General features: G+C 29.9%; 9 protein-coding genes and 1 long non-coding RNA gene across 13 annotated transcripts; 4 read left to right on the forward strand and 6 right to left on the reverse strand.

Annotated features, from left to right (window-relative positions):
* Positions 1-22878: 22878 nt before the first annotated feature.
* Positions 22879-23910, forward strand: LOC129987650 (uncharacterized). Its single transcript, XM_056095608.1, has one exon. It carries the CDS (start codon positions 22879-22881, stop codon positions 23908-23910), a length of 1032 nt encoding a protein of 343 aa, XP_055951583.1.
* A 23993-nt stretch (positions 23911-47903) lies between these two features.
* Positions 47904-52180, reverse strand: LOC129987915 (uncharacterized). The gene is made up of 4 exons (XR_008785614.1): positions 52146-52180; positions 50285-50312; positions 50163-50188; positions 47904-48009 (listed from the first exon to the last, which is right to left on the reverse strand). It is a non-coding gene; the product is annotated as an uncharacterized LOC129987915 (long non-coding RNA).
* A 29861-nt stretch (positions 52181-82041) lies between these two features.
* On the forward strand, positions 82042-87708 carry LOC129989500 (oocyte zinc finger protein XlCOF6.1-like). Its single transcript, XM_056098068.1, has 2 exons — positions 82042-82144; positions 83929-87708. The coding sequence occupies exon 2, from the start codon at positions 84097-84099 to the stop codon at positions 85114-85116; it is 1020 nt and encodes a 339-aa protein (XP_055954043.1). The 5' UTR covers positions 82042-82144; positions 83929-84096; the 3' UTR covers positions 85117-87708.
* A 13437-nt stretch (positions 87709-101145) lies between these two features.
* Positions 101146-103668, reverse strand: LOC129987411 (uncharacterized). Its single transcript, XM_056095385.1, has 3 exons — positions 102830-103668; positions 102518-102715; positions 101146-102368 (listed from the first exon to the last, which is right to left on the reverse strand). Exons 1-3 carry the CDS (start codon positions 103376-103378, stop codon positions 101553-101555), a joined length of 1563 nt encoding a protein of 520 aa, XP_055951360.1. The 5' UTR covers positions 103379-103668; the 3' UTR covers positions 101146-101552.
* A 940-nt stretch (positions 103669-104608) lies between these two features.
* Positions 104609-124684, forward strand: LOC129988241 (gastrula zinc finger protein XlCGF57.1-like). Of its 4 annotated transcripts, none has more exons than XM_056096418.1 (3): positions 104609-104919; positions 106125-106237; positions 122161-124684. In XM_056096418.1, the coding sequence occupies exon 3, from the start codon at positions 122323-122325 to the stop codon at positions 124135-124137; it is 1815 nt and encodes a 604-aa protein (XP_055952393.1). In that variant the 5' UTR covers positions 104609-104919; positions 106125-106237; positions 122161-122322; the 3' UTR covers positions 124138-124684. The 4 variants fall into 4 exon arrangements, with proteins under 4 accessions (XP_055952393.1, XP_055952391.1, XP_055952392.1 ...); XM_056096416.1 differs by having other exon boundaries at positions 104609-104901; XM_056096417.1 differs by having other exon boundaries at positions 104609-104852.
* A 35627-nt stretch (positions 124685-160311) lies between these two features.
* On the reverse strand, positions 160312-167327 carry LOC129988541 (gastrula zinc finger protein XlCGF8.2DB-like). The gene is made up of 2 exons (XM_056096790.1): positions 167245-167327; positions 160312-161607 (listed from the first exon to the last, which is right to left on the reverse strand). Exon 2 carries the CDS (start codon positions 161447-161449, stop codon positions 160487-160489), a length of 963 nt encoding a protein of 320 aa, XP_055952765.1. The 5' UTR covers positions 161450-161607; positions 167245-167327; the 3' UTR covers positions 160312-160486.
* A 7392-nt stretch (positions 167328-174719) lies between these two features.
* Positions 174720-178205, reverse strand: LOC129988783 (oocyte zinc finger protein XlCOF6.1-like). The gene is made up of 2 exons (XM_056097052.1): positions 178002-178205; positions 174720-176207 (listed from the first exon to the last, which is right to left on the reverse strand). The coding sequence occupies exon 2, from the start codon at positions 176053-176055 to the stop codon at positions 175024-175026; it is 1032 nt and encodes a 343-aa protein (XP_055953027.1). The 5' UTR covers positions 176056-176207; positions 178002-178205; the 3' UTR covers positions 174720-175023.
* A 5247-nt stretch (positions 178206-183452) lies between these two features.
* Positions 183453-193271, forward strand: LOC129988845 (gastrula zinc finger protein XlCGF17.1-like). The gene is made up of 2 exons (XM_056097121.1): positions 183453-183707; positions 192044-193271. Exon 2 carries the CDS (start codon positions 192214-192216, stop codon positions 193264-193266), a length of 1053 nt encoding a protein of 350 aa, XP_055953096.1. The 5' UTR covers positions 183453-183707; positions 192044-192213; the 3' UTR covers positions 193267-193271.
* A 12054-nt stretch (positions 193272-205325) lies between these two features.
* On the reverse strand, positions 205326-212285 carry LOC129988022 (zinc finger protein 271-like). The gene is made up of 2 exons (XM_056096098.1): positions 212009-212285; positions 205326-206724 (listed from the first exon to the last, which is right to left on the reverse strand). The coding sequence occupies exon 2, from the start codon at positions 206497-206499 to the stop codon at positions 205477-205479; it is 1023 nt and encodes a 340-aa protein (XP_055952073.1). The 5' UTR covers positions 206500-206724; positions 212009-212285; the 3' UTR covers positions 205326-205476.
* Positions 212286-224810: 12525 nt separating this feature from the next.
* On the reverse strand, positions 224811-241181 carry LOC129988018 (uncharacterized). Its single transcript, XM_056096095.1, has 5 exons — positions 241026-241181; positions 239340-239555; positions 238045-238141; positions 229214-230551; positions 224811-225411 (listed from the first exon to the last, which is right to left on the reverse strand). Exons 2-5 carry the CDS (start codon positions 239400-239402, stop codon positions 225248-225250), a joined length of 1662 nt encoding a protein of 553 aa, XP_055952070.1. The 5' UTR covers positions 239403-239555; positions 241026-241181; the 3' UTR covers positions 224811-225247.
* Positions 241182-243793: the final 2612 nt, after the last annotated feature.

Below are 243793 nucleotides of genomic sequence, written 5' to 3' on the forward strand. Positions count from 1 at the left end.
AAGATTTCATTGAAAAAATAATTCCATAAGAATTATAAATAGAAAAAAAAAAGAAGCCAAAATCATTATAAAATGATAGTCTAAACACGGAAGAATAAAATATTTTTGAAAAACTCTTTTTAGTTCTTTAAAAATTTGAAGTATAAAAACTAGCAATTTTTTTTCTCCCTTAATAAAAATAAATTTGGTGACAGTAGTCCAACAAATAAAAATTTTCAAATGGATACGAAACATTAAAAAAAGCGAATTAAAATTCTAATTCATAAATACTCAAAAACTGCCGCAAACACATCTTTATTATTACTATAGACTAAAGATTGCAATACCGGACCAAAATTTCAATACCGGTATTCGGTATTTTTTAAATCTTAATACCGGGATACCGGTTTTAATACCGGTATTAGAAATTTTAGAAAAAGAAAGAAAACATAGGCGTTTCTTTTTTTTATTTGCCAGTTTTGTTAGAGAGTATAAATATCACAAAAAATGATCTGTAATAAATTATAACAGTATATAATCACAAAAAAGTAAAGAAACATCTTATTTATTTAAATCACAAAAAAAGTGTAAATATCACTATTCAGTCTGTGGTACTATTACAAATTTTTGAAATGTGATCTAAAAAAACAATGCATCAATTGTACTGTCATTAAGCCTGAAAAGTAATTTTGTGTAAAAATGACCAACTGTCGAAAACGCTCTTTCGGCATCTACGCTAGTTGGCGATACTGTTAGCAATGCGCGATATACTTTTTCCAAGTATTTACCTGTAAATCCCTCATCTTCAAATAAATCGATTTCTCGTCGGATGGTTTTGGATATAGCTGATTTCTGTATTTATGAGTTTCATATAACTGTTCCAAAAGGTTAGTCAAGGGGACTTACTCCTGCCCCGTTGGTGAGAGATAGGGAGTTTCGCCTCTAAAAGTTTTCATTACTTCAGGATTGTTGTGGAGAACTGGGCGTTAACGAATATGTTAATTTAAAAATCATATTAAAGTTACTTGCATGTGCTGTAGGATTGCAATATCTGACCAAAAGTTCAATACCGGTATTCGGTATTTTTTAGATCTTAATACCGGTAATAGAAATTTTAGAAAAAGAAAGAAAACACAGGTATTTCTTTGTTTTATTTGCCAGTTTTGTTAGAGAGTGTAAATATCACAAAATATAATTTGTAACTTATAAATTATAGCAATATATAAAGAATCACAAAAAAGTAAAGGAACATCTTATTTATTTAAATTACAAAAAAGGTGTAAATATTACTATTCAGTCTGTGGTACTATTACAAATTTTTGAAATGTGATCTTAAAAAACATAATGCATCAATTGTATTGTCATTAAGCCTGGAACGTAATTTTGTGCAAAAATTACCAGCAGTCGAAAATGCTCTTTCGGCATCTACGCTAGTTGATGGTACTGTTAGCAATGCGCGATATATTTTTTCCAAGTATTTACCTCTAAATCCCTCATTTTCAAATAAAAAGATTTCTCGTTGGATATAATTGATTTCTGTATTGTATTTTGGTTTGTTGAATTTTTTTTATTTATCGCTAATTCTAATTTGTGTTCAAGAGACAATTCCTTTTCACTATCGACATTAGTGTCATCATAATCTTCGATAACTGTACCAAATTCTTCTGAATGTGGATAGGTTTGTGGGTAAAAAAATTTTTAAGAAAATTTACTATAAACTTGATCAGATTTGAATTGATTAGTCTCTTTTCTTCTTTTTCATTTTCAAAATTATTATAATTATGTAAATATCATAAGACATTTTCTATTTCGGTATGCCTTTCTTCTGTGCGATTTTTCAATGTAATATATAATTCTTCAGATACTGATGTGTGCTGTTCTTTCAGTGACTGTAACATGAAATTTATTGTTGCATTAGCTGTTAATAAATTAGAATCTCTCCGACATAATGTCTTAATAGTCAGTTTTATTGGAAGTAGAGCTGATATAGTTCTGGATATTAAGTCGAATTCACTATCTGAAAAATTAATTTACAGGTTTAAGTCGATTATTGCTTTTTGGATTGGATTTCTCAGTTTCAAAAATCGTTCCATCATTAGGAGTAAACTGTTCCAACGTGTTTTAGAATCTAATATTAACATATATTCTGTTTTATTTTCAGTTAGTATATATTTTAGTAATATATCCTTTTTATAGGGGAACGTTTAAATATTTTAATAATTTTTAGAACTTTATAAATTATAGGAAACAATTCTTGATAGGTTAATATTTCACTCTTATTAGCAATATCTTCTTCAACAATTACACTGTCATTATCTTCATTGTCAATATCACTCTTACTATTACTCTCTTCAAAGTTGGAATCCGAAGTTTCTATATCGACAATATTTGGATTCTTCTGTTCTTTATATTTTTGGTATAATACATCTATTACTCCTAATTGAATTCAATGTGCATAGCACAACTGCTGATTTGCACCAATCAACTTTCCAACTTTTTTCATAATTATTGCTCCATCATTCGTTATAGATACAATATTTTCTTTCAGGGATAATCCATGTTTCGCTAATTTAGATTTAAGCAATTAATTAAGCCATTAATTAGCTAATTAATTTCGCCCGTTAGGGAGACATAAAAACAAAAACGTATACTATATTGCTATGTTCGCGATACCTGAACATATAATGGAGACAATTTTAAAAATTTCTAGTAAATACCGAAAAACCGGGATTTAAACTAGTGAATACCGGTATTACAAAATTGTACAAATGGCTCAAAATACCGGTATTCGGTATCCCGGTATTGCAATCCCTACTATAGACAGATTCTTCAGCCTTAAATGTGCAAATGAGAAAAATCATTTCATATAAATAACCTACATTTGCCAGATTAAAATCATCATACAATTAAATTTTTTCTTTTATTGTTAGCATTTCGTAAATATATTGAAATAAATTTCAGGGAAATAGTTTTCAAACTTTTTCACCCAAAAAACAAAAAACTTTAATGTCCAATGACGAATTATCCTTGTGTTCATGAATTACGGAATAACAACATTTTGCAAACAAATAAAAAGCAGAAATTTCATGTTAATAAAAAAAAAAAAAATTAGTTTGCGAAAATTCTATATAATGCTAAAAAAAAAAAAAAAAAAAAAAAAAACAACTGTTGTAATATAAAGAAACAACAAAATCAAAAAGTAAATACACATTATACAAAAGTAAATACAATTTATAGTCTTTTATAGAGAAAAACAAAATGACCATAAGAATTGAGGAGAGGACACAGGCTTGGGGGTGGGGTGAGTGAACTAAAAATAATGAACTGTGCCGACCATAAATACTTAGAAGTAAAATAAATTCAATTAATTGAACAATAAAACGAAAAAATTTATATAAAAAGTGCATAAAATATTAAAAATATTGCAACATTCTTAAATAAAAAAAAATATTATCCAAAAAATGATTAAATTTGATATTGAAAATGATGAAATTCGCGAAAGTGCATGATGTCTGGAATTTTATTAGTTTCCCATATGAGATATCAGTAAGAAAATAAATTAAATACAAAACAGGAAAAAAATTCCTGTTCCAAAGAAACAAGATTTTAAATATTATCTTAACGAAAATATAATAAAATTCCAAATTAAAGAGAGATTAAGAAACAAAGGGGGAAATAATAATAATAATAAAAAAACACAGTAACAAAGAAAGTAAAACAGTGAATTAATTATTCTTGAAAACTCAACAATCTCAATGGCCAGTAGGATTTAAGATCAACATCATAAGTTATAAGCATAAATTTTATGAATCCCATCTTCCACTAACTCATTTGTGTGAAAATAAAAATGGAGACAATCCTAAAGTCATATAACACTTTATCTGTAGTAAAACCATTTTCAAATATATGTAGATATTTCTTCTTTTAACAATAGATTTCAATAAAATTTTAAAAGTACATATATATTAAGACCTTCAGGTTAAATACTTATTAAGTGGGAGGGGGGGGGGATGTAAACACCAGAATTCCTTAACAAAAAAGTTTTTAAATTTAAGATAACAGCAAAATTATGCAATATTTAAGTACTAAAATTTTATAGATAGATTATATTTAAATTCAGATTGAAGTGGAAATGATTAAAGTTTCATATAATCAAATACAAGGTAAGAAAAATAAACTTTACATTTTAAAAACATCCATTTATTATTTTTTTATATGATAACATTAAAGACAATCTTCATCAAAACCTTATGAACTTATTTCAAGGTCAACAAATTTATAACACTCATTTAAACTGTAATTCCAGTTTGTTTGATTTCTAATAGTAAAGGTAAGACAATAATTTCCACATATGATTTGTCTCAAAATCCATTTATTAATTTATATTTCAAAAATCCTAGCCATTTACACACAAACTGAATTCTCTGCATACAAATACTCATACATAAAATATAAATTCAACCTCTGCATGTTTTCTTATATGATTTTTTTAAATGAGAAAAACAGAAAAATCTCTTGTCACTTTGCTTTAATACACTTGCAACATTTTATAATTTGAAGGAAAATGACTTTTGAGAAAAGGAGCAATATTTATCATTGCTGACATTATTTTATAGCAACATATTTTAACAAATGGCATTCTTTATTTACATAATATTTGTTGACTTATTTCATTAAATCAAAACAATTGCTAAATCACATATGTCATTTGTGCCTGGTGTTATAATACTCATATACAAGTGGGCAAGCCTGAGCAATATTTTCATAAGAAGGTTTAATTCCCTTTATTGTATCACTTCAAATACACAAATGCAGTGGAATATTCGTGCACACAGATAAAGAATAAAATATTAAGAATTTAGTTTGGATCAAACTGAGAAGTTGATTAAAAAAAAAAAAAACACTTTAAGCAATTATAATGAATACTCTGTTTCTCCAAAAATATGAGCTTATCTTGTATTAAGATTTCTTCTAAAAGATACAATAAAGCTTATTTCTAACCTTAAACACATTTTTTTGGCAGATCTTACATTTATTCATATGTAAAAAAAATCATATTTCCTATCATTAATGTAACTCACTGTAGAGGCCAATGGTGGTTCTTAACATGCTAAAGAAAAATTAGAACTTGTGGTGTAACTAAAAAATTATGTATACAGTGTTAACTATGAAAGGTTACTAATTGAACTATGAGAAAGGGCATAGAGTAGCCTCACTACCAATGGTGAAGCATCAATTTCGGTCTTCAAATTTTACTTCTGGAAGGCCACGATCTGCAAAGTTATATAAAAGGTGTAACCCTAGAATGAGAGCATAGCCAACCTGGCATGTTGGTAGCAAAGTACATAACAGCCATCTATCCAATTTTAAGATGGGTTGAATTTTTCTATCATATTGCGCTTTGGATGAAAAGGAGATTTGAATAGCTTGAATATGAGCTCTTTCAATAACTTAATACTCTGTTCTTCAATCAATAAACCATTTACAGCATACAACTTTCAGTTCAGAAATGAATAGTTTTGGTCCTGATCCACTCAACATTTCCCCGATTCACCTGTTGATTAAGGTTAATGTCATTAACTGACCATTCGAAGATCCGCCTCTATCTTTTAGCAGAATGGTAAAAGATTCTTATCCCTAGGTTTTCTACAAATCATCTCCAATTCTCAAAGGAACAAACCTTTATTATTGCATAATCTTAATTGAAGATCAAAATATTATTGCCCTTAAATTCAGTGAATGCTAAAGGTTCTAATTAATCATAGGCATGTCTGCTGTTTATCTAATGGACACACACATTACATTTGCTCTTTGATAGGTCTTTTTGAAGTAACCATGAATCTCATAATGCTGACGACTTTAAATATCACTTATTTTGTGAACTGTGCTTGTATTGCGAATATCTTGAAAAATCATGCTAGAACTTGTATTTTTTATTAGGCACTATTTTCATGATATTTTGAACAAAACTAAAAGTTCTTAAAAAGCTTTTGCTATCAAAAATACATTAATTGTATTAATAAAGTTATTAACAATATAAATCTATTCAGATAGATACTCAAGCTTACTGCTATAATAACATTTTGTATCTGGTCAAAATATGTATAGCTTCTTCTAATGAACCTAAAATATATCACACTAACTAAAAAAAATAATCGATTTTATTTGCCTGTGCAAATCAACATTACAATCCTTCTAATAAGATGAAATTTCTAATAAACTTAGTCTGACATGAATATCATACCAATAATACTTCTCTACTAGCATGCAAAAGACAATGGCGTTTGAGATTACATCTTATAGAAAATGCCTTGCCACATATGTCACAAGCAAAAGGTTTTTCCTTTGTATGAGTGCGAAGATGTTCATTTAAATAGCGTTCCTGTGAAAATACTTTACTGCAAACAACACAAGAATAAGGTTTTTCCTTCATATGAATGACAGCATCACTCTCATAAGATAATTTTGTATTGAATATATTACAAGAATAAGGTTTTTCATTTGTATGAGTACGTAAATGAACATTTAAATAGCTTTTTGTACTGAACGCTTTACAGCACATATCACAAGAAAAAAGTTTTTCATTTGTATGAGTACGTAAATGTGCTTTTAAATAGCTTTTTGTTTTGAATGCTTTACAGCACATATCACAAGAATAAGGTTTTTCATTTGAATGAATTTTATAATGTTCATTTAAATTACGCTGCCGATAAAATTTTTTATGGCATACATCACAAGAATACGGCTTTTCATTTGTATGAATATAATAATGCTGTTTTAAAGTACTGTACTGATAAGTCTTTTTACCGCATATCGGACAAGAAAAAGCCTTTTCATCTATATGAATACGAGAATGATTATTCAAATAATCTTTCTGAGAAAACGTTTTATTGCACACAAGACAAATATAAGATTTTTTTTGTGTGTGAATTCGACAATGTTTAGTTAAATAACATTTTCTAGAAAATGCTTTGCCACATGTATCACAAACGAACGGTTTTTCATCTATTTGAGTGTCATTTTCGACACTTATAATAGTGCTTAAAGTTTTAATTTGTTGATCATTTGACAACTGTGTTTCTTTTGCTTTCATAGATGTCTCCATTTTTAAAAATTTATTTTATTTTCCCTCTTGAGAAAAGATTTGAAATCACATCAGAGATAATTTTCTATCACATTCCCTTTTCCTTTGTTTATATTGTGCATATTTTCCAGCTTTCCTCCGAATAAAATATTTAGTTTTTAATTAACATCTGGTGATCCTCGGAAGCCATCTGGAAAAGAAAACGAATTTCAGTAAAATTCAGCATCTCTATATATTTTATTTTCTTTTATTACTCATCAGATTTAAATGTGCAACTCATCATATCTCTTTATATGAATTTCAAAATAAATTTTATCACAACGGGTTTGTATTTGCCGAATAATGCTTTTCTACTATTGTTGCTGTAATTTAAATAGTTATGGCTAATTTTGGATTTAAATTTAGGTACAAGTCATTGTGTCAGATTGAATTTGGGGCAAGTAACATACATTTATGTCATCATACACATAAAATTAAATCTTTCATAGCATGAATCATGTTATATATTATAATCAATTTCAGCAAAATTTTTTCATTTAATTACCAAAAAAACTAGGTTTGCAAATGTACTGACCGTGTATCCATAAATTAGGCAATTACAAAATTTTGTGAAAATAAATAAATTGCAATAGTTTTATATTAAAAAGCGAGTAGATATAAAATTCAAATAAGGTTAAAGGAGGGGAAGGGGGAAGCGAGAGATATACTGTGGAAAATAAAAAAAATCTTGGAATATACAAGAAATACAAAAAGAAAACATAGTAATTTATAGTTTTTCGAGGGATAAGCAAAATTATAAGAATATCAAATATGACAAAGGCCTAGTACAAAAGAAGGGAAGGGGGGTTTGGTTATATTAACGTCCCGTTTGTAGCAACACTAGGCTATTTTGGGACAGAACTCGTAATTTTGAACCGCGGTCAGATGACGAGGACGACACCTGAGCTGGCACCCCCCTCTCCACACCAGCGGGAGGACATTTGGTCATGACGGATTTAACATGCAACAAACCCCCTTACACGACGGTTCTTCGGTGGAATCGGGTCACGAACCTGGAACCCTCCGGTTCCGAAGCCAAGACCTTACCACCAGGACACCGCAGCCCCTGAAGAGGAGGGGGGAGAAGTGAACATTATAAAATAATAAATGGTATCAAACATAAACAAGAGCAACCCTAATATAATCACTTAGTACCTTTCCTCACCAGGAGTATATATATCCTCCCTTTATAGAATAATTAATTTATCAAATATAAATATCAGAAATAAAATAAATATGATTAATTCAATAATCAATTGTATTTTTCATATATAAAGCCGTTATATGTAACCATTTATATATAAAGTGTTTCAGATATTAGAAACATTACACAACTGTGATAGATGAGAATTATCTATCTAAAGAATGATAAATTAAGAGTCCAAAAACATTGAAATCTGCAAAATTGAGTGAGTCTTGGGATCTTAGTAGATTTTCCTATAAAATATTAGTAAGAATAAATAATGCAATACAAAGCAGAAGAAAATTACTTTACTTATAGAAATAAGATCATATATATCCATTAATAGTTATCTAATATTGAAAATACAATAAAATCCAATACAAATTGAAGAGAGAGATAATAACAAATTGAAGAGAGAGATAATAACAACAAATTGAAGAGAGAGATAATAACAACAAATTGAAGAGAGAGATAATAACAACAAAACAAAGTAAAACACTAATAAGCTAATCTAAAAAATACAGAAATCCATCAAACTCAATTTTAATGTCATTTAAGACCAAATTATAAGTGCTAAGCACACGTTTTATAGATCACATCTTCCATTCACCCATTTGTGAGAAAATGAGGGGGAGGGGGGCCCTACAGCTAAAATAATAATAATAAAAAACACGGAAATTTCAGATTAAATTATAATAAATGTATAACGTAAAAAAATTCAGAATCAACACTATGACTACAGTGAAACCATTTCCAAATACAAATAAATTCTCCTTAAATTAACAATAGTTTTTTGTAAAATTTCAAAACTATCAGATTAAGTAACAGTGAGATTCGGAAAAAAATATAGCTCATATATATAAAATCGATGCCAAAGTTAAATTTTCATCAATAAAGTTCATCGAAAAAAATGTAAATAAATAAATTTCTTAAAAGGAACATTTTTAAACTGAGAAGCAGCAAAATTATACATTATTCAGAGTGAAGTGGAAATGACTTAAAATTTCATATCAGGTAAAAAATGTAATCAAATACAAGTTAAGAAAAATAAACATTCCTTTTTATTTAAGTCCTTAATTTTACATGGTACAAATTAAAAACCAGGCAGTCTTCCACAAAATTTTGTGAATTTATTTAAAAGTCAATAGATAATATGATTACGATTTATAACTAACTTATTTAAATCAACTTTGTTAACTTTTCTTTTAGTAAGAATAAAATGCTATTTTCCTCATATGATTTGTCTTAAAATTTGTTTACTCATCTATACTTCTCAAAATCATAGCTATTTACAATAAGAAGTTTTTGGTATACAAATGTTTGCAAAGAAAACATAAAGCCTATTTTGTATATTCTCTACTATTTTCTTTTTCTTTTCTTTAAGACATAAACAGAGAAATCTCTGTCATGGCTTGAGACAAAAGCAACATTTTACAATTTACAAGATTTATCAATGTCCATTCACTACAAATGCTAATGCAGGCACTAAACAAGAGAAATCTCCACTACAAATGACATTATCTTACAGCATCAAATTTCAACATTCTTTATTAACAATAGCCAGGGCATGTAGTGAGAAAAAGATGCAAAAGTTAAGCATCTTTAAGGAATTTTTAAGCACATTAATGAGAAAAATTAAACACATTCGCATAGCTGTGAATACATAAACTTATGTAATTACTAAGCATATGATTTTTTTTCTTCCTGTTTTATGATAAATTGGTTTTTATAGAAAAATATTTATTTAAATCGTTATAACTTATTTTTTTTTAAAATTTTTAATCTGACAAGAAACATCTTTTTAAATTTTAACTGAAATATTATAATCAGAATAGTTCAAAAAATGATTATAATATTGTTTAGAGGTTGAATCGAGCCTCATCATTTATTTATATTGGCCACATTACATTTAAGTAATAATTCATACTGAAAATATGAATCAATATATGTTACAAAATAGGAGAAAAATTGGTAAACTGACATAAATTGGAAGAAAAAAAATGAGTAAAAAAATTATTTGCACAAGATATTAGGAAAGGGGATTTCTATCATCCCCTAAAACAAACATCAATGTTAACTGCACAAAACAACTATAATCAATCATTTAATAAATAAGTTAATTTATCAATAGATTTTTATCACTACAATTTTAAGTACAAAATTTAAGATATATATAACTTTTACACCTTAATAATTTTTGTGTCCTTATAGATACAATTAAAAAAAAATTACACATAAAAAGTAACTGCCTACATTTTTTTTTCAATTTTAAAATCCATAACTCAAATTTTAAAATTAAAATAATAAAAATTTGACAGCATTGTCTGGTATTGATCATTTTACTTAACAGAACCAACACAAAGTTTTTATTTTGTCTTTATTTTTTATCAAAACTAGAATATATAAATATTTATGAGAATAGAAATAATAAGTATAAAAATCAAAGCAGTTTGAGAAGCACTATTATTACAGCTGATTTTAATTTTACAGCTTTTATAAATTTCTCATTATTAATTTCAGATTCTATCTTTCGTAAAAGTTTGTTTCTGTTAAGTGTTGTTGAATGTTGTTACATTTTCTAAAGAAGAATAAAAATAATAATAATAAAAAAAAAAACCTTTATTTCATTGGTTTTTTTATTACAGGTCTTTAATTTCACTTTCCATGCCAGAAATTTAAATGCCTAAGAATTTTTTTTTTCTTTTATTCCGAAAGGAAAAGATATAGTAGAACACATGTTATTCATAGAAAGTAAAATAAAAATATTTCAAGCCAAATTTTGTAAATAAAAAATGCAGGTGTATTTATAAAAAATGTTGCATGTTTGAATTTATTTTAAGTGGAGCTGTTAAAATAAATATATTTCTTTTTTGCAAATCCACAGTTTTTAAGCAAAACGGCTTTTAGATTATGCTTACTTTACTAAAATAAATACGAAGTAACAAATGGCGACAAAAGTCACGGTTGGGTTTCGAGATGTACTCAAGCCCTTGAAGGATTGTGGTCAGTACAAATCACTTTAATCTTATTTTTATATTACAATGCTAATAGTGTAAAAGACTTTCAAAAGATTTCATGATTCCAAGATTCAAAATGCAGGAAATATATTATTTTGATTTTCATTATAATAAAATAATCACTGCTGTAAATAGTGTTCAAAACTAATTAAAAAATTAAAGTATTTATTGCTTTTAAATTTTAATTATCAGGCATAACAGAATTTTTAAAAAATAAAAACTAACATTTAGCAATATTGGTTCAATAAATGATAATTTTTAAAGGAGTGATTAATGGTTACATTAAAAAAGTACACTTTGAAAAAAATCACTATTATTGAAAATTTAGGGCTTCCAATTCAAATTTCTTCACACTGGACTTTATGCAATCGGCTAACATAATTACATATGGCAATAAATATCAATTCAATATCTTATAGTAAAATCTCTTTCATAGGTCATTCCAAAACAGCATATTAACAAGAAATATATTAGAATGTGTAATGTACTGAAGAGGCACCATGTTAATGAGAATAAAAGCAGCTAAATATCATATGTATCTTCCATTAGTGTCTTTAAAACATTTTCTCCCACATGTATCCATTTCTTCTGCGTACCAAATGCATCTTTCTCATTTTTCATTGATTGGAGCCAATCTGCATATTCTTTAAAAATCCATAAAGGATTAAACAAAAGGTTTACAGGCATTAAAATAAAGTCTTTCGAATCTAGAACCCGAAAAATAACCCTAAGTTTGTGCGCCTCTTAAGTTGCAACAAGCTTGCATATTTCGTCCATATTTCACCTCGTTAAAATAATCAGTTCAACATATCTACCCACTGTTGGTACTTACTAGGGTTTATACAAACTCGACTTTTTGAAAAACCAATTTTCAAATTTAATATTTCCAGAAAACTGGTTTTAGCCGGTTTTCGAATTTTTGTAAAAAAAAAAAAAAAAAAAACACAGAATAGAGAAAAATATTTAATTTAATTTATATAAAATAACAAAAAATAAAATCAATACCAAAGTCAAAATATTAAAAAAATTAAGGATGAGACATACATATTACTTATGCAAGATAACGAAAATTGAAACAAAAATTTCATATAATATTTATATTATTTTTACTAATTTTAATTTCTTCTAAGAAAATAAGATTTTAAAAAACATAAAATATCCATTGAACGGTGGGTAAATCTTGTTCTTATTTTGGACACAATATTACCTGAAATTGAAAATACTTATTCACTAGCTACTGAACTTGGCTTTATAGTTTTCATAGCATCAAATAATAAATCTTTTGTTCTTTTATTCGTTGCCTCAAATAATGAAAATTTAGCTTTCAGTGTCTTTGGATGTGTAAATTTTTCTTCAGGGTCTTCAAGAAACTTATGAATTTATTTTTACATGGCTTCTTTTAAAAAAGAATTACTCTGATGAATAGTTTATTCGATTTGCTCTTCATCAAAATCACTTTCCACATAAGAATTTGGAAATATACTAGACAATATCTTTCCAGTAACTTAATAATTTCGGTTTTTGAAGCTAAAGAAAGTACACTAGATTTCTGCACTGAACTAGAAATGTTTTGTGGATTTTGCAAATGCAGCAAAAGAGCTGCTAATTCTACTTGTCTTCTTTCTTGAATTCGTTTTTCTAAAACATATAATAATTTCAAACTTATTTCAGTGATTAAATTTTTTTTAGTTCATAGAAATTCAAATATATCTTTATTACTTAATAAATTGGCATCTCCTTGCCCTAAGCATTCAGCTGCTAGACAAATCGGTCCCAGCCAATAAATTTTTTTAAATTTTATTTTTGAAGAAAAAGAAGAACATTCAGGCGTTCCGGAAAACCGATTTTCTTAATTTAAAAACCGGTTTTCAAATATGACGAAGTTACTTTTAGAAACCATCAAACACTAGTACCTACTGCTGAAGAAAGAGAGAGTGGGAAAAAAAGTTCAGTAAGCATTATCTAACATATGCTGAAAATCCTGGATCCCTCCTCCGAATTCTTCCGACAGCCTTCTTTCTTGATAATCCCGTAAACAAAGATGCTTTTATGCTTTCCCTTTATTTTATTTAATGTCTGTAGAAACAAACAAAACAAAACAAAAAAAAAATCTTTGCACTTCACCAAAAAATTAAACACTTTTAAGGACTTTTTTTTCTTTCCAACATTAAGCACTTTTAAGGTGCTTAAAAATAGTTTATAAATTTAAGCACTTTTCATGACACTAAGCACTCTGTAAAAAGCTTCTAATTTGTGATAATTGCCTGCAAAATTATATTTTAAAACTTCAATGGCAGTAGTACAGAATCATGGAAACTGCCAAAAAAATTAGCAAGATAAATACAAATTTCATTTGTAGAGGAGGAAAAAAAAAAGAACTTATAAATTGGAAGCAGATACTAAGTAAAAATATTAAGAACAATTTTTCAATTTATATAGCTTTAAAGTTCAACATATTTTGCAGTTTGATGCAAACACATCACATACCTTTAATATCTTTCATTGAGCATAATAATCATTCCAACTTTTTTCTTTACCCTGCAGCAGCTTTAGTTATAAAGTAAAAATATATAAATAAAAATTATATTTTTCCAGCATTTTAAATATAAAGGGGGATTTCAGAAATTTTTTAATTTTAATTATATTTTGGGTTTTTTTTCCTTGTCGTTTTGACTTCACAAAAAATAAATGAAAAAATATATACAATTTTACTTAATTTATCCATAATTTTTTTCTTTGTATTGAAAATAATCAGTATTTATTCATATAAAAAAATTAATATCACATTTTGTATATATATTTAAACTTACATGAAAAATAATTTTTTAGACATGGTAACGTAAATGGGAGTAATTCAATGATATAATTGGATATTAAATAGTTATAAATGTTTTTATATAAAACCAATATGAACAGTGATTGAAAAAGTATGATCAATTTATAGATTAGTTATCATATTGAATTTAATAGCAATAATTGAATGATCCTGTACAATATTTGCCATATATAAATTTTTTTTTAAATAAGAGACTGGAAAAGAAGAAAAGAAAAGGATTTTTAAGCAAATTACAGAAGTGAACACATTTGTCTATAAAGGACCTTGTTTATGTGACTTTATTATTTATATTTTGTTTTTATTTAATTATTTTATTTGTATTTTTTATTCTTTGTATATTTATTCATACAGTAAAGATTAATGCTGAACATAGATGGCGTAGTATGCACTAACCCATATGTATGTTTGGAATGTAGGGGAGGCGCACTTAAGTTTTTTGGTACACACTTCTCCCTGAGAGTTGGTGTGAAACTGGTGCAAGCAGGCGCCACTCGCTCTTTTGTTAGTGGCAAAAAGAAGTATTCGTTCGCTCTTTGTTAGCGGCATTTTCTACTTTAATTGTATATAGTATTATGCGTGATCATCGTCCATGTGTGTTGTTATATGTGTGTATGTGCAAAAATAAATAAGAAAAATACAAGAAAGCATCTTTCCTTGGCTTAAATACACAACCCAGCTACAGACCTTCTATGGTTTTCAGAATGTTTGGAATTTTTGTGACCAATAATTCTGCATGTTGTACATTGTGCCAATTTATTATTTCTCTCTCTTATTAATCATATAGAACAAAACAATTGCAGATAATAGTCCCTTTCTTTAAAAAAAAACATAAAAATGTAAAGAAGCAACATTAATTAAAAAAAGTGGTTTGATTATAAAAAAAAATTGAAAATTTGAGATTAAATATTAAATATGCAATTAAAAGGTCTTTTTGAAAGAAAAATAATTAATATCAAAAACAAATCAAGAAATTAAGCCAAATAATTAACACGTAATGGTCTCATAATAAATTTTTTTTTTATCATGCATAATCTGACAAAAATCTGACTTTAATCTATTAAAGAAGATTCATCTAAAATGTTCAATTTGAATATGGCATTTTAATTATACTAAAAAAATTTTATGAGCTTGAAAATAATTATTATTAATAATAAAATTTTCCAATAAGTAATACTTGTACTTGTGTATTAACCGCATGGCAAACAAAGTCAGCAGACTAACATGACATCTTTGGTGACAAATCACTGATTGCAGTAAGCATCGCATGCAATTAATGTGCAATGTCATTGTAAGAATATATCAACTATATCTAATTATATTATTCTGAGACTATTGATATTAAATTTATAAGCAGTTTTAAAAATTTTGTTCAGAGAAAAAAAGTACAATGCATACAGGAATTTGGAATCATATATGAGTGAATGCAAGTGTGGTTGACTTATGATAGTGATCATATGAGATTTGATATGAATTCTGCATCTATTCAAAATTATGTAGTTTCATTTATGCTTTAATTTCAATGAGATTACATGAGGAGTGCTTCATTCACCTAGAAATTCCTCTATTTTAGTAAAATAAGCAAAAAAACCCCTCCTTTATACAGTATCATATTAAAGGAATGTATACGTGATTCAACTCTTTACATAAATATGCTTTAAAATGCAATACTTACAAAATACATTTGGTCTTTATTAAGATTTTTTTTTTTTTTTAACTCTTACATTCTTTAGATATGAGAAATGTGTCTAAAATTGTGGTGAATGATAAATGAATAATAGTACTGTATTAAATAGTTGGTATAAAATACTACAAAAAAAGTAATAAAATAATTTCAGAATACAACCAATGAAGGAACCAATTGTATCAACCAAATTTGTTCCTCCAACAATATAGTTCAAGCCATAATAATGATTTTTTTTAATGTAGTGCTTGACACCACTAGTATAGTTAGCAAAATTACATTTACTGGCAATGAAAAACCACCAAGCTTTTCTTTACAAGTTGTTACTTATTGTAAGCTGAATATTGACATAAACCAGCATACTAGCTTGTTATCTTCCATCTTTTGGAGAGGCCATTACTTGAAAGTAATTATCTTAGTCTTAATAAGGATATAATCTATGCATAACAAAGCAAGAAGAAAAAAAATTATTGGAACTTACATGCTACTTCTATGGTTCTTACTTAGGTTTAGAAACTAATGATATAAAATGCAAAATTGTTTGTCAGGATGTAATTGATTATGAAAACAATGATATTAAGAAATTTTTTTAAATTAATTCCAGTTTCCCACACATTTAATTTTATTCTTTATTTTAAAACCTATGTATAAACTTATAAGTACTTAATTCAATACCTATTAATTTGTAATTAGTATAACAATCAGTGACGAATCTGAATTTTAATAACACAATAATTACAGTTACTTTAATTCTCTTATTTCTCATTATTTAACCATTGACTTTTTTTTTTTGCTTGATGGCTATAATATGAACAATAATAACAAAAATAAATATATCTTTGTTTGTTTGTTTTTTTAAGATAAAGACTTGTGGGGTAAAAAACAAACTAGAATGCAATCTGTGAGATCACTGAGCCTCTTATGAGACATAAAATAACAGCACCAAAAATAATTAATAAACTTGCCTAATGGAGGGTTAAGTAATTATCTGTCAAGCTTTGTTAGTACATTTAAGAGATATAAAAACCCCCCAATGACTAAGTTTAAAATTATTGCCCAGAAGTCATCGAATTATTTTGATGCGATTTCTTTCCAATTTTTATAGCAATCTTACAGGCCTTTTTTTTCCCCCTTGTTATCCAAATGGTAGATTTTTGTCATATTTTTGGACGTTTGGCACGATTTTGTTACGTTGGCGAGAAATCGGACCTCAGACTTAGCAAAATATCTTACAGACTTTTCATGATGTTCATCTGCCGATGTACAACTACTGTTGTTAAACTCTTACTTTGTTACGATTTATACATTAGAATCAGGACGATAAATTCAATGCGATGAAACAAAATATTCGACTATCCCAAGCAAATCGGATACTCGAAAGAAACTAAGACTAAATAAAGAAAAGAATACAAAAATATTTACCTGTTTTTTGCTGATTACTGCTAATACGGAACTAAATATCATAATTATGTTTATTTTCAGATAATTTTTAATGTCTCAATTTGAATCGATGTTTGGTCGCTAACAGTTTGCTTACTACGCAGCGTGCACATGAGGCCAACTATTGTGCTCAACGGAAGATGGCGCTTCACTCTAGAACATCATGTGACCCCAATGGGACAATGGCAAATTGTTGCCATTGTCCATTGCCATTGGTGGGTTCAGACGAGGCTTATTATTGCGCGCAATAGAAGGTCACGCCTACTTCAGGAAAATCACGTGACTGCAACGGGACAATGGCAAATGGTTGTCCCGTCGGGACAACTATTAAGGTGGGTTCAGACGAGGCTTATTATTGCGCGCAATAGAAGGTCACGCCTACTTCAGGAAAATCACGTGACTGCAACGGGACAATGGCAAATGGTTGTCCCGCCGGGACAACTATTAGCCATTGTCCCATCAACGTTGTCTCAACTGTTCACACGGGGACAATAGAGGGACAACAGTAGAGAGACAACGTTTGCGCGCAATAAAAAGCCTCGTGTGAACCCACCTTTAGCCATTGTCCCATCAACGTTGTCTTAACTGTTCACACGGGGACAATAGAGGGACAACAGTAGAGAGACAACGTTTGCGCGCAATAAAAAGCCTCGTGTGAACCCACCTTTATAGGGACAACCACAGAGAAAGATAATTCTCTGTGGGGACAACTATTTGCTATTGTCCCATTGCAGTCACGTGATGTTTGAAGTGTTTCGGTAATTATTTAAGTAAGTAATTACTTAATAATTAATCAGAAGGTAAACACCATAAGGCCATATTCACCCAAATTGGTTGCTAAACAACGGATTGTTCAATTAATGATCAAAGAAAGATCATCAACCAACGGGCATTGGTATGCAATGCACAAAAGTTAATTTTACGATCAAGCCTGCAGGTGGCGCTGATATAGCCAGCTTTTCATGCTGTTTCGTCCCGGAAGTGGATCTTCATTGGTCCAAATATGTCACATGATTATCACTTGAAAGATGACGCCTTAAATTGTTATTGTTATTATACGTTTGATTGCTGGAATTTATTTATGTTAAAAAGAAGTTTCGAGACCTAACTCGTAAATTCTTTCCCTTAATTTCTCGAAACTCCAAAATGAGCAGGGACAACAAAATACTTATTTACACTGCCTATCTGCGTCCAGTTTTAACTTACGCATGTCCGGTTTGGGGGTACGCTGCTAAATCTAATCTAAGAATAATTGAAATTCAACAAAACAATCTTATTAGAATATTTTGTAACTGCCATTGGTATATGCCAAACACCAACATGTATAAAGCACTTGATTACCCACCACTTAAAAAAATTATTAAAAAACTTGCTGAAAAATTCTTCAAAAATATAGACAATCGTGATAACAAAGCAGTTCTAGATATTCCTAAATATATTCCTAATTTTCGTATTAAAAGACCTCGTAATATTTTGATTTAGCCCTCCCCAATCTTTTGTTTTTCCATTTTATCTACATCTCATTTTAACTTAACTTTATTTTTCATATCCTTATTAAATTGCTCGGCAGCGTTTTCCCAACCCATGTTGCACTTCTTATCACATCCTGACAGTCATTAGAAACCTTGCTTCGTCAAGCACCTCACACCTCATCTCCTGCTTGTACTTTGTAACCCAGTTCATCGGACTTTTTTGCGAAGATGATTACGTCAACAACTGAAAGCCAGGTCTTTTAAAAGTTTATCATCTACCGGAGATTAAGCCCCAACCCTAGGGACTAGGCGCTCCGTCAAACATATCATTAACGTTTGCTTGCTGGGATGATATCCTTTGTAGCTAAAAATCCCTAAATCCCCCCCCCCATTCAAACAAACAAAAAAATACGCTCGCTAATTTTTTTCATTCAAAGATTCTATTTACAAGAAATCTAATTTCTATAAATAGATAATAAATATTCTATGTACAATGAATTAATTTCACTAATGTCTAGTGACAATCCCATTGAAATGATATCAACTCGTCTTTTCTTGGGATTGTTTGGTGGTTTGCATGAACGTCTATGCCTATGACTTGGTTGGGTGGTTTGGATTTTTTTGGCGCAAGGGTCAATCTCGGCCAAACTGCCCATACGTGCGACTTGACTCCCTTGGAAGGTATTTGTTTTGGATTGATTTGAATAAAAATGCTCTCCATTATAAATAAGCAATGAATTATGATAAATAAAACTAAACAGAAAATGAGATATATTTTGATTGCTAGAAACATTTCTATAATTATCAAGAAAATAAATTTCTTCAATCTTTAGTTGTTGTTGTTGTTGTATGGTTTATTGGCGCAAGAGCCATTTTTGGCTATACTGCGCCAAGCTTACGGTAAAATCAAAACAGACATTTAAACCAAAACGATTTTAAAAGTTAGTGTAAGTAATTAAAACTCCATAAAAATGTCGATACAAATATTATAAAACTATTTTAACGAAAGACAATGATTAATGTAAATTCAAAATAATCATGCAATGAAGACTTATTTTACAAAAAATGAAAACCAGACGAAAAAGGTGTTAAATACAGTTGATGAAGCGTATAGCTCTTAAAAATTTAAAAACATTTGGATGGTATTTCTCACCTACCAGGTCTTGCAAGTTAAGAGAAGACGAGTTGAAAAAATTATGACGATGAGCATTAAAATCGGGACATTCAATTAAAATATGTTTAACACTAAAAGCAATATGACAAGTGGGGCAAATTGGCACCCTTTCACCCAAGATGAGATGACGATGAGTAAAGCGGGTGTGTCCTATACGGAGGCGAGTCAATTTCACATCAACCTCTCGTATAGGGTGAACAGGCCATAAACCAACTGTAGGCTTGACGGAATGAAGCTTATTCTCGGTCTTCAAATCCCATGTTAATTGCCATGTTGAATAAATATGTTTAATGAAAAATCTTTTAATGTCGCAATATGGAAGTTTATGGGACAAAAAAGAGTCTGCAAATTTTGCCGTTGAATCAGCTTCTTCATTCCCAGAAATGCCTACGTGACTCGGGATCCAACTAAAAAGGATATGAAAACCTTCATTTTAAAGGAGACGCCAAGTAAACAGGATTCTAATCGCAATTGGATGCATCCGATTGCTGTAGTGCGAAAGTGTCTCTAATGCACTCATACTATCGGTGTAAATAATAAAGTTACGTTCAGAGAAAGGCGGAATTTTCTGAAGGGCACAGAAAATTGCCATCAACTCAGCAGTGAATACTGAACAGCAATTATGTAAACGATAGCTCAGTGTATCAGACAGAAGAATTATGAAACAACCGACATGTCCATCTGATTTTGAGCCATCCGTAAAAATTGGTACAAAAGAAGAATATTGATAGCGATGATGCAAAAACAGATGTTTAAATATAGCTGGATCATTTGAAGATTTATCAAAGCCTGTAAAGGGATTCATGTAAGAAAATTTTGGGATATCCCAGGGGGGAAAACACAATAAATCTACAGTCTTAATGATAACATTTGAAAGGCCTGAGTCGTGCAAAAGTACTTTCATTCTCTCACTAAATGGAAGAATGTGAGAGGAACGAGCATTATATAGTCTGCGAAGATTAAGTGGTAACTTTATATTAGAGATGGGATGATTAGGAAAAGATTTTGCGCGGAAATAATAACAGGCAGACAATTTTTTGCGTCTTAAGTCAAGAGGTAGCTGGTTGCAAATAGAGTAGAGGCTGTCTACGGGAGAGGTACGAAACGCTCCAGAACAAATCCTTAAGGCAGAATGGTGAATGGTATCCAATCGTCGCAGGAAAGAAGCACGAGCGGAACCATACACTATGCACCGATAATCCATGCGAGAGAGGATGACTGCTTCGTAAATATGGAGCAGAGATGTCCAATCTGCACCCCAAGATGTTTTAGAAAGTACCTTTAAAATGTTTAGTGCTGCCTCACATTTCTTCCGCAAGTTTAAAATATGAGGAAGAAAGGGAGTAAATTTATTACTCCCAGAAATCGTACCTCATCTACAACAGCGATAGGCGCATTTCGTATTTTAATGACAGGATCTAGATGGATATTTCGTTTCCGGCAGAAATGAACGCATCGGCTCTTCTCTGAAGAGATAGTATGCCCGTTATTATCGCACCAAACTACTACTTTGTTAACGGCATTTTGCAACTGTCGCTCTATTAAATTCATATTGCTGCCCTGGCATGAAATCTGCAGATCATCAACATAAAGTGATGCCTGAATAGATGAAGGTAAAACAGATAAAACTTGACTAATGTGAATAATAAAAAGTGTAACACTGAGGACACTTCCTTGTGGAACTCCCTCAGCTTGAATAAAAGAATCAGAATAAAAGTTGCCTACACGAACTCTAAAAGTCCGATATGATAAAAAATTCTGTAAAAAGATGGGCAAGTTTCTTCTAAAACCAAATTTAAAAAGTGTAGAAAGTACTCCATAGCGCCATGTGCGGTCATACGCCTTCTCAATGTCAAAAAATATGGAGACAAGGTGGTTCCTTCTAACAAATGTGTTGCGAATTTCGGTTTCCAGTAATACGAGGTTATCATAAGTAGATCTACCGCTTCGGAAATCACTCTGCAACGGGGGAATACATCCCTGTTTCTCCAATTCGTAAATAAGACGTGCAGAGGCAATTCGTCAAAGCAATTGGTCGGTAGTTCAGAGGGTTAGAGGCGTCCTTGCCAGGTTTTAATATTGGGATCACAATAGCTTCTCGCCATTGTGAAGGGTACTTCTGTTCAATCCATATTCTGTTAAATAATAATAACAGATTCGAAAGGGAAGTTGCGTTCAAATGGTGGAGCATATTATACGTCATCCCATATGGTCCAGCCCCTCAGGGGCTCACCTACTTTAGGTGAGTACGGGTGTCCCAATCCCGAGGTACCCAGGGATCTTTACTCCCTTTATGATTTACTCTCTACTACGCCTTCTGCTGTCTCCTTTTTTTCTTTCCCTCGAGGGTAGGCGAGGGAGCTCTCCATGAGAAGCTGTCGCCGCTCTGTTTGCTTCTTGCTTCTCATGGACAGAAAATACCCCCACGTGTTTGCCATGCGTGGCGACCCATTAGACGTGCGATGCACTGTGGTCCCCGGTGTATCAATCGGCCGGTAGCTAGCAACCTCAGTTACTAGTCTGCTAAGGATCAAGCGAAGGGGTTACTCCTTGGGCTTGGCGTTAAGGGTGGTCACTGTCCCCGGGGGTAACTCCGAGCGTATAGGTTCCGGCTAGCACCAAGGTAAGCGCCGAGGGTGGGAATGGCCAGAGCCGGTGGCTGCCTTCCCTTGTTGGGCTCCGTGGTGGGCGGTGCCGTCGGACCCGAATCTTTTCTAATATCGTATGGGCTCCTCCAAACGTGGTCCCTTCAGTGGGCGTAAAGTTTATAAATCTTTAACTAATTTTGAACATTTTGACAAATTTTTCGTAATTAAACGAAAATCGGAAAAACAAGATACGTTTAACTCCGTTTCACCTTTTTTAGTTCAGAAAGCCGTCTCTGCTACCGTCGGTGAGGTAGAGTCTATTAAAAAAATGCGTTCTGGTGACTTATTAGTTGAAGTAAATTCTAAAAAACAATCACAGCAAATCATGAAACTGAAAGCTCTAGCTTCTATACCCATTTCTGTTAATCCGCACACATCCTTAAACTTCTCCAAAGGTGTAATAACTTGCGGAGAATTATTTAATGTCTCTCTGGAAGAAATTACTTCAGAATTGAAACCTCAAGGAGTGACTCATGTTCGCCAGATTGCCATTCGGCGGGATGGTCAACTCCTTCCATCAAAGCATTATGTGCTCACCTTCCATAGCCCCAAGCTACCTGAATTTATATATGCCGGTTATATTAAGTTACCTGTGCGTCATTATATACCAAATCCATTGAGGTGTTTCCAATGCCAGCGCTTTGGCCACTCGAAGATTAATTACCGCGTGACACTCACTTGTGCCCGCTGTGCTGATAAAGGGCATGATAGCCAGCAGTGTTCCGCAACAGAAAAGTGCGTAAACTGTGGTGGCGATCATCCCTCTTATTCTCGAAATTGCTCCCGCTGGAAACTGGAAAAAGAAGTCACTATTATCAAAATAAAAGAAAACATAACATACCCAGAAGCTAGACGTAGAGTTCAAATGCAGACACCTACGCCAGGCATTAGCTATGCCTCCGTTGTTCAAAAACCATTTTGTACAAATTGTTCCTGTGAAAACTGCATAAAGCAAACTCCAAAACCAAAACTTCCTGTAAAAACATCAGAATCTGATTCTGATAATTCAGTTCAAAGTATTTCAGAATCTCCTAAACCGGATCTATCGGCATCTAAAAAAACTCGAAAGAAAAAACCTCAGTCCTCACTGACATTGAAACTTGCTAAACGTGGCATGTCACATAAAGATCTTTCTGTCAAGTTACAAAAATCTACTTCTCGGAATTCCGTCGCTTTGGGATTAGCAAGAGATGGTGTAGCCCATAAGGATTTAACGTCTATCTTTGGAGGCACACCAACTATTCCTGATTTTAAGCTCCATCCGTCTGAGGATGAAGATGCACTTTCTATGAGTTGCGAAGATCAGGCAACTCCTACAGCTGCTCACTCACACTCACCATCTAAATCTTTCTCTTAATGGGTACCTTCGTTTCTTGGAATTGTCGCGACATTCGTTCCAAACTTCATGACATGAAATCAATTATAAACAAATTTCATCCTATCTGTTTCGGTGTTCAAGAAACCTTCTTGACACCTAACATTCCACTAAAATTACGCGGATATAACTGTGTTCGGAAGGATGCAGGCACTGGATCTCATGCTTCTGGAGGTGTCTGTATTTTCACATCAAACCTTTATCCAAGCACACTTCTCAATTTACATACCACTCTTCAGGCTGTGGCTGTACAGGTCCATATACGATCTTTCGTCACAGTCTGCTGTATTTATCTTCCGCCTCACGGTATCATCCGTCAGCAAGACCTGGACAATTTAGTAGACCAACTTCCGTCACCCTTCATTTTATTTGGCGACTTCAATGGACATAGTATTTTGTGGGGCTCGGATAGTACAAACTCTCGTGGGCAACAGATTGAACAGTTTATTGCTAATAACTGTCTCTGTCTGCTCAATAATGACGAGAAAACGTACTTGCATACGCCCACACGTAGCTTCCACTGTCTTGACCTAGCCATATGTACTCCTGAACTGCTACCGTTGATGAATTTGAGAATTGAAGATGATCTGCACAATAGCGATCACTTTCCCCTAATAATCTCCCACGCTGATGGTCGAGGTGCGACTCTTTGTCCTCCGCGTTTTCTGTTCCAGCGGGCAGATTGGACTACATTCTCACAACTAGCAGTTATCAATGAGGCTATGGTCAGTGATGCAGATATTTCAAAATCAGTTCAAAATGTCATTGATACAATAATGAACGCCGCGAACACCACCATTCCAAAAACATCCCCACGTGTAAGAAAATTCCGTAGGCCGTGGTGGAATGAAGCTTGTCGCGACAGTCATAAGAACCAAAAGAAACTCTGGAATCTGTTTAGAAGGTACCCTACGACTGAGAATTTGATCGCTTTTAAAAGAGCCAAAGCGCTAGCTCACCGCATTCGGCGTCGTAGTAAGAGAGAATCGTGGATTAAATTTGTTTCATCCATCACATCCTCTACTTCGAGTAAACTTTTATGGAAAAAGGTTAAGGCTGCTAATGGGATCTATAATGAAACTTCTATTCCTGTTATAAAAACCGGTAATATGATGTATTCAAGCCCATTAGACGTTGTTAACATTCTCGGCCAAGCGTTTGCACAAGTTTCCGCAACGGATTCTTACAGCCCTGAATTTCTGGCAATTAAGAATCGCACGGAACGGTTGCCTTTGCGCTTCAATGCCCGAAGTATATAATTGTGACTTCAGGATGATTGAATTGGAAATGGCCTTGTCTCAAGTCCATGATACCAGTCCCGGGCCAGATGGGATCACATATAATATGCTCCGCCATTTGAATGCAACTTCCCTTTCGAATCTGTTATTACTATTTAACAGAATATGGATTGAACAGAAGTACCCTTCACAATGGCGCGAAGCTATTGTGATCCCAATATTAAAACCTGGCAAGGAAGCCTCAATTCCTCTGAACTACAGACCGATTGCTCTTACAAATTGCCTCTGTAAGACCTTCGAGCGCATGGTTAATGCTCGTCTAATTTTCGAACTAGAGAAACAGGGATGCCTCTCCCCGTTGCAGAGTGGTTTCCGTAGAGGTCTGTCTACCTTTGACAACCTCGTATTACTGGAAACCCAAATACGCAATGCCTTTGTGAGGAGGAACCACCTAGTTTCCATATTTTTCGACATTGAGAAGGCATACGACCGTACATGGCGCGACGGCATACTTTCAACACTTTTTAATCTAGGTTTTAGGGGTAACTTACCCATATTTTTACAAAACTTTTTATCAAGACGTACTTTTCGTGTTCGAATTGGCAACTTTTACTCTAATCATTTTATTCAAGCTGAGGGAGTTCCGCAAGGAAGTGTCCTCAGCGTTACACTTTTTATAGTTCATCTGAGCCAAATTTTGAATCATTTGCCTTCATCTGTCAATGGAACCCTTTATGTTGACGATCTGCAGATCTCGTTCCAGGGTAGTGATATGAATGTAGTAGAGCAATTAATGCAAAATGCTGTAGACAAATTGGTGGCTTGGTGCAATAGCAATGGACACAATATTTCGCCAGAGAAGAGTCGCTGTGTGCATTTCTGTCGGAAAAGAAACATTCACCAGGATCCTAACATTCAAATACAAAGTATTCTAATTCCTGTTGTGAATGAAATACGTTTTCTGGGCGTGATTTTCGATCGGAAACTCACTTTCCTTCCGCACATCTTATATCTACGGAAGAAGTGTGAGAAATCATTGAATATTTTAAAAGTGCTTGCCAGAACATCTTGGGGTGCCGATCGAACCTCCCTTCTTCGTATTTATCAGACAATAATTCTCTCTCGAATCGATTATGGTGTCATGGTATATGGCTCCGCCCGCGCAACTGTTCTGCGGCGACTGGATACCGTCCATCACTCCGCTTTGCGCATTTGCTCTGGGGCGTTCCGTACTTCCCCAATAGAAAGCCTCTACGTTATTTGCCATCAGCTACCACTTTGTTTAAGACGTAAGAAATTGTCCGCTACGTATTATTTCAGAACACAATCCCTTCTAAAGCACCCATTAAGAGAAATATCGCTAGGAGTTGGCCTTCGCCGCCTTTATAATGCCCGTCCTTTTCATATTCTACCATTTTGTGAGAGAACCAAAATACTCTTGCGTGACTCGGGTCTTGACACAGTTCATGTTAAAGCTGTTGACTCATTTAGTTTCCCACCCTGGGATATTCCTCAATTTACCTATTTGAATCCTTTCAGAGAATTTGATAAATCTTCAACCTCTCATATTGTTTTCCAACAGTTTTTTCTACTACATCGTTATCGGTATTCATCTTTTGCGCCAATTTTCACGGATGGCTCGAAATCAGTAGGTCATGTTGGTTGCGGCATAATTCTTCCTTCTGATAAACTGAGCCACCGTCTACACAATTGTTGCTCCATTATTACTGCTGAGTTGGTGGCTATTTTCTTTGCCCTTCAGAAAATTTCAACCTCCACTCAGCGTAAATTTGCCATCTATACCGATAGCATGAGTGCTTTAGAGACCCTTTCACACTACCACAATCGGATGCATCCGATTGCTATTAGAATTTTATTCACTTTACGTCTTTTACAAAATGAAGGCCTCCAGTTTATTTTTTGTTGGGTTCCGAGTCACGTAGGCATTCATGGAAATGAAAAAGCAGATTCAGCTGCAAAATCTGCAACATCATTTTTGAGCTTTGGACTTCCCTTTCATGATATCAAAACGTCCATCTCTTGTCACATTTTTTCGGACTGGCAAAAGTCATGGGATCTGCAGATCCAAAATAAGTTACATTCTGTGAAAACTGACATTATTTTGTGGCCTGTACATCCTATACGCGAGATGGATGTTAAATTGACACGTCTCCGTATAGGACACACTCGTTTCACCCACAGACATTTAATATTTAGCAAAAATGCGCCTACATGCAACAGATGCAGAGTAAATTTTACTATTCATCATATTCTAATTGACTGTCCTGTTTTCAGTTGTTATCGTGTTCGTTTTTTTACCCCGTCTTCCTTGACTTTACAAGACTTGGTGGGTGAAATACACCACCCAAATATTTTTAAATTCTTAAGAGCGATTGATCTCTATACTTGTATTTAGCATTTTCTTTTTTCCTATTTCGTATTTAAACATTTGGTTTTCACTTTGCATTAGTTTTTTAAATTTGGAGGAATCATAAATTGTTCGTCAAAACTATCTTTTATTTTCAAATTATAGAATTTTATTATCATATTTTAGGCTATTTTCTCTTCATATGTGAACTTCATAAAAAAAAAATAAATGTGCTTGTATACCTATTCTAATGTTACCACATGATTGGCGCAGTATAGCCAAGTGTGGCTCTTGCGCCAATAAAACATACAAAACCAAAACCAAAACCAAACCAACCCTCACTCTTCCTTAAATTACTCGAAAGGCGTCATAACATGTGGAGAGCTGTACAATGTTTCTCTTGAAGAAATATCTAAAGGATTGGATTGGATTTGTGGGTTTTAATGGCGCAAGAGCCAATTCTGACCATACTGCACCAAACGTATGGTTAAAATATATATAAAAAATTATGCGTGTAAAATTAAATAATTGTCAAAATGCACTATGATTAAAATGTCGGCATGGGGTTTTTAAAGGAGAACAAGATGTTTAAATTACATGATGATAAAATATTAAATAAAATGGTACACACCAATAGCTTTTAAAAATTTTAAAAAGTTTCGATGGGGGTGTTCCCCCACCAGAATTTGCATTTCTATCGATGAGCTGTTAAAAAATTGTTTCCGATGACATCTAAAATTGGGACACTCGATTAAAACATGAACAATAGTTAAATTTACATGACAATTTGGACAAGTAGGAGCTCTTTCGCCGAATAAAAGGTGTCGATGAGTTAAACGGGTATGGCCCATGCGGAGTATAGTTAATTTAACATCGTACTCATGCACTGGATGGCAAGGCCAGGGTGAAATTGTGGGTTTTATTGAATGAAGTTTATTTCTAACATGGTGATTCCATGACTCCTGCCACAGCATATATAAACGACGCACCAAAGAATTTTTTACATCATTGCTTGGTATATCTCGTTTCAATAGTAAAGATGCTCTCTTTGCTGCATTATCTGCCATCTCGTTTCCACCAATTCCTACAGGACTCGGAACCCAACAAAACAATATCTCGTAGTCTCTGTTTTTTAGAGTCCTTAACTCAAGCCCCTCAGGGGCTCACCTACTATAGGTGAGTACGGGTGTCCCAATCCCGAGGTACTCAGGGATCTATACTCCCTTTAGGTTTACTTTCCTCTGCGCCTTCTGCTGTCACCTTTGTTTTTTCTTTCCCTCGACGGCAAGCGAGGGAGCTCTCCATGAGAAGCTGTTGCCGCTCTGTTTGCTTCTTGCTTCTCATGGACAGCCAAAAACCCCACGTGTTTGCCGTGCGTGGCGACCCATTAGACGGGTGGTACATTTCGGTCCCCGGTGTATCAATCGGCTGGTATCCCAGCCATTTGGCTGGTCTGCTCAAGGGGATCAAGCGAAGGGGTCATCTTCTGGGGCTCTGCGTTAAGGGTGGTAGACGTTCCTGGAAGTGGCTCTTAGCGTATAGGTCCTAGCTAGCACCAAGGTAAGTGCCGAGGCTGGTAAGATCTAGAGCCGGTGGCTGCCTTCCCTTGTTGGGCTCCGTGGTGGGCGGTGCCGTTGGGACCCGAATTTCTTTCCCTTTTATATGGGTCCTTCTAACTGCACCATAGTCACTGCTGATACAAAATTTTTCATCATGTCAACAACAGATACGTTTCATGAAATCTCACCTTTTATAGTTCACAAGCTCATTTTATCTCATATTGGTTGGTTGGTTGGTTGAGTTGCGTTTTATGGCGCAAGAGCCATATTTGACTAAACTGCGCGAAACGCTAGATATGTACATTCTTCATATTTTGTGATAATAACCAGTTCAGTAAAAGGAAATTTTAAAGTTTAAAGAAAAGAATTTAAATGAAATTATAAATATTTACATCTCTAAGGAACTTAAAAAGGTTTGGATGAGGATTTTCTCCAATCAGTTGGCTTAAGGTAACGTTATTTGTTCCAAATCGGTTGAGTCTATATGTATTAAAATTTTGACACTCTATTAAAATATGCCGCACTGAAAGAATGCATTGACAATGAGAGCAAATAGGTGCAGGCTCCGAACAAAGCAAGTGCTTGTGCGTAATTTTTATATGACCGATTCTAAGGCGAGTCAATATTACATCTTGTTTCCTGCTTAAATTAGATGTGTTAATGCGACCGATAAAAGGCCAAAACGCGTGTAATTTATTTGTGAGCTGCTCGTCCCAATTTCTTTGCCATTTTTTATTGATCAAATTCCTAACAGCTTGTAAAGAATCTTTCAGTGGGACAAAGTTTTCCACCGTGAGCGTAGCCGTTTTAGATGCCTGATCAGCTACCTCATTACCTACAATACCCACATGGCCAGGAATCCAACAAAAAGCAATATACAGACCTTTATTGGTTAAATATTTGTACATTTCTGCACATTTAAGAACCAGAGGATGACTAAGAGGATTGACATTCTTCAGAGCATCGATTGCACTTTTTGAATCTGTATATAAAATAAATTTCCCTCCGAAATAATTCAGTTTAAGTAAAGCTAAATATATACCATATATCTCTGAAAATAAATACTGAGCAAAACTGGTGTAATCTTTCCGATATAGTAACATCTCCTATCACAACTGCTGCTCCAACAGGATCTTCATTTTTAGAGCCATCATTAAACACAGGCTCATAGTTTGAAAAGCGATCTCTGTGATCGTAAAATAAATTTTTGTACATGATTTCAGGTGTTGTTGATTTCGGCAAGTGTTCAAACTCGTTAATAAAATTTATATTTAATTCCTCCCAAGGTGGAAGTTCATCATTTTTCTCCAAGATTGGAAAATCGGTAACGTTAAAATTCCTCAAAGTGTCCCCAACTCTGAAGCCGAATGAAGGAATGAACGAACGCTTTAGCGCAAATAATGACCCATATATAGGATTAAGGACTTTATAATGCATCGGGTGAGATGAATCGCTTTTAATTTTAAAAAAAGCATTGAGAGTAAGCCTCTCCCGTCTCAACTCTAATGAAGGTTCATTGCTCATTACATAAATACTTTGAATCGGGGATGTTCTAAATGCTCCCAGACACAGCCGGAGGCCCTGATGATGTATAGTATCAAGAGCGTTCAGGGTAGATTTTGCAGCCGAGCCATAAATAACGCATCCATAATCGAGTTTTGAACGTATAAGAGCTTTATAAACTCTCATCATAGCAGTGCTTTCGGCTCCATATGATGTTCCCGAAAGTATTTTGATAAGATTTAGAGATTGAATGCCCTTTCTTTTTAAGTAATTTATATGAGATTTGAAAGTCAGCTTAGAGTCAAGTATCAGTCCTAAATATTTTGCTTCCTTTACGATAGGAATTGTGCAATCATTCAGTAAAATTCTTGGATCCAAATGGAGTCCACGTCTTCTGCAAAAATGTACGCCATTTGTCTTTTGAGTTGAAATCTGGAATCCATTTTCTCTGCTCCATTGACTGATATTATTCACCGCCTCTTGCAATTTCTTTTCAATATAGACCATATCTGTGCCGGAGCAGTGAATTGCAAGATCATCTACAAAAAGAGAGCCTTTCACACACGTTGGAAATTGCTTCATGACTCCATTTATTTTAACAATGAATAGGATAACACTAAGAACGCTACCCTGAGGAACACCCTCCTCTTGATAAAAGTTGCGAGATAAAATATTTCCTATTCGGACTTGAAACGTTCTTGTCTTTAAAAAGTTTTTAATAAAAATTGGGAGATTGCCTCTAAAATCAATTTCATAGAGGTCTTTTAAAATTCCGTATCGCCATGTTTTATCATATGCCTTCTCCATGTCAAACAGAATTGAAACAAGGTGTTTTTTACTAACGAAGGCCTCTCGTATAGAAGTTTCTAGTTGTAAAATACTATCCACTGTTCCTCTACCGACTCGGAAACCAGATTGAAAAGGCGACAAACATTTCTTTTTTTCCAGAACATGTATAAGTCTAGAATTTACCATCCTTTCCAATACCTTGCAGAGACAGCTAGTGAGAGCTATAGGTCGATAACTGCTAGGAGTTTTAGCGTCTTTCCCAGGTTTTAAAACAGGGATTACCATGGCTCTTCTCCAAGAATTGGGGAACTTATGTTCTTTCCATATTCTATTAAATAAAATTAAAAGGTTATGCATGGACGTCTCAGTTAGATGAGTGAGCATGAGGAGATTGATCTTATCAGGACCAGCGGAAGTAGCATGCGATCTCAAAGCGCGTTTGAGTTCATTAAGATAAAAATCAGAATTATATTCTTCGTCTGTAACGGTATTAAAATTTATACCTTGTCTCTCTTCATTTGTCTTGAATAAAATAAAATCTGGCGAATATGAATTCGCACTAGAAACAGCAGCAAAGGGTTCTCCTAATGTGTTCGCAATCTCTTTAATATCTGTTACGACTTGTCCATTGTAATTCAAAAAGGATACTACTGGGCTATCATATCTACCAGATAGTTTTCTTATCTTGTCCCACAGCGTTTTTGATGATATTTGATTATTTATGGAGTTAATGAAATTTTGCCAAGATTTCCTTTTACTTACGCGTTTGACTCTTCTAAAATTTGCACCAGCCAATTTAAAAGCAATTAGGTTAGATGTGGTCGGATAGCGTCGAAAGTTTCCCCAAGCTTTCTTTAGTTCTTTCATAGTAATTCGGCATTCTTCATTCCACCAGGGTTTCCATATTTTTGGTGTTTTCCCTGATGTTTTAGGAATAGTTATATCTGCTGCTTGAATAATTAAATTTGTAACTTTGTCGACTGCGTCTTCTATGCTATAGTCTTGTACCATTTCCAATGTTATTGTAGCAAGTTGTGAAAATAGTGTCCAGTTTGCTTTCTGAAATATGAATTTCTTCGGTCTTTCAGGATACCTAATGTCATCATCTATGTAATTTAATATGATCGGGAAATGATCACTGTTATACAGGTCGTCTTCTGTATTGAAATTCCATTTAATGACTAAAGAAGGGGAGCAAAGAGCTAAATCAAGTGTGTGGAACGTCCGAGTTGGTTGATGAAAATATGTTTGGTTATTATTATTTAATAAACAGATACATTTTTCATCAATTAGAGTTTCTATTTGTTTCCCTCTTATATTAATATCTGGACTGCCCCATATTTGTTATGGCCGTTGAGATCCCCAAGAAGAAAGAACGGTTCAGGTAATTGATCTATTAATTCATCTAATTCCTGTTGAGTGCAAATATAATTAGGTGGGAGGTAAATAAAACAAACAGTAACAAGGACATCAATCTGCAGCTGAATTGCCAATGCTTGTATCTCGCCATTTAATGGTATCTGTATAAAGGGAAAATCTTTTGAGATTAGAATTGCTACACCAGCTGAAGCTCTTGCGCCTTGAGTGTAATCTTTCCTTATTATGTTGTAATATTTAATTTTAATAACATCGTCAGGAGAAAGACAAGTTTCCTGTAATCCGAGGCAAATGGGTGGTATTTATTTAAAAGCGATTTAATATCATCAAAGTGGGACTTTAAACCACGGCAATTCCACGAAATAAGTTTAAGTGCCATAAAAGCTTATTTTTTCTTTGATGTATTTAAAGTCTCTTCGACCCCGTCAGTGAACATCACGTCATCATCAGATGGGTGAATTTTAAAATCATCAGTATCGTCATCTTCGTCAATTCTTGTTTGTTTTAAAAAATCTTGTTTAGTAAGTGTACGTTTTTTAATGGAATCTCTTATTTTTCCGTCCAAGTTATTTTTCATTGTCTGTATTCGAGACTTCCTCATAGCTTTTGTTTCTTTGAAAAGTTTTAACGCTCTTTTGGGTGTTTCTACTTTTTTATTGTTGTTTGTAGGTATACGAGATGTGTTGTTAAGAGTAATGTTACCACTGTTTAATTGAATAGTGGGTGGGATTTTTAAGGCATTGTCATTTAGATTTCCTAAGTTAGTTTCCTTTTGGTTTTTTTTTGGTCATTTATTTTAGATATATTTGGAGGTCCAGTTTTGTTTTGTATTATTTCTTTTCCAGGATCATTGGATCTATTGTGATTAGCTGAATATTGTCTAGATGAAGGCATTGGGTTATTATCAAATGACATTTCTGTTTGTGGTGCTGTTTTATTTGAACAATACGGGCAGGTTTTGGCCGCAGAAGAATATGACACTCCAATAGTCGGTGTCCTGGAAATTACAATTTTTCGTGCTTCGGCGAAAGAAATATTTTTATTGACTTTTATTGTTTGAATTTCCTTTTCTTCGATCCATCTAGGGCATTTCCGAGTATAAGATGGATTGTCACCTTTGCAATTTATACATTTCGGGATAGAGGAGCAGGATTTACTGTTGTGCCCAATTTCCGAGCAACGGCCACACGTTTCTTTGCCGCGGCAGGCTGCCATAGAATGCCCGAATCTTTGGCACTTAAAGCATCTTAATGGATTGGGTATATATTTCTTAACGGGGCAGCTTATGTAGGCTATACGAACAGATTTTGGAGGTGTAGGGATATTGAAAGTCAGTATTAGATGTTTAGTTGGAATTATCTGGTTATCACGTTTAATAGATATTCTCTTTACTGATGTTGCGTTTTGATCCTGCAAGCATTCAAGAATTTCTTCTTCAGAGTCTGATTGAAATTCTGATTCGGATATTACACCTCGAGAATTATTTAAAGATTTATGAGGAGTGACAGTGATTGCATGTTCTCCGATCGATTTCAATGATTTTAATAATTGTGTTTGTTCCAAGGATTTAAGTTCAATTAGGATGTCACCAATTTTTGTTTTTTTAATAGATTCAACTTCACCAATCATTCCCAAAATGGACTTATGGATCAAAATAGGAGAAACAGTTTTAAGATTACCTTCAATTTTTTTAATAACGAAAAATTTATCAAAATGCAAATGGTGCTCCAAAGGAGTGTTTGACGGACGCATGTCTCCGCCAGGACCGAAGTTTTGGGAACCCATAATTTTTATGCGATGTTCATTCCAGTACGCCCCCACCCACCATGGAGCCCAATAAAGGAAGGCAGTTGCCGGCTCTGGGCTTCTCCAGCCTCGGTACTTACCTTAGGGGTGGTACCGGAATATAGATCTACAAAGACTGCAGACCTAACCCTAGAGCAGTACTTCCTTGTTCCCATAGAAATATACCACCAGCCGATTGACAAGAGCGGGCTCACTCCTGCCGCCCGACTTACGGAGCAGCATGGGCCAAAGAGAACGCAAAGGGACCCCAGGATCCCACTTTGCCCCTAACGGGTCGCCATGCACGGCCAACACATGGGTTTAATGTAAAACTCAAATATCAAACAAAATCCAACATAAATAGAAATGAAATATCAATTCAAATGATACAAAAATGGAAATTAGAAAAATAAAAATAAGAGAAGGATCGCTAGGGTAACCCGGGGGCGCGACACCCGTATTTACCAAAGACGGTAAACCCCCTGATAAAAGGAAAGATCCCTGGGTACCTCGGGCTTGGGACACCCGTACTCACCTAAAGAAGGTGAGCCCCTGAGGGGTATCTCATATTGGAGAAGTAAAAAATGTAAAAAAACTGAAATCTGGGGATTTACTCATCGAAGTATCTAATCCTACCCAAGCAGCAACTCTAAGCAAATTAACAGCATTAGGAAATATTAAAGTCAACGTTTCTGTACATAGGAATCTGAACTTTTCACGCGGAGTAATATCCGAACGCGGTCTCAAAAAACATACAGAATCTGAACTTGTAAATGAATTGTCTGATCAAAAAGTTTGTGGAGCTCGTCGTATTCACATCAAACGTGATGGTAAATTAATCCCTACACAACATGTCGTTCTAACTTTTTCCACCACAGAATTACCAAAGTCAATAAAGGCGGGTTATTTAAGATGCCCTATCAAACCCTATATTCCTAATCCAGTCAGATGCTTTAAGTGTCAAAGATTCGGACACTCGCAACAAGCTTGCAGAGGTACAAAAATATGTGCCAAATGCTCCGTTCCTGGACACGATTCTTCAGAATGTATCTCGGAGGAAATTAAATGTAGGAATTGTGAAGGTGCTCACCCAGCCTTTTCAAGATCTTGTCCTAAATGGGCCTTGGAAAAAGAAATTCTGACCCTTAAAATGAAGAGAAATATTTCGTTTGCAGAAGCCAGAAAAATAATTACCGAACGTACTCCCAAACCAGGAATTACATATCCATCAGTTATTAAACAATGTACACATTGCGGACATATTCCAAACCCAAATAATACAGAAACAGGAATTTCATCCCATTCAAATGCATCGAGGACACCTGTACCGTCTAACTCATCACAATCCATAAAAGCGCAACCTATCCCAATGAAAATTCCTTCCGATGCTTCTCTTTTAAAACATGCGTCATCCTCCCCAACACAAAAACAAGTAAATAAAGCAAAAAACAACAAAAAACCTGACCGAGTAAAGGAAACTAAAGCAACTAAAAAGGCTCGTCTTGCCGCTTTAAAAAAAGATAAACTTTTACAAAATCAACCAAAAATTAAAGATGATTTCTTGAAAAAAATGGGAAAAACAGAAGACGCAAAAAATGCTGATTCAATTATCAACATACATCCATCAAATGACGACATTCTGTCCTCAGCTAGTGTATCTGCGCATACTACCGTCGCGCCGTCTGTATGGAAAACGAGTTTTTGTGTAAACAGTTCAGTGGAGTGCGAGCAGCCGGGAAGAGATGTGTGTAACATCGGCTCTCGTCAAACTATTGAGTGTGAATTAAAAGTGAATTACAGTCCGCTAAATGAGTATTTATTTATTGAGTTAGTTGTGAGTTCTTTTCATGAGCTACGACGACATGTGGTCCGCTCGTACGGAGTGAAACAGTTTCGTTTCTGGAGTTACTGAGATATCTTGTGGATAAAAATTCTTCATATGAGGTAGGATTGTTTTGCTTTCCTTATTGACTGTGCCTTATTTCAAAATGTTTAAGAGTTGTAGAAAGGCTGATTTAAGGCTTATTGCCAAAGAACTTGGTTTGAACATAAGTGATGAAATGACAGTTTTAGAACTAATCGATATGATTAAAAAAAGTGACAAATTTAAAACTGAACCTGAAACTGTAAGTGACCTTGCAAATTTAATTGTTGAGGAACGCAAGGCAGAAGATGAAAAAGAATTAGCAGTTGAGAAATTAAAATTAGAAAGAGCAAAAACTGAGCTTGAAATAGCGCGAATTCGTGTCGAGGCAAAAGAAAATAATGCAGAATCATTTGAGCCTAATGATTCCTTAGACTCATTAGTAAAGAGTATTAGAACTCTAACAATTAAAGTACCAAGCAAATCTGAAAATTGGGGTTTCTTTTTTTCATCTTTAGAGCGAGCATTTATGATAAAAAGTGTACCAGAGAAGTATAAATCTGAAATTCTTCTTAACCTGCTAGGTGAAAGATCGTCTAATATAATCACATACATAGATGATGACGATCTAAATAAATATGAGAAAATTAAAGAAATTGTGCTGAGAGAGTTTCAGCCTACAGCTCAGTCCTGTCTAGAGAACTTCAGAATGTCTACGCGACAGTTAAATGAGACCTATGTTCAGTTCGCTTCCCGTTTAACCACAAGCTGGGAATATTACTTAAAATTAAGGAATGTGTCAGATTACAGAACATTAAATCAGCTTATAATTTCTGATAAACTTTTCCAAACTTTGGATAGAGAAACCTCTTCACATATAAGTATAAAACAAGCAGATACCTGGTTTGATCCAATTACATTGGGAAAGGAAATTGATTTATATTTGTCATCTCGTGGAAAATCCCTATCAAAGAGTGTTCCTCATAATAAAAATTATAATGTGAAAAATGTATCAAAGACCTTTTTATCCGATGTAAAAAGTTCAAAATGTATTCTGTGTAATGATTCTCATCCTCTTTATATGTGCTTTAATTATAAAAAATTACCTGTTGATGAGAAAGTACAATTTGTAAAAGATAATGATTTGTGCTTTAATTGCCTTGGCAAACATAAAGTGAATAATTGCAAATCAAAGTATTCTTGTGCTAAATGCAATAAAAGGCATCATATTAGTTTACATTTCACCCGAGATCAGAATTCTTTTGGGCAATTAAAAGAAAAAGATGGAACCTTTTCTTCGAGTACGGTATCAAATAGAAAGCAAAGTGAAAATAGAAACCTGTCAACCACCCCTCTCTCCCCATTAGCTTCTACATTCCTACCGGCAGAGAGCAATGAACCTATCGGGGGTTGTGACACGGGGGTCAACGTTTTTTCAGCTACGAGTAGTTGTGTCTCGACTAAAAAGAAAACAGTTCTCCTGAGTACAGCGATTGGTTATTTATGTGATTCCTATGGAAATGAATGTGAAGTACGGATTTTAATGGATTCTGGCTCAATGTCTCACTTTATTAGCAAAGAATGTGCAAATCGACTTCAATTGAGAAGAAATAAAATAAATATTGTGGTGTCTGGGTTAAATGACTCAGCGATTTCCGTTCGATCTCAAGTATCCGCTACTTTGTGTAACAAGGCCCGAACCTTTGAGACTGAATTAAATTTATTAGTTGTTCCAAGAATTACGGATCTTACTCCATCAAAACGAGTTGATGAATGCGTAGGAGAGTTAGATAATATTAATTTAGCTGATGAGCATTTTTATATTCCACAAAGAGTTGATTTATTGGTTGGAGCGGAAGCCATTTTTGAGCTGTTGAAACCAGGGCAAATATGTCCACCAAATTCCAATCTTATCTTACAAAACTCTGTTTTTGGTTATCTAGTGAGTGGGAGTATTTCTAACACAGAAGAAAATAAAATACATTGCGGGTTAGTCAAAGAAAGTATTGATTTAGAAAAGACTTTAAGAAGTTTTTGGGAAATTGAAAATGTTGAAACGGAATTAATTGAGAGTAAAGAAAAAATAATTTGTGAAGAACATTTCAAAAATAACTTTTCGAGAAATTCGGAAGGACAATATATTGTAAAAATGCCCTTAAAGGAAGATCCTAAGTGTTTAGGAAAATCTAAAGAGTTTGCGCTGAAAAAATTAAACTTGTTGTGGCAACGTCTAATTAAGGATCCAAATTATTTGTCCCTATACAGAGATTTTTTACATGAATATTTAGAGTTAGGGCATATGTCAGAAATTCAGGATGAAGAGGAAGAAGCAACTTATTTTATTCCTCATTTAGGAGTTTATCGACCTGATAGGCAGTCAACAATGCTCAGAGTTGTTTTTAATGCAAGTTATCCAACTTCAAATGGAAATTCCCTAAATTCCTTACAATATAACGGAGGAATAGTGCAAAGTGATTTATTTTCCATCATGGTTAGGTTTCGTAAATATGTCTATGCCTTCACAGCGGACATAAAGAAAATGTACCGAATGATCTGGATTCACCCAAGTCAGAGAAAGTTGCAGCGCATTCTATGGAAAGAAAATGAGAAGGAACCAGTCAAAACTTACGAACTAAATACTGTGACGTATGGAACGGTGAGTACACCATTTTTAGCAACTCGTACGTTAAAACAAATAGCGATTGAAGAGGGAGAAAATTATCCTCTAGCTGCATCCGTCATTGAAGATGACTTTTATATGGATGACGTGTTAACCGGTTCTGATAATTTAGTTACCGCCAAAGAACTTCAAAGGCAGTTAATTGATATCTTGGCAAATTCTGGCATGCAACTGCACAAATGGCATAGTAATTGTGAAGACTTAGTATCAAGTAGTGAAGAAACCTATAATTTTACACATTTCGAGGAAACACAAGTTTTAGGAGTTTCTTGGAATACCAAAAAGGACAGCCTTTACTTTAAAGTCGATTTCAAGCCGCCTCAAGGGAAAGACTGTCGAGTCACAAAACGCTGCGTTTTATCCACTATAGCAAGACTATTCGATCCTCTTGGATTACTAGGACCTGTAGTGACGAAGGCAAAAATATTTTTACAGCAATTATGGTCTTCAAAGCTGGATTGGCATGAGGTACTACCTGAGAAACAAACTAAAGAGTGGTCAAATTTCGTCGAATCATTACAAAGTGTTAGTAGCATGAAATTTGAAAGATGTATACTTACTGAGGGAGCTGAAGTGATAGAAATCCATGGGTTCGCTGACGCATCGGAAGCCGCTTATGGTGCAGTTATCTACTGTAAGTGTATTAAAGATGGTCACGCATCAATTAGATTGATTGCCAGTAAATCGAGAGTGTCTCCGTTAAAAAGAGTTACCATCCCAAGATTGGAACTTTGCGCTTCAGTGCTTCTAGCCAAGTTAGTGAAAAAGGTGATACATGCTCTCAAATTACCAATATCCCGCACCTATCTATGGAGTGACAGCATGATTGTTCTTTCATGGATTTGCAAAGAACCCTTTCTTCTTAAGACCTTTGTTGCCAATCGGGTAACCCAAATTCAAGACCTCACTTACATTGAAGATTGGAGATATGTCCCTTCTAATGAGAATCCTGCTGACCTCATCTCCAGAGGACTCGATCCTGATAAACTTCATCATTGCAAACTGTGGTTTAAAGGACCATCATTTTTGCGTAGCAGTGAATACCCAAATAGAGACATCTTAACCAGAGTTATTACAGATGACTTTTCTAAAGAGTTTAAACCATCTAGTGACTCTAATTGTTTTATAAGTGATAACAATAATTTTCTTCATAATGTTCTAAAAAAGTAATAGTTATAGTAAACTTATTCGTATTGTGAGTTATGTTCATAGGTTCATCAAAAATTGTAGAAGGAAAGATGACAGATCAAGAGGTTATTTATCCCCTGAGGAGCTCAGACAAGCCGAACTTTCATTGGTAAGTTTAGCTCAACAAAGTGAGTTTGCCAAAGAGATGAAAGATTTAAGATGTTCAGGTGAAGTCTCAAGGCAAAGTCAGGTAAAAAATTTACATCCCTTTATTGATAAGGCAGGTATTTTAAGAGTTGGTGGACGATTGTCCAACAGTAATTTGAGTTTTGATAAAAAGTTTCCGATATTGTTACCAGGTAATCATCGGTTAACGAGATTAATAATTACTAGTTATCACATTAAACATTTGCATATAGGACCACAAACATTATTGTTTACTATAAGGCAAAGATTTTGGCCGATTAATGGCAGAGCAGAGTGTAGAAAGATAGTCCACGAATGTGTAACTTGTTTTAAAGCTAAACCAGTAACGTGTGACCAACTAATGGGTGACCTACCTAAAGAGCGTGTGAGTCAAAATTTTCCATTTGTGATTTCAGGAGTTGACTTTTGTGGGCCATTCACAATTAAGTATAAGCACCAGCGTAAAGGCACATATCAAAAAATTTACGTGGCGATATTTGTGTGCTTCGTCACAAAAGCTGTGCATTTAGAGCCTGTAACAGAGTTAAGTTCTCAAGCATTTATAGCTACCCTTAAAAGGTTTTTTTCGCGTAGAGGGAAATGCAGTATTTTATACTCGGATAACGGGACAAACTTTAAAGGGAGTAATACTGAGTTACAACGATTGTTTAAAATGGTCAACAATCCTGATGAGAGTTTAAGCGGTTACATGAGTAATGAAAATGTAAAATGAAAATTTTTGCCTCCTAGAGCCCCTAACTTTGGAGGACTTTGGGAAGCTGGGGTGAGATCCTTCAAGTTTCATCTGAAAAGAGTAGTGGGTGGTCAGAAATTAACTTATGAGAGCTTTTTAACAGTAGTTAATCAAATTGAATCTATTTTGAATTCTCGACCACTTACTCCTTTATCTTCGGATGTCGATGATTTGAGCGCTCTCACACCAGGCCATTTCCTGATCGGAAGACCGTTTACAGCAATTGTAGAGCCAAATTTGATAAATACATTAGAAAATAGACTGGGTTTATGGCAAAAAACCACAAAGTTTGTGCAACTAATATGGAAAAAATGGCATAATGACTATCTTACAACCTTGCATCAAAGATCAAAATGGTACTTTGATAAACAAAATTTAAAGGTAGGCGACATGGTTGTAATAAAAGAAGATAACATGGCTGTGTGCAATTGGGTAATAGGTAGAACTGTGGCGGTCTTTCCGGGAAAGGATGGCAAGATTCGTGTTGCTAATATTAAAACAAATAAAGGAGTTTTCAAACGTCCAATTTCCAAACTTTGTATATTTCCTATTGAATCTTAAATATTATTTACTCGTAATCTAGTGCATATATTATATTTTATTTGGTTCTTATCAAATTTTGTGTGTCATTTTAGATTATTCTGTTATATTATTCATTATATCATGTCATGTGAGAAACTTATTGCATTTATTATTGTGAATTTATATATGTTGATTTGAGAAAGAGTACAATTTTGTTGAATGTTAAAACATTGCAACGCCCGGCGGTATGTATCTGCGCATACTACCGTCGTGCCGTCTGTATGGAAAACGAGTTTTTGTGTAAACAGTTCAGTGGAGTGCGAGCAGCCGGAAAGAGATGTGTGTAACATCGGCTCTCGTCAAACTATTGAGTGTGAATTAAAAGTGAATTACAGTCCGCTAAATCAATAAAGAGTATTTATTTATTGAGTTAGTTGTGAGTTCTTTTCATGAGCTACGACGACAGCTAGTGAAACTGATACTTCATTACGGTCTCCTTAAAAACTCATTTGCTTTGTGTTTTAATTTTTTTGCATGGCCAATATTGTCTCTTGGAACTGCCGAGGAATTAAAAATAAGATTTCAGACCTTAAGGACATCATCAATGTACACCAACCTTCCATTATTGCTCTCCAGGAAACCTATTTAAAGCCTAACAACACAATTCCAATAAAGCATTATGAACTCGTACAAAAAATGGTACAGGCGATAGAGCTTCGGGTGGGGTAGCTTTGCTGATCTCGAGCTCTTTTCCTTCATCTCCACTAGCATTAAATACCCCTTTGCAGGCAATAGCAGTTCAAATCCATGCCCATTCCTTATTTACAGTATGCAGTTTATATCTTCCACCAAATACTCCTGTTGAACAAAATAAGCTGAATAATCTTATTTCCCAGCTACCGGAACCATTCATCATCCTTGGTGATATGAATGGACACAGCCAACTTTGGGGTAATACTGATGCAAACACAAGGGGCAAACAAATTGAAAAATTATTAGATGATTACAGTCTTTGTCTGCTTAATAATGACGAACATACTTATTTTCACGAGCCAACTAGAACTTTTCACTCTGTAGACCTTGCAATATGTTCTCCAACCCTTCTGCCTCATCTTACACTCCATGTTGCCAATAACCTTCACAATAGCGATCATTTTCCTTTAATTATTTCTGATAACAGACAAACACCTTTAACTCATCGCACACTGAAATATAACTTTAAAGCAGCGAATTGGGTAGAATTTCAGTTAAGGGCAAATATAACTAAAGAAATGATCACTAACAATAGTATAGATGCTGCTATCAAAAATGTCACTGAAGTGATAATTGCTGCAGCCGATAATTCAATTCCTAAAAGCTCCAATAATTTTAAAAGACAAAGGAAGGTATGGTGGAATGAGGATTGCCGCGAGGCATACAAGAGGCAAAGAAAGGCCTGGAGTCGATTCCGAAGAAACCCAACCACGGCGAACTTAATTAGTTACAAGCAAGCAAAGGCCAACTCGAGAAGAATACAACGACGAAGTAAACGGGAGTCATGGGAAAGATACATTAGCAGTATTAATTCCAACATATCTAGCAAAAAACTTTGGGAGAGAGTAAAGAAAACCTGCGGCATATACAAATCTAACAATATAAGAATTCTCTATACTAATGGAATCTCTGTTTCATCTCTAAAAGACGTTGCTAATTGCATTGCTTCAGAATTAGCTAAAACATCAAATAGTAATAATTATTCAACTGCGTTTGTTCGCCATAAATTTACAGCTGAAAAGCAAATAATTAATTTTCATTCTTCTCCATTTGCTCCTTACAATACAGATTTCACTTTTCCTGAATTAAAAAGATGTCTCTCTGAAATTCGTAAATCATCTCCAGGTCCCGACAATATCAGTTACCCTATGATACAACATCTGTCTAATATATCTTTACGCAATCTACTATTTCTCTATAACAGAATTTGGCATGAGCAATCTTTCCCATCATCCTGGCAAGAGGCTATTATAATACCTATTCTTAAACCTAGAAAAGAGCCATCAAACCCATGCAACTACCGTCCAATTGCCCTTACTAACTGTCTATGTAAGGTCCTCGAGAAGATGGTCAACAAGCGTTTAATTTTTTACTTGGAAACTAATAAATGTCTTAGTCCCTTCCAAAGCGGGTTTAGAGAGGGACGTTCAACAATCGATAACTTGCTCGCCTTGGAAACAGAAATTCGAAATTCGTTTGTTCGCAGACAGCATACCGTAGCTATTTTTTTTTGACATAGAGAAAGCTTACGATCGTGCTTGGAAATATGGTATTCTTCGCGATCTCTATAATTGCAACCTTCGTGGTAATCTACCCATATTCATTCAGAATTTTTTAAAACTCCGAAAATTTAGAGTAAGAATTGGAGACCAACTGTCAGACTATTTTATTCAAGAACAAGGCGTGCCTCAGGGTAGCGTACTTAGTGTAACGCTTTTTGCTTTAAAGATCAATGACATTTTAAAACAACTTCCACTCTGTGTCAAAGGTTTCCTTTACGTTGATGATCTTTACATATCTTGTTCAGGGGATGATATTGCGTTCATGGAACGACAACTTCAACTGGCCGTAAATAAAATCCAACAATGGTCTACTCTTAATGGATTCTCTTTCTCCTCAACGAAAACAAAATGTGTACACTTTTGTCGTAAACGTCGCCTGCATCCAGATCCTGAGATCATACTTGACGGTCAACCCATCAATGTGGTCAATGAAATGAAATTTTTAGGACTAATTTTTGACAAAAAACTCACTTTCGGCCCACATGTTTTATATTTACGAAAGAAACTCGAAAAGGCTTTAAACATCTTAAAAGTTCTTTCAAATATATCTTGGGGAGCTTCCAGAACATCCTTGCTTCGAGTGTACAGAGCAGCTGTGCTCTCCAGGATGGATTACGGATGTGTAATATACGGTTCTGCAAGACAGAGTGTGTTAAAAAAATTAGACCCTATTCATAACTCAGCTCTCAGACTTTGCAGTGGCGCCTTTCGTACTTCTCCTGTCGAAAGCCTATATGTCGAATGTTGTGAGCCCTCTCTCGATCAGAGACGAAAAATGCTAACTCTCCATTACTATTTTAAACTTTTATCCCTTCCATCACATCCTTTTTTTAATTACAAGCAAAATCAATTCATACTTCGCTTACAAAATGCCAGACCATCCGTTATTCCTTCATTCTTTAACAGAGCAACAAACATTCTAAACAGTTTAAACATAGACAATATCCACGTTGTATCAAACGTAAAATATTACCTCACTCCGTGGAAATCACATGGACTAAAATACTTGAATCCATTTACAACTTTTGATAAAACTAATACGGCCCCTGAGACTTACCTCCAACTTTTTGCTCATCATCGTGAATCATATAAAAATTTCATTCCAATATTTACAGACGGTTCGAAAAGTTCTTCATGTACTTCATTTGCTTGGTTTGGTTTGGTTTTATGGCGCAAAGGCCATTTTTGGCCATGCTGCGCCAAACACAAGATTTATTCCAACATTTATTTTATTATAAAAAAAAATGCACAAAAACGATGTCAAAATTTAAAACTTAGATTTGCTTTTCGATTCCAATATCTTGCAAGAATAAAAAAATATTTTGGTTGGGTTTCTCACCCAACAAGTCATTTAAAGTTACATTGTTGCTACCAAAATGGATTCGTCTAAATTGGTTAAAACTGGGACATTCCACAAGTATATGCTTTATGGATAAAGAGCAATGACAATCTGAACATGTAGGTTGGGGTTCTGAGTTGAGTAAATATTCGTGAGTCAATCTGGTGTGTCCAGTTCTGAGTCGATTTAACATAACGGATTTTTTCCGGTTTAAGTTATAATATTTAAAGGACTTTACCGAAGAATGAATTTCAAACTTATTACGAGTTTGTTCATTCCATACACTCTGCCATTTTTTTTCTAATACATTTTTTACCGTTTGAAGAGCATCACTTAGAGGAACAAAATTTTCGCACATCAATCCTGGAGTTTTTGCCGCTTTATCAGCCCTCTCATTACCCACAATTCCTGAATGTCCAGGAATCCAACAAAATAAAATATCTATTCCTTTTCCTATTAAAAAACAGTAAAATTCTACGCATTTGACAACTAAGGGATGGCTTGACGGCGAAATATTCCTTAGTGCCTCAATGACGCTTTTTGAGTCTGTGTATAAAATAATTTTCTTATAGTTACTATCTGGTAATTTCGTTAAGGCCAGATATATTGCATATATTTCAGATGTAAAAACGGAACAAAACTCATGCAACCTCTCAGAAATTATCTTATTTCTGTTAACAACCGCTGCTCCCACTAATTTACCAGCTTTTGATCCGTCAGTAAAAACAGGTTCATAGCTAGAATACTGTTGTCGGTGGTCATAAAACATATACCGATACACTAGGTTTAGAGTTGTCGCTTTCTGCCATTTTTCGAAGTCATCTATACATTTTAAATTAGTATTTTTCCATGGAGGGAATTCGTCGGTTTTATTAAGAACTGGAAAATCATCAATATTTAAATCTCTAAGAATCTCTCTATCCCTGGGTACCTCGGGATTGGGACACCCGTACTCACCTATAGTAGGTGAGCCCCTGAGGGGGATGAGGATAAGGAGAAATTAATGTACAATGGATTTCAGTCTAAATCTGCAGGATTCTATATTCGAGGGAAGCAAGGAAACATGGCAGCGGAGGAAGTCAATGAGCAGTATTTTTTTTTTTTTTTTTTTTTTTGGCAGCAGGCTCCTTTCCATCCAAATAGTGAAATGGTAGAAAAACATTTCGTCTATCAGTGAATACTTTTTCCCGTCTGTTGATGTTGGCACTACCGGAATTCTTTTCTGCGGCAGCAAGATAAACACAGCATCTTGGATTCGATGAGGATAAGGAGAAATTGATGTACAATGGATTTCAGTCTAAATCTGCAGGATTCTATATTCGAGGGAAGCAAGGAAACATGGCAGCGGAGGAAGTCAATGAGCAGTATTTTTTTTTTGGCAGCAGGCTCCTTTCCATCCAAATAGTGAAATGGTAGAAAAACATTTCGTCTATCAGTGAACACTTTTTCCCGTCTGTTGATGTTGGCACTACCGGAATTCTTTTCTGCGGCAGCAAGATAAACACAGCATCATGGATTCGATGAGGATAAGGAGAAATGGATGTACAATGGATTTCAGTCTAAATCTGCAGGATTCTATATTCGAGGGAAGCAAGGAAATATGGCAGCGGAGGAAGTCAATGAGCAGTATTTTTTTTTTTTTTTTTTTTTTGGCAGCAGGCTCGTTTTCACCCAAATAGTGAGATGGTAGAAAAACATTTCGGCTATAAGTGAACACTTTTTCCCGTCTGTTGATGTTGGCACTACCGGAATTCTTTTCTTCGGCAGCAAGATAAACACAGCATCTTGGCATTCAAAGAGGACAAGGAGAAATTGATAAACACTTTATTTCAGTCTAATTCTGCAGGATTCTATATTCGAGGGAAGCAAGGAAACATGGCAGCGGAGGAAGTCAATGAGCAGTATTTTTTTTTTTTTTTTTTGGCAGCAGGCTCTTTTTCATCCAAGGAGTCAAATGGTAGAAAAACATTTCGCCTATCAGTGAACACTTTTATTCCGTCTGTTGATGTTGGCAGTACCGGAATTCTCAAAAACATTGTTTCTTATTCGCAATCCAATACTTATTGCAAAATTATAACTACTTTTGTATGTGGAATGTTGCTAAATTTAAGTTAAAACCACAGATATGTAAAGAGGTAGTATAGAGGTTCTAAAAAGGTCCTTTATTTATTGGATGATTCATTCCGAAGAAAGGATTTGGCGTTTTGGGTTATTATAGTATATGAACCTGTCTAACGTTATTAATCTTTTCCGCACTCAGAAAAGTAATTTTATGAATTATTTAGTTAATGCATGTACTTATTACTCAAAAAACAATTGTTTTAAGCTGAGTTTCTCAGAATAATTAATATACTTCTTTTTACCTGTTTTCATTTTAAATAATTAAAATTTAAAATAAAAATAAATAAAAATGTCAAAATGATGCACCGATTTGAATGGTAACTGAAAGAAGACATCCGAGTGCAGAGGATTAATAAAGCTTTTTTTATTATTATTTCGCAAGATCATATGCAAGAAATACACTTACAGCCCTTTCGGCTTCGAGCAGACTTTCCAATTCAACCAACTGCCGGTGCAACTCTGTGCGATCGTTTGCTGCTTCCCTCAGGGCCAGTCGTGCTGCCTCGAGTTCCCGCTTATTTTTTTCGTTCTCTTCCCGCAGCTTTAGAAATACCTGAAAAGAAAAATTTTTTTTTTAGAGACCGTTAAAAAATATTTTACACATACAAAGTGAAGTAATTGTACATATTCTCTTGTCATTCCCGTTTTGCTTTACTTTTGTCGTATTCCAATCCTCAAGTATCGTAACTACGTGCCATTATAAAGAATACAAGGAATAAAGCGTTTTATAAAAAGTATTCTTAACTCATGAAAGGTGTCAAAACATGCACTGAAGGGTAATTGTCAAAACGTTAACATAGGTATGTATTATATTTAAGAAAACGATTCAAAAGCAGCATTATCGCCTTACAATAATTCAAAAAATTCTGTAATACAGAAAATTTCTTCAAACAACAACGTTAAATTATTTCAACACTCTTCTGGAAACTTGCAGTGCCTATCCTTGTATAAAGCGACATGAAGATTATTTAACGGACACGAGCTCTGAACTACGGAAAGTTATCTTTATCCAAAAGTGTATCTCTGATTCCCGCTGTTGGGAATTTTAATTTTTTTGAAATCTTCAAACGTAGCTAATCAAAAAGCCACAATTAAAGGTTTATTGATTATGATAGTGTAATTCAAATTACCAAGGAAAAAAGAATAAGTTCGAGGAAATAGAGCATAAATAGAATAACCAACTACGATATACAAGCCGTATTGATAAAAAAAATTAAAATGCAAAATTAAATTCGAATATACATAATTGTTTTAGGGAATGCGAGAGCTTGAAATTTTTTTCTCCTTGAAGTAAAATTGAGTTCAAAAAGTTAAAGTTCGCAGATAATATGTCATCACACAATAGAACTTTTGAACTATCATTCTTTCTTATAGTAAACTAGCTGGCATCCGACGCGCTGCTGCCGTTGAAGAAATAATTTTGGAAATATCATTTGAAATTTGAAATAGCCGTCTTGTTAATTAAGAATGATAAAAAGGTGATATTTTCTAATCGGCAAGGAATACATTCATTGAAATTAAATTATATAATGGAGATGCACATATAATTTACTTTATTATTCAAGTGCTTTAGGGTAGACAATATTTTTTTATTCTTCCGTCTTCAGCAAAAACAAATAAATTTCTTGGCTATCCGATTCGAAAGCATTTATCACAAACTGACCATGTGAAAAACATGGATGTCTAGGCTCAGTCCGCACACTCGAAGCGATTGATCTTGCACCTTGTTAATGGTCATGGAGAATGCAAGTCGAATAGGGAACTGCAGTTGTTTGAAACCGAAAGGCACATCGGTGGGAATAATGGGAATGCGTGGAATAAGCACATATTCTCCTTTCGACTTTCTGTAAAGAATAGTTGCCTGATGACATTCAGCATCAGTTGCTTTACAGCGAGTCTTCCATTACACATTCGGGATGGAATGATGTTCCGAAAGAGAATAATTGGCACATCGACATGGAGTGACAATTTGTGCGATGGAACACCAGGAAGATCCAACGAATTTAAAAACTATTGGCGCCGGTAAATCTACTAAGAGACGAATGTTTTGAAGGCACATTTTTTGACAACGCAATTAACACAATATACGCTTGTATAACCAAAATATTGTCTGACGATTTATTGAATAAATAGAAAAATTACTGTCTGCATTGGAAAATTTCCATTATATGTAACTTATTCAGCATTGATAATTTTATTTTCAGCACATAAAATACGAACAAACAAATTTTCATTTTTATTTATTAGATTTGTGAATTCTTTTAAAATTGTAATGCTTGGTATTCTTTCAGAATTGTAATGAAAGAAACTTTTTTTTGTATACTTCGTCATTCGTTTAATAGTCGTTCAGAATTCTCAAGATTAAAGTTGTAAAAAGTAATTAAAATGTTGATATAGTTGAAAAGAATTTTTTCCGGAATTAAGATGATGCAAAATTTTTTGTACTTAAATATTTTCGGAAGTTACTGCTAAGAATGTTAAATTTTTTATTAAATTGTTAATTAAAATTTCGAACCTCAGGTTGGTTTCTCTAAAACTTTCTCGGCCACTATAATTAAGCTGTTAGTCTCAGAGAACGACTTGCATGGCATTTGAGAACAATAGTTACGAAATACTAACCACTAGATAGAATTTAGCATTTCTATAGAAAGCTATAGAAAGAATACTGTAACTCTCGTATTAAAGAGGGAGAAAAAAAATACGTACTGCAGCTGGGATAGGAGGTGGGCCTGCTGCAAATAAAAAAAGCAATAAGATAAAGAATAACAAAATTTTGAAATTAGTTTTAAATACATAAAATGCATATAAATGTATTCTTGGATACATACCCTCCTCTTCGGCTCCTGATCTTGCGCCCTGTATTAAAAAAATCATTATAGATCATATTAAAAATCATAAACGTAGTTATCTAAATGCAAAAACAATTGGCTGAAATAGATATTACTTTTTCTCACTGGTTTCAAATGATAATTACTTCGCCCGCATTCATTAATTAACAGTAAAGAGTGGTTATTCGTACCCAAATCCTGATACATTACAAAGAAACAGCTTTATTTACAAAGATCCATCCGTTTCTGCAGAATCTCATTCGAGATAAACGCGAGTTATTTGAATCTATAAACTTGGATAGTGGCACTTGATTAGTGTATTTAATAGGTTAACTGACTTTTTTTTAAAAAAATCCGTGTTTGGATAAATTTGTATCCACAAGCACATGTACATGGCTAAAACGTCTAAATAGGAGCATGTGGTTAAGATTCACGATGACAATTTCTTACAAATTACGAATGCATTTTTTAAATAGCATTAAATTGCGCTTGAATGCACCTTAAAGTAAGGATGTTCGTTGTTTCGAATCCTACAGATTCTTATACCATGTGGTTCGTCTCATTAATGGCCTTAATTAACGCAGTAAGCAAGGGTGCATGCGTTTGGGTATGTTTAGGTTTTTCGGCACAAGGTCCAATTTAGGACAAGCTGCGCCATTCACAAGGATTTTCAAACAGTTCCATTGCAAGGGTGCATGGGAATCCCCGTTAGCAGTTCTGCTTAAGTCCAAATGCTTGAATATCTGCTTTGGTTTAATAGCGCCAAAGCAACATTTGGCCATGCTCCTCCAAAGGCCTGTCTTAAGAAGCAAAGTAAATTCTTGGAGGAAGCGCACATTTTAACTTTCATATTTCATTTCAATAACATTATGAGTAATCCGCTTATAAGTCTTTGAAGGAGCTCGTGCTCACAGCTGTTATATTCACGATTTTACACAATTAAACGGTGGTATAATTTTGGGCGGAAGTATTAAGGCAAGATCAATATAATAAAATTATATATCATACAAACTTTAATAAATGCACAATAAGAAAAAAAAGAAACTTTCAAAAAAGAAAAATCCAATAAAATTATATATCATACAAACTTTAATAAATGCACAATAAGAAAAAAAAGAAACTTTCAAAAAAGAAAAATCCAATAACGCTTTGCTGAGTCTGTTTATCGCAAACAATTATTTATCTCCTACATCAGCACATTCTAAGGATTTTAAAATCTATTCGACCTTAGTTTGGGTCGGGAAAACTTTAAAATCACGGGTTTAAAAGTTTGTCTCAAAATCCTTCAATGATACAATTTTGCTTAATCGATTTCTCATTAAGTTTTTCAACTTTTGTCAAATGTATAGAATCAGGTTGATCACTTCCTCACTAAGTACATCTGAAAAGGCACAACTTCTGCGAAATCAAGAACTTAAAAATGCTTCGATTTGATCTGTATTTTCATTAGGTAAAGTCATGATGAACATTGAACACAAATTTTGTCAAATTAATTGGAACAAACTGCATTTTGAAAGCGGTTATAAAAGGGAAAAAGGGTTGAATAAATCTGCATGCAAACCGAATTCTTAATAAAATTTTAAATGACATAATGAATAGCAAATTTAAATTCTAAAACCACTTTAGACTTATAAGAATATTTTATGGAGCAAATATTTGTTTTCATAAATCAATATTAATAGTCATTAAGAACTGCATTAAAAAGTTAAATTTATATACAATGATTTATTTTGTGCATTCAAGGTAATATTGAAAAGTTTTGGATTAATATTTATAGCTTTAGTTAGCTTAATGGAAGAAATTCATCTTTGCACTTGCAAACAAGCGATGGAAACAAAGAATGAAAAATAATTTAGCTCACCTTTGACTGGGGCGTATCCCCTTCCTTGGCTTTCTGAAATGCAAAATAAAATTATCCTTTCTTTAATAATAAGAGAGAATCTCAAAATTTCATTTTCATTCAATAATAGAAACCAAGTCATCAAAATATTTTCAAGCAAATATCAAGACGAAACACAAGCATATTTTTATATTATAAGTTAACTATTTACTAAATTCATAAGTTCTGAATTCAGAATTGTTATTACAAAATAATTCACTTTTATAAGTTATTATTCCTTAAATATCCCACACACGAATCAAACATTTAAGGATTTCTCAAACTTAAATTGAAATAATTCTAGAAGGCTATAATTTAATACAAAGACTGCACATAAACCACATATAAATAATCTTTAAATTCGTAAAAGAAGCACCAGGAATGCACTTTCTCAAAACGAACGTCGTCATAATTAGGTAATAAAACATGAAAAAAAATGGAGTCCAATTTCCACACGAATCTCTTAAAACAATTGTAATCATCGATAAGTCATCGCCTTCTCTTAAATTTTTTAGAATCAGTATTTTAAACATAATTTAAGTGAAATGTTAACATGAATATTTAATCATTTCAGAAAATCTGATCATCCAGAATGCCATTTTCAATTTAAAAATATATTTTATAGCCTTTTCCTGACATTTTAAGGACTTGAGTATCAACTCAGAAAATTTCGTTGCATAGTTTTAATCTAGAGCATCTCAAATATTTACATTCAATACACAATTAAAATAATTATCGAAGTCAAAAAAACCATTCTCTAAGCCTCAAAAACGATTTTTTTTTAAGTTTACGACTCCTAAAATTTTACCCATGGCCTCATACATCGCATCACCTACAATCCCGAAAGAAATTTTAAAACAATATTTCTTTGTGGGAAAGCTTTAATAGAGTCTTGCCAACACAACCATTGAATCGATTTCGCCTTTTTAATTCCTGTAAGATGCAACTAAAATTTGATCGTCAAGCCTAAATACTAGAAATATTGAATGCGAAAAGTTGGTTATCAAAAGCCGCTAGCTACATTTTCAATAATAGTCACTTTATTCAATATAAATCGCATTCAAAATACATTAAACATGTCATTTTTTTACTGAATCCATCTTGCAGCTGTTAAATTCAAGATTAAGATCACAGTCCTTTTATCATGCCCATGGGCATCAAATTATGGTTCCTGAAACTTATAAGCTGAAACCTTTTAAGATATTCTACAATTCCATACAATTGTACATAATACAAGAGCCCTTTAAGTATTAAATGGGTTCCTAATTGAAGCATTACGACAGAATTCTTGAAAAGAATGAGTTTATGTAATTAGTTAATAAAAACCCAAAGCGATTCAGGTGTCAGAACATTTATTTACGATCTCTAAGGACAGAAAGCACGGACAAATGCAACAAAATAGTTCGTAAATAATAAAGACACTTTATTTCAAACCTTCAGTTGAAGGAATTACAAATAATATTTCAGCCTTTTCAATTCGAATACTTCCTCTTAAACACGAAGGGCGTTTCATTGCGCATTCATCAATATATATCATTTTTATTTTTTATTTTTGATAGTTAAATATACATTTTCTAGAGTTGTAAAAATAAATCAATGAAACTATTTATGAAGTTACATTTATTTTTGTATGCTTACTTCTCGGGGCATCACAAGAAGCCCTTGAATTCAAAATTTCGTGCATTTAAATACTTTTTGGTAATAATACGTTAGTAGGAAATTCAAAGAACAGATTCATAAAAAGCATTTAAAAATATTAATAAAAAGTAATTGCGCTAAGTAATTAAAAAAAATTTGTTTTAAAAAACGGAATATCTAATGCAGCACAATTAAAAATTTTGAATTTTCACAAAGAATTGAAATTTTGATGCCACACAATATACAGAACATAAATGCAACAATTTTGCAATAAAATTTCAAAGTAAGCAATAACATAGATAAGACATAACGTAAGATTTTTTTTAAGGAGAAACATTCGATTTTTGACTAAATGCATTGCATCATCTACGATTAAACTAAAAGAACTTAAAATATTGTTCACTCCCTCTATCATTGAAATGCACAAGGTACGGACGCATTTAGAAAAGAAAGATTTCCTTTTTACCATTTTTAGTTTTGATTTCAAAGTACATGTTATCAATTCGAATCATTGCCAGTAATTTAAATTTAATTAAATTTTCAATTTATTCTAGTAAGTTGGGAAAAAACTACCGATGAATTCAAACTAAATGCGTTCAAATTACACTTCACCGTATTTTTAAATGTCTGATTTAGTTTTCGAATAACATCTGTTTCAGCTAGGAATGACTCGAATCGAAATTCGCCAGGCCAGCGATTCTCAACCTGTGGGGCGCACCCCCCTAGGGGGGGCGCGAGATATCCAAAAGAAAATATTTTTAAAAGATGATTAACTGACTGAAAGGAAAGCACACATACACTTAGAAAACAAAATACATTTCGACTAAACTTACTTAAAAAAAACATACTAAATTAAAAACTAATTTAATAATTATTAATCACTTCCTTGGGGCTATCTTGCAGAGCAAAGTTTTTCGAAGGAAGGTTTAATATTAGAAATAGCTACTCTCAGTTCTGTTTTATATTTTGTCTTCAAAGGAGCCTCAGCAGAAAATCCAGTTTCACAAAGGTAGGATGTTGAATGGCAATAGAATGTGAAATGCCGTTGTTTTTAGTGCAGAAAAATCATCCTTACTCCTGCCCAAAATTCAAATAGTGATTTATTACTAAATTGTCTTCTAGTTTCGCCACTTGTCGTGAAGTCTATGAATTTTTCTTCCTCATCAATTGAGAGTCCTTCGGGAGTGTTATGAAATGAATTCCTAACCCACTCGTAACTTGCTATCAGTTTATCGTCAGCATGAAAATATTTTTTAAAATTCTTTGCCAGCATGGCTAAATGATTTCCAATGGTTATAAAAACAACTTTTACATGCTCTTCTTTAGCTTGTAAGTTTCAGTACAATCATCCACATTTGCAAACATTGTTAGGTTTTTTGCTTTAAATTTCTGCTCCACAATCCCAATTTTCTAGAAAAAACATTAACTTTATCATTCGTATCCAACATATGTGTATTTGCACCTTGGAGTTGATGATTTAAGTTATTTAATTTCTCGAATATGTCGACCAGCACCTCAATTTCATCACAAATAAACCATCGCGAAAATTCTCGGCCTCCGGTGTATTTTCTTCTTCTAGGAAAATGGCCATTTCTTCTCTTAATTCATAAACACGTTGCAAAAATTTCCCACATGATGACCATCTTGCCTCGCAATAAAATAATAACGCTGCATGTATTGAACCCATGTTTTTACGAAGTGCGGAAAAGATTCTCGATTTCTGGGGTATCATTTTTATATAATTTACTACGGTTACAACCGTAGTTAACACAATATTCAAACCAGGACTCATTTCTTTCGAAGCCAAAGCTTCTCTGTGGATCATGCAATATGTGCACAGAGGTGATTTTTGTTTTACAAGTGCTTGTATACCTTGGAATCTTCCGGACATTGAACGAGTACCACCGTTGCGTATTTCGAAGCAATTTTTCCCATTCTATGTTTGTCTCGTTCATAAAATCATTTAAAATAGCAAATAATGCGAGCGCTGTTGTTTTGAGTTCTATTGGTTTGCAGAAAAGTAGTCCTACTACTGACATTATCACAAATTCGAACATTGGCAATTAAATGAGCATCTTTATTACTATCTGTTGCTTCGTCAAGCTGTATTGAAAACAATTTGTCACACAACTTCGAGAAAAGCTTACACTGTACATCTTCAGCTATATCGGTAATTCGATGAGCAACGGTATCGTTTGAAAGAGGTAGGGACTGCAATTGTTTTTAAAAATTGTCTCCAAACATAATTTCTACAATCTCAATTGCTGCTGGTAAAATAAGCTCTACACCAATGGTGTGAGGTTTTTACATTTGGCTATTTTATATGAACTTTGCAAGATGCAATTAAAGCTTTTTTATTCACCGACAAAGTTTCTTTAAAAAATGATTTTTGCTTTTTATATGATTTTAATTTTAATTCGAAGAATTCTGAGTTTCTTGACGTACTCAAATAATTTAAAAACAGAATCCAAAATACTCAATTTACATTTTTGTTGTATACATTTTATTGTAATCGGGGGGTGCGATGAAAATTATGATTGAAAACTGGGCCGCGAATACTGAAAGGTTGAAAAACGCTGCGCCAGGCGATTGAGCACCGAATCAATAAAATTTCCCTCGATTCTTCATTTCCGAGTGAGTGCGTCGCACTGTTCCAATGCACAATTGCATATGTTGGACAGTGGTGCGAAATCGGCTTAACGAAGATAACGTTGTATTTAAGACCCATGATTTTCCCTAAAGTCTTTTTATTGACTGTGTTAGATCCTGCCAATGGTTATTTAGCCAGGTGTCGCCAAGAAGCTATCTTACTTGCTCCATGTGTCCATGAGCGATATATCCTGCCATTAATAAACTGAATCGCAGCTGTAAATCTTAAGTTAGGGAAACTGTTGCGTTCATCGCGTCGCCCGCACATTACTGCTATTCTCTCCTTACAGCAAACACAAGAAAACTCACGTATTGAATTGAGGAATTCGAGATTTATGACGAAAATATGTGGCCATCGATATGTAAACACATACGATAGATACACAAGAGCCAATGATTATGTGGAATTTATTGCCAAGCACAAAAGGAAACTAAATGGTTTACTGAATAAATGTTCAGTTCGTATACTAAGAAAGGGTTGTTGTCTGAGGAGACTTATTCCCGCTGGAAAAGAGCTGTGAATATTCCACTTAATATTTAAGGAGCACTAAATACAAAATCACTTAATTTATCAGGGGTTCAGACAAACAAAATCTCGGAAATTATACAAGACATACATTGTGCAGATTTCTCTTTTAATAAGGAAAATGAGAGTTTTAAAAGTGGCGCATATTTATTTTAAACACGTTAAAAATTTTCCTAATCATAATTTTTCTTTTTCGAATATAATTATGCGTATGTCAAATCTTACATGCACATTCATAACATTTGTCAATTTATTCATGGGATTTTAGAAGAATATTCTCAAATAAGAAATCGACAATGAAAATCGATTCAACTGCAACACTTTTGCCTATAAATTAAATTAATTTTAGTATTCTGTACCGATTACATCAAACATTTGAATTATGAAATCCTGAATGGTGCTTGAAAGAATATTAAACCTTCCCTTGTGTAGAAATCGTTAAAGTTTCATTAGAGATGGAATATAACGATTATCAATTCTTTTCTAGAAAAGATACCAAAGGGACTCAATCAAATTTGATGAATAGGGACGATCGAAAGCTGTTTAACGGCATATTTTTTTTTAAGTGGGGCTTTACAGGTTATGAAATGGAATTTTCTTTCCGGAAAAGAACATCTCCAAAGGAAAAAGTTTTTACCATAAGACGCGGCTAATAGCGAGTATGCGGATAAAAGGATTGCACGGTTATTTTCCAAGTTTCTATCATTGATGAGTAGAGTCCAATAAACGGTCAGTCTTTATGACTTTGCTTCCAGATTTGACATTTATCTATAATTTAGATGTTAAAATCTGTACCAAATTTTATTCATCTAGGTTTCTTCATTTTGTAATTATCGAATGAACTTAGTTTGGGCAGCCAGGCCAAAACCAAGCTTCGAACATTTACATTGTAAGCTCTATATAGCCTTCTGCCTTTAGATTTTCTCGCATTATTGAGTTGACTTATACTTTAATATCCAGACTTCCTTTGAATAGATTTCGTTCAAAATAGAGTAGGTTTCACCAAATCTTAATAACAGGTAGTTGATGGAAGACATTTGTGTATACTATAATTAAAAATACTTTTATAATTTATAATAATGTAATTATTAACATGTCATGGCAATAAATGCAAAAACCTTTTATACATATTGCAGTTATTAATAGACTTTTCAATTTTATCTACAAATTGTACTTGCAAAGCGAATTTTGAAAAAAAAAATAAAAATGGATTTTCACTAGAATAGAGCCGCGCACTTCGAAGAACTTCGACTGAGAACAGTTGAAGATACTTTACGAGCAAATCCAAGACTAAAGGATACTTTTATCGTGTCTTATCCATTCTTTTACATTTTCTTATACATACAATTTCAGTTCGAAGGCGATTCCTCTACTTGTTGATTATACATAATATGTGGTAAACATTTTTAAAAGTGTAGCTTCTTTTTAAAGAGAGATATGTACTCTTGTTTAGATGATTATTTATGGACACAAGGCACATCCTAGAAATTTGGAAACCAAAACGGTGTACTTACCTTCTCCGAAAGCATCTTTTCGTATTGCTGCGCCCTTGACTTGACGCTGGAAGGTTGTGGGCCGGTATTCTCCTCCTCTTCACGACTCCTCTTTCTGGAGGGTCCTAAAAGAATTAAAGGATTATTGTATAAAAAATTAAACATGCCAGGATAATAATATTAAATAGTTCGCATAAGACAGAAGCACGATAATCAATTTTAATATTAAAAAAATTCTTACTCTTACATTATTTAATTTAGTGTTTATTTTGTTAATTTTAACACTTACCAAAAATTACCCCTTTTAATGTATTAGAATATTTATTATAAAAAGATAGAAAAAACATTCAGTACATTTAATTTTTTTTTCTTACACAGTACGCATCCCTATTCGTTGGGAATCTACACGATTCTAAGTGCAGAGGATTGTACTGATGTTAAAGTATGAAGAAATTTATGCGCATTTCTTTACATCGGTTTATATGAATTGCATTTTTTTCTTCGTTGCACCACACTTTTTAATTTTATAATTTTGGACTATTTTTACAGAGTTTTGATATTAATAATAATCGTGGACGATTGATAAGAATCCAGTATGAATGCAGCAAGTGATCGAGACTGAGTTGAGACCTTTGTTTGGAGAAGTATACAGAGAGTTGACCTCGCAAGTTACAAAAATGGCCGATGATCAGGTTTATATCAGAGCTAACTAGGGATTGCAATACCGGTATTTTGAGCTATTTGTACAATTTTGTAATACCGGTATTCACAAGTTTAAATACCGGTTTTTCGGTATTTACTAGACATTTTTAAAATTGTCTCCCCTATATGTTCAGGTATCGTGAACATAGCAATATAGTATACGTTTTTGTTTTTATGTCTTCCTAACGGGCGAAATTAATTATCTAATTAATGGCTTAATTACTCAAATCTAAATTAGCGAAACATGGATTATCCCTGAAAGAAAATATTGTATCTATAACGAATTATGGAGCAATAATTATGAAAAAAGTTGGAAAGTTGATTGGTGCAAATCAGCAGTTGTGCTATGCACATGGAATTCAATTAGGAGTAATAGATGTATTATACCAAAAATATAAAGAACAGAAGAATCCAAATACTGTGGATATAGAAACTTCGGATTCCAACTATATTACATTGAAAAATCGCACAGAAGAAAGGCATACCGAAATAGAAAATGTCTTATGGTATTTACATAATTCTAATGATTTTAAAAATGAAAATGAAAAGAAAAGAAAATAACCAATTCAAATCTGATTAAGTTAGAGTCAAGTTTCTAAAAAAAATTTTCCCACAAACCTATCCACATTCAGATTTCGGTTCAATTATCGAAGATTATGATGTCACTACTGTTGATAGAGAAAAGGAATTGTCTCTTGAACAAAAATTAGAATAAGCAATAAATAAAAAAATTTCAACGAACCAAAATACAATACAGAAATCAGCTATATCCAAAACCATCCGATGAGAAATCGATTTATTTGAAGACGAGGGATTTAGAGGTAAATACTTGGAAAAAGTATATCGCGCATTGCTAACAGTACCACCCACTAGCGTAGATGCCGAAAGAGCGTTTTCGACAGCTGGTCATTTTTACACAAAATTACTTTTCAGGATTAATGACAGTACAATTAATGCATTACGTTTTTTTAGATCACATTTCAAAAATTGGTAATAGTACCACAAACTGAATAGTGATATTTACACTTTTTTTGTGATTTAAATAAATAAGATGTTTCTTTACTTTTTTGTGATTATATACTGTTATAATTTATAAGTTACAAATTATTTTTTGTGATATTTACACTCTCTAACAAAACTGGCAAATAAAAAAAAGAAACATCTGTGTTTTCTTTCTTTTTCCAAAATTTCTAATACCGGTATTAAAACCGGTATACCGGTATTAAGATTTAAAAAATACCGAATACCGGTATTGAAATTTTGGTCCGGTATTGCAATCCCTAGAGCTGACAGAGTTCTTGAAATTTTTCCTACTCATAGCACGTGCGTTGAATTCAAAGCAACTTATTTTAAAGTAAAACCGAGCTTGGAAAGAATGAAGAGTGAATTGTCCAACATCGGCGAAGTGTAAGATTTAACATTCATCGGCGGATTTGATTTCAGGTTGTATCGAGATTCCAAACTGAGCACTTCCGATTCAGGGTTTTATCACATTCTAAAATTAAACCTTATGAACCTCATAAACCTATAATGAGTCTGATTCGCGTATCAAATGACTGAATTTTTAATGTTAAATTTACAATTAGGTGAAAGTCATTTTAAACGCAAAAATCGCTTAAAAAGCACTTGCTTATCGCGAATAATCTTTGTATTAGTATAGAAATTATATTAGGATGCATAATTTAATTAGGAAGTTAAGTAAATTCGTTAAATGTCTTTTCATAAAATATAGCCAACCAAGAAAGTTGAGCATTCAAACCACCTCACATAAAAGATTTACCAATTGTTAAGAATATTAACAAGAGAATACAACCGCTCGTTCGAAGCACAGAAACACTAAAAATACCTAGATTCCTTTATCTGTACATTTTTAAAATTTTATTCATTATGGCATAACATTCACAAAAATATTTTCGGAAAAAGCTTGCGTATAACCGCAGCAATTTATTCAGTTTACTGTTATGAACCGTACTTAAAATTATCCGCAGGTATTTATATTAATAGAAGAATTCAATTTGTTATATAACTTATAAATCTGTAATTTCTTGCATTATATTTTAATTCCGAGCAAGTACTTATATATATAAGCACTCATTTTGTATAATATTCGCAATCTTTATTTCATCCTACGACTTCATTGATTGTAAATGACAAAAGGGCCAATTGGTAATCGCTTGAAAATAAGGTATATATCAGTTTTTACAATATTTTCAACTCCATTCAATAGCCAATCATGAAGCCAATAAAAAATTCCAAAGGAAATGAAAAAAAAATAGTGGGACATCAGATCAGAATCCATTATTTCGGTAATAAAATTCTGATTTCTAATTTAAAAATTAAATTTAATTGAAGAAACAATTGTACAGAAAGGAATTTGAAATCTCTGAAAATTTAAAATTTTGGATTCTGAGACTGTTTTAAAATAGTGAAATAAATTTGAAATAATTTTTTTCGAAATGACAGCAAAAAATCGGCAACATTTCAGTTAGCTTTTAATTGAATATAATTAACTTCTGTTGTTTGAGAAATGGGTGGTGGCTTTTCTTGTCCTAAATAATAGGTTTACAAGGCTTGGTAGATATCAGACCATTCATACACATACAGATAGAAACAATGACTTTACATTACGGCAATCAAAAATTCATTTTTAATTTTAAAGTAACCGGGAAGGGTTAGCATAATTGCTGATAAAATGGAGGAAAAACAATTTTTAAACTGCCGATCATTTTTTTAATTAAAATATTGATATATCCTTTCTTAGAGAACACTTTCTACCCAAGAAATAATTAAATTTCAAATATACTAACTGTAAATTCAGTATTTTGTATGATTTTAACTATGCATATCGCATCGCTTAATGGACAGATAGTGCATGAGCATTATGAACATTATGTTGAAATGGATTAGCTGTTCATACGGAAGTATAAGAATTTTCTGTTCTTCATACAAGATGCATTTTTTTTGTTAGAGCTTCGACTTCATTATGCATCCTATTTGAAGGATACGAGAGGGTCTCGGCTTCCAAATCCTGAAATCCGAGGATGAAACAGAATGTCTAGAAAGAATGCATTCCGACCCGTTCACTTAATGAATATCATTGACGAACTTGCCAGCAAGATCATGCTTTTAATTTGTTTTCTCGTTAATTTTTTTAATTATACATTTTCTGTTTTGGGGAAGGTGAAATAAGTATATGCAAGATGCTAAGTCTGAAATATACACTTTGGAGAACTGAAAATGACATGCAGGATACGCATAAAATCGCACTTAAACAATGCGGATGCATGAATATTTCGAAGAGAATTACTTGAAAATCTAGAATGATACATCTTGAAAAAACTAAACTAAAGTGAATAGAAAAGGAACTTATCTGCTCCTTCAGAATTTGGGCTCTGCCTCTTACTCATCTGAAAAGGGAAATAAACAAAATTTGTCATGACATATCTGCATTCACTTTAGAGAATTTCGTTAAATCTGTTTTCATAGATTAATAAATTTAACATTTTATATACTACTTAATAAATACGATTTAAATTTGTTATATTCTACATTCTATTCTTGAGATCTGGCGTGGAAGCAAAAGTTCATCTACAGACGATTAATAAATAATTAAACTTCTAAAATATTAAAATATTGCATTATCATCGAAAACATACACTTCCAAATACAATCTTTTTTGCATAAGATACACTCACGGCCTAGCAGTCTAACTGCTCAAAGTAAATTTTTAATAAAAATTGTCTAATTTTTATTAATTACACAGAAATTAATAATGAACTACACACCATTTCTTGCATTGCCTCGGCACTACGTTCCCTACCAACAGCATATGGGCCCAAACGAGGTTCAAATTCTACTCGTATTTAAAGGCAAAATTCTATAAAGTTAGAATGCCTGAATTTTACAATCCTGATCAGCCAAGTTTTAAAACGCACGCGAAAATCGACACAAGATGTTTCTCAGCAAGAAAAATTGTTTTCAAAATAAAAAATGAGTCTTCTGTCAGTTTCACAATTACCGATATACACGTTGAATCAATTTTGAAATGAATCACTGTCGACAAAGTATCCAAACTAGATAAATTTTTACTTTATTTCGCCTATCATAATATTTGAACTCGGCTCTTGCTATAGCACAAAGGAAAGAATGGCAAATCTATTTTTAATTTCCATTTTTATAAAGAAATAAATAAAATTTATTTTTTAAGTAATATTAATGATTTACACTTCACAGATTCATTTTACATTCAGGCAATTAAATTAAAAATTGCTTTTTTAGTATATTTTTTTCCAATCCTTTTAACAATCACTCACGCTACATGATTGCATGAACAGTATTAACCGTTTTGCTCGTATGCCATACGTGCATCGATTCATCGAATTTTGATAGGTGTAAGCAAACACTTTTCATAACGATTATAACTCAATGTTAAAATTACTTCGAATATATAGATAAGTCAAGTATTCAATGGATTTCCATTTGAATCAAAATAAGAAAACATTCACAAAATAGAAGGAGACTTCTTATTAGATAGTAAAGAAAATAAAACAGCTAGGTGGTTAAATTTTCCTATATGTGAATTTATAAGCTGAAATCCGATCATTCATTGGCGAAGAATATCAGAAATATTCTATTTTAAGGATTCAGTGCTTTGCGGTTACTTAAGCCAATCCGCTGATATACGTTCCCAAAACAAAATGAGTCACATGGTTAAATACTACAGTTGAAGGAGGGGGGGGGGGTGTAAAATTATCCCATCACACCCATTTTACAGCAGATATCCCTGTTGTCTAACCTTGAGAATAAAGATCATTCATCAAGGAATCTCAAATCTTAGGTGATCCGAAAATCGGGAATATACGAAATATATCATTTATATGGTTAATCAAGACTGGTTTTTCCCCCATGAAAAGCAAAATAATGCTTTACAACTTAATTCTTTCACAACTCATTTCAAATCGTCTATTTTGTAAATAACTACATACAAAATTTGATGTTACTTGCATGAATTCGATTTAACCAGAGCTTTGGGACTGTATGAGAAACATTTCCTACTTTGCAGGAATCGTGATATGTTCGACCTCGGTAAACACCAAAGTAGAATCATTTTTATGCAAGTGAAATCATTTTGCATCATTCTACACTTAAATCCTCTTCAGTAGGAAAAATTTGTAAACAAGCAATGCAAAACTCTTATTTTGTCAACTTTGCAAAGCAAATTACAGTATAATCATCTTCAATTATAATTTACAGATCACCTTTTTTTCTTCAGATTCATTGGTTCAACTTGAAAGATCTATAATTTGTTAAAACTTTCTTGCAGTGCAATTTTTAACTCTACAAAATTTTAATCGTAATCGAAAGCCAGAGAAACAGAAGTTGAAACTTCACTAAATCGAGTGTTTTATACATTCTAAAAACATTAACCCCTTCACTTACAGCTACGGGCATGGCCCGTAGTACAATGATCAGGCTGGGAATACAAATAAATGTTATTAGCTTATATTTTAGAGATTGATACTAATTCTTTTGAATATCTACTACAATTATTACATTAGATTATAATTACCTATCAAATATCTCACAAAATTAAACCAGTTGCGTCTTATACGTAATATTTATACGTAGTCTTATACTTAGTATAAAATATCACTCCCGAACGAACAAAAAATCTGCTCACATCTGTTCCTAGACGATTAAAGACAGTGATAAAATTTAAAGGACTGCAGATAAAATACTCATATTAAAGCTTTCATTCTTAGTCGATATCAATGTTCTGTTTACTGAATGAATACCGCATAAAATTTGATGCTTTTCCGTTTTAGTTCAATTATTTCTTTTTGTAATTTGATTTTTCGTTGTTGCATCCTTCATGAATAAGTTAATTGTATATATCTACTTATATTATAAAGTCACTTGTATATTTCAAATAAAACTCGATATCCATCACGGAATCATACTTTATCGATTATATTTTACTATATCGATCATACTTTAGATCAGATCACATAAGAATTTTTATCTGAGAAGTTGTTTGCTTGAGTTATAGCATTCACATTTCGCAGACAGACGGTCAGCATGACGAAGAATTTAGTTCTAAACATCTAAAATTTTGGAGATCAAATACATAGTAACACCAATTCAGCCATTTAACAATTTTGTGGATTTGCATGCAAAAAGATGAATAAACAAGCTACCAGTGGAAGGAATTCGCTTAAAATTTGAAACAATTATGGATGAAAAACCACATTTTTATAGCGTTTTTGAATTCACAGTCAGCTTTATTAACCATGTTTTAAACGACATTTCGAAATTTCCAAATCGAATTTTTGACAAATGTTTTTTTTTCGAAATTTTCTAACGAAGGAACGTTTTATAAGAAATTTGGATTGTCAAAACAAAAACGTTCCTACAAATCAAATCTCTGTATATTTACTAAAGTTTTTCGAATAATAAATTACATATACTTATTGCAATAATAAAGTGATTGATTTCCTCCACTTTAAGGAATATAAATCAAAAGAATTTCCCCCTCTTTGCTGCAATAGAAAAGTTCAGAACATCAGAAGTCATTGACCAAGAAATAATTTTTTGAAATACATTTTGAAGCATTTATTTACTACTTTCAGATTTTTACTTCACGAATTTCTTTCCTAACAAAGTGAAATTTTTATTGGAATTTAGATCAGATTTCTCGTTGAATATTGCATCAAAATGAAAAAAAAAAAATCAGAATACTGCCAGAAAAGGCCATTTATAATAAACAATAACAAACAGTAACTAAAATTTTAACACAACAACAAAACATTAACACATTTTTTTTTCAAAAATATATCTAAAATTTTAAAAATAAAATCATTAGATATTCAAAAAATTAAATTTTTAAGTCGGATGTATCTTCTCGGAAACCATACAAGACTGTGCATCCTTTTGACGTTTTATTGTTTGTTTTTTAAATTTTGAATGTCAAAAAATACCTACAAAATGGTTAGAAGACGTAGTTCAAAATTTAGAGGAAGTCAACTTCAAACAATTACATATACTTACTTTTCGAAGCAATAAATAAGCCTTTGCATTACATGAATAATTATAAATTTTCTGAATACAAAATGCTTTCCGAAATGCGAAGGATTAAGAATAAATAACTAATATTAAAGATTGATTTAAAAAGAAAATTAATAATTGATTGTCTACACATATTGAGATTCATATATAAAGGAATTTTTACCAAAGACATGCACATTCGATAAATAGTTCTCTACAATATTCCTTTGCATATTTCACTTATAAAAGAATAGAAAGATATTTCCTTTAAAATGCTATTTAATATCATTTACATATTATAAAGAAAGAACCGAAACTAGCGGAAGTGTCACCTTAAAACTTTCTCGCGTGCTCTATACTAAAGCTGGATTTGTATTTTAGATGCATTTTTTCCCAGACGATATAAACCAAGATTTGACGCATAACTACGATCGAATCACAAAATCGCATATCAAATCTAATGCATTTAACATTAGAAATCCTGGAACAGATAAAATTTGGGTTAATCTGCGTAAGTTCTAACGTTAAGTTACATTTATGAGTCTGAGCAGATACTGTTGGTATTGGATATTTTGAGACGTATCCATAACGTCTGTATGTATTCTGAAAGCCATACAATATTTTAAAAGATCTTAAGATTAATGATAGTATACATTCTTATGTAGGGGATGTATTTGGTTTAGTGCACAAAATCTATTCGTTGGTTATGCTGCATTTGGAATTTTTAATTAAATGCCTTAATTCTGTATAGAATAAAATTAAATCTTTACGAGCTAAATCACTGGAAGAGTGAATATTTTTTTCAAAATTAATCTAGAATGGCGGAGAAAATATCAAGAGTGTATAAAATATGTTCTATTATAAATTTTGCTTTCCATTAAATATATAATGCCAGTGAAATATGCAACGTTCGAGATATGTTCTACGAATACGAGAAACATCGTTTTGTTCCAAGAAAAGTGCATTCTAAATTGCATTTCAAATACATTATTAAATAAGGACAAATTCATTGCGTTAAAAGAAAAAAAAATGTCAAAATACACTTACATTAAAATGAAAATGTATAAGATTTTCAAACTATTAATGGGATCGAGAAATGATGAACAAAATAAGTGAATTAAATACTATTAATCAATAAATATGATCAATTAGCAAAATTAGCAAAATAAACTAAATTAATAACTTTTAAATTAAATTTGGCAACTGGCCGCTAATAAATATTAAACAATTTGAACAATGTATTAATAATAAATATCAATTCAAATTTTAAATCGCAATAGATAGATAGCCCTAACTAGTCACAAATAAATTCGCAAGTAGCTAGAATAGAACGAAACAGTCTTAGCAAAGAGTTTAAATACTTCGGATTTGGTTGATGCCAAACGATAATCTACAAACTATAAAATTCTTAAGAAATTCACCAGACATTTAATTTTTTTATAAAAACAGACTCTATAATATAATAAACATATGCATAAAAATACTTCTGAATGTTTTATAATATCACATTATTGAAAAAAAAAGGGGGAAAATTTTCTCAAAATATTTCAGCATTACTAGTAGGACCCGAAGCAAAGTTGTCATGCATATTCAAATCCCAAATGCTCCAACAAAAGACTTTAGGATAAGATTAATTTATTATTCTCGATAGAAAAAGGAAACTGGGTGAATTCTTTAACATTTCTTTGGAATTTTATTCATCTTTGCGTTAATTTCTATTAACAAATAATTGTTTAAAATTAGGAAGTGCTGCCTTAGTATGATCATTCTTTGTACAAATCTTAAATGGTAATCCTTTGGAGCTCATTGGATTATAGCAAAGAACGTATTTAATCAAAAACTGATTTCAATTCGGACAAAAGGTAATCGAAAACTGGCTTCAAATCTTAATAGTTCGCTGTCGGTCATTTGTGCTGTTTGACTTCTTTTCTTTTGGGAATTGCGGCGGAGTTGAGGAAAAGAAAATTGCGAGATGAGTTTCTTTCATAAAGAGGCTTTAAAACTTACGTCAAACAGATTGATGCCGAGACTACTTCTTAAAGCAGAAAAATGATTGAAGGCCGCCGGGTTTCATTTCTATCTAAACGACTAATGTGAAACCCGAGATTTAAATAATATTAGACTGCTTCATTTTGAAGATATTTATTGCTGAAGCGATCCCAAATATTTTGGTGATGAATAAAATAATAAATTACGTTAGTTTTTCCAAAACCTAATACCTTTTGGGTGTTCGTTTTCACGTCCGTCCCGTTTGACGTACGTTTCTGTAAAACTTGTGGAATTACTTAATTTATTTAGCACCTTTTTTACCGTAATTATGTCGAATAGTGCTGGTTATTAGACAACAAAGAGGTGATTTCCCACAAAAATAAACTCCAGTGTTTTTTCCCCTTTATGTTTCCAAATAATTTTATTTTATTATTATTATTTTACGAGAGTGTACAGAGCTTCATCCACGTCTCGATTTAATGGAAAGAGCACCACGTGCAGATTTTAAATTTTCGATCATCTTCTAAATCCTTTTCAATAAAGAATTTTATTTTACAAATTTCCTATTTAAAAAAAAACCTACGTTCCTCAATCTCAGTAGCCTTTTTACCTTCTCGCATTAGAAGTCTAGAGGAAGTATTGCGATCGTCAAAACATTCGAATTTGGGATTCTATTGAATCTCCACGTTAGACATTCCTGAGTTTTGGGAACAGAGTTTAGGAAAATGCCTGTGCGTGACAAAGATAACTCGAAAAGCGTTATGAGCTAGACCGATGAAACTTGGTACATGGTGTTTATAGATTTCCATCAAATTAAGAATAAAATATATTCAGAGAAAGTCTATCTGTCCGACAGTTTCATCTACAAAACTAAGAAAGCTAAATGTATAAAATACGGCACATAAATTTAACATCTGTACTGTAGATACCTAACAAAGTTGAACATCTGTCGGTCTCTATTTCCAGAAGTATGCAAACGCGATAACTCATAAATGTAATGGCTTAAATATTTCAAATCAGGTGCGCAATTTTGTGGCTGCAATTGTAGTTCTGCGTCAGATTTTAGTTTCAATCGGCCGGACAGACACAAATTCAATTTATGAAAGTGTAGAACATTTTGAAGAGGAAACTCCTGCTGCTTTTCCTTCATTGAATAAGTATTTTGGATATGAAAAACATCCTTTTTAATAAACTTTCTGAGCACAAACAGACTCGGGAAATCTTGCTTTAGGAATAACATTGAGGCTTTATTTTAGTTTCGCTCTTCAATTTGTACGGGAGTAAATGAAGAAAAGTAGATATGACTTTATTCGCGTGTTGCAGATGTGTCGGTTTCTTTGATAAAGCAATGGAAGAGTGCATGAGTTCCAAATCCTTGATCGTCTGCTCAAAAGCGAATCTTTTTTTTTTATTCTTCATTTCAATTTTAAAAAAACCCTGAGGTTCTTTAAGAGATGAAGATTGCCACAAACTCTCAGGAGTGTGATTTCTGACCTTTGTCTCCGGCATTTTACCTTTTTTTTCCTTCTTGAGCTTAAAATATCTATCACTGTCACATTTCACTGCCCCGACGCGTATGAAGAAAAACTAATTCGTTTATGTATGTATCCCTCAGAAGCCAATCAGCTAAGCTCCCAGGTGTTCAAAGAATTTCGTTTTGATAATTTATGATTACAGATATCAGTAATATTTCTCAATATTATATTGCACATTGTAATAAGTCTTAAAATAATGTGGGTGCTTTATTTAAGAATAAAACTACTAAACTACCTTCTGCCAAGGCAATATAAAAAGATTTTAATGTTTGTAAGCATTGAAAAATGCTCCCCTTTTTTTTCCTTTCTTTTTTTTTTTATTCGGAATGATATTTTACACAGAGATTTTAAAACTCCAAAACTCGATGATATCTTCAAAGAACTTTCAAGAAAAAATTTTAATCGACTCAAAACTCATGAAAATCTTAAAATCAAGGAAAAAAATTAACTATGCCCACTGCAATGGAAAATAACATCTTTCCTTACTCTACTACTAAATGGACTTTGCATCTTTAACCTCCATAGAGTCTTCTCAAATTTAAATTGCATTTAAAGAACTGCTTCAATTTTCACCTCAAGCGCTTTTAAGCAATCATTTTTCTACTCCACTGACTTACCAATAGTACATTACTCATGCTTTTGCCTCTGCTACTAACTACCTCAAACTGAGTAGAAGTGCTTAGGCACTAAGGCTCTTCGCACATTTAATTCCAGAAATATGCTTGAAATGGGGGACATCAAGTAAAAATATTCAGTATCTCGGTTTTATATATGAATAATACCGGAAAGAACAAATGAGAAAAAGGGGATCTTTGGAGACTTTCTGAATTTTAATCCAAGCATTTTGTTATAGATTCCGTTAGGGTTTGAAAGCCTATTTAGAATTATAAACCAAACAGCATTTAATATTTTTTCAATTATTTAAAAAAAAGCTAAATTTTGAGATGTTCAAAATAAAAATTGGAGTTCTACATTCCTTGAAAATTCTGATCATAACCAATCATTAGTTGAATACAAAGATTATAAGAAAAATGTAACTTTAGAACTTCCAATGAACTTTCTTTTAGAATAAAAGATATAACGTCTTCATTTAACGAATCAACGTGATATAATAAGCTTTCACATACATTTAATGAATGACATTGGGTGCATCTTGTAATATAACGTGTGTTTGCTATGGCCTTTCTGTATCTACATTTCTAACTTACCTTGCATAAAATAATTTGATTGACACAGTTGAAGCTCATTCAAAAATTTAGAAAGCTCTGACTTACTTTTATCACTTAATAATCTTTTTAAATAAATTAACTTAAATTATCTTATTTATGATCTTTTCTCTAAAATGTATGATAAATTGTAATTATTGCACTGCAGAATATATTTTATTAGTTTTATATCTTGTCAAAGCCAGCATACTTCATATAAAAATGTTTTTAAATAAATTGGTTTAAACTGTCTTAATCGTGACTATTTCTTTAAAGATTTATGAGAGAAGTTATATCATGACAATTATGCAAATATGATTTATCGAAGTTACGTAAATATCTCACTACAGAATATCCTTTGATTTTGAGTTTTTCTTCTTCTGAAAACTTACATGTCTCATAAAAAATGCTTTTAAATAAAATTGTTAAATTATCTTATGTATGCTCATTTTTTTTTCAAAAAATATGGAGAAATAATATATATTAATTCTCCAGAATATTCTTAAATTAGAGTCTTATAGCTACTTTCATATGATGCATTTTATAGATATTTCGTAATATAATTGCTACAATAAAATTTTTAAAATCTGATTTGAATTTTAAGAAATACTATAAAGATAAAAATGCTTTATATTCAATTGAACGAATATTTTATGACAGCCAAACGATGTGCTGACTATAGAGAAACCATGAAACTGCATCTCTTTCACCTGTTGAGTTTGAAAGACTTCTTCGGATGATTCATTCCAGCTTTCTGGAGGCTTTGTGCTTTAGAAGATGTTGAGTATACCCAAGTCTCCAGTATCTTAAAATATCATAATCACCTTCTTCAAACCATACTTCGTCATTTGTCTTTTTCGCAATTCTTTTAAAAAGCGATATTCATGCAGTGCAGTTAAGCTATTGCTGCCGTTTTGATAAAACAGTTTTTACCAGTAAAGCTCGATGGTTCTTCTGTAAGAGCATTATTAACAATGACAAAGGCTTCCAGAATGATTTTTTGGGTTCTGACTATAAATCTCTTTACAGGTTTGACTAACTTGCATAAGGAATTTTTTTAATGCTATCTGGGGGGGGGGGTCAAAATTTAAACTTTTTCTTTATTGTAGAAATTATTTCCACATGATCCATATAACATATATACTAAGTTTCATTACAATCCGATTGGCAGAACAGGTTCTAGAGAAGTCTGAATAGGGTCACATTAAATATAACCTGTATTACTTGAAAATATTACAATCCCTCCCCCTACTATTCTTAAATAATTGCAGCCAATTTGGGATTCTGAAATATTTCGTTATCAATTGACGATCATTTCAATTAAATGAACTATTTGACAAAAAATTGTTTAAAAGGTAAAGGATTGTTTTAACGTCTTTATAAACTGAATTTTAAATTTTTAAAACAAATGCAACAATAAAGGGAAAAAACATTTTTATACACTTTTTTATTAATTCTATTATTCATATTAATATCTTTGTTTCGCAAAAGTTTTTTTAAAAATCTTTTTATTTACATTTAATTTTTTTATTACATTCAAATTAAACCTTTTTTGTCAGTACGCTTATATTCGTTTTAAGAGAGATACCTACAAAATATATCTGCAACATTTCAAATATGTGATGTTAGAAATTATATGATATGTCTCTATCTTTTTAGGTAAAAAGAAAGAAAAATTCTAATAATAAATTTATTTTGTATAATAAATAACCGGAACTCTGTGTAAGAAATAGATTGGTTGTTATCTCTTAAAAGTTAATATTATTTTGTACTGCTAATTCTAACGATAAAATTTTTGATGAAAAATATCCCATGAGCTGTGCGAGTTCTGCTTTTTTTTTCAGTAAATGTATTGGTTTTGTAGCTTCATACTATGAAACCGGCAATAAAACCGAATGAAAGTTTTTATTTAGCTATGTATGGATTCCTTGTCACTTTATATTGCTTGTAAAATAAAGTTGTGTACCTTTCTTTGATTTCATAATGTATAAGCATTAATAGATGGTTACAGAGATATTATTCATTGGTGGAAGAAAGTTGGAGAAAAAAATAGAAAAATCATAGTATAATCATATATTTATCTTTCTCTCAAAAAATAATCTGTAATAATAATATTTTGTTAAAATAATAAATTATCTGGTTTATTTTATTCCTTTCATTTCAATAATGGTTATAGTTTTTAATTTTAGTGTTTTGAACTTAATGGTAGTCTAAGCCCAAGCGAAATTTAAACAAAACTTATAAAACCTTTGTATGCTTAAAATCAAACTTTATCTTCGATATTTTCACATAATACGACTGTATCGTGTTGTGCCAAGTAATAACCAATTGTAACGTAATTTTAAAGACACTTTGAAAGTGTTATATGAATAAAAATATTACTAATAATTTTTGCTAAAATGCTGAAATATTTAAAACTTATTTATAATATGATGACCTCATATTAGGCAGTTTTCTATCGAAAATGCGAGATATCTATATATCTTCCAATATATTCATGGAATATTAATCAAAATTTTTAGATAGCTTATTTTTTTATGAATTTATTTATCACATTAATATTCTTATGCAGGCAATCACTTGTAAAATTTCTAGACATAACATCTTTCAGTTGACGTTATTTCCTATGAAATTATATTTTTAGTTTCCACAAAAGATGAAGACGACAGATAATAAGGAGTTCGGGTTTTTTTCCCTCTTTTCCCGCTACTGTACTTTATTTATTCATTAATCATTATTTAGTTTTTAACTCGACACCTCTCTACGCATCATGTCGAATATAAAATTAATGTGACGACCTAAAAAGAAACCTTTGTAGGACTTCTAAACGATAACTCAAATGTTGTTTTTGTTGAATAAAAAACTGGTGCAACAACACTTAATTCATATTAATAGTAGCAGCATAGAACACTACAAATATTGACAAAAAAATCATGAAATGAGATAACTGAACATAACGTAGATTAGCAGTACTGTAGAATCCTTTTCTAATTCTATAAGTTTGAGACTGGACAACTGTTGGATTATAGAGAGAGTCGGACTATATAGAATCACGTAAACAACGCTAAATTATACAATGAAAGATTTTTTTGCATGTGTTAAACCTAACTCTGTTAATGTAAAAAAATATTAAATTGTTGATTAGAAGCTTATTAAACAGACAAATCATGTACTGAAGGCAGTTTCAAATTGTAGCTGCAGAGAATTACTCACCATCAAATAGCACGCTCCAAAAGTTGAGTCCTGCTGGGGAATTGCCGGAGTAAAGGGAAACTTATGTATTTCTCTTTATTAAAAAATTGTGAATCTTGTGGTGCTAATGTAATAAAGTAATTATTTTTTATTGTTGCATTGCTATAAGGAGATAATAATAATTTATTATTTTGGTAAATAAATCTAATTTTTAGATCAAGGATAATTTTTTAAAATTTTGGTAAATTGTGGTAGTGACATTTTTTATTATGGTAAATTATTATGCTTTAGTAATCTTTTAATTAAAAAACATTCATTTTATGATTAAAAAAACTGCTGATTTGACAAAATTAATTTTTATGCACTTTTTTTTGGAAAAGTCTGCTTTAATTAGATTTTTCCCTTTATTTTATATTTAAAATAAAAGCCATCGAAAGATGCCAGTATTCTTTACTCAGAACTTCTCTGCTTTGGGAATATTTCTGAAGTCACGTGTTCAATTTAAATAGCAAAAAATATCGTTTTGCTCATGTATGTCACAATGAATGCACATCTGGATATTCTCCTCCCATTACTCTTGAGTGAGAATCACTCGCACCTCTTATGGTTCTATAGAAGGTTTCTCCACCTTGAAGAAAATTCTTCAGGAACAGGTGGTAATTTTTCAATTCTATGAAATCACACCAATTTTACATCTGCATTGAGGATATATCTATCCATTCTTTCTATGAAATTATCAGGAACCAAGCAGGTAATTTCTTTATTTACAAGGTTACAAATCTCGTACCAAGGCTGATAAAAATGTAAATACTCCAACAAATGTGAAAGAGGTTGGCATGGAAATAAAAAGAAATAACCAAATTAACTTATATTAATTTTAAAAGTAGTAAAAAGAGAAGGGATTTGGAGATATGGCGATTAGACGTGGAGACAACTTGTTGACATGGAGCGATCGAAGTAACGGATAATCAAATAGTTACTGACCAACTTCCCGTTCTCCCGCCTTTCTGATGAATGATTTTCCTTCGGGGAGCGAATACCCAATCTGATCCCGTGGCCTGATGGTGAAGGTAATCTTACACTGAATTTCTTACAATGTAATTTATATTGGCCCGCCGATCACAGTGGTGACCAGCAGTGGTAGTCAATGTGTTAAAGTGAGCATAGTGGTGACTAACATTCTCCTGTCAAAGCAAGGTATCTGTGACTGAAAAGGACAGTGACTTCCAACCCACCATCTGTACCTGCGATGTTTGGTTTTCCTACTAAGAATTTCCTAGCATTCGTCTTCTCGCCTGAAGAACCTTATGCCATGGTTAAACTGATTAATGCTTATCTCTCTGCTACCATGCCTCGGATCTTTGATATACTTCAGACCTTTGATGGCATCTGAGAGTCTACGATAGTGAACAATATCGATCTGAAATACATATATTATTTTATTAATTATATAGTGTGTGCGGAATAAGCTACGTTATCACTGATTAAAAATTTAGAATTTAAAGGTGAAGAGAAGAAAAGCATGTTCATGAAAAGGAAAAATCAAACAAAAAAGTGGTAAAGGCAAACAAGCAGTAATATATGCATATTTATACATACATATATACAAAAATATATATGTATGTATAAAAGCATACAAACAAAATTACAAGGACAAGAATGTAAGTAGTGGTTCATGTCATCACTGGATTGGATTGTCGGTTTTAAAGGCACAAGAGCCAGAAAAGCTATGCTGTCCAAATAGATTTTTAATAAGCAGACAGTGATTAAAAAATTCAAAGAGTTTTCAATAAAACAAAAGGTGCTTAAAAGCCAAAATTAAAACTGTAAAAAAAATACAATGATGGGTTAGACAATAAATACGATATAGTTTTAGATAAGACGATGAATACTAAATGCTTTTAAAAACTTAAAAATGTTTTTGTGTGGAATTTTTCCAAACAGCGTTCGGGATCCAGGATAGGACAGGGATAAGGAGTTAAAAAACTGTAAACGATGAAGCTTAAAATCGGGACATTCAATAAAAATATGATGAATCGTTAAAATCACCTGACATTTTGAGCAAAAAGGAGTTCGATTGCCGAATAAAAGATATTTGCGGGTAAAGCGAGTATAACCAATGCGGAGTAGAGTCAATTTGACATCGAGTTCACGCATTGAATGACAAGGCCAGAATGCAATTGCGGGTTTTATTATTGTTGCTAGTCTGATGATCCCATGTCTCCTGCCACTGCGTGTGCAAATACAGTACACTCCCGATTATCCGCGGAATTGGGTGGCGCGGCCGCCGCGGATAACAAAAATCGCGGATAATCCGAAAAAAGCTAAAAACGGGTATAGCAAAAGAGAAAACAGTCATTCCAACTTTGAAAAATCGTTTTATGTACATTAAAACATAAAATAAATAACAGGAAATGTTTAACTAATGCTTAATATTTTAGTATATCACTCAAAACTAACCTAAAATGCATTTTGTTAATGAAAATAGAAAAGTGCTTTGTACTTCGAGAGGCGTCAAGGACACACAGAAAAATTAATACATATGTAATATTTTAATACTATAATGTATTATGTAATTACAAAAGCATAACTGTAAAACTACACCTTTTTGAAGAAATCAGTCATTTGTGTTTGCTTCTTGCTTTGGAAGCATTTTCTCTTTGCTTGGAAGCAAAAACAAACACTCAGTGCGGCAGGCGCGGATAATCCACTCCGCGGATAATCGGGAGTCTACTGTAATGTGCAAATGAATTTTTTCCATCGCAGTATGCTGTTCCTCTTTTCAAATGCAAAAACGTTGTTTTTGCAGCGCTGTCCGCCAGCTCATTTCCTATGACTCCATCATGTCTTCACTCATATTTTCACCACATCGTCCACTCTAAAGTTGAAACAATGTAGATATTTGGGGCAAAGATTCTGATTTGTAACTGCTTGAGTAGTGAAAATACGATAAATATCTTGCCTATCACTCTGCAGATGGGAGTTTCATACCATGTCCTATCTTCTGGGAGAATCGGCAAATAATGAAACTTTTGCTCCACCCGATCTTCAATTTTAAATTGGAACTTTCTGTTTATATATATTTCTTATAGTGCGATGAAGAAAATTTTAAAACTTATTTCTTTTGTAATTGTAGCTGCTTCATATTGTAAAATTTTATTTCGATTTAAGAGCAGCTGCTGTGAGTGTTAACTGCCAATTTTTACCTATTGAGATGATTAAATATCCATATCATAAATCTAATATCGCTATAAAGGTGTATCACAAATAAATGTGAAGTATGAAATAAATATGACGAGTTAGGATTTTGCATACTGAGATACCTAGATTCCCAAATATAATTTTTTTATAGAAATGCTACAAAGTTGTATTGTGTATGTAGCTAGTGTTGACATTAAGTAAATGAATTGCGTACAATTGTGGAGTCAATCTTTGTAATGTGCTAATTTAAAATAAATAAATATTATATAAATAATTCGTTAGAAAATGAAAGCTGCCTTCAGGTTCAGTAACAATCTTAAATGTATATTATATTATTACAATAGAAACAGTAACTGGAACATTAATCAAATAATGTATATAATATATATATTTCAAATTCTCACCAAACTAAGCCACTTTGTTGAAAAATGTCAAACTAAAAGTATTTAAGCTCCAAATTCTTTATCACACTCTCTTTCTCTTGCATTATGCTTTCCTATTTGGTATGGTCACGCTCTTAAAGTTTCACAAAGAAATTTTAATAATAGTCAAGAACTGAACTATTTCGTTAAATTAAGAAGAAACATTTAATGGATTCAATGCCTGTTTCATCAAAGAATGTTTTACGCATAAACACACACACACAAATACTCACACTCACACACACACACACACACAACCAGAAATATTTATATAAAATATATAAAATAATATTTGAATGCTTCATCGATTTTAATATTGCACTTTTATTTATGCAATTTAATAGCTTTTCATGGATCAATATGCAAGAAATTCATATTAATATTATATAAAGTTCGATTTATACTAAAACAATTTGTGAAAAATATTTTATTATGATTACATTCTCCTAATAATTTAAAATAGCAAGTTTTTGCAACAATTGAATTTATTCTTAATTAAGTGCTCACCACTTTTTATAAACATTCCACTCATCAAAAGTCTCATCGTTTGAAAATCTAAATAATCCTTAGCTTTTTACTTTCCTATTATTGCTTCGTATAAGCTTCTACTTCTAATAAGAAATAGTGATTTTTTTAAAGAAAATTCAGTGCCTTAGTTTTAATATATACAATTTATTTTTCAATAATGTATAAATTTGACAACTGGGTGCATCTTAATATGCTAAATAAATAGAATATTTTAATATGCTAATAATAAATAAATATTTATGGTAAAAATTATTTCATTTATGCAGTGATTTCCAAACTACAGGTGAATGATGAAAATATTAACTTGATTGAAATATTTCGCTTTCAGAAATGCCTTTTGCCACTGAATTATATAATTTAAAATGAAAGGGATCGAAAAATTATTATTCTTGTTTTCATATGTACATCTCAAAGCGATACGATATAAATTGCTATTGTTAAAATGACAAAGTGTTTTATTTGCTTTCAATTTTAATTTTTCTGCTAACTGTTATACAGAATAATCTTTACTAATTTATATATCTGAAGAAACTCAAAATAGTATTTTACTTCAACGAAAATGTATGAATCCTTAATATGTGTTGTTTCCTAATTTTATAAGATCAAAATTTTAAATCATTACAAAACATATACACCAAATATATTTAAAATTGTAGCACAAAGAAAGCAGAATGAAAAATTGGAATGATATAATACAATTAAAAATTAAGAATCTTTTATTAAAAGAGAACATTTTATTGTGTTTTATAACAAAAATGAATAAAATGTATATAATAAAATGTAGTTTGCATAATCTTATGGATCAACAAATTGTCTTATATTGTATTTTCTTCTGATTTGTTCTCATAGTAGGCAGAAGTTGTCCTCAATTATTCCGAATACATTTCCGTTCAATCCGAAATAAAATGCAGAACTTTTCTAAGGAAAGTCTGAAAGATAAAAATTCGGCTTATTCATAAACATATAATATGATGTAAGTATTGCCACTGCATAATTCAAATATCTCAAAAACCACCTAAATAGACAAAAAAAAATTTGAATTAAACAATTAATTTGGAAATTCGGTAACAATGAATGAATGAAGCAGAAGCAAAATAAAATATTAGTAAGCGATTTCAAAATTCAAAAATAAATAAATAATAATAATGAAGGGAAAAATTTTCTTGTGATTAAATTTATAAAACATTCCATTAGTTTTCAATCAGTCTTAACACATTTTGAATCTTTATGCAAACGCAAAACTATTTTATAGGTTGCAAATGATTAATATGGAGTTAGAAGATAAGGCATTTTATCACCTGAAAAAAATCGTAGTAAAAATATAAAAATTACAACTATTTCAAAAAAAAAAAAAACTTTTTAAAACATACTGGAGTTGTACGACATATTTTATATATTACCAAAATATTATTATCTACCTAAAACAGATTGTAAGAGTTTTCAATTGTGAAAGATTTAGAATTCTTTTCTCTAATAATATCAAGCTGTTAACAGATTAAAGCACTTTTAAAACTTACCAAATAGCTAACATTTATTTAAAAAATCATATTTTTACTAGGATAATACATCATGATTATTAAAACTTCACAGGTGATGTTAATATATTTAACAAATCATATCATTATGAATTTTATAGTAACAGTTTTCATGATTAGCAACCTGATAAAGTAAATAAATATTTTAATTAGTAGAAAATATTTTGAAGCATTCTTAACGAAATATAAATTTTTTTGACTGAAAAATATCCAAGATGTCAAAGGAGCTATTATAGAACAAGTAATATCCAAATTATATGTTGAGCATGGAAGGATCAGTCAAATCTGAATACTGACTAGCTGATGAAATCTTTCTGATCTAGGAAAATGCAAGTGATTCCATAATTATGATTAAAATCCTGAAATGAAATGATCAATTTGTTCTACGTCAAGTACTCCTTGTTCAAATAATTAATATTGATCCTGGAAATAGTTTTAAGCATTTGAATGTGCAGCTTCTAAGCAATGATTTTCAAAATTAAAAGAACGCATTTTTCAAAATTCCATTTTAGTGGCCGTATTTAATTATTCCTACGCTCCCTATGCAACACTGAATCATCTGATAAATGTCACGCTCTGAGAATTTCATGAAGAATGAGAGTGTTTGACTTTGATATAAGGATCATTAATCCTAAATAATAATATTCCTCAGAGTTTTATTTCACTGCCCATTCAGCAATATTCAAGGAGTTTTACGTCAAATGAAACTTCTCTACTTATGGAAATCTTTAAGGTTTCTTGATAAAAAAAAACTGAAAACTTCAAAACGCAAGAATGTTTTAATTCATTCTTTTTGTGGTCCTAGAGTATGTTTTGGTCTTTTTATTGAAACATCAGCTTAATCAGCATTCTTCACGATGTATTTTTAAAAATTACAAAAATCATTTTGCAGGTTTGATCAGAAGAAGTTTTTAAAAATAATTTTTTTTGCAGAATATGAGTTTATATTTGATTCACTATTGCTAGTTTGACACAATTTTTTTCCAAAAAAAAAAAAAAATAGTTAAACTTACTTTTAAGTTTGTTTATTTTGCTAACCAGAAAATTTGCTTTTTTCCGTGGATGACAACTCCTCTGATTTCATTATAAAGAGCAGAATATGCGACAACATTTATGTATTATGCGTAATCTACTTTTAGGATTTTCTGACAAATACTGCAAAGACTTTCATGTAGATATCTAAAACGAATTATTATAATGAGTGAATAGCGATCAAATTAGATGGAAAACAAGTGTTCGAAATCTCGATATTCAGAATTATAAATAAAATAATGTGATTCTTAAATATGGAATGTAAAATTTAAAAGAAACCTGTGGAGTAGAATTTTTGTTGACAAAATATATAAAGACAAAACCATTCATTGTTAAATATTTGTCATTTGAATATCAATTATTCTTGAAATTTAACAGTTACAATATAACCTTGAATATCCTGATATCTGAATGTTAGTAAATTGTTGTCTTTGCTCCCTGGATAACAATCAAAAATTGAGTTCTGTTTTAAATTTTTATTTCAATCAAACAATATTTCAGAAAGAGTGTCTAAGTTTGTATTGGAGCCGATTTTCAGCTTATAAATTTTCGTTAAATTAGTTTATTTTTAATATCTCAAAAATGTATTAAGAGAAATTCTGTCTGTTCATCTGGTGCGGAACGTTGGAAAGAGAAGACCATGCCAGTTCATGTATCATTCTCGTCATCCGACTGTGATTCGAAACCTATCTTAAAATGACTTTAGTGTTGCTTTAAAACAGGATGTTAATATAACTGAACAAAAAGAAAACTCTTTATAAGAAAAGATTTTACTGAATTTGCTAAACGTGGTTTACAGGCTTCTGAATAAGTGTTTTTCTTGAGTGCCACTCATTTTTTCCCTCAAACACTAGACCTTAGTATTTTTTTTTCCCTTTATATTTTCTTTTTTAATCGATATTCCCAATGGGCAATCATATTGTATCGTTTTGTGTAATTCTAATTTTTTGCTTATTTTCAGTGTCAGCTATTTTTTGAGTTAATGTTCCATACCAAAAAACGGCATGTTAACATTGTATAATATTTCATAATCGGGTAATTTTCTTATTTTGAGGTGTTTATTGACTTAACCACTTGGTATTTCCGAGCGATATAGATACGATTCCACATGCCTCTGCTTATGTAACGATGCGAATCAGAATCCACTCAGTGAATTTTTATTATGCGTTACATACAGATCCGTTCACATAAGGAGCTGCCCTCTGACTAACATCATCAGGCTCTTAAATGGTATAAACAAACAGGAGGTCTGGCACTACTGACCGGTGTATGGCCTTTGAATCACATCAGGTAAAACAAAATGATTGAAATATACTGAGTAGTTACAATATCATTTATTTCTGAGGCTTTACTGTAAATTTCTAGTACCCAGTACTGTTACATTTACACATTTTATCTGCAACGAGTTTTTAACATCTTCATTATTTATATGTTTCTGGTATTTCATATAGTCCTTTAGCATTTAATAAGAAAACAATGTAAAAATTAATTTTTTTTTACAATTTATGCCATGAAGCAAGCATTCAATCTTCAAAGCACACTAGATAGTCTAGCATTGAAGCCAATAAATTTTGTGTTTGAATCCTTCAACAGTACTAAGCATAACATACTGAGAGCTATCTTTACTTGTATGCTTCATGTGAATTTGAATATATATTTATTCTTAAAAGTGTATGTAAATTTTCAGAAAATCACTCCTTTAATAATTTTTTATGTTTTTATTACTTTTCAAAGTTTTAAAGAGCTAAAATCATATTTTTTTAGAAAAAAAAAGAAGAAGAAAAGATTTATTGTGGTTATTTTAATTATGTGGAGCATTTGTGTAACCAGCAATCAGTCAGCGACTGAGATAAAGAAAACTTCACTGAGCCTCATTGCTTTCATTTCCTTAAAGAGTTTCCATAAGAACTTTTAAAGAGAGCTTTAAAAGTTCCTATGAATAAACAATATGAACTTTATTCAGCATTTCTGCAAAGAAATCTTTAGTATTATTTAGTCTTATTAAATTAAATATTGTTTTCTATTCTTATTTTAATGATTTATTAATTATACTTTTCATTTTTATTTATGCTTTAAAATTATTTAATTTAAAAAAATGTTTATTTCTCGTTATTTTATATTTATAGAAAGAATTTTTTTTTTAATAAATGTCTGTAATTACACAATCTAAACACATTATCATATGTACTTCACTTTTTTAACTCCTCATTTCTTTTAAAGTGTGTCATTTTTATTTTATGCCTTTGTTTTGATTTCCTTCCCACCCTATAAAAGTTAAAATGGTATAATATATTTAGGAAATATGTGAAAATTCTGTTCTACTGTTTTTATCTATCAATTGTAACAGAATTGCTGTTTCTTTTATTATAATTATTGCCAATAATGTGATTGACTATTATGTAAATTATTTAAATAAACATTTGTTTAATAAATTCCTTTCTCCTGAATATTGGAAAAAGGGTCATCTTCAGCAATCAGAAATATTCTAATTATATATTTTGCCAATGCCCATTGTCTAAGATGTTATTTCATTGTTTTTCAAAACATTTGAGTTTTTAGTTATTTTATTTTATATTAATATAAGGAATTGAACAACACAAAAATGGAAAATTAATGGTATAAAAATTATGTTAATTATGACAGTTCACCATTTTAGAAAACAGTTGTTAAATACTAATGATAACTCCTCAATGTAAAGTTTCTTGCAGAGATTTTTTATTCAAAACTACATCTGTTTAAAATCCTTATAAAAATGTTATTTTGCTCCATTAAATAATAAAAATAATTTTTTTCATTGTTTAATTAAGTAAGTGTTTCTAAAGAACTTTTTTATAATTAAGTTATTTAGGAAATTTCATAAAATATAAATATCATATTTCAGAAAAAATGAAGTTTATGTGTGGGGGGGCGGGGGAAATCCCCATATTATAATAAGTAATGCTTATATAGCTGTATCTCTGTGAAAATTGCTTTTTTCTCCCTTTAGACATTATTAATTATAATTCTAATTACATATATTAATATAAAGTATATAGAGATAAAAGGTGATACTAAAAGAGAATTTTCTTTTCCAGATAATTTTAATGATGACCTGATTTAACTGAAAGAAACAAATTTTGGATTTGAAATCAAGATGGACAAAGTAAAAATTTTCACTAATGAAAGACCTTCTTTTAAGGAACTGTCTTTTTTATAATACTGCAAGATAATTCTAGAAAAAATTTCTGTTTATATCATGCAAAATGCAGGTTTCTCTCAATGAGAAAGAGATGCATTTGATGAGTGATCCGTATGTAAAAGAATCTGATGAACAAAATCAACCAATTTGTGCTGATGAAAAACCATCTACATGTCATGTCTGTTGTCAGACATTTTCTGAGAAAAGTGATTTAATGATGCATATTCTTACTCATTCAAATGAAAAATCTGATTTGTCTCAAGCATGCCATGAAGAACTTTCTCAAAACCAGGTATTAAATCTTCAATATCCCAATGAAACTGATGAAAAAAGTTTTGTTTGTAATATTTGTGGAAAGGCATTTTCCTTAAAATCTGTTTTTAACAGACATTGTCTTATTCATACAAATGATAGACCTTTTGTTTGTGAAAAATGTGGTAAAACATTCAAACATAAAGGTGTTTTAAGCAGACATTATCTGACTCATTCAAATGAAAAACCTTTTGTTTGTGAAATATGTGGCAAGGCATTTCATATGAAATGGCTTTTACAGAACCATGGTCTTGTTCATAAAAATGATAAATCTTTTGTTTGTGACATATGTGGCAAAGCATTTGCTCGAGAAGGTTATTTAGATGCTCATCATCGAGCGAATCACACAAATGAAAGAAATTTTGCTTGTGATATATGTGGCAAGACATTTTTTCATAAAACAGTTTTAAAAAGACATTATCATACTCACTCAAATGAAAAACCTTTTGTTTGTGATATGTGTGGTATGGCATTTTCTTTTAAAACAGCTTTACACACACACTATCGAACTCATACTAAAGAAAAACCTTTTGGTTGTGATATATGTGGTAAAGCCTTCCCTCGGAAGCATAATTTAAATGAGCATTGTCGTATTCATACAGATGAAAAACCTTTTATTTGTGATACTTGTGGTAAAGCCTTCCTTCGGAAGCATAATTTAAATGAGCATTGTCGTATTCATACAAATGAAAAACCTTTTATTTGTAATACATGTGGTAAAGCATTTTCTAGAATACGTAATCTAAATCAACATCGTTGTAGGTGTGCATAGGAAATATTTTTGTTTATATGTACATTTGTTTAAGGCATTTAAGTTAAGTAAGGCATGTTAAGTTATTTGTTTGGAAACATTTTGTTTCAGGCATTTTCTCAAAAATAGAAACTAAACAGATTTTCTCCCTCATTCTGATTAAAAACCTTTTGTTTGTGAAAAGATATATTATCATGAAAACAATTTTTAAATATTGTTACATTCATACAAATGAGAATTACTTTGTTCATTATGTACATGTAATGGATATTTTCAGGAGAATTAGTTATTTAGAAATTTTCATTTACATAAAAAGAAATATAAAAACAATTATATAATGAGACATTTTTTTGCTTTTGTACAATTCATGCTTCTGGGAATTCTTTTGCCGCTAATGTTTATGTGTTATGGTTTCTTAAAAATAGAAATTACGTATGATTTAAAAAAATTGTTATAAGATGTCTCTCAGAAATGTTTATATATTTCTTGCCATGTTCACATGGCAGGAAAAAAAAATTTTTTGTTTTAAATATATATTTTCTCATAAACATATCTTATAATCCAAGTAAAAATATTTGAGAAATATTTATTTGTTAAATATGAAGTAAGATATTTTCTGTATAAAATATCATTTTATTGCAATTGTATAGTAAAAAACACCTTTCATATAACATTAGTTGGAACATAATTTTTTCAAAATCCATTCTCCTATCTAATATGATCATGTTAATCAAGCAATTTTGGCAGTAAAATATGATATGAACCAGTCAGTTTTTGAAATCAGTATGTGTTTATTCATAAATTTTGTAAAATAATTTGCTAAAAATTATTGTTTCAATTAAATACAAAATTTCATCGGTAAAAGTATAGTTTAGTGTGCCCCTTGCTGCGCCAAGGATGCCAAATCACCAATAAAAATGGTGGACAAAATAAACAAATACTTCGAAACAGCTATGGTTACCATTTTCTGCATTAAAATTATGATCTGTACTGAAGTATAGTTTTATCTGAGATTTTTTATTTTTATTTTTTTAAACCTTTGGGATTATTATTGCTACTTACCTTAACAATTTTAAAATAAAGTTTTTTGAATTAGCTACGCTGGTCTATTGTGTAGAGAGCAAAATTCAGAGCATGTGATGTCTTCGGCATATGAAGAAAGCACCGGGCAGAATTTTTGAACTTAAAAAAAAAACACCCTATGGTTTCGCTAGCTGCTAACAGGAAAAATCTGTTACAAAAAGAAAAAGAACGGAGGACAAAGCAATTTTCCATAGTAAATTTCAAACCAGCATCTTTTTCCCTATCTTCTACTTCATCAACTTGAAAAAATATATAAATTCCACTCACCCTTCATCCATTCTGCAGGTGCGAAATACTTCTTGCTATCCCATTCACCCGACATCCATTTTTACACAATATCAAGAAACATAAATTACCAAGAGAATCTTCAGAGCACAAAAAGAATTACGAGAACTGCAAGGAATTCATTGCAATAGATTTTTAAAGTAAGAATTCAGTCAATTTCTTTAAGTAAGTATTCAGACAATTTCTTCAAGCGCTTTCTAACAGTTAAAAGTTGCAAAAGAATAAATATTTTTTGTTCGTATTCACATTAAAAATAAAATTGCAGTGTCTTACTAGTAGTAAAAAAAACTCTTAATTATAATGCAGAACTAAATTAAAGTCTTTAATAGATATATTTTTTTTATTTTTAATTTAACATTTTTTATAAAATAGTTGTAATTCATGTACAACTCAACCAAGGTAAAAAGTAGTAAACAAAACATAATTAGTGGCTAGAAGATCATTTCGTTGGGTTGCAACATTGGCAACAAACACATGGGCACACTAAACTACACTTCAACCGTTTCATCTACTACTTATTATTTTATAAAAATTCAATTTTATGTTTCTGTTACAATCTAACTTTTTGGAGATATTTGTTGCAAAATGTTTTTTAAACTTTTAATGAGAATATTTGTATTCATATAACTATGCTGTAAAATGATTTATTTTGATGGTTCAAATATTCATTGTGGGATAAATGAAATTTTAAAGTTATTATTTCTCTTATCAAATTCTGACTCAGTGAGTTGAAATTTAAAATATCGTGACTGAAACGATTAATATACATTATGTAGACTTTACATTTCACACGTCATTTTATGGTGCTGCAATGACTTTGTTTTACTTTTCTTAGATTTAAATAAATATTGTGATATCTACTTCTTTCTGAACTTAGCTGACGCCTATTGAGTTAAGACAAGATATCTTGTCTTAGTAAGCATCAGTTAGGGTCCAGCTTATGCTACACTCTCAACCAGTATTATTTGAAAACTAATACTCTGGTATGTGCTAACAAAAAGAATTGTTCACTATGATTGAACCGACCACTAGAAGTTTTCTTTCAATTACATGTGATTCAATTTCTCCAGAAAATATTCCATAAGTGAAATTTCCTTTTACTTGTTGGATCTCAAAATCATACATCTACATAAGATAATAAGTGTTCCACAATTGCTCGGATCAACAGAAAATGCCACATTCCAGCTTTATCACAAGTCCCTGCCTCATGTGCTTTGTTAGATGATATAAACTACAATGAAATAAAATTAGCCAACTACAAAAACCTGCCTCTCTCTCTCCTTTCTTTGCTAGAATATTTCTTTTTCTAATTTAGGTGCTCTCGACATTCTCATGAATTTTTAGGGAAATAATTATGACATTATTCTCTTAATACTGCATTTACTCCGTAACAATACTTTTGAAATAGCATATGGTATGATACAATGTATGAAAAAAATTCATTTGGATACATTTTGCTGGTAATTTAAACTTTTTGATATATTGATGTTATAGATCAATAAAAGTAATTCCTTCCATTAAACTACTGCTTAAAGCAAAAACATTGTAATTTTTCAAATCTAAACTATTATTTTATAATTTTAATTATTAAATTTATATCTAAAATTATTAAATAGGAAGACGTAAAATTGTTATGCCAAGAAAGAACTTCACATTGCATAAACATTTTGTGTTTTCGAAAAAGAAGCAATTAGAAAGAATCAAGAATAAATAATGTAATAATGTAATGCTTTATTTTCAAAATAATTATAATACAAAAACAGATTCCCTATCATTTTGAAACCAAATGAATGCATGGGAAATGATAGCCAGAGAAAAAGCTACTCCCTTTCTGTTATAGCATCCGAGGTAAATTAAATAACTATCACCAGCAATTAGGTATAAGTAATGGTTGAATCTTAATGGCCATCACGGGTTTGCATTCTCTTCTGCTGTAGTTATATCTTGTTTTTGGTATGGAGACAGCAAGCTCGGTAACATTGCATTACTCAATAAGGAGGAAAGAAACAGCTACCAGAAGTTTCTTATTTCCATTTATGGGAATTCCCCTCCCCATTGGTATTATATGGAATTATTGGTATTATATGGAATTATTGGTATTATATATCACTGGAAATAATATGGAATTATTGAAAAGCTGATTCAAAAAAACATGAGTGGATGCAGTTGTAAAAGTATGTTCAAGTAAAAATGTGAACATATGTAAATGGATTATATGCTAACATTTCATTTTATTAAAGGTTTTTTTTTTTTTTTTTCTTTTGAAGATGCAATAGAAATATTAAACTGTGTAAATCAATTTTCTTATTTTCAAATTTTTATTTTAAAAATTAGTTAAATGTGTAAATGCCATACCAAAATTTTTTGCAAATGCTGTTATATTTCATGTGTTAAAAATTTCATAAAATTTATATTAAATTGATAAGGAAGTTTATAATAGCAACTCTTTATTTGTGGCTTTTTAGTTATTCTAAAAACAATTCTGATTAAATAGTTTTTATTTCGTATAAATATTTGAAGTTTTGTAAATTTTAACAGCATACAATAATATGATAAATTGTCGAATTATGGGGCCTGGTAAATCTGATTTAATATATCGAGATTAAGGAAGCTAATTTAAAATGGGCGTATCCAGAATTTTTTTTATAGGTGAATAAAAAATCTGTTTTTTTTTTATATATAGTATAATAATTTTTTTTAACCTTAAATATATTTTATTATAATTTTTAAAAAATTTCTGGCTATAAATGAATTTGAAACAAAAATATTTTCTTTGGCAAACACCTAGATATTTTCTATCTTGTCCCCCAATTGCTTTATTTGAAATTGTATAAAATTCATATTCGGATATTTTTGTATGGAGGTTATGTTTGGAAAGCTACAAAGCGTTTGATGGGAAAAGGGGATTTTTCACTAGAAAATTTAAATGAAAGTGAAAATGAAAATAAATATGAAGATGAGCTCCTTACGCAAATATTATTTGCATGTATTTGAAGATGACACATGAAATCAAATGACGTGTTTTCCTTGATTTTTTTTTTTTTTTTTTTTTTTTTTTTGTATAACAATTCCTAAGATGTACAATGAAATTTGTATTTCTCCCATTTGTCAATATAAGCAAAAATAAGTATTCGGCTTTTCTTTTATGCCGTACTTCTCCTCCTTTCCCTATTGATGTTTGGCATGAATATAACAGTTTTTTTTTAAACTATCTGATGATACTTGGCTGTTCCACTGGGGGGGGGGGGCACCTCGTAATTGAAGATGAGAAACTTCCAGCATATTGGTTGATTCTCACCAGCCTGATGGATACAAAAAAAGGAGGCTTCTGGCTCCTCTCATCGATTTTTGGGCGTACTTCCCAAGGGAATGGTTGTATCGTGGCCGGTGAGGGCCCTTAGGACAGCCACATTTCCCGCCAGTGTTACTGCTGCGGCGGTCCGGTCATTCAAATTTTTCCGGCTGATCGGATTAGCCAGTTTAAGTTAAGGTTATAATACTTGGCGATTATCTGATGATTAATCTCTGCTATGTGGTTAAGTGTGCTCGAAAATCGAAAATTTGTTTTTCGGCGCATTTTTTCCCCAACCAATTGAAACCAAAATTTGGATATAGCTACAAAAAAGTTACAAAATCACTTAATAAATTTTCTATATTTAAGTCATTTTAAATTATTGTGCTTGTGAAAGTAAAGACGGTCAATTCCTAGACGGAGCTGTTTCTAATTTTAATAAATATCTACTCTTTAGATGTTAAATCTCAGTACAAAACTTTATACATCTAGCTTTCTTCGCTTTGCAGCTGTTGTGTTAATTCGATTTTCTCACGATGGTTTTCGTTTAAAATTTAATAGAAATCTACAAATTTGGTACAAAACACAGTCGCCAGATTTCGTCCATTTAGGTGAAAACGTTTTTCAGTTATCTTGGTGCAGACAGTCATAATGCCGAAAATGAGTTTTTTCGAACTCACGGGGTCTGAAACGTGGATATTCAAATTTTTTGACGATTAATATACTTCGTATGCGAGAAAGTAAAAATTCATTCGGAAAGATTTTACTGTCATTATTTTCCAAGTATAGAAGTGTTTGCTATGTAAAGATTTTGTATGTTTTATAGGCGTGGATGCTGGATTCTATCAGAATAATATGGAGACGTAGAAAATCTTTAGAATTATATGTTTTAGTTGATGATCAACGTTGATCACTAATTCTTATCAGAATTTCACTAAATTCACTTATGTTTTACGTTGCAACATAGAATGTGAAATGAATACCCTCAATTTGTGCTTGTAAGCTAAAAGAAATTAAGTGTAAATGTTTAAACTAATAAAAGGTGGCTTTTTAGGGAAAACGTTTATAATTAGTTAACTTGCAAATAAAAAAAAATTATAATTAATTTTCCATATTTATTTCTTTTTTCACTTGAGGGGCGTGGTGGAAATCTTGACATCCTAAAGAGAGATTTCAGATTTAAACCCTGATTTCTGCTAAATTTAACCATATGCGAGGATTTGAATGTAAATTAAAATTTATTGTGATAAAACTTCCTCCTGCGATATTACAGGAAAGTTTTTTTTTCTCTTTTTTTTTTTTTCTTTTTTAAAAAAGAGGCATGCCAACTCGAGCGTTATCCTTTCAACTGCCCATTGCGATTCACCATTTTTTTTTTTTTTTTTTATCACACCGAACTGTACGAGTTTATGTGGGCAATTTCTATTCTTAATTTTGATCAAGCTGAATAAGTTCTACAAGATAATGTTCTCATTCTTTTAATCACTCACCTAAGCCAAATTCTTGATCATTTGCCTTCAACATCAGTAATATTTGCTACCACAACATATTCACGACCCCTCAGTCTGCTTGTTTTTAATGTAGGCCATCAAAAGGAAATCGGGAAGAGAATCACTTTAAACTTTACACTAACGATCTGCTGATCTCATGCCTAAAAAGTAGCATGGATCTAATGAACGACCCTCCCGGTAGGAAAACTATCCAGACCGGTGACGAAGTTGTCCGTGTCAATCATCCTGGAGGAGGCGTGGCTATGCTTGAGGGTTCGTATAATAAGTAAAAGTGACGAAATTGTCCTCTTTTCTGCGCATGCGTAAGGATTGAGGGTTCGTATATATCTTTATAAAAAGTAAAAATAGGTCACTTCTTAAGTAGATAATACTTATTTTAACAAAAAAAAAAAAAAAAATACCGGAGAACGAGGTGAAGCCAACAGTAGTTAAGCCAAATGGATGAGTGATATTATTGTGAATTTAATGAGGACTTTTTTTTCTTTTAAAAAAATAATTGGAAAGTCAGAATAAATTGAAATTTTACACGCCGGGCAGAAGATTTCGATGATTTAATTCGAGATAGAAATTTTGATACTCAGTTTTTTCCAATTTAATTTATAATCATTTGATTAATTCAAACAATAAAATAACTCATAGTCAATTAATTTTAACTTTTTAATGAAACTAAAAATAAATTCCTTAAATTTATAATTTCTTTTAAAAAAATTAATGAATAACACATGCAAAAAAAAAAAGCATACATCGTCAAAGAAACAATTGAATGTCGACTTTTAATCAAAAATATCTAATATTTTTAACATCTACTTTGATAAAGTTTTATCTATTAAATTATTTATAGACAAGAAACAAAGTTTTTAAAACTAAAAATTTCAGCGAACTCCATTAGTTTAGAACAATATTTTTCGATGACAATAAATTATAATGTTCTCAAAACATGTTTTCAAACTCGGGAAGATCTGAAACATACACAGTAATCAAAATCATGACTTTCAATTTACTTAAATTTTATTTTATTTATTTATGTATTTTTTTCGAGAATTATAAAATTTGGTGCATGAGTTTTATACTAAATTTGTAGATTTATATCAAATTTTGAACGAAATCCATGCTCAGGAAGTCTGTACGACTATTTGAGTACAGGTGAACACGATAAGTACAAAACGTATAGAAATAGATTATAAGATTTTATAGAAAGCACCTAAAATATAGTTCCACGTCATATTTTAAATAATATCTAAATGCGATAACTGAAATCAAAATAAATGAAATTTGGTAGGTAATTTTGTTACTGAAATTGCAATCCGGTTTTTCTGTTATATTTGGGATTCGGGGTACAATCGGTAGAAGAAACCGTTCCTAAAATACATACGCAGTTTGCATAGCTGTATTAAGAAGCACAATGGTCTCATTTACGGGGCTCTGAAGATAAAAATTTGAATACTCGTGATGTATACGACCTTTATTAAGGTCCATTTTTGTGGTAGGAGGAGGGATGATAACATCATTATTAGAGAGTATATGAAAAAGTTTCAGGGAGACTATTTCTGTTAACATTAAGTTTAGCTGCGTTTTTTATTTTTATTTTGAAGTTAAGATTGCAACTTAAAAAAATATTTTGATTAGTATGAATATTACAGTGAAAATCGACGAAATTCCTCGAATTACAATAAAATATCTCCATTTGTATGATGTGGAAGTTTGAAGAAATCGTAATACTTGAAAACCACTGATAAGACTTTAAATTAATACTTTAAATTGCCTATATGCAAATATTTGTCAATTCAGAAAAAAATTTCACTTTCCATTTGACAGGTTATGAAGAGAATATTTGCAAAGATGCGAATTTTAATTTTCTCATTTTTGGTTTTTAAAAATTTCAGTCGGTAAACTAGAAGACGTTGAAAAATTTTGTTTACTAAGCAATAAAGTAATAAAAAATACAGCTCTTCCGTCATTTTCTCACCAACTTTATAAAAATAGAGCTACGAAAATGAAAGAAGATGAGAGAGAATGTAAATAGTATGAATATTCTAAAGAATTGTCACAAGCAAGGCTTAGAAAATTTAAAGAATATTCATACTTCTAATTCAAAAACTGAGTGCATGACAATTTATTAAACTTGATTAGTTATTATTTTGAAAATTTTCTCCTAATTAAAATAAATAGCAATGAATATGTACGAAAATAAATGTATTTAGTATAGTCACTAAGTGCCTGAAAGTAAATAAAATGACTGAAGTAATAAAAAGTATTACTATAACATTAAAATCTTGAAAAATTAAAGAATTGACTGGAAATAAAATTGATTTTACTGAAAGGTGCAGGTGAACACGATAATTCAAAACATCAAAAGCTAGATAGATGAATTGTGATAGAAAGATTCAGCACATAAAATATAGATACGTATCATATTTAGAACTGAGACCATCAGGAAATTAGCTATCTGTCTTTACTTTAACATACATATAAATGCAATACGTTAAGTCGCAACAATTTAAATAAATTAAATTTGATAGATTATTTTATTATAAAATTGTAATCCTTTCTTTTTTATGTTATGATTCGAATTCTGGTTTCAATCGTTACAAGAAATTATCTCCAAAAATGCATATACGGTTTCTCATTACTTTCATATACGGGCCTCTGAAAATAAAAATCTGAGTTTTCGTGATGTTTATGACTTTTCATGTTATATTTTGTGTCGATGAAAATTATTCAAGAAAACAGGTTTATATAGGTCGAAAAAGTAATTAATAAAGATGATTAACATAGTGTTAGTATCACGGAATTTTTCCATTACGGAAACAGATTTTTCAAAATTTTGGGCCCAATATGCCTTTATATATAAGTGAGTGTCAAATTCCATTCCGAAATTTTCAGTAGTTCTTGCGTTATAAATTAATTTTGTTTGCTTAAATTATGCAATAATTAAGTAATAGTTAATATTACTATGTGTTCCCTGTTTTAAATTCTTATATAAAGATAATTTTGAAATTAAAATTATTTTTCTGAAATTCTTATTCTATTGTAGACTTTATAAATAGAAAATTTTATTTTTCATAAAAAAGGTATTTTTACACAACCCTGTAGTTTTATCCTTTCACAACTATCTTAGTCATAACTTCAAGGTTAAATTTATTAAAATATTTGATGCATTTAAATTATATGCTTATACTTTACAATACATATATGCACATATGATATTTTGCATTACCAGTTTTACCTACAGTCTGCTTTAATCCTATGAGTCCTGACCGCCCCAGTCGATAGGCGCCTGAAGAAGGCGCCTATCGAATGGAGCGATATCGGGCGGGCAGGGCTCATAGGGTGAAATATTTCTTTGGAATCAACATTCAAAAAATTTAACTTGTACATAATAAAAAAAAAATGAAATATGTAATTAGCTAAAATCAAATTATCAGTATCAGTTAGGTGACATCAAATTCAGGGTAACCAACATTTATTTAATTAAAAGGATTCTTGATTCATGGATTCGATAATTTATTTGAAATATTTATACAAAAGCTTGTACCAATTGCATTGTAAAGTGATTAACTCTATCATAAACTCATATTAAACAAGGTTTATATAGAAGACAAAAAAAAAAAAATCTTTCTGGAAATGTTGGCCTATTTTAAAAATGTCATATAAAAGAAGAAAGACAAACTGATATCAATGCTTCCTTCTTTGCACGAGGAATCTTCAACTACCCTCATTCCTATTTCAGGAAATAAGTTGTGAATAGTATTAATTTCAAAATGATACAAGGTGAATATCAGTAATTCTCTATCTGACAGTGAACTTATTTCATGTCAAGTGAAAATAATTGCTCATATCTATAATTACTTCAAAAGAAGGAAATAATTTTATATTTGAAGTTTCAAATCTGTCTGCGAAATATACATTCTATGTCTATGGAAAAAACTTTAAGAAATGAATAAAACTATGATTCCAAGGATTTTAAATCCTGAAACTTGTTCCATATACAACTCTCTGCCTTAAAATGTTTTTTTCCCCTGTATATTTCTGATACCATGCAGTTTCTACTGAACTTGATCTGTTAAAAGAGTTTAATTATGAATTTTAAAAATTACAGTAAAAATGTATTATTTACAATTTTATTATAAAGTGTTATGGCTACTGGACCATTAACATATTTACTGTGGCTCAGACTGTTGTTTTGAGGAATAAGATATGTGATAGCTTAAAAATGAATAATTTTTTTCACATTTTCTTCCCTCAAATTTCTAAAATCATTCAATAATATAATTACAAACTTGTATGATAAATGTATACTTATATATTTCTAAAAATTCTCATCAAAAATGGTATTCAAAGCAAATAAAATTATTGTAATGATTATCACTACCACTGCTTTTGCCATACACAAAAATTGTTATTACTAATAATGTTCTATATTATTTAATGGTGTTTCTCATCCTGAGTGTTGAAAGAAATTAAAAAGTAATGAACATATATATATATATATATATGTAGTCTCTTTCTTAGTGATTTTATTAAAATTTTATGTTATTAATATAAACATTTTTACAAGACAATTATTGATAGATGTGCTTATGAGAATATATTTTCTAAAATTAAGTCCCATTTCTGTTATTTGTTAGCATGTGTGCAGAAGTTTTCTCTTAATATTTCACCTTTCTTATTTCATGCCATACCATTTAGAATAGTACAGACATATAAACTTAGTTACATTATACAGAAATAAAAGAGGAGTAATGATTTTTTAGCAAACTTCCTTGCATACTTCAGGTAGCAAAACATATACTGATATAAATCTTTAAATAAAGTATTTTATAGATTTTAAATTTAAAAAAAAAGACACCTCTCATAATCATAAAGATACATTTCTTTCTTTTTTTATTGGTTCTTTTATAATATATAACTAAGTATCATTTGATGTAAAGTAAACATTTTTTTTCAATTAATATATTATATATTTACATACTATTAAAATTATTTTACTGTCAGATAAGGAGGAAGCACAAGATTTATCCCTTTTGATCCCTTTTTTTAAAAAAATAATATCTATTATAATAATAATAAAGATGAATGAATGTGTGTTAACTCTCTACAGCCCACATCATTTGACCTACAGTGTCAAATATGAGATATAATTGAAATTAAGTACAACCAATATCCTGACAAATCAGCCATGTTGGCAAAGACATCAAATAAATAATAAAGTTGACAATTTTAAATTCCAACATGATTTTTTTATTGGCTAATTTATTACTAAATTTAGATGAATAAAATCACACCTTTTGGCATTTATACTTTATTTACATGTACTTGATTTTACAATGATCAAATTCTTATTATACATTAATATTTAGAGTTCTAAAACATTATCATTTCAAATCATAAAATCTCAGTTTATGATTGCAATATAAATATTTACTGATATATAAACATTTATAGGTCAAAGAAAACTCCAAAGGCATTGAGCTGACTATAGCTATCAAATTAATAAAAGATATTTTAAGTTACAGAAATCCTTTTCTTGCATTCGTTCTTCTAAAAAATATGTTTCATATTTTATTTCATAGATACATGTTAAGAATTACATTTTCCTAGATTTAGTTTTTTTGTGAGAGTTAACCTATTAATTTCAGCTTTTGTTAACATAACAAAACATAGAAAGATCATTTTTTTTTCATACAAGCATAATGCATTTTTGTACACAAACATATTGTTGAAACATGTTTAAATTATTTAAAAACTGACTGAAGATTGAAAACAATTATTTTATGTTGTAGTAATATTCAAAGGTTATTGCCAAAAACAAAGACAACAACAAAAAAATATCTAGAAATAAGATTAAGATAGTGAATAAGGCTTTTAAGTTAGCTGTTAATTAATAAGTTTATAAATAACAAAAAAAAAAAAAATGCAACAATTTTAATAAAAAATGATTACATTTTTAATTCCTATAAGAGGATTATTTCAGATGCAAATGAAAAACACTTTTAATTGAATTTTCATTTCCTATTACTCAAAAAAATTTACAGTACATTTCAGCTTACATTAAATAAAGCTTTGCATATTTAAAAGGTTCTTGAACATACATGAAAATTAGTTCTCCATTCCAATTTCAATGCAGAATTGATTACTTCAGCTGAATCTAAAATATTAAAAGGAACTTTCCTAAAAGTTAAAAGCTTAAGAGAAAGCTAGAAAATATCTAGACAATCACTTAAACCTAACCATTGGGAATGTTATTCCTTTATTAGAAGACAAAATAAATAAAATGGGATTTTTAATAATATAAGCAACAACATGAATAGTTAACAATTTTTTAAACTCTTCAAAGCACACATTTCAATATCTAGAATTCACATCATAATCTTTTAATTTATATTACAGATTTAAATTTCATATACTTACTAGGAAGTCAGGTTCTCCATTCTTACCCCAATGCAACATTGATAATTCGCATTTGATTGTTACTGAAACTGAAATAAACAAGGAATTTTCCTAAAAGTTAAGAGCTTAAATGAAAGCCAGAAAATGTCTAGACAATCACCTAAACCCAACCATTGGGAATTTTATTAATTTAAAGTTTAAAGTTAAAGTTAATGGTGTACAGTTCAATTCCCATTTTTTAAAAATTACTTAAAGAAATGTAGTGAGCATACAATGCTGAAAATGTGTATTTAAAACAAAACTAGCATTTTAAAAATTTAAGCCTGCAGTTATTTGTAGAAGCATTAATGCTCTAAAAGCAACTATATCAAAATTTTCAGTCAATGATAAATTGTTTAATTTTTGATACACATAGTAGCTAATATAAACACCACAATTAAAATCATCTATTTGTTTTACATGAGGTGGAAAAACAATCTGCCAGTGGCTATTTGAATTAAGCGAATTATTTAATACTGTACACCAACGGTTTATTAATGTTGAAGTATCCTTATCTGGCTTATAACAAAGTGGGTCAAAATATTCAAATATTTTATTTTTCAAATTAGCTATAATTAAAGTCCAATGGGAATTTAAATTTACAGGAATTATAAGAAAATCAAAATTTGCTATTTCTTGAATCCAAGGAAATTGAAGAATGTTTTTTTGATTAAAAATCAAAAGAGAGTGTAAAGATTCTACAGCTTTGAAATTTGTGAATCTTCTGGTTAATACAAAATTAAATGCATCAATGACTGAATCGTATAGCCAACCTTTTTTGAAATTTGATGATATTGATTTAAGATATTTTTCTTCTTTGATAGTAACAAATGGATCTAAAGATTTTAACATATAAAATGAAAGATCAATATTATTAATAGTTAATATTGTAGCAGTAGGATTTGTGACATTAAACTTATTAAATCTATGAAACACATCAATATTAACACATTCAGAATTTTTAACATTAAAGGATTTTAAATCTGTCTCTTGCTCAGAAAGATTATTAGGTTCATCAAGAAGTGCTTCATTTAATTTTTGCTTCTTATTGCAATTTTCACGGGTCGAACAGTTCCTTTTTTTTCTATGAGAAGTTTTAAAAAACTTAATCTGTGGATTAATTTTTTGATTAGGTGCAACATATAATTTAGGTGTAACAGAAGCCAGATTATTTTTAAGATTCAAAACCCCACGCATGCCAGCTACTAAATTATTCAAACAACTAACTACATTATTTAGCATGATTTTTTTAATCTGTTGAATTTCTATTAATTCTAATATTTCCGAACATAACTTTTTGCACTCTGCCTCCTTTGATCTGCACTTCTCATTAGTAGATAACATGTTGTTATTTAATTTTTCACTCAAAATATCAGAATTAATTGTAATACTATTTTCTTCATCAAATTTATAAAAATCCTCATTTGTGTACATATTAGGTTTGGCAGACATTAAATGAATTTTATGTATGTGCTTGCACAAATTGCTGCAGTCTTCACAAGAGCAATGATACAAATGACTGCACAATGCCGCACAATTAATATTCGTACATTTAAAGCTGCAATGATCCAATAAAATACAAACATCTGCAATTTTTCTTACTACATATATCTTTCCTTTTACAGATTGAGATTTAACCTCCCAATGATTGTCATATTCAATGACATCTGTATTCTGAATCTTTACAGCCCTGTCATGTTTCTCTTTAACAGTTTTAGTGAACTTGGAATGAGTAGGAATATTATTAATAACATTACAAGAATATTTTAAAAATCGATCCCTTTCCATTTCCAAAAGAGTTGAAACAAGATCATCTATTCGCCTATTATACTTACGCTCAAGATATATTGTTTTTAACTGATTGTGAAAAGATTCGCAATAATTGTTAGTATTAGTATTACCATGTGGAAATTGTCTAAAACAGGTTGCCCATAATTCTTTTCTCCCAGAATAATTTCTAACAAAATAATCAATAAAATTTCGGCATTCATTTGAATTGCTGTTGATAAACATTAAAAGTTTATTTTCAAAATTTATTTCAGACACTTCCTTGATTATTTTTAATAACTCATCTAACATTTTTTGATGGAAAAACTTATCACATACTTTTGAAGATAACTGCCTTTTCCAAGTGCGAAAAACGTGCCATTGGCATAGTAGATGCTTTATATTTGGACCAAATACAGAATTAAATGCTTTAAAGGAATAACCATCATCATCAGTCATTACAGTATTTACATTCAGGTCAGGAATTCGACAATGTAAACTTGAAAATAAAGCAATTAAGGTATATTAATCTAAATCATTAGTGATAAAATGTGCAACTGGATAACCTTGACCATACTCATCCTGAACATGCAGAGAAAGAAGATAAAAGTCATAAAAGTTTGTGCCATGAGTTGCATCAATACAAAGAATTTTATCTGAATGCTTAACTAACATATCTTTTTGTGCTTTAGTCTGTAAACCTAATGCAAAAGAACTTTCATAGTTTTGCAAATTATCTAAATGTGCAGGGCCCCAAATTGTTTTCGACTTCTGCAATTTAAAAATTAAAATAGGATTGTATGGCTCTTACCTTAATTCCTCTACCATACAAGAAACAGACATAGCATCATTGGCTGGCTGAATTGAATTGCGTAAGCGCCTTAAATAATTATGTATAGTTTTACGAGATATGAAGGCTTCCTTTGTAGGAAAAAAATTTCTATTATCTCGACATCCTACATCACCACGTAATAAACTTATAATTTTTGAAATGGGAAAGGAAAGTAATAAGTAAGATTTAATTAAATCACGTGAACTTTCTTTAAGGGGGTGATATTTAGTGTTCTCGTAACTGACTTGATGGTTATGAATGGAATAATATGTAACCAATATCAAATTCTTTTGTTCACATACACAGATCTTAACAGGACAACTTATATTGAAAGGAATTACCCCCTTTTTATTTTTACGTTTACCGTTTCGCTCTGCTCTTGAATTAATCCTTGATTGATATGACGGATGAAAAAATTGACAAGAATAATAATAGAATGTTTTCTCACCGCATATTTTTTTCCCAGTTGATTTTTTAAAATAAGTATGAGTACCAACAGTTTCAGATTCTAACCAAATTTTAAAACTTGAAATAGAATTGAAAGAATAAGTTTTGATGTTTTTAATGTCATGCACAACATTAAGATGCTTATTTAAATTCCATACACTAACATAAGCTTTATCACATTCTGTGCAAAAATACAATTCATGCTTCTTGTCACCAGTACATCTTTTTGTGTGTTCATTAAAATATTCATTACCACTATAAAATCTACCACACTCTAGACACAACTGGGGAGAATTTTCACATTTATCAGTTAAATGCTGATTATCTAAAGTTGTTTTGACTGGCACTAAACATAATTTGGGCTTTTTTACAATTTCTGCTTGAGAGCTAACACTAGCCTCCAATAAATTATTGCAATTGCTTTTTGGTAAAACATCACAAATCTTTGGTTGACAGCGTTTTAAATGATTTGCAAAAGAGGATCTCGAGGAATAAAATTTTAAGCATACCTCACATTTTTTAGGGTAAGTACTCTTAACGCGTTCTACACATTTATATTTTCTTAAATGCTTTGAAAATGATGACTTGGACATATAAGTTTTCGAACAATAATCACAAGTCTTTGAATATGAGAAATTTTGAGTACCTCCTCCAGTGATATTTATTTTTTTTAAATTTAGAGCCAAAACTATATCTGTCCTATTTTCTTCTTTACAATCATCTAGTAACCCTGCAAATTTATTTGTTGTAGGAATACTGCAAATAACATTTCCATAGATATTTTTGTCACATTTTGAAAAAATATTTTTACTTATCTTAGTAATTCTTGCTTTTCCAAGTTTGTTAGAAGGACATGCTGGCCGACACTGGGCTGGGGAAATGCGAGAAGCTTCTGGTTCAGAGTGGACTGGAGATGTGCGAGCAGGTTCTGGTTCAGAGTGGACTGGAGATGTGCGAGCAGGTTCTGGTTCAGAGTGGACTGGAGATGTGCGAGCAGGTTCTGGTTTAGAGTGGACTGGAGATGTGCGAGCAGGTTCTGGTTTAGAGTGGACTGGGGATGTGCGAGCAGGTTCTGTTCAGAGTGGACTGGGGATGTGCGAGCAGGTTCTGGTTCAGAGTGGGTTTGCAGAGTGCATGCAACAACTGACTGACTGCATGTTGGAAGAGAGGAAACAGCAGCAGGTAGAAATGGTGGAACAACAGGTACATAAAATGGAGGATAGGACACAGCAACAGAATGGAATGGCACGAACTGAACCATAGGCATATAAGAAGCAATAGGTATAAGAAATTGAACATGACCAGTAGGAGGCACAGGCAGAGAGGCTGGGAGAGAGCGAGGCACAGGCAGAGAGGCTGGGAGAGAGCGAGGCACAGGCAGAGAGGCTGGGAGAGAGCGAGGCACAGGCAGAGAGGCTGGGAGAGAGCGAGGCACAGGCGGAGAGGGTGGAAGAGAGCAAGAAGCGGTTGAGACTGCACAAGCTGAAACAGATGGCCGTGCCAAAGGCCAAGAAGCAGGATGTTTAGACCAAGATGATAAAAATGAAGATTGCCTTGAGGAAGACAATGCAGGAAACTCAGTAGAATCCAAAATGAATTTAGGAGCAACTGATTGGCATTTTTGATCCTGTAAAAATTATATAAGAAAAAGGAATAACAGGTCTTTTAAAACAACTCTGGACATTAAAAATATCAATATAAATTATAAATAATCAGATAACAGATGCATTTATATTATATATATATATATATATATATATATACACATACACATACCTTTTGAGAAGCTGATGGAAAAGAAGAAACATATGAAGGAACTGGGTCAACAAAAGTTGGTACCTCGCTACAAGGCACAGCAGCACCAGAATGCTGTGGCCATGATGATGAAAATGAAGGCTGATCACAGGAAGGCAATGGAGGAAACTCCAAAGAATCCAAAATATATCCCGAGGTGATCAACTGGCAATTTTTCCTCTACAAAAGTTAAACAAAAGTCAAAATAAATACAAATATTTTTCCAACTTTCATCAGTACTTAAAAAATAAATATTATTATAAATTCCATATAAACAATAATATTCATACATACCTTTCGAGATGCATTATCTGAAGAAATGCATTTCTTTAAAAACCTACAGAAATAATTGGCCAAGCGAAGATCACCACTTTTATTAGGATGTAAACCATCTTTTCCCAGGAAACCAGACCAGGATGGCTTGTTAGAACTGCAAAAGATAAAAGCATCTTCATTATGGCACAACTTTTCTAATGCTTTATTTACAGCTTCAATCTTATGGTTTAAGATTTTTATATGTTCAACAGTTTTCCAGTAATCATTTTCAAAGTAATTAAAATCTCTAGGAATGATACTGGAGAAAATAATTCTTGCCTTTGGATTGACTCGTAAAATCTCATTAGCCAGTGACCTATACTTTTGAAGTATTATTTCTACACTATCAACTGATATGTTATTGGTGCCCACATGCACTAAAATCCAATCATAGTGTTTCTTTATTTTAGAAATTCTACTGGTTAACCTCTCAATGGTTGTTCCTCGGTAAAAAATAACATCCAAATCCTCAGATAAATGCACTTCCAAGCGTTTAATCATCGAATCTCCAATCAAAAGAATATTCATTGTGACACAGTTATATATTCTAAACTGATTTCCTTATAACAAATGACTAATAGCAATAAATATCTGAATAATATGCACACAGATAAGCTAATCCAAGATCAAATAGAGCAAAGTCAATACAATACTGAGATATTTCCAAATTCTACTAGCTACCACATGAATGATACACTTTCTACTGTAAGACAATAAATAACTAGTCACTAAAAAACATTTCTATACAATGTACTCAAAAAAATTTATGAATGACAATAAATAAAATGACAAAAGCACTAGTAAAATTCCTCTCACTATTTAACCCTAATTAACACTATAATTAAACAGAAAAATATGACAAACAATCAATGAGAAATATTTAAGGCTATGCAATTAAATTTAGATACACTTATTACATGAAAAAACAAAATATCAAATAACACTAATCAAACTCCTCGTTTACTCTTAACCCTAATTAGTACGTTTACTATTAACCCTAATTAGCACTATCTTAAAAACAACAGTTTTAAGTAAACGAAAAAAATTATTACAAATTTTCTTAAAGAGATTAAATAAGAAAATAAATAAAAATAAGGCCTGTAAGAGTTTTCTTCAAAGTGAATCACTCGCTGACAATCGTTAATCCTTCTTTCCTCTTGAAACAAAGAACGAATACTAATGAATCGGCACACTCAGTGACAGAATGACTAACACGTTATGATAACGATAACAAACTGCGATTTCGTTTTATAACCTCGGTAGGACAACTCCGTCACTTTTGGCAGCGTGCCAATAGTTTTACTACCGGGAGTAAAAACCGGATCTAATAGTGACAATTACAAAACGCAGTTAACAGATTGGTAATTTGATACGATAACAACAGAAACACTATTTCTCCAGAGAAGTGTAGAGATGCATAATCCACGATTTTTTGAATAACAAATAGTTTTGCTATTGTAATTTTGAAATATTCATTCCAAATATATGTTATTTCAATCATATAATTAAAAATTTTAATCATTATTAAATATAAACTTTATTAATTGTAATTAATACTTAATTTACTATTTTAAGTAACGTGTGATTGAATTAATTTATCTATTTCAGCTTACTTTTTAATTTTAATTTTTTTTAAAACTATTAATTTAATTTATTTATTGGTGTAAACCATTTTCTGAAAATTTGAATTAAAAAAAAAGTCATTTCTTTAAAATGTTCACTTTAGTTCTATATTCTGCCAATAGACGGCGCCTGGGGAGTGAAAGGAATGTATCACAAGAATTTGGAGAAATTTGCTCACAGACGTTCAATTTGTAGATCCGGATCCTTATACATGTGCAGGAAGAACGATTCAGCGTAACAATGGCGGAGAAACAGCTATATTTTGCTTTTTAAATATATCATAAACTAATTGGAAATTTGGAGACTAAACATACGTTTTGATGTAATGATCTCGTAATTAGTTGCATAGATATTATTGCGAGAAAATCGGAAGATCGAAGTAATTTTCTTATTCAATTCCTTTAAAATTTGATTCGGCTTCAAATCAGGTAAATCAATAACGTAAGGTATCCCATTTTGTTGTTATTGTATTAGTGTCCATAAAAAGAATTCATCTGCACGTTAATATTTATGGGTGTTGTTTCAAACAGAGATGATAAAAAATTAGATTTTAACAGAATAATAATGTTGAAGAACAAAGCATTTTAGTTGTTTGTAGACAAATTATTAATGCCGAAGAATTTGAAAGTGAAATGTTTTTTTTAAAAAAAGATCCGACTAGAGTAAATTGTAATGAATGCAAATGTAATGAAATATATCTGCAAAACTGTATTGCAGCTTTAGTTGATATGCCTTTTTCTGCAACTGATTAAACTTCACAATAGCTCTGGAGTAGAACAAGCTTTACAGAATCTAACCATCACCAGAATTTTATGCCTGTATTGCACCTTAGAAGACTTTATGCAATAGAAACTTCAGGGTGCTGTTCTTTCCTGGCCAAATCTCGAAATATGTTGCTATTTACTGAGGATTAAAATAAATTATTTTCTGATTTTGAATCAAGTTTTATTTACAAAATTTTTGACAACTGTAAATATGGTGAAAATTAGAAACTACTAAACACTTAAGTTATTGTTTAGAGAGCAGATTTCAGTATCTTCGATATAAAAAAATTTAAATTCAGAAGCAATTTTAAACAAAGTAATTGATAGAATTACTCAATTTAAAAATTTTATTACCAAATTTCTGTTGACTTCCAAAGTAATCAACCAGTACTAAAAAATATTTTTTTAAAAACCTGAAAATACTGATTAAAAACAAAAAAAAATCTTTATTTCGCTTGAATAAGTGTAACTTCTCTCATGAAATGAAAGTACAAACTTAAATTATCCAGAAAACTATAAAAGAAAAATAAATTTCTGTGAGCTATAAAGCCCTAAGGCAGCTAACTGCAGGTTTCATAATTGAGTCCTCATCATAAATGATGCTGTATGATAGCCTGATCCTGTTTGGTAATCGCATAATTTTGAATCATTTTAGTTTTTTCCCTCTTACTATTTTCTCTTTGTTTCCCCTTTTTCTTTCTTTATTTTTTCTTCTTATTTTTTTACTTATTCTATATAATTTTCTACATGAGATATTAATGTTTAATTTTTTTTAAATTGAGAACTTTAAATATCATAATGAATTTTAATAATATTCAGAATTAGTCACTTTGGCATAGCCAATTAATGCTGTATATATAATTATATTAGAATTTTTCTCTTTTTAGAAAAATTGTAGCTGTTGCCTTCTCTTGATCTGGCATGGAATTCTAACAACAAAGATACATTTTATTGAATATAGACAGAGTTGAGGAAGATTAAGTTGAAAGTGAAATTTTAGGTATTTAAACTTTTTTGACAAATATTTTCTTAATTTTTATTTTATTCATTGTATGCTTAATAATAATGAATGCAAAAACTAAAAATTACAATTAAGAAAAAGGAATGAAGATCTTAGAATAATACTCATCGGGATGAGAGAGAATATGTTTTGTTGTTCAATTAGTAATCATAATAATCAATATTCCATGATATTCTTTTCATGTCTTTTTCAAATATTTTTTTGACGCTGACACTTTTTTTTTCTTTCTTTTACTATTATTATTCTGCTTTTTTATTTAGTGCTACTTATTCATAGCTTATTTTTCTTTGAACTAAACTTTTTAATCTTTTATTATATTTATGCATTTTTTTATATCATCTTTCGAATTCATCTCTCTCTCTCTCTCTCTCTCTCTCTCTCTATATATATATATATATATATATATATATAAATATAAATTCTTATTCTAAATTATTCTCGTGTACTTAATTACCATAATATATTTATGGAACCATTCGTAGAATTTCTATACTTGAGTTAAACATTGCTGCTTTGGGTCAGTTGTTGTTAGTTTTAGGGGTATGTGACCCAAGATTTTTTAATATTGCAAAAATTAATCTAGAATAAAATGAACATCTTTTCTGTGTAATTGGGTATTTTATGATTCTACCAAGCAAATTGCTTAAATTTGAGTAGATCATATCTAAATAAAGAATTTGAAGTTTCTATGTTATTTTTACCAAAATGTAATGAATATTAATTTTGAAATATATTTGTGTGCCCTAAATTTTTATGTAGTTTTATGATATTAATAAATTTATAATGATCATACTTTCCCTCGTATATCACATGCTCTTTAAATATTATTGGCAGATTTTGATTTAACCTGCTTTGGATTTCAGCATTTTACATCTAGCCAATAAAGCAATATATTGTAGAAGCTTGTTCAATCATTCAAAGATTTAAGTTTGAATAGCTACTACTTATTTGAGTGAAAATCTATTGAATTACATATAAGAATGGTGTAACTGCCCAATTTAACTTTCATCACTGATTTCTAATAAGTGATAAATTTTTATTTTATTATTTTATGAATGTGCTTTTTAAAAATACACATGATATTGAGACTTTGTCTCATCTCAATATCATATTGATACCAAAATCGTTTTCCTTATGAAAAAAAAAAATATATATATATATTATATTGGTTATGATTTCACCTATTGTGCATACATATTTATATTCAATTATGTATTTGGAATATGTAGATTAATGGAAAAGCAATTTAAATAATAACATATTCAAAACTGCTACGTTATCTATTTGACGAAGACTTGACAAAATTGTATTTCATGTTAACAAAAATTCTATATTCAAACTTTTGAAGGAGTCTATAATTTGTTGTTAATTTCTATAATTTTGTTATCAGTAAAAAAATGAAAACTTTGCAATAAAATATTTGTTTTGGTTTTTCTTTTAATATATTTGGTGTTTTACTTTGTCTTGCGTGACCTTGCATGTTTGCATTGCTCTTCTGCATGCAATTACATAAAAATATTCTTTAAATTCCTTAAGGATTCCTTATAAAATTAATTCTGGATGTCTGCTTCTGCCATACCTGCTGAAGATATATTTTTTAAAAATGTATGTTGTGCAGTTTTTTATATTGCTTAGAATTTGCTTTCCAAGAGTACATGTTGAACAGGGTGGTAGAACTACTTTCCACCTTTTGGTGGAGAGTAAGATTATTTAAAATCTTTTAAATTGGGATATGCAGAGCTTCATTGCTATGACTATTTGATGGTTTCAAAATTAGGGACAATTATTAGAGTGAACACTCTGTATATTTTTTAACATTACATCTTCTTAAAACACTAATTACTTTTTGAATACTATGAAGTGTTAATTAAACGTAACTATTGCTGCAGCTTTATTTTATTCCCCTCCACCCTTTTTATAATAAAAACGAGAATACAATATTCGTGTTTAATCCTAAATTATTAATAACTTTTTGCTTTATAAGAATTTTGCTTTATATAAAACTTATTTCTTTAATCAGTTATTGTTTTTAATCAGCTTATTTTAAATCTTAAGACCATTTCTGATTAAACATTTGAGATGATTCATTTCTAAGAAGTAATATCAAATAATTTCATTTAAGAATAACCCTTTATGGTTTTCAATTATAATTTATTATGGTTTTTAAATGAGAGCAGAAAATCTGCTTCCATTCTTGAAATCCATCCATCCATCTTCCATCTATATCCTTCTTCCATTTGAAAGATATTGACTATTATGATATACTTGTAAAGTTGGAAAAGGAATAGTGAAAACAAATTTTCTGTATCAGAAGTATTGGTTTCTGAGGATAATGAGATGTTATCATAAGAAAACATTTTTTTTATTGCAATCAAAAATTTATATGCTGATTCTGAAAGGATGAAAAACTCGGAACAATTATATCATCAGTGAAATGATTTTTATTCTGAGAAGACATTATTACTCAAAATTTTACAGGTTGCAGACTATAGATGTTTCTTGGCAAATAAGAAATATTAAATTATGGATCTCTGTGTTAATGCATTAAATACTGATATCCAGAATATTAATAGATACGTTCAATTTTCATTAAAAAGAAAATTCCCGAGTGTGATGTGTGCATTTCATAAGAATCGTGTAGTTTAACATTTTTTATATTGTTCAAATGAAAGACTTTTTGTTTACAATAGATGTGATAAAGCATTTTCTATAAAAATGTTATTTGATTAAATATCACTGTATATATTTAAATGAAAAGCATTACTTTCATGCAATTTGTTTAAAAAAATTCTTCTAAATATCACATGACTTCAAATCAACAAATTCATTCAAATGGAAAATCTTATTATTGTGATGTATGCAATAAAGAATTTTCTTAGAAAATTAATTTAATTTCACATTATCTCATTTATAGAAAGGAAAAGGTATTTTGTTTGAAATATATGTGGTAAGGCATTTTCTCATAACTAATGAAAATTAAAGTAATCATTTCAACAAATAATAGGATATATATATATATATATATATATCACATTATTGTGATACAGCAAAGCATTTTCAGGAAAAATTAGCTGGAGGAAAGTATTAAAGCAAAGCTGTATTCTTGTGATATATGTAGTAAAGAATTTTATGATAAGTTATTTAACTCGCTCACTAATTACCCAGCCCAATTAATATATGAGTGCTATACTAATGAGCCATTTTAATGTTAGTTTCTTTTTCAAATGAGGAATTCAGGATGTAAAGCAAGGACACCACCCTTAGTTTTAACTTGCTCTATATCCTGTACCTTTTTGTTTCAAATAGAAAGCAAGCTAAATACGGCCCTTTAAAATAGAACTTCCAGGAGCCATCTTGAGTTGGGTGAGTTGTGAAAGGATTAAATAAATGTTCTCACATTCTTTAAAATAAAAAATTCTAGTATAAAAGTCTGTTAAATAATTTTTATTTATTTATTCAAATGGCATGTTGCTTGAATTTGTTTAGGAAAAAGTCTTATAGAAACTATTTAAATAGGATTATCTGATTGATACCGATTTAAAACTCTTTGTATAATATTTATTAAATAATTTTCTCTTAGAGATTTTTTTTGCATTAAAGGATCCTTGGAAATGAGATACTTTATGTCCATAAATATAGAGAAAATAGTTTTGTGTAAAAGATTTTCCATATCAGCATTTTGTTTCATTTGATAATTTGAAAATTTTGAGCTATTCTTTGCTTTAAGATGCAATAATTCTAATTAAATATATTTAATATTTTGTCAGATTACATTTATAATTATTTAGGAAAGCTTTTGGTGCTACATGTTATTAACAGATTTTTATTCCTCACTAATGTATTTATAGGATGCAAAATTCTCTATTATGTAAGTGAAAGCTAAAATACCCTTTTATATATTTTATTTCTGGCTTGAAAATTTCCATCTTGATTATTGCTATCCTATTATTGCAGATAAAATTCGATTTTACCTGAATTTCTTAAAATTATTTTTCTTTCTTTTTTTTTATATGTTCGCAAAGGAAGTCGGTCTCGAATGTATTGTTACAAATATTACCGATTTAAACCCAGAACACTGCTTCTGTAAAAATGATCATGTCCTTTGAAATGATTAAAGAATAGAGTGATCGCCATTATTATTTTTCATCTTTCTTTTATACTCGGTAGATGTTCATAGATCTCTCTGATTCTCTGTAAGATGTTTCAAAATGCACAGTGACATAATCCATTGCTTCATCTGAATATGATGGCTAGTTAAAAGCCTTACATCATAAAATAGTCATGAAAATTATACTCGTATTCATTTCATTTTATGTTTGTAAGTATTAGAGCAATATGGATTCATCATGCATATAACTCATTTGAATATTAAAATATTCGGATATGTTAACTATTAGTAAAAAAGGTAAATCATATATCATAGACTACTTTCTTATCTATATGAAAAGAAATTGATTCAGTCCTTACAATTCAAGTTGCAATATGTACTTTTTCTTTTTCCATTTTATTAATTGATATGTTTATTTTTCATTAAATCTATACTTATATAAAGCTCAATGTGTGTGTGTGTGTGTGCATGTGTTTTGCACTCTAAACGCTAGATCATTCGACCTACAGCTACCAAATTTGGCACATGCATTCCTTGGAAGATGGGAATGTGCACCTGGGGTTCCTTTTTTTTTTTTTTTTTTGAATTTTTAACTAGAATTTTAATTATTAACTAAAAACTAACTTTACCGCCAAGAAATCTTTTAATTTCTCCTCTGCCAAATGAATAAGGCTTCAGTTTTTTTCCCCACGCTAACAAGGATAGGCTTAACATATTTTCGGCCGATTATTTCAAACGATTCTGTTTATTTTCTTAGTGTTTGATGTATTTAAAATCAAACATTGTTTATTATTCGTTCTACTCATGATGAATCTTAGAAAATTTTGTTGTCAAGTTCTTGAGATATTACATAAATTAAGAAATATATTCTTTAGTGCCCATAAGGTTTAAATGCTCAGTGACTCTGTTTTCAGTAATCATATTATTAAAAAAATGCTTTATTTCTGTAAAAAATATTATTATATTAATTGCAGATTAATCATTTCCACTTTAATTTAAAGCATAAATTCTACAGGAGCTAACAGAAAATTAGAGAGATACATATTACGTTATGACTGAAGGCCTTTATAATATTATGAGTGAATTATATGACTATCAAAATTTCTCAAGTTTTGAAATATTTTAAGGAAGAAGCTATTAAAGTAGGAATTACATGAAATATTTAATTATTAAAACTTTAATGAGCATTAAGATTGGCGAACCAGCTGGTTGCCAAAGGCGGCTAGTTTATAATAAAATCTGTGCAAATATTGAAAAACAATATTATTTTCACTCTGTGACATTGGATTCAACTCAACCAGTTCTGTCACATTTTCTTTTGAGGATTTTTTGGGGTTATTTTTCTAGTGAAAAATGAACTAATAACATCTGCTTTTTAAGTTTGCTTTTAAAGTCATCTTTTAAGATTGGTTTTAATCTAAAAAGAATTTTTAATCAAGTAACTGAAAGTGCATTAGGAACACAGAGGAGTGCATTAACAATAGGAAACACATTCTTCAGTTTTTCTCATTTTATTAGTAAATATAAGAATGAAATTAAATAGAATATATATATTTTAGAAAAATATGTTAAGCACTGTAATAACAAGCTTTGAAATAAGCTTGAAGATAATATTTCAGCACCCTAATTTTATCAAGCATTGATATGTTTATGTGGGCTTCTACTCAGATGTTCAATATTAAATATCCTTAAGATGAAATGATTTTTAAGTTAAAAAAGAGAATGCCAATTTTGTTGTTATATATGAAATATAATCTGCCTCTAAATTAAAACTATACTTTTAATATTTAAGTAATTTATGTAAGTACTTTATTGTTACAACTTTGCTGCTGACTTGAGAAACTCAAGCTCTTGTTATGTAATTTTATTCTTATGTTTTACTAAATTGCGATTGATACATAAAAATACAGTTTGCAAATCTAAGAAAATTATTTCAGTATTATCTGTTTTAATATATATTTTGTTCATTGCTCTGTAGCTACTACATTTAAAGAAAATATTTTGTGTTTTAAATCTAGGCTAACAAATGAAATGAATACTTTTAATATCATTTGCTGCTGTAATATTTTACACTTATACTTTTTGATCATTATATCCCCCCCCCCCACCTCTTCATTCAAATTTCAGCTATATAACAAAAACCTTTATTGAAAAGCCTAAATTTCTATTATATTTCTTAGCATTATTAAATGTTTTTCCTTATTTAATTTATTTTGCAAAATGTCTGATGATATTCACCTGAAGCTTTGCAAAAATAGATGAAAAACAATTACTAAAGCAGATAAAAATATTATAAAATTTGCATATATCATCTTTTCATAAAGCTTGCTGTATAATTAACTCTAAAACTTCCTGTGAGTCCTGTAATGTAAAATGATTTTTTAATACATTTGTTTCAAACAAAAATTTAAATGTTTTCTTGTTCTTAACTGAATTATAAATTTCTCAATTTCATAATAAACTCGGTTAATATATGTGCTATCTCAGTAGCCATTCATTAGCCTATTTCTTTTATCATTGTGATATCTTTTCATCATTTACTTAATAAGTTTCTCAGAGAATGTATTGATTCATTTATTTAAAGAATCTGTTTAATTATTATTTTTTTTTAATTCAAGGGGAAGACTATTTATATATTTTAAATTTTCAACCCGAAATCGATGATGCTTTGTGATAAAATGATTATTAAAAATGTGTAAAAATAGAAAGTGTCACTGAAAACGGATTCTTTTTACCAGATATATTGCTTTTGAAGATGACCAGATGCTTTTCAAAGAAAATTGCTCATTTTTTTCTTAATCAAGAGACTTCTGCTGAATCTATACAGATGAAAAACAGTCATTGAAAGTTCAGTTCAAAAGAATTTTCAACCTTTTTTTGAAAGGATATTAAGACAGAACATAAAGCACAGAAACCTGTATAATGGCAGATACAGATAATATCTGTGGTGATCTCTATGTTAAAGAATTGGATACTGGTACAGTTGCTCAAGATGTTAGTAAAAACATTGAAAGTCTGACTCCCAAAAAAGAGAAAAAATTCACATGTGACATGTGTGGTAAGACATTTTCTCGGAATTGGCTACTAACCCAGCATTCTTCAGTTCACTCTCACTCTGATGAAAGACCTTTTGTTTGTGATATATGTGGCAAAGCATTTTTTAAAAAAGGTATTTTGATTCGCCATTGCCGTATTCATACAGAAGAAAAACCTTATTCTTGCGATGTTTGCAACAGAACTTTTTCTCAGAAGGGTAATTTAAATGTACATTACCGGTCTCATGCAAATTCCTCGTACAAACCTTTTTCTTGTGATGTATGCAGTAAGCAGTTTCTTTATAAAAGTTTTTTAAATGAGCATTATCGAACACATACTAAAGAAAAGCCTTTTTCTTGCAATCTGTGCAATATGAAATTTTCTTGGAAGAGTAATTTAAATGAGCATTATCGATCTCATTCAAATAAAAAATCGTTTTCCTGTGAAGTATGCAGTAAACAGTTTACTCATAGAAATGGCTTGATGCGGCATTTCCGCACTCATACAAAAGAAAAGCCTTATCTTTGTGATGTTTGTAACAAACGATTTTCACAGAAAAGTAATTTGACTAAACATTATCGATCTCATACAAATGAAAGACCTTATTCTTGTGAGGTGTGTGATAGAAAATTTTCTTTTATAAGTAATTTAAAGCTTCATTATCGTATTCACACAAAAGAAAAACCCTATTCCTGTGATGTGTGCAACAAAGGATTTTCTCACAAGGGTAATTTAAATGAACATTATCAAATACATACGAATGAATTACCCTTTTCTTGTGATTTGTGCAGTAAAACATTTATTTATAAACGAAGTTTAAATGATCATTTACTTACTCACAAAAAGGACAATTCTTGTTACAAAAGTAATTTAAGTGAGCATCATCAAAACCCTGCAAATAAAGGCCTCTTTCCATGTAATGTGTGTGTTAAAAAGTTTTCTCAGAAACATTATTTAATTGCTCATTTACTTACTCATGAAAAGGAGCAATTTGTTATTGGTGATACAAAAAGTAAATTTAGTTATAAAAATAATTTAGATGAGCATCATCTGAATCAAAGAAATGAAAATATTTTTTCTTGTCATATATGTAATAGAAAATTTTCTCAAAAACGTTTTTTAACTTCTCATTTACATATTCATGGGAAGGAAAACCCAGCTGCTTATGATAAAAGTGGTGAGTCATTCTCTACTGAAGGCAGTCAGAATAGTCTTGATCATACTCATAATAATGGAAAAGTTATTATTTGTACATATTTGTTTAAAAAGGATGCTTAAAAATTGCATAACAATGCATTTTCCAACTCTAGTTAATTTATTAAAATATTTTAAAATATTCAACAAAAAAAATGTGTGCTCTGTTTAGATAGGTTTGCCTTTTCTACAGCAAACATTTCCAGTGTTGATTATTCTAGTAGATACTGAGCGTGATTATTTATTTTTGTTTAAGTTCTCCTTTATATTATATTTCTGATTACAAATAATATAAATAAAGAAACAATATAACAGGTTACAAATTTTAAAAAAATAATTTTTTCAAAAAATTCTGCTTTGACACTTGGTTCTGTTTATATATATATATATATATATATATATATATATATATATATATATATATATATATATATTCTGTAAGTAATTTATACCAAAATTTTTTAATGTATGCTATTTAATTTGTTTCATGTTCCTAAAAATAGAATTTTTAAAACATTTTTTTGCTTATTTCCTTCATTTTCCATAAATTTAAGATAAACTCTTTTGGCTGAGGATATGACAATTTTTCCGACTAGGGGAAAAGATTGACCTAATTTCTTTAATTTTGTTTCAAAATACCCACAGTAATTAATTTCACATTTATATCAAGATAATTTATTTAATACCTAATTTTATCATAATAGCTAATTATTTGCAATTATTAACTATTTGTGTGGTATTGGGGAAAAAGAATTGTGTGACCAAACAACGAGTAATATTAGAAAATAAAAATTGGTAAAATAATCTCCAATTAAATGCATTGGATGAATATTGAAAACAATTTTGTTTTTCATTGTTTAAATTTTTTAGTAAAATAAGATAACAGCTGAAAGAAATAAAGATAATTATCAACTTATTATTAAATTTGACTATTGATTGATATACATAATGATTTACATAAAGAATTAAAGCAATGTTAATTAAATGGATGTGGTTGGACACTGTATGAAGAAAAATGAGTTAAATCAAATGTTAGAGTACTTCTCAAAATCAAATTTGGATTATTTGGAAAATATTATTTATAGCTATTGTTTTTATTTTTTGGTGAAATGAATAAATACTAATTAAATTTTATTTTTATTTCTTAATAGGTTTAATGCCAACTTTTTTAACTAAAATTTATTTTTTGGGGGAATATTTTTCTTATAAAATTTTAAGTATAAATTTTTTTAAATGCAAGTTTGTGTTTTTTAAACTAAATTAAGTAATAAGTTCTTTTAAAACTAAGAATTGCTGTAAACTACACAGAAAAACATTCACATAATGTAAAATTCTTCCAAATTTCTTAAACATTCCAATTGTTTTAAAATGTTTGCCGTAAGTTTGACTAATTAATTTATTATTATTATCTCAAACTGTAAAATTATCTTTAAATATAATAATCTCCCCAACCCACCTTCAATGCTTCTGTTAAGTTTCGATGCATAAACATTTTTATTTTCGAAAGCAATTATGATTTGTTATTGCTTGCAGGAAGGAATGGCTTTTGTTTCTAGAAATGTATATTCCTGTCCAAATATAAATGAATCTGAATCTGCACAATCTTATTATTTGTTCGTTTTATATTCTACAATCTATCGCATAACACAAAATAAAGTTTCTTTTGGTTAATAACAAAGAATAAATGTTTATTATGTTTGTCTTTTTCAAACAATGAGTCACAAATTCATTTGCAAGTAAAGAATTGAGGATATTATTCTTAAAAATATCTTTCAAAAACCTTTACAAATAATATTAACAAAAAAAATGTATCATGTGTATTGTAGAATTATATTACAAAGGGTTATAAATAGAGCTTTAAATCTAGCTGTGTGAGCAATGTCAAGTACCAAGGCATTACCAACTTGGTTTGAAAGATTTCTTATTTTCCAGAACCATTACTAATTTCCATTGTATATTCGATTGATGTTGTTACTGCGGTTTAGTTACCAATTTATGTTTGCAATTCTATTTATCTGATGTCATCTTAGTATTATGTATATTCCTGAAATAAATAAATTTTTACATGAAATCTGATGCTTTTACGTATTTCTCTATTTACTAACAGCTAAATTTGCTTCATGTAAAAACAGTTTGTTGTAAAAATTGGTTTTCAAAGGGCAAATATAATAACCGAGCTTTAGTTCAGAAACATTACAAATTCTTTTTATTGCAAAGTTATTGTAAGAAAATGAAAAAATTTTACAATATATATATTCACTTTTAAATTTATCCCTTTTCTTTTCTTCTTCTTTTTTGTTATGCCAAATATAGAAATAAAACTGACACAGAAGAAACTTACGGTTTTAAAATATTTTATTAGAAATAAAGCAAGAAAAACATTGCAATTTGTATAACAATATGCTGATTTTAAACTTATGAATAAATTTTAGTAGTTTCCTATACTGTTCAATTTTTAAATTATCTCATTATAAGATATGACGTAAAAACTATAAAATCTTATAATTAAATAAAAAATTAATTATAAATATTAAAAAATCTCAAAAGAAGCCTGATTACCTCCTCCCTCCCTCCGAAAAAAAAAAGGCATTGGAAATTTGAACGTTCAATCTTTGAACGAGATTAAAAAAAAAAAAAAAAATGAAAACCATTGGTCAAGGCTTGGTTTATATGTTTTCATTTCATTTCAGTCTTAACACATTTGCTAAGTTGAAATTCTACAATTTATTTTTCATTCAGTTTTTGATGTATTAGTTTTACAATTTTGTAATTATACATTTCTGATGGCAGTATGTTATTCCCAGAAATGAACTTCTAATTTATTAATTAATTTTAATCGAATTGTGTCTTTATATGAGTGGCAGCATTTAGTGGTGATTTTCAATAATTTTCATATCAAAGGAAAGATGTAAACATTGCAATAAAATATTTGTGTTTTGTTTCTCTTTAAGTATACTTGATGTTTTACTCGTATAGCCTTGCATATTTGTATTGCTCTTCTGCATGGAACTAGATAAAAATTATTTTTTTAATTGCATAAATAATGCTTATGTAATTTGTAATGTTTGTTTTTGCCATGCTTGCTGAAAATATAAAAAAATAATTATATATTATATATTTTCTTATGTTGCTTTGAATTTATTTTCCAAAAGTGTGTATTGAACTGGGTGTTATCCTTTCTTTACTGCATCATCCTTTTACCATCTGTTTTTTTTCAATTTTATAGTTGCTTTGTTAGATGAGTTTAGGTTTAAAATAACATCAGGTAAAAAGAAACGTTTTTAATTAATTAAAATAACTTAGTTAATAATGATGGATTTTTAATTTCTACTTTAACAGGTATGTATTATTTGCTTTTGAAGCAGTGCAATGACTCTTTTGAATTTCATCAGGAAAAATAGTTATATTACAAATATATCAGTCTGATTTATATTTTGTTTTTAAGGGCCATTAGGATATTATTTGCAGTTGCTTCTGAACTAGAAAACTGACAGTACCTTAAATATTGACCGATGTGCTTTCAAATTTTACTTTAAGATAAGTGGAATAAAATCTGCTGTCCAGTAGCATGTATTAAACCAGATTTAACTTCAGTGGACTTCACAAGTAGAGAATTGACAGTACTATCAATATTGAGAAAGATGTTTTCCAATTTTAATTTAAAGTATATGAAATAAAGTTTCCAACGCAAAATTCAAAAATGTGAAAGAATAAAATTCTAAAGAGCAGAAGAATGTTATTGTTCCATAAAAAGAGGTATTTTAAAGTGCAAGTTAAGCAACAGAATTTACAAAACTTTATATTTCATTATTTTAGGCCAATCAACGGTAGCCACAAGAAAACACTTACTTTGATGGGTGGATCTTTCTTTTGGTGGAAATTAAGATGATATAAAATATCTCAAATAGGGATATACAGAGCTTCATGATTTCACTGTCGGTTTAGAAATTAGATTTCATTTCGGTTTAGAAATTAAGGACCATAATAAGAATGTGCATTCTATATACTTTTTAACATCACATAGTCTTAAAACACAAATTACTTTTTGATTATTATGAAGTTTAATTAAACAAAATTATTGCAGCTTCTTTATTTTATACTGTCCCTTCCCCCTTTTTTTGTAGAAAGAAAACGGAAATCAAATATGCTTGTTTACTCTTAAATTATTTATAACTTTTCTGCTTCATAAAAATAATTAATGACCTTGGTTTTTTTTTTTTTTTTTTTTTTTGTATGCACTTATTTTCTTGAACAATAATTGTTTTCATTTATTTTTTTATTTTGGGACCATTGCAAGTCATTCCTCGGGAATTGTGTCGATTGATTTAGTTTAGAAATTCATTTAATAATAGTTTTTTTTTTTTTAAATACCAACAGGAATTCTGTTTTTAGCAATTCTATCTGAGAAGTACTCACTTTTATTGCGCACTTAGAAAGGTGAAAAGATGAAAATAAATGAAGAAAGAATGGAAACGATTTCTCTTAACTTTTTTTTAATGATGGTCAGATATGTGCGAAAAAAGCAATTCCTTTCGTTAAAATCAAGAAATGCATGCTGATTTTGAAATGTATGCGAAAAAACTCAGAACAGTGAAATCATCTGTGAAATGATTTCAGCCTTCCTTTGATAAGACAAAATTTCTCCAAATTATATTATAGGGAAAAGTTCACAGGCAAATGATAAATATTTTGTTAGAGTTATGCTAATGTATTAAATATCCCAAACATTTATAGATATGTCCAATTGGCATTAAAAAGAAAACTCTCGTTTGATATATTCTAACATTTATTCAGCTGACCTTTTGTTTGCAATACGTGTGATAAAGCATTTTCTAAAAAAATGTAATTTGATTCATCATCTTCAAATTCATTCAAATGAAAAACCTTATACTTATGATTATCTAATAAAAATTTTTGCCAGAAAATTTATTTAATTTCATATTATTGCATTCATATTTAGGGGGAAAAAAACCTTGAACATTTTATTAAGGAATTTTCTCACACGAATAACCCTAATCAGTATTACAGTAATCATTTCAACAAAAACAATCGTGTTTGTGATTTGTATAACAAAACATTTTCTAAAAAAACGATGTTGGTTCGAAATTGTCTTGAACTGAAGAGAAAAACTTTATTATTGTGATAAACGTAGCAAAGCATTTTATGATAAAAGTCATTTAAATGAGCGGTCTCGAATTGATAAAAACGAATCTTGCGATATATGTTATAAGAAATTCTCGTATAAAAGCTTTTTTTTTTTGCTCATTCAAATGGCAAGTCCTAATCTTCTATTGGATGCAGTTGTTTAGAAAATTTTTTTGTAGAAACTTTGAAATTAGAATCGGAGAATAACGTAGATGGAGAGGGGAAAAAAAAAAAAAAAAAAAACTACAGTACATTTTCGAGTTTCCGGTTCGGGACAATTCGACTTCCGTACTATCCGGCCTAATTTTCTTTTATCGTAATTAAATGAGGAAAGCAAGGCTTTGCATTGGCAATATTTCCAAAGCTTTGGAAGCTGGCGTTCTGCTCGTCATCTATAATTCACAGTTATCTATTAAGGACTGTTTCAAAAACTAAAAGCTGTAAATTTTTGCTCTTATCTTAGGGTTACCTCTTCATATCTGTGTAATCATTTATCAGTGAAAAATAAAATCAGCTTGAATCAATTTTCTTAAAAATTAGTCCTTACGGTTTACTTTAATGTTTTGTTTATGTTTCCTGTATTTAAGTTAGGCATTACAGAATTTATGTTAAAATGTGAAAAGTTTATATCCGTAAACTTACTTTTTATCTGATAAATTATAAAACGGGCAATGCAGTATATAAGCATATATATCATTACAATATTTTAAATTAACTCGATTCACAGCTAAATTAACTTCCTCATTATATTCTACGTGGCTTGAGATAAATGGAGAGCTTAGTACTCAATAAGAAGTGAGATACCTATTATAACAGTGAGATTTGGTATGAAATATGTAACTTCTAGTTTTGGTGGGCAAAGAAATGAGTTCACATAACTCTGGCCTATTCGTCTTTTTTCTTATCTGGTCTGCCACATGAGGCCGGATACTTGGGAGTCTATTGTATTCGTCTATATATCTATTGAATAATTTTCTGTTAGAGGTTATTTAATTGTGAATTCTCCTTGGGAATGAGACACTTATAAGCATACAGACAATTGGCATTTGATCCAACTAACCCAATTCTACCACTCCTTTTTTTTTTTTTTTTTTGGTGATGGTGGGGGGATTTTGAGGAAAGATGAATTAATTTTAATTCTGTACGATTTTTAATGTTATTTCCATAAAATACGTTTTAAAACTGGCTTTAACTTAAAAAGCCAAATATCTTAAAATGCATTAAACCAGTTTTTCTCATTTCATAAATAGATGCAAGGGAGTTCGAAAATAAAAAGAATGTAAAGAACTTTGTAACGACAATCTTTAAAAAGTGTAAGATAGCATTTGGACGCCCCATTTCATCAAGCATCCGTATATTTATGCGAGTTTCTACTCATTAAATCGGTTAATCCGTATTGAACCCTAATATTAGGTGATGTATAACTTAAAAAATGCAATGCTTGTTTACAATTAAAAATCATGCAAGTAACTAAGCCATTTATGCAGCTGAATTATTAAAAACATATTTTATTGTTAGACTCTTTGCTACTGACTTTACAAACGCCATTTGACAATAAGTAATAAGAGTGATTTCTGTACTATGTACGTTATAGGGTTTTATATATAGAGATTTTGTTCGTTGTCCTGAAATGACTACTTTTAGAGAAAAGCTTTTATGTTTTGTAGCTAAGTAAGCAAATAAAAAGAATCATTTGAATATCATTAGCAGTATTAGATATTCGTACTTTTTTGTCATTGTATTATTATTATTATTTATCTTCATGCAAATTTCATTTATATCGAAAACCTTCATCTTATTTGTGTTTCTTAGCACAGTTGAATGTTTTTCATTTTCGAATTCATTTTGCAAAACCTTTAATGATATAAATCGAAAGAATTTTTATTAAAACATATCCAAAAATAGACAAAATAAATAAATAACAAAAGCGAAAAAATAAAAAATAATAATAAATAAAAAAAATGTGTATATAAACTTTATATTTAAGGTGTTCTTAATAGTATTCTGTATAATTAACTCTTAAATAGTTGCTTTACTCGTGTAATGTACAATTATTTTCTAAACATTTGCTTTAGAAATTTTAATTGTTTCCTTATTCTTAGTTGAATTATGAATTTCTCAACTTCAAAATAAATTCAATTAACTTTATGTATTATCTTTACTTCTGATATTTTATCATTGATGTACCTTTCTGATATAAAAGCTTTTCGTCATTCATTTTGTTGATTGTATTCAAGTATTATCAATTAAAATTTCAATTATTTGTTTAATTATTTTTTAAAGTCTAAGTGGGAAGACTGTTTATATATTCCACATTTTTCACCCGAAATAAATGATGCTTTGTTGTGAAATGAGACTACATAATGATAAAAATGTGTGAATGTAGTAAGTGATACTGAAAACGGATTCTTTTTACCAGATGTATCGCTTCTGGGGATGACCGGATGCTCTTCAAAGAAGGACCCTCGTTTTATTTCTCAATCAAGAAGTTACTGCCGATTTCGTACAGATGAAAACCAATAACTGAAAATTAAGTTCAAAAGAATTTTCTGCCTCTTTTCAAAAAGACAGAACATAAAGAATGGAAACCTCTGTCATGGCAAATGCAGATATCTGTGATGATCTTTATCTTGAAGAATTGGATACTGACACAATTGCTCAAGGTGATGATAAAAACGTCAAAAGTCCAACTTCTAAAACTGAGAAAAATTTCGTATGTGATGTATGTGGTATGACGTTTTCTCGGAACCATCAATTAAACCAGCATTCTTTAATGCATTCTGACGAAGGACCTTTTGTTTGCAATGTTTGTGATAAAGTATTTTCCATTAAACGTAATTTATCTAAACATTACCGTAAGCATTCCGACAAAAATGGGTTTGTTTGTGATGTGTGTGGCAAGGCATTTTCAAGACAAAGTACCTTGATTCGACACTGTCTTACTCATACTAAAGAAAAACCTTATTCTTGTGATGTTTGCAAGAGAGCGTTTTCTCAGAAGGGTAATTTAAATGAACATTATCGGTCTCATACAAATTCCTCATACCAACCTTATTCCTGCGATGTATGCTTTAAACGATTTTCGTATAAAAGTGTTTTGAATGAGCACTCTCGTATGCATTCTAAAGAAAAGCCGTACTCTTGTAATGTGTGCAGCAAGAAATTTTCTTGGAAGAGTAATTTGAATTTGCATTATCGGTCCCATTCAAATAAAAAACCATTTTCCTGTGAAGTATGCAGTAAGCAGTTTTCTCATAAAGGTAGCTTGATGCGCCATGTCAATGTTCACACCAATACAAAGCCTTTTGTTTGTGATGTGTGCAACAAACGATTTTCTCAGAAGGGTAATTTAAATGAACATTATCGGTCTCATACAAATAAGAAACATTATTCTTGTGATGTATGCGATAAACAGTTTACTTATAAAAGTAATTTAAGACTGCATTTTCGCACTCATACAAAAGAAAAGCCATATTCCTGTGACGTGTGCGACAAAAGATTTTCCCAAAGGGGTAATTTAAATGAACATTATCGATTACATACGGATGAAGTACCTTATTCTTGTAATATATGCAATAAAGTGTTTATTTATAAAAGTAATTTAAATGATCATTGTCGGACGCATGCAAATGAAAATCCCTTTTCTTGCAATGTATGCGATAAAGCATTTCCGCAGAAACGTCGTCTCACTGCTCATTTACGCATTCACGAAAAGGAAAAATCTGCCGTTTATGATATGAGTGGTGAATTTTGTAATAAAAATAATCCAGATGAGCGTAATCAGAACCAAGGGAATGAAAATATCTTTTCTTGTCATGTATGTAATAGAAAATTTCTACAGAAACGTTTCTTAACTTCTCATTTACGCATTCACAGAAAGGGCAAATCTTGTTATAAAAGTAATGTAAAGGAATATCATCGGAACCATACAAATAAATATCCCTTTACTTGTAAAGTTTGTAATAAAAAATTTCCCCAGAAACGTGGTTTAACCGCTCATTTACTTTGTCACAAAACGGAAAAACCTAGTATGAATGGTATGAAAAGTGAATTTAATTCTAAAAGTAATTTAAATGTGCAGCATCAGAACCAAAGAAATGAAAGTATCTTTTCTTGTCATGTGTGTGATAGAAAATTTCCTCAGAAACGTTTCTTGGCTTCTCATTTACATATTCACGAAAAGGAAAATCCTGTTGCGTGTGGTATGATGGATGGCGAATCGTTCTCTAGGGAAAGCAATCGAAATAGTCTTCGTCATACTAATAATAATGGGAAAACTGTATTATTCGTATATGTTTGCGAGAAAAATGTTTCGCCAAAATTGGATAACCATGTGATGCCCAACTCTTGCGGAATAAATGCAACCAATCCAAAAGGAGATCTGTGTTCTGTTTAGAAAGACTTGCATTTTGCAATACGAGCGCCCAGAAGCGCACTCGGCAAAGCATTAGATGAGTCATTCCACCGTTGTTTGTTCTAGTTGATACTGAATGTGACTATTTATTTTAGGTTTAGTTTTTTTGTAGAAAATTTTTAGGTTCAATTAAGCTTAATATTTGATATAAAATAATAATGAAAATGAAATTTTCAAAAAAAACCTCACATGACTCTTTGCCCTATTTATTTATCCTGTTCGTAAACTTACTTGTATTGTCGAAATTTTTGATACACATTTTTACTTAATTTGTTCCATGTTTCTAAAGATGGAATTTTGTAACTCATTTTATGGTTCATTCTATATTTCCCATAAATGGAATGCATGGATCCTTTCGGAATCCAATGATTGAAAGTTTCCAATGTTTTCTTTCTTTTTTTCAATTTTTTTTTTATCAAATGATATTCATAAAAATATTAATATGCTTGATATCTTTTACTACTTTTGGGAACTAAATAACAAAAATGCGCATAATAAATTAATAAAATTTAAAGTAAGCTTACCTCCAAATGGTTCGGATTTTAATTATAATAATCATCTTTACATTAAATTTGAAATGACATCATTATTTTTACACTGCTAAATCAAATAAATATTTTATTGCTCCTTTGTATTTTTCTAATTAGTACTAAAGTCTGATACTTTTATATGGAAAAAGTACATTTGATAACCGATAAACCGATAATAATCCTTTTTTCATTGGTTTGTAAAGTTTCATTCTTAACTTGCAGGAATCAGGATGCAGATTATGTTTATTTCCTTGGCTTATTTTGTTTTGCACTATTATGCATTTCTCTGGTATATTTTTTTTAGCATATTAAAATTATTTTAATTTTTTATCTTAAATCCACATATATTCTATTTGATAAAGATCTCTTAGAATCTTTGGGAATTTTTGTTCTCAGATTCATATATAAGCGCTTATAATTAAAGATTAAACCATGCAATGAAGAAAATTTCTAGGAATGTTTAATTAGTTTCTAGTTATAAGCGAATCTCAATGAATACAATCTTATAATTCATTGATTTTAAATTTTACAATTTAATGCACAACCCAGAATTGGGATTTTTTCTTTCTTTCTTTCTTTTTTTTCTTTTTTTTTTTTTCAGCTAATGACTAATAACGAATGCAATAAGCGTTTTTGCCAACTATGTTTGTCTTCAAACATTGAGTCAAATTTATTTGCAAGTAAAAAATCGGGGGTCTTTATTTCTTTAAAAAAATTTACACAATAACCCTTACAAATAATATTAGCAAAAAAATGTTTCAGTTTTATTATAGGTTTATATTTGGAAAAATTATAAATAGAGATATTATCTAGCTGTGCAAACAATGCCAATTATCACTGCATTACCAACTTGCTGGAAAACGTTTTATTTTCCAGAACAACTACTAGTTTCCATTGCGTTGTTTTTTGTAATTATTATTGTTAGTGATGTGTATTTACTAATGTATATATTGCAATTCCATTTATCTGATGCCATTTTAGTATTGTATATATCCCTGAAATAAAGGAATTCTTTAAAAAATCTAATACTTTTATGTATTTCTTTATTAACCAACAATTAAATCTGTTCCATATGCAAATATGTTCCATTGTAATTATGAGTGAAATGTGGTTCTCTGAAGACGAATATAATCACCAAGGTTTCGTTCAGAATCATTTAAAATTATTTTGCTAAAAAGTTATTGCAAGAAAATGAAAAAAATTTTACAGTATATATTCATTTCTAAAACTTATTCCTTTTTTAAAACTTTTTTCTTTACAAAGTAAAGAAATAGAATTGAAACGTAAAAGATCGCCGGTTTTAAATGAATAAGTATTATATTAGAAATAAAAGAAATAGCAATGTGTGTAACAATAAACTGAGTTTAATCTTATGAATTAATTCCATTACTTTTCTTTATCTTCATTATTATAACATCTTATATAAAAATCTTATACAAGAAAAGTATATAAGATATAAGTTTAATAATTTAATTAAAAATTTCAGAAGATTTAAAAAAAAATCTGAAAATATAGCCTGATGAATCCCCCCCCCCATTACCGAGTCAAATTCTAATAACTTAGCAGATGTTTAAAAACATTTGTATTTTCTAATGTTGTTTTTTCTTTTTTCCTTCTGTATTTTGAATGAGCTAAGAAAATTGAATACCATTGCTCAAGAATATTTCTTAGGGTTATGTGATTTCATTTTAATTTCAATCTTCACTAATATGCAAAGTTTAAATTTTTTGGTTTATTTTTCATCTATTTCTAGATGTATTAGTTTTCAAATTTTGTAGTTATGCATCCATGATGGTAATATATTATTCCAATTAAATTACAATTTATTCATTCACTTGAATCCAATTTTGACTTCGTTAGAAGGGTGGCATCTGGTGATAAATTTAAAAATAAGATTTCAAAATATATATTTAGTAATGTATTATGATATATAGGGTAATTTTTAGAATGAATTTCGGAATTTTAATTTTTTATTTTACTTAGGTAAATATGCCCAAGATTCATCGTTAGACGAAAATAACAGGCTTAATCGTGCGTGTATTCGGAAAGTATTACTTGTATTTTCTGCCAGAAACTACAAATGGCGATTTCTGAACAGAAAGACTTCTATGTTCTGCCGTTAGCAAAGTATGAATCTATTATAACAGTATTTTGCGTTGTATATGGAGTCGGGGCTGAATCTCCAAGTGACGCTACATCCGTTTATAGTATCATAAATTTAAAAGCAATGGATGTATTAATAAAAAGAAAAATTGGAGACGGTCAAAAATACCCGAAATAGTTTTTGAATTTTTAAGAAAACTTTTAAAGTATATGCATTGGAAATCTGTTGATTTTTCTGGTTTCACGTAATGGACTTGAGAATCGGATTGAAAGAGCTGATGAATTTAATTACTCAAGACATGTTGATCAATGCATTGATAGAACTTGTCTGTAGCCTTGTAATAAATAGTATTTGTATTAAACATTTACAGAAAAATATCGCTTGAGTTGCGTTTCATTTCATGTAAGAGAACTATAGACAAGAAATAACAAACATTTTATGCAGCGGTTCTTAAAAATTTAATCAGATTTTCATAATTAATGATTCTTATGATGGACCGTATTACATTAGAACAATCAGTACCTATTTCGAAGGAAATAGATAATGAGAGGTTATGAACATCTAGTTAATGGAGGGTGGAGGTATTTCGCAAAAACTTTGATTTAAATTAAATCATTTGATCTTTTCAAAATTATTATTTATTTTGTCTATGTATTTAACTTTAAAAATTTTTTTTTTTTTTTTCTCTCTCTAGTCGCATTTTTTTATATATAAGTCGGAAAAAGTTATAACCTTTAAAAAAATGTCTACAATTTTTTTCTAATCGCAATTTTTTAAAAAAATGTATAAATTGGAAAAAGTATCCGAAACCATGCGATTGGATAAGTTGCAAATGTTATAATTGTAGATTTATCTAGATCCGTGTTAGACTTCCTACTTTAACTCTTAGCAAGCACCCTCAGAGGTCAGTTCTCTCTATAGGGATTCACCTTGGAAAGAATGCCAACAAAAATTCACCTATTGAAAAAAAAAAACATCTTTTCTGAATCATTTGAAAAAAGGTGCAATGGAAAAAGGATATGATGACATAACTAATAAAAAATATAAACAAGGGGGGAAAAAAGGTTTAAGAGATAAAATTCAAAAGGAAAAACAATGAAAAAAAATCGGTGAAGATCTTGAATTAACATACAGAATCTGTAAAAGAAGAATGGTTTTGTATAAATTTGTGAAGATGCTTACCGTTATTCTGGTGATATATTGTGGAGCCTTACATATCAGTTTTGAAATAACTTTACGGTTATTTTGGAATTGATTTTGTAATTTTGAATCTTTGTAAGACGCATTTTTCTGCTTTCACCAACTGCAATTCTCATGCAGAGTAATTTTTATTTTGATTGGATAAAAAATTTTATCTTAATGTTGTATTGTTTATTATCTCTTGATGTCATTTATTATCTGTTTGCTAAGTCTATAATTGCCGAGTGTCTTATATACATTGATTAATAAAAGGACACAAAGGAAATAATCTTAAATATTGTTGTTTTTATAGTTACAACTTGCCCCATATAAAGTGCAAGTTGTAACAACCGAAAGATTTTGAAACAGTATTTTTTGTGCTAAAATCGACAAAATTGTCTATCGAAATTATCTTTTGGTGACTGGTATGAATGAATTGTTAAGCTATAAAATAAGTAATTATGATTAAGGTATTGCAAATAATTTGAAAGTATATTTCTGTATAAATGAATTTGGATATAAATGAATATAATATTTTTCCAAAAAAAAATTGTTGTAATTAGCTTCAGTTTCTCCTTTATTATTATTTTTTTGTGTGTGTAATTGAAAAATGAACCGCGATATTGATTTAGAATTTCTTCTCCATATTAAAAAGTAAAAAGCAACAAAATATTTTTAAAAAAAAATTAAGGTACACTTTTATGAATGCCCGATAAAGTAGAATTTTTAAATACAAATGAATGGGAATTGGAGCGAAATAATAAAAGTTTGGGATGCGAAAAACTATGTTATAAAAATGACATTTTAAGGAGTAACACTAGAGAGAAAGTTCGTAGACAATAATTTAAAATGTAAAATAAAATTAAAAGTTGCTAATACTTATTTCTATTGTTTATGCACACTTTTATGATTTTAATTTGTTGTCCAAAATTATATTGTACATTATAAAACAGTGAAGCATATTTTTAAAATTTTTATCCTTTTGAAATCAATATTATTATGACCTATTATTGATTTAATTTTTGTTAATAATAAATTGGCTGTCACCGAGATATTTCTTCCTGAAAATCATTTTCTTTCCATCACTGTTATTGAATGGAATTATAAATTCTTTCTTAAGTTTAATTTTGAAGTCTTAATAAAAATCCTGATTATTACTTTTCCAAAAACAATCTATGGGATAGACATAAAGCTTTAAATTCCTGTTCCAATATCTGTTATTGAATGAATTGATAAGTTCTTTTGTAAGTGGAATTCTGAAGCCTTAATAGAAAACCTGATTATTAATTTTCCTAAAGCAATTTATGGGATAAATATAAAGCTTCAAGTTCCCGTTCCAATATCTATTATTAAATCAATTCATAAATTCTTTCATAAGTGGAATTCTGAGGCTTTAATAAAAATCATGATTATTAATTTTCTAAAAACAATCTGTAGGATAAATATAAAACTTCACATTCCTGTTCCAATATCAAGTATTAGAAATGCACTGAATCAGTAGCATTTAATAGATCATGAAAGTACTATTATAAAGTGATTATAGAATATATAATTAGTTTTCATTTAAAAAGTAAGTATCTTTAAAAATACGGAGAATCAAAATAATTGTCTGTTTATTGAAAAATTTTTGGAATTTAATTATTCTTGTCTTGCCTTTGGAACACTACACTGTGTTCCGAACCTCAGAAATAAAATGTCCGCATTTAGTGAGCATTTTTATATTGTGATAAATTTTCATTTTAAAACCAACATCGTATCCTTCTGGAATGATCATACTACAAATGGGCCATAAAGATCAAAATAATTTTGACCAAATGTAAAATACAGCGCAAATTATAGACAATGTTAAATTTTTGCTGAAATATTCAATGACTTGATTCACTGCTTTTAGTAACATTATATCCAGACAGTCATTTTTTTTTTTTTTTTTTTTCTATTTCTATGATATTTATTTTCAAAATTTGACCTACATTCATTTGTAAGTTTTTCACGATTGCTCCAATTTTACTCTTATCAGCATAATTTTTTTTAATTATTTGTTAAAGATAAGCAGAAAGACTTTGTTATTTTTTATGCATTTGTATCTGAAAAGTCATAATGATAAAATGAACAGAGATTGTAAATTATACTGAAAATAAATTTTCTTTACCAGATATATGAAGAATATTTCTTTACAAGATACATGAAGAATACTATTTCCAGATATATGAAGGAAAACATTTTCCAGATATATGAAGGCGACCAAAACCATTGAAAGAAATAAGTTCATATTTTTTTGAAATCAACGATGAGTCTGAACAGATGAAAAGCAACTTCGACTGTAAAATGGTCTGTTCTAAGATAAGAGTTTGCATTTGAAAAGAAATCACTCCAGCATTCCAGATGGAGACCACAATAAAGAAGGAAAAGGAGCTTAAAATCTGTGATCTCTCAACTAATGGTGTGTCTGCTGGCACAAATGCTGAAAGTAGTATTAATAAAGTTAAAAATCTAAATAGCACTAAAGAAATAATTACCCAAGGTAGTATTAATAATGTCGAAAATCCAAATAGCACTGAAGAAACCGTTGCTCAAGATAGTATTAAAAATGTTGAAAATCCAAATAACACTAAGGAAACCGGTGCCCAAGATAATATTAATAATGTAAATTCAAAAAGCACTATAGAGAAAATTATCAAGTGTGACGAGTGTGGTGCAGTGTTTTTTCAGAAGGGTCACTTAGAAAAACATTCTTTGATCCATTCAAATGAAAGACCTTTTGTGTGCGATGTATGTCATGAAGCATTTTCGACTCAATTCAATTTTCTTCAACATTATCGTACTCATGCAAATGAAAAACCTTATTCTTGCGATCTTTGCAAGAAGAAGTTTTCTCGGAAACCTCATTTAAAGAGACATTTGCGTACTCATACAAAAGAAAAACCTTTTTCTTGTGATATATGTAATAAAAAATTCTCTCATAAAGTTCGTTTCAATTCACATCTTCGTATTGATGAAAATGAAAAATTTTGTTCCAGCGATCAATGCAACGAGAAATTTTCTGGGAAAGATAATTTAACTACGCATAATTGCATACACACGAAGGAAAAACCTTTTGTTTGCGATCTATGCGGAAAGAAATTTTCCCGGAAATGTGATTTTAATGCGCACTATCGTAGCCATTCTAACAGTAACCGTATTGCTTGTGATTTCTGTGACAAGACTTTTTCTAATAAAAGCAATATGCTGCAACACTGTCGTCTACACACTAATGAAAAACCATTTTCTTGCGTCGTTTGTGGAAAAAAATTTTCTTATAAATGTAATTTAAATAATCATTATCGGACTCACACAAATGAAAAACCTTTTTCTTGTGATTTGTGTAGCAAAACGTTTTCTCAGAAACATCATTTAATTGCCCATTCAACAACTCATACAAATGAAAAACCGTATTCTTGTGAAGTATGCAGCAGACAATTTTCTCAGAAAAGTTATTTGAATGCACATTTACGTATTCATGAAAAGTAAAAACATTTTATGTGTGTTGATAAGTAATCTTTCAAAGGAAGCAAACTAGACAAATATTATCATATTTGGAAGCATTATAAATAGAGATGTTATATAACTATGCATGCAATGCCAAGTACTTCTGCATTACGAACTTGCTTTCAGAAATGTTTTATTTTCTGTGACAATTACTAATTTCAATTGTGTTGTATTTGTAATCATTATTGTTAGTGATGTGCTTTTACTAATGTGTATGTTGCAATTCCATTTCTCTGATGCCATCTGAGTATTGTATATATCTCTGAAATAAGTGAATTCTTGCATAAATGCTTCTATGCATTTCTTTATTTCCATATGCAAACATAGCAATTGGTTTAATCGTTTGCATATGGAAAGACATATACAAGTGGTTTTCGGAAGACAAATATAATAACCAAGCTTTGGTTCAGAATCATTTTAAAGTATTTTTTGCGGAAAAGTTTCTGCAAGAAAATGGAAATTTTTTACAATATATATTAAAATTTATTCTTTTTTTAAGCCCTTTTCTGTGCCAAGTAAAGAAATAGAATTGAAACATAAGAGATCATCGGTTTTAAATTAATAGGTATTGAGAAATAAATGAAAAAAAAATAGTGCCATTCCTATAACAATAAACTGAGTTTAATTTTGTTAATTCCAATACTTTCCTTTATCTGTATAATTTTTGAATATTCTTATTATACCCTCTTATATAAGTAAGAATCTTATACAAGATGTAAGTTCTATAATTTAATAAAAAATATTCAGAAGATTAAAAAAAAAATCTGAAAATATAGCCTGATGAACTTTTTTCATTGCTCAAATCTACAAAAGTTTTTCTTTGAGTTAAATGCTTTCATTTCAATTTCAAGCTTCACTCATATACAAAGTAGAAATTTTGTAGTTTATTTTTTATCCACTTCTAGATGTATTAGTTTTGAAATTTTGTAGTTATACATCCATGATGGTAATATATTATTGCCAAGAATTAATTCACAATTTATTCATTAACTTTAATCCAATTTTGACTTCGTTAGAGTGGTGACATCTGGTGATAAATTTAAAAATAAGATTTCATAATACATATTTAATAATGTATTATGATATATAGGGTAATTTTTAGAATGAATTTCGGAATTTTAATTCTTTATTTTACTTCTTAGGCATGCAACAAGATTCATCGTTAAACCAAAATGTCGAACATGACAGGTTTAATCGTGCGTGTATTCGAAAAGTATGACTTGTATTTTCTGCCTGAAACTACAACTGGCGATTTCTAAACAGAAAGACTCCTTATGTTCTGCCGTTAGCAATAAATCTGTGATAACAGTATCTTGCGTTGTATATGGAGTTGGGGCTGAATCTCCAAGTGACGCTACATCCATTTATAGTATCATAAATTTAAAAGCAATGGTTGGATTAATAAAAAGAAATATTCTAAGCGGTCGAAAATACCAAAGAAAGTAATTTAATTTTTAGGAGAGCTTTTAATGTTAAGTCCTTGGAAATGTGTTGATTTTTCTGGTTTCACGTAATGGACTTGAGAATCGGATTGAAAGAGCTGATGAATTTAATTACTCAAGACATGTTGATCAATGCATTGAAAGAACTTGTCTGTAACTTTGCGATAAATGGTATTTGCATTAAACATTTGCAGAAAAATATTGCTTGAGTTTGCGTTTCATTTCAAATAGGAGAACGAGGGAGAAGTTATAACACGCGCTTTAAGCAGTGGGTCTTAAAAATTTAATCAGAATTTTCGTTTTATATGATTCTTATGATGAACTATATTGCATTAGAACAGTTAGTATCTAATCGAAATCGTGAGGTTATGAACATGTGATAGGTTTTAGCTAGTTAATGGGGTAATTAAATCATTTGATCTTTCCAAAATTATCTTTACTAATTTTATCTATGTATTCAACTTTTAAAAAAAGTTTCCTTTTTTTTTTTTTTTTCTAATCGCAATTTTTTTTTTATATATAAATAGGAAAAGTATCCGAAATTATGTGATGGGACAAATTGTAAATATTACAATTTGTCAGATTTATATTAATTTATGTTAGACTTCCTGCTTTAACTATTAACATGCAACCTCAATGGTCAGTTCTCTATAATGATTCAAAAGTTGTCCCAAAATGAACGCAAGTTATTAATTTGCCACCATTCGTAGAGTAAAGTGCTGGAACCCTATCAAAAAACCATTTGACAGCTGATAGGGTTAGTAAAAATAGAGTGTTACACGATAAAATAATGTGTCTTCATTGTAGATAAATATTTTTAAAAATGTAAGTCTTGTACTGACAGTTCGAAAATTTAAGAATTGATCCCCTAGATCGTGTGATTTAACACCATTGGATTTCTTTTTATGGGGTTAGTTAAAGTCGAAGATCTATACCAACAAGTCTACAAATACACGTGCATTGGAGGAGGAAATTCAACGCTGCATCAACGAAATTCAGCCACATTTATGAAAATTGTTCATAGAAAATTTCGACAAAAGTGTGCGTATGTGCTAGCAAAATCGTGTTGGCCATTTGCCTTATGTATTATTACATACATAACCCTATCCTGTGTATTTTACGATTCAATAAAAATATAACAATTTAAAGAAAAAAAAAACTGTTTTTTATTTAATTCAAATTTTGCCTTAACACGTTGTTCTATCGTGTAACGCTCCATTTTTACTAACCCAAAACTATCAGCTGTCAAATGGTTTTTTAAATAGGATTGCAATACTTAAGTGCACGAATGGTGACAAATTCAAATCTTGCTTTAGTTTTGAGGCGCCCTTTCTTATAGAATATTACATACCAGTTTTGAAGTAAGGCTATGGTTATTTTGGAACTGATTTTGTAATTTTGAATCGTTGTAAGATGCATTTTTTTTTCTGCAACTGCAATTCTAATGCAGAGTAAATTTTTTATTTAGATTTTTTTTTTATTTATTTTGATTATTTTTTTGTTTTGATTGGCTAGATAATTTAATATTATTTATCATCACTTGTTGCCATTTTTTATCACTATGCCGAGAGATAATTGCCGAATGTCGTATGAACATTGATTAATAAAAGAACTCAAAAAGAAAATAATTTTAAATATTATTATTTTTATCTTTACAACTTGCCCATCTCAAGTGCAAGATGTAACAGCCGAAAAATTTTGAAGCAATAATTTCCTAAAATCGACAAAATCGTTTGTCAAGATTGTCTTTTGGTGACTGTTATGAGTCAATAGTTCAGCTATAAAGAAAATAGTTACGATTAAGGAATCACAAATGAGTTTATATATATATATATATATATATATATATATATATATATATATATATATATATATATATATATATTGAATAAATGAATTCGGATATAAACGAATATAATATTTTTCCAAAAAGTGTTGTAATTAAAACTGGTCTCCTCTTATTTATCGGTATAATTGAAAAATAAACTGGTTTTAAGACCACAGTATTCATTTAGAAACTCTCCTCTATATTAAAAAGTAAAAATCAGCAAAATACTTTTAAAAAATAAAGCACACTTTCATTAATTGTCCTATAAAGTAGATGTTTTTTATTCTAATAAATGGGAATTGTAGTGGAATTTCCCGAAAAAAAATTGAACATTATAAATGTTTTTTTAATACTGAATGTTTCATTTTTTTTTTAATTAGAGTGTAAATATGTCAATTAAATACATTTTTGTCAAATAGTCGCCCGTCATATTAATTTAGAAACAAGTTATAAAAATCAATTTGTTTCATCTACACTATGTAACAAATCAAACCCTAAAATGAATATTGTACATTTTAAATCATGCGCATAAAGAAAAAAAAATCTAATATATGTTAGCTATTAAAAATTTTTAAATCATAATTACACTTAAATAATGAAAATTTATAAGCATTCTAACAAAAAGTTTATATGTTTCATGTACATCTAGCGCTCGACAAACTTATATCAGTTATTTGGAACCTTTCAGGTGAGCTTCAATTTCCATAGGCCAGTCCTAACAATTACCTATCTGATGACAACTAAACCTATTTGCCTCTTTTAGCGTTCGATGAACTTTTCTGTTTTTAATTTCTATTTCGATCATCTTTATTTACGTAACCCTTCCGCTTCTGAATGAATGGAGGTTTTTGTGACACGGCGAGCCTTCTTCTACAGAGGCGGCGGTAGAATTTTGCCGACGGGGGAGGGGAGGGGAAGGAAGACTAATCCGAGAAGGAGCAGGACAAATCTGACACAGAGGCAAGCATAATTTCTCTAATCTGGCTGAAAAATAACTCATAATAATTCATTTTACATTTAATTAAAGAAAATTAAGTATTATTTAGCTTTAAAAAAATTAATTCTCACCTTTTCCTTTTTTTTGCTGAAAATCTCGCATCCATATTTGATATCCATCGCATTGAGTTCTTAGAGGGTCGACCAAAAATTATCGGCAAAATGTGACATCCTATTTACCTGTCACCTGGTCGGATATACAGCCAAATGTAGTTGAACTAACCGTTTGAACTTTATTTGGATATTTCGATTGTTTAGAGCATATTGGCTTTAAGATTGTTTTTAAATTATCATATTTGTTAATACCTAGCTCTCCTCAACTGACAGAAAATTTATACCGACGAAACTCGCTGATGGAGGAGAGGGGGGGATGGTTGCTGCCTTTGCTTTTCCGAGTATTTCTAATAATGTTTTGTAGCTCCAATAATTACCTAAGAAAAGCGCTGAAATAAATGTTGGTATAAAAATATTCAATAAAACCATCTTATGATGGTTTCATTGATATTTTTCGGATGGTGATATATTTGAATGTGTCTATTCTACAGTAAGTTATAAAAAAGATTTATATGCCATGCATGTTAGTATTTTATATATTGGATGGGTATAAAACGCTTTGCTAATATTTGGACATCTAGCGGCCTGTCCATTCAGTAGATCAAAATGAGATTTCAGATACAATTATTCAGAGGTATGACCTTGGGATTGTGAATGGCAACAAAGTGGCATTATGGTTATAGTTATAGAAATTCTAAAGTTGCGAAAAGCAATGCCCACTTTTTTCCGTCACAAAATGCTATCATATACGAAAATCCTAAAGAGTGTTGGAATAATACACATATATCACTAAAAAAATGGACGCGCAGGCAAGCAAAAACAGCACACATACCCCCCCCCCCAAAAAAAACACCTCCAACTTTTTGTTCCCCACTCTTACCCCCCCCCCCCAAAAAAAGAAAAATGATCGGGGTGCACGGAAGAAATTTATATAGACTAGACCAGATGCAACATACTAATCACAGAACGTGACACATCGATGTAGGAAACCAGTGAAAATGAGGGTGGGAATGACTCTGCCAGTGAAAGTTCGTGATGAATTGATAAAACTGCATTATCAAATTGGGATAAATGCCGTGGAAGCCTTGTGTTCATTCACCGTCGAAACCATCGCCAAATGCGGGGCCCATGTATCCCACAAGCTGAGCGTGATTTAGCAAAGTTCAAAGAAACTGGTTGTACCTGTGATAGATCACGACCCGGAAAACAAAATGTTCCTGAGAATGCTGTTATGTCACATAGTGATTTCAGGGCACAAGCAAACTGCAAAAGATACAGCTCATAAATTAGATATATGGGAATCAATTGTCCTAAAGCTACAGCGCTCTGCATGTTTCCATACCGGTACTAGCGCGTCTCGGTGACCATCGACATTGCAAATGATATTTTTATCCGATCCGATGGTGATAACGACTGGCCTCTTTGCATATTATGGACGGAAGAAGCGCATTTCAACTGAATTTGTAACGTCAACACCAAAAATTGTGTGCATTGAGGAGGTACGAATCCATACGCCATGTAATTAGTACCTTTATATGACTCCAAAGTTAATTGTGTATTGCGAATTAATATTGGTCCTTTCTTCTTTGAGAAAGTGACATGAATGAGATTTGTAACAAGCTCTGTGACAGCCACTTGTTAAACGGCCATGCTGCAAAATTGCATCCTACTGAAATTGCTGCAGCTCAATGCACTGAATGACATCATTCGGATGCAAGATGACGCACCTCCACATATGCGATGTCTGTTCGCAGAGTCCTAGGTCCCGGAACAACATTTTGACAACCACGTCATCTCGCGCCACTTTTCATTTCCGTCGGTTATGTGATCTCACACTTCTGGATTTTTAGCTTTAGAGGTAGCTCAAATCTGAAATGCACATGTGCAATCCGCAAACTTTGCTGGATTTGAAAGATAATCAAACGTGAGATTGAGAACATCCCTCATCCTGTGTTACATTCGGCCTTATTGTCCACAATCGCCGAACACATTATCCACAAGTTTTCTTTTCTCATAACTGTGTTGTCGTCAGTGATTGGTGTCTTGTCCACGTCACGTAGAATTCGGTTGATCACAGACTTGTCTTTTGTACGTGCATAGCTCGTTTTCTGTAATAAACGCACCGTTCAAACATTCTTTAATGTTTTCGAATTCGCTAAACATTTTGTGACGGGAAAAGTGGGCGTTCCAATTCGAAAATTTCGAGTTTCTGTACCTGTAACTCCATTTCATTGCCTTTCAAAGAATCCTGAGCTCATACTTTTGAATAACTATTTCTGAAATCTCATCTCGATCGGTTAGGTTTATATATCAACAAACGTGGGGGGTTTTTTATGACTATCTGAAATAAATTCAAAATAGACGTCTACTGCATTTGCATGTTATTTTGTACGCGACTAATTAAATCTGTTCCATCTACTGATTATTTTCCTACAGATATTTGCCAGAATTTAGCATATTCTAAGGGCGAATATTAGTTGATGTCTGGCGCAAGATCACCGAAAACTGGCTATAGCCAAAAAGATAGAAAAAGCATCAAGTAATTGAAAAACAAATTGCAAAGTTACAAATTACTAGGGGAAAATTATTATAATTTGCACCTTTCTTATAAGCTTTTTTACTCTGATGAGTTCATTAAAAATATGAGATAATCAGGCCTCAAATGTTAAAAATTATTACAGAAATAAGGATATAGTAAAAGAAAAAAGTGAACAGAAGTTAATATATTATGATTATAATGTTATGGAATTTAATATCATATTGTTGATATTGCTGAAATTGCATTTGACATTGCTGAGTGTTTTCAACATAGTATTTTACAAATTTGTAAGTTATAAAAATATATGATATAACAATAGAAATTTAAAAATGTAATATAACATAATCACTAAAAAGATTTAATGTATTCCACTTTTCACTGCTCCAAATATAATTTTTATTTGTCCTCAGAAATAGTTGAATCTTTGTCTTTGAAATAGTTGATTATTTTAAACTTTAGTAAAAAGAGCTAAGAACGTATTTCTTAAAGAGTAGTGACTTTTAAATTAGTATTTATACAATCTGTTATTGATTTAATTATTTTTGTTATTTATGAATTTATTATTACCGATATATTTTCTACTCAAAATCATTTTCTTTTTCATTACATTTATTGAGCTAATTTCACACATTATTTATTTATTTTTATTTTACTTTTGCCAAAGAGTTATATATTCGGAATGCAACTCGTGGAAAAACTCCAAAATTTATAGTCTTTTCCAATCTGAGCTATTAGAAATGCGAATCAATGACAGGTAATCAATCAGTATTAATAAATAATCTTTCAAATGAAAAGTTACCCATTTAGATTCGAAAATAATCATTCTTTAGAATGCGCCACTGGATGATTAAGTGTTTTTCACTTAAAAATCTTTAGAAGCTTAAAGTTTTTTTGCCCAACCTTCAGCACAAGCATCTATTTTTATCCGTATATTCTTTGAAAATAATAGCTGTTTTATTTACTAACCGTCTTTATGCAACAATGCATTGTTTAGACAGTGATTCACGCGATTTTTAAATAAAAGAACTTCAATAAAACTGAGAGCATAGTTTAAAATAATCCCCTTCGCCCTCAGATATTATTTAATGGTCATGTGGAAAATTTACAGTTGTAAATTGTAAATCTTTCAAATAGAAAAAAAAGTGTTCAATATTTATTATCAAGCGCCTATTTATTATTTTTTCAAATTCCCATATTCAAATTACACCCAAATGTAAATTTTTTTGATCGAGTCTTAAATGCATCTACAAAAGTTCTAGCAGTGTTCACCTAAACAATTTTCTTTGAAATCAATGAAATTATATCAGAGTTTTAAAGGTCAACAGTATTTCTCTCTTTCAATTCTTTTTATTAATGTGCTTTCTAATTTGCATCAAAGAATTGCAATTATATGTCTCTAGTTAGAAAACTATTCGTTTTGATTTTTAATGGAAAGAAAATAGAAAATTCTTATTGTTACTTCATCATTATTTATTCATTAAATTTTGTGCCGAATAATATACTGATTTATTCTTATGGAAGTGAAAAATTTTATCATTTTTCTATTCTGTGATCAATCACTTGCAGAACTAAAGGATGAATTATTTAGTAGATTTCATATGTTTATATCCATTCCAGTTTTTAACAACTCGTTTCACTTTTTTTTTAACACAACGGAAGGCCTGTTTTTATTTTACGCACTCCCAAAAACAGATAATATAATTCCATTAATCATTCTTTATTTGTATAAATTTTTTGTATAGCCGTTCATTTATAGAATCTAACGTTGTTTAACATTAAATCCTTTGAAAAAGTTTCATCATAATATAAATCCTAATTATTTAAAGTTTATTTTAATTATTTTTTAACATAGATGGGAAACCTGTTTCTATTTTATACTTAAACACGAAAAATCACAGAGCATTTCACTTCAATTATTTATTTTTTAATTTATGGGCACATTTCTTTTGAGTGATCATTTATTGACAGAACCTAATGATAAATAAACAAATATTTTTCATTGTAATATCAGTACCAATTGTCTAAAAGCTTATTTTAATTATGTTTTATAACACACAAGAAAGGCCTTTTTCTATTTTAAACATAACCATACAAAAAGTGATAACATAATATTAGAATATATGCAGATAGAAACTGAAATTAAACAGGATTTTTTTTTTTTTTTTTTTTCACAGATGAATTTCTGAGGATATCCGGAAGTGATTGGAAGAGGACACATATTTTCTTCAAAACCAAGAAGAAATTGAAGGGGATTCTGAGCAGATAAAGAATGGAAAATCATCAGGGATAAGATTTCAACTCTCTCGTGAAAAGAAATCAACCCAGATTATACAGAATGGAGGCTTTTGCGGACGCGGATAAGAAAAATGTGTATAGTGAAGAGCTACACGTAGTTAAAGAATTGGATACGAAGACCGCTGTCCAAGATAGTATTAAAAAGGGTAAACATTCTCGTATTCGAACACATGAAAAACGCTATTCTTGTGTTGTATGCGAGAAAGAATTTTCTCGGAAAGATTCTTTAACTTTGCATTATCGCATTCACACGAAGGAAAAACCTTTCGTTTGTAATTTATGCGGCAAGGCATGTGCTCGTAGAAGTAATCTCCTCGAACATTACCGTGTTCATACCAACGAAAATCGTTTTGTTTGTCATGTGTGTCATAAGGTATTTTCTAAAAAAAGTAATTTGATGTGCCATTGCTTGACACATACAAATGAAAAACCTTTTTCTTGCAGTATATGCAACAAAGCATTTTCTCAAAAGGGTAATTTAAATCAGCATTATCGGTCTCATGCAAACGAAAAATCTTATTCTTGTGATTTATGCAATAAAAAGTTTTCCTATAAATGTACATTAACTGAGCACTACCGAATCCATACAAATGAAAAACCATATTCTTGCGATATGTGCAGTAAAAAATTTTATCGGAAAGATCATCTAACTACGCATTATCGTACTCACACAAAGGAAAAACCTGTTGTTTGCCATATATGCACTAAATCATTCTCTGTCAGAAGCAATCTAAATAGGCATTATCGTATTCATCAAGTGGAAATATCTCACTAGTATGAAATTCTTATGGAAGAATTTTTCTCAAGATATACTTCAGCTATATGGTATCCTACTCTTTTTCAGGTTAGACACATCATACGTGGAAAAAAAATATTGACGGAAAAATGTGAGCAGTCTTTAAAAAAAACTTGTATGTTGTAACATATCCACTGTCACTTGCTGTATTAAATATAATTATTTATACAGATTTTCATTCAATATATCTAGTGCCTTATTCATAATAATAAAAAATTAAGACATTTTCCTCGTGTGTCTATTATTGTCTAATAGTTATAAATAAAACGCAATCCGAAATGTTCTAACCAATCGAAAATTTATGGAACAGGTTAAAGAACTTTTTTTTTTAGAAAAGGAACAATCTAACAACCTAAAACCCAATTAAATGGCCAATAATTCAATGACAGTATCAAATGATATTAGCAGATGAACTAAAATCATTGGTGAACTCCATGGGATGGTGCTGTAAATCGCAGTGGATACTAAAGGCTGCCGAATTAAGAATCGTTAAAGAGAAATTATTTAAAGTTATATTTTTTCAAGGGTTGGTAAATATTATTTAAAATGAGGCGTCATTTTATGGTATTTAACATGATAATTTTGCTATATTCAGCCACCAAATATAGAAAAAAAATGAGTTTTTCAAAATGTTTTCACATTTTCGGCTATTAATGTATTTATTTTAAACTGCATACAAAAGTGGTAAGACATGAGAAATTCGTACTCATTCTGCTTAGACTTATTTTTAAATAGTATTTAATTGCAAATGATGAATGCCCTGCATTCCACACTGTGGTATGCCTTTTTTTATTTGAAAGAAAAACTTATTTACATGGACTGAAAAATGAAAAGAAATTTTCTCAGCTGAATTCTCCCAGAAAGAATTCGCACGCTGCTCTTTGTTTTAAATATAAAAGAATAAGTTTTAATGTTCCAATAATAAAAGCATAAATTCACTGGCGCTGAGTCAAATTTCGAATCTTTTTTGCATCATGAAATTCGTCTCAAAACGAAAATGATTCAAATGACGAATCTACCGCTCAATGTGAAAATTTCTGTTGCCACGGTAATCAAAAAAGTTGGATGAATTAAATAATTATTTGTTTCCTACTTCATGTTGTGTTAGATAATTTTATTCTGTTGTCAATTTAGAATAATTTTCATATGATTAACCTTTTGCATTCAGAAAAGCAATTCGATGCATAATTATTCACCTAATACAAAGACTTGTTTATATAAAATAAATATATATAATTGTTTAAAGCTGAATTCTCCCGTTTAATTCATTTGGATTTTCTTACTACTCTGCAGGTATTTTTAACAATCAAAATGAAATAAATAACTAATACATCAAAATGATGCATCATCTTGAATCGTGTGTGTGTGTCACCATTCGAGTGGAAAGGCTTAGATGTTATGTCGACGTTTATTTAAAGTTTTTGATTCAAGCGCTTTTTGAGTATAAATCTATTTATAATGTTTTTTAATTGTCATTATACTTTATGATTTATTATTATTTATCAATTTTACTTACATTACTGAAGTTTATTTTATATCTCTACAAGTTAAATAATAAGCATGCATACCAGTGCGTTACTTAATAGATTTTTAATGTTAGGCTTTAAGAGGATAATTAACAGTCAAATGTATCTTTAAAAAGATTCTTTTCAAAATTTCTTGACGACGTTTACAATCGCGTCAACTCGGGATTGTGGAGTGAAGATTTTATTTTGAAAACAATTATAAGGAATGAAACTTTTGGAGACTCCCCTAAAAATGGACTTCGAAAAAGTACTTTTCTTCCTCACTGTGTATAACCCTTCAGTCAAATAAAATTGTCTAAAAATAGTAAGAGCAACATTCTGAAACAAATAGTACCCAGAGGATACATGACAATGAATACCAGAACCATGAACTTAAATTATTTTCTTACCTTATTTTGAAAAAGTTAGTAATGCAGAGTTCCTTCCTATCTACAATATGTAAAAAGTTCAAGCAAGTTTCAACCTCTTTGTAATAGCCTGTATAGGTAAAAAAATTAAATTTAAATAAATAAAGCAGATAAAAAATTAAATTTTAAATTTAAATAAAGCAGAATAATTTTAAAAGAAAATGAAAATCTTCTTTTGAAAAGATGAACTGAAAGAAAGGACATTAAAAAATAATCCAGATAAAGTAATGTTCCTGCTCATCATACTTCAGCACTCTGCTTGGTAAAATTGTCTAAAAGAAGTAAGCTGGAGATTCTGAAAGAAAGAAGAAACAGTACATCCTAAGGTGCGTGATAAATGTACACTCTGTGCTGAGAAGAAGCAATGTTTTGTATTTCCTGACTACAAGAGATTTAAACCTTTTTGCAGTATCAATACAGAGTTTTCTTTTTTAATATGATGTGAAAATTAAAACTAAATTTGAAAACTGCTCGGGCGTAATAGCACTTAAATAGTACTCTTTCGTCGTTGCAACTTACTTTAGAAAACAAAATTTTTAATTTCATTAAATAAGATTATTTGTATGTACTTTTCTATTCTTTGTCATATTCAAACTGAATAACCTCATTTTCGCATCCTATTTCATTGTTTAACGTGTTTCTATTTTTTTGTCGGGGGAAAATTTAAATAAGATTTATATAAATTCTTTACGGGAAAACGCATTCTCATGCAGTGACGGCTCCGCAGTTTTTAAAAACCTTCTTCGCGACTTTTTATCTTAGCTCGTGGCATAAGTAAATCCAAACAGTTCAGTTAAGTGAAAGCTGAAAAATAACCAACCGATATAGAAAGGTGTTTTCGTTTTCTCGGAATATGAAATTTGGTAAAGCAATGTATGAATATGCAATTAAGAGAGCTTACCGTACAAAAAAATCTTTTTCTTTTCAAAAAAGGTAGAATAAGCGAACTTTTTGCTAAAATAAAAAATATGTGCTTTCAAAATTTTACTTAAAGAAACAATTTTCGCAGATAGCTTAGAAAATTACCTCGAGAGAAAGACTTTTGATGATTAAGATGTTCGTGTGCAGAAAAACGATATCAAGCGATTATTTTATCCTTCTCCAAAATATCTGAATAAGTCACTTAACATTATGGTTTTGGGTTATACAATGGGATACATAGTTTGTATCAGCATGTGTAACAGGAATAAGCAGCATCGATTCAAATTTTGATCACACAAGCATAGATTGTCGTTTGAGACATTATTTTAGTTTTGATTTTTATTTTCTATGCATAACATAATTTTAATTCCTGTCAAAAAAATTTTTTCGCTTATTTATATTTTACAAAATCTATACAATTTATTAAAACTTATAAGCGCAACAAATAGAAAGATAGCCCTCTAGCGGCTGTAGTGAGAAACAGGGAGTCAGCGTCTAGCAATCGGAAATGTAGTGTCTTCAGAAAATTCTGAACAATCATTGTTTAACGAACTGCACGTGTTTCTATTTTTTGTCGGGAGAAAATTTAAATAAGATTTATATAAATTCTTTACGAGAAAACGCATTCTCATGCAATGGCAGCTCCGCAGTTTAGACAAATGTCTAAATTGTTTTGTTTTGTTAATTGTGTTGTATCTAATTGTTTGTGATTGTAACTCATTAGATCTTAAATATAATTTTATTTGAACAGCCAGCATCCTTTATTATTAAATCACTCAGTCACAAAGTGTTTATTATCCTTATTTGAATCATGCGTTGTCTAACAATGTTAATGTTATTTTTTTTTAAGTTAATGTGAAAATATCTGCAATTTTGTAATGTCTGTCTGAAGATATTATAAAACTGTAATATCTTCTGTTTTGGAATTTATAAAGTTTTTTAGTGAATTTTGTTATATTTTTAATTTGATTATATTTTATTTTTAAAGTTTTAATTCTAAATATGTGCACCAGTAGAAAGGCATTAGACTTAAAATAACTCATTACGAGGTAGATTTTAAAATTTAACTTGAAATAATTTTTATAGTCAGCGATGAGAAATACTCTTAAGATTATTATGCAAAATGAAGGAATTTTGTTTTGCTATCCAAATTTTTTCTTTTTTCTCCTCAAGATTCCAAAACTGAAGAGCTGCATTCTTGTTTCTACAGGAAAAGTTGGCGCTGAATATCAATAATGTAAATTTTTCTTATAATGTTAATGCCATATACCGGGTGTCCCATAAATTTGTAAATACTTTAAAAATTCATAAAAATTGAACTGGGTATATTTGAATGCGGTTTGCAAAACTATTATTCTCATGAAGGGGGATTTTTTTTATACAAAAAAAAAAATAATAATTCAAAAATTTGTCAATAGAGGGAGCTGCACACAAGCAAATCAGTGGAAATATGCAAATTAAAGTCGTATGAAAGGCAGAGTGAACGATTGACACATCATTTCTAAAGGTTTGTATTAAGATGTTGACATTGGTGGATAAAGCACTATTGGTAAAGTTGTTTTATGTCAGCAACGAATCGGCGGCTCAAGCCTTACGAAAGTTTAGGACCCAGAAAAGATTGAAGAAAGGTTCAGATCCGATCACTCCTGCTGGACTTGTTTCCCTAGTACGCCGTTTCGAAGAAACTGGAAGTTTGTGTCATCGGCCACGCAGTGGTGCACCTCGTTTAACAATAGTCCATACCCCCGATGTCTCTTCGCAAATGGACACTCTAAGGGAACAGTCTACAAGTGCAGTCAGTAGCGCACGGGAAGTGGCACGAATAACTGGTATACCAAAGACTTCGGTGTACCGTATCCTTCATGGCGTATTGAAATTGTACCCATACAAATTGCAATCGCTACATCAGCTCTTACCATATGATACAGCTAAGAGATTGGAATTCTCAAATTGGGCTTTGGCGAAAATTGAAAATGATCCGCGATGGCTGCTGAAAATATTGTGGACAGATGAGGCTCATTTTGCTTTGCATGGAGCAGTTAATACCCATAACTGTAGAATATGGGCACATGAGATCCACATGCTTACACTGAGAAACCCCTGCATTCACCACGGGTTACTGTTTGGTGTGGTTTCACTGCATCCATTATTGTAGGCCCTTTTTTCTTTGAAAAGCCCTGTAAAAAAGCAGGATGGAAGACATGTTCAGTTAATGGAACAAGTTACTTGGAAATGTTATAGAAGGAAGTGATACCGTCCTTATTGGAACACGATGTCCTTGATACAGTGACATTCATTCAAGACGGGGCACCTCCTCACATTGACACGGAAGTGAAGGCATTTTTGAGAAGAACTTTTACTGAAGAACGGAGAATCAGCCTGTCACTTTACACATGAATGGCCCCTACGCTCACCAGATTTAACACCCCTTGATTTTTGGCTATGGGGTTACCTTAAGTCTCGGGTGTACCGCCATAGGCCAAATTCGTTAGTGCAGCTAAAGGAAGCCATTCGCCACAAAATCTCATGCATTCATCCGGATATGCTGTATGATGCAATTACCAGTGTTGTCTCCCGCTTCCAAACTGTTATTTGTGGTGATGGCGGACTCATAGAACAAGTACTGTAGTACTGGTGTGATACGCATGTAAACAATTGCGTGCATGCAAATAAAAGTATTTTTCCCGTAGAATTGTATGTTTTGCTTGTGTTTAGCGCCCTCTACCGACAAATATCTGAACTATTTCTTTTCTTTTTTTTTATTGTATGAAAAAAAAATCCCCCTTCATGAGAATAACAGTTTCTCAAACCGCATTAAAATATACTCATTCCTTCAATTTTTATAAATTTTTAAAGTACTTACAAATTTATGGGACACCCGGTATATATATATATATATATATATATATACAGTGTCTGAAACAATTGACACTAAACCTTACTTTTACTTGATAAATCCAACTTTCAAAATAAATAACGAAGTACCAAAAAATCAAACTTGTTTTTATTTCTACACAGTACAAATGGTTTAATATAAAGTTAAAATAAAGAAAAATAAACGAAAAACTTCTGAATTGAAAAATTTCAGAAGTATTTTAAATAAACATACGCAGATTTTTGCTTCAAAATATTGAGAATACACCAATATCTCGCATGCAAAGAAAGTGTCAGTATTTAGTTGCATATCCTTCGGCTTTTATAATGGCCTCTAAACGTCGTGGTACCGATCCGACAAACTTTTTGGTGGTATCTGAAGATATATTATCCTATTCTTCTTGCAACACTTTTTTAAATCGATTTTTCTTTTCTAATTTTGTGTTTTTGGCCCGTTGTTTTGAGCGTGGCTCACAGATTTTCCATGACATTAATGTTGGGGGATTATGGTGATGTGTGTAACTGTTATTGACAATAAAAAAGGCACCGCATTTTGACGTTACGTGCCGTGTGCTTGGGATCAGTCCTGTTGGGAAATGAAATTTCCATCTGAACCCAAATTTTTAGCTCTTCCCTTTAGATTATTGCGAAGTATATCCAAGTAAACCACCTGGTTCATATTGCCATCTATAAAAACTAAATTTCCTACCCCGGATGAAGCCATACAACCCCAAACCATAAGGAGTCACCATCATGTTTAGCTGCAGGACGTACATTTTTTGAATCCAAAGCAGTATTGGGCTTTCCCTATACACAGCGATGACCATCACTGCCAAAAAAGCTGATTTTACTTTCATCACTGAATATACATTTCTTCTAAAAGTTATTGGTCTTCAATGGATGAGTTTTTGCAAACTCCAAACATTTTTTCTGATTTTGCATTCTTCTTATAATTCTTGATTAAGATTTGAATTCTTATTATATTTAAGCATATTTATTGAGCTTTACTTACATTCTTAATTTGGTTATATCTTTTCAAGTTTTATTAATAAATATATGCCTCAATAAAAAAAAAAAAATAAAAAATAAAAAAAAAAACATTAGTTGTAGGAATAATTTAATTACGCCAGCGTTTCTCAACCTTTCAGTATCAGTGGCCCAGTTTTTAATCATAATTTTCATCGCCCCCCCCCGTTTACAATAAAATGTATACAACAATAATGTATGTTGAGTATTTTGGATTCTGTTTTTAAATTATTTTTAACTAACTGCCAAAACAAGAGAAAAAGCGAGCCAACGTTGGCGAGAAACCACATCTTGCATTTTGGACAAGCAGGCAGTGAACAGATGAAGTGAATGAAAACGGAGAAAATTTAAATATTATATTTTAAATGAAAGCCAAACAGGGAGATAACGTTAAAAGAATATGAATGTAGAAAAATTCGCTAATGAAAGTTAACCTAGACGGGGTGAGCTAAATTTAGAAACTGGGAATACATTTTTTCGAATAATAAAAGAAATAAAACAGAAGCATGACAAAACAAAAGTGAAAAAAAAAAATAACAATGTTTGTGGAAGGGAATCCACACGACCGATGCCGTCTCGAGCATGCATGCAGCAAATGTTTTCTCATAGGAAGAAGGAAAATGTTCGATAACGTAAGTTTCAATTCCAGCCAGTCTCATTCGAGTCGATCCTTTTATCGCTATCGAATCTATCGTGAATTTGTATGTTATATATGTTTTTGTGTTAATTGCAATTCGCCATATTAAATATTCACGGCAGCAGATTTATGCAGTTTCATGAATAAATTTTTAAGCGGAAGTAAGCAAGCAGTAGACGATAGTCAAGCATCAACAAGTACATACCGAAAATAAAATCAAGAAAATATTATCAAGAATACTGAAATTTTGGGTTTACCAGTACTGAAGTAAATGAAGAAGGCCCCTGTGTATCATTTGCTCAAAAATGTTAGCCGCAGATAGTATGAAACCTAATAAACTTAAACGACATTTGGAAGCGCTTCATAGTGAGTACGTCAACAAACCCATATAATTCTTTGAATTAAAATTAAAATCATATAAAAAGCAAAAATCATTTTTTAAAGAAACTTTGTCTGTGAATAAAAAAGCTTTAATTGCATCTTTCAAAGTTCATATAAAATAGCCAGATGTAAAAAATCTCCCACCATTGGTGAAAAAGCTTATTTTGCCAGCAGTAATTGAGATTGTAGAAATTATATTTGGAGATAATTTTTCAAAGCAATTACAGTCCAGTCCATACCTCTTTCAAATGATACTGTTGCTCGTCGAATTTGCGATATAGCTGAAGATGTACAGTGTCAGCTTTTCCCGAAGTTGCGTGACAAATTGTTTTCAATACAGCTTGACGAAGCAACAGATAGTAATAAAGATGCTCATTTAATTTCCTATGTTCAAATTTGTGATAATATGCCAGTAGTAGAAGAACTACTTTTCTGCAAACCAATAGAACTCAAAACATCAGCGCTCGCATTATTTGCTATTTTAAAGGATTTTATGAACGAGGCAAACATAGAATGGAAAAATTGCGTCGGAATATGCACCGATGGTGCTCGTTCAATGCCTGGAAGATTCCAAGGTATACAAGCACTTGTAAAACAAAATTTGCCTTAGTGCACACATTGCATGATCCACAGAGAAGCTTTGACTTCGAAAGAAATGAGTCCTGGTTTGAATATTGTGTTAACTACGGTTGTAGCCGTAGTAAATTATATAAAAATGATACCCCAGAAATCGAGAATCTTTTCCACACTTTGTAAAGACATGGGTTCAATACATTAAGCATTACTATTTTATTGCAAGGTAAGATAGTCATCACGTTGGAAATTTTTGCAACGTGTTAATGAATTAAGAGAAGAAATCGCCATTTTCCTAAAAGAAGAAAACAGACAGGAAGCCGAGAATTTTCGCGATGGTTTATTTGTGATGAAATTGAAGTACTTAGTCGACATATTCGAGAAATTAAATAACGAATCTTCAACTCCAAGGAGCAAATACACATATGCTGGATACGAGTGATAAAGTTAATGCTTTTTGTACAAAATTGGAATTGTGGAGCAGAAATTTAAAGCAAAAAACCTAACAATGTTTGCAAATGTGGATGATTGTACTAAAACATATAAGGCTGAAGAAGAACATGTAAAAGTTGTTTTTGTAACAATTGAAAAGCATTTAGCCATGCTGGCAAAGAATATTAAAAAAGTATTTTCATGCTGACGACAAACTAATAGCAAGTTACGAGTGGATTTAGGATCCATTTTCATAAGACTCCCGAAGGACTCTCAATTGACGAGGAAGAAAAATTCATAGATTTCACGACGACAAGTGGTGAAACTGAAAGACAATTTAGTAATAACTATTTGAATTTTGGGCAGGAGTAAGAATGATTTTTCTGCACTAAAAACAAGGACATTTCAGATTCTATTACAATTCAACATCCTACCTTTGTGAAACTGGATTTTCTGCTGTGGCTTCTTTGGAGACAAAATATAGAAACAAAACTGAGAGTGGCTATTTCTAATACTAAGCCTCCCTTCGAAAAACTTTGCTCTGCAAGACAGGCCCAAGGAAGTCGCTAATAATTATTAAATTTGTTTTTAATTTAGTATGTTTTGATTCAGTAAGTTTTGATTTGTAAGTTGTTTTACTTTAATAAGTTATTAAATAAGTCGAAATATATTTTGTTTTCTTTGTGTATGTGTGTTTTCCTTTCAGTCAGTTAATCAATTTTTTAAAAATAATATTTTTTCTTGGATATTCTCGCGTCCCCTTCTAGTGTGCTCGCCCCTCCCCCTAGGGGGGCGCCCCCACAGGTTGAGAATCGATGAATTACGCTAATTAATTGTAAACTAGTTGATATATCTATCATTGATCAGAAGCAAAATACTTACATATCTAATATTCTTAATGTAGAATTACTTTTTTATAAATAGCACGATAGTAAAATCCAATTATCGTCTGCATATATGTTTTAATTAAAATGAAAATAACAGTTGAATCAAACGATTTTTAAATCAGCCAAAAACTAATTTAAAAAAATCTTTGATATATCAGTAATTTTTTCCCAAATAAAGATGTAAAAGAATAATAGAATAAAATAAATGCCTTAATAATAGAAATAAAAGAATAATAAAAGAATTTTAATAATTAATAAAATTATTAATAATCTGCTTTTAATGCTTTTGTAGTTTTCTCGTAATGCATACAAACAATAATTATTCGTTTGCATTCGTATTCTTCAATAATAAAAATATATTATTCATTTTATTATAAAATTTTTACTTTTCTTGCCTTCGTTAGTATTTTTAGTGGACTAAGTGTTTTTTTTTAAACATCCTTGAATCATTTCATTTCAGAGCAGTTCTTGATATTTTTCAAAACATGTACATGCCACTAAGATGGAAAATATAATTTTAAATACACGAGATATTCAAAAACGTATTAAAATGGAGAAGGAGAGAGTGCAAACTTACAGAGACCAAGGTAGTGATATTTCATTACAAAAAGGCTTGACATTTCTATTAAATAATATATAATTAATCAATAAAGCGCAGAAAATTAATATAGAGCAGGGAGTAGTTACAAATTTAACTAAATATTAAGGGGGAAAATTAGTTCGCATTTGTTTTATAGAAGGTGTCTAAATGCATTGTAACTTTGGAAGAAATCATAGATGGGTATAACAATAGCATAGAACATGGCATTAGGTTTTACTTTTAACAAAATATCGAATAAACTGGAACTATTATTTTTCAGATGACTGCATGATTCCAAAAGTTTAAATTTAATACCAATTATCGAATTCGGACATAAAAAAAACATTTCACAAAGGATTGGAGAGAAGAAATTTCCACAATATATAAACGATTTCCCACAAACCCATCTTCAACAACTCTCAGAATATTTTTAATGATCTGAAAGGTGAAATGATTTATAAAAGATGTTACAGTGTATCATCATCTCATTTACAATTTGATTTCTTTCCATTCATTTTCGAATACAACAATAATAAATAAATAGGAGTGAAGAATATAACGATGTCGGATGACCAACCTCCTCTGAACGTGCAGCATTAATAGAGGAGATAATGAGATGTTTAAAAGAAAATTTAGAATGGCTATTATCTCTCACGACCAGAAACTTTCAGTAAATTTTATTTTTCTAATTCGAGATTTAGTCTATAGAATAAAATTTGTCAACATCAAAAATTAGCCGAAAGTTTCACTAGGAATAGATTTAAATTGATTTACAAAATAAATTCACGATATTATTTACTAAGTTCCATGCTAGAATTTAAATCAGTATTTGATTGAAATAATTTTTTCCTAAAAACTAGATATTAATTTTATTATTAATAACACAGAACTTTCAGGATGAATTTAATCCACAAATATTAAAAGTTAAGTGAAATTACTATAGAAATTCTAGAAGATGTGATGGATTAGAATAAAATTTTTAAAGACAAGAACCGTCAAACGATTTATTGCTAAACATATTGATAATATAATTCTATCCAGCTGAAACATATTCATGAAGTTGTTGTTAATGCAAGTCTAAAATTTTTGTTCAAATGATTAATGAATTAAACCAATGGTTTAATGAAACTCTAGTAAGATTTTAAATTAATGCACGGTTTATCGCCAAGCACGTCGAAATCGTGCCAATCGTCCCAAAGTTAGCTAAAAGTCTACCAACCTGGGCTGGTACCAGATATTGTAAAAAACAGCTTTTAGGGTTGCGATAAAAAATTGTTACGATTACATTTGGCTAGAAATCGTCCCAAAATAATTCAATTTTAGAAACCATACATTAATCTTGCCATGATCTTCAAGTTTCTTTGAGTTATTTAACAATTTTTACAAAAACCTGTATACTAAAATTATTCAAAAATATTAGGAGAATAATGCTACATCATGTAATAAGTGTAAACATTTAAGACTACTTACTTAATTCATTGAAAATCTTAATATATAGGGTGTTCATTAATTATTGTCGGGATTTTCGTACCTCATAACTTTCGAATAAAAAATATTACGGAACAACCGATTACTTATTCGTAAATTACCACTCAAAGAATTTTATTAATGATATTAAAGTGTAAAGGCACTTTGTAGGCATTCAGCTGAAGGCGATTATGTATTCGTAAATTCGCTGAACAAATTTTGACTTTTGATAATCGTGCGGGTTCTCCGAGCCCCATATTCTACAGTTATGTTTATTCACTTTTTCTGACACATGAAAAGTGGATTCGTCACTGAAGAACCATTTCCGAAGGTAATTTTCATTATCCTCAATTCGAATCAAAATATGTTCAGCGAATTTACGAATACATAATCGCCTTCAGCTGAATGCCTACAAAGTGCAAATTGTGCAAGCTTTACACTTTAATATCATTAATAAAATTCTTTGAGTTGTAATTTACGAATAAGTAATCGGTTGTTGCGTAATATTTTTTATTCGAAAGTTATGAGGTACGGAAACCCCGACAATAATTAATGAACACCCTATATATAAATTACGTGTCACGTTGTTTGTCCGCGATGGACTCCTAAACTACTTAACCGATTTTAATCAAATTTGCACACCGTGTGCAGTTTGATCTAACTTAAAAGATAGGATAGCCCTTTTTTTGAATTTTTAATTAGAATTTTAATTATTAATTAAAAACTAACTTTCCCGCCAAAAAAATCTTTTCATTTTTCCTACCGCCAAATGAGTACAGCTTCAGTTTTTTCCCCAATAGTCATGAGGATAGGCTTAAAATTTTTCGGCTGATTATTTGAAACGATTCTATTTATTTTCTTAATGTTTGATGCATTTAAAATTAAACATTGTTAATTAATCGATCTTTCAGATTCATTCTTAAGTACTTTTGAATTAAAATAAAACAGAATAAAGGAAATTAAAAATTTCTAATCTGCATAGCGTTGCCCCAAATGGCGTAGAAAAACTCACGCATTTGCGTTACGTTTCGAATCCGAATGTTCGAATTATTTATGATCCTATCCGAAAACGTTTCTCAGGAATAAGATATAATTTTCCACAATTATTTTTTAATGCATACAATAAATTTGATACGTTGCAACGGATAAAATATCACGATCTTATGTTTGAATTTTGTATTACTGTGCACGGTGGCAATTCTCAGAAATAAGATATTTTATTTGAAAATGATTAATTACAAACGTTTTAACGGATCACTGATTAATATAACATACTAAAATTCTGCTTTTTTTAATTATAAAGAAGTTTTGAAAAATACTTTGAGGTGCACACGGATAATTATTACTTTTCGTTTTGAATGAATTCCGATTCTTTATCTGACTGTTTACTAAGAAAAATGTTGTACCGCAATAACATTTGTTACCTTCATTGAATTTTCAATTAAATGATTTTATTTCTTTTGTTAAGGATATCGTAAAAAAGGTAAGTGAACGAGCCAATAATAAGTTCCTCTAATCGGATAATAAAAAATTATTAACTCATTTGTATGCTAAATGAAATTTAATCTTTTTTTATATAAATTATTGAAGATATGGTAATAAAAAATGGTTACAATAATCATTTCAGTTTTTCATTTCTTTACTAATAAACTGCATGTACGTATCAAGTTATGTCAGCTATCATTCACTTCAGCTACAATGCTTATCATTATTTAATAAATGTTTCTGAAACTGATTTCATTTTGTAAATGAATTTTGAATTATTGCAACAGACAAATGTATCAATGATGGAATAAATCTCATGGCAACTTCATGTTTGGAATATAGAACTTTTTTTTTTTTAAATCTTTCCTTTAAGCTGAGGAAGCCAGAATCTGTATCACTGAAGTTAGAGGATTTATTATACATCATAAAGGGTTTATACTAAGAAGGAAGGTATTAAGAAGGAACAAATTATTTGTTCATTATTTGACAGTCACAATTGTCTGTTAGCTCCAAGCGATTCTAACAGATGACGGTATCTGTTGAGTGGATTGAGTAAGTATTCTAACAGATGGCGCTGTGTTAAAAGTATCAACGTTTCACATAAGCTACAATTTAATGGCATAACCACCACGTGTTGCTGAGGCTAAAGTATAAGTTAAATTTATTTCGTAGTAAACGCAATACAATGAAATTCAATTGTTCTTACTTTTTCAATTTTTGGTATTAGCATAGCCGACCACATGTTATTTAGACTGAAGTATAAATTGAATTCATATTATAGTAAAAGTAATACAGTGGAATTCTTCTTGCTTTTTAATTATTAGTGCTTCATTGTTCAACAATCTTTAATTAAAATGCATGTTTAAAACAATCATTCTTATGGCGAAGTGTTGAAACACTTCGATTGGCCATAAACATGCGCTTACAATTGCAAAATGATCCATCAGCACAAATATTTTCTGAACAATTACTAGATATTGGGAACGGTAAAATAGAACTGCAACCAAATACGCAATGCATTAAACTGCCAGACAATTTCTGCACTGTTCTTCAGGGAAAAAATGAATTGATTCAGAGTATTTTTCCGGATATACAGAGTAATTACTTGAATCATAACTGGCTCAGTGATCGGGCTATTTTGGCAGCCAAAAATGTTGATGTTGACGAAATTAACTTCCAAATACAACAGTTGTTACCAGGCGATCTGATGTCTTTTAAATCAATCGATACTGTTGTTGATGAAAATGATATTGTAAATTTTCCAATTGAATTTTTAAATTCACTAGATATACCTGGAATGCCACCACATAACATTCGATTAAAGATTGGTTCACCTATTATTCTCCTGCGTAATTTGAATTCACCTCAATTATGCAACGGTACACGTTTGGTCATCAAAAAGATCACCGGAAATATACTTGAAGCTACCATTTTAACTGGAAAGTTTAAAGGAGAAGTGGTCCTGTTGCCACGTGTTCCAATGATACCATCAGAATCTACGATACCCTTCAAAAGGTTACAGTTTCCAATTCGTTTAGCTTTTGCCATGTCTATAAATAAGTCTCAAGGCCAAACAATGTCCATTTGTGGTTTAGATTTGGAAAATCCATGTTTTTCTCATGGACAACTATATGTTGCATGTTCACATGTAGGAAAACCATCAAATCTATTAGTGTTAGCTAAAGACAGGCTAACCAAAAATATTGTGCACCGATTAGTGCTAAATTAAATTGAAATTAAAAGTATTTATAATTCAAAATAATAAACATTATTGTCAAAGATTTAAAACTATCTGCCCTACCTACCTCATTTATAAGTTTAAGTGTTACGTGTTTTTTAACTAACAACTTTGTAATGTACTCATTAGTTACAAACTTAAATACAAAAAATAAAGAAATTTAATTTTTTTTTGTATTGATTTTTGCTCAATATCAACGGTAGTAGAAAATCAATCTTAGAGGTCCTCATGTTTTTTTACAAATGGCATCTGTGTAAAAAAGCATGATGGTCCCCATGACTGGTGTTCTCCTACCGTTTCCCTTGAATAGTTTACTACTATGTAATATAACAAAAACCTTAGCCACAGCAACGAGTGGCCGGGTCTGCTAGTATGTAACGTAAGTAACAATTTCGACTCAGTTTTCATATCAGATTACTGTATATAATTAAGAAAACGTGGTGTAGAAGCTACAAGCGAATGCACGGCATCTATCTCGCTTACTTTAACGCCTTAATATAAACATAATAAGAAGATAAATAATTTCCGGTAAACCAAGATCTTTCTTAATTGTAATGTTTTATCGTAGATAAAAAACTGATACTTTTATATCTGGAGTTCAAAACATTTCTTTTTTTATAAATTGATTTATATAAGAATTTCAAAGCGTGAACATACTTTATTAGAATAAGGATTGATATTTTAAGGGTATGAAACGATTATTTTTTATTTAACGCAAAATATAACTTATCCTGATGCAGTAATTCTAAAGAAAACGATTTAGTTTAATGAGCTGTCTGGAAATCGAAATGTTCAGCATCACAGAGCATTATTAAAATAAGCAGTTTTTGCACTGTTTCAAACAATACTGTCGATTGCTTCGAAATAAAAGAGATGTTGCAGCAAATGTTTCGGTTGCAAAGGGAAAAATAACACGCAATGTAGGTAGAAAAAGCTTCTATTTCAAAGTGAGAAATAAACATGATGTGGTCCAGAAAATGCCATGTATTTGGCAGGTACAGAAGATAACATCCCACGCTATTGATGTCATATTAGAACGTTAACTAGGAATCCCGATTCCTGTGATGTAACAGAGGTGCCTACTAAATAAAATAACATAAGGAGCAAAAAAAAAAAAAAAAGTAGTCATCTGTTCTCTAATTCAAAAATTATAACTTTACTAAACATGAATTTAAAGGCGAGTCAGATTTTTTAAGTCAACTTTCATCCTTGATTGTATACCAGATTAGTTTCAACAATGTTCTATTACAAAGAAAGAAAAAAAAATGTATACAACAAATTTACTTAAAAGAAAAACACAATAATATACCTTATATTTAAATTAATATAATAAAATATGCATAATAGCTATATATGTTATTTACTTTAAATCTTACTTAAATAATTTCTACAAAACTAAAAATTTATTTATACTGTAAGTAAATTTTTTTTCTCTAAGAAATAAGTTTTATATATTTTGAAAATTGATATATTATAAGTTAGAGCATCAGTAGCTACATGTATAAACATTCAGCATCTTATTGAACGCTTTCACAATTATTTGATTAGTTGATATAAATATGACCTCTTTAAACTAAAATTTTCAATGTCATTTGTTTTTACTTTGGGTTATGTTTTTGCGTTTCTGAAATATCGTATTCTACAGTTAAAATACTTAAATCAGTTCAATTGGAGTGCACTAATGACAAAGCATTTGTTTGGTTCAAAATAAATACAAAGTAGTGGAGAAAAATTTCAAAGATCTTGGATTAATTGCGCTTCTGGCCTACAGCTCTATTAGCCCTTTCAGTAAGACGGTCTTGACAGAATCATCCTTTGTGTACAGTAGTGGCAATGAAAATGAAATATCTTGTCATTTGGCAATATTGTTTTGAATAATTTTTTTTTATACAGCAGCAACCAACGAAAATGCACCATTGCAGATTTGGAAGAAAGAGTTAAAACATAATACATTTTACATGAAAATGATTATTTATTTTTTGACTTAAATATTATTTAAATTATTGCATTGCAGCTTGTAAACATAAAGGTGGAAAAATTAATGTAATTCTGCAATGATTGAACAATTTACGAAAATTAATGCATCATTGACTTGCATCCTCTGTCATAGTGCTCAACAGAAAAGAAATTTCGAAAGAATTATTTAATTTCTTGAATGTACATTTACAGTACTTCCTAATAGTATTCATCTGTGCAACTTATTTGGCATATACATCTATACGATTTCATGAAATCCTCTGAGATTCTGTGATATTCAAGAATTATGTCCTCCTATAATACCCCTTTCATCTATGATGGGAATCTTCTTGGAAATTACTTTATCAGCAAGAACAAAAGTAAGCAAGAGTTCAAATCAAGACTATTACGTATCTGATATTCTTTTTGGACAAATAACTATAAGGATATTTTTAATCTCGGTTTGCTATAACTGTTTTGCAAAAGAAATGGATTCAGGGAAATGTAATATCCATTTTTAATAGATTGATATGGTGCCGAATCTACCTAAGGATGATATGCTTCTGCGCATCATATTAATACACAATATAAAAGTGATGGTTTCTAAAATATTGGTATAGCCATCATTATTCAAAGTTTTTATCAGAAAATGCATCTGTCAATTAAAATAATTTGAAAGTACGAAAACTTGATAACGACATGTTCCGAATCCGCATGAAATACCTCATCCTGTTTGACCCGTCCTCACAATGACTAAGAGATTAGAATGCAATTAGAGTCATTTTCATATTTGAGGCCGTCGAAGTTGCTAAAAGGACGATGCAACAGAAAAAAGAAGGATGAAATCACAACACCTTCTTACACACCTGTCATAATTGTATTCTTCTCAGCATCATAATGACATCCAAATACAAACCTATTAAAATTATTTTCTTTTCTACAGTACATGTCATCAAACTACATGCAATCAAAATTATCGTTATACAACTGTATTATTTACCTAAACTAAAATTATGCTATGTTTTCAAAACATATCATTATATTCTCATATGTTATTTAGAAAAAATGACAAACTTTTGCTTAATTTTTAATGCATCAAGACTAATTAAAAATTTTTAATAAATCCTCTTCAAGGAGTACATTTAACTCTCCAAATTATCTAGATCAAATGGTCTGATCTATACAGCGCCAACAGGAACACACACATATTCTCCTTTATAAGTATAGAGACTATACAGTGACTTTTCTTTTAAATAAAAACCCAAAACATTGTGTGATTGATGTGATTTAAACAACGAAATAGGTTCAATAATTCAATAAACACACACAAAAAAATAACAACTTATACAAATTGTGTTTAAATTTAAGAATTAAAAAAAAAATTGTACATTTAAAATATATTTAAATTTAAAATAAAAGAAACATACCGCAATACAATTGATATTTTCGTACGTTGAATTTTATGATGATTTCAAAAAGAATGATGGTAATACGATTAAGTTCTGAATTTAAACGTTAAAATGTTTTGTTCCTCTTTAGGGGAAGTTAGAAACGTTTTATTAGAGCATTTAAACCTTCCAAATGCTAAGGAATTAGTACCAAATTTCGTTCGAATCTGTCAAGAGGCGTGGAATTAAATAAACAAACGTATATCAATTTCAAGTATATTTGTATATTAGCAATTGCAGTGTAAAATTTTAATATTTTCTTTAATTTATTAAATAATTTTATGGTGGTGGTAAATTATAGAAAATTTTAAAATGTTACATTGGAATGGTTAATATACAAATATACAAAATGTCAGAAATCTAATTCATCAAGAACTGAGTGGAGAATTTCTTACAAAACTTTGTTATTTGCAAACAGAAAGCAAGTCAAATTAAATAAAAGCAAAAAAAAAAAGATTCAGAAAATGCTTCATAATTTTAAAAACGTTTATTCATAATTTCAACATATTTCATTTAATTTTTTTCTCTTTTTATATGATATATTTGTATGTATATTTATATGATATATTTTTTTATATCCTATTTGTAAGCAAACAGAAGTTTTTCAGATTATATTTCTAGACTAATTCATTTTTTGTAGACAGAGGTTTTTCAAAAATCAGATCTTGTGCAAATGATTTGATACAGTCCTAAGAAATATAATTGTCACTTTGTATGAATACGATAATGCTTCTTTAAATAACATTTCAGAGGAAATTTTTTGCCACACACCTCACAAGCATGAGGTTTTTCATCTGTGTGAAGGATTAAATGTCTTTTCAGAGAACGTTGTTCAGAAAATGCCATACCGCACACATCACAAACAAATGGTTTTTCATTTGAATGAGTAGAATAATGGCTAGTTAAAACATTTTTGTAGGCAAATGCCTTACCGCATATATCACAAATAAAATTCTTTCCCTCTGTATGAGTACGAGAGTGTCTGTTTAAATTACTTTTGTATGAAAATGTTTTACCACATGTATCACAAGCGAAAGATTTTTCATTTGTATGAGTAAGAGAATGGACAGTTAAGCAAAATTTTTGGGAAAATTTTTTGTCACATAGTTCACACTCATAAGGTTTTTCATTTGTATGAAGAGCATAATGTATTTTCAGGGCACCATTTGAAGAAAATGCCTTACTGCACACGTCACATACAGCAGGTTTTTCATTTGTATGAGCGCGATAATGGTTTTTTAAAATTTTCTTGGTATAAAATCCCAAACCACAGATAACACAAACAAAGGGTTTTTCTTTTGTATGAATACGAATATGATTAATTAAACTACCTTTCTGGGAAAATCCTTTGCCACAAACTCCACACGGAAAAGGTTTTTCATCTGAATGAATAAAATAATGCTTCTTTAAGCTATTTTTACGAGTAAATGCCTTACCACATATATCACAATCGAAAGGTTTTTCATTTGTGTGAATACGAAAATGTTGCCCGAAATTATTCTTATTTGGAAAAAATTTCCCACATACATCACACGTGAAAGCTTTCTTTGAGGTATTTTTACGTTGGACGGTCGAACCACTTGTTCTAATATTTACATCAGTAACAATTGAGAGAGCAGATGGAACACTCACGGGAGACGTTTCATTTGAAATAGTACAATTTTCCATTGTACATATGATAAACTGAATTTTCCATATAATATTGTAATAATTGCCACTGGAATTATTACTTTTTTCCCACTCACATACTATATTTATGTTCTTTCTTGACTTCCAAGAAGAAAACGATATCCTTCCATTCGCTTCCTGTCATTCACAGAGAACGTCTGGAAGAGAAAAATGTTTTAATTCCAGTATCTACAAAAAGGCTTACATTTTCTTAAAAACTGTTAAGTTATATAAAGAATACAAAATAAAAACAAAGAAAAAATATTGATTGGAATCTATGCAACTGAAATAGTGGTGGGCACTGTCCTTCAGCACTGTAACCAGATTTCTGCAGAATCATTTAAAATTTCTTATTGCAAACCAAGAACATTTAATGGCTCCCAAATGTTGGTATAGTGAACAAGAACCTGATGTATGGAGTAACTGTGGTTGATTTAAGTACCGGGGTTTTACTGTAACAACATCCGAACAGATATGTACTACACCACAAAATATTTATGAATTATACCTGATGATCATACTCTTTTCAATGTCCGATAAATCGTACAACTTACCCATTACACCAACTATTGCTAAGCAGACACGTACATCTGAAACTATCTTTATATGCTTTCCAACAAACAGGGTTCTTAGTCCTATCTGTAACTGTCACAACTGAATTTAGGTCAACCTGTGTGGTGGTCATAATATTGTGAGTCGTCTGTGCATCTCGACCATTAACAAAGAAAAATATGTGCATATAAGTTAAACCATTTGATCTAGAACTATGAAAATAGGCACGAATATGCTTTGAAGAATGGGAAAGTCAGAGCGATTTTTTATTGAAATTTTAATTAATAAAAATTAAGCAAACTTTGATGTTTTCTTGTGATAACATCCAAAAATATGATTTTACACCATTTTAAAATTAAAAACATTGTCTTATAAATGATAACAATTATTTCTCAGTCAACAAATACAGATCAAATAAAATCCAGTTCTAAAATTTTTCCACATTTAAACTGAATATTCTACCTTCATCTATTAAAAATTTACCAACAAATTCCTTACAGTTCTTTTTCTTTTTTTCATTAATTATATTTTATACATTAGAAGTTCTGCTAAATGCTTTATTGGATGCAATCATGTTCACTTACAGAGATCTCTTTTCATTCAATTTTTATTCATTGTCTCAAAATATGATATTTAAGTTAAAACATTTTGAAGCTCATATCTGTATAATATATATTAATCACAATGTATGAAATTAATTAAAAAATGAAAAACAGAGATATTGGCTTTAAAAAATTAATAATTGTCTAAGGATTGTAAATAATTAATCATTAGCTAATCATATATTTCCTTAAATAATCATAGATTTCATTAAATAAATTATTCATTAGATAACTATATATATCATGTTATATCTGGATAAAATTCTTCATTCAGCATGCATTCATTATATTCATGGTCAATAATTACACACAAGCATGAGTGCAACAGCAATTGACTTTTGAGTAGTCTTAACCATTTAATGCTATGTATAATTTGTCATATGTAGATACATTGTGGAAAACAAATTAACATGGGTTAATTTCTTAAGTGATTAAAACAAAGGAAAAATAAATTCTTATGAAACAATGAAAAATTCAGTTTTTTATGTATTATGACAATTTAGGTGTTTGAACAAGGGGCTTTATTTGTAAAAGTATGTCATTTCAAATTATGTTAATATGTTTTACAAATTATATCTTTACTTTTCAGTTCTTCCATTATTTTGCTATAAAAATAATTTAGGAGTTTTCTACAGAGAAGGATACCTTTAGAAGAATTGGACATTTTGAAGGATATTGAGATTACTGCAATCAATTTCAATTCAATAATTTATTATACTTAACATAACAAGTAATTTAATTGATTGACAGGAAGCATTTTTGTAAGCAACAAAATGCAGGTGTTTCTATTGATGTCATTGATATTGTTGTATTGAAATGTTAAAGTATTGATCAACATTTCCTGTGATGACCTTTCAAATGAGAAAAGATTCCACTGAAGAAAAGGTTTCATTATTTATAAAAGTCAGATTTTACATATAAAATGCATCAAAATTACAAGCCTACAAACTGAAGCTACTTCCTTTACTAGCTCCATATGATAGTGTTTGAAATTCTAGGCCAATGCCTCTAAGACTAACAAGGAAAATTAGTTAACCACTCTTTATACTCCCAGTCTTGGCATACCTTTTGAAGCTGGCTGGGATTAGAGATCATCCTTAATGTGAAATGAAAGAAAGGAAGCAACTCCTTCAATTAATTCCTATATGACTAATTACTTAGACAGTTAGATACCAACCACCTGAAAAATCACAGAACACCATTCATCTGAAGAATCACTATGTATAATTAGCACATGAAATTTTGTTTAACTTTCCATGAAGAGTAAAAAACAAACAGAACAGCAAGAGCTTCTTGTGGAGAATCCCCTCATTTGACATTAATTTTGTCAAAGGAGGAAACAAAAAGTAGCAGAAGTGGCAAAATGGGTAGAAAGATCCAATAGAAGGTACCTTGGCATCGAACACTTACACTTTAATTTCAGAATTAACAATCTATTAATATATTGCAATAGAAGACTGCATAAAAAAGAAAATATACTTTATGCAAACATTTTCATAGGTAAAGATTAATTATTAATTTTATCTATAACAAATTTATGGGAAAATATTTACAAAAAAAAAAAATCCTGACATCTCTGTGATGAGCAAATATATTCCGAAATATCTAAGATTTTTTTTTTTTTTCACTAAGATTCTTTTTTTGTTCTTCTCTCAATTTTGAGGAACTCATATTACTATCTAATTATGGATGTTTGTGAATATATACAAAGTCAGAAACTTAAGACAAATTTTATTTACAAGAACCTTAAATTATTTATGTTGAAAAACAAACATCTATTCAAGTTTTTGACTTTTTCAAATAAATTATTTTTATGTTAATAAGATGTTATATTTCTCAAATTTTATATTGGGTCATAAATTCTATTTAAAAATAAATGTTATGCCAAATGTTAGAATAAAATGTAAGAACATTCTTAAACAGAATGTGCATCCTTAACAGATAATGTGCAAATGGTTCAAATTTTAATTATTTCTTGTTGTTTTAACCTTCCAATTCTTTATAAGTAAAGATTTTAAGGAAAATTAAATTGTGAGCTTTTTCAATATTACATGAATGAAAAAAGAATATTTCTGAAAAAAAAAACAAAAAAAAACATGAATTAATATTGCAGTATTATATGAGTTACATTTAAAATCAGCTTGATATAGAAGTATTAAATAGTTTTATGACTTTTGTTAAAGTATATCTTCCATGAATTAAAAGTTTTTCATCTGATGTCATTTTAGACCAAAAACTAAATTAAATATATTTTGAGACATTTGAAATTTCAATCTACACATTAATCTATAAATATGTAGATTCAATTCAGCATAAATCAGTATGAAATTTTGTAACTTTTAAATCTGTAAATACCTAACATCAGATTTATAAGAGAGTTACATTCTACTTCCACTGCTAAACTGAAAACCTTTAATCCATTTTTTTTCTTTGCTTTTTCTAATGAAAGATGTCTAAGTATTTCAAATTAATTTTGAGATGACATATACTAGCCATTATCAATTTTGAAGTCAAACTTCATAACTATGATTTTTTTTATAATTATTTATTTTTAAGCAAAGCAAGAAATTAAAAAGTTAACTTTATTTCTTGATATTTTATTGTATGTCAAAACATTTAATAACTATTTACAGGTAAATACTTAAACTTTTAACCAATTTTTTGATAACTTAAGAAGTTTTAAAATAGGAAAAATAAAAATTTAATTTTACTTCTAGATTATATTAGTTGTATTATCTTTAACACAATTAAAAATAAATGTATTAAAATCTAAGATTTAAATTAAGTTTCACATTAACATATTTAGTATATTTGATGACCACTTCTCCATTCAATAATTAAAAAAAAAAAAACATTTGATCCACAAGTTATGCACATCATACAAACTTTGCTTCAATTTTATATTAATACATCAAATAAAAATGCTCATAAGTAAAAAAGGAAACATATTAAGAAAAATAACAGTACATTCTAATAAATGACAAGCTAAATTTCTTTTGTAATTTTTTATAATTCTAATAAATGTTTATAATTTTAAAAGAATTATAAATTTTTTTATTGTGTTACATATTTAGTATAGTTATATTTCTGTAAAAATGCTAATTTATTCACTTATTCCCAAGAAAATAATTGAGAGAGAAACAGTAATAAATAATAGAGAGAAACAGTTTCCATAAATTATATGTAAAAAGAATTTTTACAATACCTGATTTTGAAAATTAAATACCCATTACCAAGTACTGACATTCATAACAAATTGTAATACTCATGTATGAACTTCATGCCACTGACAACTTTGGGCTTAACTATGCATGATTAGCAAACTAAGTGAATTAACAAGACAATTAATCACTGATTGGAATAAACATGAGATCTTTGTCAATTAAACACTGACATGTTGTTAATATTCAAATGTTCAAATTAGTATCATTGATAAAACTGGATCTTTCATCCAAAAGAATAAATAAGTTAAACATTCTAGCTAAAGTCTATAATTGTATAATGACAGGAACAACATATGATAGAGGGGACAATTGAGTCTAAAATAACTTATCATTATGGTACTTATTAATTAACAGTGAAAGTGCCAAAACTCACCAAATATAACACCAAAACCAAATTGGCATTGCAATACTATGAGCATAGTTAAGTGCACTTCTAACTTATGAGAAGAAAACAAGCATCAGTTTGCACTGTTTATACAAAGCTTACAAGATAAAAATCATATTTTCGGCAATGAAATTATCACTGACTAACTAACACAAATCTTTCACTATTAATAAGTACCAAAAGAACTGTTAAATGACCATATATTTTTAAAAATGAACCAATTTTATTTATTGGAATTCTTACTGAATTATATAACTACTAGCAGATATTTTATAATTTCTATATAATTTGATAACTTTTTGAAAGATAAATAAAATTACAGAGTAAGTTATAACAATACCATACTTCAAGTACTATTGAGAACAATAAATATACCTCAAGTACTATGGATTTCAGTCAAATTATGAAATGCCTTTTCCCTTATCTGTTTTTATGTTACAGAAAATTAAAATTAAATCCAATTACCAAAAAAATGAGAAAAAAGAATATATGAAATAACTTTAAAATTAGAAACTCTACAGTTTGGATGTGAAATATTAAAATATAATATATCTTATAAGTTTTTTTTACATATTCATTTAATTTTTGCTTTTAAAAGAAACCTCCCTTAGCTCAAGATATTTGGTATAATTAATAAAAATTAAAAGAACAGTAAATTTATGGTGATTATAAAAAGAGCATTTTATACATAAAATTATCATAAAACAATAACATAATGTCTACTTATTATTATGTAATTTATGTCTTGCATTTAATATAAGCACTTCAATTTCACCAATTTTCTAATTTCTTGAATATTAATAAGAGAAAGATTTACACTTAGATTCGCTTTCAAAGAAAAAAAAATAAATTGCTATTAATTTAAGATTATTTCAAGTAAACACAGTGTTATTGTTTGATTGTCAAAAATATAGGATATATAGCAGCAAAGGCTGTTATTAAATATATATTAATAAAAGTTTTTATTTCTATTATCAGACAAATATTGATTGATTGAGATGATGAGCAGAAAGATTTTTTAGCAGCAAATACCATTATGATGAATGATTCATTGGAGAAAATATGTAGCTACAGGGGCTGTCATCCCCATCAAGTATGATTATTGACAAACAAATCATCAATTCAATTGACAAGACGCATGCGGAGCGCACGGCTCCTGAGATATGTATGTGCGCAATGCGCTTAAGCATTGATCATTTCATTCGGTTCATAGATTCTCTAATTATTCGATTCTATATTCGGATTTGGATATATGGAATCATTTTCAAACGACTGGGAATTTAAAATGGAATGTTTGTGAAATTTTTAGCTATTTATATTTATTAGTTAGGTATTATAATTGAGTTATTTCGTGGAATATTATAACCACATGATAAACGCAATTCACACTTTAGCTAACCTGAAACTGCATATTGTCTCAATGTGTGATTAGGTGTCAGGAGCTTTTTACACATGCGAAATGGTCAATGGTTTAAAATATTACATTACCATAGCGCATTTGATGTATATCGTGTGAGAAATAATGAAATATATTCAGTATCAAAACGAACCCTTATAAACAGATTTAGAAGTAGATGATGGGATTAACAATTTTTATTCGGCTGATTGGGCTGTAACCACCACCATTCTTCCGTGGATGCATAAAAATGTACTATATTGATTTCGTTTTAATTTTAAATCAAAAATTTTATTTCCTTAAAATTTAAAATACTTTAAAAGTAAAGGTATGGTTAGGGTTTCTAAATAAGTTTCCATTCATTTAAAGATAACTTATTTGCACAAAAGACCTAAAAATATTATCATAATTCCGTAATAATGAATTGTTTTCAAAATATTATCTCAATCCCAGTTTATTCTAATTCATAATGTTATATATAAATAAAGCATTATAAAATTGTATATATACAATCATACATCATTTCTCTGAATTTCTTATGTACCGTCCTTTTCTTCCCCAACCCCTCAAATAATTATATCTTGAGCATCAAAAATGTTCATGTTGAGACAATTTGTGGGGAATGTCTATAACATTATGCATACAAAACCGATGACTACTTTATAAATTATAGATATTGTACTCAGTTACTTAGCTACATTAGAAAGTATTGTATACTATATTAAAGTTATTAAAAAAACCTCATTTTTAATTTTTTTTATATATTTAATGCATATAATATATCATATGCATTTCAATAAAAACGATATTGCAAATTCACTGTACATCCCCATAATTCACAGTACATCTAATCGAGAGGGAAAAAAATGAATGCTTAGTAAATCAGGAATAGGTAAGTTCAATAGACACCTTAAGATGTTTTGAGGAAACTTTTAAAATATTTAAAAATGTCTCTAACCTTTTCCCGCAAATATAACACATGCGGAAGGAAGGTGTGAGCGTATGATCACGAATCACTCCCACAAATCATATTTCATTCATCGCAAGAATAGGAATACTCTTAAGGTGAATATATCCAAGTGAATGTTTCTTTCGTGCATTCAATGACACTTCTCTGGAGAAATAGTGTTTCTGTTGTTATCGAACCAAATTACCAATCTGTTGACTGCGTTTTGCAATTGTCACTATTAGATCCATGCTACTTCCTTGGCATGAGATCAGCAGATCGTTAGTGTAAAGTTTAAAGTGATTCTCTTCCCGATTTTCTTTTGGTGGCCTACATAAAAAACAAGCAGGCTGAGGGGTCATGAACATGTTGTGTTAGCAAAAATTATTGATGTTGAAGGCAAATAATCAAGAATTTGGCTTAAATGAGTGATTAAAAGAATGAGGACACTATCTTGTGGAACTGACTCATCTTGAATAAAATGATTAGAATAGAAAATACCGACATGAACTCGTAAAATTCGGTGTGATAAAAAGAATATATATATATATATATTAAAAAAAATTTTTTTTAAAAAAAAGGTGAATAACAATTTTCTAATGCATGATGAATCACAATGGCCAGATGAAAGGGTAACGCTCGAAAAAAAAAAAATCTTTCATGCAATATCGCAGGAAGATGCTTTATCACAACCACTTTTATTTACATTCAGAACCTTGCATACGGCTAAATTTAAAAGAAATCGGGCTTAAATGTGAAATCGCTCTTGACGAAGTCAAGATTTCCACCACGATCCCTCAAGTGAAAACATGTTGAAAAAAGAAATAAACATGGAAAATTATTTACAATTTTTTTTATTTGCAAGTTAACTAATTATAAACGTTTTCCCTAAAAAGTCACCTTTTATTAGTTTAAACGTTTACTCTTAAATTCTTTTAGCTTACAAGCACAAATTGAGGGTATTCATTTCACATTCTATGTTGCAATGCAAAACATACGTGAATTTAGTAAAATTTTTAGAAGAATTAATGATCAACGTTGATCATCAACTAAAACATATCATTCCAAAGATTTTCTACGTCTCCGTATTATTCTAATAGAATCCAGCATTCACGCCTATAAACATACAAAATCTTTACATAGCAAACACTTCTATACTTGGAAAGTAATGATAGTTAAATCTTTTTGAATGAGTTTTCACTTTCTCGCATACGAAATATAAAGAAAATATATTAATCGTCAAAAAATTTGAATCTCCATGTTTCAGACCTCTGTTAGTACGAAAACTCATTTTTGCCATTATGACTGTCTGCTCGTCTGTGACCACGATAACTGAAAAACGTTTTCACCCAAATGGACGAAATCTGGCGACTGTGTTTTGTACCAAATTTGTAGATTTCTATTAAATTTTAAACGAAAACCATTGTGAGAAAATCTGTCTGTTCGAATACAAATTAACACAATAACTGCAAAGCGAAAAGAACTAGATGTATAAAATTTTATACTGAAATTTAACATCTAAAGAGTAGATATTTATTAAAATTAGAAAAAGCTCTGTCTAGGTTCGACAGTCTGTACTTTCACAAGCACAATCATTTAAAATGACTTAAATATAGAAATTTTTTTAAGTGACTTTGTGACTACAATTGTAGCTATGTCCAAATTTTGGTTTCAATTGGTTGGGGGAAAAAATGCATCTAAAGACAAATTTTCGATTTTCGAGCACACTTAACCACATGACAGAGATTAATCATCAGATAATCGCCAAGTATCATAACCTTAACATAAACTGGCTAATATGACCAGCCGGAAGGCACACTGAAAAATCTGAATGACCGGACCGCCGCAACAATAACACTGGCGGGAAATGTGGTTGAGTTCTAAGGGCCATCACCGGCCACGATACAACCCTTCCCTTGGGAAGTACGTTCCATCTTCGATGGGAGGAGCCAGACCCCAACCTTTTTTGTATCCATCAGGCTGGCGAAAGCCAATCACCATGTCGGAAGCTTCTTATCTTCAATTACGAGGTGCCCCCCCCCTCCAGTGGGACAACCAAGTATCAAAAGAAAGATTTAAAAAACTCTCATATTCATGCCAAATATCAATATTACAATAGAAAAAAAGGTTCGTGAGGAGAAATACAATGAATCAAATGATAAAAAACTTATTTTTGCGTTTATCTGCAAATAAGTGAAATTCAAATTTCCTTGTACATCTTAGGAATTGTTAAATAAAAAATCAAGGACAACTCGCCATTTGATTTCATAATGTTTCATCTTCAAATACATGCAAATCGTATTTGCGTAAGGAGCTCATCTTCATATTTATTTTCATTTTAATCTAAATTTTCTAGTGAAAAATCCCCTTTCTTCCCTTTTACCTTGAAATGCTTTGTAGCTTTCCAAACCTAACCTCCATACAAAAATATCCGAATATGAATTTTATACAATTTCAAATAAGAAAATCGGGAATATGCACGACAGAAAATATCTAGGTGTTTGCCAAAGAAAATATTTTTGTTTCAAATTCATCTATGGCAGTAATTTTTTTTTAAATTATAATAAAATATATTTAATGTAAAAAAATTATTATAGATCAATAAAAATTTTTTTTATTCATCTATAAAAAATTAAGCCCATTTTAAATTAATCTTAATCTCGATATATTAAATCAGATTTACACAGGCCACATAATTCGACAATTTATCAAATTATTGTATGATGTTAAAATTTACAAAACTTCAAACATTTATACGAAATAAAAACGATTTAATCAGAATTAATTTTAGAATAACTAAAAAGTCATAAATAAAGAATTGATATTATTATTATTAGAGTTGCTATAAATTTTTATCAGATGAAATATAATAGTATTTGCAAAAATTTTTAGTATGGCATTTACATATTTAATTAATTTTTAATAGAAAAATTTGCAAATAAGAAAATTGATTTAAACAGTTTAATATTTTTATCATATCTTCAAAAAAACACTTTAATAAAATGAAATGTTAGCATATAATCCATTTATATATGTTCATATTTTTACTCGAAACATATTTTTACAACTGCATCCACTCATGTTTTGTTGAATCAGCTTTTCAAAAATTTCATATTATTTCCCATAATACCAATGAGGAGGGGAATTCCCATAAATGGAAATAAGAAGCTTCTGGTAGCTGTTTCTTTCCTCCTTATTAAATAATGCAATGTTATCGAGCTTGCTGTCTCCATACCAAAAACAAGACATAGCTACAACAGGAGAGAATGCACACTCGTGATGGTCATTAAGATTCAACCATTACTTATGCACAATTGTTGGTTATAGCCATTTAGTTTACATTGGATGCTATAACAGGCCTTCTTTTGCTTTCAACATTGTAGGGAATATTCACTTCTCTTTTTATATTATAATTATTTTGAAAATAAGACATTGATTCATATTATTTATTTCTTCTTGATTCTTTCTAATTGTTTCTTTTTCGAAAACACAAAATGTTTATGTAATGTGAAATTCTTTCTCGAATGGCATAACATTTTTTATGTCTTTCTACTTAATAATTTTAGATATAAATTTAATAATTAAAATCATAAAATAATAGTTTAAATTTGAAAAATTGCACTGTTTTTGTTTTAAGAGTAGTTTAATGGAAGGAATTATTTTAATTGATCTATAACATTGATATCAAAAATTTTCAATAAAAGCATAATGACAAGCATCAGAAAAGTATCCAAAAGAATTTTTTTCGTACATTGCATCATACCATATGATATCAAAAGTGTTGTTATGGTGAAAATGCAGTATTAAGAAAATAACATCATAATTATTTCTCTAAAAATTCATGAGAAAGAAGGAAGCACCTAAATTAGAAAAAGAAATATTCTAGCAAAGAAAGGAGAGAAAGAGAAAGTTTTTGTAGTTGACTAATTTTATTTCATTATAGCTTATATAATCTAACAAAGCACATGAGGCAGGGACTTGTGATAAAGCTGAAATGTGGTATTTTCTGTTGATCAGTGCAATTGTGGAACACTTATCATCTTATGTAGATGTATGATTTGAGATCCAGCAAGTAAAACGAAATTTCCCTTATGGAATATTTTCTGCAGAAATTGAATCACATGTAATTGAAAGAAAACTTCTAGTGTTCGGTTCAATCATAGTGAACAATTCTTTTTGTTAGCACATACCAGGGTATTAGTTTTCAAATAATACTAGTTGAGAATGTAGCATAAGCTGAACCCTAACTGCAGCCTACTAAGACAAGATTTAACTCATTAGGCCTCAACTAAGTTCAGAAAGAAGTAGACATTCACAATATTTATTTAAATCTACGAAGAGTAAAACAAATGCAGCACCATAAAATGATATGTGAAATGTAAAGTTTATATAATGTATATTAATTGTTTCAGTCATGATATTTTAAATTTCAACTCACTGTGTCAGAATTTGATAAGAGAAATAATAACTTTAAAATTTCATTTATCCCACAATGAATATTAACCATCAAAATAAATCATTTTACAGCATAGTCATATGAAATACAACAAATATCTCCAAAAATTTAGATTGTAATAGAAACATAAAATGCAATTTTTTAAAAATAATAAGTAGTAAATGAAACTGTAGAAATGTAGTTTAGTGTGCCCTCGGATTTGTCACCAATGTGGCAACAAAATGAAATGATCTTCTAGCAACTCTAATGATGTTTTCTTTACTACTTTTAACCTTGGTTCAGTTGTACATGAACTACAACTATTTTATGAAAAATGTTAAATAAAAAATATATATCTATTAAAGACTTTAATTTAGTTCTGTATTATAATTAGGAGTTTTTTTTTACTACTAGTAAGACACTGCAATTTTATTTTTAATGTGAATACGAACAAAAAATATTTATTCTTTTGAAATATTTAATTGTTAAAATGCACTTGAAGAAATCGTCTGAATACTTACTTTAAGAAAGCGACTGAATTCTTACTTTAAAAATCTACTGCAATTGAATTCCTTGCAGCTCTCGCAATTCTTTTTGTGCTCTGAAGGTTCTCTTGATAATTTATGTTTCTTGATATTGTGTAAAAATGGTTGTCAGGTGAATGAGATGGCAGGAAGTATTTCGAATATGCAGAATGGATGAAGGGCAAGTGGAATATATATATATATATCAAGTTAATAGTTAGGAAAAAGATGGTTGATTGAAATTTAGTATGGAGAATATATTGATTGCTTCTTCCTCTATTCTTTCTTTTCTTTTGGTAATGTACTGTTCCTGTTAGCCACACAAACTTTATGTTCAATGTGCTAGAGAAGCTACTAGGTTCCTGCTCCCGCTACTAGTAAAGTCGCTCGGTGATTTCTTTCTTTCTTTTTTTTTAAAGTTAAAAAGTTCTGTGCAGTGCTATCTTCAGATGCTGAAGGCATCGCATACTCTAAATTTGCTTTCTACACAACAGACCGACACACTTCTTTATTTAAAAACTGTTAAGATAAGTAGAAATAGTGATACCAAAGGTTAAAAAAAAATCTCAAATAAAACAATACTTGGTACAGATCATAATTTTAATGCAGAAAGTGGTAACCATAACTATTCCTCAGAAGTATTTGTTTATTTTGTCCGCCATCTTGATTGGCGACTTGGCATCCTTGGCGAAGAAAGGGGCACACTAAACTATACTTTTACCTATTGTATTTAATTCAGATAATAATTTTTAGCTGATTATTTTACAAAATTTATGAATAAACACATGCTGATTTCAAAAACTGACTGGTTCATATCATATTTTACTACCAAAACTGCTCGATAAACATGATTATATTAGATAAAAGAATGGATTTTGAAAAAAATTCCAACTAATGTTATATGAAAGGTGTTTTTCATCTATACAATTGCAATCAAATGATATTTTATACAGAAAATATCTTGCTGCCTATTTCATAAATAAATATTTCTCAAATATTTTTAGTTGGATTATAAGATACGTTTATGAGAAAATATATATTCAAAACAAACAAGACTTTTTTTTATTAGTATGAACATGGTAAGAAATATGTAAATATTTCTGAGAGACATCTTACAACAATTTTTTTACATCATAAGTAATTAAGTAATTTCTATTTTTAAGAAACCATAACATATAAATAATAGCACCTTAAGAATTCCTAGAAGATTGAAAATTACAAAGAAATAAAAATCACTTTTATAGAAAATGTCTCATTATATAATTATTTTTATATTTCTTTTGATGTAAATGAAAATTTCAAAATAACTAATTCTCCTGAAAATATCCATATCATGTGCATAATGAACAAAGTAATTCTCATTTGTATGAATGTGACAATTTTTAAAAATTATTTTCATGATAATATATCTTTTCACAAACAAAGGGCTTTTTTACCACAATGAGGAAGAAAATATGTTTAGTTTCTATTTTTGAGAAAATGCCCTACCACATATAAACAAATATGTTTCCTATGCACACCTACAACGATGTTGATTTAGATTACGTTTTCTAGAAAATGCTTTACCACATGTATTACAAATAAAAGGTTTCTCATTTGTATGAATACGACAATGCTCATTTAAATTATGCTTCCGAGGAAAGGCTTTACCACAAGTATCACAAATAAAAGGTTTTTCATTTGAATGACCACGATAATGTCTGTTTAATGTAGATTTTCTAGAAAATGCCTGCCCACACATATCACAACCAAAAGGTTTTTCTTTAGTATGAGTTCGATAATGTTTGTGTAAAACTATTTTACGAGAAAATGCCATACCACACATATCACAAACAAAAGGTTTTTCATTTGAATGAGTAAGATAATGTCTTTTTAAAACTGCTTTATGAAAAAATGTCTTGCTACATATATCACAAGCAAAATTCTTTTCATTTGTGTGATTTGCTCGATGATGAACATCTAAATAACCTTCTCGAGCAAATGCTTTGCCACATATGTGACAAACAAAAGATTTATCATTTTTATGAACAAGAAAATGGCTCTTTAAAAGCCATTTCATATGAAATGCCTTGCCACATATTTCACAAACAAAAGGTTTTTCATTTGAATGAGTCAGATAATGTCTGCTTAAAACACCTTTACGTTTGAATGTTTTACCACATTTTTCACAAACAAAAGGTCTCTCATTTGTATGAATAAGATAATGTCTGTTGAAAACAGCTTTTAAAGAAAATGCTTTTCCACAGATATTACAAACAAAACTTTTTTCATCTGTTTCATTACGATATTGAAGGTTTAATAACTGGTTTTGAGAAAGTTCTTCATGGCATGCTTGAGACAAATCAGATTTTTCATTTGAATGAGTAAAAATATGCGTCATTAAATCACTTTTCTCAGAAAATGTCTGACAGCAGATATGACATATAGATGGTTTTTCATCAGCACAAATTGGTTGATTTTGTTCATATGCATTGTCATCAGATTCTTTTATACACAAATCACTTGTCAAATGCATGTCTTTCTCATAAAGAGAAACCTGCATTGTGCATGATACAAACAGAAATATCACCTGAAAATTAGCTTGTGCTATTATAAAAAAGAAAGTCTTTCATTGGGGAATATTTATGCTTTGTCCATCTTGATTTCAAATAAAACTTTTTTCTTTCAGTTACATCAGGCCATCATTAAAATGATCTGGAAAAGAAAATTATCTTTTAGTATCACCTTTTATCTCTATATACTTTATATTAATATATGTTATTATAATTAATAATGTCTAAGGGAGAAAAAAGCAATTTTCACAGAGATGCGGCTATATAAGCATTACTTCTTATAATATGGGAATTGCACCCCCCCCCCACACACACATAAACTTCATTTTTTCTGAAATATGATATTTATATTTTATGAAATTTCCTAAATAACTTAATTATAAAAAGTTCTTTAGAAACACTTACTTAATTAAACAATGAAAAAATTATTTGGATTATTTAATGGAGAAAAATAACATTTTCATAAGGATTTTAAACCAATGAAGTTTTGAAAAAAAAAAAAAATCTCTACAAGAAACTTTACATTGAGGAGTTATCATTAGTATTTAACAACTGTTTTCTTATATTGTGAACTGTCATAATTAGCATAATTTTTTTACCATTAATTTTCCATTTTTGTGTTGTTTAATTCCTTATATTAATATAAAATAAAATAACTAAAAACTCAAATGTTTTGAAACAGAATGAAATAACATCTTAGACAATGGGCCTTGGCAAAATATATAATTAGAATATTTCTGATTGCTGAAGATGACCCTTTTTCCAATATTTTGGAGAAAATAATTTATTAAACAAATGTTTATTTAAATAATTTACATCATAGTCAATCACATTATTGACAATAATTATAATAAAAGAAACAGCAATTCTGTTACAATTGATAAATAAAAACAGTAGAACAGAATTTTGACATATTTCCTAAATATATTTATATATCCATTTTAACTTTTATAAGGGGGGAGGAAATCAAAACAAAGGAATAAAATAAAAATGGCACACTTTAAAAGAAATGAGGAGTTAAAAAAAGTGAAGGACATATGAGAATGTGTTTAGACTGTACAATTACAGACATTTATTTATAAAAAGAAAATTTCTTTCTATAAATATAAAATAACGGGAAACAAACATTTTTTTTAAATTAAATAATTTTAAAGCATAAATAAAAATGAAAAATATAATTAATAAATCATTAAAATAAGAATAGAAGACAATATTTAATTTAATAAGACTAAATAATATTAAGATTTCTTTGCAGAAAGGCCGAATAAAGTTCATATTGTTTATTCACAGTGAAATAAAGAGTATATTTCAACACCCGAGTTTGAAGTAAACTCTTTAAGGAAATGAAAACAATAAGGCTCAATGAAGTTTTCTTTATCTTAGTTACTGACTGATTGATGGTTACACAAATGCTCCACATAATAAAAATAACCATAATAAATCTTTTTTTTTTTTTTTCCTAAAAAAAAATATGATTTTAGCACTTTAAAGCTTTGAAAAGTAATAAAAACATGAAAAATTATTATAGGAGTGATTTTCTGGAAATTTACATACACTTTTAATAATAAATATATATTCAAATTCACATGAAGCATACAAGTAAAGATAATTCTCAGTATGTTATGCTAAGTACTGTTGAAGGATTCAAACACAAAATTTATTGATTTCAATGCTAGAGCTATTTAGTGTGGCTTGAAGATTGAATGCTTCATGGCATAATTAATTAAAAAAAATTAATTTTTTCATTGTTTTCTTATTAAATGCTAAAGGATTATATGAAATAAGAGAAACATATAATGATGTTAATGTAATAAAAAATAAAATGTGTAAATGTTATAAATGTAACAGTACTGGGTACTAGAAATTTAGAGTAAAGCCTCAGATATAAATGATATTGTAACTACTCAGTATATTTCAATCATTTTTTTTTTTTTACCTGTTGTGATTCAAGGGCCGTATACCGGTGAGTAGTGACAGACCTTCTATTTGTTTATATCATTTAAGAGCCTGATGATGTTAGTCAGCGTACAGCTCTTTTTGTGAACGGTCTTGTAATTCATTCATAACAAATTTTCACTGAGTGGATTCTGAATCGCATTGTGACGTAGATAACAGCACGTAAAATCGTATTTATATCGCTCGGAAATACCGAGTGGCTAAGTCAATAAACATTTCAAAATAAGAAAATTATCCGATTTTCAAATATTTTACAATGTTTACATGCCGTCCATGCACATGCCATTTTTTGGTATGGAACGTTAACTCAAAATATGGCTGACATTGAAAATAAGCAAAAAATTTGAGCTGCCCAAAATGATACAATATGATTGCCCATTGGGAATATCGATTAAAAAGGAAAATATAAAGGGGAAAAAATACTAAGGTCTAGTGTTTGAGGGAAAAAAAGAGTGGTACTCTCAAGAAAAACACTTGTTCAGAAGTCTGCAAACCACTTAGCAAATTAAGTAAAATCTTTCTTTATAGAGAGTTTTCCTTTTGTTTAGTTATATTAACATCCGATTTTAAAGCAACACTAAAGTCATTTTAAGATAGGTTTCGAAATTTCGAACCACAGTCAGATGACGAGAATGGTACATCAGCTGGCATGGTCTTCTCTCTCCAACGTTCCGCACCAGATCAACAGATATTCGAGAGGATATTTGGCCAGACGATTTGACACGTCCCAAATCGCTTACACGAAGTTTCTTTAATGGAATCAGGTCTGGAATCTAAAGATCTCCGATCCTGAAACAGACATCTTATTACCAGGCCATCGCAGCCTCAACCTTTTAGAATTCTAATAACTACTGCAATTTATCGTGGTTCCCTTAATTTCCAGATTTGATATCAAGGCCGTTTGAACACATCTCAGTGCTCTTGGATAAAGAGATTTGGCGCTCTGTCAGAATAGTAACTATGAATTAAAGCGACTATAATCCTATGAAAATGCTTTCTTAAAAAGTAATTTAAGAGTGGAAAGAAAAGTCATTTTTTCTTCTTTTTAATATTATACGATTTTACAACTCATCGTCTTATCAAAATAGGATTTCGCAAGCAATTCCTAATTGCACTGATGATTAATTTTAACTATTTATAAAAACTGTTTTTTATTCTATTCAATTTTAATACAAGAATACTATGTTATTAATGATTAAATTAACACAATAAAACATGCAAACACTTTGTATTTTATTTAACATTTCAAAAATTATTATTTATTTGATACATCCTTGAACTTATTCCTCGATTCATTATAAATAATTTTTGTTTTCATACGTTTGATTTATTTCTTTTTCTCATCCCCCTCCCCCAATTTATTTTTTATATAAATTGTAATTTAACTATGCGTTCTTTTATTTCCATCACCATTATTTCTCCTCCTCTTTGTTAAGTTAATAAATATTTTTTTATTTATTTAAGGAGAGAAAGTTTCTTCATTTGAAAATCGGAGATTGGAGAACCAGGTATTAATAAATAATAAAAGATTCCATAGAATATCCATTGTCAGGTTCACTTTCTCTTAGGGTTATGTTTATTTCTGGTGAAACCGTTTCTTTGTTACTATAGATAATAATACTGGAGAATGAATAGCAAGTATTAAGCTTGGAGACTTGGAAACAAGTATTTCTTATGAGAAAATTGCTAATTAAATATTCCTTTTGTTTCAATGGTATTTTTACACAAACCAAGAATATGAATGGCGGCACACATTTGATAAATTTCGAAAAAAACGTGATTAATCTTAATTATTTTTCTAATTATCAGACATCTCAAAATATTCAAACTGAAATGTAAATTTTCACAGAAGATGAATATATGAACTCATTAAAACATATAAATTTATTTAATTTGACAATAAAATTACAACCTTTTCATATGATTTATATCATATATTTACTTAGAAGATTCTGTTTTTTTTTTTTTTTTTTTTTTTTAACACAATGGTACATTTTAGTATTTTACAGATAAATTTATGATTATTATTCATCAGTGAAAAATGAAGTTTTACTAGAGTATTAGCTTAAAGATTAAATCATCATCATCTTGCTCATTTCCCTTCGCGTACACACACACACAAAAAAAAAAAAAAAATGCTGTCTCTACTATTAACTGAATATGGCTTAGTTAAGCCATCAGAACAGTAATTAAACATTTTTTAGTTTTATTATAGAATAAGCTCTGTCTGGTGTAATTTATAATCTGTCCATTCAATTATTGGAATATATTCAAAAGTTACATACAGACTATTTATCTGTATACTTACCTGCTTATGCTCTTTGATTAAAGATGGTATTTTTGAAATTAATGAATGATTTTTGTAAAATTATTTATCAAATTTGACAAAACATAATTAAAATATCTGTCATTAGACGTTTTCCTGTTGGTGGAACGAGCAAGCTTGGGAAACGAATGCTAGCTCGTATTTCATTTTCACCATCTAATTACTGATTAAAATTGTGAGGTGCGTTTCGTTTGTTTGAAAGAGGGGGATTTAGGGATTTTTAGCTACAAAGGCTGTCATCCCAGAGGTGCGTTTCAGATCTTTGTAGTTCAAACCGAAATAAAAATAAAAACCAACTAAACATTAGTTAACGAAATATTTTTTAATTGTTGTTTTATATGTTAATTTCCACTCCATGAGGGTAATTTGTGTGTTAAGCGAAAAATCTTTTATTGAAAACTGGAACTGACTTTGTTTATTATAAGATAAGACGACTTTTAAAAAAATCATTTGTTCATTTATACATATTGTATCAAATTACAGGAGTGAGGACATGTAATACGAAAATGAACAGCAGCGTTTAGTATTTGCATTACAGCTTTCTTAAAAGAACATTTTTATATGGATTACTGCATTATCTCAAAAACATATGATTTAATCAAAGGATCTTAATTTTAAATCTGGAAGAAGATTTAATATATTTGATAGAAAATTCTTAATAGGAATCAAAGAATTACTAGTGCTTTGAGACCACGGAAAAACAAAAACTTGAAACAATCATTTTTTTTTAACGAATTTAATATTATTTATTGCGAATAACAAATCCATGAGCATGAAGGGGGGGGGCGAAAAAAACTAAAAACTGATTTAAAACTCTATTTTTGCATTTTCACATGAGAAAGTATTCAAACAATAATTTATGATTGGCTCAGAAATACAGTTCTAATGTTAAAAGTTATAATTTACCATACCTATTCTAAAAGTGGAATGAATTGTAACCAAAAATATTTGGAACAATATATTAGCTTTTTTTTAAAAGAAAATTGTGGTGAATATGACATATCCTCTTTAATTATTACAATGGAAATGGCTGAGGAGTTGAAAATGATTCTTGAATTAAGAATAAAAGAAATGGGCGGGAAGCAAACAAAAACAAAAATGTTTTACAGAAAACGATCGGCTGAAGCCAATATCATTTGGCAAAAAATATTTCAAATTCCAATATTTTCTGATAATAGCCTGATTATTTCTTTTAAGGAAGCATTTGAACTTTGCCCCGAACATGAGACTTCGTATGAGTTTCAAATTTTTGATACAATTCGAATAATATCCACAAATTTACTCAAGATCTTTAAAGTTATAAAAACTTAAATTTAATTTTCCAAAATGATATTGATTGCATAGATTTATTTTCTGAAACAAAAAAACAAAAACAAAACAAAACAAAAAAAAATTGAATTTTCTTCTTTAGATCATAATATAACAGCACTTATTAAAAAAATTATATGAGTTGTAATTCCAAATTTTAATTCTAAATATTGTAAAAATTATATTGATCTCGCTAATTACCATCGTATCTGTAGAAAGCTCTTTTTCACGACTGAAGATAATAATAATAATAAAAATAATAATAAAAAAAATCAAGCATTAGAACGAAGAACGATTTACTTCCTTATTCATGCTCTCTATTAAATCAAATCAGAAGATTTCTTCCAAAAAAAATTATATCACCAAGAATTTGCTATAAAAAAACATATAAGTAAATGAAGCAAAAATTGCATATTGTAAAGAGTATCTACAATATACGATTATTGTATCTTTATGTATTGTATTGTATTTTTATATTAGTGTATCTTTATGTCCTAATATAACTTTCTAAAATGATCATCTTTGTTATTTGATTTTTTTATTGAATGAGGTGTGCAATTGAAATGTGAATTAATTAAAATATATTATTTTTCATTTCCTTAAGTCCTTACTATATCAAATTTAGAATGTAACAAGTAGCAAAATGGATATATATATATATATATATATATATATATATATATATATATATATATATATATTGTTTCTAAATTGAAAATTATGAATATAAAAACCGTTGTTAGAATCTTAATAATAAAATACTAATAGACTTAATAAAATAAAATTAAGTCCGTATTTTTTATATAATAGAGAATCTTTGGTATGCCAGTTTAAAATATGTCAACAAGTAGAAAATCAGTTTAGAAATTACTATGAAATTTGTATATGTATAGAAAAAGTGCAAGAAGTGGAAATGAACAGGGATTTATTAATAAATATATGTTATTTGCTTGTGTTCTACATTATTACAAAGTCTTATTTGCAGGTATTTTACATTTTGTTTCCATTTAGTATTTCCTTATTAGTATGTTACGATACGAATATTTATACTTTTTGCTTTAGAACACTTGGGAACATGTGGGGGATTTAAGTTAATATAGGAATTATCATATTTTTTTAAAATAAAATTCTAGGTTTGGAAACAAGAATAAAACTGACATGACAAAATTTTAAAATTCTTATCTGAAACTTAAATTCTCGAAAAGATTAATCACACTTCCTAAAAATAAAGGATAAAAATAAAACAATATCAATATTCAGGCGGAAAGGATCGAACATTTTACGTTTATGTTGAAATTTCAAGCAATACCCAGCTCAGTTTTCCCAATCTCACCCAATTTAATGCGGTTTTCTTCCAACTACGGTACATGCGCTTACTAAAAAATAACTAATCAAATAATTTATAAAATTTCATTATCATAAGTACAGAAAGAACAGAATATTAATTATTTCATTTAAAAATTATAATTACTACCATTTTTACAAATTTTAATTAAATATTAACAAATGAAATTAATTAACAAACATTAATTTAATTTCATTAAAATTATGTTACTACTAATAATAATTTATTAAACTATTTATTGCATTATTACTAAAATTTCAATAGAGAAAACTTTATTATTAAAGAATTTTTAGAACAATTTTATCTGAGTTTTTGATCTGACCTCAGAACTGATATGCGGCTCCGGAATCGCAGCCGGATCCGGAACTAAGATTTCAAATCCGCAAGTGAACATATCTGACCTATCACTGGTATAAGGTTCTTACCGTAAACTAAACAATGCTAACGATTTTGCGTGATGTAAACAGAAATCGCGGATAACTATGAAATTTGGCTGCATGATCTTAAATTTAGCCAATTCAGTTAGACGATTTGCCGCCATCTTATCTATTGGCGAAAGTATCTCAAGCTTGGCGATCTCTCAGCTCATCGAAAAATAGCCATAAATGTAATCGAATAGATTAAATTGATATAGCCTGAACTATCTGAAAAAGGAAATAAATTTTGAAAGTAGCGACCTTTTGAACAACATGAGCCATGCAGATTTGGTAAATTATTGAAACTGTTTCGTAGTATTTCATTTTTTGTGTTTTTTAGTATTTTTCATCTTTATTTCTGTATCCATAAAACAGAAGAAATAAGATATATTAATTTTAATAAGTATATAAGTGATTTTTGATAATATTATAAGTGTTATTTTCCTAGTGTTAATCAAACGTATCACTTTTTTAAAAATGGAAATACTCTAATACCAATAATAGAAACGTTTTTGTAATAAATCGAGTTATTAAAATTTTTTGTATCAATGATACAATATTTATTTTATTTTTCAGTGTCTGTATAAATAAAACACTCATTGATGTCAATTTTATATATAATTTAGAAGTTTATTAATGAGAAAGAATTTTTTTAATATAAGAATTTAAAAACAACATTATTTTTATTTAAAATATGTTATAAATTAGCTTTTCATAAATGGTAGTTTAATTAAAATATTTATTGTACATTCTCATCAGAACATTTACAGCTGCTCATTCTGAGCTATTTTAATGTGAGAATAGTTAATTTATATTAAGTAGATATAAACAATATAATGATAGTCCAAAAATCAAATTAAGTTATGATTTAGCTAGCATTTTTAATAGATGAAAATATTTTCTTTTATTTAACTAGACTCAATCTTGCAATCATATTATTATGAATTTACCACTTATAATCATTTTACTTATATTAAAATTAAGTATCATATCATTGCTATAAAGTAACAGGGATTTTTTTTTTTTTATCAATGAGCTCATAAAAATAGATGAATTTTTTGTTTTGATATATGTTAAAATTGGCCTCTAATAGACTGAACATGAAGAAGCAAAAAATTAAGCTCAGATCCTTGAAAAGTTAATTTTTTTAATCGAAATTACTTCTGATTACTTGATACTAGAAATAAAAAAATTATATCAAAATAAAATCATTTCTTGAGCTTTTTGTGAATAATAAATTATAGTTTTTACTATACAAACAGGTTAATCTTTCATATTTCTTATGATTACATAAGTCTGTAGCTAAGTTTCATGTTGAATGTATCTCATTTCCGTTCTTTTTATACAAAAGGAAAGCTTGTTAAAAGGAAAATGTTATTTAGACTTAAGATTCACTTCTTTAAGATGAATTGAATCACTGAAATTTTTAATTTTATGATACTTAATACATAGTATCCTTTTATCTTGGCTTTTTTGCCATTGGAAAGCATTTTACAATGTATTTTATAGTTCTTTCAAATTTATTAAAATACAATTATATACATGTACATGTAGTGCATACATATGAAATTGATAAATATTCCTAATCATGCTTTTATATATTAAGTTTTGATAAGAAAGTCTTATACCTAAATTATAAAACTTTGATTTGCCATATACTAGTTTCAATTTTCATTTTCCAATCATTTTAATGTAATTCAAATCAGTTTTTAAAAAATGCTTGAATGTCTAATGTATACAGATTTAAAATTAAAAAAAGAAGATTTGTAGAAAAATGAGCTAAACAATAATGATACTCTTTATTTTAATTTTTTTTTCTTTTTTAAACATTTTATGCAACATAACTTATTCACATGAAATATGATGTTAATGCAAATACTAGAACTAACTATACAAATCAGAAAACCACAGATATACATCTTTACAATGTTGTATCTGTATTTTTTCCCCATGAAAGAGAATAAATATTCAGTTTTACAAAATCATCACATGTTTATCATTCTGCTATACGATGGAATAAAGATTTTGCATGCATTAAATGTGATTATCATTTCTGAAATTGCCCTAAAGAAATTATATTTCTGACATTTTATTTAAATATCATAAATGATTTTATTTATATATTTTAATTCAAATTAGATTAAAAGAAATTCATTTCAATTATTCACATGATTTTTTTAATATTAAATTTCAAATTCAGAGATATTTGTAGAAATTTTATGTTTGTTCTCTTTCCATTGCTAGTAATAAATACAATGAACAAAGCTAAAATTGTATTTCTGTTATATATTCTAATGGCAATATTATTTTCTAGCAAAAAATGCTATGATCTTTTGCTATTAGTTGTAGCTGTCATGTAACAGAATAATAATATTTTTTTAAAAAAACCCATCAAATTTAAAAACCCATCAAAATCCATTTGATGGTTAAGAATTGATATTTTGTAATATCCCATTGTAACTCATGTATGCTCAAATTACTTTAGTATTTGTTAATGCTAATAAATTCAATTTTAATTTTTTGTATTAATACTATCAGGACTAAACTCTTTGAAAATTGCTTAAATTATGTTTGTAGGAAGAGTTATATAAAATAATAGAAGATTTTGCTTGTGCTTCTATAAATTTAGGTGGAGTTAAATTGGTTTGTCTTTCTGTGTTCTTATAAATCTGTTTATTGTATAAGTATTTTATACCAATTAATACAAAATGCTCATCCCATATTGTTATGATATTTTTGCAATGTTGTACAACATTCAGAATATCAAACAACATTTGGGAAATATTATGAAATGTCTTGTGTTAATTGGGATATTATTTATTTATTTAATCAGAATCAGGGTGAGAAAAAAAAATTTAGATTGAATAAATTGTTTTCCTTTCTTCATATATTGGAGAAAACAAAGGAGTTTTAAACATTTTATGCAACACAAGTTTGATATTTTGATATCAAACTTTTTCCTTTAATGAGCCAAAAGTAGGAAAGCATTATGATTTCAATCTCTTGTTTCTATTATATCTTATGGTTTATAATATTTGATAATATTTATCTTTTCCTATCCTTTTTCTTATTTGCAAATAAATTAAAAAACATAAAGGAGTTTTTGGGGACGCAAACAATTGCTTCGATGCTGTAACATTAAAATTTTAATCGTATATTTTCCCATTATTAAAATTATTATAAAAACAACTGCCTTCTTTGTGACGTAAATTCTGAAGCAGATATTTCTCCTACTTTTTTCTTTCTTTTGAGTATATATACTTATATTCAAAGCAACTCTGAAAATTTTTTATAAGGCTTACCATTTCCAAACCTTTTGAACATAATATAGTCAGTTTTTATAAGTTGATTTTAAGTGATTTCATATGCAAAATAATACAACATTGTAGAAATGATATATTTCATTAAAATATAATCTAGCTTTATATTAATCTTTCAAAGTGCATGCATATAATTAATATTTCTTTATTTCATTTGAGTATTATGGTAAAAAGTATTGCTGATTGAAAATTCAGTTCATAAGGATTTACCTCATTAACTTGATATTTAATTTTAATTAGTTATAAGATTTTAGTTAGTGATTAAGTTTCAATTCAACAAAATAGTAGAATTTTGAGACTGTCGAATTTCAATTCAAATGAAAAATATATTCATAAAGAATAATCTGTTATTCAGAAAAATGTAAATAATTGCAAGATAATTTAAGTTGTAAATCTTTCTGTAACTGACAATGTGGACAAATCAAATGATCAGTGAACTAATATAATGCTGTTCCCAATATATCTATTCAAATTTAAGAAAACTGTTTAGATACTTGGTCATCTGTCTTTTAATATGTGTATGTCCATTTGCCGTGTTTTATAATTGAAAATGACAAATTAAATTCCCAGGTCGATTTCATTTTTTAGCCGCGTTTATTACAACAGCAGAAGTTTTTTTTTTTTTTTTTTCTAAATCTTTCTTGCATGAAAATAGAAAGTGTAGGGAAACTAGAGCAATCAAAATGGATGGATTTAATCTTTACCATTTATCCCATACGGCAAATATATATATATATATATATATATATATATATATATATATATATATAAATTTAAGTCAATTCTTACTTAGGTCAACAATTTTTTTTTATTTTAGTAACTTTCTATTAAATAATTTCAATTAATATTAATATATATATGCATATGACAGAATTACAATATTAAGTGGCAAAATTTTTTAAATTGAATTCCTACTTATTTTCTTATATTATTTATGATCAGGTGTCGCGTCAGTATCTCAGAGTTTGGCGACATGGTGACAGATTTGGCGACCAAATAGAAATTATTGGACAAATTTAATTAATTAATTAATATTTGGAAAGAAAACGGTATTAACATCAAGTGTCATCTACTACAAGTTTAAAAAAAATGTATTTGAACTTGAGTGGATTGAATAAAAAGTATTTTATTAACGATTAAAATTTGAACAAGATATATATATATATATATATATATATATATATATATATATATATATATATATATATATATATATATATATATATATATATATATATATATATATATAGGGAGAGTGTGAAAGAATAGTAGAAACTGAAAAAAGGGGGAAAAAAGAAAAGAAAAGGAATTGTTAGTAATCATTTTCATCCCTTCAGCAATATTTTCTGATTGAGACTTAATGTCAAAGATGCAGCATGTCCCTAGTAAGTGTTTTTTCAAGCCTTAATGCGCAATATCTGGCCAATGAGTTTAATTTTTATAAATTTAAAGATAAATAAAAATAAGTCCCATGCATTTTTTTGGAAATATAATTTTTAGTTTTGGAGAACAAAAAGTGAGAATTTAGACTATTAAGGTTGGACAGAAACGGTAGTAATTTCGTATACATAAAATGAAATCTTCATCTGTTTTTCTTTTTTTTTTCTGACACTACAGTCTGGAATAGGCCATGACCATCCCAATCTGTTTATACTGTCACTGCCTTTCTAGTGCCACAGATTTCTAGTTTCTAACACCTAAAAGGTTTAGGTTTCAACATTGTCAAGCCACCTAAAGAGTAGCTGACCTTTTTGTTTGACACCCGTAGGCTTGCTAAATGTCAGCGTTTTTGCTATGTTGGAGTTTTTTAATCTTTGCAACTGTCCGAGCCACCTCATTCGATAAGTTTTAATGATTTTAATGATGTTGGACTCTTTGAATTTTTTTATATAGCTAATGGTTGTAAAGTATTCGCCATACATAGATTTCGTTTACAGCACCATATATTTTTCTTAAAATTTTCCTTTCAAATACTAGCAATTTATCTTCTGCTGTTTTGGTTAGTGTCCAACACTTACAAAATAAGGGATCGAATCAGGATCTTGAAGATATTGATTATTTTTTGTTCGGTTCAGGAATTTTGACTTAAGGTGACTGCCTACGTTCGAGACAATTTTTTTAAAGGCTATTTTTCAAGCTTTAATTGGTGTTTTCTAGTTAAATAGGATATAAAAACAGTAAACATCTATAAAAAAAATTTCTGTGATTGACCAAATTTTTTAATTGAAAAATTTGATATAAATTTTAGCAAAATTTAACCAAAACGGTTAACACTCTACACAAAATGCTAATTCAGTAATTAAAGTTTTCTTTACACATAACATACATAATATAGTTATCTTCAAAATGAACTAAAATCTAAGAGATTAATTAAAATGCAAAAATATTATGAAGGTTTTTATGTTGCAATGTAGACAGTACTTTTAAATTTGCAACTATTTTCTAACAAAAAAAGAGTATAAATGAAAAAAATATTTACTCTATATCAAAACTTTTAGTTCATTTCATAGACATTAGTATGAAGAAAATTTCATTAAAAAATATTAATTAATGCTGGAGATATCATGCTAATGGATTACAACTTCTATTAAAAAAATTATTTTTAGAAAAATGAGTTTAAACTTTACAGTTAATGTAAAAAAGCATTTGCTCTTCACAAAACAGTTTAAAATTCTCCACATTTATAAGTTAAACTTTCTCTTTCTTCATGTATAGTGCATTTTTTCTTTTGTTGAGCTCTCATTTTTTTCTATGAATTTTTACAGCTGGTAATGAATGCATTTTTGAACTACAAATACTTTCATAGTCAAAAAGCTTTAGTCCTTTTTGAGTGTGACTACCAACTTCTGTATGCAATTGATTTAACACACTTTTTATACCATTGCCACCTCCATTAGACTGAAGGACAGCAACATAGAGCCACAATAACAGATTTTGGAGCTCAAAGAATGTTGTTTCAGGACTATATTCCAGAGCAAACCATTAAAACTCTCATTAGCGTTTTGTGTCATTCTTTGCAAGCATTTCTTTAACAATTTTTGATGACAAAGTTACATATATACAGGCTTTATGATGTTTATAATATTTTGCCGAAGTCCAATGGATTTCCCAAGTAAAGTTTTCCCAGTGTGCTTTAGAAGGGCCGCTGTGGCCTGGTGGTAAGGTCTCGGCTTTAGAACCGGAGGGTTTCAGGTTCGAGACTCGATTCCACCGAAGAACTGTTGTGTAAGCGGGCCTGGTGCACGTTAAATCCGTCCAGGCTAAACGTTCTCCCGCTGGTGTGGTGTAGTGTGGAGAGGGGGGTACCAGCTAAAGTCTCGTCCTCTGACAGTGGTTCAAAACTAATGTGTTAAAAGTTAAATGTGATTTACTATCAAAATAAAACGAAGAAAAAAATAGGTTTCAGTGAAAATTCGCAAAGAAAAATAACAATCGAAAAGAGAACTACAAAGTAAACACATGATCGAGTGAGTGAGAATGTTGCCAGTTACCATCAAGAAATTTTAAAAAGTGTATGTTCAAATGTTATGGCCGTGCATTAGCAACATCATAAAATTATTATTTTCAATTCAAAACTAAGAAAAAAGTAAAAAATGTGTTAAAAGTGGCATTTTACAACAACTTCCGGTTGCAGACTGAGACTTCCTGTTAATTTTCAAGTACACTGCACTTTTTAAATTTGATATATCTCAGCTTCTAAAAAACATAAAATGAAAAAAAAACCGGTTTTAGAAAAAAAAATGTTTAAATTAAAATATTTTTGACCAAGATGGTCGAAAAATGCCATTTTTAATGTAGGCAGTCATTTTAAGAATTCTTTTTAGATCGTAAAAACTTCTGTTTGCTGTTATAATGCGGCTGTTGATTTCTGGGTTTATGTCATGATTTTCATTTACTATAGTGTTCGATGTATTAGAATTCTGGGACTTTTTCGAACCTGTAATCGTTTATTTCAAGGAATTCAAGATTGATTTTTCTTTTAGTTATTTCTAAATATTTGGTTTTTATTTCTTTTATTGTCTAGCCCATGTCCCTAGCAGCTACACAAGAGCTACAAATGTTTGAATTAAATTCTATTTTGTGTCAATGATATCATTGTCATCGGCATATCTAGGATCTGATTAGATCGCTGAAAACTTTTCCTTTAGTAGCAATCCTGTATCTCTAATCTAAGGCTGTAATATCTTGATCCAGAGCGATCAAATAAGAGATAGCGTTAACAAAACAATTCTTTTATTTACAGTCTTATATATGTACAAAAAATTAACCTTGTTCTCATCTAGGTTAATATTATTTACAAAATTCACACAACAATTGAAAGTTTAATCATGAAATAGTTTCTTGATCAAATCGGAAAATAGACACCAAAGAGACGCTAATAGGCTGTTAGCTCGAAATGACTAATCTAGGGGCCGCTCCAGAAATCCACCGATCTTTATTGGGTGGATCCTAACTCAGAAACCCGAATCACACGGAGCTTCTCACAAATAAGGAATAACTTCTTCGACGTCTCTCACTGCTCTCCTCCCTTTTTACAAAAAATGTGGCATTTTATTTCCGTCAGGTCTCCGCCTTTGATTTTTTCATTGGTGTATATCTCATGACTTTTTCGAGAACAATATTAAAGAACAGTCATCATAGTGTAGAAAGTTTCCAATAAGGCATTCTGCATGTTGATCCTGCATTTTTCTTATTTTAGTGTCACCCAGAACAATCTGGCTAATTTCCAAAATGTCGTTTCCTGTCCTCTCTGTATTGCCATAATATCAATTCTGTATTCTTCAAACATCTCAGTGTAATTTTTCAATGCGTGACTTTTATAAAGTGTTACAAACATTCCAAGATCCAGTTCTCAAGTTCTTAATCTTTTCGTTTAGGTAGTGCCATTTCGGCTTTTGCTTCGCTAGATTTCTGAATTTGACGATTTTTTTACGCGACAGGAGAGTTAGCCTTATTCCTAACCCAGAGGATGCGGTGTTATTCTTAATCTAGTGCTTTATCATTGACCTGCCCGGCTTAGGAGGCCATGCCTATAACTTAGTTACCTCGGCATAGTTCAATGTGTTATCGACACATGCAAATCTACTCAGCACAACAAGGTGGTAACACCAAGTGGGCGAGGAAATGAAATATGCTCTATTGATTTTCCTATTTTTCTATATTTTATTTCCTTAACGTTTCTAGTTGCTTTCATTGAACTTGCTTATCAATTGTGAACAATTCAAAAAAAATTTTAACAAATATTTTGAATTGCAGAATTTTTTTTTGGACATCTTCGTTGTATTGAAAATAGAATTTCTTTTCTAGATAACTTGGCTTTTGGAGATATCGAATCTGAATGGGAGAAAGCTTGTGTGTTCTTCAGTGTCAACCAGGACTTGATTCTGACTTTACTTGGATGAAAAAAATATTATTTCTTGTGGAAATAGTGTCAAGATTTCAACTACGTGGAGAAAAATTTATTCATAGTCTTAATTATGCAAGCTGATATTAATCCAGGAAATACATACTATATGAGCAATGTGTCCATGAAAGAATACATTAAAAAAGCAAATGCTGATTTTAATTATGGGCATGTTGAAATTGAGACTACCACAAATGAAAAACCTTTCCATTGTGATGTGTGTAGTAAAGCATTTTCTCAAAAATGTAGACTAAATAACCATTCCATTATTCATAAAAATGTAAAGTCGTTTATTTGTGATGTATGTCACAAGGCATTTTACAAGAAAGGAAATTTAAAGGCACATTATCGTACTCATGCAAATAAGAAACCTTTGCTTTGTGATATATGTGGTAAGATATTTTTTCACATGGGATTTTACAAGAAACATAAACTTACTCATGTAAATGAAAATGTTTGTGATATGTGTAATAAAGTGTTTACTTACAAAAGTGCTTTAGAGAAACACTATGTTATTCATACAAATGAAAAATCTTTTGTTTGTGATATTTGTTGCAGAGCATTTTCTCAAAAAGGTAATCTGCATGTACATTATCGCACTCATACAAATGAAAAACGTTTCATTTGTGATATATGTGATAAGCAATTTTCTTACAAGGATGCTTTAAATGCACATTATCGTGTTCATACAAATGAAAAACCTTTTGTTTGTGATGTGTGTGCTAAAGCATTTTCTCGCAAAGGTACTTTAAGCAAACATTATATTACTCATAAAAATTTAAAACCTTTTCTTTGTGACACTTGTGGTAAAGCATTTGCTCAAAAGAGTAATTTAAATGCACATCATCGAACTCATATAAACGAAAAACCATTTGCTTGTATTGTATGTGCGAAAACATTTTCTTACAAAGATGCTTTAAAGAAACATTACCTTACTCATACAGATGAAAAACCTTTTGTGTGTGATAAATGTGATAAGTCATTTTCTCGGAAAGATACATTAGAAACACATTACCGTATTCATACAAAAGAGAAACCTTTTGTCTGTGATATTTGTGGCAAGGCATTTACTCAGAGAGGTCATTTAGATGCACATTATCGAACTCATCCAAATAAAAAAACCTAGTTTATGACAAATTTGATTAGCTTTTTTCTGTACAATTGTGCATTATCATTGTGTTATAAATTAAATATTTTTGTTTATTTTTTATGTGTTAAAGTATTTTCTTTAATTTGATACCAGAAATGAACATAGATATTCACAAAATTTTAAATTTGTTTGTGTGTTATATGTGATAAGATATTTTCACACATAAAAGAGGAGATTAAACAACAACTCACCTTGCACATACAATTGAAAAAAATACTTATAAAAACGATTCTCAACCTGTGGGGCGCGTGCATATCCAAGAAAAAATATTATTAAAAAAAAATTGATTAACTATTTGAAAGGAAATCACACACACACACATACAAAATAAAATACATTTCGACATAATATTTAATAATTAACTTATTAAATTGAAACAACTTACTAAATTAAAAACAAATTTAATAATCATTAGTGACTTCCTTGGACTTGTTTTGCAGAGTAACATTTTTCGAAGGAAGACTTAGTATTAGAAATAAACACTTTCAGTTCTTTTTCTATATTTAGCTGAGATCTATATTTTGTCTTCAAAGAAGCCACCGCAGAAAATCCAATTTCACAAAGGTAGGATGATGAAAATGGTAATGGAATGCGAAATGTCCTTGTTTTTAGTGCAGAAAACTCGTCATCTACTCCTGCCCAATATCCAAAGAGTGATTTATTACTAAATTGTCTTTTGGTTTCGCCACTTGTCGTGAAGTCTATGAAGGTTTCTCGGCAATTGAGAGCCCTTCGGGAGTATTATGAAATGGATCCCGAACCTATTCGTAACTTGTAATCAATTTGTCGTCAGCAAGAAAATACTTTTTAAAATTCTTTGCCAGCATGGCTAAATGATTTTCAATGGTTCCAAAAACAAATTTTACATATTGTTCTTCAGCCTTATAAGTTTTAACACGATCATCCACATTTACAAACATTGTTAGGTTTTTTTGCTTTAAATTTCTTCTCCACAATTCCAATTTTCTACAAAAAGCATAAACTTTATCACTCGTATCCATATATGTGTATTTGATCCTTGCAGTTGAAGTTATTTAATTTCTTAAATACGTCGACCAAATAGCCCAATTTCATCACAAATAAACAAACCATCGCGAAAATTCTCGGCTTCCTGTCTATTTTCCTCTTTAAGGAAAATGGCGATTTCTTCTCTTAATTCATAAACACGTTGCAAAGATGTCCTTTTCTTGCCTCGCAATAAAATAGTAACGCAGAATGTACTGCATCCATGTCTTTACAAGGTACAGAAAAGATTCTTGATTTCAGGGATCTCATTTTTATATAATTTACTACGGTTACAACCGTAGTTAACACAATATTCAGACCAGGACTCATTTCTTTGGAAGCCAGTGCTTCTCTGTGGATCATGCAATGTGTTCAGACGCACTGTGCCGATTTTTATTTTACAAGTGCTTGTATAGTTAGGATTCTTTCGGACATTGAACGAGCACCAATGGTGCATATTCCAACGCAATTTTTCCATTCTATGTTTGTCTCGTTCATAAAATCATTTAAGATAACAAATAATGCGAGTGCTGTTGCTTTGAGTTCTATTGGTTTGCAGAAAAGTAGTTCTACTACTGACATATCACAAAATCGAACATAGGCAATTAAATAAGCATCTATCTGTTGCATCATCAAGCTGTATTGAAAACAATTTGTTACGCGACTTCAAGAAAAGCTGACATTATACATCTTCAGCTATATCACCAATTCAACGGGCAACAGTATCATTTGAAAGAGGTATGGACTGCAAGGGTTTTGCAAGATTATCTCCAAATATAATTTCTACAATCTCAATCGCTGCTGGCGAAATAAGCTCTTCATCAATGGTGTGAGGCTTTTTACATCTGCTATTTTATATGAAACTTTGTAAGAGGCATTTAAAGCTTTTTCATTTACAATTTTTTCAAAATGATTTTTGCTTTTCATGTGATTTTAATTTGAAGAATTCTCTGGATTTGTTGACGTACTCACTATGAAGCGCTTCCAAATGTCGCTTAAGTTTATTAGGTTTCATGCTGTCTGCCGTCAACATTTTTGTGCAAATAATACCCTGGGGCCTTTCTTCTTCATTTACTTCAGTACTGGTAAACCCAAAGTATTCTTGAGAATATCTTTTTGATTTTATTTTCGGAACTACGCTCATCTGTGTACTTGTTGATGCTTCACTATCGTCTAATGCTCACTTGCGCCCGCTTAAAAATTTATCCATGAATCTGCATAAATCTGCTGTCGTGAATATTTAATACGGTGAATTGCAATTAACACGAAAACATATATAACATACACATTGACGATAGATTCGTTAGCGATAGAAGGATCGACTCGAATGAGACTGGCTGGGATTGAAACTGGCGTTATCGAACATTTTCCTACTCCCTATGAGAAAACATTTTCTCACATCTGCGCATGCTCGAGACGGCATCTTGGCGCCATTCCAGAATGTTCGAGACAAATCGGAACTTCCCGCGAAACCGCGAGAATGTTCGACATGGTGGACGCAAGAGCAATAAAAAGACACTGGATTCTTGTTTTGTCAATACTGAGGATCGGTCTTGCCAAATGTCAATAAATTTCCGTATTCTTGGCAATTTTGAAGGTTTAAAATTAAGGTCGTAGTGTAGGTTTAACGCTAAAATACTCAAACTACATTATTATTGTATACATTTTATTGTATGCGGGGGGCGTGATGAAAATTACGCTGACTTACAAGGTTTAAATTGTAAAGAAGTTACTCGGATTTTCTGTGTTTTGATAGTCAAACATACTTCATGGGTTTAAATATTCAACTTCACACACACACACACACATTTCGAATAGTTGGGTATAATTTTGAAGTATTTTTTTCGTGTAATTAAAAAAAAAAGCAAATCGTTACCTTATAAATTGAACAATATCCCAGTGACACAAATCACACTATAACAATTCTGCAATAAAAACAAAAGTATGTTTTTTGCCAATGTATATTTTTACGAAACAAAAAAATACTTATAACCCTTATAAGTATAAGTAGTATGGGTAAGTAAAATATTTTACAAAAGTTTCTGTTGCGTTATGCTCAACACAACATAAAACAACTTTGTGCTTTCGAGAATAACATTGCCTGAAATTAATATAACTCGCTTTCAGAATGTAACAAGAAAGAAACAGGAGTAGTGATCTTACTAAAACCTTTCTCTATACACATATTCTTTAATACACTTGTCTTGCCAGAGAATGCCTTACATGGCATTGGCGTACAATAGTTATAAAATATTAACTTTTGGCGTGGATTAAGCATTTTTACTGAAACTGTCATTTCATCCATGGCGATAGTACTCGAAAATCGAATTTGTGTTTTAGACGCTCTTTTCTCAACTATTGAAACAAAAGTTTGACACAAAACTCCATTGTAGTTACAAATTTCCATACTAAATTTGATATATTTAAGTCATTGCATTTTTGACTATACTTTTTACTTGTTTTTGAAAGTACAGACCGACATACAGTTAACCCCTAATTCGATTTCGCCCAAACTTTGACAGGCGTCTACACTTTGGATGTTAAATTTGTATATTGAATTTTATTTGTCTAGTTCTCTTTGTTTTGTAATCATCGCATTAACTTATATTCAAACAGCTGGACTTCCTTTGATCAGAATTTACTTGATAGAAATCTGCAATTTTGTTCAAATTGTCTCTTAATTATCTTTGTCATAGAACAGATGGACATAAACGAAAAAGTAAAAAAAGCTCACGGAAATAAATCTTACAGATAATAATTCTGATTCTAAGTAGTACAAAGTGATTAATTAATGTTATTTAAATTACTAACTGAAATCTATCCTTGAAATTAAATTGGACATTAATGGGTTAAAAACTGACCAAGCATAATCAGAATCAACAAAAATGCTCTTTTCGGGAAAGGAATAATTATCTTAAACATATCGTATGACTAATTAAATGCTAGGTTATTTTTTAATTAATTAATATTCAATTTAATTTCAGTTCAATTTTATATAAATTATGTTCAAAAGATGAAGATTTAATTAACTACAAAATAAAATTAAATTCCAAATTTTCTTTTCTTTTTTTGTTTCGTTAAAAATTTTTTTAAAGAACAATTATCAAAAAATTGGTAAAGTAGCATTGTAAAGAACTTTATAAATTAAATGCACACATTAAAAATGCTTAAAATATAAGAAAAATAAAGACGAGAAACAGTTTAAAATATTATAAATTTATTTTTTACTAGCCGCCTTTGGCGACCAGCCGGTTCGCCAGTATTACCGCTCGCTACAATTTTCAATTAAGTATTTTAAGTAACTGGTCTCTTGATAGATTCTCAAACGAAGCATTTTTAATCTTCAAATTTTGATAGTCATACCAAACTTATACTGTTGTTTAGATCGTTTACTATATATATTTTCCTAATTTGTTGTAATTTCCGGTAAAACTTCAACTTTAATTTAAAGTGGAAATGCTGAGATTGCAATTAATATAAAGATATTTTTTAATGAAACCAAGCGTTTTATTTTATTTATCATTTTTATTGTTATTTATTAATTATTATTATTATTGAATATGAGTACTGCAAACAGAATCGCTCGGTATTTAAGTCTTATGTGAATTACAAAATATTTTTCATAATTTATGTAATATCTCAAAGAATAATTCAACAAAAATTTCTCAGATTCAGCCTAAAATTCAGTTTTTAGTTTTGCTTTCAAAAGGATTGAAATGGAATCAATAATAATATTTTGTTCCGGCCTATAAATATATTTCAAAAATTATGAAGTTTAAATTTAATGCAGTAAGGTATCATATTCTGAGAAATATTCTGGACACACCAAATTTTAAATAAATGAATGAATGTTTCAATTTTCAACGATCAACTAAGACTGATTTATGAAGTTATGAATTTTAAAAATTTAGAAAAACTCAACATTTTCATAATTTTAGGCCAATTAATCTTGAGAAACCTACGCGCTGATTGGCGTATTTTCTTTGAAACGATCGATGGAAAATCTAAAATTATCCTTTTTTATTGAATAGTGATACTTAAATTTTCATAAATCAGTCAGTTTAAGTGATTGATTTAGTAAATTGGAAATTAACTCTTTTTATTTAAAATATTAGTGTTTCAAGAACATTTTCTTTAACATGATTTCCACAGCAGAATCTTTATGTAAAATCAAAAATTCGTTATTTATTAGAGCATTTATTGGATCAAGTTACATTAAATATAATCATTTTCCATTTAGACCATTTTAGAAGATCTGTGTCTATTACTAAAGGTTTACAAATTAGCTGTGTGGTTCTGATTTGAATGGATATCCTGTTCATATTAAACAAAACTTGCCTTAAAATAAAACTGATTTATTGGATTAATAATATAGATAGTGTAAAAGATCATAAAATAAATTTTCTTGAATTAATTTTTTAGAAAAAATAATATTTCATATTTGTTTCATTTCCTACAGACCGTACTGAAAATTATATTTTTGCAGATTTCATTTCCAAAAAGATTTAATTTATTTTCAATTGGAGCTTTAATCAATCAACACTTTGAAAAAAGCTAATTTTTCCCCATGAATGCGAAACGTGCTCGTGCAGTTTAAATTTTATTTTTATTTTGTACGAAAAAAAATTGTTGAAAAATATAGTTAAAAAAATTAATTAAAAATAGAAATTTAATTTTAAGGTTAAAACATTGGTATCATTTAAAAGAGAAATTTTTGATCTTTAACTTGATGTAAAAATCTTTTTTATGCGGTAATATTTTCGGAAGTTATAGCAGAAACACGCCAAAATTTCGCTTTAAAAAAAATTCTAATTAAAAATTCGAAAAAATAACCCCCAGGTGCACATTCCCGGCCTCCAAGGTATACACGTGCCAAATTTCGTAGCTGTTGGTCGAACGGTCTGGCTTGTAGAGCGTCAAAACACACACACACACACACACATTGAGCTTTATTATAAGTACTACCGCCTTTGGTGACCAGCCGATCCGCCAATCTTCATGTTCATTTAAATTTTAATAATTAAATAGGTTGAACCGGAGTTTAACCGCCTTCTTCGCCCAGTTGCGATAACGCGCCAAAGCTGACAATCTTTATTATGCACTATAATTGAATATCTGCTCCTTTGCTTTTGAACATTTCGCAAGACCGTTGTTGGCAGTTTTTAAAAATTTTGCCATTCAGGGGGTTAAACTCCGGTCGTACCATTAAATATTTTACGCAATTCCAACTTTAATAGATTCTTCATCAAAATATTTTAAAACTTCATATTTTGATAGTCATATAATTCACTCATAATATTATAAAGGCCTTCAGTCATAACGTAATATGTATCTCTCTAATTTTCTGTTACCTCTCGTAGAATTTATGTTTTAAATTAAAGTGTAAATGATTAATCTGCAATTAATATAATAATATTTTTTACTGAAACAAAGCATTTTTTTAATAATATGATTACTGATAACAGAGTCACTGAGCATTTAAACTTTATGGGCACTAAAGAATATCTTTCTTAATTTATGTAATATCTCAAGAATTTGTCAACAAAATTTTCTCAGATTCATCATGAACACATCTATTAATTAACAATGTTTCATTTTAAATGCATCGAACACTAAGAAAATAAAATGAATCGTTTAAAATAATCAGTCGAAAACAGGTTTTAAAAAACTTCTTAAAAAACGATGTAGTTAAAACTATAAGCATATACAAAAAGATATATAACTAACATAAATACAATTTAATTACAAAAGCATGCAACTAACCTAAAAATAATTTAAATCACTGTTGTTGTTTGTTTCTTATGGCACTTGCCACGGACAAGCCTGCTGTTCAAACACAGCCGATTTAAGCCTAAGGGGGACGCCTCTTGTTTTTATCGTAGCGCCAACTAGGGCCAAGAGTACGACTTTGCTACTCACGCATCACTCATTCGCTTGCACAACCCCTTTTTACAGGAGGGCACATTCACACATCTCACAGATAGAACAGGAAGAACAACCATGCCCAAACCGGGACTCGAACCCGGGACGCCCAGATCACGGGGAAGATGCGCTACCCCTATGCTAGGACGCCGGCATTTAAATCACTGAAAACAGGTTTAAAAAAAACTACTTAAAAAAAAACGATGTACTTAAAACTATAAGCATATACAAAAAATATATAACTAACATAAATACGATTTACTTACAAAATCATGCAACTAACCTAAAAATAATTTAAATCATCCGTTGATAGTGGTTGTCATGACAACAATCAGAACAATGCGCATGCGTGAATTTTCTTCGCCAGTTGGGTAACGCAAATGCGTGAATTTTTCTATGCCAGTTGGGGTAACGCTATGCAGATTATACATTTTTAATTTCCTTTATTCTGTGTTATTTTAATTCAAAAGTACTTCAGAATGAATCTGAAACATGGATTAATTAACAATGTTTAATTTTAAATGCATAAAACATTAAGAAAATAAACAGAATCGTTTGAAATAATCCGCCGAAAAATGTTAACCCTAGCCTCATTTCTGTTGGGAGAAAAAAAAGCTGAAGTCTTACTCATTTGGCGGTGGGGAAAATGGAAGATTTTTTTGGCGGGAAAGTTGGCGGTGGGGAAAATGGAAGATTTTTTTTGGCGGGAAAGTTAGTTTTTAATTAATAATTAAAATTCTAATTAAAAATTCAAAAAAAGGGACCCCAGGTGCACATTCCCTACCTCTAAGATATACATGTACCAAATTTGGTAGCTGTATGTCAAATGACCTGGCCTGTAGAGCGCCAACACACACACACACACATTGAGCTTTATTATAAGTATAGATTAAAATAATAAACTTTCGAATTCTTTGTATTGCACTGAAAATAAATTAAAGCAAAAAACACGACAAATTGATTTTCGAATAAGAAATTGTTTAAGAGTTAGGAAAATAATGACTTCGTAGAAAAAGCAAAAACAATGCCGTGCATTTTGATTTAGCATTCCACTGGAAAGTTTAAATGTCCTATAAATAGGATGCAAGGTATTAGAAGGTTAAAGGAATTTTTAGGAATGGAGATAATTAGCATTACAGTTTAATAGATCGAATAAAAATATCTATGTAACCGTATGTTTATTAGTTGGGTTCTAATTTTACGATATTTGAATTTGATATTCATATTGTAATAACAAGATGCAATTAATAATTTATTTGTATTTGTAGCGCAAAAGCAGATTTACTAGTCTGATTATGTGATACAAGCACAAAGGTGGTAAATTTTATGGGGGGGGGTAAATAAAGAAGAGGAAAGAAAAGAAAGATATAATTGCAATGATTTTGTATGTCTGCAGCTTCAACGAATCCAACAGCCATTTTTATATATATATAAAGATATTGCTGACTTGTCAAAGCTTTGGATAAAATAAACAGTTTTATTAAAATCTAAATAAAGTTCCATTGCAAAATTGCAATTCACAAGCATATTATAAAACATTTAAAATTTAGTTTTGGCCGTAGAAGGACTAGCAACAAAATTCAATATTATTTAAATTCAAATAATATTCAATATGCAAAATCGCATAAGAACAAGCACATTATAAAATAATGAGAATTTACTTTTGGCTGTAGGAGGGCTAGCAAAGAAAATTCACAAAAGTTTTATAAAAATTTAAATAATATTCCATATGCGAAATCGCATATAGAGCAAGCACGTTATAAAACAATGAAAATTTACTTTTCTGTAGAAGGGCTAACAAAAAAAAAGTTTTATTAAAATTCAAATAAAGTTACATAAGCAAAATAGTAATTCATAAATACATTACAAAACAATAAGAATTCAATTTTGGATTAAAAAAAAAAAAAAACTCATTATGCAAATAGTTGACTGCTTGTAGTGAATACTTTTTTTTTTTTTATCAAAAGCCGGAAATAAATATCACTTTAAAAGATGACACATTTTTAATTATAATTAACAAAAATAATGTAGAAAATGGAACGACAAATTTTCAGCAATGAAAAATTATTAATCACCTGAAAAATAATTTACAATCAACCTTCCCAAACAAACATTAAAAAAAAAAAAAAGATTTCCCCAACTTTTTTTTTTTTATTTTGGTTTTGTTTAATCAGTTACTCAGTTTGACCTCTTCGGAAAACACGTATCTAAATTGTCATAAACACACACATACAATAAATAAATTAATCAATTTTTATATAAATATAATAACTGTCATTGTAATAACGCCAAATATTGTACTTCCGTGACAAGTATATTCGTCAAAAGCAGTTGACTGGTTAAACTGTGATGCCTGCTACATTTTGATAGCTATTTAAGATGGAATTATCATTTCATAAAATGGTAAAATTAATCGTATGTTTAAACGAATTATAAAGTAAACATTACACAAACACACATGCAAGTTATTCTAATCGGCTTAGTTCGGAAGTTAAATACTTTCATGCATAATTTTAATTAAAAAAACTAATTTTGTATAAATTAATATACTACATGTAATTTTTTTCTTTTGCCTGTATAGTCTTATTATTTTAGCACAGTGGTAATTCTCTCTCTCTTTTTTTAAAAAAATTTCTGATTAGTTCTTAAAATTTCCGGAAAACTAACTAACGGTCTCAATTATAAAATAAACTTTAATGTATCAATAGGAAACGTATAGTTTGAGTCTCTAAATAATTTCTAGAAACAATAAGGTTTGCAATATTATCATTCTTGAATGGCTGCATAATTAAATGCAGAGCTCAATTTTTCTCCATTCTTTTGATGTTACTCATCTGCCTTTTTCCTCGCGTTGCCGGCAGGCTATTTACTGATGCGCATGCCTTTAATTCCTTCTTATGCGCCAATATTTCTTGAAAAATAAGTTAAGATCGGAAGGCCCTTCGAACTTCATATAAACAGGAGCGAGTGTGGCCATTCAACTTCAAATCTGAATTCGCCTTCCGTTTTCTTTGTCGCTATGCCAAATAAATTGCACTTAAAACATGTTTTAGGTGCTACTTACTATGGCAACACAAAGCTAGAACAACTTATTAAACTGACGTAAAAAAGACACAAGAGCAACGAAGATAGCAGTAAAGAGCAAACCCAACGTATGGATGGAGATCCTTTCTATTCTTCGAGGACAGAAGGGAATGTGAGACATTAGAAATAATGGGAAGGCCTGATTGGACATTGCAGCTACATTGAAAGAATGATACCGAGGAAATGGAAGAACAGTACGGCAAAAGAGGAAAGTAGTATAGAGTAAGCCCAATGCTCGGTGAAAAGAAAAACAGAAATCCTGTGTTCAATTGAGTTCAGTTATATTTAACGTCCCAGCGGGAGGACGTTTGGACCCGACGGATTTGACGTGCACCAGATCTGCTTACTTCGGTGGAATCGAGTCTCGAACTTGGACCTTCTGGTTCCGAAGCCGAGATCTTACCACCAGGCCACCTTGGCTCCTACAGAAATTCTGCCACTGGATCTCTTACGAGCCTTTTCCCTGGACTGGAATCTTTGAAGAGGATAAAAGGAATTATCAGACATTAGGAATAATGGAAAGGCGCGATTGAGCCATTGGAGATAAATTGAAAGAAAAATACCAAGCGAAGATCGCTAAGATAGAAGGAACAGCATGGCAAAAGAGGTAAGCAGTAAAGAGCAAACCTAATAGGCGGTGGATGGCGAACCAGAAATCTTACGCTAATTTCAATTCATTATATTAACGTCCCGTTTCAAAGTAATTCCAGTTATTTTAGAACGGACCTCGTAATAGCGCGCACCATACCCACTTCTTCGGTGGAACCGAATCTCAAACTTGAAACCCTCCGGTTCCGAAGCCCAGATCTTACCACCAGGCCAACGTTGCCCCCACAGAAATTCTGTGAATTTGGATCTATTACGAAATTTTTTTCTGGATCGGAATCTTTGAAGAGGATAGAAGGGATTATCAGATATTAGGAAGGCCCGATTGAGCTGTTGGAGATAAATTGAAAGAAAGATAACGAACAAAGGTAGCCAAGATGGAAGAACAGTACGACACGGAGGAAGAGAAAAATAATTAAAACTGAAGATAATTAACGAACCGTTGGCTCAATTAAAAAACAGAGTGCACTCCTTTTATTGGTGAACATATCACACAGCTGATCCATAACTTTTGATGAATTCATTGATTGAAAAATAAGATTTAAATTGAAGAGAATCTCGCCAGCCAAAAATGAAATCGATGCGTGGGAGAGCCGCGCTCAAATAGTATCCCCGAAGCCAAAAATCACAGGGATTAAGATGTGCAGAACGAGATGATTAGGTTGACGGAAACACACGACTGTCATTCGTAGAATGAAGCCGAAGAAACTGCTGTACAAATATGTGGAGTCGCTTCATCTTGCATAAAAATAATTGTATCAAGACATTGGCGCTGTTGCATTTGAAGTACAACAAAATATTTAAGCATGTTTTGGTACTTTCGTAAATTCTCAAGTCGCCAAAATTCTCGAAGTGCAGTCGCAACACTCCCCTTGTTTTCATAAAACTTCACAAGCAAAGGGCGAAGCCTCGCTGATAAGAATGACATTTTCCTAGCTTTATCCCTTTTATGCGGAGAACCAAGGATTTATGCAATTTTTTTTTGCTTATAGTGCGAAATTGCAGCTATAGTTTCTTCGCTTTTTTTTCTTTCCATATAACCAATAGAAGGTAAAAAGGAAAAATTCCACACCATTTGTGTCTCTTCAGAATATTTGTTGTTGTACAGCGCCACTATCGGTGTTTCTGGAACTAGCTTCCCCCCCCTCCTCGTAATCCGTTTCCCCATGTCTTGAATAATATGTTCACCAATTTTGGAACCTTTACACTGAGTAGTTCGCTGAATAGAGAGCTCAGAGTAGGGGTATTTTAGTTTTGATCGCCTTGTATTATAATTTACTTATAATAAATGTTATAATAATTAACAGAATATGTAGTTATAAATTTTGTATGAGTAATAAAAAATTGTACATAAACATTTAAACACAAATATTTAATCAATGTATATACATTTCTTTAAACTGATGTGACTGATACAAAATTCAAAACTGATGTGAAAAGTACAAAATGCCTTCTTTATTTTGTATATTATAAACAAACATATAACCAGACATTCAGATCATAAGTACACATTCAGATCATAAATAAGTTTCTGTGATATATGATGTAAATATAATGATTAAAAATTTCTCAGTTTCTATTCATACTATTTTCTTTCTTCAAATGAAGGAGTTTATGCCTCTTCATATCGCCCTTTTGAGAAAATGCTTTATCACATACATCACAAGCAAACGGTTTCTCCTTAGTGTGAACAAGATAATGTCTCTTAAGGTTGCTCTTACGTGGAAATGCCTTGTTACAAATACTACAGATAAAAGATCTTTCTTTTGTATGAGTAAGATAATGTCTAGTTAAAGTGTTTTTCACAGAAAAGGCTTTATTACATATTTCACAAGAGTAAGGCCTTTCTTTTGTATGATGACGATAGTGCCTTTTCAAACTAGATTTACAGGAATAGGTTCTTTCACAAAATTCACAAGCAAGAGAAATTTTTTCTGGCAATTTGCCAGATTTTATTACGTTAGAATTGAGAACGACAGATTTTTCACAACGTTGAACGCGTTGATGATATCTTAAGCTACCTTTCTGGGCGAATGTTTTAGAACATATGTCGCACTGGAAAGATTTTTCTTCTTCATGAAGAAAACAATGGATTCTTAAATCAGATTTTCGAGTAAATGTCTTGATACATAGTTGGCATGAGAATGGTTTTTTGTCCAAATGTGTTCTCAAATGTAGCTCTAAACTGCCCTTTTGATTAAATGCTTTGTAACACACATCACAAGCAAAAGGCCTTTCGTTAGTATGAATCAGAATATGTCTGTTTAAATGACTATTAGAAGCGAATGAATGGGAGCACTCACTACACTTAAAAGGTTTTATGTTGAGGTGAGTACGATAATGTCTTTCAAATCCACTTTTTTTAGAAAATGACTTATGGCATAGATCACATATGAAAGTGTTTTCAGTTAAAAGATTGTGCCTAATTGAACACTTGTTCTTTGTGAGTTTTCCTCCACAAGGATCAGTAGAATGAATCTCTTTATTGATATAAACTGAAGGATGGGGATGTGAATTTTCTTTTTCAGCGAGAATCTCAATAGAAACATTATTTATATAAGGTTTCAACTCCGGAACATTGCAGCAAGGCATGATCAAGGATTCATTTAAGAATGGTCAATTGATTTTTAAAAGGCGATATTTGTAAGAATTTTTATTTCTAAGACAATTAAAATGGCTACTAAATTGTGTATTTTAAGAAAAGTTAAAATCTTTTCATTTGTGTATTAATATTCCCACAACAACCTGGTTTCTTAAGAAGTAAATATAAATTACATTTTTCATTTTCTTTGATCCAGCTATCCAAACTCTGTGTTTCTGTAAAAGAAAAGAAAAAAAAAATTCAATTAAAAAAAAAACTGAAACTACAGAAATAAAAAGAAAATAGATTAATTTATTACTATGGCAATAGCTAAAACAAAGAATTTGAAATCAAAGACCACTGAAACCAAACAATTTGATAATTTATTCTTCCAAACCTACTTTGAAGGCATGCCATCGTTTGCAGCCATGCCATTCTATTCACATGAACCATAGGAAGAGAAGGAAGGATTAGTTTTCTAATCAAATACTCTTATACCAGAAGAAAAATTGCCAAATAAGAAACTAACTGAAAATTCAAATAAGGAAATCTTTCAAAGATGCCAATTATGCTTTAAGTTATAAAATGATATTACCATTAAAATAATTATATAATATTAACATTAAAGCAAATATTTGAAAATGCTTTGGTAGATCATATTTGAATTTGTTTATAAAAATGACCAATTGATTATTAAAGAAGTAAAAATTCTATTAATAAAGTAAGTGCAAATTCCTCAAATGAGTTTTCTGAGCTTTCAAAAACTACCATTACTGCAGTAACTGGTAATAATGACCACCTAAAATACAGCAATGATAATAATAATACTCAAATAATAACTTTTTTGTATATTTCGGAGAAATCATGAACATAAAGAGTAAACAATGCAAGTTATTTATTTATTTATTTTTTCATTAAGGGATTATAAATAGCTAACAAATTATAGCAGGGAGTTTGAATGAAAATTTTATTAAATCTTCATTTCTAACAATAACTCAGATTCTAAATTTATAAAATGTAAAATTAGTAGCTGAAGTTTAAAAAAATATATCTACCATCTATATATAACAAAAAGTCAAAATAAATTATGTAAACTTCACCATATTGAAAAAAAAAATTAATAAATATTTCATTGAAGCAGAAGGAGCATACTTTTATATAAAATATCCTATATCATGTTTTATCATCATATCTTTCATGCTGTGCAGTACTTAGAGATAATATTAATATGCATATTCCACAAACCAATTATTTATATCTCTTTTAAAAAAAAGAAAATAGATAATTAAAAATTATATTAATGTTAAATAGATAAGTCTAAATTTTTTTTATTGCTCTATTTCCCCTTGTAGATCAATAGATCTCTCTCAGTCTTAAATCATAATTCCTACAAAAAGCACCATACAAGGTTTTGTTTCATGAATTTCAAAGTTTATTTTAACAGTATTAAGACTGATTCATTTTAAAATCACTGACTTCTCTAAGTTGTTCTTTTAATTTGGATTATCCCATGTCACTTCAACACATTCTATAAATCTTGAAATCTCAGTTTTTGAGGATGTACTATTCATATAGATATGGGGAAATACCAAATCCCATAAGGTACATCAGCTAATATTTATTTTAACTAATAATCAATCTAAATTAATAAATAGAAAATATATTGTGTATTATTCCTTTTCGTTTAGTGATTGAATAATTAAGTCAACATTTTTCAAACTGTTTATAAGAATCAAGATCAAGAATATTAATAACAATCTGATAGTCATGTATTTGTTATTTCTCAAGGTTGAAAACTGATTGGTAGTGACTGTTTTGGTGATTTAATTAACCAGATTCTCATTTGCATTTACCTATTCAACTGTTTTATTATAGTTACTAAAAAGATTTTTCTTTTCCAATATATAAACAAGTCATGCCAAGCTCTTACTTGAGGTATACAGCATTCAGTAGACTTATATAAAATTTTAATTAAATTTTTTTAAAAAAACTCATATTTTAAATTTATTCTATGAATAGTTATTAATTTTGTTAATCACCTGGCAAAATATAAATTTGTGATGACGTGTTACTTGTTAAAAAAAATTTTTTTATGTTTTTTCTCTCTCATTAATATTCTATATGTAGTTGAATATTACAAGAATTCTAAGCTTTACAATCACGTGAAAATAAATATGAACATAAGCCTGATTAAACATTACAGTACTGAAAACAATCTGAATAATGATTACAGTCTAAAGTAAAACTTTTTATTTAGTTGTAGGAATCTTTACTATAGAATGCTTGAAAAAGCCATCTTTGTCTGGCATACAGCACTTTCAAGTGCAATATTGTTCCAGTGGAAGGTATAGAAATAATTTCTGTCAAAACATCCCCTGTCAACCCACAACCCTCAAAATAATATTTCATGGATATGAGAATAGAGAACATGGCCCAGATGGATGGGCTTTTTAAAAAATATCATTAAGTTCTCAATTTTTTAAATTTAACTTCAAGTTAATGTTTTTAATGCATGATCTAAAAGTATTAACAGTTGATTGCAGATCTGGATGGTTTTTCTGGATTAAGTGTTTTAGACTTACTGCATTCTTTCTTCAGGTTAGCTATTTACTTTTATGTAAGTATAAAGCTTAACATTCTTGCTATACTTAGTTTAATATAGGTCATCAATGCAACATAAAGCTTCAGTTGAATTTTTTTAAACAAATAAGCCATCATCATTCCATATTTATATTTTGACAGGTAATTAACTATTTACAGAATAAATATGGAAATTTTAAAGTCAACACTTTTTGGAAAAAATTTAAAATAAAAATTTTATTTAGATTGCAGTAAAAAATAATTACAATAGCCTTTATTATGTTGTACACCCTCCACAAGGAGAGTATGAAAATTGCCATACGTCCCAACTTTATAACTCAATTAAGAGATCTGTTTAAGCAATTAAAATTCTGTCGGGTTTTTTTTTTTTTTTTGGCAAATTTTTGAAACTTTATGTAGCCTTAATTCAAAAATGAATTGACATATCTGCATGAAATTTGGCATTTTTCCAAGTATATATGAACAAAACAAAATATGAGCCAAATTTTATAAAAATCTTAGCTGATGAGGTAAATTTTGCTTTAAAATAGTGTTGATTTGACCTTGATATTGAAAAATAAATTTTCCTTTAAATTATTAAAATAAAACAGTTGAATAAAAAAAACCCACAAATGGAACTCTAATTAAAATACCAAGATATTCACAAACACTATGTGCTAACCAGTTTTGAACCACCAGAAACAACAAATGCATGATCATCAGATTGTATTAGTTTGATTTTGATCCCTATAAATAGTTTGAAAAATACCAACTTAATTATTCAACTGCCAAAAAAAAAAAAAAAAAAAAAAAAAGCATGCAATATATATATATTTTTTAAAAATTCAGAATGAATGTTGTTTAAAATGTCTCAATTTAATATCCAATAACAAGAGTGTCTGTATATATATTTATTAGCATAACTACTTAATCTAGCTTTAATAATTGATAGTTTGAATTTCCAAATTTTATCAGACTTTAAAATTAAAAACTGCACAGAAGTCATAATATTAATTTTAATTTAATTTCAGGAACCAGATAGGAAGTAAAAAAAAGCTACCAAAAGCAGTTGCTGCTAGTCATTTGTCAGTAAATGATGAATAACAACAAGCAATCTTGCACTATAAGCAAGGCCCTTAAATATATTTATTCCTGTCTTAGAAATTATTTTATAAAATGCAATTTTAAAATATTTGACAACTTTTTAATACTGAGAGTTTTAATAATTATGTAACACAAATACATTTATATATCATATTTTGTAAAGGAATCTAAATATAAAATTTAATTAGTTTCCTGAAATTTGAATATTGTTAGTAAACTGAACAGAAGACAGGAAATTACACATAACTACATTATTAGCCAATGATTAATAAAAATTTCTTTACATCTTTGAATTATTCTTTGTTGATGCATTTTAATAGACAGATGTAGATCTATTTTTCTTAAATTTGGATTAATGAATATTAGTTTTGTAAATACATATGAACTACTTATAAATATGTTAAACTCACTATGAAGTATAACTTGTTTTAATTAACCTTTAAGTTTCTATACAAATCTCCTTTGAAAATAACAGAACAGATAGTTTGTCATTTTTACTGAGCAGGAAAAAAAACAACAACAACAAAACAAACATAATATGAAATAAATTGATGTAGGAATCATAGATCAATCAAGTCACCTTGAATCATATCTATGTGATAAATATTCATATTTTCCGAACCTAAAGTACATCATAAATTAAACTGCGAATCAAACATCAATATTCTAATGTAGCATGAAGAGAAATTCAGTATCAAACTACCTATCTTGAGAGACAGTAGATACATTATATAAAATCTGTGCCCGAGAATTGTTATGAAATTTACAAGCAAGGAAACCCTTTTTTGTAACTCTCCAACAGCAATAAAATGAGCGCTCATTAATAGGTAATGAATATTTACCTTATTTGCAATATTAAAGAATGTTACACAATTGCCAAGCTAACATTTTTTAAAGAAAACAAACTGAAAATAAGATAACCTCACCGTACTCTTTAATTGATATTTGGCAATGAATGCCTGATAAAATTTGCAATCCATTGCATCTTTTTTTCTTAATAATTGAGCAATAACGTATTCTACGAGTCCCAAAATTTTAAATTACTGCTCAAAAATTATGATTTATTTTTTTAAAAGGCTTATTAGTCAGAATTCATCAATAAGATGCCAAAATAATTGGTCACTTGGAACATAAAACTAGAGATATGAAAAAAAAAAATTATCCTACTTCAATATTAAAGTACTATATAATTTGAAATTGCATTAAAGCTTTTTAACACATATTTTTGTGGATTAGAAATTTTTATTTGGCAGATACGGTACTTACGTATTAACGCCACCGCAGCTACATATTTGGCGGTTTTTGCGCTAATGCGCCACTAAAAATGTTATGATTTTAAATAAAGTGTTTTATTTTGTGATTTGTTGTAAAAATTTTAGGTGTAGATTGGCGGCACTTAAAAACCGCCAAATCTGTAGCTGCGGTGGCGTTAATACGTAAATACCACAAATACAAGCATTAACAGTTTTAAATACAAAAGTAATACATACAATCCATTTTATTTCACGAGATTCGAACGATATTTTAAGTGAACAATAAGATCGATTAAATATAGCAATTCTTCGCAAAATGCAACATTAAAATATATTATCTTGATAGAAATATAAACACAGTAAGATGGCAATGGTAAAATATGCGGGACAATCAAAAACAGTAAGAACTACAAATTAAAGTAAACATTTGTCATAGCAAGAGTAATAAAGTTCCTGTGTTCCATGGCGCGATCATCATTATCTACACATAGATTCACAATTTTTTCTACTAATAAGTAGACAGTAAATAACAATGACAAAATAAAGTAAATAACAGTAACTTATGCATAATAAAACTACGTACCTCAAAGCTTACTAAAGTTCAAATTATTACAGCTGAAATGGGTATATTGGGATTTTTAGCAATGAAGGCTGACGTCCCTAATGCCAGAGAATCAGTTAGTAAGTATAAAAAAAACTTCAGTGAAAGCAGAAAAATTTGAAGAAAGCGCTTATGAAAGGCAATTTTTGTGCTAAAGTTCGAAATTCCTAATATTTAACGGAAACTTGATTTGAATGTGAAGAATATGTTACTGCGCATTTTACATCACGCAGGGTTTACCAGTGAGAGCTGTGCGTAGATTAGCAGTAACCGGTTTGGCACAAAAGTAAACAGTAGGACAACTCCATCACTTTTGGCAGCGTCCCAAAAGTTCGACTTCCTACCGGGAGCATTCGTGAAAAAAAAAAAACGTTTTCCCTCTGAAGGATTGTTTACCGCCAAAAATGAAACACGTGAACGATCGTCGGTTTTGTGAAGTAATAAAAGGTTAAAGCTAGGTCTTGAGCATATTTTTTTTTAATTAAAGGACAATAAACTAATATATTTTAATAAAATAAACTCAAAATCAAATTTTATAAATCTTGTTTCTTATTGGAAAAAATGCAATCAATCAATCAATCAGGAACGGCTTTTAGTTGATTGGACCGATTGTTTCCAATAAGGCCCCGCTTTATCATTAGGTTCCACTCCACCACGAGAACACTTCCAATCAAATGTTTATGTTTATGGCGGACGTCATAATGACATGTTTTTGTAGTGAAGTTCCATTTCGAATAGGAGGAATCGGAAGGGGTTATTTCTTTTCTTGGCGTTAATTTAAAGTGACATTGAGCGTGAAGAATTTTCAGCTCCAAATGATAAAATGATTACAATTTTACAATCTAATTAATTGCAATTACAATCTAATTAATATTATTTAAAAATATTGCTTGCAAAACGAATTTATTTAATTCAAGCCCATGAATTGTAGTTTTTAAAAAAAATTTCTGAATTAGTTTTATTAGTTAAATAAACCATACTTTAAGTTTACAGTGATCATGAATACGCTCTTAATTCCCTGTCGTACTAATCAAAGTATGAACTAAAAAAAGAATAAAAATTCTTAAAATTTTGATTAAAAAAATTGAAGTAAGTTTATAATAATTTTTATCACAAAATTATTAAATTTTTTTATCAATAAATATTTATTTATTATTTTTAAAAACTTCATGGTTTATTTATTTGTTCTGTACTATTTATAATAGATATTAAATAAAATGAATAAATCACTCTTTGTTTATTTTAATTTAATATTCATCGTATTCTCTTGCTACATATTTAGCAGAAGTTTTTTCTTAATTCAGATCTTTGGATAAATCGAATTTTTGTGGTAGCCTTTAATTAGCCGAATTTCGCCCTTTTCGTTATTTCACATTGCATTTTTTTTTATTTGCTTAAAAAAATTATGTTTTCAATTTCAATGTAATTGAAATTGAAAATATAATTTTTGAAAACATAATTTGAATATATTTACATTGTTTCAATGTAAATATATTCAAATTTAATTGGATGTTCACGATAATGTAAATTAACAAATAAAAGAGAGAAGATTTTTGAAATATTGGAGGAGAAATAAGAATATTTTTTTCGTTCGAATTTCATTGTCATAATAATGATTAATAAAAATTCAACTCGAATTAAATGTCGAAGCAGTTGAAAACATTTTTTTTTTAACTGAATATCAAGATAATTTTTTTGTTACGTTTGTAAGTCTGAAATTTTACAATGAACTTTTTTCTGCTATTTAAATAATATTAACCATTTTGATTTAAATCTAGAAAATATTCATTTTATGCATGCATTGAATTATGCATTTGATATGCCTTACTTATTTCTTTTTCTAATGTATTTTCTGACCCCCTTCTTTGGTGTGGTGAGCTTTTGAAAACGCTTGAGTATTGTATTCTCTATGACTGTACACAATTTTTATTTTTTCAGAATTTGATTATGAATTGAATGCTTAAATTTTAATTTCATGTCAGTGAACGTCACTTGATAGAGAATTTGAGAAAAAGTTTCATGTCAAGATTTCATAACGTGCAAATTAATGACTAAAAAGTAAAAAGCAGTTAAAATGACAAAATTCTATATTTTTATTTAATAAATGTGCTTTATAAAAAGTGCTTTTTTTTATTAAATTCATTTTTATTCTGGATAAAAACTGGCTGGGTTCCAAATATCATCGAAAATTATTTCCAATTTAGAGCCGCATTTTCTAAGGCTGGACCTGCAATGAGTATTAGTTTTGATTAAAAGTAGAGTAAGCATGAAAAAAGTTAATTTGCTACAAACGCACTTTTTTTTTTCTAAACAGCAATGATATGATTTTAAAATGTAAATTCGAAATTAGTTCTTTTACATTTTATTTTCGTTTGTTTCTTGAAATGAAACTGAATGTTTGTACAGAGTAATGAAAATAATCTTAAATATGCATTTAAAAAATATAATAGAAGTTAAAAATGACATTTCTTTTGGAGCACTAATTTGATATTTATGTAATTTATTTCCTGCAGTAAGATGTGATTTGTCCTTGTTCACTGGAAGTATTTTAATTAGTTTTATACAATTATTGCTACTGGTAACTCTAGTATGACATAAATGAAATTACTTTTTACTTCAGTTTTATTGACCGTTAACCGGTATATTAAAGAAAACATCATTATTTTGACTCGTAATATGATTTGGGTTCGTCTGCAGTAAACAATAAACAAAGAGGGAATGCAATTTATTATTATTATTATTTCAAGTTTTGAGTGTTGATTATGTGCTTAAATTTATAGTATAAACCTGCCATATTATGAAAATGAATGTGATTCATCCAAAAGAAAGAAAGAAAGAAGATAAAAACTTAATTTTAATTACTTCATGAGAAAATGGATTACTGGAATAGCATTATTCCATTGGAAGACAAAGCTCTTATCAAAGTAACGCAAAATTTTTGCGAAAATAGAAGTTTTAAAGAAGCAGTTTTAGGTTTCGCATGTGTATACCCCCAAAATGAATCTTATTATGTGACAGATGAGGAACGTGAAGAAATACGGCGTCATTTTTACTCGTCTACAGCGGAGAGTTATGCGGCTTTCATTAGAGCAAGATACGTTCGATATGAAAGGAATTTATATCGCTGGGAAACAGTCATGGAAGAATACATTCAAAGAATACTAAGCAACACTAAGGAACTTCCTCAATATTTTCACGATGAAGCTAAAGAATGGATATCCAGACACATATTAGAATATTTAAGTTATTGTCGTCGTCTGGAGGTTTTAACTGGATTATCACGTTATTTTTTTGTTGATTTTGTAACTGCCGAAGATTGGAATGTGGAAGGTCGCTTGGATGAGAAGAGTTTGGCAGAGCGTTTGATAGCAAACGAACGGCTGACTGTACTTCAACGCTATCGTATCGCCTGTACGTATTGCCTTACCAATCTTCGGCGTCGTTTATGGTGGAAACTAACCCAAGAAGAAAGGAATTCATTGAACCAAAACGATGATCCTCTTCTTACATTCGAATATAACCGATCAGTTTTATTCTGGTCATATCACATGAAAGGTGGCAAACATTACATGGTCACCGGAGAAGCGGATCCTTGGTTGGGCGCTGCAGAAATAGCGGTTTATGATGGAAATGTATTCGCACTCCGAGAGTCATGGAAAAACATACAATCTCACAGGCAAGGGGCAGAGGCTTCCGACATGGCATTTCGATGCTTGAATCAATGGAAAATTTGCAAAGCAAGCGATTGGAAACGGAAGTTACTAGCTCTTGACTGTTATTCTAGTCCATGGTCTTTTTCAGATTTTTGTTTACCTACTCATTATGCTCGTATGATATCCTTCTTTTTTAAGAATATGGACGAAGACGAGTTAGAGATGTTTTTTGAAGAACTTCTTTTAAGAAGAAAGGATTGGGGTGCATTGATTTATTTTCTAGATTGGCCGAATCTAGACTATTTTTTGCCAACTGTCAGGCTGTTACAGGGATTCATACCAGATGAAGCCCTAAAAATGGTGTATTTAGAAAGTTTATTATATTTGGCTTCAAGACACCAAACACAAGAGGAGCTGACCAGTCCCAATAAAATAAGAATAAATGGCTTTTACGATTATCGCACGGTATTGCGACAGCTATGGGACGAAACTCCGGCAAAGTACAAACGGTATGCTTTCAAAGACATAATGGAACCCAATATTTCTGAAAAATATACATTCTTGATTATGCTATTGGAAAAAAATCCGTTTCTCGAAGAGGATGAATGGCTTTTTATAAGAGTTTTCCGTGATGCAACAGTAAAAGAAAAGAAAGTGTTTTTGATGTCTTCTAAATGGAAGCAAATTTATGTGACACTAGTTCTCAGAGAAAACTGGTCACTGCTTGATTGGTTCACAAAAGAAAGTTTTGACGAAGAAGAAAATGCAGTCTTTAGACGCTGGAATATAACGTCGAGTTTTGGGAGTGGGTTCTGTTTCGATTTATTATTGCAAAACAAAGAAGTCTTGCTAAATAATTTAATTCGTTGGTCTTTAAAATCGGAAGATGAGAGAAAAAGATTTAAACACAATTTAATGTATGCACTTCCACATATTGACGTTTGCCTGACTCTTATTTCAGAAGATAAGTTTTTCCAAGTAGAGCGGATGATGAATTTCTGCTTAGAAAATACTGAAATACAGATTTTTAAAGAAAGATTAGCTAATGATGATGCTTTTTATTCTTTAATTTTAAATCATGAATGGGCAGTATTGAATAGATATGTAGCCTGGTGCTTTGAATCAGAAGAGAAGATAGTTAAATTTAAAAAGAAATATTTTTCTGGTGACGGAGTTGATTTATATTTTCATTTTGTCTTTCGAGAACATTTGTATGAAGTCCAGAAATTTTATCAGTGGTTTGATTTGTCACCCGAGGAAATAGAAAAACTTAAAAAAGATACCGTTTTTTCCTTTCAATCAGTTGATTATATTCTAGGGCTATTATATAGCATGGAACCTTTACCAGTTGTTCTTTTGCTCTGGTCTTTGCAAGATAAAAAAGTGATTCAGGATTTTAAAAAAACGCTCCAGAGTTATCTTACGGATGATTCAAACGAGACCAAGATGGCAGAATACAAGCTGCACGGTCTTGTAGAGCTTCTGCTTTCATTAAAAGGAATGAATTCAAAAGTCAGCGACATTTCTGGACAATGAATTGAACCTCAGTACAATATTTTCAATGAAGCATCACGTTAACCAAAACCAACAAAATACAATTTACATTGTCTAATAGAGGTTTTGATTACATTAAAGTGGACGAATTCAAAACTTTTCGGTATCCCAAAACAATTAGACCTCTGAAAGATGTTTTAAATGCCGATTCTAATTAGACAAAAGTCGCGAAATACAAATTGCGCTGTCTAATAGAGCTTTTAGTTGCTTTAAACGGAATAAGACCAAAAGTTTCCGATCTCAGAATACGCAATTCTATTTCTTTAAGAGGTTTTTAAATCGAAAAATTGGGTGGAAAACTTTTTCGTTTCTTCCTGCTCCTTAAAACAGAAATCATTATAATCATTGTACTGAGCTATGTACGTTTGAAGCCGTGAGTAAAAGTGTAATACTTTTTGTTTTACTCGTCTAACATAAAGATGTTAGTAAAACAAGAAATATTAAATATTTGAGGATTTAATTTTTATTTCAGTATATTGAAAAACTCGACTAAATTTTAAGCAAGAATGCATGAATGTTTTAAACATAAGTGTACACAATTATTTTAATTAGGTGCAAAATTCTTTTTAGAAGTTTGGTTTTCTAACTTCGTGTACTGTTTGCTGAAAAGAACATTTTTGTGAGAATAAATTTTAATCTAGATAAAGAAATTCTATCCGATTGATTATAATCGATAGAAAATATAAGAGATGAAATATGTTAACATGAAAATGACTTTTCCTGTTAATCATTGAAATTTGAATCCAAAATTATATTCCAATTTTTTTTCATGTTTTTATAATGCTTTTAATAGAGGAAAAATGAAAATTTCTCTTTGTTGATTTTAATGAAACATAAACGTGTTACTATGCAATGTTATTAAAAATTTGCTGTTGATCTTAATGTGAAAGAAAGTAAATAAATTTTAAGGAATGCCCATTTTTTTTGTCAATCATTCTACTAGTAATAATAATTGTACAATTCATTCATTGAATCATTCTACTTGTACTACTGCTATTCGTTTAGAAGATGGCTGGAATATATTTTGATTAAAAATATAACAGAATGTTTTAATTTTATTTTGTTATGATAGTTTGCTTTGTAGTTATACTTATCTAGAAATGATTGTTTTTTTGGGCTGTAATTGAAATTCCAAAGCCATAATACAATTAATATTTCTCGTATTTATCAGCTTCAAAGTGTTACTTAATTGCACTAAGATAAAATATAAAAAAATTATACTACATCGAATATCTTTTATGTTATAGATGTTATATCTTTATGTAACATCTTTTATGCAAGATCGTCTCCAAGAAATTAATCTAATCGTACCGAGAGAAGTAATGAGACAATGGACGTCTTAAAGCCTGAATATTAACCCTTTACATTCGGAAAAGTAATTAGATAGCACGATTATTCACTTCATACGAGGTCATGTTTATCGTTTGTTTATCGAAAGACACCATCCGAGTGCAAAAGGTGAAAAGATGTCGCACATTAAGTTTAAAATCATTAATAGTTGTTCCATTTGGTAACTTTTTCATTAAAAAAACTGATAAAATAATACTGTTAGTCGTGCATATTTGAAGGCTTTCATTAAAGTTTAAAAAATATATGCATTTAACTAATAAACTTTTTATAGTTTCATTTTTTTGTTGTTTATTTTTGATTATTTTCTCGTACGGTAACATAAAAATAATACCTAAACTAATCCGCATCATTTCAAAGATTCTTTTTACAATTTCATTTAAATAGATTATATTATGATATTTATAGTGTTGAATTATTTTGTGCTATTTATTTATAGTTTTGGATTATCATTTTTAAATTATCAAATTATACTATTTATAGTGTTGAATTAAATTGTAATATTTCAACTTCTTTATGAGGAACGAGTTTTTTTTATAGGATAATACGATGCAAGTTTTAAATTACTTTCTCGTACGCAAGAGAGCAAATATAGAAAGAAACGTTCTTATCACTTTCGTTGCTTCGTTTCGTTTGGAATTATATATTCTATCTGCATTCTAATAAGTGATAACTCTAAAATAGTTTATGCTAAAAGAATGAAATTTGATATGTGATCTTAATAATGAAATTTGTAGGTTTTTATAAGATTTTAAACAAAACAAATAAGATATATATGATAACAAACAAACAAAGGATGTCTGTCCGAGTGCGCTGACTAGAAAAATCCAAATGCTAGATGGATCAAATTTGTTACACAATTTTATCATTTTAAGTGAAGGGTTGTATAGGTTTAAAACAAATCCGTTAAAGAGTTGATTGTCTGTCTATCTGTCTGTACATTTGAATGCAAATAAACAGGATAATTTAAAGTCATAAGGACTTAGTGAAATGATATTTAATATAGATCTTGGCACTAAGTGTATAGTACCAAGATTGAATATATTGTCCCATATTAGTGGTACTAAGTATATTGTTCCAAGATCGTGTGTATTGTCTCATATTAGTGGTACTAAGTGTTTTGTACATTATTTTACTTCAGAAATAGTATACTAGTTCTGTGTCAAATCTTAGTTTTAATTGGCCACCAAAAAGGCATCTAAGATGCATACTATCTTTTCATTGCTAGCATAAGTAAAAAAATGCTCATGTGCGGGATTCTGGATATGAAAATCTGAGCACTTCACGATCTTGCTCCAGGTCTATAATTTTTATATCGGAGGAAAGAGGAAGCATCTTTATTAGGGTGTAGGCGAGAAAATTTGGCGGAGACCAGTGCTGCTTGTTTTGCTACATCATTTTTCTATTACATTGCCATCAATTCAATAAAGGAAAAGAAATTGAATTTATATTTTCTGATTTTTTTTAATCCAATAGATATCGATTTTTTAAAATCTAGAATAATATTACTATAAAATATTTTCATGCAAATTCAGTAAATGTGAATTGGAAGAAGTTAACAGTTTACGTTGTGCTGTATTATATTAAATAACAAAACACTCTTATAAAGTTAAATTATTTTATCTAAGTTTTATTTTAAATTATACTATTAATATAGGCTTAAACTTTATTTTTCATAATATTGAATTATATTGCAATATGTATTAACTATTCGCGCACATTTGAAAATTTTGAATCAAGATAGCAATTAAAAATAAACCAAATTAGAAAAAATGAATTAATCCATCTTCTAATATTTTGTTTGTTTGTATGAGTCGCGAACAGTTTTCTTTTGGGAGAAACAGTGAATCAAAAGTGGAAAAACACCATATGATCCGTTTGAAACGAAAAATCAAGTTAATCTCTTTATGGATTAGCTTGTTATTGTGTTTTATTCTATGCAAGTAATTAAGAAAAGCTATAAGTATAATACTTACTTTAAACTCTAAGCTTCGAGATTAAAAGGAGAGGAATTTGAGACCCTAAGGAAGATTTATTGTTATATACATATAAGTCTTGTTTCTATAAATCCTTCGGGATCAGACATCATCCTTCTGGTGTTGAGTGCAAGTTCACCAGAATTCATTTGTCATTGTTAATTTTCATACAAAATTATGAGTTCATCCCCAAATAGTCCTAGAATAATTTCCAGTATAATGCTAAATTAATAGATCGATCCTGAAAAAACAATAAAGTATTATTCATTTGCTACCAACAAAGCTGTATTTTAAAAGCCATTTGCGGTATGAAAATTCACCAATACTCACTTATTATTGCTAATTGTCATATAGAATTATGAGGTTAGTCCCCAAATAATCCTAGAATGGTTTTCAAATATATTTCTAATCTAAAGATAGAATCTAAACAACAATAAAGTATTATTCGTTTGAAATTCAACAATGCTCATGTGTCATCATAGATAATTGTCATACAGAATTTTGATTTTCCCTCTAAATAGTCCTGGAGTAGTTTCAAAAATGATGCTAATAAAAAAAAATGAAATCTAAGTAAGTATTATTCATTTATTATAGTCGAAGTTTTCTTTTTAACTCCATTTTCGGTGCGGAAATTCAATAATGCTCACTTATCATCATTTTTAACTATCGTATTTCGTATAGGATTGGGAGGTTTATCCCCAAATAGCCCTAGAATTGTTCTAAGCATGATGCTAATCTAAAAAAAAAAAAAAAAAATGAATTTTAATAACAGTAAAGTATTATTCAATTGTTATAAATGAAATTTTCCTTTCAACGCAATTGACGGTGTGGAAGTTCACCACAATAACTTTTCGCCATTTTTAGTTTTATAAAATTGAGAGGTGCGTAACGAAAAGTCCTGGAGGAACTTCCAAACATGATGCTATTTTAAAAAATCGGATCTGAGTAGCATTAAAGTATTTGTCATTTGTTATAAGCAACGTTTTTCATTTAACACAATTGACGATGTGGTTTACCATATTCACTTTTCGTCATTTTTAATTGCGCAGAATTGTGAGGATCGTAACGAAAAAGCGACAGAGTAACTGCCAAACATGATACTAATCTTTTAAATTAAATTTGAATAACGACAAAGTATTATTTCTTTGTTACAAGCAAAGTTATCGATATAATCTCTTTTAAAATAATCCTCGTTATATTAATCAAAAGGAGGGGAAAAGAGATAACGATTATGGAAGATGGTAATTTGTGTATGCCATTTCTATTTGATTTTTGATTAGATGGCCTATCGTAAGAGATTTCCATTCCATTTTAAAAATTATTGTATCGGTTAGGAGGTAAATACGTTTTGGAAAAGCAGAGGAAAAGTTTCTCGTTTCAATCCTCTATGGATTGCACGTTTACTTTAGAAAGAAAAGCTAATTAAAGTATTTTTAAATTTTAAGCATACTTCTGTCTGCAATTTGATATATGATATTATTCAAGATCTTAATTCTAAGAGGGGTTTAATCTTTCGATTTTCTTTTCTTACAAGATAATGTTTTAACTTTTAGATTACTTTTGAATCTGTAGATTACTTTACAAGCCTAATTTTCTTTACTTATTTGAGAACTTCATCGATCCGATTTCACATCCGATCAAATCCTGAAAAGTCAGTCGTACTATTCTTTAACAACCACAAAACGTACATGATTACTCCTACTATTGACAGACCAAAAGAATGATGTGATTATGATGAATGAATGATGTCTCATTATTTCGCACTTTATCATAGCATCAATCATTGAACGTGGTCAAACAGACATTAAATTTAGAACTCCAAATAATATCAGTGAAAGATTGAGATCATTGCAAGATTTGTTCGTTTTAAAGAGACAGTGGATGTAGTCGGTATTTTTCGAATTATACTTTTAGTGTAATGAATTTTTTAACCGAATTATTAAAACAAAACACGTCAAAGATCTGTAAAAACTCTTTAAAAGGAAATATATTATTTTTACAAATTTAAAAATGTATATTTTTAAAAATTTCAAAATATCTCAGGCAACTTAATTTTTTAAATATTTTATTTTATCTCTTCCTTATTATCCTATATAAATTTATTTGGAACTAATCTTGGTATGATTTTGTATTTCAATGGAAAACTAATTTTTTCGAAATATCTTTATGGGCATGCAACGCGCACTGAAAAAAATGTGCACTTTTCTGAATAAAATTGACTTTTAAATATCGGATCATAAAATGCATGACCAGTTTACTTTTTGAGCTGTTTAACTGAAATCTTCATTATCACTTTTATCTAATTTCATCAAAAATTAAGACACCTGGAGCATTTTAAATATATTTAAATCTAATTAGAGCATTGGATTGGAAGAAAGTCATTAAAATGTATTTGTTTCTCTAAGCCCTTCAGATATTTATTTTACTGAATAATACATTTTATAATGCTATTTTAGTTAAATATAGGTGCATATTTTGGTGATAAAACAATAAAAAAGATTTCAATATTTTGGTTTTTTACCTTTTTCCAGTCACATAAAGTTTATAATTTTAATCGTAAATATTTCTGCCAATTTCACAGATAACTAACTAAATGTAACTAACTACATAAGTCTTCTTGTTTTTTTTTTTGTTTTTTTTAATCATAGTACAGCGTATATTTTTCTAACTGGACATTTTAGGCTATAAACCTTATTTAAAAAATTTTTTTTGTAAATTTCTTATTTTTCTGATAGACAAGCAGTAAGCAGCCCCAATAAATTCAGCATAGTCATTTTACTAAAGGATACCTTATTTCCCTCGCTTATGAGACACCATTTTGAATTTAAAAGGCTTAAAAGGATTTCATCTGTCACCCTTAAAGTCACCATGTATATTTAATAGCAGAAAATAGCCTAAATGAAGTATATTTTATACAGTTTGAGTCAATAAATATTTTGATGAATTACGAACTTTAAATTTTTATAAAGACTCCCGATCTTATGAATCATATTTAGCAAAATTTTCTCGGGATACTATTATTTTAAATAAAAAAAAAGGCAACTGTTTTGAGACTAAAATTGAAGGAGTTAGGAAAATTTGAATATTACTATTTTATCAAAACGCGCTATTTTAAATAATTTCATTGATCGTCTTGAAGAAGACATTGCAATGTCCGAAAACTAATCGGCCGAAAATAATCAAATTGTTAATAAAATATTGATATTCAAAGCTTCATAATTCAATCAAGTTTGATCGCAGAAGATTGAAACGTTTTTTAAATTTAAATTTTGGAGTTTAAAAATTATTTTACTGCATGTGAATCCATAGGACCAAAAGATTTCACAAAGTTCAGACTTAATAATTTTTCAAAATTATTTATAAATACATTTATTGATTGAAATAAAATATTATTTATGACATTTAATTAAAGAGAAATTTATGAAGCATCAAAGATATTTTTTATTGAATAATCCTTTTAGATATTGCATAAATTATGAAAAAAATTCCGCAGTATACATGATATTTCAGTTCTGAACGATTCAATTCTCTGTATACATATTAAAGAAACATTTTTATTTAAATGTTTGCATTAGTTGAAGTCTAATTACTTATGCTTCAGATTAAAATTTAAACTTTAAAAAAGCTGACAGAAGATGAGAAAAATCATATTAAAATGAACAGAATGGCATAAAGCTCCTAAATCAGTACGAATTATATATCTATCAAAATTTGAAGTAAAAAAATATTTTGCTGTAGAAACCATTAAGACCAAGCAGCTTAAAATATTTATTTAAAAATTTCAGCGGACTTCAATCTCGGCGAACCAGCTGGTTACCAAAGTCAGCAGTATTCAATAATAAATATTATTTTCTTTCACAAAAGTTTTTCTTTAGTCCGTAAAATCTAATTCGGAAAGAACGTGTACTGTTCGTCGAATATGGTAAATTCTAAAATGTGAGTCACAATTTTAAATTTCGGATCGCCTGTTTTGAGAAGTTTATTTCGAAATGTAATTTCTAGTAAACACAATCCTAAAAGTTATTTTAGATGTTATGGATCTGAGTATCGATTTTTTGTTTTAAAGCAGCTCTTGCAAAAAAAAAAAAAAAAAAAAAAAAAGATATAAAATGACGGAACATAATGAAAAACATAACAAGTTTATTTTTCTAAATGAAAACATAGAATAATACTAATATTGTAATAAAAAATAATAAAATAAAAATATAACAATAAATTGAAAATTGTAAACTTTTTTTTGCTTAGTAGCACAATAACTGTTAAAAATAATATTCAAATCATTGTTCATTTCCTGAGCGTGATAATATTGTTCGCGTAAACTTAAGATTTGGAACTTATTGATTGAAATAATTTCTTAATGGGCAATCATAGAATTCTTCACAATGCTTTACCTTAAAGAATGCAAATAACTGCAAATTATTTGCAAATAACTACGCACTCGTATTTAACATTGTTCTTTCATGCATGAAATTTCTTCTTGGAAACTCTGAGATTTGGAGCTGGGTCTTTCCTTCCATTTATCTAAGGAGGAATCAATTTATTGACGAATACGACCTCTTTCCATATCCTTGGAGTCATTATTGCTGCAATTATATCATGAGAACATATTTTTTCTGTAGTGCAGAAATGAACCATCTGCAAATTTCTTTTCACTAAATATGAAAACAATTCAAAAATTACGTCAAAAAATGTCAAGAAACGTCGAATCTCTTTATTTTCTGAGATCTCCTGAGATACTGGTAAGTGCTGTAGAGTAAAAATGCTACACCATTTGTGGCCCCGATGACTTGAAAAGCTGTAGTAGCTCCATAAGTACTCATGAGAAGACCACCAGTGAAACTACCACAGGCTCGACCTGGAAAATATTATAGTATGTTAAAGAAATGTTTTCAACATTATCTTTGTAAAATTATTGATTGATGGTAATGAGTACGAGATTCGTTGGAAAAGTTAAGTCAGAAATATTCATTTTCATCTGGCAAAATATCTAAACCTATTATTTACTGAAGCAGGCATTATCTTTCTAAGAATTTCGGCCATTGCCAAGCGTTCGTTAAATCAGTAAGAAGAACAATCTTCTTCTTCTTTCACTCTTGAAAGAAGAATTAGAGAAAGAAGAATTTAAAATTGCATTCTTGTTGCTGAAAATAGCGTTCGTTAAATCTGAAAGAAGAACATTCTTCTTCTTTCACTTCTGAAAGAAGAAAGAAAGAAGAATTTAAAATTACATTCTTGTTGCTGAAAATAGCGTTCCTTAAATCTGAAAGAAGAACATACTTCTTCTTTCACTTCTGAAAGAAGAATTAGAGAAAGAAGAATTTAAAATTACATTCTTGTTGCTGAAAATAGCGTTCGTTAAATCTGAAAGAAGAGCATTCTTCTTCTTTCACTTCTGAAAGAAGAATTTAAAATTACATTCTTGTTGCTGAAAATAGCGTTCGTTAAATCTGAAAGAAGAACATACTTCTTCTTTCACTTCTGAAAGAAGAATTAGAGAAAGAAGAATTTAAAATTACATTCTTGTTGCTGAAAATATATTTCAACTTCATTTCATAAAGAGTTTTGTTGTTTTGTCCTGTTATTCTTTCATGTAGTTCTCTCATTGTGTCACTTCTATTTTCTTGGATGTTTTTCGATGTTTTTAAAAAGATGTACGACAGAGAAAACAGACAGCTACAGTATTCACTATGAATATGTCTTATCTAAAGAGAATTTATGACATCATTCAACAAACTTTCGTTTTTTATTAATTATGCCATAATCTTAATTTCCTAATTTCTTTAAACGGAATATTTTTTCTATGAATATCCATTATTTAGGCCACCAGATTAACCGACGGAGTAGTCTCCCCAAAACTTTCTCGCATATTTTCCAATAAAGGTTTCTATCCTCTCTTCCGCCGTATAAAATTGTGGACCTTGGGTAAGGTCATATATCAGTAACAGTATGAAAAAACAGTAATAGTATCTTGCAAAACTTTGGAGAACGATAGTTAACGAAGTATCGAATTTGGTGGGAACCTAACATTTTCACTGAATCTATTGTGAAAATATACATTTTGAGCACCTTTTTACTACCGATTGATAGCAAAATTTGATACAAAATTAAATTTTACAAGATAAAATACTGAATTACATTGTTTTTGAATGATTGCGCTTATTGTCTTGTAAAAGTACATATCGACAGATGGTCAACCATTTCACGTATCTAATTTAAAATTAAAAGCAAACAGACAAACAAACTATATTTTAGATGCTAAACCTGTGTACAAAATTTTATCATCCACTTGTACTCGAACATTTATACAAACAGACTTTCTGCGCATGGATTTCGTTCAAAATTTGACAGAAATCTACATATTTGGTCGTAATTCCATATACCAAATTTCATCCGCCCTAGCTGAAAGCGGTTTTGAGTTATCGTGTTCACAGACAGACGGACATAATAACAAAAATTGTTTTTCGAATTCACAGAGATCTGAAATGTGGAGATTCGTCAAAATCTCGAATTCAAAATTTTTTTTTTGAAGATTACAATAATTTCTCTATACTTTGTATACAAAAAAAAACGTGGTTTTTATAGTAGGAGAGATTTTAAATGATTACTATTACTGTGAATACGCTCAACTCGAATCAAATTAAACACAAGAATGAAAGTAACAGTATGGCAAAAGTGTAAAGATCACGATAGCATCCAGCATTGCCAATTAACATGTCAAAACTTTACATATTTTTCGAGCATGTTTCGCATATTCGGATGCACCCCGTGTACCTTTGGATCAACAGAGGAGGATATCAGAAAGAAATTCACTTCCAATATTGTTGAATTTTTTTAAAGAAATGAACTTGATATATAAACAAATAAATCGATAATAATATTTTAACAAAATTACTGCATTCATTTTCAAATACATTTAGTTAATTTAGAAGGGTAAAAAATATTCAATTTTAAGCAGCAAAAATATAATAAATGTAGAAGTTATCACAAAATATAATAATAATAATTTTTTTTAAAGTTTTAAGAAAAAGAAGTAATTTTTAATGAGCAATTAAGCATTTTTTAAATCTCTTTTTAAAAGTGAAATGTTTTTTAAATCGTATATGCAGTATAATATACGATACTATACAATAAAAATTATGTTATAAATACTACTATTATAAACGGTGTACAATATGAATTTTATAATATCGTGAATTTGGTATGTGATATTATTGAAAACTAGATTTGATTTCCATCACTGCAAAAGTGTAATAAACGTTAAAATCTTTCCTTAATTCATAAAAAGGAATAAAAATTTAATCTTTATCTCGAATCATTCTGCTATTCAATATAGAAATTACTATTACTTTCAAAAACAATCTGTTAGAGAAACTAATAAGAACCACGAAACTGGAATTTTGTAGAGACTAATTTCACTCTTTAATTATAGATTAAATTTTATTTTACATTAGTTAACCCTTTAAAGGGACATTTTTTTCTAGTCATATTATGTTTAAATATTTTTAGTCTTGAAATTAGAATAAGAAAAGGAGTTCATTTAACTTATTAGATAAATTTAATTTAATTGATTAATTAATTTGGTTAATTAATAATTAAGTAACAAATCAAGATACATCATTTTGTGTAAGATAAAGAACTGAAGCATCTAAGTTTCTGTCTTTCTAACAAAATTTGTCAGAACTGATGGCAACCTACATAATTTCATACAAAGATTGATAAATTTGGTGGGAAGCATACTTCCCACGGCCCTAGAAAGAGTTAAATCAAACCAAAAAAATAAAAGGTTTCAGAAAAATAAAACCATCCTTTAAAAGGCAATTGCCTTTGAGCCTATATTTATTATTAGTTTACTTACAAGCTAATTTTTTTTTCCTTATTTACATCGATTTACGATGCTTACTAGAAACTATTAAAAAATCGCTTATTTAGTTAAAATAACTACTTAAAATAAAAAAATGGTAATTTCAGGATACTTCTTATTTAGCAGTACTCCGTAAACAATACTTCGTTATCATAATCCATCTTATATTTCCATAGTCGAGCTGGTTCAATAGATAAGCCACCGATTAGTTACCAAACGAATCTAGAGAAACCTGAAGTAAATTGCAAATGGTGTAACATTTGCAATTTACTTCAGGAAATGGAAATAATTGTGTAATAATTGCGATTATTCGCCAAAAAATGGCAAAGGGCAGCATTATAACACGTTCTTCTGTAAATAAAATTTGATTATACTTGCAAAGAATATGCGGTTGACACATAAGAATTAAGGAGATAAACAATAAAAGAGTTATCTAGAGGTGTACGGATGTATAAAGTTGAATTTTTCCTATATCCTTATAAGTGAATTTTAGATTTCCAATATTGTTTATTACTATTCAATATCATATAATTATTTTTATAATATTATTCTACATTTCACAATGGCAGATTTTATAATTTTTTTTAAAAAAAATTCTTAAATTTTACATTTTTTTTAATTATATGTGGAAATATTGTATAATATGACTTTCGAAAATTCTTTGATATTGTAAGACATTATGCACTAAATAGGATATACATTGGCTCACCGTTAATGCCTTAAACTTAAATTGATATTTGTTAAAAATTTCAGTTATAAAAGTGTGATATGTTTAATCAAAATATTTCATATTTACCTAAGGAATAATGCACACTGCCTGCTAATGTAATCATTGTTCCTTTTAAATTTTCTGGTCCGACTTTTGTGCAAAAATCAATGGTGGCAACCCAAAGCAAATGATAACTGAATGTCATGAGCAGTTCCAAGAAGAAGACAGGCCAAGCAACGCGGACGAATGAATATCCAAAACATTTGATGAAGTAACCCAACAGAGCCAAGTTGAAGACATTAGTGTTTCCAATTCTGTCTATGAGCCATTTACCTGCGATTAACACTGGTAGCCCACAAACACCTGCAAAGGTATCCAAAAGACCCATCATATAAATTGGTGTCCCGATATCTGCCAGATAGAGGTTATGGAAATTCATTAGAAACCCCCATGTTCCGCCAAGAACAAACAGAATGAACACGAAGAAAAGGAAATCTACATTTTTGAAGAGTTTTATTGCAGCTCTTGACATTTCTTTGGCAGGTTTGCTTTTGCTTATGTCTAAAGTACAAACTGTTGAAAGGGTTAATAAGGCAATAGCTGCATAGAAGTATAAAGATGATTCATAATGCGGCATTTCTTCGGAAATGGTCGTTTGTTGTATAATAAATGCTACAAGGGATGGCCCAGTCAAAGCACCGGTATTTGACCAAAATATCTGCTTTCCGTATTCAGCTTCAAAAGTATTTGCCATATAATTTGCCAATATATCCAGAAATCGATATGTATTTTCGTCAAAAGTAAGGAACAATACTACAATGGCTATTAAAAATAAAACCTGGCCTTTCCTTTCTACAGCAGTAGATTTATATTCTGCACAGGTCACTGCACATGCCTTCTGATATGCCCCACAGAGGAATTGCGTGTCATTTGCAAGTAGCACAATTTTTGAATCTCGAAAGCACCATACAAAATCATATTGAGAACCACTATTGAAGATGAGCTCTGAGTGATTCACGAATTTATTAATCAAGTTAAGTTTTTTCTGAGAAATATCTTTGCAGCACTTTGGGATACACATTTCTTCACAAGGCATAACTTGTTGAATGTTTTCACACGTGCGATTGACTTTCATTTGTACATAATCTGTGTTGTCACAATACAGGCTGTTGAATAGTTGATTTTCTTCAATTGTTTTGTCTACTTTTGGTACGAATGTCAAGTAGGATGCCAGCGATCCTGCTATCAGCATTGATAATATCGCCACGTACTTTGGTCTTCCTATTTTGTCCGATACCACACCACATGTTGTATTGAACACGAACTGAGAGAGGTACGCTGTCAAGTACATGAAGGAAATTTCTTCCACAGTAAGCCCTCGCTGCTTGAAGAATAGAGTAAGGTATGCTGTCATTCCCATGGAAGCTGAAATAAAAATATAAGCATTACAAAAGTATATGCATAAAATATTTTTTGCTTTAATATATGCGCATAAAGATATCCACGAAGACAAAATGGAATTTTGACGGATTAACAGCTGATATATTAGGTGATATATTATCACAGTGATATATTAGGTTATGGTAAAGGAAACATATCCTAATGAAGAATGTACAATTATGTATAAAGAATATAAAGTTTGAATAAAGAGTGCACAAGTATTCCTTGGTTAAAAATCGCAATCTTTACTATACTCGTTCTGTGAATGAAAGCAAGAATGATCATTATATGATTCTATTATATTCTTTCTTTAAATATGTTAACAGAAACTTATTTGTCGTTCAGGATGTCGATTCTGCCTTTAATTTTAACGATCTCATGAAATCTACATAAATATTGCCCAGTTTTTGCAACTGATATCAATGCTGCTTACAATAGATAACTACGTTGAAACTTTAAAATTTTTTTTTCGAAATTATGAGTTTTATTTATTTAATATTCTTAATGCTTGAACAGGTTTTTTTTTATAAAACCATTAGAGTTTTGTTTCTAAGTTCATTTTTGTTAAGTTATACTAATTTTTATATTTGCGTTTACGTATTTTTTGACGCTATTTTACATCATCAGATGCTGTATTCTAAAATTCTAACCTTTGATAGAATTTCTTACGAAAAACCACAGAAATTAAAATTTAATACATATTTTTTTGTTCAATTTTGGTTTCCTAATTTATCAATAATGTTCTGCAGCTCCTGAACAAGAAAATAAATAATCTACTCATTTAGAAATGTTTTAGAGTTATTTTAGTGTTTCACAGAGAGAAAAAAAAATTGAAAAATTCTTGTTATTTATCGGTTGAAATCACAATATTTAAAGAATGAGTAAAATTACAGCATATTATTTGGTTCAGAAACTAGATAATGAATTGCTTAAGACACTTACAAAATTTTAAACAAAATTTTGATACACCTCTAAACTAGAAGATTTTTACTTTATACTACTTTTTAGTCAAAAAAGGTCCTTTTTCCCAATTTTTTTTTAAAAAACTTTATGGTATATTTTAGTTTTATAGATGTTTTTTCAATATTTTTAATGCAATATAGTTATTTTCGAACGTTTTTCAAAAAAATCATCCCGAATGTAGTCATGCCCTAAGAAATTCGGAAGTTTTCTCAATTAAGTGATACATAATATAAATTACCTCCATCTATTCAAGTTGTACAAATACTTAGACTCCACCATCTACCGGTGAAAAAAGTAATCAAAGAATATTGAAAGGTTTTTGAACAAGGATTTGAAACTTTCTGATTAAATAATAAGGTCATTTAGATCCCTATGAAATTTTTATAGCTGAATAACAGCGAAGTATATAATTAGCTCCAGTTGTCTACAAAAGGGCATAAATTCCATTCTAAAAGTACAGATGTAGCTTCAAAGCTTGCAGATTCTTTAAAATTTCGAACAAAAATTTTTGGCAATAACATTATTTTATGTACTTCGAAATAAATATTGAGCTATAATATCAATCTATAGATATGTTGAGGTGCTTTTCAAAGAGAATGCATTTATTAAAGCGTTTTAAGAAATCGTATGCTTTCAAACTTCTTATTTTATATTCAATGAATAACATAGCATTTGGTACCGTAATATTTGATATTTTAAAAAGAGGATTATGTTTCTTAAAACTATTTGCGGTTTATTCTGAGTCTGACTTACTTTTTCACAACTGTAATAGGGTTATATAAAGTAATAATGGTATTACATCGTTTTTCAGATTTTTCATCATTTGCAAGTAAAATCGAATTGAAAGAAATTAAATCGAAAAAAAAATTAAATTGGAAAAAAAAATGTCATTTAAATCCATCTACTATGAATTTTGAAACTAATTTTTTTTATTTACTATGAATTCTTTCTCCTTCTACTTTCTTATTTATTTCCAAATTCATTTTTTACTGAAATTTCATTTCAAGAATTAATTATCTGCAGCAGAATGTAATTTAAAATAGCATTTATAATATTGTCGTTTGATCGCAATACTTTTCTTAATAAAATTCAAATTTAAAAAAAATCATGTAAATGCGCATGGGCATATAGAAAATTTTAGGAAAAAAAAATGACAATACTCGGATACTTGACAACAAAGTACTACACATCCTTTTCTAGAGTTCATTTGGCCACTTTCCAGTTTGCTATAGATATAGGTGGACTTTATTAAAGGAAAAGTCCCCTAAATCTATAGCAATTAGTTACAAAGAAACATACAAATAACAACAAACCAATGCATATAACAAAAAATGGTAAAAAGAATGAAAATTATCTGGTGTAGAAGAAAAATTGTATGAATGAACATAATAATGTACAATGTGAGGAAAAAATAAAGCAATTATAAAAAAATGATGTACTAGAGGAAGATTAAGGATATACTATGAAGAAAATGAGGGAGCATTATAATATTGTACGGAAAAATTAATAGGATTAATCTAATTGGATTAATTCACCGTGATCAATTAAGAATTTAATCATATTTAAGATTCTTTTTTTAATGAGGAATTATTAAAGATTCTTTTATACAAAATATTTTCCAGCGAATACAAAGGTTTTCTGTGTTGCCATGATAGAGTCAAACGATAGGATGTCGCAAAGTGGTGGGATCACCGACTTTTCCACAAGAGCAAAAGTTATCGTCTAATAAGTGAAAACGGTGCAGAACAGAAGGAAATAGATCATGCCCTGTGACAAACAGGATTTTGTTTTTCTGCTTCCAGCATTTTATCCCAAATGTCGAAAGGAAAGTATATTGAGCTGTTGAAGGATTTAAATAATATAGGTAATATAAAATTATTAGGTAACTAAGCATATATACAGAAATTATACACCTTCAATTCAGCAGTCCTCACACACGAGTCAATCTTATATGATTGCACAAAATTTCAAACCTGTATCACAACAGGAAAAGAAGAAGAATCTTAAAGATACATTGCAAAAGTCTATCTTTAAGGAGCGAAGTAATTCAAATTAAATACAAGATTTTGAAAACAGTTAAGAGCGTCAAAGGATAAATCGATATTAGAAATCGTCTGTAAATGTTTCTTTTGTGTGTAAGGTAAGAGTCTTTAAAAAAATTATGGAAACCACAAAATTTTAACGTTGCATTGTTTGAAGTGGTTGGTGATAAAGACCATAGACTATTTCCTCAGGGTTCTAAAATAACGTTTTGAGTAAAAATGGATTTACCCGATTCTGACGTTTATAGAATATTATCCATAGAATAAATACAGGGTGGCTATAATTAAGCTTCCCCTATAAACATCATCCTACAACGCAAACGGGTGAACGGATTGCAACGAAATTTGGTGCATTGACTATACACGAGATGCGCTCACGGAATTTCGAAAAAAAAAAAAAAATGTTTATTTCCAAAATGTTTACCAAAGGGCGATTTTTATGGAAAAACATTAAATTAAACACAATAGACAACCAAAACGGGATACAGAAACAATATTAACAATCCAGAACAAGAATTATGAGTAATAAAATAAAAAACCGGGAAATGCTGAAAACTCCATAACGCTTCATGTGCGAAGCATCACAACTGATCATTACGATCTGCTGATCAACACACTGTTCATCGACTTGAAATTTCGCAGGTGAATGAGGGTGGTCACTTGGAGTCCCTTTCTCTACATTGTCCTGGACACAATTAACAACTGCTCCTCTTGTGCAATTTCGTCCTAATCTATTTTTGTTTCTGGAAAATGAACTTTTTTTTTTCTCAAATAGATTACTGTTATTTTTTCCTTACCGTTACTTAATGTGGTTCGATGACAAGTGATCAAAAACTAGTCAATATTGTTTGTGTATTCCGTTTTGGTAGTTTATTGTGTTAAAATTAATGTTTTTCTGGAAAAGGCAACCTCTGGTGGACATTCTAGAACTAATTTTTTTTTGAAATTCCGTGAGCGCATCTCGTGTATAGTCTATACACCAAATTTCTTTGAAATCCGTCCATCCGTTTGCGTTGTATGATGCTGTTTATAGGGAAAGTTTAATTATAACCACCCTGTATTTGTCTAAGAAAATAGGGAAATTAGGGCTCTGAATTTTTATATTTTAAACTTTGATTTGGAAACAATTTCTTCACTAATTCTTCTGTTAATCATTAATTCAGTAATAAATCTAGAAAATGCAAATGAATAAGCTTCGAATCAAGTAGAAAAGAAAAAAATTTGCACTTATGATTGTATGATATTTTAGTCATCATTTTTACTTTTTGTACGAAGTATGGAGAAAATATTGTAATCATAAATAAATAAATGAAAAAAAAATCGAACTCGAGATTTTGGCACATCTCCACTTTTTAGGCATTCGAAAAACACATTTTAAAAATTGTATCTGTTTGTTTGATTATTTATCTGTCAATCAGTCTATCTGTGACAGTTCAAATACTTTATATCGGAAAGCTGGAAAGGAAAGGCAAATCCCTTTTAATCTAAGTACACTATTTTCAAAATCTTTTCAATCCTTAGACAAAAAATAATTCGAATGGTTTTCCTGAAACATTCATGCATGCTCTACAATTAATTGTCCATCGTCTCCCTGCATAAAATTGTGATAATGCCAGAAATACCTTGTATGGTGTTCACCAACGCCATGCGAATTAGTTACAATTTACAGATCTCGTTACAAAATATAGATTTTTGGCATGAATCTAGCGTTTTTACCGAATCTATTATAAGAATACGTGTTTGGTCGCCTTTTTACAGACCGATTTACTCCCAAAATTTGATACCAAATTACAGTTGTAGTCACAAGGCAAGAAAAAGAATTTCATTGATTTAAATCATTGTGTTTATAAATAAACCCATTTACATGCACGAGAAAGTACGGACCGACAAATGGTCAACCGCCTGACAAATTTAGCTCCAAATTTTATACGAATATCTATTTGAGATGCTAAACTTGTATATCAAATTTTATTTATATAGTTCTTTGTAGTTTGTAATTATTGAGTCCATTTGTACTCAAACAGACGGAGAGACAGACTTCATCTGAACGGATTTTGCTCAACATTCGATAGAAATCCACAAATTTGCTGAAAAGACAGTACATGAAATTTCATTTGTCTACCTCAAAGCGTTTTGAGTTATTATGTTCACAGACAGACAGACAAAATGCCAAAAATGTGTTTTTTGGGAGGTCTGAAATGTGGGAATTCTGTAAAATCTCGACTTTGAATGTTTGGTTATTACAATACCTTCTCTCTATGTAGCATACGATAAAATAAAAATGAAATATTACATATTGAAGCAACCATGAGTAATGCTTATATTGCTATCAAACAATTCAATATTTGTTGTAAAATGAACAATATCAAATTACAAATATTATAAAAAATAATAGACAAATCTAGGCTTGTAACAAAGCTTATATTATTAAAAAAGCTTTTGGCAATTGACAATAGTTTGTATTAGTCAGCAAGAAATGAAACTTTATCTCTGCATTTTAAACATATTTCAATAAATTAACTATCGTTTGCAAACATTTTTCTTTCAAATTGAATGCAAATAATATTTTATAATGGAAAATATGAAATCGTCTTTTGATTTTTCATATATATTGAAGGAAAAAAAATCGCCTGCTTTTCTTAATTAATATTGTTATTAAGGATCTTATCTGTTGCGCATTTAAATATTTCAATTATAATTATTAACTGGAGCAAAAAGAAATTTGCCATAATTAAAAAAAATATTCTTCAGTGTTATTGTATTTATTGTTAACTGCATGCCAATAGCAACTTTAATCTTAAGTTAGGCTTTATGTTATCTGCTCTTTTCTTTTATTTAGTTATTATTATTCAAACTTTTAATCTTTACTACAAGTGCATTTAAATAATTTCAAACAATAGAAATAAAAGAAAAGTAGAAGTTTTATTTCCTTTTTTTTCCAATACTGGTAGCATAAATTGTTGATGTTAGAAACAGTCAAAATTAGGGCTTGAAAATCACTTTTTAGCCCCTAATTTCGAAGCAATTGCAGCTACAGAAAATTTTCGAATGCAAAAGTTGTTTGTCTGAATGAGATAATAATTTGAAAAATTTGATTTATTTTGCTATCTTGAATATTAAGAAAGTTACAGCGAAATGAAAATTTCGACCCACCACTATTTCCACCCTCTCTTTGAATTTTTAACTTCGTTTTATTTCCCTCCCGGAAGTCATGATTTATGAACAAGCAGAAGCGACGAGCACAACACAGAACGACACAACACGAAGTAAGGAAAAGCTTAAAGAAAGGGAAAATTTTTTTATCCCTGGTCTTATATTGTATGAGATTTCGATAGCGATTACACGTGTCGAATTAGGCAAGGGAATTATAGGGATCTTCTAAAGGAATGTCTTTGTTCGACACTTTTTTATTCCTTCATTCGGAGCGCAGAAATCGTTGAAGAAAGCATTTTTACAGAGCTTTCTCTTGCATTAAATAAATAGAGAAAGTGGAATAGGATCAGGAAATAAGAGAATACTTTTAGAATGAAGTTAATATGTGTTGAATCGAGCTAAAAATTAGGAAATTAATTAAGTTTAAATTAGATTTTAAAATATCATTACAAATTAATGTAAGCATAATTTTAGAAGCAGAGTCGTGGCCGAAAACAGAAAAGAAACGTTGAATTTTTAACTTCGCTTTATTTCCATCCCGAGAGGCACAAGCAGCACAGACAAGACACGTCCGTTCACAGCACTGCACAAAAGCAGAAGGTAAAAGAGAGGGAAAATAATTTTCACAGTGCTTATATACAATGATAGGGATTTCTTTACACGCGGCGATTTAGACAAGGGAAACACAGCTATCTTTTAGAAGAATTTGTTTAGATCAGCAATTTTGTATTCCTTCACTCGGGGAGTGGGAGCCACTGACGAAAGCATTCTTACAGAGCTTTCTGTTGCATTAATTAAATAGAAAAAGTGGAATGGGATCAGAAAATAAGAGACTATTTTTAGAATGAAGTTAATATGTGCTGAATTGAGCTAAAAATTAGGAAATTAATTAAATTTATTTTTAAATATCATTATATATATGTGTGTATATATAAGAATTTGAAGCCGGCTCAGTAAAATTTTAAAATAATTCATTAAAAACTGACGAATTTCTCGAATGAAAAAAACTTGGTCATAAAATTGAAGTTAGAAAGCAGAAAGAACATGAAAAGAGTTTTTTCAGATCATTAAAAAGACACATGCTATGACGGATGAGACATTTTATAATTGACTATTTGGGTTTAATTTGATCAACTGCTGATGTGGTGGTTATCTTTGGTTTTTACTTTTCATCAGTAACAATGATTTCCATAGAAGAACATTATGATATTAAAGCAACTTGATTTTTTTGTTATTAACCATTAACTTTTACCAAATTACACACAACTTTAAATATTGAATCATTTAATTCTTATTCTGGAAAACAACAATGTTCTTTACCTGAGTACCAGAGAGTGAGCACAATTTTTAAGGGGATGAGCGGCTTGCAAATACTGATTTTGTATTTGCTACTGATATTGATGATCAGTCGAGAATCCTATTGAGAGGAGCAAAATATGAATTAAAAAATCAACAAATATAAAACGGTGAACTGATTTATTAAAAATATTAAAATACGAACTATATAAAGAAAATTGACGAATAAATTAATTTGACCCAGATTAATAATACATTTGTGATATTTTGTGGAGTAATAATTTCTTTGTGGGAAGATTTCGGTTTTAAGAATCGAAGTTTCTTATGCAAACCGATTTCTCCGAAGATACGCCATGTATATTAATTAGCCTGATACTCATTAAATCTGATGTCGAAAGCTAACCATCCACCTGTTGTTGTAGCATATCGGGAACAGAATATCAGTTCAGATGTAATTCTTGGTATCTGACTATAGTTTAAAAGATAAGAAAGTTTAAAATAGTCTTTTTTGTATTTCGAAAAGGCCATAATATTCCATTAAAGAAAAAAGTACTGTTACAAATATCTTACTTCGCATTGCCCTGGTGGTCCAGTCTCAGTTTCCAGAAAGACATGATTCGATCTCGTATTAATCTTTTAGTATACAATGACGTTTCTGCCACGTGTGTCGAATTGCTGAATTAGGTGTTTAGAAATGTAAATTCGCTTAGAAATGCGATATCTCAAATGCTCCTATTGTTATAAGAATCAAAAGAACAATAAGTGTCCAAAACAGGATGTGCCATTTAATTAGAAAGTTATATAAATTTGTATGTCAATTAGGATGAAACAGGCTATTGCTGGTGGGATGAGGGCTTTGGAGATGGATTTGCTGATTCAAATGCCATCTTTATCATCTACTGCGCATGAAATTCCTTACTAAGAACGTAAAACCAGCTCTGTTTGGTTGATAAGGATATTTGGAGATGGAGTAGTCGATCCATATGCCATTCTCGTCTGATTCGTTTGAGCGTTCTGATATTTAAAAATTATAAGAACTAATTTAAATCAACATGGTAATTAACCTCATTAAACCGCTTTATCTCTTTCAATTGTAAACATTTATCTCTTTCAATTGTAAAGTTCATTTGCTTTTGAGACCAAGTACCTATTAAATTATGGGAGGACTATAAATATATACTATGTATATACTATAAATATCCGGCATTTCAGTTATTTAATGCCACAAAAATTAAAATTCAGCAAATGCATTCAATTACACTAATAAATACTCAAATTTTCTAGATAATTCTATCTTTATATTCTTGGAATTCGCTTACCATTTTCTTACTCTTTGATGTTGGAAACGAATCCGGCAATTTTGAATTCTGCGTCAGCGTCATTTCTCACTAGTCAGTTAGTGTCAGTAAAATCAGAAACTTGCTTGAAAATATACATATATCAAACGGTTAGAGACAGATGACCTACGTAAGCATGGAATAGAATGCACTTCAGTATCTTTTAGCAGCAACATGCAGTGTGAAAATGGCCAAAAACTGACAAGGAAAGGAAAAAAAAATTCGGTTAAATTGAGACATTTTAAACTACTCCTAATTATAAATTTTTTTGGCTGAAATTTTTTTTATTTCCAAAAATGAACAAGAATATAAAGAATAATATTAATGATAAAAAGTAAGATATTAAATTTAAAATTGTTATTCATCGAGTTTTTCTGAAGTTTAAGTTAATACAATAGATAATTTTAATATTTATTAGTTAAATAATCTATAAATAGGTGGCATTGAGAAATTTTTTGGGGAAATTAGACGAACCATCAAATAAACCGGTGCACCATAAATTTTTCATGCTGAAAAATAAAACCGGGAGACGTTGAAATATAATAAAAGCATTTTATTTGTGCACCAAAAGTTAAGGAATTTTAACCAATGATGTTTATGGACTGGCATATTATTTGTAAATTGCAATATATATCTTATGAAAAAAAATCATAAAATCCTCTGTAACAAGCTTTTCAAATAATCACTGGAGCAGAGATACCAAATTTATCATGTAGTTTTTCTTGGATAACAAATAATTGCTGGGACTACAAGTTTAAGTAATAGAAATAGGTTTTTTTCTTAATTTCAATTATATTTTTAATTAAAATATTTAAATTTTTCGCAATAAATTCGGAACATGTTATTTCAAAAAAAAAAAAAAAATCTCATCACTTTAAAATTTAAAAAAGAAGCTTTTTATCGATACTATTTTTATTTCCATACAATATGTTCACTAGTCTTAGTAATTAAAAAAATTGTAAGTATATTTTACAACAATATTTGCTAATGTTTTATTAGTTACTGGATGTATATTCACTTATGCAGTTTGCGACGATATTGAATATATTTTCGCGCGTCTTATCATGTTGTAGTTATAAACAATTTATTGAAAATAATATAAATACAGTGTATCAAATCTTACTATCATTCTTTGGACTTTCAATTTAAATATCCTTTAATTTTTTTAATAATTATTTTCCTTCTTTTTTAACGTTTTAATTAATATTGCATTTTGATAAATATTATGGGACTATGAAATCAATTCTCCCAAATTCACTAATAGGTATTTAGTAATAATTTTTTACCTAAATTCATTAATAAGTAATTATTTAATCATTTTTTATCTAATATGTTATATTTTTTTATGGAATCAAAATGTAATTAAATCTTTCAATTAATGAACAGCACTAGTTCTAGAATAATTCTAGAATATTTCTAGAAAATTCTGGAATATTTCTAGAAAATTCTGGAATATTTCTAGAAAAATAGTTCTGAGAATATTAAAATTAGGTTTTTTTCATCGAGAATAATAAAGTACTTAAAACTGTCAAGAAGTAAGTGAAAAAATTAAATATTAAATTCCTTCTTTACCTGTATAAAATAAGTCATATTAAATGCAAATATGTAAAAATAATTATTGGAGTATCAAGTATTATTCAAGTGTTCTAGGACAGATAGGAAAATTACCTGAGAGCCTGCATCAAACAATCGGGGCACCTTTGGATGAAAAAGACACTACGACAATCTCTGATGAGTGGGTTTTCCTTCAACACATTGTTGCGAATAACTGTGGGAAGGTTAACTCGTGTTATACAATAACGAGACGAAAGCGCTTCATTTGGATTCATAGCATTTCTAGACCACATTTGCTGAAGGAAACTTATGCAATCATATAAGCTGAAAAGTTGTGTCCAAGAGGTGATAACCTTGGCTCGTGCAGGAGAACAGGAAGAACTTGAAGAATCAAAGCAGATGATTTATTAGCTTCCACGGGAATAAACAAAAACATATATTTGACATTTAACGTTTTCGCATTAAGTAGTTTATCTTTTTTATGGCAATTATTTGCATTTTACTATTTTTTATTTTAATTTGTGAGATAATTATGCTGTAGAGTGGATGTATCATAATGTGCAAAAGATGAATGATAATAATTGGGAAAAGAAATGTAACAATTATTTGAGAGAAGAATAGGCTAAATTAAAGAATTCTTAATTATAGCTCATCTTATTAAAAATGCTTGCAAAATTAAAAAAAAAAAACGAATTTAAAATTGTTTGTGCTAAATAAATTTGCGTTTGCGAGTTCTTCAGAACTTTTAGGAAAATCAAGTTTATCTGATAGGCAACATTCAGCTTGAAATAACCGAAAAAAATTAGTGTGTTCTTACTTGATTTTTTCCTTTATTTTCGTGTAATAATATTTATTATCTATTCTCATTTTGTCTCAGTCATATCAATCGATCATTTCTGATTGGATAAAAAAATTCTATTAGGTAAAAAAATAAAATAATTATCAATTAAAAATAAATAAAAAAAGGAAATCAATAAAAAATTTCTTTACAGTATATAAAACAAAGATTTCAACTCAGAGTTTGTCATTGTCATTTGTTTATTTCACAGTTTCTGCTGATAATATTAAATTTACAAAAATGTTTTAAAGTCTTCCCAAATTTTAAGAAAATAATTCATTTAATGATACCTGACAAATTATTAGTATAATAATATTTTTCAAATGGCACTGTTTATAAAATATCTGATACGCAATGAGAAATTAATTCATAAACATACTGTAAGAAAGATAACTGGGTCTAGATTTACTGGATTTGGCCCGTAGTTACTTTTCGGATTACAGATATTCATAAAAAAAAGATTTAAAAAAGATCAGAAATTTTAATTTAATAAAAATCCTTTTTTCTTCCTTAACTAGTTTTTACATTTCACTTTAAAAAAATTATCGTTTTCGCACTGATTTAAAAAAAATCAAAATAATTATGCAACAGCTGATAAAATAGATTTTTTACCATTCTTTCAGCAATGAAATGCTCAGTGATCTGTTTAATTGTAGAAATGATTTTCTCAGTATAACTCAAGAAATAATTAAATTTACATTTGAAAAATATTTTATTTTCGAAACATAAACATTTTTATTTCCAATTTAATGAGAGATTTTTTTTTTTTTATAAATCTGAGATAACTTTCTGAATTTGTAAGTATGATTTAGAAAAGACGGTGTAACAGTATTATGAAATTGCAAACGATAAAATAAATGAAGTTTATTTTAACTTGACAAAATTATCATACTTCAATGTTTTTTAAACATGAGATTGGAGTACCTTTTGTTTTTTCTGCTGACAGTATGCTTAATCATGAATGTAAATATCTTTATATTAATAAATACATTAAATATTTTCTTTCGGCTTAATAAATCTTTTTGTGTGAATACGCGAAATAATTATAAATATATGAACTTTTACTTGAAGGTGAGTGGCAACAGAAAGATAAATAATAAAAAAAATCACAAAAATGTACAGTGGTGGCCAAAATTGTGAACACTTTTGAAAATCATTATGTATATTAACTTTGTATGCTTATAGAAAATGTTATATTTCACAAAATATAAACACTTACATATCATTTGAAAGAGAATTTAATGCAAATTTCAATACCAGAAGTAAAATTCACATATTTGCAATAAAAAAAAAGTTATTCTCACTTTAATCTGAATAACGAAAACAGTGATGAAGTGGATTGTAATTTCTAACATTTCTGACCAATCATTGTTCCTGTTCTGGGAACCAGTCAAATGTTTATTACTGCTAGCAGAAGCTGATGTCATGTTTAAAGTTGGAACAAGTCATTATTGTACTTTTTCTATAGAAGGAATACTGTTTTTTGTAATCAAAGTGTGTTAGAAATTTTGTTAAACTTTTTTAATATATAGTCGGAATTTTTGTAAATATTTCTAATATTTAGTTAAGAAGCAATGATATCAAATAAAAAAATATATTTTGACACCTAGAAAGAGAACTACGATTACTGCGTTACATAAATGTGGTCTTTCCTATGCTGAAATTGCAAGACAAGTGGGTGGTTCAATGACTACATCTGGAGTTCGAAAGTTTTGTTTGTGATATCATGAGACAAATTCAATAAAAAAAACCAAGCAGGAAATGGCTGAAAAAGGTGCACCACATCTTCTGTCGACAGAGAATAAAAAGACAATGTCTCCAAGATAGAAGAATGTCATCAGAGGCCATCAGAAGTCAATTGAATGATTCTGCCATTTATGTAAGTTCAAAAACAATCAGGAGAAGATTATTAAATGTGGGACTAAGAGGTAGAATTCAACGAAAAAATCCTTACCTCAATTTACAGCAACGTATAAAAAAATTACAGTGGACAAGGGAAACGCATTAATTGGACAGATGATCAGTGATCACAAGTTATACGGAG

This window comes from Argiope bruennichi, chromosome 10 (genome assembly GCF_947563725.1).
Source record: "Argiope bruennichi chromosome 10, qqArgBrue1.1, whole genome shotgun sequence".
NCBI classification, from domain to species: Eukaryota; Metazoa; Arthropoda; class Arachnida; order Araneae; family Araneidae; genus Argiope; species Argiope bruennichi.

Bases quoted from the DNA above. Each gene is read 5' to 3' on its own strand.
- LOC129988845 (XM_056097121.1), top strand. From the start codon at position 192,214: ATGCAAGCTGATATTAATCCAGGAAATACATACTATATGAGCAATGTG.
- LOC129988783 (XM_056097052.1), bottom strand. From the start codon at position 176,055: ATGCAGGTTTCTCTTTATGAGAAAGACATGCATTTGACAAGTGATTTG.
- LOC129988241 (XM_056096418.1), top strand. From the start codon at position 122,323: ATGGAAACCTCTGTCATGGCAAATGCAGATATCTGTGATGATCTTTAT.
- LOC129987650 (XM_056095608.1), top strand. From the start codon at position 22,879: ATGAAACTGAAAGCTCTAGCTTCTATACCCATTTCTGTTAATCCGCAC.
- LOC129988018 (XM_056096095.1), bottom strand. From the start codon at position 239,402: ATGACGCTGACGCAGAATTCAAAATTGCCGGATTCGTTTCCAACATCA. The intron at 238,142-239,339 runs GTAAGCGAATTC...TCCTCTCAATAG, and splicing joins CATCAAAGAGTAAGAAAATG to GATTCTCGACTGATCATCAA. The intron at 225,412-229,213 runs GTAAATATGAAA...AATATTTTCCAG, and splicing joins CAGTGTGCATTATTCCTTAG to GTCGAGCCTGTGGTAGTTTC.
- LOC129987411 (XM_056095385.1), bottom strand. From the start codon at position 103,378: ATGAATATTCTTTTGATTGGAGATTCGATGATTAAACGCTTGGAAGTG. The intron at 102,716-102,829 runs GTATGTATGAAT...TAACTTTTGTAG, and splicing joins CAGATAATGCATCTCGAAAG to AGGAAAAATTGCCAGTTGAT. The intron at 102,369-102,517 runs GTATGTGTATGT...TAATTTTTACAG, and splicing joins TTCCATCAGCTTCTCAAAAG to GATCAAAAATGCCAATCAGT.
- LOC129988541 (XM_056096790.1), bottom strand. From the start codon at position 161,449: ATGGAAAATTGTACTATTTCAAATGAAACGTCTCCCGTGAGTGTTCCA.
- LOC129989500 (XM_056098068.1), top strand. From the start codon at position 84,097: ATGCAGGTTTCTCTCAATGAGAAAGAGATGCATTTGATGAGTGATCCG.
- LOC129988022 (XM_056096098.1), bottom strand. From the start codon at position 206,499: ATGCCTTGCTGCAATGTTCCGGAGTTGAAACCTTATATAAATAATGTT.